Genomic DNA, 283,061 nt, shown 5'->3' with positions numbered 1-283,061 from the left:
ATCACCGGTGTGTGATGTGTTGTTGCTGTCAGCCACTTCTCCCTAACAATGAGGGAGTTAAAAGTCAGTGAGGGACAAAAACATCAGTAGCTGGTCTTCAGTCTCTGATGGCAGCTTTGATCCGCAGCATAAAGGTGACTTTGAGGCTTCTGCATGGGACTTTGCTTGATAACAATGATGACATGAAAATGTAATGATGGAGACAGATATGGAGATATTGAGGAGGAGATGGGGGATCAGAAAGGAGATAGGTCTGCTGATGCTGGTGGTGATTATGACAAGGATACAGATGAAGAGATATATCTGAGCTTTTGATCATGATAATGATCAAAATGATGATGGCTCCCTTCTGATACATTCAGCAGGATGACTTTTTATTTAACAGTAAAATTCTTTGCAACTTTTTGATTTTAGCATGGAATTGATACAAATATTCATGATAGCCAAAGAATTAACCATGAACCATGCCTGGGAGCAAAGAGTAACTTCTCTGGGCGTCCAGTGTAGCCAGCAGTAAACCAAGACTTTCTGGCAAAGACTTCATTTCATCTGCTACTTTTTACAGTCTGACTAACAACATTAAAAGCAAAATTGTAGCTGAGTTTGACAGACAAAATCTATTAACGACAGATTGTTTGCTGCTCTTGTTGCAGATGTGTCTTTAAAGACATTTAGTAACACTAGTTATTGTCCAGCTGTGTTGTTTGTTATTCAATTATTTGACACAGTTCGGTCAATTCATTCTCAGTCAAAAGTGAATCCCAACACAAGTTTTTTTTTTAAAATCTGTCTGGGAAACAAGCACGTCCCCTTATTAATCAACTTCATGCTAGCTCTCCAGTTGTTCTGTTGTGACACAGCTAACATACCGACTCCATTGCCTTGCTGAGAAAACCTCCATGCTTGTGTTTTCTATATTTGAATTTAATACTGGCTAGTTATGACCCTTGCATTTTATGACAGAGCTCAATTGGCTTTGTCCTCATTGATCATCATGAACACATATTGTCAATAACCTATCTTCATAAATCAATAAATGCATTGTGTTATGGTGAAACCAGCTCATGCTTGTGAGACAGTCAGACATGATTTCAAACATTTACTGGAAGAACTCTCCCTCTGACTGTATGCTTGACAATATGAAAGTAAAAGCAGGATGTTGGGGGTATTGGAGAGTGAATCACAGGTGTTTGAGGGATAGATATGGCCCTTTAACACATTTACGCTCTTCACACACTTGCCTGTGCACACAAACAGTAATCAGTAGCCAACGGCAACAGCTGGATCCAATTCCATTTGGTGGCTTTGCAGGCTCATGTGGCGTTTGCATATGCATATGCAAACGGCACACTCGCCGTGCCGCGCTGCTGACTTCTATCTGTAATCTGCATCAGTAATGGCTCAGAGATATGTGGCCGCCTTCCACAGGGCTGTGTGTAAATTCGCTCACATCCCCGCCTGCCTCGAACTGTTTGAAATTGCAGGTCTATTGTTTGTTTTTGATATTGTAATTTGCCGCAACAATGATGTCTGACCGGGGGACAGATATCAGTTGTTATGTTTTTATGTGTGTGTAGGCTTGTGTGTATTTATGCCCCTTTGGGTTGAATAGATATGTGTGCTTTGTTACAAATCTACTTATATAGCCGTCTGTCTATTGGCGTTTAAATGCGATTGTGCTGAAAAATATAAACATCGAAAACAACAACAATGATAACAGTGATAACCATAATTTATAGACAACCTTTTAAAATCCAAGTTACAAAGTGTCACAAAGGCAGCAGCATATCATTCATTTAAAACACTACTATAAATAATACATGAAATCATTACATTTTTTAAATGGAAAATATATCTGTACAGTTTAGGCAAAAATATGGAAATGATAAATATATGAAAAAAACAAAAAGATACCCATAAAAATGTTCACTAACACATTTATATTCTTTGATAACCACGAAAAGATGAGTTCAGAGTAGAGCCTTGTCAGCCTTAGCATCAGACTTTCAAACCTGTACGTTCACAGCATTGCAGGTTGCCGGACATGATTGTTTTCCCCCAGATGGTCGCCCCACCCCCAACTTTGACACAGCACGACTGTATCTATTCCACAGCAAGTGTGTGTGCAAATTTCCACATATAGCCAATTTTGCTCTGTTGGACAGCATGCTCTACATCCTACTGGAAGAGTTTCTGTAGCAGAGCACAGCTGGATTCAGGAGATCACAGGATCACAAATCACTCAAGATTTATCTCATAAGGGTGTTTCATTTTAAGGATTATGTTTTACAGTTAAAAGTTCAGTGAACAAATTGGATCAATAATTTGTGTCTGTTTTTTGTGGATTAAAAATACATTCATCATTGATATTTTTTTTATCTATACAAACTACTACACAATCAGGAGTCTGTATTTGTTTTTTCATTTTGAAATAGACTGGAATGTTTTTCCATGTCTGACTTCCTGTGTAGCGGCACCTTCCATTCTGAAATGAAGTGCAGTTCCTCAAATGTCCACTTAAGGCTAACTCCAGAAACAACTGAAGCTTGGCTCACAAAGGTTCATTCCACATGTAATCCCAGTGAATACAGCAGACAGACTCTTCTGGGAGGCTTTTGGGACAAGTCTGCAGTCTTTCCTGTGGACCAGAGTGGGTGTGGATTAGCCATCGAGGGCGCAGTGCAGAAGGAACACACACTCATTCTGAAATCAAGGGCTCACAGTTCAACACCTGACTCTCCTGTATGACAAATGGATAAAATTCAGAATACTACTTAAATCAAAAATTAAAAAAAAGCATGTAAAAGGGATTTTTAAAGAGGCAATATAAATGTATTATTTTTCTCATTTAAAAACAAAACCCTTATTTCTTTCCCTGTATGCACTTTGACACATGAAAACATGTTTTCAAATTGATACCAGAAACATTCATGTTGCCTTTGAGCGCAGGATCTATGTGATCCTGATCAAAGGACAGCATGTTTCTTGTAGCTTAATCCCTCAGAAAAACAAGAAGCCCCTAATAATACAGGATTCATCTGATTACTGCAGAGATAGGTCTAAGCCCTGCAGGATGCTCACATGGGAGCGTATAACTTTATATAATAGACACATATAGACAAACACAGCAGCCTGCATTGATGCCAATCTCTCCGTTATGGCTTTGATGTGAGCGCAAAAGCTGCTCTCCCTCAGGACGCTGAGCGCTTGCTCTGGTGTGGATTGGCATTACTGGCATTATTACACACAGAATTATTATTTAGATTTCCTCAGAGGCAAAGGGAAGCAGAGGAAGTCAGTGGGTGTGTGCATGGATGAGGTGGATGGGCTTTGTGATTGTTTGTGCATCAATAAAGTCAGTGTATGTGCTGTGGAGCATGTTGTTTGAATGTATTTAGAAGCATATGCCAGCATACACTGGGTGTTAGGAGAAGATGCATCAGACACACAGGAGATCCTCTAAAGACCAGGCGTCATGGGACACAACACCCTCATATACACACAATGCAAATGACTGCAGGGCGCCTGCATATGGAGTATGGCTTGGTCCTCTGGGATCAATGTATAGATGGGGAGTATAGCTGTGAAAGACAAACATTAAGATCTGCGCAGTCCAATACCTCGTGGAAGGGCTCTGATGCAATGTGGAGCATTAGAGGGAAGAAGATACAAAGGACAGTTGCTCAGAGCTTTATCTCAGATCACACACAGCAATACTTGAAAAACAATCACAGAGCCAAGATCCATAAGTCAAGAAAAGCTTTAGAAAGGTCACACATTGATGTTTTGGACTGAAACCAGATGAGTAAAGACTGAATGATTCCTCTTTGACAGATATGTGGTGCTGTAGATGGTGGGTGAATCTTTGGTCACATACACAGGGATGCTTTATTTAAAATAACAGACTGTCTAACAAGACAGAGGACACAACAGCTCCCCAAAATTAAGCCAAAACACTAATGGTGCATTCACATCAAATGCGAACGATTGCGCTATTCGCGAGAATGTTTTGTGTTTACTTGCTCTATTCGCACGAATGACTCGCTCAATTCGTGCCTCAAAATCACGTGTAAACGAGCGCCAAGACGGGAATATACACGAGAGGGAGGGGGGCTCCCACGCCATAGCTGTCTGTTGTCATCAAACAGAATACAGTGGAGGATGGCTTGACTATTGTTGCAGAAGTGGAGGCTGGCTTGAGCGCAGTGGCAAGGTTGAGCTCGGGGACATTGAATGGGGAAGCCGGTTATGCTAAAGGTGGCAGAGATAACTTCCTACTACAACAACCGGTAGCAGGATTCAAGTGACAGACAAAGTTTTCACAATTAACCACATAATCCTCCTCACTCTCTGTCCTCACAGTGAGATCCTGTTTATTCCTGATCCTATAAAAACAGGTAGTGTCACAGAGTTTGGGGAAGCTGCACGGTGATAGAATCAAAGTGTCCCTTATATTCTAGATGAGGGGATCTCCGCTGGTCCATACGTCACACAACACGTCACCAGGTGATCTGCACTGATTGGCAATCGGGCTGCGATACATTCGCTGGAGTTCAGATATTTCAACTCTCCCGAATCATTCACGCGAATGAACGATGCGCGTCACCCAATTCACGCGACAAGCGCCGCCAGACCACGACTCGTGTCTCTGCATTGACTTTACATGTAATTCATTTACCGCAAATGATTTTGTTCGCGTTTGTTGTGGACGCACCATTAGAAGGCTCCCTTTTGACTGACTGTCATACATCTTAGAAAACCACGCCTCCCCATGTGAAGAGATGGGTAATGGGTCAAACTTAAAAATGAAATACAAATCAAATGAATATTTTTTAAAGAAGAATTTCTGCTTTTATAATTAGCTTGTATCATGCTGATTTATGTCCTAGTTTTAAAATGTATCTCTTGCCATGTGAGTAGGTAATATGTTATGAATGACAACTTTGTTGTCAAAAGCAACCTTCTCAAGACTGTGGACACTGGATTAACAGAATAGAGGAGGGACAGCCATCCAGAGTGAAACCAGAACTTTAAGAGCTTCCTCTGGTGACTGGCTGCAGTATGGGTTTTAAACTCAGCCTCCTTCATTATAACAGATGGAACATGGGTAAAACTCGAAAAATGTAAATACATGTCAAAATTGTTTTGACAAAACCTGCTTTCTGCCATTATAGGTAGTTTTTATCATGTAGATTTATGTGTGAGTGTTTATTTTCAGATAGGTATAGTCTTAATTTGTTATTTGATGTTAAAAGAGAAATGTAGCTCCAGCAAAAGTGCAGTCAGGAAGACCATATTTGCATTCACAGTAGCCTTACTCTCTTCCCCACTTTCTTGTTTGCTCACCCTTTCCCAGCTGCATTCACCTGGGCTGTTATTGGGTCTCATCCAATAGCACAGAGTGTTACGGACTTCCCCGAGTAGAGGTATGAATGCCACCTAAAAGCCCTAACATGAACAGTGACCAAACGAGAGTGAAAGATAGGACTGGTTCTCAGTAGGGGAAAACTGAAAAGGGGTCCGTTCACCTGCGCTGGTCTGCCGGGGAATATACTGGTCGGCGTGGGTGGCGAGAGGCGAGCCCAAGCGTCTTCTTATGAGTTTAATAGTTTGGTTGGGATAGGTCTTTAAAAAGGATCTGTAGGTTCTCCGAAGGTTTGTGTTCGTCTCTGGTTGAGTCCCGTCTTGATTTTGCAACCTCTTTGCTTCCCAGCTGCGGCTCATCACTTCAATCAGGTGACGTCAAACAAGCCCCTTGCATGGGTGCGTTTAACAGCGTCGGACAAACCAGTGACAAACCCAATCCCAATTTCCATGATGAAAACCAGTCAAACAAAATAAAGAAAAATCAAAGAGGAGACTTAAGGTATCCCTTTATCCTAACACAGAGGCACACCCTGATCATCAGCGAAACACTTTTCTGCTCTCTTTTTAAACATGATTCTTTCTCTGCCTCCAGTAACTTCTCGGAGTTGATTCATGCACGCCACTCCACCTCCCCATCTCCACCTGGCCTCTGCAGAATCATCAGTCTTCATCCATCATTCATCTGGTCGTAGCAAATCATCAGCCAACACTAACAGTGCCTGGACTCCATGGGAGATTTCCTTCTGCTGCTCAGAACAGGCATCATATGATCACAAAATGTCCTCATAGAGTCCTTAAGCCAAAGATGTCCTGTCAAGTGACATTATTTGATACATGTTATAATTAATATCATTTCATTCTTTAAATGTCCCTCCTGATTGAAATGTAGCGTTCTTCAAAAAATTATTAACGCAGTCAAGGAACAGCCACAGAAAATTAGTCATTAAAGTTCCTGTGAGTATTGGCTTCAAATCAACACAATATTCTGATCTGCTCTTTTCTATCTACCTGAGGGACCTTTGACATTATATCTGTAAGTTAAATTTGTGTTTTAATTAATGGAAGGTGTGCCACATCTGTCCCCTGGCTCCACTAGACAGATTGCATCTGAGAATGCTTTGGCTTCACCAGTGCAATATGTCGGTGCCCATTGAGGCAGTGTTTCAGCTTTACGTACTGTGTTAATTTCTATTCAAACCCAAAGTGATTCAGCGTTTCCAGCATTCAGTGTCCTCAGTGCAAAAACGCCTTCAGCATCAGCCGATTTTTGTCGCAGCTATTTTCAGTTGAAAATAGTTAAACTTTTGGAACACCTCCACACTCATCAATGTCACTTTTTGATCACCAACCAATCAGAATCAAGAAGGGGCGGGACTTTGTCAACAATAACAGTGGAGGTCCATACGGAGGAGTAAAGTTATCACACTTGTTTTTTTCGAGGTACAATTTCAGAGTCTAGAGCTGTTGCTAATGCTATAAGACGATTTCTATCAATAGTTTCTACAGTGTCTTCATAAAATGTCATTGAATGAAAGTAAGAATGAAGAATACAGAGCATTTTAAAACAGACCTAACTACTTGGGGTAATGGAACCTGGCAACAGTAAACGCTGGTGAGAAGCACTCTGAAATTGAGTGCAAAAATAATGGCGATAGTGGACACAGCACCTCACTTCTCACGATGGGAGGAGCATGAAGGAGCATTGTTTGTGATAAACAGTCATTTGAGGATATTGAACAAACAGTAACTCAAGAGTCAAACTCTTCATCACTGTGAAAGTCTCCCTCAAATGCACACAAAAAGCTATTCTGCTTTGGACTTTGCCCACTTGAGGAATCTGTGCTGTAAGCCAAATGTGTGACATCAATTCCTTAGCTCCACCAGCCAATCATTACATCCCACACTCTGGCTGGAAATGTAATCACAATATGTCAAGGACCATTGGGAGGGTATTTTGGCTTCATTTTTTTTAGCAATGTTGTCCATCTTTATATACAGTTAATAACTTAGACATAGTTTTTAGTTGAGACTTCAAAAAGGAAGCATCCTGAGGTTAAAATGCAGTGAAAAGAGGATTTGTCAGCAAGTTTATGCACATCCATATGTTGGAGACTAAGTTCCAGGAGAACCCAATGTCCTGGAGCAAGGTTTTAACTTTATTAACCCCCTTTGTGGGAAATGCACCTGATGTAGCAGCTGAAAGTAAAAGATAACAGCATTAGATTTTAAAGAATACAAGCAACACTATTCAAAATAATTTATAATAATGACAACCATAAATATACACACTTCATTTTCACTTCATGTTTACTTCATGACAGGAAGATCAGTATTTGCTGCAATGATTAAAAACATATGGGTTGTTGCTTTGACAGGAAGTTAGAAGAGTTGTATTGTAAAAGTTAAAAAGTAGTTGCACAAATAAATTCCACACTATGAATGCAAAGGTTTTAATTGATCTCATTCAGTAGATTAAGTCGTGTTGTGCCACGCAATTATGAAGATATATATCTCTATAACAGGCGGAAGGAATGTGAACATTCTCTTTAGACTCTAAACAAGAACTTCACTCACTATAGTCTCTCTGAACTATGATCCATGTATGGCACACAAGCAAATTTTTGACAGCAGATAGTCCTAGAGGTGAAGAAAGTATGTAGAAAATCCCTGTTATGAATCTAAGACCTTGATTCCCGTGGATACAAAGGCAGTCCTGTGTTACTGGGGTTGCTGTAGATAACTGCACCATTTCCTTTGAGAGAGAGAGAGCTGATGGATTGCTTTGAGACAGACTGTGGCCTTTTACTCTTAGTTTTATCTGAATATACTGTCCTATTACCTGGAGACAAGAAGCGCATTTCTTCTCTTCTTCTTTTGGAGAGTGTTAAAGTTTTTTTTTTCTTGGTTCAAAATTTGCAATCAAGGCTTCTTTCGCCAACCTTGATGACATGAGCAGGGATATTTGATGAAGATTCAAAAGGAATCGTTACACTGATTTCCAATTATCTCTTGCTTTCAGAGGAATATTTCTCTTTTCTAAAATGTCTGAAGTTGATGCAGAGTTTTGGTGTTTCTCTGTGGATGAGCTTGGCCCTGCTGCAAAATCTCTTTTTATTCCTCTGCCCCTGGCTCTGTCATTTGACAAAGTCTTTTGCTTGTTAGAACTGCACTCCATTTCGTCTTGATTTTTCTAGTCTGCATGACCATTTGCATTGCAAAGTAGCTCATTTTTACAGAGCCAAAATGGCATCACGAAGTTTGAGGGAAGAGGATTTTATGGACAAGGATATAAGAAGTAAGGAAAAAAATTCAACTGAGAAGTGCCGAAGCTAGAGCTGCCAAAACACGCAAAGCATCATGGTATATGTAGGCTCCTACATACTGAAGAACTCCAGTTCGTATATCTCACATATGCTATCATGAAATAAAGAATTTATCATTTTAGTTACTAGATTTTCCAGAATCACACAACATAGGTGCGTATAACTTTGAAAAATGCCTTGTAAATCTTTCTCCACAGCATTCAAACACATTAAACCTTTTGACAACTGAGTGGTACTCTACATGCTAATAAACTAGTCCATCTTTGTAGAATTGGTGCAATGTCCCTTTAATTTCAGTCCATTCAACACACAAGACAGCATTGAATCCTTTTAAAGTCAGCAGCTTGTGTTTTCTGAATTCCTTATTCACACAAAACACTGTTGTCCTTTTCATTTTACTTCATTATATCTGTTAAAAAGCTGTGTGGTTGCATAGCAACATGTTGCTGAAAGTACCAGGACTGTATGTACTGTGCAGTCCTCACACACTGAGCTCTTTGTGTTTTTAGCAGATGTTATTGTGTTCACAGCTAATATCTTATCTGTGTATTTGTGAGTAGTGTAGTTTAAATCATTAAAACACAGAGAGTCACAGAGTGTTGGCTGGTCCTTATTACACACACACACACGCACACGCACATCGTTTATCAAGGATGCACTGCATTCTGTATGATTATGAGCAGTAGAGCCCGCCTGTCTTATTGTAATATCACACGTCTGAATGCCAAGGGACCGCAGTTCACATACGGTGTCAGACAGTAATCTGGTTTGGTAGAGACAAAGGAAGTACTTGCCCAGCCCGTGCTCAGTGATGAGATCTGTCACAGTGATGTATGGCTCTATAAAGACTGAACTTGTGACTGTGAAGATGCCTTTTGTGATGGAGCCAGAAATAAGGTTCTGAAAGAAACTTGGAGCTTCTGTTCTGATGGAGACACAAAAGTTATTATTTTCTTTCCCTAATTTACATTTAAGTTTTTCGTTAACACATAATGGGTTCTATTATTTTTTTATTTCATATTTATTCATGCATTACAACTGAGAATAAGGTAGTTGTTGAGGTGAACCCTGTTTTTTGTAGAGCTAGGCACACGTCCCTGAATTCCTTATGTAAGAGATAATGTATGGTTAGAGGGTGGTTAAGCAAAGTAGAATCCTGGGTGAGAGAAGATCATGACATGAAGCTAGTTAGCTAAGCAACAGAGTCTCTGTTGGTAGGCTAACTAGCTAATGTTAATTTGCGTCTTGAAGCTGGCTCTCCATAACACAAAGTGCGACGAGTACGCATGGTATTTGTTTACCTGTGCAGTGAGAAAAGAAGGCTGTGATGTAATAATGCAAGAGCAGCTATGTAACGGCGTGAGCTTCAGTCCTCGTTTCATTATTGATGACCCAAAAAGGGGAATATGCAGAATGTATTACTTTATCAGAAACAAAGGTTTCAAGATCATACAGAGAAAAATCTAACTGTTAAAGTCAAAATGGTGTTTTTCACATCCTTATTTGAATACACATGAATACAATACATTCATAGAAGTGTTCATTTTGAAAAGTATTGATCAGGTGTTTTTTTTGTAAAGAGTAAATATTTATTGCCCAGGGATTTGTTGAAAGTTATTCTTAAAATGTAAATCAGTACTGATGAAAGTGGCCCAGGCAAATTGCTGGAAACAAAAATAATGAATTATAACACTTCATCAAAAAATAACCTTTGAAGAAAGTGAACACTGCTGATAATAAACAATTGTGTGAGTGTGTGTGGAGATTGTACATACAACACAAACATACAAGAACCCTCACGCATTTTAGAGGTACAGTAAAGGCAAATTAAATTAGCACAGCTCTCAAGCTCTAATTAACCCCTAGTTAATTATATACATGATGTCAAAGCTCTGAATTATTTATCTCCCTTTGGCCTGATCAGCTTATAAACAATAAAAGCTACACTAGAATAAATCTCCAGGGTGAGGACGAACATATCCTCCATCTGTGATATTCACATTGTTATCTGTGATCATAGATGAAGATGGAAGAACACTGATGGCTGCCTTGTTTGAATGTAAAGGGATGAATTATTTTATCTCACTTGGCTCACTGAGCAGAGAAACTAGAGAAAACTAACACTATGAATTGAATTATGTGTTCTTCTGTTTGCATTATGAGTTCACATTTTGTGTGCGAGAACGTCTGTTTGCAAGGATTTGTGTGCGCAGATTGAATTGAAACAGAGTGAATTTATTGCAGTCCTGTGCCATCAGTGATTAAGTCTTTACTGACAGAAAGCACTGAGTAGACATGATGAGCTCATCTCTAAACAAGATATCGACACCCTCTGGATCCAAATTCACATTCTGGTGGGGAGTTCCCTTGAGCTGTGGTCTGAAAAGGCCGGGAGTTATTTCCATATTTATTGTGCTGCTTCAGTCCCCGATGAATAAATCAAAGGCGTTGCTAATGGCCTTCTACAGATTCCTTAATAAATCTCAGCTTTAATGTGCATCATTAAGTGCTTGCTTGCGTGTGAGGTGGTTCAAAATGCCACAAGTACTTTGTTTTCATTTAATAAAACAGTCGTTTCTAACTCTGTCAGTGCGTTAAGTCCCTCTCTTCTCTGGCCACCTCTCCCTCACTCTGTTTTCTGGCGTGTCTAGCTTTGTGGAAGCAGTCTGGGGGTCTTAATCGTGGTACTCTCCCTGATTAAAACTAGTGTGCTAAGCCAATTAAGATGCTCACAGTTGGGCAATTAGGGGAGTGAATCTGCAGTGTGGAGCTGAAGTGGGTCAGACAAGGCTACAGGTCAGGGACACTTTCTCCTTTAAATGTGAGGCGCTGCGACAACACCAGCTCCAACTTCACTGAAACACTCATTAACACAACTCCTCAAAAAGAAACTCGTGTTCCCTGAAAAACAAATGAGCAGAAGTTTCAAACTTTGTCTCATCACGCCATTTAGTACAGCATGAGGACAGGAAGCCTCTTTGAAGACATCCTGAGTGAGACTCATCGACTGTCTTTTCCTGCTTCCTGTGATCACGTCAGTTAGTTCTGCAATCAAAATCAGTTTAGACTAAAAGGGTGTGTAGGCGGTGGTGCTGGTATTATTTTGCTATGCAGCGCAATTAACAAAGCATGAAACAGTGAAATAAGTAAAGATTTACTCAATGAAAGGTCAGCTCATATCTTATTTGTCTCAAGATACTAATAAGGGACAACAACCATTAAAGCAGATGTTTGTGTGTCAGATTGAGCCTAATGCAGTCAAAAGGCTCATTTTTTTATGGTTGCCTCATAAGATTGTGTTCAGTCTTGACGAGGATACAGCCTCTGGGAGTGAAACTGAACTTTTTGGGCATTGTGTAGCAATGAGCGACTCCCAGCCAAGACTTCCTTAATGTGCTGGATTGTTTACAGTCAAATTAGCAAATAAAGAAGTGACTATGTTTTAAAAAAGACAAAGTGTGTTAACCACAGCAGGTAAGCAAATACTGATATTTCTTGGTCCTTTCCATTCCCCAGTGTAGCAGCGGTTCTTTTTCCTGATGAGTTTCAGTTTCACTGTAAATGCTAAGTTATACAGAGGCTTCACTACACAATGATGGGAGCTTTTAAAAATTAAAGTAAGCAAAAAGTAAATAAAAATGCAAACTTTGTCAGGTCTGTCGTCAAGATGATATAACATAGACATTACTTCTCTGGGAAGGGCCATTGATGGTGAGATCGTTCTCAAGGGGGGGCGTGGCGGCTGATGATCAAGGCAAGGGTCAAGGTGGGATACAGGATAGAAGCTCATTGGAGAAATGCTGTGCTGGAGGAAAGCAACCGAAGGGCTCTGCAGAAGACTGGCAGCTGGTAACGATCAAAACTTTTTCTGTCACCCCCTCTGACCCAGGAAAAATGGCCATTGCAGGGTGATTGTTTCATGTCTCAGCGGCTCATCAAACTGTCAGTTGAAGCAATTCAGGGTGTTAATCTCAAAAGGCAAGGACCAAGGGATTTAGCTCAGGACAGGTGTAGCTATCTAACATGGTTGCCAATAAGACACAGGAAAAAAACAGATGGTAGCTGACCAGCTGGCGTAGAATTGATAAACCGAAGACTCAAATACCTGAGTCTGTTATACTTGAGTTCAGTTTAGTAGCTGTCAGGTTGGATGTTAGGCTGAGGTGCAGACAAATAGTTTGGAGTGGTGATAGGATCTTTGACCCAGGAAGCTGCAGTGCAAAACAACCCTAACAACTTCAGGATTAGAGCTTTCTCCTTGCACTTTATAATGCACTCACCCCATATACAGGCAGTGATCCTCGTCATAGCAGTCCCTGGTTCTAAACACAGCTTCAACCATTTATTGCATGTCTTCCCCTTCTTTCTAATTCCCACTTCCTGTCTCTTTTCAGCCATCCATATTAAATACACGCAAAAGGACCCATAAAATGAATTGAAAAAGTAAAAACCCTAGTGGAAACATTGAAACAGCTGTGACAGTCCCTCTCACTTACCCAAATTAAACTCCCCTGTAAGACACCAACTAGCTGTAGCACACTGTCTCCACCTCCTCACACTTCTGCCAACATTCACTCACCTGTCAGCATCAATAATCCTTGTACAGTCCTAGTTACGGGGACCAATTGTGGTACTCACGCCCACATTTCAGCACCCAGCCTGTCCAATACAAACTACAAGATATAAAATATAGTTACTATGAATGTTTCATTGTTGTTGATGGGATGTTTTTCACTTTCAGCTCCATTTTATTGCACACATTTTCTTGCCTTGCTCCACAGAGTATGAGACATTTCGGTACTATGTTAGGTTTCTGATTTCCAAAGAAAAGAGGCCAAGAAAAGGGCTGAATGGTCGGTGATTTGGCAAGCCGAGGATGACAGCAGCATTGTTGTGTGCATGTGAAATGGGAGACTGGGCTGTGCATTGTTCACAGGGAAAGAATGGGTCTGTAAAGGGTGTCTGAGATGACAGTCGGAGGTGCTGAATTTAAGCAGCCAAAGTTCTCCATACGCTCTCTCTCCCTCTTTAACCCCCTCCTCGTCTCCCTCTACTCTGTAGAGCTTTATCATTTTCAAACACACACATGCATGCGCTCTGTGGAGCCATCATCATGCCTGTGTGTTCACTGCACATAATGGAGCATCTTCATGAAATGAGACATTTTCAGTATGAGCATAAAAGTGCTCAGGCTAAATGGGAGCTTGTGAAGCTGAATTAATCATTTTAATATCAGAAGCTTTAACTCTGATGCTCAGCTCTGGGAGAGGACACCCAGCTTGTGTCCTGGCTTAGAGAAAAATAACACAGACATTTGAACAGCCTTTTCCTCCCATGCCGCTGTCTCCTCCTTCTCCTCCACCAACAGCACAGTGAGAGAAAGTTTGAATGCAGAAACAGAATCTCAACTTCCCTTTTTAAATAATTCAAGAACTGGACAAAAAAAAAAGTTTTCTGGAGAGTGAAACTCATGGCAAGAATTTCTTTCGAAAGTCTCCTGCAGGGAGGCGTCGTGCAGGCCCAGGTAAGAGCATGAGAGAATTCTCTGGAGAGAGCGTGAAGCTCTGAGGAAGGAATGGGTTGGATGGGAAGGTATTACTTCAGCCATCAAGTATCTGCTGCTTTGTTATCTATTCAAAAGAACCCACTCTTCAGAGGATATTAATGTAAACTCAAGCTCAATTTCATCCAGAGAAGAATATTCAGTTTCACCTCAGCTCGTTGTATTTCTGTCTCCCTGTACCCACTAGGTCTCATGAGTATTTCTTCTGATGTATTCAACTCGATTTAATTAAGCAGAGTCACATTACCATCAAGCTTAAGAGATTTCTGAGCCAATAAAGTTTGAAGAAAGCTTTTTGCTGGATATTTGGCTGAAGTTTGGTTGGCAGCTTATCCTCTAGAAAGTTGATGTTGATTTTACCAAATTAAGAGTGGTAGATAAAGTGAATTCTTCCTGCACCATGTGTTAGCTAGCTCTTTTAACAAATATGTAAAATAAGAATGATTCAAACTGTCGGGAGAAGAGGTTAACCTTCAGCACAGGATAAAGTAAAAGCTTGAAACCACACAAATCCATCTTGTTAATGATGATTACGGCAAACATGGAATGACACAGTGTTAACGTTTGGAGTGTTTGCAGTACTCAGGTCAGTCTGAACTGCAAACCTGACATTGTTCATTTGCCCCTTGACAAATCAACAGTACCAGTGTTTATATAAAGTCCTGACCCATCAGAGTTAATTTGAACAGCTGCTTCAGAGCTGTATCAGTCCTGTGAGTGGACACACAGCCCACTCCACTGCAAATAATTGCCACCAGGATCACCTCAGAAAATTGCTTGTGTGTGTTTGCGCTTGAACAAATGTTGCTTTGGTTTGGACTGGCATGGGAGGCATGGAAAAAATGTGTAAAGCTCTACCTCTTACTACAACAGTCCAATGACAAATAAACCTTTTAAAAAAACAGAGGAACTTTCAGTTTGGGTCAATTTTGGCACCTCCTGTGGACAAAGCTAAGAAGATGGGCGCAGTTAAAGCTGGGGTTGGTAGTCAGAATTAGATACACTTTTTGTTATACTGGTTAAAATGATCTTTATGTCCAGATGATAATCAATACATAATGTGTTCCTAAAAAAGAGTGAAAAAAAGCCGCTATCTACAGCCGGAGTAAATCTGGGAAAACACCAACATCACCATTTTTTAATTAAACCAATTAAAACCCGTCTTGCCGTTCTGCCCGCCTCCTGCGCGTACATTTCCCCGGCGTGCACTCCCCGTCCCCTGCCTCTGCTTCCTCTGACTCTATTTACTGCCCCCCTCGCTCGACCTCAGGCCTGTCCCCTCTGACCCGATGAGGTGCTTTGCTCAGGACTGTAGTCCGGATCAGAGGCTAAGAAGCTCTCACCATGGGGGCTCTGACAAGCAAAAGAATTAATGACATTTAGTAAGTCCTACAGAAATTATATATGTGTTGTAGCGTCCGTCCGGACGCTGTAGGGCTGACGAGCCGATTCGTGAACACGTTGAGCTTTAATAACCGGTCACTGTCGGCCGTGATCACGCCAACCAACAAAGCAACAATCAATGTTTGAATGAATGTAGAACTTCTCCTCTTGTCTCTCCTCTCTCCCGCTCGCACACACTCTAGTCTATACCTATCCTGATGCCTTCACTAACTGTCAACACTGTAGGAATTAAGAACATCTACAGGTTTTGAATCAGTCAAGATCATATGATCGCAAATCAGCGGCGCTCGTGCATGTGAGCGGGGCCGTTGTTTTGGAGGAGCTCCGAGGGGAGGGGGGAAGGGTTAGACGGAGTCCTGAGGACATGCTACATTCAAATTCATGCTAGTTTTCCGAGACTACTAACCCCAGCTTCATTGACGAAGACATTAACTTTGATAACAGTTAATCCATTAATTCTGTTCAAAATGAACAAAGTTAACTTTAACATTAGAACCGGTTGATAGTCGTTCGCCCCTTCCTTGTGCAGCGGAAGGGTTCCCATGATTCAAACCTAGTTAAAGATTTAATTATAAAGCTCCACAGATTACTTCAAATCTGCAAAGGCAGTTTGCTCTTGCTCAAGATGTCTGCAGTCCATCTTACCATGTAAGAGCAGGGTTTGGATCCTCCTTATTTCTCAGGTAAACAAATTGACTGTGGCTAAACCAATCAGCAACCTCTGGTCTTGAAAAATAAAACTCTTGTGCAAGTGTTAAAAACTGCATTTCCTTGAGTGTCAACTTGTGGCTGACTGCAGAAGCACTGGAAACCACATAAACATAACCATTCATAATATTGAATAGGTAAAGTGTCTATCAACACTCACTGTACAGGTGCATGGCTGACTTGGCTGACAGGCGGGCACACTGAGGCCGTTATCGAAGAGGCTAAAGCCAACCTCGACTCCAAGTCTTTGCCCTTAGGTCATCCAAATGTTGGGTTGAGTCAGCATTTTTAATATGCCTTCTACCGACAGTGACGTCATGGAGACTGTCCATGTATTGTACCGTCTATTTGGTAAACCCAGTACACCTTCATTGTTGTCACCTGCGATGCACGCCAGTCAGTGGCACATAGTGGCGAGACGTTTAACAGCTTTCACAAATTCTCTCGCCTCCATGGCCAGAATTACATAATTACATAATTACATAATGCAGCATGTATGCAGAAGTGAAGTCAGGTAACAGGAAAATTACGACCTTAAAGAAATCTGATTTCAACAGAAGTTAAAGATTTCAATAATTGGTGACTTAATATCCTGTAGGTGTGAGTGTGTGCATGAATGATTGTCTTTACCTGTTAGGCTCATAATAGGCTGCCGACTTGCTCATGGTTTATCTGCTTCTCACCCAATGACAGCTGGGATAAGCTCCAGGCATTACTTTATTTGAATTAAATTTTAAAGTGGACATTGATTTCAAAAACATTTAACCTGACAAGAATGTTTTTGGACAATGAGAGGAAGCTGGAGAACCTACTGGGAGAACATGCAAACACCACATAGAAAGGCTCCTACCCAGCTGGGTATTTGAACCAGGAACCATCTTTTAGCAAGGCAACAGTGCTAACCACTGCCCCTCCTTATAATGAATAATATTAATGACAGGGATTCGACCCATTTTCTTCTATGGGGACTCAGACTCATCTTAAACTAGAACACAGAGGACTCAAGACTCAATTTTAGGTTTGGTGACTCTACTCCTACCCCATCACTGCCTCACAGTAGCTTTTAACAAGAAAATCTCCTCCTGCAAACAGATGGTGCACAGTTCAACTAGTCTTTTCTTTGGTTTTGCCTTAGGGCTTTGGCTTTTAGACAAAAAGGAGAAAGAGGAATGATAGAGATATCCTGACCTTTAGATTTACTTCAACCATCTGTGATTCATTTTTCACAGAGCACAAGGAGCACAGGTAGTCAGGTGAAAACAGATGGGAGATTAATTCTAATGATGCAGTGTAATGCAGGTTGCTGGTATTTGGTGAAAATACAATCTTTCATTTCTGAAAATAGATGTCTCAAAAACATGGCTCTGGCATTAAGTCACTGGGTGTGGTTTTGTTGGCAGGATTAGAAAAGTAGCAGCAAATGCTAAAGCAAATGAATCCAGGGGCTCTAACGTTGAAATGAAGTATATCAGTTGCATGTTCTCCATCCAAAGATATGTTTACTTCTTGTTTAAACCACCTAAGTTAACTAGATTCCTGCAGCTCTCTGAAGCCACCAAGCCAAAATGGTGACAACTCTACAGTTTCCTATCTGAGAAGTGCAAAACTAGAGATGGGTACCATTATGAATACCCAATTTCAAAAGTTGGTTTTCTACTAAAAGTCTCCAACAGTGCCATAACGCTTCATAGTCATCGAGCCCTGGCAGGTCTGGTTTTTACGTGGTTGCAAAAGGATACATTACACCCTAATTTTGAATTTCTGCAACCTCAATTGAATAGACACAAAGAAAATATTTTTTTGCAAAATTTTTCCACAAGTAATCAAAAGTTAAAAAAGACAACCAAAAGTCAGGTCATGTTTAATAGCCATGATCATAGTGAGTGCACATAAACTGTCCTGCACATAATTTGCAACATGCATGCAACATGGTTTAGTTCAGCAGATGCCGACTACATTTGCATGGAGTTGTCAAAATCGATTTAATGGATTCCATTGATATTCGAAAATGGATGAAGCAGCCACTGAAGCAAAAAACTGACATCCCCCGCTGCAGACACTCCAATAGGTCATGGTGTGATCAGAAATGTTTCGAGCAGTTACGAGACTCCAGCAAAAGTTAGTCGCCTAGCTGTCACAGCTACGAAAGCTGTTGGCCCTAGCTTACTACTGCTGAACCACTCCAGAAGGTTGCCTGCTAGTTCTAGAAGACCTCTTTAAAGAAGAGGCTGCCCAAATATATCCAAAGAAACAACTGTCTGATTTGTACAGCGGGAAAACACTCATTTTGCCGCTCATATTTTAAAAGCAGAGGATGTCTGGAGTATTCCCGCGAAAGTGATGCCATATTTTAATACACTTGATGACATTTTCGGGTCAAAAGCCTATGCATGTAACACCAGGGCTGTTTTTCATTGCTTTTGCTTTCTCAGGTGCCCCCCTAAGTCATTTTGTTCTAGGCTCAGGCCTGCACTTTGGTAATTTTATATTCGTTCCTGCTATAGCACAATATTGGTGTCACAGTGTGTGATTTCAAATCATGTTATGGCTCTGTATAGGCATGAGAGGTGAACACACAGCGTGAGCTTCACATACACACACACACGCTCAGACATGAACACACACACAACCCCGTCTGCTATGTGATACCGAGTCACCTCTGTTACTACCTCAGCACAGTGGTGGGACAACTTGGTCTCACTATCACATCTCATGACAATTATATAAAAGGTGAGATGTTACAGGGGCGTAAATATCACTGGCAGTATAAAAGGATTAATGTTTTCCTTGACTTAACCCCCGCTCAAAAAAAATAAATGCAGAATCCAGCATCTGAATAATTTTCAGAAAGAATGGGCCTTGAAGTGCAGACACTCAGATGTTTAAAGAGTCACAACATTGCTTGTATCCAAAGTAACTCATCGTTTGGTGAGAGCTTCACACGGCTCAATTCTCAATGGCTCTTTTCCAGACAAACATTTAATCTCATAAAAGCAGCTTTGGGAGCAATTGTCAGTGAAGTTTCGACTTTTATAAAAGGTGACCTGGGAACAGCCGTCTGCAGCACTCTTAAATGAGACAAGAACATTTTTTAATCTAATTAAGGAGCACAACAGAGGATCTTCTTCATGTGTTTGGTCAGTGGATCACAGCGAATTCAATAAAATTTGTCATCACAAATAACAGACCAGAACTCCTGCCTCATACTGCTGCAGGTTTATTACATTCAAGAGTACCTGGAAGATGTCTATCGCACAGAATTCAGAGGTTGACGTCTTCATTGAGCTCTGACCTTCAGTAGGATTATTTTATTGCATCAGCAGTGGTTTCTTTAAAAGTGGCATCACTTCCAAACCTTGTGTCCAATCCTTACACACATTTTTACTTTAAAGTCTGACAGCAGACTAAAATGAAAAAAAGACTTTCTGATGTTGTATTGAATTTAAAGTGTCACGACAAAGATCTCTGTGTGCCAAGACCTGATACTAACACTGGAGGAAGTAGCCCTGAGAGCGTAATTCAAGAAGTTTAAAACAAACTTGGATGTCCATTAGGGCTGGGCGATATAGACCAAAAATCATATCTCTTCATTTTTTTTGCTGAATGGCAACACACATTGTAGATCAATATTTTTCTGCAGAAAAATAAAGTCATTTCTAAGTAAAATCCATATGACCCAAATACCATGTCCCTACCGAGGCCAGGGGTTCAAAGTACTCATGAAAACAGTTGCCCAAAAATACAGAAATCCCTGGAAGACAACACTTTTCTGAAAACTAAATCCCAAACATGTATCTTAAAGTAAAATCTGAAATTGTCAGCTCTTTGGCAGAATATGCTTTTCAACACTTTGCTTTTACAAACGATCTCTGGACCAGTAATTCTGGACACCCCTTTATGAGCTTAACTGCTCACTCCATCACACCAACATGGGAATTCAAAGTTGCATGTCTGCAAACTGCTTTTCTGTCAGAAGAACACACAAGTGAAAACATTAAACAGATATTTGTAAATCCCATTTAAGAGTGGGGAATTTACCAGTCAGGAGTTATGTGTGTCACTGCTGATAACTAACAACTAGCTAAGAATATGAAGGCTGCTTTCAAATCCCTCCTCCCATTCACCTGGATCAGCTGCTTCAGGCATCATTTAAATCATTCAATTGAACAGGCCCTGAAGATTGACAAAGTGGATGCTGCTGTGAGGGCTTGCAGAAGTGTTGTACAAGGATTTAACCACTCGTTGAGGAGAAGAAGGGAGCTGGCAAAAAACAAACAGAACTTCATGTTTCTCAACATGCTTTGATCCAAGACGTTGGGACTAGATGGGGTCCGTCTACATATAATGTCCAGGTAGGTCTGAGTTTCTTGTATACAACACTATCCTGTCCATGGACCTATTATGTCAATGTTCTAGACCTACCCAATTTAAGATGGACTGAGTGCATGCATGTTAATAAATTTAAAAAAAGTTAATTAAGAAATTAATTGGGTATTAGTATATCATAAATAATGTTTCTCTAACAAAACAAGATGCACTCATTAATTCTCTATGTTTTTCTTATTCAGTGTCTCTCTCTTTTAACCAAGGTTTGTTGACCAGCACTTGGCAGTAGCAGCTACTCTCATGAATGATAGAAGTGCCAGGAACCTTGTGCTGAAGGGGTCATACATCTCTCTTGAGGATGCAAGTAAGGTGCTGAAGCAACTCAGAACCTTTACTGATTCCCTGTCTGTACAGGCATGTATCACAATCTCCTCCCTGAGACTTGTTCTTCAGCATCTTATTGAAACCATCCTAACAGAAGAGGGTGATGACAGCGACCTGGTGAGGCGCATCAAACGTGCCATCTGTGGGAACTTACAAGAGTGGTATGAAGATTTGGATATGGCTGCAGGAGAGTATGTCATGAAATCCTCTAACTTCACTTGTTTATCCTGGATTACCAGTGTTTTTTAACTTGTATTATAGTGTTGCTTCTCTTGAGTTTTCTCTATGATTGTGAATTGTGTGTTATGATTGTTTGGATCTCACATGTTGTGTCAGATCCTATAATAATACAGTGCTCCTCTGGGTTTATCTACAGTTAAGAACATGACCCACAGTTGAAGCTGAACTTCAATAAAGACACTGACTCAATCACTGCAATCAAAAAACAGCTTGAGCAGCAAGTCACACTAAAGTCCTGAACATCCTCACACTGATGAGGCCTCCCTGATGTTCAGTTGAAATAATATATTTAAACATTTGATAAATAGCTCTTATCTCAGTTACAGCAGAGGTGGAAAGTACTTTTCTTAAGCAGTCTCATAAGATTTCAGCAACCCATATTTAGACCTCATAGGATTCTGTTTGGAAGATATTCCAAATTCTGGATTCTTTTGAACTGGGTATGTGTGGGTGACAGTTGTGCCAAATTCAGACAAAAGTATAATTTCCTGCGATATTTTTGATATATTTTCCTTTTCCTCTTCCTCCATATCTGGTTTCTAACCTGGACTTGTTTACTACCCATTTATCTCAATTCCCTTTCTCCCACTTCCACTTCTCTCCTCTCCATCATTACATCATCTTAAATTCTCACCCCCCCCCCCCCACCCCCACCCCCACTCCAGCCTTCTGTGTTTCTTATCCCTCTCATATTTTCCTCTATCCCTCTTATTACACCCTCCATCCCTTCCTGCTATCTCTTCCTCCTCTGTGTTTTCCCGCAGTAGCTGTTAGAAGTGGCAGGAGGTCACATCAGCCCTGAGCCAAGCCGTTCTGTTCCAAGCTCTACCATGCCCGGCCAACTGTTCTGCTCTGTTTGGCGCGACTGACTCGGCCGGGGTCTTACAACAACTCCACCTTTAAATCCTCGCCATCCTTTTTCTGCTTCTCCAACGCCTCCTCAGTCCCACAATAATCAAACCCTGTGCCAGTCACTGAACTGCCATTAGCCTAATTGTCACACTGCCTGGCTCTTTTCTTACTGCCAAGTGAGGGACTGGTCCACCTGAATGCCAAACACCGGCCTCATCCAAAAGAGATACATCCTCCTGCACCTGGCTAAAGGCAAATATTCAGGCCTGGCCAGCACTTCCCAATTATCTTAACAACTCTGATTTTCCACTAGGGTCACAAAATAGTCCCAAATCACTTCTTCAATTAACTGATAATGATCAGTAAACCCAGACACTCTAAATTTAAACTGAGCACCTGTGAATACCTTCTAAACGTACTGGAACCAGCTCAGAAAGAGACTTAATTTAATTGTCAGAGAGCTAAAAATGTAGATATGAACAGACCCATAGCAACAGAGCTTTGAATCTGAAAGTGGTTATTCTCAACAGGGTACAAAATTCTGACTTATTGCTGTGAGGTCAGAGTTGTTTCTTTGTAAAATAAACTACACATAGAAGCATATTACATCAGGGGCCATTCAGTGACATGAAAAGAGGTAATACCAAGCTGACAGCTGTTGCACCCACCAATAAATCAAAGCAGCAACCATTGTGGCGAAGTAGCGAAGAAAGCCACTATGTTCAACATCCAGTCACTAACTTTGTAAGATAGCCAAAGTGTCAAGGAAAGCCACTGTACTTAACTTGTTGCTAGCTCTCTTTACAGGCAAAGTTAGCGACACGTAATGAAGATGTTGACCTTCTATAATGCTGTCATTGCCACAGTGACATGTTTTTTTTTAAATCTTTGACAGTGGGCATGTTATTGTATATTGGTATGATGAATCAGAATCAGAATCAGCTTTACTGGCCAGGTATGCTTGAACACACAAGGAATTTGTCTTGGTAAACTGTGCTCTCTTTGTACAAGGCATAAGAATAAGGCATACAAATAAAAATATAAATATAATAACAATAACAATAACATCAACTATAAACACAAAAGAACAACAAATAGGAATGACTAATATGTACAGGCTAAACATAATATGATAATAGTGCAGTGGTGAGTAGTCCAGGGGTAGTTTTTACATTAAAAAAGTATGTGTAGGTGATAGTTAAATAATAAAATAAATACAAATATTTGAATTCTGCTTGGAGAATTGTTACATTGTATATCTACATGTCTATCAGAGTGACAGCCTGGGGAAAGAAACTGTTCTTATGGCGGGTTGTTTTGGCGCACAGTGATCTGTAGCACCTGCTGGAGGGGAGGAGTTTGAAGAATTTGTGTCCAGGGTGTGAGGGGTCAGCGGTGATGCTACCTACCCGTTCCCTGGCCCGGGACTGGTAAAAGTCCTGGATGGGGGGCAGGTTGACACCGATGATTTTTTTTCTGCAGTCCTTATAGTCCGTTGCAGTCTGTGTTTGTCTAGTTTGGTTGCAGATGATGGAGGAATGAATGTATTGTTTGTGAGCAGCACTGCACTTATGTCCACGACAAATATCCCCCCGGGACAATAACGTTTATCTTATCTCATCTCATCTTATCTTAATACGTTCAACTGATACTTGCTAACTTTTTCAGACAGCCAAAGTTAGCATACATTTTAGTGGAAAACCACTATGTTCAGCAGCTAGTTGCTAACTTTGTCAGTCAGCTATTGATTCCTAGCATACAAAGGTTTTTTTGGAACAATACTAGCAGCAATGATAGTTTAGTTAACCACACAAGGCTAATTCAAAAAGCTAGAGTCAGCATGCTACCTAAGGGTGACATTGCTAACAGGCTTATGTCATTCATTAAAAGCAGTATCACCTAAACCAGTTGCTACGTGGCTATCAGAGGATCTGTGATTTACATTTTGCTTTTGATATATGTGCTTAACAATCTTTTTGACTTTAGTGACAGCCACCAAGGGTAGCGAAAGAGAGGAGAGGAGGGGGAGGAGTCGGCGGGAGGGCTGGCTTTGACAGGTGGAAGGATGACAACGATATCTACCTGTGTGTGTGTGAAGAGAGCTTTTCTGCACTTTGATCCATTGCGGATGACTGATTTATCAACAGATGGACAGATGTTATCATCAGCGGGAGATACAGGTGACAAATGACAACCTGTGAGACGGTAAGTGTACATGTGTGTGTGTGTGGAGAGGGGAATTGCCATGAATGAGAGTGAAGTGATGTGTGGAGGAAGTGGGAGAAGTTTCACATAGGGGGAGGGCCAGACAGGTCGATAAATGGCTGAACACATGAGCATGTTCATACGCTGACTGATAAGGGGATGAATAGGGGATAAATAGACAGAGACAAGAAGGGGTAAGAAGAGGGGCAGCAAGAGATGCTATGCTCGGTAAACTGTGATAACCAGCAGAATGAGTGAGATGTTGCTCTGATGCTAAATAACTGCTGCAGCACATAAACATGATGCTGCTGCAAGGGTCAACGAGGAAAAAATCACAAGGTTGGGCTAAAAGAAAAAACAAGCACACTCATCTGCCAGGCCCTATATGTACATAAATGTACAAGCCATGGTGTTGTGTGTGTGCCTCCTTTGAGCACCTTCTCTCTATGAAAGTGTGTGCACAAGTGTTCAAACTAACACTGCAGTACCATTAAAAGAAGATTAATACAATTTGGAAAAGACTGAGTGTGTGTCCTCTACAGCTCCAGGCACAGCTCAGTGCTTGTGAGCAGCACTAAATGCAACAAGTCAAGCTGGACACATTCACGCACATACACCCAGCCCTTGTTGCTATGGAAACAGGGCCCTCAAAAGGCTCAAAGAGTTTTGAAGGATGCAAAAAAAAAAAAAGAAAAAGTGCTGTGAGAGGTTCTGACTCGCAGGAAATAAAAGCTGTGTAAGAAAAGAAAAATGTAAGCACTTTTTACATTTTGATGCCATCAACAAGTCATGAATAAGTTTATTTGATTTATCGTGAGTGAGGTACCGTTATGGTGCTGTAGCGTCTTGAGGGTGTGTGTAAGCTTTTTTCCGCACAGCAGCGATTGCTTGGTATGCAGCACGGTGGCTTGGCCCACTTTGTGGCTCGAGCAGCACATCACACATTCGACTCAATAAAAGACATTAAAATAGACGTCTAATCCTCGACTAATTCTAACAAAATCCTTTTGTTCGTGTCCTGCGACATCAGAAGCACAGAGGGATGCAAGTTCACGCACACACACACACACACACACGCACACACGCACACACGCACACGCGCACGAATGAAGGTATCTTTTTCTAGGCATTCAGACAGACCATTGTTATTGAGAAAGCCCCCACCGATGGCTAAACCAGCCACCCACACACTCCAATCATCCCTCGCCCATGCTGCTGCCCACTGTCCAACCCACACCACCACACACTCACTCAAATACACACTCACTCAAATACATATATCCTCCAAATATTTCACTCTTGACAGGGTGGGAAAGCCTCCAAATCAGCATTTAGACATGAAACTCTTCACTGAAAGCCAGGCTAATGAAATCCCTCCATCACTTAGCAGCTTTCTAAGGAACACTGATCCACAAAGCCTCAAAATGATAAGGAGAAAATCTTGACACATGCAGAACTTTAGCTCCTTCAAAGCCACCCGTCATGCCCTTTCTACTTGACACTTGCCGGCATTTGTGTCTCGGAGTTGTGCCACTAGGATTCCCTCCCGCTCCAACAGGCAAACAAATTAACGGAGAAGTCTTGACCCCTTTTCAAAGAGAGGGCATTGCCGGGAAATTGGAATTCGAGACTCGATTATACAGCCTGCGCATGCAGCGTCCACAGGAGTGTGTCACCGATACGGCTTTTTGCCCTGCACATGTAATTAACATACACCATTGGTGCTCATCTTTAACAAGCATGAACATGGCTGTGTGGATTCATTTTACCACTGCATAGTATGCATATGCACATGCGTCTTCTGAATACATTGATAACTCCGTCTTTTGCTTTGGTAGCTTGCAGAAATGCAGCACAAAAGCTACTGTCACCCAGACTCAGCATAGATAGTTATCTTTTTCAGCATTTTAGGAAGCAACAGAATCTCTTTATCTGTCTTGCTAAATTATCCTCAACACCACAAAAACAATGTCACAATCCTCCTCAATTTGGCTGGAAAATGCAATCAAGCTTTTATCTTGCAACTGCCTATAATGGTTTTGTCAATATTCCTACTAGCAGCGCTCTGTTCTGAAGCTTTTTTGCATTAGCAAGACACTTTTTACCCATTTATTTGGGTCATTATGCCTTATTTGTCATCTTGTTTTCCACTTTATCCACTTCTCATCTCTTGTCCTATTCTTTTGCCTCTCTCTCCGGCCACTTCGGTATGGGAGTGCCAGACGAGGAGGAAGAGAGCAGGGGTGTTTCAAACAGACGGACGGATTGGCTGCTTATTGAGTGTGTTTATCTTTAGATTGGCACTAATGAAAGAGCTATTAAGCTTAAGGACACAATAGGTTCTGCATATACGCATGTGTGTATGTGAGTGTGTTTGACAGGAAAAAGGAATGGAGCAATAATAGGTTGCCTGTCCATCAGCACCAAAGGCCAGTAATGTTTAAAAGAGAGTATTAGTCCCCTGTATGACTGGCCTCTCTTTAGCAGCCCTCTGGGTGCTATTAGTGTAATGTACGAGGACAGACTGCATCACTTAAATGCTTCCTTACACACTCACCATGACTCATCTTCACAGATGGGCAGAGGATGTGAAAAAGGGTCAGGTTTGTTTGTGGACCTGCACTAATTACGGTATTTAGATGTAGGAGTATGAGCTGTTTACTCCAGTCCAAAAGGAGCCAGACGAGCCCAGCTGCAAGCCCTGTCACTTAAGACCAACCGTGCTGTTCTTCTGCTTCACTCCCCGTCGACATTTAAGTACAGATGAGCTGAGCTTTCCTCTCCAAAACTCCTCTTTTACCTCCACCCGACACCACAAGCTTCCCTCCCTTCATCTCCACCAGCTCCTCCCACCACTAACACAGCTAATTCAATAAACAAGCAGTTTGTTTCTCTTCTAATCAGTATCCATCTTCCTGATGGAGTCTGACTTCAGTGATTGTTTCCTGCTGTTTTTCGGGGCCCTCTTTTCCCCAGGTTAAGGCTTGATGATATGCTTCGTAAATTGGAATTTAAATCAGGAATGAGGAGGACGCCAGCTCAAGGAAAACCCATCACCTGCTGATTTCAAAATAACACTCTACTTATCTTAAATAGCTTCAGTTAAAGGGTAGATAAGATTAAAGAGAGACAAAAAGTTGGTCCAACTTTGCGGAAAAGTCTTAATACTGTGGAAAGAACTGCTTTTGACTCATCTATTTATCTCCTTTGTTAAGATTTCTTTTTTTACCAGTTTGGGTAACACACTTATTTGGCATCCTAGCAAAAGCTAATACTTATGAAATAGTTTTGTTTAAGGTTGATGGCTGAAAGAGGAGAAGGTTTTGTGTCTGATTTACGACCAAAAGTCAAGGTTTAGGGACTATACAGCCCTTATGACTCAGGGTGCATGAAGTCCTGACTTGTCATCTACTGAAAACAAAACTGAGAGTGAAAACACAAACTGTTGAGCAGCTACCTCAGGCAAGAGCCACACAACATTTCACTTTCAATTTCAAGAAACTGGTGTCCTCGGTTCCCAAACGTTACCAGAGTGTTGTTAAAAAAGGTGATGCAGCACAATGGTAAACAAGCCCCAAGTAAACATGTCCCAACTTTTTCAAAACGTGTTGATGGAATTCAAAATGAAAATGACAATTGATATGCTGCCTTTGCACTGTTTTCAATTAAACATAAACTTGACAATATTTGCAAACCATCAGATTCTGTTTCTATAAACATTTCAGCACCACAACTCTTGTGGAATTGATGTTGTATAACTGGCTTTGAACACTTAAGATTATTTTAACTACTCTTCATGAAAGTTTCTTTTGGATTCAAAAGTGTTTTTATCCTCTGTCAAATTTGTTACGGAGCTTGAACTAAGTTTTGTATTCTAAACTAATCAACTCAACTTCAACTCTATCGGTCAATGAAGGGCAATTGGTTTTACAGCAAGAGATAGAACATAAAAAACACACATTAAAAAAATAAAAGAATCCAGACATTCTCAAAAGCTAGTGAGTTATAAGGAACTGAGTATAGTAGCATCAGAGAGCAACAGTGTTCCTAGACTGCATGGTATTCTATCAGCTACCATTACACAACATACAATAATAAAATTGTGTTGTCGACATGAAATATAGATAAGTTACTGGATTTCAGCTGGTCGCTGCACAAGCATGCGCCCCTCTAACTATTAATGCATAGCTTTTAAACTTGTCACACTAGCAGCTACTTCGCCTAGCATAAGGAGTGGAAACGAGGTAACAGGAACGACCTCTAAAAGCTCAACAGCTGTTTGGTGTCTAGTTATGATATGTTTGACCAGTTTTTTCTTCAAGAACTTGTCAAGACTTCCAGAGTTCTTATTTGAATCATGACATTTTGCCTTCAGAGACTGGAATTTTGTCCATACATATCCTACAGACACAGGGAGATAGATGGCCATTCTATTGATCCACGGGAACACTAAAATATTGAAAAATTGTAATATAGCGACAAAGTTTGTAAGATTGACTTAGTTGGTGTTTCATTAAAAGCAAACTAAAACAAATTGTAATTAAAAAGGCAGAACAGGAAAGTGACTTTACTATCTTTTTCAGACTAAACACTAAAACACAAATTAATTTCCTCTCCTGTGGTTGTCAAATGAGTAAAACAATACAAAAAAAAGAGACAAGAGCTTGCCAAACTTTCACTGAACTGTCTGGCCCTTAAATCTCCTGACACACAGGGAACCACCCTCCCCGAGAATACCCGAGCACATCTGATGAGCTCTATTCAAGAAGCTGAGTGATTTTGCTCTGTCTGGCACTTTTCTTTTTGGCAGTCTGTCCTCACCCATCTATTACTGCCTGTAACATCATGGACGAGCTCTCCTCCCTCCCTCCACTCCCCCTTTTCTTTCTTTCCCCCCCCCCAAAAATGCCTCATCAAGGTCTGAGTCAATGTGAGCCTGTGAGAAATTAAATTCCCTTAATTAGGCCAGCAGATTTGCCTGCTTTATCCCTCTGACTCCCAAACCTCCCCTCATCCAGACAAATCTCTAATTAATCGCCGGATGCTGCTGTTGACTATACTTCAGAGGCCTGCACTGGATGAATGGTGGAGGGATTCTCGAGCTTCCTCACTCTAGAAATAGGACTCTTTAAAAAAGGCTATTATAATCACAGCTCCCTATATGTGTTATGGGTGCACATCTGTGTGTGTGTGTGTGTGTGTGTGTGTGTGTGTGTGTGTGTGTGTGTGTGTGTGTGTGTGTGCATTCTCTTAGGGGTTACTCAGTGCGAACATCAAAGGAGAACTGCTCCTGGCTGTAATTGAGGATGATATATGGTTCTGTGGATTGAAGGAAGACTAGTGCATGTTGTATGAAATGTGCTTTCCTGACTGTGTGCTGTAGAAAGTGTGTGGCAGATTATGTGTGTGTGCAATTATTGTACACAGATGTGAGCATAACAAGAACAAAAGGGCAGAGATGAAGGATTTCTGCAGGTTTCTTTAGATGATTAAGGATCAAAGTGGATGTTCCAGCAACTGTCACAAGTTCAAAGTGTTCAGCGTCAGTGCTTCATGCTGCTCCTTCAAATTTGAAGAAAATCAAACAGGTATTTATGTAACAGACAATGTACAGGGATTGGATTATTGTGGCAGGTCATGATACATCTGTTTTGCATACTTGATTCTGATTATTCAGTTATGGCGGTATGACATCTCCATTCATATTTTTCGAGAAAAGGGGTACTTCTGCATTGTAGGGCTATTCAGTCAATAAATCCATACTTTGATGCAAATTATTAGCGTTATTTGAAAAAAAAATCATAAGTCTCAATAACATCTGATAATTTGAATGCAAGCTGTCAACATTTTTCACCTTTTCCTTGACCTTGTATGTAACTTTAATTTTGGCATAATGGTCTTGTATTTAATGTTCCTCTTTAGCTTCAAAGAGTAAAAGCATGTAATAATTCCAGACCAGCTGCATTGGCAAACACATTTTTTTTGCCATATTAACACATTCAACTAGTCTGTGATGATTATATGCAGCTGTTTAATGATTGAGCCAAAGAGCTTCATTAAACATAAATATGTCCACACATTTAGCTCCTTTGTGCAGTGAGAAGTGAGAGATTTAAAAGTCAATCGCCAGTGTGTGATCAAGGGGACTTCTTGCCTGAAACGGAAATGAATGGTAACCCGTGAGGGTCCAATACTAACAATATTAACTTCCTTTGGAGTTAAGTTTAATTAAGGGATTATGTATACTAAGGGAGTGGCACCCAAGCAGGGTGAGACAAGACCTCGATGTGAAGTGGAGCAGACCAGGAGTAAATCAAGGAAGAGCAAACAGTCTACAGATTGAAAAGTAGTTCAGTTAGTTTTTAAAAGACTTTAAAGCAATAACTTGTGTCACAAAGTCTCTCAAGATATTATTATTTATATAATTAAATCTTTAGGTAGATATTGACAACGATGGTGGTGATGGGAATAATGATAATAATTATTGTTGTGGTTATTTTTACTGTTATTAATGTTATTGATATTGTTAGCAGAAATACTAGTATTTAATGTTTGGTCACAATATGACCTTTTATGAAGAAACATTGTATTTTTAAGCTTTGTCATATATGGTATTTTGTTGATCAGATGATTGTACTGTAGGCACTTGTGAGATTATTTATATGACTTATAATAGCTTTATTGTGGTCTTTTTGGTTTGGTGTCTTGTTTTTTCTGTTATTGTTGTGATTGTTGTTTCAATATTTTTGCCTTGGAATTCTTAATTATGTAAATTGTGAGTGGGAGAGTAGTTGCTACCTTAGTAGTAGCTAATGGGGATCAAATAAATAAATAAATAAAATGAATAAATGAAACTAGTAGGACGGACCATCAAGGCAGCTATATCAACTCTAAAGCTCTTTTTTTTAATTCTAAAAGCTATTAGCTTTATCTCACTAACCATGCTGTTGAACAAATGCAGCAAATGCAGCCTATTGTTATAAAATACATGGATCATGACTGGTCCATCCAAGGATGCCACAATGCTCAATATAATATTGAACTGTTTGATATCCACAGTCTAATTTACTTGTGAATTGCATTATTTTCAGTTTTGCATACAACTAGCTTCCACGCATAAATATTTCTCTCTGAATTAGCTCTGTCTGTTGTGTCAGTAAGTTTCATTGCTGCATTTGATCTCCAATTTTGGTTGCACATTGTGGGTGGCCACATTTTATGGTTTTTGTATTTGTTTGCCTAAGTGCACTCTTTGTTGCACTGGCTAATTTACGTAACTTCTTATCCGTGGTTATCTAATACAGATATAACACTCTACATGCCCATGTAGATAGGTATAATTATCATTTGGGCTTTTCCCCACTTTTATGTGGGTTATAAGTTCTGATCTGGGTTGAAAGTGTTAATATGAACTGATTTGGCAACACTGTCTGTAAAACTAAATCACTGTGGAGGAAAAACAAATAGATGTAAAAAGGCCCTCAAACTTCAGATTGCCATTCAATACTTGTACCTGCTTCACCACTTCACAAACCTGTCAGTGAGAATAATTTCAAAGAGCAATCTCACACATTGTGTCACATATGATAACTTAAGTTCTGCTACAGCACAAGAGCAGCTGTCAGTGATGGCACACAGCTGTTGCTTTTTAAAGCATTGATAACACTAATTGACCAAATAAATCCGTTAACAATTTGTCCCAACCCTGAAAACGCCATATTTCCAACATATCTGTCTTTATTTGATGTTTGTCTGAGGCTTTTAATTACATCATCATCATCATCATCATCATCATCATCATCATCTATTATTCCCTCCTCCTCTCCTGTAACAGTTTGACGGCAGCCAAGAGGAGGATAAGCACCATGAACAGTGTCTTACCAATGCTGGGATGATGGTTGTTTATACAAACATGTATTATTTCTCTAAATTGTAGATTACCTGAAAAATATGTTAAATTTGCAGTAAATTTGGAAAGAAGCCTGACTCGCAAATCCAAATTTACAAAGCATTTGGCTCATTTTACATTGATTTGAAGCGACTAAGTCCAGAGCTCAAGCTGACTGTGGATTTGTGGTTGGACATCAAAATGGACATTTGTAATGTAATCTGAAAGAGCTTCATCAGTATAACATAAAAAGTGAGAGAAGATGGCCGACACAAGGACGTACAGTGGGGCAAAAAAGTAATTAGTCAGCCACTGATTTTGCAAGTTCTCCCACTTGAGAGAAAGATGAGAGAGGTCTGTAGTTTTCATCAGAGGTACACTTCAACTATGAGAGACAAAATGAGAAAAAAAATCCAGGAAATCACATTGTAGGATTTTTAAAGAATTTATTTGTAAATTATGGTGGAAAATAAGTATTTGGTCAATAACAAAAGTTCAACTCAATACTTTGTAACATAACCTTTGTTGGCAATGACAGAGGTCAAACGTTTCTTGTAAGTCTTCACCAGGTTTGCACACACTGTAGCTGGTATTTTGGCCCATTCCTCCATGCAGATCTCCTCGAGAGCAGTGATGTTTTGGGGCTGTCGCTGGGCAACATGGACTTTCAACTCCCTCCACAAATTTTCTATGGGGTTGAGGTCTGGAGACTGGCTAGGCCACCCCAGGACCTTGAAATGCGTTTTACGGAGCCACTCCTTCGTTGCCCGAGCGGTGTGTTTGGGATCATTGTCATGCTAGAAGACCCAGCCACGTTCCATCTTCAATGCTCTCACTGATGGAAGGAGGTTTTGGCTTAAAATCTCACGATACATGGCCCCGTTCATTCTTCCCTTAACACGGATCAGTCGTCCTGTCCCCTTTGCAGAAAAACAGCTCCAAAGCATGAGGTTTCCACCCCCATGCTTCACAGTAGGTATGGTGTTCTTGGGATGCAACTCAGCATACTCCAAACACGACGAGTTGAGTTTTTACCAAAAAGTTCTATTTTGGTTTTATCTGACCACATGATATTCTCCCAGTCCACTTCTGGATCATCCATATGTTCTCTGGCAAACTTCAGACAGGCCTGGACATGTACTGGCATAAGCAGGGGGACACGCCTGGCGCTGCAGGATTTGAGTCCCTCTCGGCGTAGTGTGTTACTGATAGTAGCCTTTGTTACTTTGGTCCCAGCTCTCTGCAGGTCATTCATCAGGTCCCTCCATGTAGTTCTGGGAGTTTTGCTCACCATTCTCATGATCATTTTGACCCCACGGGATGAGATCTTGCGTGGGGCCTCAGATCGAGGGAGATTATCAATGGTCTTGTATGTCTTGTCTCAGTGGGCTGCACGGTGGTGCAGTGGGTAGCGCTGTTGCCTCACAGCTAGAAGGTTCCTGGTTCGAATCCCTGGCCGGGCGGGTTCCTTTCTGTGTGTAGTTTGCATGTTCTCCCCGTGCATGCGTGGGTTCTCTCCGGGTACTCCGGCTTCCTCCCACAATCCAAAAACATGCTCAGGTTGATTGTTCACTCTAAATTGCCCGTAGGTGTGAGTGTGTGCATGAATGGTTGTCTGTCTCTCTGTGTTAGCCCTGTGATAGGTTGACGACCTGTCCAGGGTGTACCCTGCCTTCCGCCCGAAGCCAGCTGGGATAGGCTCCAGCCCCCCGTGACCCCTAACGGGATAAGCGGTCAAGATAATGGATGGATGGATGCTCCCACAGTTGATTTATTCACACCAACCTGCTTGCCTATTGTAGATTCACTCTTCCCAGCCTGGTGCAGGTCCACAATTTTCTTCCTGGTGTCCTTCGACAGCTCTATGGTCTTGGCCATGGTTGAGTTTGGAGTCTGATTGTTTGAGGCTGTGAACAGGTGTCTTTTATACAGATAACGAGTTCAAACAGGAGCCATTAATACAGGTAACGAGTGGAGGACAGAAGAGCTTCTTAAAGAAGAAGTTACAGGTTTGTAAGAGCCAGAAATCTTGCTTGTTTGTGGGTGACCAAATACTTATTTTCCACCATAATTTACAAATAAATTCTTTAAAAATCCTACAATGTGATTTCCTGGATTTTTTTTCTCATTTTGTCTCTCATAGTTGAAGTGTACCTCTGATGAAGACTACAGACCTCTCTCATCTTTCTAAGTAGGAGAACTTTCAAAATCAGTGGCTGTCTAAATACTTTTTTGCCCCACTGTATATGCTACATTTAAATTGAGTTTAATTCATTGTCATACCACTAAAAAAGATGAACGCTCCAATGTGTTTTTGTATTTTTGACCTGATACCCACAATAATGTTCAACAGATTTACTATTGAACAGTTTTTGATCCACAAGCAATACACGTGCAAACCAATCCCTGCCCCACAAATAAGCTCGTCTGTGTAGTAATTGTCTGGACTTGCAGCGTATATCAGTTGTAATGCATATCAATCACATTCTCCCCAGCCAATAACCCCACCCTATACACGCAGTCGCCTACTGTTTACCCCCGCGCTGCTACCATCACACTAAACCTCAGTTAGAGGGAGCGATACAGAGAGCATCTATCTCACACTCTCAGCTGGTCTAAAGCAATCAGTGAGATGTGATTCCACTCGCTGCAGGCTTTACATATTCAATCTATCTCTATCCTCTTTAGATAAACATAGCTTTCTGGGCTCCCCAGCTGCTGGAGCCGCACTGTGGCTTCACTAAAACTGAGATGAGGATGGCATACAGAGACCAGGAGAGAGACTCGGTCTCTGCTGTCGCTGCGTGGGTCGAGCACTGTGTGGGTGTATCTGCCAGTAAGAACTCAGGGGGGGGTGGAGTGTGTGTGTGTCTGTGTATGTGTTCTGTAAAGCTATTGCGATACCATTTTTTTCTTCTCGAGTCAGTCAGTCTGGTACCTGTATTTGATAAGCAGCCAACACTGAACACCGATCCAAAACTATTACAAGAATATTTATTTTAAAACAGCTGTCTTCTATTTATCATGTCTGGATGTGATATTGCTTTAATTTGGTTGCCTGGCTCAGAAAATCAATTACAGAGAACTCTCTTTTATTATAAAGTTTGACAGTCAGTAATAACTAAGAAAACACATACATAGATAAATCTGGGAATAAATAGCAATCCTGTCGGAGAAAATATTTTTATAAATCTCTCACCAGTTTCTGGCTATCATCTGAGAGAATCTGACTTTTAAAATGGGTAGTTTGTGTTTTCTGAGGTGGAGTTGTATGAGGTACCTACGGTGTTCAGTGAAGCCTGCTAGTATACAACGGTCAGCACTGACTTTGTTTGAAGAAGCTACTAGGAGTACTAACATGAAAGCTCGGCTATCTAGCACTGTGGCCACTTAATAAAGTCATACATATCTAGGACTTTACTAGACTCTAAACTCTGACCCAGAAGGGGAAACATAAGCATTGTCCAAAGTGGGAATGGATCACCCCCGGCCCAGGAGTGCTGGAGATGTGTTGTCTGAATGTATGTACAGTGTGTGTAAGTGTATGAATGAGTACATTTACATGGACTTGAGAATCCTGGCTATGAGCTTTTTAGATCTAATTCAGGATATGGCATTTACATACACACAGAGAATCCTGGTTATTCATGTCCTTGCATCCCTGTAGTATAATATTATCTACTTGTATCCTGGTTTCTGATTACTGTATTTTATTTGCACAGGCACCTTTGATGTGTATTATTTACAACACAAGGTACAGCAGTTTTGAAATCTGAGAAAAATGAGACCACTGCGGCTTATTGCACACTTATCTCTATTAACGCCAACATCTGCAGAAAGACAAAACTCTGTTAATTTGTCAGTCCAGTGGTAAGATGCTCTTCACGTTTGTTTTGCGGATACGTCACTTGGCCAAGGCTGCACCTGTGCAGGTATAGCAGCTATCAGAAATATATGCCGCAGGTTTTTGTTTTTTTAGGGAATTGTCTAGGTAGCAAAATTCAATTTCTCAAAATCTAAACTTGAGATGTGATGTTTACATGCACAAACATAAAAACTGGTTACTCAAAAACCTGATACTAAAGTCCATGTAATTGCAGTCAGTGTCTTGTACAGTCCTGCTAAGTTATATGGTGCAGATTTATCACTGCTTTACTGCGCAAAATCCACACACTTCTAACACAAAGTTTCTCTCAACAGTACAGAAACCACTTCTGTCAGAGGTTAATGCAATCCCTGTGAGAGCGGAAGAAGAATAAACCCAAGCATCTGCATTATACACACACACAAGCACACACAGAGATCTTCAAATGTATGGAAATTGATTTTTCCCAAAGGGCCATCTCAGTCTGCTTTCCGCTGCTTGACCGTGATGCTCCTCCGGCTAACTCTGCTCATTCATGTGTGTGTGTGTGTGTGCGCGTGCGTGCGTGCGTGCCTGCGTGCGTGCGTGCGTGCGTGCGTGCGTGCGTGCGTGCGTGCGTGCGTTGCTCTGGGGCCAAATCAGCACAGCGAGGCTGTAATCTATGTAAAGTCTACAAAGACACTGCCAGCACTGACCCATCATGTGAAAGACTACAGGTGCTCTTAAGCTAGCTTTAAGGGCCCTGGGCTTCGAGGCGTTCAGCTAATCAAACTCCCTGGAGGGTTGACAGACATCGAAAGCAGAATATTTATTTAGGACATTTATTTACAGTACTAAACTATGGTTGAATGCACATTTCATGGAATCTTTTTTACTTAAATACAGTCTCAGTTTCTTCAGAGAGACAGAAATTTAATGAACATCAGTGTTTCCATGATGCTGTGCACTGGAATGAAAAGGCCTTGTTGCCGTTGGGTTTGAGGTGTATATTAAGTTAAAGCTCCCTTAGTACACTGCAAACACACTCAGGGGTTCTCAGGGACAGAAAAAAAAAGAGGCTCGCACACACCTACACACACTAACTGAAAGAGACCGGAGGGTCACACCAACATAGGGCCTGTCAATCATCAGATATATCAGAAATAATTACAGATTAGAAAGTATCAAAACAGCGATGCTGTCATAAGCAAAATAAAACATCTGGTCAAAAATTTAACTTCTTTCAAACCTCCACTGGCAAGAGGGATGTTTCTTTATTTGTCTAGGTTATTGTTGAGAAAAAATCTTGGAAGGATGCGTTCATCTTTGACCTTTCAGTGGGTGTTCTTTTTTCAGGCAAGACTTACTGAATTAATATTTCTCCCTCTATCCCTTGCATGGCTGTGTTATTTTACGTCCTTGTGATCGAAAACCAGGATTTAAATACAGTATTTTTATGGGAGCTTCACACTTTCTGGCGTACAATTAAAATGTATGACAAAAATAAAAGAAATGACAGAGAGAAAGAGATTTTTAATGTATTGTGAATTTGAGATGTTTTTGATACTTCTAACATGTAAGATGGTGTTTGTCTGTCGGTAAATAGATTCACCACTATGTTATTGTGTCAGTTAGTGCACCGCTGCCTACAGTTTGTACTTCCTTCAACATTTTTCTTTAATTTTCTCTTCTCAGTTCAGATAGGTTGCTGTAAGTTTGCTCAAGGATTTTCTCCACTTTGGCGTCTTGTGCAAACAGCTCACAGTGACTTCCTAAAGGCCAGACCAGTTGTCCTCGCTAATCCACTCCATTTCAGGTGACCTTTCATGTAGGTTGCAGCTGCTCACTCTTCAAACAACACTCAGTCTCTGTATTTTCTACTCTCACTGTTGCCGGAACTCGAAAAACAAATTTTATGCCCACAGCAACTCCAACAGCTCTGAGAGGCTTTGGTTTGGTACTACTAATGCTAACATATGCAAGCTAACATGACACCACGTGAGTTTTAGAATGCTGCTTCTCTGATTAGTATAATTAGCACCAAAGTACAGCTAATGCTGGTGAGAATGTTGCTAGTTTGACCAAATGTTCACAAAACTACATGATACTGGTCCTAGATGAAAAATTTTCTCTCCTGAAGAGAACATCACCTCACCAGAAAAGGCAAATAAATGCTATCCATGAACCTGTATTGTTAACTATCTCAAATTTGCAGATGACTTGGTGAAAATTGGGACAGTAACACCTGAGAGCTGCACAGGTGGCTGTTGTATCAGCAGTACTATCATCTCTTTTTATCAAAAAGAAGGTAACTCATCAAATGGCTTTATAAGATAATCTTACAGGTACACATTCTTGATACATCCCCAGAGGTGTTTTCAATTAATAAGAGTGTCTTTTCAGGTCTGAGACAGGTACATTATATGCTTAATACATATCGCCTTTACTGTTTTTTTGATTCACAAAAATGTGTCCAAAAAGGAAGTGTCAGATTTCATCTCAAGACCTGAACAAGTCCTTGGTGATTTTACAATATTTAGTGCATAATGGACCAACTTCAACCAGAGCAAAGGATGAAATGTGTTTAATTTCCATCTACAGACTTTGTATGAAAACACAGTATGTGTAGGCAGGTGACGCAGTTTTGGTGTGGGGAATACTCTGCATCTATTGGAGCTAGAAAGGTGCATTTCGACCAAGAGTTCCTTGGTCTTTTAGCCCCCAGAACTACTTTAACCTGAACTATAAGGTTCCTGGGCCCCCATTGTTGTCTGTGTTTTAACCGCGGGCTGAAGTGCTGGGTAGATTGTGCAAATCAGGCCAGTGACGTATTGAGGAAAAAAAATATTTTAAAATCTTTCTATAAAACTAAACTAGTTTGCATTCCGAGGAACTCCCTCTGTGTTTCAACAGCTGTGTAAACTCCACAAACACTGACACGTTCAGTTGAAGGTCTCCAGTTTACAGGGTCACTTTTAAAACCATAACACCGGGAGAGACGCATTCACGGTGGGCTGAGAGAAGACTACTGTTACAAGCTGGTAAATCAAGAGAATCACAGCTTCTTCTTTTGAAAAGTAAACACACAAACAAAAAAATAGAACAAATGAAAGAAAGAGAAATCAAGTGAATCACAGTTGTGTGTGATGTTATTGTGGACGGCGGGCGGAATAAAAACACTGCAGTTAATCTGCCAATCAGACACGTTCAGCATCAGAGGTGCATTACTCTGCTGCTTTAGAGTCCACTTACTCGTTTGAAATAGCACACAATAGCTGGGTCTCAAAACACTTAAATGATTCCTCCTCCATTCTTGGCCAAACCAGAAGTGGTTATGGACCCGCCACACTAAGAAGCTTTCCAAAGCTCTTACTACGGCTTAGAGGACAGAGGATCAAGGTGAGTGGAGGGAAATCAGAGGAGCGATAAGCGGAGATACACTAAGCAGCCTTTGCAGAAGTCTTTTAACTGACAGGCAACCCCAGTATCCTATATCAATCATTGATTGGACGCTGCAGTCAAACTGGACTTAACTGAAACTTCACAACACAATCTCAGTTTAATAATGGAGGAAAGACGGACACTAAGCAGTGCCCTGAAACAGATCAGAAACATATTAGCCAGTATGTGATAAGTGAAATAAATACATGAGTTTTAAGCATGACATATTGAGCCTAACTTTCATTGAAAGAATAAAAAAAGAGGATCACTTCTGATGTTATCCAATGTTTTCGGATTCACCATCAAACAAAACTTGTAGTCATATCTAATATCATTAGCATAGAGAAACATAATAGAAATATTCATGGTTGGTTGTGTCTCCTGTTAGATTTAATCATAAAGAGAAAGGTCTGAAAGAGTAGGAGTCTGTCTATCAGAAACGCTTGTAACATTTATCATCATGTCAATAAAGTAATTCCTCAGTCATCATAACAGTTTGTGTTTATGAAATACAGGATTCACAATCAGCTTATCAGTAAAAGCAAATGCAAATAATAAATTGTTTAACAATGATGCATTTCACCAGCAGAATCGCCTGTATGATTCTGAGCAGGACGCATAAACAGAATGCAGGCTATCTATGCAGAGGTGTTTATTAAACAGGTAACAGGATACAGAGATGAAAAAAACTGTCACTGTGTGTATTTTAGTTGGAGGATACAGTTCTTGTGTGTGCAGACACACAACTGACTGACAGTTGATACAGTGATGATCAGCTCACGCTGTGATCACAAACAAACATCGGTTCATGTGATGCTCCGAGGAAAGGACATCTCACGTCTCTTAAAACAAATTTCATCATTCCTTCTCTCCCTGTTTTTTCCTTGCATATACCTGCCGCATCCTTTATGGCCTTTTCAAGGGTCAGCTTAACACAAAATGAGGAGAGTAATCAGTCCTTCCAGGATTTTGCAGGTTTTTTTGTGATTTTTGCGGCACAAAAAGCCTGATTTTTGCGACAGCTTTTTGCAAAAATTGCGGTGAAAGTTGCACTTTTTTTTTTGCCCTTTTCCCCCCAATAACATCTCAGGGGCAAGTAAACACGCTAAATGACAGTTGTTTTTAGAAAACATTCATGATGTGGCCACTGTGACTGTATTTTGATTCTCTTGATTCACAGAAAAATGCCATGAAAGGGCTGGATTGCACATTTACGACGGTCCTTGAATGCACCTACAGTGACAGGGGCGTACTGGACAGACAGTCAGTTCACGGCACTCTGAAATGCATCTGCATCTTTAAATAAAGAGTTAATCAACACTTACTAAATGTGTCTGATGTATCACCAAACTGGAATAAATCAAGCTGTAGACGCGGAGCTTTTTACGGTAATGGGGGCAATAACGTCAAACCTCAAATAGTAAACAGACGTCCCACAGTTGTGTCTTTGTCACTAACGCATACTGGGGATAAAAATCATAAATGAAGATGAGACAGATGCATGGAGGTGGGGAGAGCTGGTTCATAAAGCACACCTGCTGCAGGTAGAGACCAAGCGAACACTGTGCCCCTCAAATAATAACTCTAGTATCTGTAAGTAACAACGTTGTCATCGTCACTTGTCCTGCCTGCTGTCCCCTCTTATCACCCGTTCTCCATGCATGTTTTGCTGTTGAAAAGTGCCGATCAAGTGAGGGCTTACCTTTATATTCCAAGGAAGTGAAATTGATGACGAAACCGATGACGTACAGGGGCGGCGATTAAGGTAATTGGTCAAATTTGCTGGAAAGTTGCGGTGGTTGTATAAAATTGCAAGGCCGCGCAAAAATCACGCTGATTGGTTGAATTTGCGTTGATAGTTGCCATCGCGACATCGCAACTTCCTGGAGGGACTGAGTGATGACGTGCAGAAGTAGCTGTGCAGTGAGGAGAAGAGGTCAGGTGATCATAGGAGCTGAAGACTAAGTAATGGTGACTAGTGGAAAGGTGAGGAATAAAGAAGCCAGTTTAACACAAGTTATTAACAACTAAATATTTCAATTCAAACATTGAAGTAAAAACTACAAGGAAAATTCACTGGAAAATGGAACCCCTTTTTCTCATTAAATTCTGCATGTTTAAACTATTTCTATGATCGCAAATAAGTTTTGGTCCGTTCATTTTTAAAAGAGAGATTTATGCGCCTCAGTAATTTCTTCCTTTCGTCCTTACAGAAAGAGACAAATATCTAACCTTGGAGACCTTGCATCACTTTTGTTATCGTAAGATGGATTTTTAGGATTTTCATCATCATCCTTTTCTTTTCGGCCCCAGTGACTTGCATTAAGTTCAACTTTTCGTTTCTCCTTGAGATGTTTTTTTCAAAGAGGACAAGAAAAAGATAAAACACATTGATAATATGCAGATCAGATAAGAAAAAAGTGAATGCCACATTCAGACTTCAGACTATTTGTATAGCTTACTCTGACCTTGGCTGTGTCCTTTAGGTAAATAGTTCATAAATCCTGGATTATAACACTTCAGAGTTACAGTTCATCTCTCATTAAGGCAGGGTTTGTCCAGGTTGGTGGCCTGGGGGAGCATGCCCCCTGAAATATACTTGTACACCTTAGATGCCAACCTCAAAATCTTTCACTATGATAACCTACTTGTCCAGGTAGAGGTAGGATTTAAATTCAAGCCATTTTATTGGTTGTAACAGGTTTGTGTCATCCAACAGGTCTTTCTCTGTATCCGTTTGCCAGCTCAGCTCCACCTCTTTCCTTGTGTCTAGATTGATTAAATATTAGGTTGAGTCAGCATTTCAAACATGGCGTCTGCTGTCTTTAGGTTCCAAAATGTCTCTTTGGAAACCATATTTGAGTCAATGTTTTATACAGTCTATAGTGGAAATCTCAATATGGCACATTTTTTTTGGTTTGGTAAATTTTGGAGTTATGTCTTCAAAGAAATAAGCAAGGAAGATTTGTGTAGCACCACTCTGTTGAGGTAACTTGTATTTAAAACATGTACAAATGAATGACATAACTGCATTGTATTTTAATCTTTGCTATTGATAGAATTCAGTACTGGAGATGGGCCATCTAGGTTACAAAACTCTAAACACACTTCCACTTTAAAGTTAGAGTTTACTCCTTTGTCCTGGTTGACAAGCTTACCATCTACGACCACATTACGGTCACATATGAAGAGCTTTCCATAGGCTGCTCATTTTATCTGCTCTTTAATACTTTGTACCATGTTGGAGCAGAGATGTCCTGTTCCAGCTGTAGGTGGAGCTTTGACTGTCTTCCAGATCAGACGAAGAGGAGACACCTCCTGCCCTGGGCCACATGTAATTACTCCCACAACTGAAGACACAAGCGGCTGCCTTCTTATCTGTCTCAGTCCGTCCCACAGATTTGTCTTTCCCCTACGCTGTCTCTTCCACTTTATCTCCTTTTATTTAAAACACACGCACATGCACACGCACACACACACACGCACACACGCGCACACACACACACACACACACACACACACACACACACACACACACACACACACACACACACACACACACACACACACAAAGATAAATAATGAAGCATAACAGCACAAGCTCCCTCACTTAGACATGGCTCAGTCAGTTGGAACACACACATACAAACACACAACAACAATAACAACAACAACAACAACAGCAGCACAGTCGGGACTCCTGCGGGAATCATGGAGCTCTACGGTTCATGGAGAGAGTCTTATGTAATCTAAGAGACAGACAAAAACAGTCACAGCCTAACCTAAAGCAGTGTGTAAATTCACATTGACTGCTGCTGTAAACAAGAGCACAGCTGGAGCTGTACTGTACGTTCAAAAAATCCTCCACTAGGGGTTTAGGAGGGTTAATAACTCCCATATTTTGGGGTGTTTATTGAAAGTTTCAAACATCACAAGCAATATGTATATCTCTGACAAAGATCTTATGATACCAAGTCCTTACATTAAGAGTTTCATTAACTAATGGCATGACAGCACCCCATAAGTTAAGCAAAAACATCTGGATTGCTCCCTGGTGAGTGACTGAAGTATAGGTCGTAAAGACCTCCTCCTCCATGCTGACAGATGAGACATGGGCCAAACTCTAAAATCTAAAAACATGAATAAATGTATTTTCTCAAACATTGTTTCCATCATAAAAGCTCATTCCTATCTTCATTTATGTCCAAGTGTTATTTTTTTGAGAAGGGGAGGGGTGCGACTCCTGCAAAGTGTAGGAAGACTGGTACGAAGATACAGAACTAACCCTTGCACTGCAGTAATTCAGTCACTCATGACAGCAATGGCTCTCCATCTGTGAGCATGGGCTCACAGTAAACACACTTGCACCACCAAGTAACCTGGGATCTCTCCTGCTCCCCCGTCTTTCCTTTGGTCTTTTGAGTCTTGTTCTTCCTCTGTAAACTGCTGCTCTTAAAAGGTGCCCACTGTCATTGTCGCTGTCAGAATCACTGATCTTTTTTTAGTTTGGTTGTGTTTTGGTCTCTTTCAAAGGCTGCAGACCTGAACAGCTGATCAGTGCACTGCAGGCAGAGGAACATATCTGCAAATAGTGCAAAAACAGTGAGGCTTTCTGATGGCAAAGTAAAGTGCTGAAAGCCTACACAGACTTTGGAGTTTAGGTCAGTCTTTCTTAAAATAAGCTGAATTACATGGAATAGTTAACCCACTCTGCAGCAGTTGATAGCCTAGCTTATGGTTGGGCTGGTTTCTCGATAAAAGGCCCAAGCTGACCAGCATTCCCTGTGGGTAATACACTAACTGTTGTCAAGTATTTAAAACAACTTTAACTATCCCTTTAAAATAAATGGGGCTCAGACCTCACAAATGTTGACTGATGGATATATTAAAAGGATTCTAAATCAGCTCTCACTTGTTCGTGTGAAAACATCACCTTTTTTTAAAAAAAAAAAAATTTGCAGACCTTTTTGAAAATGGAAATTAACATCCAATTGTCAGCTTGATAACACTTTTATAAAAAGCAGTATAAATAATCTGTGAAAATGAGGCAAGCACCCAGGCCGACCTGAGATGCTGTGATGTTGCACTCCTCTGAAATAGCTGCAGTCACCACTGTTGCTGGGAAATTAAGGTAAATCTCACAAGAAAAGAAAGGCACGTACACACAATCTTTGTAATCAAAATTAAGTTAAAAGCAGCTCTCTCACACACACACACACACACACACACACACACACACACACACACACACACACACACACACACACACACACACACACACACACACACACACACACACACAGTGAAGTGTTGCAGCATGTGAGGGAATCCATGTGCACTCAGGGTGTGATATTTAACACCCCAGCACGTCAGCAAATCACAAGGATTCCACCTGTGACTCAGCAGTTACTAAACTTCAGTGTTCCTCCCAGTGGAAGATATGTCACTTTATTTGCATCATAGAATCTGTCTATGCATAACCACACTTTTAAATAGCACACTTAACATGCAGTGATAGTTGATGTGGTATGAGGGGGATAAGGTATAAATATACATGACGGCTGCTATGACTGAGTAAAGATGATTAAAAAAACTCTTTCAGTGCTGTTTTAATTTTATACCTTAAATATAACCCTTTATACTGTCCTGATATGTGTTTATGCAGTTAATAAAGTGATGCCTAAGAGTTACTTCAGTCAGGCGAACTAACGTACCCTCCCAATTTGGCAGTCTACTTAAGCTGCAAGATTTGCGGTCACTGCCTCTGCTCTGCCATTAACACCACTGCCCTGCACCTGTGCTGTGCTCAAGCTTTCAGCACCACCACCTGTCCAGCATCCACCTGAAAGCTGAGGCTTGGTGTTTAAGATTTGATCTCACACCTCCTGAAATTGTTTTCATGTAAAATAAATCTGTTAGGAGGGTGAGGTCAGAGCCGAGACTCTCAATACAAAGCTCTGCTTCTGCTGCAATCACATTTTCAAACATTACAACCTAATTTGTCCGAGTGACATAAATTGTGTAAAATCAAAAGTGTGCAGCTGCCTTGCTGAACTACTATCCATATTCATATCCTTATTTATACACATTTAAAAAAATAGTGCTCAGTTTGAGGGTATTCATGGTTTAAATTCATCTGCCATTTTTTGGTTGTGCTCTAACTAGCTTCAGTATGTTATGTTTCCCTCTGAATTGCCTTTGTTTGTGTGCGCCTGTGAGTCCATGAACTAGGATGAGGAAACTCTTTCTCACTGATAAATATCTAATCACTATTCTCTAAATATACGAATATACGAAATAAAAGCCTGAGGGGCAGGGCCGGATTAGTACCCCCAGGGGCCCCTGGGCACTAAGGCACATGTATCCCTCACATGCAGGCACGCACTTGCACGCACGCACACACATACACAGGCAATCGTTAGCTAGCTGCTCATCCTCCATCTCTTCACTTTGTTGACTTTTATGAAAAAGCTACTTATAAGCAGGACTTTTTGTATTACTGCGGCGTCTTTCTCGTTTTTTCTTTTCATTTCTTCTCTTTGCGCTCCGCTGGGCTTTTGGATGTCTATTTTCTGTTGCTTGGCTAGTTTTCCTGCACTTGTTTCTGATGCAATATTTTAAACTTTAATTACACATGATTGCTTTGCTAGGCTGTTGCTGAGCACAGTTATGCTTCAGCAACACCCTCTTTTACTCTAACACACATTCACACATCTTAACTGACAGTGGGTCAGGTAAAATGAATTACATTTTTAATCCAGACTTTTCATGAGAAACATATTTATTACAACTTATTATAACCTAAGTGCACTGCAGTTTGCTAATTAGTCATCACTTTTTTTAGCCATCTGATAGGATGGAAATGCACCTTCCCCCCCACCCACCCCCCACTCCCATCACGGAGGGCCCTTACGTGCTCAGGGGCCCCTGGGCACATGCCCATATTGCCCATATGGTAGATCCGGGGCTGCTGCACAGAAAGGGAAAATCAGATCTGTTAATTCTTAGAGTCAGGGTTTTCAGTATCACAAAGCTGCCTGTCTTTTCATCTGGCTAGATCACAATACTAACTCATTTAGCAAAGCTAACCCGGTCAGGACAAGGTTATGCTGATTTTTCAGTAATTATTACTGTGATGTTATATGTGAGAGGATAGATCCTCAGGTAAAAACAAAGCCAAGAATGGACTTGTATATATTTGTAAATGGACCTATATATAGCGCTTAACTAGTCTCTCTGACCACTCAAAGCGATTTTTACACTAGTTGTCACATTCACCCACTCACACTACATTACCACACTGATGGAAGAGGCTGCTTTAGTAAAGGGACCATCAGTAGCTAATCTCATTCACACACTGCTGACCATGTCACCGGGAGCACTTTGGGGTTGAGTGTCTTGCCCTAGGACACTTCAGCATGTGACTGCAAGAGCTGGGATCATACCGCTAACCTTCCAATTGAGAGACGACTTACTCTACCTCTGGGCCACAGCTGCCCCTATAGAAAGAAATGAAACTGTGCAGTTACAGTAACACACACTGTATGCATTTTTAGCATTTAATACACCAGGAATGCATGTAGTTCTAAATTTGCCTATAATGCCTCAGAACAGTATACCCCCCCCCACCCCCCAAAAAACACCACCACCACCACCAACAACAACAACAACAACAACAACACTCTTGACTAGAAAGCCACAGAACATGAAACTAGACAAAAACAGCAATTTATTGCAAACATCAATATTAGGGATGCAATCCAAATCTCACTATCATCTGAAATTAGTTTTAATGTTTTGCAGCTGTGAGCTCTATTCGTCTATCGCTGAATCATGGTATGAAATACAAATGCAGGGTCTGTTTTAAAATGACTGAATTTCTGCCTGTGTGTGTTTCACACACCAGGAATGTGGGCAGTTAAGTAGCATGAGGCTACAACACCTGCACAATATTCCCAGCATGTAATGTGTGTAACTGGGACACAGCTTTATGGACCTCTCATTTCAAAAGGTGCACAGGTGTAATAAATAACATTAACGCTGGCTGTGTTCCACTTTGGTGCCACATGAGTCACTTCAGGTAACCAGCATGCACACCATGGACCTTCAACTGTCACAGCTGAACTGAATGCAACTGTTGGTAAATGGAGTTAATTACACCTGTGTTGAACGCATTATAGTTGGAAAATGGATAATGTGAAGGCAACCTTCTCTATGTTGCGCCTTAAGCCTGGCATACTGTGCAAATTGAGACACTGTCCTGATTTGAGTTGTACAACTGATTCTAATGTCCTGCTGATTTACAGCATGTCGATCATGCGTTGTTTACTGTGTAGAGGACAAGGGTATAAGAGTGAATTACAGACCGATCCCCTGCTCTGACTGATTGGATGGATTTCTGACGTGAAATTTTTGTTGGTCAATCGGCTGCACACTCATACTGTAAAACAGAGCCGATTCCCCAACTTCAGGGCTTTCTTCATTCTTGCACCTGCATGGAATATAGCGACTGAAAGCACCATGGCAATACACCATGGGATGTGGACAACTGGAATACACATCAATGCACACCAATCAGCCATGACTTTATGACCACCTGTGCCATTTAAAGCAAACCAATACAACAGCTTTGTTACAAACTTAACTTTTATGAAGCTTTTGAAAATGTAATTTTCAGTTGACATATCAGAAAGATGATTACTATACTATATATTTACTGCTGAAGTCTTATTCTGTGACGCAAACTTCCCCACATAGCAAAATTGGTCTGGCCCGGTTCTGGCCCACAATACACTTAGACTCGGCCAGCATACCGCAAAGAATGACGGACCTTAAGTGGCCCAGATACAGTTTGCCAGAGACGGCCCACATATGGGCCAGCTTGGGACTGTATAGTGTGAGCACATAGATCATGAGTTTTGGCTGTTCATCCTAATTTATTCACTGATATAAAAGGTAGTACACTTTCCACAACAACATTTATAGAATAGTAGTGTATGCCTGGCCTTGCATGCTAAAATGCTGCTCAAAGGGCTTACCTGAATACAGAGGACTTAAGGCAGATTTATACTTCTGCGTCTCCCCTACGCAGCAGGGGCTGACGCGGACATGAGCCCCACATACTTGTGCGTCGGTGCGTGCGTGTCGCGCAGCAATTCTCTGCCGAAACACTTGAGGGCAGTGCGGTCTCTCTGATAGCCGGCCGCCTGTTTCCGGTCCCGCTATGATCTCTGTTTACTTTTCCACAGCGATTCAGAGCGTGTTATGTTAATCTTCAGCTGATACATGTTTCTGTTTATCATACAGACATGATAACATGAAGAATAGAGAGTAGGAGATGAAATACACGGCTGATGTGCGGCCGATGACCGGGATCCCGGAAGTGCTGTAAATGCGGGAAAGACAAAGCCGCCGAGCGGACCAATCACAGGGCTTGCGGTCTGTGTTGGCTCTACGGGGAGTTACATTTTGGAAGGGGTGCACGTCAGCTACGTGCGTAGGCCTTGGCGTAGGTGCGGGAGCTACGCAGACCCCAGGCGTAGGGTACGCCGTTGATTCAATGCAGAAGTATAAATCAGCCTTTAGGACTATGCAGATCGAATAAGAAGAGGAGCTTGGGGATCTTATTAGAAGATAAAAATAGGACGATATCTCAAAATATGAACTTTTTTAGGACATTAATTCTGCACGTTTTATACATGACACCAAGGTTCAATGTCATTTCTACTGTGAGTTTTGAGCCCTGGATTATTCCAGATTCAAAAGTTGCTGCAGCCACTTAAAGCCCAAGACACGCAGAAGTTGCCTTGCATGGCCTTGAAGAGAACCTGGGGAGAAAAGCGTTCGCAGCATGCCATCAAACTGTTTCATTTTTTTTACCTCTGACGGCCTTCTTTCTAAATTTCATTCATATTCAGCGCAGCACAGGAAACACTTACACATTCATGAGAAGCACCTGTTTGTCAGTCAAATGTATTCCTATCTGTCTATTATGTGTGTGTGTGTGTGTGTGTGTGTGTGTGTGTGTGTGTGTGTGTGTGTGTGTGTGTGTGTGTGTGTGTGTGACAGGACACAGAAGATGAAGTCAACCTTAGTGTTTCCCCGTACTGACACTTTCATCCTTCATCTGTTTCTCTCAGTCGTTGGTCACATGAAGGCCCCCCCCTCGTGTCTGCAGAGAACAAATGAGGCTGACCTTCGTTCGCCGCACATCAGACGGATCTGCTGTGGCGTGTTCAGCTGCGGCGACCGCAGTGTCTTTGAATTCTCTCTCCTCTACATGCTCCATTTCCATTTCTGAAGAAGAGGAAGGCAGGTGGCTTCTCTGCATCCATTCTCCTCTTCTGTCTCAATTTTCTTTCCCTTTTCTCCATGACTCTCCTCCTCTCTGCCCATTTTTTTCCTCTTCTTTTTCTATATCGCTCCTTTTCTTCCAGTAATTTCCTTCCCCTCTTCACAACCTTTAATTCCCTCTCCTTTCCCCTCTTCCTGCACTCCACATTTGTCATCTTCCTCCCTATCTGCTTGTCTGTCTGCCCCCTCCTGAATTCTCTTTGCCCTTCCTTTTGCTTTCTGTCTGCGTGTTACGGCAGAAAAAAGAGGAAAGATAAGAGTCAGAGTGAAATGACAGGGGTCACTGAGCAGGATCAGTGATTTCTGCCTCTGAGCTAAATTCGAAAAATGTCACGTTGTAGCAAAGAAATGAGACCAAGTCAGACAAAAAAGGGAGCGCTGTAAGGAACTTCACTTTTTGGGAATCAAAAATCAAAATCATTGTCAACAAAGACAATCTTCTTCTTTCTTCTTCCATCCCTCGCTTTTATGAACAGTATTCATTTCTTGCTGTAAAACACCTCTTCTAGTGATTAAGTGTGTTATTACAGTCCCATTTTCCTTTCATGCCTGCACTTATTCGATGCATGAAGGAGAACTGACAATCACAGTCTGGATGTGTCTCAGCCTCTTGATGAAGTCCAATTGGAAAAATTGAGTCCTAAAATTATAGATTGAAGAAGCATCAAGGAGTAGGAGAGGCTTTGTTGATAAGTGTCGTCACAGAACCTGAAGGAATACTCGATACGGACGCTGATTTTGGGTGTATTGCTTCCCTTCCGACAAAACTAGGAAAGTCAAGATTTTCCAATGTTTCCAAAGATTATAGAAAAATTATATAAAAATGGTTTACATACCCTGATCCTCTCAAGGGGGACCTGAAGGACAGCCAAGTGCGCTCTCAGTGGATAGTGATGTGACAGTCTTGAAGGACCCCAGAGCCTACTTTTGTATGTTGACGACATGCTGGTACTTTAAAGCGCCACTTTGGACCCAAAAGAGCTCATGCTGAGATGAATTGAATTATCTGGATCAGTAATATTATACTGAATTCCAATCCCTGGCAGCATCTGTGCTGAGGTTGTTTACCTGAGAAAGAAGAAGGATCCAAACCCTGCTCTTACATACTAAGATAGGTCGCAGACAACTTTAGCAAGAGAGGCAAACAAAGGCATTTCTTCATTTATCTAAAATCTACAAAGGCAGGCGTGACCATCTGACTTTCAACAGGTTAATTTGAACAGAATTTATGGACTAACTGTTATCAGACATGAACGATTAAGGTTTAGTGGTTGAAGGGTTAATGATTAACAGGGTTTAATCATTGGATAACTGTTCAAACCTCTGGCTGATACGTGACTGGTCAATACTACTCAGACTACAAAAATACTACAGTCAGAAAAAGAAAAGGTATCACACCAAGAATCCAGACCCCGAGTATGGATTAAACATTTTTATGTAGAATATGTAACATACATTGGGAAGATAGGAGTAAAGAGGGACAGGAAAGACCAAGCACAAAGGGGGAAATACAAGAGGGAAGGTTGACTGTTAATATAAAACAGGAAGAGATAACTGAATTATAGAAGTAGAAAACTACAACAAGGATAAAACCCAACGTAAAAAGAGGCTGAGAAAAAACAAGGCCTATTAAGTCAATCACATGACAACAAAGCATGTGGCATATATGTCTCTTTTTGTTGTTATAGTTTTTAGTAGCTTGCAAGTGTCACAAGAACAAAATGACAATGAGGGAAATAAATTGGAGAGTGAACTGCAGTTAGCATCACTCTGAGCACACGTGCTGCCTCACTTTGTATTAGCAGTCTTTTGTGTCCTTGAACAAGTGTAAGTCGTCAGCTAAGAAGCTGACCCTGAGGTTCAGAGGCGTGAATGTGACAGTATGGCCCACAGAGAGAGCACTGAGCATGTTTCTGTCTGTGCAGCTCTGTCGCAGATCCACCTGACCTGCACACAAAGGATGCTGGGAATGCCTGCAGCCCCTGCAGCCCTGGAAAGGATTAAGCAGGTAAAGAAAATCTTGAATGGTGGTGTGACTCAGGTTCCGGTCTCTGTGGGGTCCACAGGTCATCCTTTGCACTGCCTCAAGGTCATTGAGACACTTGAACGCAGAAACCTGTGCTGTCAATACAGCTCAGGTGTCTTAAACCTCCTTAGCTGTTGGCTGTTCAGCTGTCTCTGAAAGTGATAATTGTGTCTTTATTCCGATCCAGTATCTTGTCAGCTGGCTGATCCTGAGCTTCTACAACGAAGGTCAGAACATTATAGTCCAATCAAGGAAGTAACCAGGTAAGCCACTTGTGTAGCTACCAGCAGAGAGCATAATGAAAGCCTCATTAAATGGAATATAAAAAATGACTTTTGTTGCCCTCTGTACCAGGAGGTCTGCACAGAAACACCAGGCTGAAGAGCAGACAAAGGACAAGTAGGACCAAAGTCAAAATAGCCACATTTCAACCAAAACCACCAGGAACCTTTCGTCCTACGACAAATACATTTATACCATAGACTGATTTATACACGTGACCTAATAGGACTTCACCTGAAGGAAAAACGTTTGTGAGATTTTGCAAAAGTTTCTTGGGATCTTGCGATCAACATCATTACTGCATGCCCTCTCAGGGGCTCTGTAGTGCAATGGCTAAAGCCTCGGATCCACAGGATGCGTGCTGCGGCGCGTCTCAGCTCCGTCTAGGGGGCTCGCCCCCGTGCCGCTCCGCCAGAGATACGCTTCAAGTCTATTTACAACAGAGCACGCGCCCAGCACGCGTCAAAATGCACACAAAAGAACAACCTGGACAGGAAGTCAGGGACGAGGATCGCATGCAACATCGGCAATCTCAAAATAAAACATCATACACAGACTCCCGACCGTTTAAAGATCGTTTAGATCAGAAATATTCATCGATTATCGATGTAAGCTACAAACAGCCACATATCAGTGATCCATGTCGACTACATCAGGACTTTAAGATGATAACTGTGTCAGAAGGTAACAGGACAACAAAATAGAGCCGTAGTATTCATGTTAAACTCATTTAAACCTGCAAAAACGAAACTTAATAGTTATGCAGCATACTAAGTGATGATTAAAGCACAAAAGTAATGGAATACTGTCCAAATGAGCAGAAATTCAACCACAGACAGGCTCTGTAACCTGTTGTTTGCATGTGGTTCTCTCTATGCTGGACCCAGATGATCCTGCCTGCTCTGAGCTGCGCTACGCTCCCAACACACGTCCTGTAGACCAAGGTGCACGCCCTCGGACTGAGCAAAGCCATGTTGCAGCCGTAACGCAGCGCACACGCATCCTGTGGACTCCCCTGGTAAGGCTTAGGGTTTGATTGTTTTTAGCCTTATCTGCACACTGCAAACTGTAACAGTAAGATAAATGTTGATGCTGGAAAAATGAATATTATGTCCCCCTTTACTGATAACAGATTGCAAGTATTACTCAATGGAAATACGAAAGAACAAGTCCCTCAAAATCAAATTACTTCAGTAAATGATGTAATTACACTCCTTCATTACCTGATTGATTGTATTTCACAGCACTGTAGACTACAGAATTTAGTGTTTCAGCTAGAGTAGAACTTAAACAAGTCCAAAGACTCCCCTAAGAGTCTCATCCATCGTTTCCTCTCAAAGCACCTCACCTCTTCTCACCTCGCTCCTCCCCCCCTGCTGCAGTTTAAGCAGCCCCTCAGAGGTGTTCAGATCAGGCTTGTGGGTTGATGAAAAGAGCACTGGGAGCTATTGTGAACGCCTGTGATAGCTTGGGGAGCAGAGAGAGCATTCTTCAGGATGTGATTTTATTGTGAAAGGGAGGCATCCTGCAGTTAGAAGAAACAAAGGCCAAAGAGAGGACAAGAACGAAGGTTTGTGACTCTGAGGGTGGACGATTGGGAAGGTCCATCCACAGATAACACATTGTCTTGATATATTGAACATGCTAAATATGCTAATTAGCTTTCCTGCTCTTATCTGTACACTAGCATGGTTAGAATCAGCATATCTGTTGTCTAATTAAGTTGGTGTTAGCAGCGATGGATGTCGCCTTGATGCACAAGAACTTTATTAGCAACTTAGGGATTATACACATAGTTTATTTCCCATGTTCCCTGAACTGATCGCATATTAAATAACATAATCCATTTCAGCTTAATGTGGGATTTCATCCAGATCAGATGCAACATAACTTTGTACTTTGTTCTGTGCCTCAGGTTATCCTTTTTCATGATCCCCCTCTGTTTCATGTAATTACAGGTCATGTGAACTTTGTTTGACACAACAGGCAGGTGTACGCGCTCGATACTGAATAAATTGTAAAGGATGAAAGGACAAAAGCAACCTGAAACAATCAATTTTCCAGCGTGGTGGCGTGTTCAGCGACAGACAGCAGAGAGAGAGTTGTGGGAAAATTGTCTAAAAGAACCGGCTCCCTCCGTCCCTCAGCACTGAATATGTAATAAACAGAGGCCACCAGTGACAGGCTGGGCAAATACAACATGCCAAGCAGGGAGTCGGGGGGGGGGGGGTTAGAAGGAGAGCAGGAGTTAGAGGGTAATTTGGAGATGAAGAGAGGATGGAGAAGATCAGGGACAGAGAGGAGAGACAGATGAAAGGGGTTACCTGCAGAGAGGAGGAGGGCAGAGGTGACGAAAGGAAGCTGATGAATGAAAGAACAGAGAGCAAAAAGAGAAAGAGGAAAAACAGAGCAGAGAGATGACAAGAATGAAGATTTAAATATTTTTTGTCCCAAAAATCATCAAAATGAACTCCCTTTTCTTGTATTTCCCTCAATTCTGTTTCTAAATTGGCCTGAAGTTAGTTGGGGTGAGCTTTTCTAGTATGGCGACCTCTATCTTTGAGCTTCTAAATGCCTCCTCTCATAAAACTGGATGCCAGACGCAAAGCCAAGTCTGCTGTTTAAAATCTCATGGCAGAATCGGGATACTAAAGCACAAATTAAATCAAAATCATGCCACAAAAGGGAAGTCATTTTTCAGCAACCATCTTAACATATCGTCAGGAAAGAGAAATACTTGGACAACAGTCAAATATAGTCAAATTTCAATTCCCCATCACATTCAAAGTCCTCAAGATACAAAGATAAAAAGTCCACAGTTACCGGAATCAAAGTTTAAATTCAAAGGGTGTGTGGGGTTGTGTGTGTGTATCTGTATCTGTGTGTGGGGTTGTGTGTATGTGTGTGTGTGTGTGTGTGTGTGTGTGTGTGTGTGTGTGTGTGTGTGTGTGTGTGTGTGTGTGTGTGTGTGTGCGTGCGTGCGTGTGTGTGTGTGTGTGTGTCTGGGGGGGAGGTCACTTACAGTTCTGGAGATTTCAGCAGACCTTGTCCAGCAGAAGCCAGTCTTTGAGGTGAGGCGTTTCTCCTCTTTAAAGGATCCGAAGACATATGGTTCAGCAGCCAAGAGGTACAAAGTGTCAGTCCTTGGTTTCAGAAGCAAAGCATCCCCCAGAAAGGTCCAACAAACTGCTCATATATCCATTCAGCAACTTCTCAATAGCAAAAAAGCAACTTAAGCACACAGCTCGCTTCTGGCGTTTGTTGGCGCTTCTTCCACACGTCCAAGACACAACAGGGTTTTACACAGATGCAGTTTAACTCTGTCAGAAGAACTATTCATGGCAGAGATAGCTACAAACACTCCTGATTCCTTCCTTTTCTGAATCCTTCAACCTCTGCAGTGAGTGTGCCCTTTGCTCACCTTACACACACACACACACACACACACACACACACACACATACAGGTCACAGGTGTCAGTAATCACCTCAGTCTCTCACCTTCCTCTGCTGGGCCACACCCACTCCCTCACAGAAGCCAGCAATGCTCTATGCAGCAAGGGAGCATTCTGCACTTTTTTTGCTTACTGCTACAAAATGTAAACACATTTTTTAATTAAATATATTGAAGCAGTATTTAATAAAGTTAAAAAAAACTAAATTAAAACAAAGCAAGCATGAAGTAAGTTTATTTTTAACTTACCACATGTAGCTCAATCACTTTTGTTGTTATTTTTCCACATTTGTAGAGTTTTTAATTTTTTCAGTAAAACATTCACAAATTATTCTCATGCATGTCCTCTGACATTTATTAATTTGCTTATGTGTATGTGTCACTGTACTGTTAGACCAAGACATTGACTGGACATCATTATTTTTTATCATTAATTGATGGCACCTCGGGCTGTACAGTGGTGCAGTGGGTAGCGCTGTTGCCTCAAGCAAGAATGTTCCTGGTTCGAGTCCCCGGTCGGGTAGGTGCCTTTCTGAGTTTGCATGTTCTTCCTGTGCATTTGTGGGTTCTCTCCGGGTACTCCGGCTTCCTCACACAGTCCAAAAACATGCTCATCAGGGTAATTGGTCACTCTATGAATGGTTGTCTGTTTTTCCATGTTTGCCCTGTGATAGGTTGGCGACCCGTCCAGGGTTTAACCTGCTTTCCGCCCAAAGTCAGCTGGGTTTGGCTCCAGCCCCCCGTGACCCCAAACGGGATAAGCGGTCAAGATAATGGATGAATGATGGCACCTCTGGTTTTCTGCCGTGTGTCATGTCATATGAGTGTCCATTCCTCATTTTTATACCATCGCAAGCCTTCAAGGACTTGACACTATTAAAGTCCATGAGTGTTCAGTGCTTAGGCTATGAGGTTGAGTCGACATTTGGATCACACAAATATGTGTATGTTTTAAACACTCTGTAACTCCACCTTTTGTATGTTTTGTATTGCCTTGCACTTGTAATGTTACCTCTTTTTTGCGCAGTAGAAGAAAAAGAGAAACTGTATCTGAAAAGCAAGAAAAACCTGTAAAAGCTTCTGACATTGTTGGGAGAAGTCTGAAGGACACAGGGGGCAGAAAAGAAAAAAGGGATACATCAGTAGAAATCAGCACAGTGACAGAGAGAGATTGAGTGTGTATTGTGTTGAGAGTACAGAGGAGTATTTTTACTACTGCAGGGAATACAGAGAACCTTCAATACAACTACTGCCAGCTGGAAAACAGGAGCCTGCTCACTCGCATGCTTGTTTCTGACAAATTATTCAAAACTTCCCTAAGAAAATAAGAAAATAAGAAAACAGACAGCGTGCTGAAATAGAGGCTGCTGGAAACTAACACCAGCAGCAAAGACAAAGATGCAAATGCAAATCATCCAAGAAAAATAAACCACTTCTGCTGCGAGGATCCAGACAAAAACACTCAGTCTACTTTCACTATTATACAGTATGTATGAAGTACTCTCTAACCTCAATAACAGATGGCAGTCTACAAATAAAACCCAAATAAAACAACATAAAAGATGAATCTGTTAAGGAAGAAGTTGGGATGTGAAAGGATGTGTTGCTGCACTTACATGATTGTAATTAAATGTTTCTAGTCAGCTGGTGGCAAAATTACGCATAGTGGCGTTTGCTTCGGGAAGCCGAGTATTCCCTGATTTTTTTGAGACTGCAGTTGTCAGTGTATTGAAACACACAGTGTAGATGATTATTTTATGCTGTTACTGCCATTTTTAACCTTTCCAATTTCTCGATTGAAACAGCGCCCCTCTAAATAATATGTGGTAGATGCGTGGTGAAACTTTGCTGTTACTTCTGTCAAATCTTTGAGGAAGCCAGACAAAATTGGCATGCCCTTGTTAAAAAAACTAACTAAAAAGCTGCTTCACCAATCAGATGAGGCTGTGGTCATGTCAACTGTGGTCAGTCAAGGGAAGCCAGCAGCCACTTGGCTTCACACTAAACAAATCTTAGCATGGTATCAGGGTAGCAGAAATAAAAGTGTGTCTTCTCTGAAAATCATTGACAACATTGGCAAGTGCAGTTGTAGTTGCAGGAAGGTGGAGATTCAAAGTTTTTACAGCAGAAACAACAAACTATGTCAAAAAGGATAGAGGATCAAAAGGAAGTCAGACTTGTACAGTAGTTTGACGTGGCTAAGCTTGCTGGACAAAATTTCAGCATCGAGTGCTTACTGCAGGGTTGTTAAGTCATGGTTTGATAGCTTACATGGACCCAGCTGATGCTTTGTAAAGTGATTGGGTCCAGGGTGGCTACATGAATTAACAAGAAAATGCACACATTAATAAGGGAGAGAGACAGAGAGAGCATGTTAGTGTCACAAGTGTCAGTTATCTGCAAATTCTCTACCACTGTGATACAATTGTGTGTAAAGCTGGAGCTACAATAGCACATCTGGTAACATCACGTTACCTGTTAACGCAGCAAAATACTCTGTTAAACATCTTCCAAAAAGCACAGACATTACGCCGTACTTCCACCAGATCTGTGTTCTGTTCGCCTCCAATTCGTTGCAATTCTGCTCCATGCTTCTCATCTATGCTGCCGTCATTGGTCACTGAATGTCTCTGACCACTTGACTCCACTCCCTTGAGAATCTGCTGTAGAGGCTCCAGATTGTCGACGCTGAGACGGAGAAGAAATGCAATGGAGCCAGTGGAAGCACACACGTTGACTATAGTGAAACATATAATCTCTGCTGCTGTGGTGGAGCAGATACGTACTGGACATCGATCTGGTGGAAGTTCCTTGTTAGAGATTCTATCTAATTCTATTCTTTCTATTCTATTCTATCTACCAGTGACAGTGAGTGTGAAAGAAGCTGAGGACCTGCAGCCTCTACCTTAACTTGCAAAAAGACTCATTTCAGTGGAGCTTTCATAATATAACAACATGCTAATTCAACAACTTGATACTGTTACAAAATAAAAGTCCTACATACCTGCCGAAATCATTTACAACTGCACTTCACATCATATGTTTGTGCTTGCTCTTGATTTGGCCTATAGTTAATGAAACATGCCTCCAGGAAGTCAGACTTGAAGCCCAATTAAACAGTGGCCAAACCCTTTCATGAGCTGCAACATGCTACATAAATGTCTAAGTAATAATTCATTTATTTTGGCACCTTTCTGGACACCAAAGGTCACCTTACAACATAGCAACAATAAAAGCAACACTCAACAGTAAATAAATACATACATTAGAATGAAGAAAACAATACTAGAAAAATGAAAGGGGGAGGGGAAGTCACTCCAGTCCCAAGGAGACGGATTAGAGTGAGTAAGCTTGGAGGAAAAGGTAAGGCTTCCAAGGGGAGAGAGTTCCAGAGGCGGGGGGCTGAGTGGCTGAAGGCTCTCGACCCAATGGTGGTCAAGCGAGCAGGGGAGGATGAGTTGGATGGAAGAGGAGAACCTGAGACTACAGGTGGGTATTTCTGTATGGAGGAGGTCAATGAGGTACTGAGGAGCTAGGTTGTTGATGGCCTTGTTGGTGAGGAACAGAATCTTGAAAATGATGCAGTGTTTAATGGGAAGCCAGTGGAGTTGCTGCAGGACAGGTGTGATGTAAGTAAGTAAGTAAGATTTAAATCATGAAGTCCTTCAGTTGCCACATCCAGTTATTTTCCCTTTTATAAAGCATGAAGGCAACTGTGGTTAAAAAGGGAGGGATAAGGGAAATGGAAGATCTGGGTAATGTAGTTGAACATTTCTGGCGTCATGCACCACAGAGAAACCTTCATAGCAATGAATATGACCTTCGATCTCTTTAAAGGTCCATGGTATGATACAGCAGTACAAAAATAGTCGTAAAGGGCAATGATGTCGAAACATTTCAGATAGATTTCCAGTTAGCTTACACTGACTACTTGGTCACACTCAAAAGTTCCATAGTTTGGTATGTTCACTGTAGAACCCTGAGAAAATCCTACAAATCTCTACAATAGAGCTATGTCAAATGGTTCATAGAAAAGAAGTAACCCATCAATCTCTCCTTTCAAAATTTAGCTCAGAGTAGTTGTAGTGCTGAGCATACATAGCTGTTTATAGTATACTTATCGCAATAACTTCAGGGAAAGTGGGCGCTGAAAAGTACCCAGCAATCAAAAGTAAAGTCTGAAGTAACTGTTCTTCCTGACACAAGCACTAGAGTTAGGTGCAGCTCAGCAGAGCTGATGGAAGCTCCTCTGTCTCTGAGGAACATCTGCAGCTGCCTTCATAAGCAGGACCCACATGCTAATCCTGGTCTCTATTAGAAGCTCTGTCCTGAAGGACCTGCTGTCTATAGGGTGCTGAGACGACAGCCTGCTTCTTATCATCCTAATGAACATGATGCAGAGCCTGCATTGTGTGTTGTAGAGATATGCGTGCTGCTTGTACACTGACCTTGTTTAAACCAGGGTCCCTGTCTGCTCAGTGTTCCTCACACAAAGGTAAGAGCTGTGTAATTACACACAGGCCTGTAAAACGAGCCCAGAAAGACCTTCATATCTTCAAGGAGAGGCAGGGGAGCAGGACAAAGAGGCGTGAACAGAGATGAGTGGGTGAAACACGGCATATTTATTCATATTTTCACTGCTTCGTATGGCTCGTACTGCCTCTGGAGGAGAACGCTTTCATTTTGTTTACATTCTTGTTCAAACCACTGATAAATACGTCAATGGAAAAAATAGGTTGTATACTATCCCGTGCTGAAACTACCTTATCTGAATTATGCATCAGTTGTTGTCTTAAGAGATGCCTGAAAAGCTCCCCACTCAAAATCAATTTTCTTGTCCTGGTTCATCTGATAAAGGTGGAGCTGTGTAGCTTTTACTCTTGAATTGGAGTAGAAGGAAAGATAAGAGGTATTTATTAAGTTTCACAACAGATGCAAATGTGTTAACTCCCACTGAGCCAAATATGGTCGCTTCAGGGTCAATGGCCCATGTGCTTCAAAATATCACACTGTGTAGCTCACTATTGTCATCTCTGGCCTCATCTGGTCACATCCATGTATATTTATAGGTAGAAACTTCATATGCATGTTTTCAACGTGTGCGTGTGCGCGCGTGTGTGTGTGTATGTGTGTGTGTGTGTGTGTGTGTGTGTGTGTGTGTGTGTGTTAATCATGTTGTTTGGTTTGCCAAGTGTGCCTAACATTAGCAGAGCTAGCACCACCAGCCCTATGTCCCCACAAACCTGTGCTGGTTACATATAGAATAGAATATATCTTCATTGTCATTGTACATTGTACAACAACATTGAGGTGCAACCCCTTTCAGTGCAAAAGATGCAGAAAAAATATTGCTCAAGTTGAGTTGTTCTATGTCTCTTTAACCAGATACAGCCTACATTTGCTGGATCAACTGTCAAATCACACCCAATTCAAGAAACTACATATGGACCAGCATTTTGTTTCGGCCTGTAATGATAAAAAAAATTAATCATTTGTTTGAGTGTCTAGTTATTCTTGTGCTAGCTAGTAACTTGCAAGGATATGTTGGACATCCATGAGCACCATGTGGTAGGCTATGTAACTTATCAGTTAAAGCTGGGGTTGGTAATCAGATTTAGATACACTTTTTGTTATACTGGTTAAAATGATCGTTATGTCCTCATGGCAATCAATACATAATGTGTTCTTAAAAAAGAGTGAAAAAAACCTGCTATCTACAGCCGGAGTAAACCTGGGAAAACACCAACCAATCACCGTTTTTTGGGACCCAAAATTTTAAACCATTCAAATCCCGTCCTGCCATTCTGCCCTCCTCCTGCGCGTACATTTCGCCGGCGTGCACTCCGAGTCTCCGTCCCCTGCCTCTGCTTCCCCTGACTCTACTGTCTGCCCCTCTCGCTCCACCTCGGGCCTGTCCCCTCTGACACGATGAGGTGCTTTGCTCAGGACTGTAGTTCGGATCAGAGTCTAAAAAGCTCTCACCACGGGGCTCTGACAAGCAGAAGATTGAATGACATTTAGTAAGTCCTACAGAAATGTAGATGTACTGTAGCGTCCGTCCGGACGCTGTAGTGATGACGAGCCGATTCGTGAAAACGTTGAGCTTTAATAACCGGTCACTGTCGGCCGTGATCACGCCAACCAACAAAGCAACAATCAATGTTTGAATGAATGAAAAACTTCTCCTGCTTGTCTCTCCTCTCTCCAGCTCACACACTCTACACCTCTCCTGATGCCTTCACTGACTGTCAACACTGTAGGAATTAAGAGCATCTACACTGAACATGTTTAACAAACAGTAGAGCTGTTACAGTTTTATATGTGTTAGAACTTTTCTCCTGATATCTTGTCACCAGTACCACTGGATAATGCTAGCATGACAGTTGTGAGTGCTAACAGCAGCCATGTTTGTTTGTGTTTTTAACTTTCACTATGATAATGTTTTGGTGAGGACCGGTTTTGAATCAGTCACCATCATATGGTCGCAAGTCAGCGGCGCTCGTGCATGTGAGCGGGTGGGCGTCGTTTTGGAGGAGCTCTGAGGGAGGAGGGGAGGGGTTAGACGGAGTCCTGAGGAGATGCTACATTCAAATTCATGCTAGTTTTCCGAGACTGCCAACCCCAGCTTTAAGAATATTGGTATGAGGGGATGTGTTTCTTTGCGGAGCACTTGTCCTCAAATTAAACACAAGTAATTTTTTTTTTATCTCAAAAGAGACTGAGAATGTGTTAGCAGCATAGACTTAGCCAATCTATAACCAAAGTTGTAGCTATGAAATCAACTTTGATGTGAATTTAAATCTGTTCCACATTAAAAAGTAATTTTAAAAGTACAAGAACATGGATCAGTTCTATCGAAGCCGTTATAATGAGACAGGAATCAGTGAAAAGTTAGTTTATTACACTGCTTCAAATTTGAAAAACATGGACTAACTTACTGCCTATAAGTCTACAATGTTAACCTCCTACATGCTGCAAGTTTGATTGGAGAGTGGTTTTCCTCAAGACAAGTATCTGATATTTACTGTACTTGTGTATTTGGGCTAATGGTGTTGCTATCTCTGCCTCCATCATGCAACAGTATAATTGGCGAGTGATATTCTGCTCGCACTGTTACTCTATACCATTGCCCACAACCTTTCAACTTGATATAGACAGTTCAGGTTTGGTTTTATGGTTGGAATTTGCATTTAAAAGTTCAAAACTGCAAAGGGTAAAAACATCCAATCAAAACTTCCCCTTTGCATTGTTACTCTGCAGCGTCCTTGGAGTTTCCCATCAGATGCTGATTATAAATCAGACTTGTCCCTCCATGTGTGACATCCGTTCTGACCCTCTTATCTCCTCCTATACACCAAGTCTGTCTAACTTAAAGAAGTAATACAAAGTTTTATGAAGGACAAGCATCTCTTAATTTACATATTTTGATAGAATGAAGTTAGCTGCACTTTTTGGCTGTTACCGTTGAACGTCAGAGCCAAGCCAGGCTATTTTGTTAAAACAATAGCGACATAGCAGGCAATGTGTTGGGTACTTGGCTTTGCATTCAACCATTTGTTTGCATGTGTTTGTGTATTGTCCATTACTGCCAAAAGCAACCATCCACATCCTAAATGGGCCTGTAACCAATTTTCTGGTCAATGGACAATGAGCGTATTGTACATCCTCATCATTCTGTCAGGTGACCCCGTAAGGATTACCTAGCAAAAACAAGTCTTTCCCAAAATGGCTGGATGGTTTAAATTAAGCTTGGAGGCTGCTTAGCAGAGCAGTGAAGGGTAAATAACCATTTGACAAGCAAAACAGATGCAACCACAGGGCGATAGATTATATATGATGAAATTCACAGAATCTCTCCATCTGTTTATACAGCGCATGAGCAGAATACAGTCCTTATGGTGACTTAAGGTCACGTGCATGCTTTCGCACACCTTTTTCATCTTACACTGTATACACCTGTTGCATGTTCCTACACATGCATGAATGTTCAAATACACAGTGTATTGGCATGCAGAGCTAGCTTCATGCTAAGGATATATAGGCTATAGCATTATTAGCCATGGTTAGGTTTTTTAAAAAATGTTTTAAAAGGAGCTCCTAATGGGATTAAAGAGGTACGCTTGTCTTCCATGTTCCTATTCTTCTCTTAAAACACACAGGTAACACTCTCTTTACCTATTTTAAGAAGAATTGTGAAAGTATGTGGAGGTAGAGCGTACAGCCTAACCCAGTAGGGGTGAGCTCTGGCCAAAACAGGTGTGTTACTCTAGCCCTGTCCTCCCTGTCTCCTTCATTACATCTCTTATTCTCTCTCTCTGTCCTATCTTTACTAATAAAAACTGATGAAGTTGGAGAAGGTAGAGCATACAACCTAACCCAGTAGGGGTTAGCTCTAGTCCAAAAAGGTGTCCCACCCTAGCTCTCCCCAAACTGTAATCTTACATCTCTTTCATTCTCATTTCCTCTTCTCATTACTTAAAAAAATTGGGGGAGTAGATGGAGGTGTAGCATACAGCCCAGTAGGGGTAAGTTCTATCCCAAACAGGCATCTCACTCTTGCTCTGCCCTCCCTGACCCCTTTCTTACTTCTCTTAATCGCTCTTTCCCTCTTTTCTTACATTATAAAATAGGTCAGTTGGGGAAGGTAGAGCGTACAGCCTAACCCGGTAGGGGTGAGCCCTAGCCCAAAAAGGTGTCTCCCTGTCCCCTTTCTTATATCATCATATTTAGAAATATGTCACAAATGATCTACGTTATCATGGGGAAGTACTGGTGTTGGGTGTGGGGGTTCAAATCATAATCACACCTAGAGCACCAAAACAGCTTGAGGTGGCCCTGCTGGTATGCACTCACATAGAAAAGCTTATATTAGCAGAACAGTGTAAGAGTTTTTGATACAAACAACTTGATTTACAAAGACAGCGCAGACACCTGAGTGTTACTTTTGTACTGTACACACCATACTTTATTGTTGAACCCTTCTCTGCTTTGACACTGATAGATAAAACCTGACTGCTGACTAAGGCAAGAACAGAAAAGTACGCTGATACAGACATGGCACACTGCAAGAGAACACTTTGGCTGTGTCTCAGAAAACTAAAGCCACCTCCTTTGCTTGTCATCACTTTGACTCCCAGCCTAAACGTACTGAAAAAATGATTTCATGCAGCGTTTTGAGGGTTCTGAGAGAAGGAAGTGGAGCCATTTAAAAGAAAAGTGATGTTTGTGAACAAACCATGAAAACATATACACCTCAAAACAGAGACGTGAACCTGCATGTCTATCAGGAAGTAACCATGCTAGTACAGCACTGGCCTCTTCTTGTCTTGTTTTAACAATTGATTGGATTTACTTGTGTATTCTTGACAAAACCTGAGCTGTTTGGAGCTTCATCCTAAAAAGAAACATCATTTTGACTCAAAGTAAAACAATTCTGGTTCCAACTGGATTTACAGAAGTGCTTGATAACAGCAAGGGAGCAGATCAGAACCTTCTTCACTTAGCTGGAAGTAGAAGGCTCAGAAGTTAAGGGCCTGTGTCCACTAATGCTTTTTTGGTGCTAGTGCTAGCAACATCCATGGCCAGAGCGCTCCTCACAGGCGCTTACTGTTACTTGGTTACAAAGTCGCCCAATAACATTTCCACTTCCCTTAGTTGTGAACACTGAGTCTGTTTTAAAATGCTCTGTTTGCTTCACATTAGCTTTCATTCAATGGCATTTTACAAAGAAAATAATTTTGTTGACTGCAAAGGCAATACTGAGATCCTATCCCGTCTTGGATTTGATTGGTCTGTGATAGTGACATCAAGAGGGTTTTTTCTTAGAGGTGAACTATTTTCAACTAAGAGTGCGTGAGTGCAGCAGCAATAAAAGCAGACAGCAGGGTGCCAGTTTGGCTTAGCTGTGAAGTAGATCACCCCATGTACAGAGGCAATACTTCTCAAGTGGGCGGCCTGGCGTAAAGTCCACCTGCAGACCCTTTCTCCAGGTTTCCTGCTTTATCCACTGTCCTAACCTCTCTTAATAAAGGCATAAAAGGTCCAAAATATTACTTAAAAACAAAAACAAAATCAGCTTACACTGAAGACGTTTTTGAGCTGAGGATGCTGAACTGCATTGGTTTTGTTTGGAATTACAAAAAAAGCCTTCAATGGACACAGGCCCTAGATTTCTTTACATAAGAAAAAGTTCAATTGATATTCAGCATTAATCACCAAAACATACTGTAGTTTACAAAACATGGTGAATGCGTTTTCGTTCTTTCAAAACATCTGCAAAGTTTATTGAATGGAATATTATAAATGCTGCATTGTTTACATCCATGTTAAGTAACTAGCAGCCTTCTTCCCACCTTCCTTTGTTTACCCACTGCAACACTAATTTGCACCACCAAATGTTAACTGTCTACTTAACAATGAAAGTGGTGACCAAAGCATGAAGACATTTGCTCCATGGTGCAACTAGTTGTCAGAAATCTCAACTGTGCATAATAACTGTACTAACATGAGTACAAAATGGATATTTGTGCAGATAAGTTAGACCCTCCCATTTGTTCTAGAGAGAAACACCAACCCTAAGATTTACTGTAAAAGTCATTTTAATATGAAAAGGCTGCTTGTCATGATAAACAGACTGTGTCAGTTCTGTTATAGAGCGATACAGGACACAGTCAGGTACTGTGGGCTGAGTTTTTAAAATGCATACAAGGCAGTGCTACACTTTAAATATCACAAAATCCACTGTATTAATGTGTTTGAGCAAAGAGTAGGAGTTCATAAAAGGAGTGACAGAAATTCATGTTTAAGTTACATTGCATGTTTTTGACAGGAGTGATTGCAGAAAAAAATAATGTTCATGTTTGAACTAATTTCTCCCAAAATTGTTGATGCTAGATAAGATATTCTCTTCATACTGATGTTTGTCAGCCAGCTCACCACTTATTCACCACAGACCGACACCTCTCTGTTAAAGGCTTAAGGGAAGTCTGGTAAGAAAACCTTTGACAGCATCCCTGTAAGGAACACCCCGCAGCACTTAGCAGTAGTTGGATACCTGCGAGGGTCACTTTCCTGTAAGAAAAGCAGCTTAATTAAAACCAACAAAGCGTGTTTGATCCCCCCCTTCCCCTACCCCCCAACATGGAGCTAGAACAGTGTTTACCATTTTGAGAGCCAACCCTTTGATTCAAGTTTTCCGAAAAGCCTTCCGACACAATCACTCCTCGTTTGAACGCCGTCTGTGTCTACTCTTGGGTGAGCCATACATATGTATGAGCTTCTGTTTTACACACACTTGATGCTCCGCAGCCCGCTCCTTACACTCGAACAAGCAGCTTTTTCTTCAAGTGTTTAGTCATCATTAAAACATTCATCTGCAACATAACGCTGCAAGAAATCATGTTAAGACACATTAGTTAAACAATCTTTAGGTATTTAATTCTAGCATCATGGCTGACCAACCTTTGATGAAGACCATTATTTATGTCATACTGCTGAGGGTAAATTAACCAGAACACAGCTTAAACGTCTATTAAATGGTGAAAGCAGTGTTGCCCTTCCTTTCTGGTCCAAAATGATTATGAAAAAAATCTATTAATCTAAGCATGTGGATTTGAGGAAATACATTTGATGTTGTCAATAAGGGACTGTAGAAAAATCATTTCAGGATACAAAATGGGGGAACATTGGCCCTTTTTAAACAGGCTTTTAAAAGATTATTTTTATTTGTATTTTAGTTTTTCCTGTCACTATTTTAAAACAGGATTCTTTATTTGCCTATTGTCAATTTTAAGAGGAAATCAAATCCCTGTGGATATCCTTAATCAAAGAGTGAAATACTTTTCACACAGTCCCTAAAACATTTTGGTTTTATCAGCTCATATTTTCTCCATTTCTGTATTATTATCATTATGGAGATTTGAAAAGATTTTGCATCCCTGGTGACAAAGATGTATGACATGCTTTCTGCAGATTATCTGTAAGAGCCATGATAATAACAATAAGAAGAACAGAGGAATGCTCATTGTCTGTTGGTCCACACCAGAGATTGTACATTATTGTCATCTTAAATGTAATGGCACCATAATGTTGACATATTAGCTGAGAAACAACGCTAATTCCCCAAGAGAATGCTTTGATCCACCCTCCTCTTCACCCCCTCCTTACCTGGAGCAGGAAAGCAGCTACAAAACACTGTAGGCACTGTGACCAATATACACTTTCACTAAAAAAAACTGAGCAGAGTAAGAAAAGAAAAAACAACAAATGTCCTTGTCATGTCATTGTGTTGAAGATAATAGACTTAGGCCTAGTTGATGTGCAGTGAACAGAGAGTCTTTTTGTCTCTCAGTGAGGTAAGAGGTGCTGTATGATTGGGTTCATTGTTAGGCAGCCTCGGGAGAATCAGTTGTCCTTTACTCAGCCTGGAAACATTTACATATCTCCAAGAGATGTCTGTGATGTCAACGCATCCATCTCCCTTCCTCAATTGAAGTTTTTTTTTTTCCCATCTGTAAGGCTTTGAAGGTCTGTTATTCCCCCTTCATCTCCTTACACTTTGTGATACCGCGTGTCACAGTCCAGGTTTGGACACAGGAACATCGTAGTTCTCGCCCTACATTTTGAGCAATAATTAGTTCAAAGGCTCTCAGGGTTAAAGGTCTCCACTTTGAGGTTCAGGCCTGGCCTCCTGGTTGCGGCTGCGGCCCAGCCTGGGGAAGCGAGATGAAGTTTTGGAGCGAGGCGTCTTGGCTCCACCATCGTTGGCCTGAGGAGTGTCTCTATTAGAGAGAAAAGAGAAGGAGGGAGGAGAAAAGAGCCACACAGTTACATGAACATCTGGTGAGGTTAATTATCTAAGATTATTTTTCAAACAAAGCATTGATGCTGCCTCTGGAGACATAAGTTCATTAATTCCCTTCTGCATGAGGCCTTCTTTCCTGGAAAACCTTACATTGGTCAAAAGCAAATTAAGAAGATTTTCTGGGCTAAACAAAATGGCTTAATCTAAGCTACATCTACATTAATTGCACAGATACAGTAAAATAATGGACAAGTGTATAATCTGTTAATAGTCTTCTGTAGGTAGCTGCTATCTTCACTACTTTTGTCAAACAGTAGACTAGAGAGAAATTAAAAAGTTTCTATACAACAATATAGCTGTGCTCCAGGTTGCAAAACCTATAGATGTCTGAAAACTGATGACTCACTATCTTATACAGCTTAAAGCTCAAATTATGCAGGAATTAAAAACACTGGATTACAATTTAGCAAGAAATTGGTCCATTTAACAAGTTTATACTGTTTACTTCTCAACACCCAAGCTAGCGCAAGACCACGGCTAATACAAGCATTTAGCTATTGGCTAGCTAATACATGTTAGCCATGAAGGGGCTGAGGGCTTACCATTTCATAGGATAAGACTATTTAACATGACAGGTATAATACAAAACAAATTGACCCAATGTTTTATGACCACATACATGTAGTGTAATAAAGCAGTTCAACTATTATAACACAATTTGAGCTTCTCATCCTGTGGGTGACGTCAGAGGAAAATGGCTGACATGTGGGTATGGTGAAATGGTTCATAATTCAGGCAAATGTTGAGAAAAGGAAATGTGTTATTTTTAGTTAGCAGCCATTATGCTCTTAAGCTGAAATGAAAACTTCCTTTATCAGTTCTTGCTAGCTGGCTACTCTAGCTAATGTAAAATCCATGACACCACGTACGCTACAATACAGTACATTACAATAACATACGATACAATATGATACATTATGATACAATATGATAAGAGATGATACCAAGAGGCAACCTCTGGTCTAAAAATATGAGTCCAATGCGGAAGTGCTAAAAACTGCAGTTCCGCTTGAGGCTGGCTCCGGAAGTACCGGAAGTCACATACACATGAATGGGAAAAATATGATCTTCACAGCAGAAATAAACATGTTTACAGCCTGGTACAAAAGACGAGTGTAGTCTGGATAGCTCATTCCTCGATCGGCTCACACTGTGAGGGGGATGACACTTTTTCTAATGCGGCAATTTCGAAGATATTGAGATTACTAGTCTCCCAATGAGAGGCACAGCTGCCTGTGGGAACACTGCAGCTGTTGGCTAGGAGGCTCAAAGACCGCCTCTTTACGTCACACTGGCTTCATAGCAGCAATATGGCTGCCGCCGCCGATTAGCCTCAAAACAGCGCTTCAGAAACAGATGGGTGACGTCACGGATACTAAGTCCATATTTTATACAGTCTATGATTAATAACCATCAAATTTTATAGACCTAACAGTATCTCTGTGTATAGGATTGTTTTATGTATAATTACTTTGCTGGAAACCATGGCAGGATATCCATATTTTATACAGTCTATGGATGATACACACATTTAACTGCTTCCACAGTAGTATTGATAAAAATAAACAATAAAACAAAAAGCAATCCACATGTCAACAGTGAAGCTCATACCACTGAAAACCACTAACCACAAACACATATTGCACATATCCTCCTATATCACACATGTTCTGCATAAAATTCAACATACATAATGAAGAGATTAGAACACCAAAACACAGGACCTCAGAAAGCATTATTTCAAATTTGGATCAGACTAGGCAAGAGGTTTTTTTTTTGTTTCAATTGTTTGCATTCGGGCATCTATTAAGGAGGCCTCCTGGGTGCCTCCCTTTTGAGGGGTTCTGGGCACATCCACCCAGGAGGAGGCCTCGGGTCCCATCTAGCCTGGGAACACCTTGGGATCCCAGGAAGCTGGAAAACATTGCTAGGGAGAGGGATGTCTGGGTCAACTTGCTTAGACTGATGCCCCAATAACCTCATCCCAGATAAGCGAAGGAAAGAGGATGGATGGAAGGATGGATGGATGTGCGCATTTGAGTGAAGGATGAATATGCTAATGATTGCAGCTTCTATTAATCCACGTGAAAATCTTTTCTTTTCCTGTTTGGAATTGGAGAGGCTAACACAAGACAAAGCCTTTTTTCAGTGTGGAGTTCTGCTTTTACTACAAATGAACACTGCTTTAGTACATCTCTAGATGCCTTGTTACTGAGGAGCCACATAGAAACTGTCATTTTTCTTAGTAGTAGTTTTAACAACCAGTCATTTTCTTATGTGTCACAAAAGGAAATAATTTATAGTAATTTCTGATCTTATGATGATGTCAAGCCTTCTTATATCTGAAGAGGATATAACCTGAGCTGTTTGATGACATCACTGCCCTAGTTGCTGTGACAACCGTCTTCACAACATGTGAACCCCTGATCCCTTGGTCTTATCTGATAACCATGAAGATGAATGAGAGGCACTTGTCAAAGAGAGGAAATGAAAAGCAGAGAGTGAATGCCTGGAGTTATACGCTTTCTCTTTGTTTTCTTCTGAAGCACGTCTTCACTCAGACACTGACCTCCCACCCCATGCTTGTGATGCTGCCGTTATTCTGTGATAGGAACGGAGAGCTCTAGTGCTTGTTTGTCAAGATGTATTTTCATTTCAAAATGGTGAAAAGACAGCTGTCATCAGTCTTTTTCATGGCTGATGGCAGCGGACTGAAGTGGGAAATATTAGGGTTCAAACACATCTCAGGTGTACTTGTATAGAGTTTTCAGGTATCTATGCTTTACTTATTATTTAAAAAGGAAACTTTTATTCTCATTCAAAGATCAAATCTCTAGTCTCTGTCCCTTGCATTTTCAAATACCCTTGTTACATCAGCTTTTATGCATTTAAGTATATTAAGGGCATCTAGGCAAATCATCTTTTTTTATTTGGATAGTTGTACCCCCCTGCTACATGTGCGTAGTAACCACACTGCAGTGGTTAGCACTGTCGCCTTGCAGCCAGAAACCTCGCCGGGGCCTTTCTAGCTTGTATGTTATTCCTGTGCATGGGTGAGATTCATCCGAGTACTCTAGCTTTCTCACACACTCCAGAGAAGAGCTGTCAGGGTATCAGAATTTGGAACTTTGATATGACACTAGTAAAAATAAAATGACATTGATGACTGATTTGATACCACATAAACGAAAAATTAACTCCATGTGTGTGCATCAAAATTAGCAAATGTCTTGTTTGTACTTTGCAGTGTGCAGTGCTGCTACAGAAAAAGTCACTGAACACAGATCAACATCTAACACACTCTTAATGGCAATGAAAGGCTTACTAGTTTGATTTTGAGGGTGTAATAACTGTGAAACAATCAAAATGTACTGTCTTATTCCTCTGCTTCTCTGCTCACTTGACTACCGCTGCTCTCTCTCTTGCAGAGAATCTGTAGTTTTTTTTAAAGTTTTGGTGCTCCCAATGGTTAGGTGGACACTGTATCATTTTAAAGCCAGCAATATCACAAAATATTAAATAATTTTTTCCCCTTTTCAAATAAATGGTCTTCAGTGCATTTATTCAGAGAGGATAACACAGTGGATGAAGCTGGAAACCAGGAGAGAGGCTGAAGAGGGGCATGCAGGAAAGGGACGTAGGGCGTACTACTTAACCCCTAGGCCAAACCAGCACACTAGAACCATACATTTTTGACAACCCTAGTCCAAAGAAATGCTCAGTAGGTTAGTTATTAACTCTAAATTTCCTGTATGACTGTGAGTTTGTCTGGCTGTTAGTCTCTATGTCTCAGCTCTGTGATAGACTAGCAACCTGTACACGGTGTACCCCGTCTCCTGCCCAGTTATAACTGGGACTGGGTCCAGCCCCTTTAAGCAGTAAAAGCATTATAGATAGTGGATGATGGATGGATAATTGCTAACCTCTTGAAAACATGATGCCAGACTTGAACTTATATATGTCAGGAATGGGGGAAGAGGGGCGCTATTGCGGACCAAGTAGTTCTAAAGATATCTCAAAGGAAAAACCACTTAAATAGTAATCAATAAGAAGGGGAGAGGGAAAAGACAGAGTAATATTCGGGCTTCCCAAACAGGCTTCCCAAAGAAAACAAATCTCATAAAAAGGGAAACAAAAACAGCGCTGCCAAGCAGCTGACAAGAAACCAAACTCAGGAATCACTCCTTACACAAAACACAAAGGTGGCCAATGATGCCAAACACAAAAAGGCTGGGGTTGAAAATTGCAGAATTGAAGGACAAATACGCTGAAGAAGAATGTGGTGCTCATTCAGACACACTACCCTGAAAACACAAGGAGTTCCTCTCACTATCTCTGAAGGTGAGCTAATGAGTCAGCACAGGGAACTGAAACCCAAGAGTATATATTAGCTCCACACCTGCTCCAGATCAGGGGCAATCAGGACCACACACCTGACCCTGCACTGAGATGATTACCTCAACAAACTCAGAGAGCAGCCAAACTAAGTGCCCCTTACAATATGGAAGAGTGACCCATAAAGAGACGATCAGTGCAGACATAACGTGATGAAAACAAGCTGAAAGACAAGCAGGAAAAAAAACAACAACTTGAGATTTGAGGAGATGACTTGGAGTGGGGTCATGGATAAAAGTGAACCAGCTTACATTGCTGAAAACCTTGCAGCAGATTCACACTTCACATCCAACCATGCCATTGGAGGAATACTAGTGGTCATTATTGTAGATTATTACGCAGCTTTCTTACTCATCTTCCAGGTATGTAAGATGCTTGATTCTGATTGGTCAAAACCCCTTGACAGCCCCTTGACTACAGTTATTAACTTTCACTAACATCAGCAACAGGCAGAAGCAAACTGATCACACGTCATGTCAAATCAATCTGTGGAAAATAGTTCTGGCACATTTTGCTTCTGCTTGTTGACACCATTGGCTGTCAGGTGAGGTAAAACCATTAGTTTCCATTAGCATCATATTGGTAAACAATGTGGCTGAAACGCTAGTTTCGGTTAGCATGCTAATGTGGCAGGCTAAATAACAGGGATACTTTCATATTGGATCATGTCCAGGAACAAGCAGAGCAGCTGAGAGAAACTTTAGGAAACAGATTGCTGCAAAGAAACTTAAACCATGAGTGGTGGTGATTATAGCAGCAGAGTTAAAAGTTGTGATATTTACCTTGTTATTTCTAAAGGTGTGTCAACCAGAGCTCAGAGACGAAGGAGAGCTGATGAGGACAGTTTCATGTTAAATCGACCGCAACAAGCTGATAAGAATCCATCGCCATGGAACGCTAACTGCCTTGGAATCATTGGGACTACTTTTTAAAAACCATACATTGTCCCTTATGTGTTGTCTTTTTATACATTAAAAAGACTAAATAAGTTAAATATTCTCCAAAGTAAGACGTCATTTTAGCCAGCTCTCCAAAGAAACAGTTGGTAGAAATGTCCATGAGAGGACTGCTTTTTACTTTCACACTATTTTGCACGTAGTTTGTACATCTTACACTTTTACCTCTGTAAATATGTGGATTGAGTACTTCTACTTTAAAAAGTTTTGTTTTACTGAAGTATCTTTACTTTAATTTGTAAAGATTGTGCACTCGCTCCCTTTACTGACAAACCCTTGCTGTAAGAAATTAATTAAAGTTATCTGGGTCATCCGTGTGGTCCTGTGTCAGGAGTTTGATTCCCACGTGGACCACACATGCTTTCAATAAACACACTGATGGTGAGCTGCTTCGGCTGAAAGTGTCAATGCCAGTCATTTGCGTGTTTGTAAAGCAGCAGGGGCTAAAAAAGCAGCAGTGAGGCTCTGTCATTTTAAAGTAGGCCGACACTTGGAGGAGGCAGTTACAGCGCAAGTTAGGATCCAAACTTTGGTAAGAAGAAAAGCATAGCTGCATCGTGTTTCTGTCATAACAATCAAGATCAAACAACTTCAGGAGGCGGTGTGACCGGCCAATCTGAGATCAGCCCGAACTTTGTTAATACGCAGAATATTATTCTTTTTCCTGCGGCACAAAATGTGCATTTAGAGGAGGCTCAAGTAGCACTTATTCCCATATCTGCCCTGCACCTGGCAAGCTCTATCAAATCCTGTCACACGATTTGAATCTGACCAGGGTTGGCCAAGCTGAGATGCTGTGGGGAGTTATATCAGCAAAAAAACTACTAAATTGGGAGCAGCGTGTGGAGTTGAAACTGCAAGCCATCTCATTTATTCATATCAAACTGAGTAAAATGGCCAAATGTGCTAAATTAATTAGGCTTATCGATTTTTTTCTCCAGCTTTCAGCATGTGTTTGTCCCACATTTGGACATGATATTGACTTGTGCAGGATAATCACTTTCCCAGGCGCTGTTGGAATATTAATAGTTTCACTGCAAAGTAGACCAATTAGAGTAAATGGGTACACAAACACAAGCATGCATCAAAAATTGATTGTCCAACAGAGAAGAGAAAGAAGCAAGTTGAAGAATAAACTACTCCCGCTGTACTTCCTTTACATTCTCACACACACACACACACACACACACACACACACACACACACACACACACCCGGGGCAGTACCGACATGCATGTGTACAGGTACACACAGAATAACAGTTTAAGGCCATCACTGTCAGTGGGTTACTCAGTCATTCTGGACACTTCTCTTGACCATGACACAGAAATCTGTGACACTTTTTTTCTAAGGCAGCAGGTCACTAATGTGAGAGCCCAGCCTGAGTGTGTGTACACAGAGTTCTGAGTAAACTGTATACGTGTGAATGATCTGTCTGCTTAGTAAGTGATGGCATATTCAGGGAGACGTGTGACCACTTTGATGCTCCATACAAGAAGAAAACGTTCGTCAATGTCACAGAGGCATTTATTTACATATTAGTGCTGTATAAGTGCGGTGAATACTAACCTTTTCTGCTCTGCTTTCTTTAAACTACCCATCCTAATAAAAAGGTGTATCAAAAATTATCATTATCACTTAGAGTCCAGGATTTGAGATAGTGTTCTTTTTTTGCTGAAATTAATTATAATAAAACTATTCATGTTGTTGTATAATTACATGGAAATGGTCTGTTTTATTTTCTGTATTTCAAGCCTTTTATATCGTGAAAGGTTGGCCTGGTCGTCTGAGTCATCCATGCATCACCACCGTGTTTCTACGGTAGCCAAGAAAGGACAAACCAACCAACCATAAAAGCAGCCATAAGTTGGCCTTCAGTGTTACTAAAGCCACCCTAGGTTCACTTTCAATCCCTCTCAATGCACTCTAAAAACAAGACATTGAAACCATCTGCAGACCAGGTCATAATAATTCGTCAGTTTTATCCAAAAAGCAATTACACTTATTGCAGAAGTCCTTTTCCTCTGAAAACCTCTTTTATTGCCCTTTTAAAGCTTTTATTTACTTCTCCATTTTATTTATTTATCTATTTATTTATTTTTATCTATTCACTCTGGAAAACCTTTCAACAATGATTTACTGGTCCATTGTCACACCCCTCCATACTGTTTAATTGACGTGTATTCCTTTTAACCTCTTGTGTTGCATTTTGTTTTGTATTCATCAAATTTTCTCCTCCCTGTCTGTCAAAATTGCATACTCTGCTATTTGAACTACACTTTGTTTGTCAAAGCACTTTGTAAACATGTTTTTTTAAGGTGCTATATATATAAAGTTATTATTATCATTATTATTATTATTATTATTATTATTATTATTATTATTATTGACCTCGTCTAACGTATCCTTCAATGGAAATGTTCAGTAAATGATTGTCAAAGCATATTAGCATGCTAATTTTTCAACCTGACCGTAATTGATTTTTTCTTTTATGTTTATTCTTTATTTGTACATATGTCATTTCAATAATCAATGTAATCAATTGAATTGTCATTAAACCAATAGTTGGAGTCAATTTTTCATGACTTTAGTCGACACAAAGCAGAGAGGTCTCTTCTCCCTGGTCTGTATTCTAATTGGCATAGCAGTACGTCACCATTTATTATTCCCTACATAGCATCAAAGAAACAAAATATCTGAATGTTAATGTAAGTGTGCTTTGGCACTGATTCACTTTTCAACACTTTACATGATGACCTGTACTTACACTGCTGAGCTCACATGTCAACAGTCCAACTCTTTATTACTAAGACTTTGTGATGGACTCAAAAGCTCTGGACAAACTTAATTAGCTGAAGTTTTGTAAAGCCTTCAAACTTTAGTGCTTCACAGATTTCCCATGATCTAAACATGGTATCTAAGAAATACACATTTGAGCACAGACTGTTGGTTATAACTGAGTTGTTCTGGTTTGACAGTAATCTACACCACTATACATTACAGTTGGACCAGTCTTGCAGGAGTGTTCATTTGATCTTCTGACAACCTCAGAAGCCATTGACTTTTGCTTTTGTATCTGATTTGAATTTTCAGAATAATCAAACAGCAGCCTTTGGTGAGAGCGTCTTTGTAAAACTACTCTTAAGTTCAATGAAAGCAGTGGGAACCCTTCCAAACTAGTTTCCCGCCAGCTCATATCACTCTGAGCGGCTAATTAGGACAAAATCTGACCAGAGGACTGGCATGTCATACACTTTTTGAATGACTCAACTTGAAGCTGATATTTAAATTAAAGCAGTGACTCTTTTCCACTTGTAAGAGGGGTTTTGTGACTGAAACGCTGCCAGTTGCTTACTACATCCTATTTTCTTGAGCAGTTTAAGCCAGTACAGAATCATTAGGAGTTTTTAAGGCCTCTGAGCGCCAAGTGTCTCAGCTGGAGATCTGGAGTGCCGAACCCAAATCTGTCTTCCCCCTTTGTTCTTTATTTATCTTCTTTCTTTCTTCTTGTCTCCTCCTCAGACCCCAGACCAGCTTTCTTTGCCTTCATCCTCAGCTGTCCCCTTCTCTTCATCTTTTCTTACTGAGCTGCTTCCTGTCATTTTCTCTCTCCAATGGCTACAAATTCCCTCATTACGCTACAACATCTGTCATCTCGTGTTTGAGTATCCCCACCCTGATTCAGGCTCTGCTATTGTGTCACAAATCTGCGAGCAATAAAATGATAATTAGCTGTACACAGATTATATAGCATATGTTATAGTCCTTTAGAAATAAACACGTGGATGATATTAGTTTCCAGGGATTGGATTGAATGGGTAATGTTCAGAGTAATTAAATGTATTTGTAGAGTGGAAATGGGCTGACGGAGTAAAATATTATGCAGAATTGTCCATGTTTAGTCACTGTTGTTAGCTAGAGTTAATTACATGTTTTTTCCGGGCCTATTTTTATGAAAGCCCATTAATTTTTTTCTTCTACCTTTTATCAAAACATGGCCCCAATTTGCGACTTTATGGTATGCATTTTTCTTTCTAATTTGGATAAAGCACGGCTGTTACATAACCAAAAAATGTATGTACAGTTTCTATTCATAGCTATAAAGGAGAGACTCTGCATCCTCTCCACATTCCTCCCCTCCCCACTCATCAAGTTAATGACCAGACTAATCAGTCTTTCATCCCTCGCTGAAGACGTTAGACCAACACGAGTTTGATCATGCCAACTGAACAGGCAGTTATGAAGTCACATCATGTTATATCATTAAACATCATGGTAGCAGTGGAGGGCCTCTGAGCAATGAGGTAGGAAAGTAGAACACTCTGCGTGTGTAGGTGTATCATGGTATGCTGATTGGTGTTGATCTCATGTCGGTTATAATTCCATTACGTAATGGTTGTAAAAAGAACAGGCCAAGACAGAACTGCATATGTAGGTAAAAGGCTCTCTCTTTCAGCTGTCACTTTAAGGTTTCTGTCAATGCAGGAAGGTTTTCAGGTTCTATCAAGGCTGTGACTTTAACGAAAGCTTCACGGCTAATGGTGCGTTTCCACCTGCAGGCGCTTCAGTTTGGTTCAGTACAGTTTGGTACGGAAAATCCTGACCATGCTTGTATTTCCACAGCCAACCGTGCCCTTACTTGGTAGGTGGGGTGTAAGCCGGTTCGCCATGTTAGCTACATAATAGGGCTACACAATAGTAGCGTGGCACAGTTTAGCCAGCGAATAAATTCAGTGAAGAAGAAAGGGACACAGTTTGTAAACAAAAAAGCAACAACTGAGGACATTCAGTGTTTTGTCTTCTTAGCATGTGGCTGTTTATGACAAGAAGCTTTGAGGGAAGGCTGTGTTTTATGTTCGTCTGTTATTACCGCTGCTGCATGGGAAGTGATGACTCTTGCGTTCGACCAGTCAACAGATTGCAGAATGTCTGGACTGGACCGCTTGTTTGAAATGTGTGCAGAGGCTATCTGGCTTGTGAAACTGCAGATTGGCATCACCAACCCGTCAGCTAACCAAATCACACATTTGACTCACTGATAAAAGGTCAAAGATCCCTCTTGTGTTGATGTGAGGCAGACACTCACTGTTAAAGAAAGTTCAATGACTCTTGTGTCAGTATTCTTTGTGTATTATCTTGCAATTCCTCCTTTACTCTCATCCATTCAACACTGCAGAAGCATGCATCTGTCCACAGAGCTGTCAATCATGATGTCACATGCCTTCTTGTTAGTATCAAGTAACTAACTTAAACTCTCAGAAAAATTAACATTTTTACATAAATCAACATGATAAAAAAACGAACTGCTTTACAAATGTTCATCTGTTATTAGGCAGGATTCAAGACCTATACTGCAGCCAGTCACCAGGGGGAGCTCAGGAAATCCATTTTTGACAGTGGTTTAGGATATGCCAGCTGTTTAAGGACTGACTACTTCACCATCAGTAGAAATGTTCAGTTTAATGTGACTAATAACAGCTAGGCAAGCTAATTTTAAGAAAGCTACAAAGCTTACCATTACTGTGGATGCAGCTCAAACTGAGTTTAATAGACTATGTTGTTAAAGTGAAGGAACCCCTTTGTTTCATGACAAGACCCAACCTATTTGCGACAGGGTCTTGCACATCAAGTTCAGGATCCAAGTAGGGGATACTGTATAGCGAGCAGGATGATATACAAATTAGAATCCCGACATGGTGAGAAAGACCCTCTTGGGATTCTAATTTGTCACAACTGCAACATCTGTATCGCCTCTCTTAATTATTCTAGATATTTTCACTTGTCTGTTGGTAAATAATGTTTTGTCATACTTGAAAATCTACAATGAAAATAATATTAAGAGTAACTGAGTTAAAAGTAAGAAGCAACTGGTATGTAAGTGGGTGTTCATGACCCCAAACACAGTGAAACTACAAGAATAGATCAACGTAGGGGTAATATGTTGTACACAATAAACTTAGAATAACGATATGTCAGTGTAGGAAGAAGAGAACAAAGTAAAGTGATGGAGTCTCAGACAGACTTTGCTGGCTTGACACAGTAATATTTCATGTCATTCACAGTCGTGCAGTGGAATGGTTTCTATTTCAGGTGTAGATATGAGAAAGACAGGTGGGATTAACCTCTCAGAGCAGAATAAATAATGGGCAGCCTTGGCTTTGGAGGTTTACACCAACCTTCAAATTACTGTTCTACTGCTGGGCCTGCGCCTTTAGAGACTTACCTCTCAATGTAATTTGGATCTCTACCTACACACAACACGGTATATTGATCTTTTCATATGATTTCTAATGAAGATAACTGCTCCGTGTGATGCCTCTGATAATAGGTTTTCAAAATTCAATCACTCATGGAATTAAGTCACTCCCAACAAAGCTTCATTTTCCTTTGTTTAATGTTAACTGTCTAAACAGCCACAATTACTGACAACACCTGCAGAGACTTCAGAGTAATGTGACTCCTGCAGTGACTTGCGTTCTACCTTATTCCTATTACCAATCAGTCACATTAACTGTTCTTTAAAGATACCCCCTGAAGGATGCTTTTAAAATCCAGCATAATAAGTGCTGACAAGCTCCTGTCTGAGTGACTTTCTAATCTTTAGATTGTCCAGACCATGGAGTGTACTGTATGTAGAAATAAATGACACATCTTTTCCTGCTGTGCTCAAGTGAAGCCAAAATATCTGCTACAGTCTGCAGTAGGACTTTCAGGGCTGTGGAATTAACATCCAACCAACAAAAAGAACACATTCAACTTATCAATATAATAGCAAAGATCCCTCAGATGGGCATGGCCTACTGTGGAACAGGTTCTTGGTCTGAAGTTCGTTCTCTCACCATTCCTCCTCTACGCTGCTAATCCCGTACACAGAAACCGCATTTGTCACCAGAGCTGTCAATCATGACAACGTATCTTGAAACAACTAACAATGAAACATCTCAACAAACTGACTGACTGTTTGAATAAATCAACATGAGAACTAAATATGACAAAAAAAATATTCAAGAAAAAAAATGTGCTGTGCCATGTGATATCAAAGTTTTACCCTTGTACCATCTGTTAACATGGAGGGGGCAGAGATTATGGCCTATACTACAGCCATCCAAGAGAGGAAGCTTCAAATGGTGTGGCTTCACTTTTGTGCACGTCACGTCATCCATCTTTAATACAGCCTGTAGTCCGGTCCAAGATAGAAAAAACTTTCCTTCATATGGACTTGCAGGTACTCATTCACTGGACAGGTTTTGGGTTGTTCATTCTGCCCTTCCTGTGTATGTATGGATCTCTCCTGGCACTCAATGTGAGAGGTATTCAATAAGGGGGCGTGTCTGTCAGAGAGAAGACTTCCGCAAAGTCTGCTCTCGTGTTTCCTCGATTATCGCTCCTCCGATCAGTCTCCCCCGCCCTCTCTCCTCCTGTAGAGTTAAGAGCTTTGGGACGCCACTTAAAATGGCGAGTCAGTAACCGCTTCCGGTTCGGCTGAGGAGCGAGGAGGGAGGAGACTGAAGTTAAGGGCTTTGAGATGCATCCTCTGTCTCTCCTTCTCTCATCTTCTGAGTAACAAGCCTTGCTGTGTCATCTACTGTCAGAGAGGAGACTGACCATTTTTAAAGTTTACATTAACAGAAGGAGGTTGAGGGCAGCGCAAGAGGCCAAACCATCAATGCATGGAGGGAAAGTAAACAACATGCATAACATGCAGGACGTGTTTCATATGCGACTCAAATACTCATTTTTTCATTTCATACGGAAAAACATTTTTGACAAATTACTCCCGCGGATGTTTTAACAGCCTTAGGGCTCAGTTCTGGCCCCTCCTGACCCAGGACCCGGGACAAGTGACCCAGCTGTCCCCCGCTGTCAGCAGGCCTGTTCTACTTGTAACAGAGTGAAATCTCTCTCTTGAAACTGCTCAAAGCGGGTCACGCTGCGCTCTAATGTGGCTGTCAAATTCATTGATGTTCTCTCATGAACTCATGAAGGAGTTATTGATTATATGACTTGCATGTCACATGATGTCAAACTTGATAAAGCAATCACATGTGGAGCATTACACTGTAATGATATGTATTAGATAGTGTGATTGGAAAACGAAAATAGCAGCAACACTCTGGTTTACATCTTTTTCCTGTGTTGTGCTGTATCTGGAAAATCCCCCTTTCACATGCTGATGTGCAATAAATGTTACCATGGTTACCAAATGATCTTGCATAATTATGTAGATCAGTTCCTAGACAGAAAGCAGATGGATGTAGAAGTTTATCTTTTGGTTTTAGTGCAAAATCTTCTACAATCACATAGTATCGCGGTCTCTCCACTACCTTGTTGTTGTTGTTGCTGTTGCCTTGTTGTCTTGGCCTGATGACTTAGACGTCTCTCCAGAGAGGAAATGACATGACCGGTCAGATGGTGTGACATGTGTGATCAGAGACTAATGAGTAAATTGACAGCAGATGACTGGAACGACTCATTCTTAATGTATCCCTGTAGGTAGGTGGGCAGCAAGGGCATCGTGCACTTTCACACTCTGAGTGTGTGTGAGAGAACATACTCACTGTATGTGTGAATACAGGGTTTGAGAATGGAACACACACAGGAATACTGAAGTTTGTTCACAAGGGATTTGGCATTTTCACTGACATTAAACCTCCGTGTTTAGATTTTGTAACAATGACAAGGCAGCTAATTATTTCAAAAAGTTGTAAAACTGACATGTATTTACATTTTTTGAGGTCATGTAAGCACACAGCAGGATTTTTGAAAAAGTAAAAAGCAGGTTTTTCCTTTTCTATACATATCTAATATCTCTCTCCTGGCTGATCCTGTTTGGATTCCTTCATGATGACACCCCATTGGTCACTCACATGTTAAAACCCTGCACCTGCACTCATATGCTGGCATCCTGTTTCTTCCTCCCTCTCTCACTCTCTCACACACACACACACACACACACACACACACACACACACACACACACACACACACACACACACACACACACACACACACACACACACACACACACACACACACTAGCATAGAGAACAGAATAGTGCACCAGACATGCTAGCATGAGTCCACTTACAGACAGAAAGGCAGCAGAGACAGCAGGGTCTCCTTCGTGGGGCGGGCTGTGAACTCCGGCAGTGTCTGGATCACTTTGTTCATCACCATGCGAAGGTAGCCCTGCAGCTGCTTCCTCCTTTCCTCTACGAACTTGGCATCCTATGGAGAGAGGGAGAGAAAAGAGAGGGGAAGAAGACAAGAAGAAGTTAGTGGAAATATGAGGCTAAAGCGGTAACACACATATTTTATCAAATAAAAATAAACACTTTAACGAGCAGGCATTAAAGCAGCCATTATGAATATTTTGTCTCAATAATGCATTTCATGTCTTTGCGTAATACATAATATTCATACATTTTAATGTTCCTGCAAGAAATTATAACTTGATCTAGCAGTTCCTCTTAGTTATGAAGCTTTATACTGTTTTTAATGTAATTGTTTTTTTTGTCCCATGCACAGCTCCACCCTCCAAATGAACTCTCACTGCTCCCTTCAGTAACTTTTGCAGATATTACAGGCAGCTGTTTCCACCACAAAAAGCTCTTAAGTACATTATACACTTCTTGCCCAACTTGTTTTGAGTTGGGCAAGAAGTGTATAATGTACTTAAGAGCTGATATACACAGTTAGCGACCTGCTAGTTCACTTAGGGGTACATGTAGCATCTGTGGAGTTGTATATTTTCCTTGCAGGAGCTGTTGGAGACTAAAAAAAGAGCTGTAAAAGGTAAATATAAAGTATAGTTTACACTTTTTCCTTCACTCATCCCATTTTTGTAGATCCTGCCATGGTTTCCAGCAAAGTATTCATACATAAAACAATCCTATACACAGAGATACTGTAAGGTCTATAAAATTTGATGGTTATTGATACACATCTTGGAAAAAGGTTTATCTGTTTAGAGTTTCCTACTCTAAAGAGCTTTGGGGAAAAAAATCTGGGGATTGTTTGAAAAATCTTGCAATTCCTTGCACCAAATTCAAGCAATTGAACTGAAATGATAAATTTTTAATGGACTTGACTACTGCTCACTTACCCAGTGCTTTTAAGGCCTTCATGCCAGTCAAAGCACTTAACACTACATGTCTAACCTAACACATGATGCACACTCTCATTCACTCACAGTGCCCTGCAAAGCTCAACACCACTTACGTGACTGGTGTCTGTAGATCTGTAAATATGTGGATGATACCTTTGAAGCAAAACGCAGTGGGTGCATTTCTTTGCAGGTGGATTGAAACCTGATAGGAACCACCTGAAGCCATGGGGTGAATGTAATTTTGTCTGATTACTAATAAATCTGACTGTATTTCATATCAAACTGATGAAGACAATTTGGGTTCAACAATATTAAAGCAGAATAACAGATTCCCGCTCTCTTCCCTCGCTGCCCTCCGCCATCTTGTCTTCCATGAATCTCAAAAGTTCTTTAACAGTGTCCATCGCTTCATCTTGTTCTACAGTCTGTTCAAGCTCGTCCAAGTAATTTTCAACTGTTTTTATAAGTGCACGTCTACTTTTGTTTACACTCTCATCTTCCTCGTCAATGTGTTTCAGATATTTGCAGACCTCCAGAATACGGTCCCAGCTCAGCTGAAATAAAGCAGTAGAGGTCCGATCAAGGAGAATCTCCAAATCCATCGTGGTTCTTTACTTTTTCTTGGTTCATCTCCGGAGTAAAGCTCCCTTCTCCCGCGCAAAGGCGGGAGCTGATAGGACTTCACTCCTGGCTGGCTCGCCAAAATATGTTGCAGCCAAGAATACAGTCGGACGCTGGACGGACATTTCACTCTTCTCAACTTTATTTTACCTTCACTGAACTTCTTCCACATATTCTCTGGCTGCTCACAGAACACTGCAGCTTCTTGCTAACAGCATCTTTCAGTAACAAAATTCAATATAAACTCTTCTTCTCACAAAAAGTCTGTGTATTGCTCGATTCCTGACTCACCACCAAGTGGTGCAAATAATACAGCGCATGTAATCACATGTCAACATCAGGTGTGAAATTATACTGCAGTTCAGGAAAATACATTAACTTTCTCAATTTCAAAACACAAAATGACATCTATAACTATAACAAATTCCAGAAGGACTTATCAAAACCAAACAAATACTTATAGGGTCCCTTATTAACATAAGGGACCATGTACTTGAAATCCATGTACTTGAGTCAGATTCCAGCATGCATTTTACAGAGGGGAGGAGTTTAGCAAGCACACTGGATAAAACAGAGAATCCCGTATGAATAAAAGGACTGAGTGGAAACGAGGCACTCACTCATCACACAAAGGGTTAGGCATCTTGCCAGGATACCTTAAGGTATACTACAGAGGTTGGGAATTGAACCACCAACCCTTTGACTGCAGAACGACTTACTCTGCCTCTGTGCAACAGCTGCCACCTAACTTCATGAATTTTATTTCACTGGTAGAGAACTAATAAAAATAGGATTGATGTAGAAGAATAATGCGTCAGTCTTTAAACATAACACAGGTGCAATACTAAAAAATTAAATGTTGGATATCAGCTTCTCTTTCAATGTTCACAGCTTGTTATTTGGTCGCAGGACATCATTTTTTGACAAGATCAGTGAATGAGCCATTAAATGTTAGCTAGCAGCATCTTAGAACCCTATCGTTCTTATCATTTGATGACAACGTAAGCCTTCGGGAGTGATGGCCAACTTACAGGGCATTACAGTGTAGCTATGGTTAGTGATAAACCCCTTCCAACCAAAGCTTTGTCTGTTTGCGCTGCATTGTTTATTCAAGCTGCACTGCAGCAGAAAAAAAGGACCTTCAGCGGATCATCGAAACGGCACAGTGGATTGTAGATACCCCACATAACATCAATCATGAACACCCACTCCACCCGACTGCACAAACGAGCCACATGCATTATGAGGGACTCAATGCACCCCGGACATCCCATGTTCACCACCTTACCCTCAGGCAGACTCAGAACAATCTGCGCGGACGAACAGAATTAAGAACAGCTTCTTCCCTAAAGCAGTGGACATACTGCAGAACACGTGACCCAGCCCTACACCCAAAAAACTGTTTTTATTGACTCTCGCCACTTTAGTGACAGGGCACTGCACATAACTGTCAGTTACTTACTTAAAGCGATGAATGCACATATTTATATTTATATTTTTATAGAGGTAAATATGTATTGTAGTACCTTTTTAAATTGTATTTATTGATTGATAGATTGAAAACTGCTGTATGGAAATGCTGCCAAATGAAGTTTCTTGTATCTCTTCGCGGTGACAATAAAGTGCTTATCCTACCCTATTGTTTAGAGTTCAGTTAACAACTTGAGAAGTAACTGTGTGTTGTCTGTCAGAAAATTGGGTGAACTTCACTCATGTTTGACACATCAACCTCGTCATCTTTGGTTCATTAAATCCCTGAAGCAGTGCTCCTTCATCTGTTTGTAGTAAGTCTCAGTTTCACTGTAAACAGTAAGTTACACATAAGTTTCAGTCTGGCCCACCTAAGCAGTATGAACCAGAAAAAGACATTAATTTTCAAGTGATTTAGTGGCAATTCACCAGGCTTAAATGTGTTGAATAACAACAACATGATGCAGATTCATAAAATGCAAGCTTTGTAAGGTCTGTCCTCTAGAGGAGAAAAACACAACTTTGCTTGTATGTCGACTGGAGGTCAGATCGATAAGCTTCCGCGACAGTGTTTAGCAGATTTGTTGCCCAGGCTGAAAGTTTTGATCAAGGACAGAAGGTATTTTTCATAGGGATTAATGAATTGTTGTCAGATTATTGCTGCTGGGAGATGGGATGTTGTTACACATGATTGCGTTCTGCTTGCTCTTTCATACAGACAGATTTTCCTGCAAACACCAAAGCTTGCTGAAAGATGATGATGATGGTCTTCCCTGTTTGTACAACAAATACACTACAAATGGGACTCTCCCCGTGGTTAAAATTAGGCCACTGCTGACAGATTCTACATTACAATCTTAAAAAATAGATTAAAAGCTAGAAACAAGAATGAAGGCAGAAAAACATGACAAAACTGAAACATTATGCATAGTATCAAGGCATTATCAAACAAAGCTGTTTCTGCAGAGTTGTGGGCTGTATACAGGATTGTATACTTGTGTCTAGAAGCGAGCTGCACAGCGCAGGGACATAGTGGGTCTCGTACACACATGTGGCCTCGAGGCAAAAAGTTTCTAACTGTGACTTAAAGACCTGTTCCTCTGGAGGGATTATTTGTAGTAACTCTGCCAGGATCAAACATCACAGAGATCTTCCCTGTGATTTGTCCCTCTGAGCTTCCCGGCTGCCAGCTCAAATAATGTATGTTTGCAGTAAAAACACTTTCAACTGGGCAAAATGCTGATAGTGACCAGGCCTCAAAATCCCATGTATTCCAATAAGGATGATGGTAGTCATCGATAACGAAAGGGTATTATGGAGGATTAGCAAACCTTAATATTTGAGTTTATTTTTTGTGAGCATTCAGTTTCCCCTCCCTGAAAAACTGTGGAGTTAGGCACAGAGCCACATGGCCAGTGCTAGCATGGCTAATCCTTGTCCAGCAAGGCTCAGAACAAAGCCTGGGCAAGGCTCCTCTTTACATTATTGTGTTGGAACTGGAACACAGAGACAATATGGATGGCTGACATTTACTGGTTTGTGAAACTGCTGCTCCTCTTGTCATCTAGAATCCCCAAACCCTGTTGATTTTTCTTAAATGAACAAATGGAGTCCTACTTTGAACTCCTGTGAGGAGTTTATAGCTGCTTATGAAGAGGACTGAAATAAACCCAATGACCACTGCTACCACTGTACCAGTTTGTCCACAGGGGGCGCCAAAATCAACGCAAACCAAAAGTTTCTCAGAAAGCTTTAATTTGGAGTAGGGCAGTTAGCTACCACTGTTAGCAAATACTGATGGCAAAATACTAATACATGATATTAATCCATGCTATGAATTAACTACAATTTAATAACTTGTTTTGAAACAGAAATAAGAAATGCATTCACACTGTGGAGATATCAAGATGAATTGAAAGCCCACTAAGCAGGGTACACACAAGATGATAAGGCCAATTTAGGGCCCGGTGCCCTCTTTTGGACAAAAGCTAGCAGAGTCACAATATTTTTGATGGTTCTAGAAATTATCTTGCCAGATTTCTATACAGTTAGGTCTGTCAAGAGGGATTTTGATGATACAATAACTGAGCAGGAAGCAAGCCAACTGAAGAAGGAAGCACAACAAATGCATGGCGACCGTAATGCAAAGCATTAAGTCAGATGGATCTCAGAAATGAACTACAAACTTGTTGATTTTTGGCAGGAGCTCAAGAGTTTATACTTGTGACCATGATTAAACTGAGAAGAAAGGGGAGTTGGACAAAAGTTGCTTTCACAACCGTTGCCAACAGGTAGCCAAGCAGCTAGCAACGTTTGGCTTAGCCAAGAACTGTATATTAAAACGGAAGCAATAACAGTTTACTTATCGTGAAGCGAAAAGATTTAGATCTTCCCTTGCTGACTGGATGCAGTATAGGTCACAAACCCTGACTCCCCTATGTTAACAGATGGATGTCCAACTATAAAATTTAAATACTGAAACATGATTTCTGTCATTAAAGGAAGTTCTTATGCTGATAGTGTTCATTTTTCTAAAAAGTTCAGTTAAAGTTAGTTATTGGATTTTACTTTTCTTTCATTCACTTCTGCATCAGCTTTATTTCTCTAAACTGGAGGGTGCTGCTTGGTGTCACCAAGCTGTGCACTAATATGTATCCCCACCTTGCAAATAGGGATATCACTATCACCTCTCTCTCTTACTCTCCTCAATCCCTCTTTCAAGACCCAACTCGGTCGAGGCATGATGGCTGTCTGGTTCTGCTCGGTTTCTGCCTGTTAAAAGGAAGTTTTTCCTCGCCACTGTAACTAGCTAAATATTGTGAGGTGCAATGCTCATGATGGATTAAGGTGGGGTCAGACTGAGTCTTACCCTGTCTTGAAGTTGGTTCTCGGTTCATAATTTGACATCGAGTTGTCTAGACCTCCTATGTTTGTAAAAGCGTCTTGAGGTAACGTTTGTTGTGATTTGGGGCTATACAAATAAACACTGATTGATTGATTGATGATTGATGGTAGTGCAGCAACAAGGAAATCATATCTCATTGGCTTCCCACCAGTTAACATGTATGAAATGTGCAGATAGGTTAAAAAAAAACTAGAAATCTGCAGTGACAGGTGAGAACTCTGGCCCTACATGTAAATCTGATAGAGGGTTAAAAAGAGAGCTATAACTTATGGTTAAATTATAATATGACAGGTGTGATAGGCTATAACTTAGCTTTATAAAAAAATAAATAAAATAAACTCTTTAAAAAAGTTACAAAACAGCTATTGCATCACTTTAAGCTTCGGCAGCAGAGGCTTCACAGTCTTGGGATAACTTTACAAAATGCAGGAGCATGCAATGTTACCCATTAACACAACTTGCTGCACATCACTGTGTATCAAATAAAGCTGTTTATAGCAACAGGTGGAAAATGGGTGATGGGAATCATTTCCATAAATGCATATTCAGTTTGCAGTAAAACATCAGCTGCCTTCATATCTAAAATCACATTTTGCTGCTGTGAACCAACCAAAAAGTTTTTCATGAAGTGCAGTACAGCGGCCTGAGAACTTTTTCAACAAGAGAGTAGAGAAGATATTCACAGTCGATCCAAGTGGTGGGCAAGTACAGGAGAGTGCTGTAGGAGTGGATAACTAGGCTGTGCTGCATGCTGGGTAAAACAGACACGGTAGCTGTGGCTAAATCTGATGTGTCAGATGAGACTGTGCATGCCAGCGTGGGTTTCATGCTGTGTCAACACAATAAGGGACACCGCGGCTGCTTTCATGGATGTCAGAGCAGTAATAACACTAATGGACATCATGACAGATTCATCCTCTTGTGGAGACAGAGAGGAGGAATGAGGAGGCCAGGTGCTGTCTTTTTGTTTGCACAGAGGATGGAGAGGGCAGAGCGGGGACTACTGTGGCATACTGATGCAGGTACAAGACAGATTCTTTCCTCCTGCATCTGTCTGCTTACATCCACACTCTCTGAGTTTCTCTCTCTCTCGCTCTCTCTCTTCCTGAGACACGCGGGAAGCTTTAAAAGATAACACATTTCTGTATGCATTCTTATCTTTACTGAGTGTTTGCCTTGTGGTTATGTGCATGAAACGTAGCTTGATACGCGATTATGAAATGGTCATGTAATGGGTGAGAGGGAAGCTGGATGCACATGCATATACAGTATACACAGACACACACACTGCAGCTAAATGTCACTACTCAGAGGAGACAGATAAGCAGAGAGGGGGGCTGTCAATGGAAGAGAAGCGTGAAGAAGTCCCAAATGTGTCCAGGTCCCCACAAATGTTCTGTGAATTTACTGCCAGCTGTGCCATTCACATCTGCGGAGGGGAAATAACTCAGAATGGCATGTCTGAAAAACAAAATGTTGCTTGGCAATAAAATAAGTGAAAGTAACTACACCCTACAGGCTCAAGCTTTTTTTTTTTCCCTACAGAAAATCAATGCTTTTGACCAACATTTTGATCCTGCTTGTAATTCCTGAGTGTTTGCAGTTATATATTCCTTTTTAAGCTTTTAGGTCTTTAGTAGAGAAAAGGCAGTAGGGATGCAGAGTAATGGAAATCCCAGGCCAAGCTTGCTGGTTGCATAATAAGCTTCTGGCTTGGCAATTGAGATACTTCTATCAGGCAGACGGCTTGCGAGTATTTTGTTTATGTAAATCTGGTGTCTGGTGGGTATTTCCAGGAAACAAAAAGTTTCTTAGCCTCACATAAGCAGTGAAACTAAAACAAAATTTCCCAGGTTAGCACTTTAACAGGATTATCAACCTCTGAGCTGACTTGAACCTGAAGTATACTTGAACTAAACAAGCGTGGACAGCGCGGGTGCTCGCCTGCAACCCAACAAGGTCAAGTCTTTTTCCACCATGTCAGCCCACGCCGGACCACAGCGAGGCTGAGCATTGGTGTTCTCTCCGTGCTGCGTTTAAATACACACCAAACTGTGGGTCCAGGCCATGCATAAAACATCAGAGACCATTTAGGAATGCTCAAACAAGACCTCTACATTGTCTCTTTGTCATAATTAAAAACACAAAACATGCATATTGCATATTATGTGAACATAACATGCTAAGACTGTTAATAATTCACTTTGTAGTTCTTATTAATTAATAAGAGCAGCTTTGGCTCTCTCTTTGTATGCAGATGGAGCGACTGCCAAGGGGGAACAAGTAGCTTTGTAAGCTTCCTTTTTTCTGATGTTATTGCCTTTTAGGGCTTATGTAATGTTACTGTAATAACAACCATCAAAAGTCATGAAGTCCTGTTGTAATTAAAGTGACTTACACAAATCTCTGTTGAGCAAAAAAACATCTAAAGATGATGTTAACTGATATTTTTGTCTTCTTTTAGCTCCCTTGTGTACATGCCATCCTGTTTAAGTGTCTTTAATATTTTATCCTGTTGTAAGCTTGTGATTGACTGACTGTAAAGACGAGTACAGTTTGCTCTCTGCCTGTGACACAATGCATGAAGTGAAGCAAACATGTTTCTATTTAGCAATGGTACACAATTAAACAACAAATTTCTCATAGAAATATGTTAAAACTCAAGACTGATTCTGTGTGGGAGAGAAACAATCCCAAAACTCAGAGTCAACAAGTATTACTGGGAGCTGTTGCCAGGCAACCACTTGAGATTCCAAATAGTTCGGGCTTAGAGCCAAATGATCATTACATAATTTCCCATAAAACTGCTAATTGACCTCAAACTTGAGCTATTGTGCGGATTGAACCAGCAGGATACTGCATGTTATTTTTGAGCTTTCTTATAAAGGTGCTGGATGGTGGATTTTGTTTGGTCAAGCTAGCTGTAGACTTTATTTTTGTGGCCTTTGTTCCAAGCTAGACTTAATGGCGGCATGCTCAGTGTTGCTCTGGACTCTACCTAGTCCTGCTTTCCTTGTCTGTGATTGGCTTACACCAAGTGGCAACCTCCAGTGTTAAAAAGTGAAGCCATTGCAGAGGTGAAAAACAATGCGGTTTCTTGAGGCTGCATCCAAAAGCCCTGGAGGATAAACATGTTAACAGCCTGGTAAAAGAAACATTTTGGTCTGAATAGTTTGTTACTTTACTGAGCAATTTGAAGATATTAGAGCTAGGAGTTATACATAGATTTATATCATTTTGGGCGTGGTTGAGTTTACTGACAGGCGGTGTAATGAAGCTGTTTGTCAAGAAGCCTAATGCCTGCCTGATCTTCAACTCTTTTTTTGGATTGTCAGCATCCAACATGGTGGCTGCCATCGTGTAGCTTCATAACATCTCTGAGACTTCTTCCATGTTTTGTAGTCTATGACTAATACTAATATATTTTGATTGGATAAAACCAGTAAGTCACTCAGGAAATCTGTTACTCTGTGTCCTGTGTGTTTTCCTAAACCTAACCGAGTATGTGGTTAATGTTTTAAGAGTTTCACTGTTTGGTTGGGTTTAGGTAACTAACTATAAGCCAACATGGACATTAACATGGAAAATGAGCATTGGTCCACTGGATACCATGGTGGAAGAAATCCAAGCAAACTGAGACAACAAGTACTAGAAAAACAGGTAAGTTGTATCAGCCAATCACAACACAGATGAGGGGGGGTTGGGCTAATGTTTCCTGGCATGTAGCTTTAGATTTAACTAGACGACACACAAGGGGTATTGATAATTCTGAATGCTATATTTAGCAGTGGATAACATGACATCATCAGAATAAAGAAGTCCACTGGCAGTTGTACTGAGCCAAACAAGAAACTGGCAGCTGTAGTTTGTCATTCAACAACACATTAAATATTTTACTTAAACTTCATTCCTGGGTAAAATTAAAAACGGTCCACTGACCAATTTGATCAATGTTAGTTGTACTGACTGATCCCAAACTTTGCCACTGTTGAAAACTAGAAATATGGAAGTATTACAAAATATGCCTGTGGCATTGCAAATACATTTTGGCTGACTTGTTAAAAAACATATGCGACTTATTATTGGAAGTCAATCAAAACCTGATGCTGGTTTGCTAGAGAAAACTCTTGAATGTGTTATGCAGCAGCAGCAGCAGGAAATGTTGGTTTTGCAACTGCAGCAACTGATGATTTGACAGCAATCAGTAATAGGCAACTATTGTTGTCAAATCTTCATCATTGACAATCATTCACTTTTATTCTTCAAGAAAAAAAAACAGTGTCCTCTACCTATCTACTCTGAATGCTCACTAAAGCAGATACTCTGATTCAGAGTGAGGTAAAAGCATTTACCTGAAAGTTCTTTAACATTGCATCGCTTTTTTATGTGTAGCTGAAGGAAAAAGAAACAACATGTCTTCCTTTTGGGGCCTAGAAAGGATAAAGAGGGAAAGATTAAAGCACTAAAAAAAAATAAAGCGATTTCTGTCAAAGCCTAAGGCTGCTGAATGACGTGAGAGAGCAAGAGAGGGGACGAAGACAAAAAGAGGTAAATGAGAGAAGTTAATATTGAGGACAGAGAGCAATAAAAAAGACAAATGCCCTCAGACATAAGTCATAAAACATGGATGAGGTGCGGCCAGTGAGAAACCCCAACAGCTGGACTCTGGAGGCTGACAACAACGGGGCTTTGATATAATCATTCTACCCCCCTCCACACACACACACATACTCTCTGCCTCATCATTAGCATCAAGAGGGATTTGAAAGGCACGACTTGGGAATGTTTAGCCTGTATGCCTGGTCAGACCTCTGACAAATCAGCTGGTGAAGGGCTGTCACAGTCATTGTGTGTGTAACATCATCTGTATCGTAAGGTTACACAGCTGGAGAGTCTTGCCTAAAGCGCTTGGAGATATGGAGAGGGGAAGGCTCATTAGCTCATTAACAAGACTGAGAAACAGATGAGCAAATGAGTCAAAGTCCTGATGGCACTGAGACCTCGCAGGGTCACAGTTCCCACTGTCAAGGGTCAACACTGCCAGTGGCTGCTGAGGCAATTTGTTGTTAATTGAAACTGATCCAAATGAAGATTCCCCAAGCATTGTTGAAAGAACTGCTGCTTATTATACAGAGGTTTAATGTTTAAAGCACCACAGTAAGCAATGCTAATAATGCGTTCCATTCATCGGGGCGCCAGTTGGCCCATGTGCATGGGCTATTAATCCTTTTTGTAGCACTTGGCTCAACTCCCATTTGCAGTATGTCTTCCCTAAGTCTCTACTCCCCACGTCTCCCGTCTCTTTTCAGCTGTTGTCAAAATAGGCAAAAAATATATAATTCAAAAAAACGTTTATTTTCTTTGACTGTATATAAAGACAGATGGCACATCTCCACCTCCTCCTGTTGTACCAAAAAAAGGACAATATACCCCCCATGCTGGCAGTGAGGTCTGGAGATACTCTGCAAAACGGGTGCAGAGTGCCTCATGAGCCGCATCAGTCAACAAAGCTGTCTATTGTGATGTCTTACCTATTTTTAGCATCTAGTAACTAGCTAAAACCAAACTCACTTCTCAAAATATGGCATGTTTGGACTCCATTCAGCATAGAAAATGATAATGACAAAAACCATGTTTCAGAATAATTTATTCAACATGTTTTTGGTTTTCAGTAAAAGTTCAAAATGTTTGAATGTGGTTTATGACCATAATGCAGCCGGTCAGTATGGCAAGTTCCAAATATCTTGACCTTACTTTTGTGGAGCTGTCATGTCCTCTATCTTTTTAAAGTTCATATCAACAATGTAAAATAATTCTTACCAGTGCCTTGATTTGAGAATAAAATGAATGTATTATTCAAGTCCTGCACTGCTACATCAGTATGGTCTGAAACTATGACTTAGAGGAAGGAGACATTTTCAGAAGGTTTTTCTTGTGAAGCAGTGTATTGAGACACTATAACACATTAAGAACTATACAGTAAAGCCACTAAAATATATTTGTATTTGGGGCAGCCACCCACCCCTGTCTCAGTGTAGGCAGAACACTTGGACTTGTTTGGAAAGCCGCCCAATCATCTGCTGTAACTGAACTGCATTGATTTGGAAAGTTTGGTTGTTTACAGCCAGTATTTAAAGGCAATTGTTTATATTTCAGTATTTAATTAGTCCCTCTGGTTCTTTTGGACTCACTACCTGAAAAAAAAGCTCTTTACGTTGAACTTCCCATTTATTAGTGTTCAATGTAAGTTTCTAAGAGAGTATGGCTGATTGTCAACTTCCACCAACAGCTTCGATTTGTCTCTAGAGAGTGGATCCAATTAAACTGATAAGAAAAATAAATCTTTGGCAAGTAATACGTAATGTTGGATTCCAAACTGGATTAAATAAGGTGTCAATGTAAACGATGGTAATAGCAGAATAAACATGGGCATGTGTAAGTAATTCAGTTTCCCCTTAAATTCTCCACTTCAGTCTCAATAGATATGACATGTTATTAATGTGAACTGGAGGTTAGTCCATATTAAGCTTTTAAGTTTTAATGTACATCTTTCCATGTTTGTACTCAGGCACAATACCTTTTTTATATACTAGAGTGATTGGATATTCTGGGTCTAACAACAGATACCTTAATTCAAGCATTCCAAAAGATTGGTAAGCCATGGCCTCTTGATTCGATTGGACACCTCTTTTCAGCTAGATCCATCTTGATACCTTCTCTGCAACGTCTCCCTTGTTTCGCTGCTTCTACTTTGTCACATAATGCTCATGGCTTGAACATCTCCAATGCAGCACTTCGTCCTTTGACAGCCCTTCATCGCCTCCTGATACTCTTTCTTTTATGCCACTCCTTCATTCTCTCATTTTTGAGGAAAGTTAGCTCTTGCAAGATGATCTGTCTTGTCGCCTCAAAGACTAAGGCAATGTCCGTCTTCATAGAAGACTTGTAGTAGTTGAAGCTGCTTCTTCAGTTCAACCAACAGACATATGGAGGCAGATAATGTGACGTCACCCTTATGAAGAAAGTTATGAAGCTTGTTGATGGTGGTTGCCATATTCGTCAAGGGATTCCTTGGCTTTTGCAGCATCTTCAGCACCACAGGTCGCTGGGGACATCCTGCTGTCTTCTTATTCTGCCATTTTGCTGCTTTACACTCCTTTAAGGTTAAATTTGCCATCAACATATTTGTTGATATTTGGCGCCAGCGCATCAGTAACTATATGACAGAAGTCAGGACATGTGTTTGCCATATCAATATTTGGTCCTAGCTCTAGTACTTAAAGATCTGGTCAAGTCCCCGGAAAAGATGCACAGTGCCTCAGAGCAGTGCCTCAGCACCTGTTAAACTGGATCTTCAGAACTTACGTGTTCTTCCTCAAAGTGCTTGAGATAAGCCAACTTACAGCGAACACTTGTGACTCACCCTTCATCCAAGTTTCCGTGTTTTACAAGTGATGTGTTCTCAAAACATACGAGGCAGGAGATTAACAAACTGTCCAATCACATGACACTGACATGCAGGCTGCCTGAGATGTCATGCAAGAGTTAGGATAATCTCACCAGAGAGGGAGTACTTATACGCAGGTTAGCTGTTGCATGTGCTTTGCATGTGAGTAACGTTTCTCCATAAGATTTGCAAGGACTTAAATCCATTGCAGAGCAGACACTCTTTGACAACTACAGCTGTGTGTCTCTTTGAGCTGTCAATCATTTAGGAAGTGTACGTGTGATGATGAGAGAGTCCTGGGCATGTAATACAGTTAGCAAGGCCTGTGTGTGTGTGCACACTCCCCCGTGATATCTGATCATCGCTGACAGTTTGTGTTTCATCCTCTCCAGCGCAGATATTCACGGTGCCGTTAAAAGGCTTTTGAAGGTCTCTGCCTCTCACATCACACCCAGTAACCCATTCCTTACATTAACATCCCTCCATCATTACCTGCATGTGATAGGAAAGGCTTTATGCTGTGTGTGGTTAATGTATGTGAGAATCAAAGACAGGTTTGGTTTGCAAAACTGTGTGGAAAGTATCTCTTTGTAGTGTTTGACAGCAGGAAAAAGGGCAGAGAGACAGGTAGTGGTAAAAATGGAGAGATGGAGATGACAAAAGTAAACAAAAGCGTGAACAAAGAGAGACAAAAACAGGAACAGATGGACTGGGAAAGAGGACGCTACACAGCAACACCTTTTATCAGCACAGGTCTTTGTCATAGTCATAGTCTAAATGTTTTGACAAGGTGTCAACAGAGGCTGGCAGTGGAAAAAACATCATGATCATCCTCTAGCGACCAATTCAAAGCATTTTCTATACATGAGCACCTTCTGAAGATGCTTCAAAAACAGGCTTACATGAGCTAATACAGTACTGTATGTTCAACTGAATTTCAACTGTTCTGCATGAGCAGCTAATGCAAACTGAACCTTGAAGGTACCCATCACAGGTTTTACCACTTTAACATCACAGAGCAGCCTTGTTCAAACTTAAAGAAATAACTATTTGCTTTTTCCGTACATATGACACTTATCATCATCCATCGAACTGCTTCTTGAGTCACATCTTTTCTAAGTCTTTTCAGAATTTCAGTGTTTCTATTGGAGTAACACAGTTCAATAGTCTTCTCTCCTGCTTTCATTCAGAGCAATGTTCCCCACCTCACCTGAAGAAGAAGGTATTTGTTGCTCCCAACACTCCAGAGTTCTCCTGGAGAGCCAGAAACAAACACTGACTGGATTGAAATAACAGAGAGACTCAGCGCAGCAGGCCCGCTGATTACGAAGAAAACCACACACATAATAAACACACAGGAATATACAGAATACACACTCCATACTGCAGAGACTCACTTCTGAAAGCTAAAGTAAAAGACACAAACACACCTTTCAGAGAGAACAATGGTGTTTAAAATAAACACAAACATTTCCCTACACACAGCCAACATCGCTCTCCTCTCGTTTACATGCACACAAGCTTTACATTCACTTTGATGGTGTGCAGCTTCGGTTTTCACAGGCAGAGCATTTCTTATTTTAAATGCACACACATTAAACATGCACACACATACCACACCAATCTGCTGCTCATCAAATCTTAAAGCTACAAAGCCCTCCACCTGCTCCCTCATTTCATTCCAGTCTGGCTCAAGGGGCATGAAGCTCTGTTTTTCTTTTCTTTTGGCAAGTTTCTCCAAAACTTCTGTTGCTGGAAAAGCTAGTTATAGTTATTCGAAGGAATGATTAAATTTAATTAATTTTAAAGCTTGAAGGGCTTCATATCATCCTCTAGCTGTAGGGTCATGAGAGATTCTCTCCAAATGAATATATAGTTTGATGAAACTTGTGCAGTAGCACCATGAATGGCTGATGTCTAATTAATTTTTGGAAGGGTTGATCATGACGTGGTTAGTACAGCAAGACCTTCAGCAGAGTTCTCCAATTTGATGTTACGTTTGTGGGTAGACGAGACCGTTCAGGCAATGTTAATAGGAAAGCAGAAAAAAAAACCTGCCAATGTGTTGAGCTGCTCACCTAATCAAAGCTATTAACTTCTTGGCAACTCTTAGTATACCATGCCTTTTTGTGACTGAAACTAATGTAATATTTTCTTAGCACATTTCCGAAAAATTTAAAAATTCCACTCTGATAGAAAAATGTGTCAATCAAATAGCATATCCATCCCCACACCATCAGACATGCTGGTTTTTGTGTGTTGACAACGTACGGTGGTCCCTTCCCTATTTAGAGTACAAGATGTGGAGTCCATGATTTCCAAAAAGAATATCAAATTTTCATTTGTTAGACTACAGAGCAGTTGTCATCTCACTTCATCTCAGTCCTTGTTTAATAGGATGGGGCCCAGCAAAGTTGACAGCGTTCCTGGATCATGTTTATAATGGTTTCCTCTTTGCATGATGCATTTGTGAATGCAGCGACAAACTGGGTTCACAGACAATGGTTTTCTATGTGATTTCAAGCCAATGCAGAGATTTCCACTGCAGAGTCATGTCTGTTTTTAATGCAGTGTGTCGCCTGAGGGCCTGAAGGTCACGGCTAACCAGTATCAGTTTTCTGAATCTTTTAATTATATACTGTAGATAATGAAATCCTAAAATCTTTGCAATTTGACGCTGACGGACATTACTCTGGAATTGATGAATTATTTCCTCAACCAGTCTCGAACAGAAAGGTGAACCTCTTCACATCTTAACCTTTGAGAAATTCATCACATCAGTGTAATTAGTTGGGAGAACTTCCTCCAGGTTTTTTTTTTTTGTTAGAATTATACAACTTTTCAGTGTTTTGTTGTCTCTATGATTATTTTGTAACGTGTTTCTGGCATCATTTTTTTAATAAAACAATACCATTGGTCAGTTTTAACATTTGTTATATTGTCTTTGCTCTGTTTTTAAATAAATATAGGCTTTAAATGCAAACCATCAAAATCTGTTTTTGTCAACATTTTACGTAGCATTTCAACTCTTATGGAATTTGGGTTGTAGTATTTTCAGGTCAAAGATTGTCTTAAGTTGTTAAATGAGCAGAAAACAAAGGGAGCATGGGTTACTAAAACAGAAAAATATTTCAGCAATTCTCTCAAACCCCCCTAACATGAAGGGACAAACTGAATCTATATCGCAGTCTGTGTGGATTTTGTTTTGCCACAAACATTAGAAGTAAAAGGAGTTTAATCGAGAAACATCCAAACAATACAAGGCAGTATAAGCAAGATAAAGCTGTCATAAGATAACTGAATAAACAATAAATGTATCTCAAAGGTTAATGACTTTCAGTTTATACTGAAAAAATATGCAGTGAGGGCCTACCAGCATCACAACAAAAGGTCCTCTTTGTCTAGATGACATGTATCACCAATAATAAACAAACATTTCTTCTTCTGTTTTAAGTTTGCTTTGGGGAATTTGTGTGCCATTACTGAGAGAGATAGGACAGTGGATAGGGTAGAAAACTGGGAGAGAGAGAGTGGGGAATTTATCCTTGGCCGCGTGCTCAGAAGAGTATAGCCTCTGTACATGTACCACGCAATTTAACCCCTAAGCCAAACTGGCGCCACATACAAACATACTTCTGATGATTGCATTAATAAAGATATAGTATAATTTATGTATGGTAATGCTCCTATAACATTATCAAATGTGTGTAATATGGACTGTGTAAAAAGAAGGATGGCATTACTACTTAAAAAAGTTAAGCCAACACATCTTAAGCTCCACTGTATAGAGATCTTAAGCTCTGCCCCCTCCATGTTAACAAGTGGGACACGGGTCAAATGGTGTAAACAAAATACACATCAAAAACATTTTTCTGAGACATTTTTTCTGTTAATATAGTTAGTTCTGATCATGCTGATTTATTGCAATGTCATTTATCTGAGAAGTTAAGTTGTTAACTCAATGCTACAAAAAGGAGAATAATGCCATAATTGATAAATCTGTTGAAAAATTGGAAATTTCTGTGGCTTTAAATGATTTCACCAGTGCATTATGTAAGGTCCTAAGATTTATGTGATGTGGAAAACACAGATGGAATCACGGAATTTGGAATTAAAAAATGTATCAACTGTAAAGCGCAGAATATTGTAAAATTTGCTAAAATGTGAGCGTGATTTGTAAAAAAATGTGTTTTTCCCTACCAGTTTAAGTTTTTTTCTCAGTGCCTGAGCTAAATGATCAGATAAAAACTAAGAGGAGAGTCTCTCCTGTATTTTGGCCGCTGCAGCTACTGTCAACATGTCATCTCAGGCAGAGCTCAAGTCTTCCCAACATGTGCAGCCATGGTGAAGAGGCCATCTTAGACGTTAAAGTCATAAAAAAAAATTAAGAAATGTGACACTAAGTGCTAAGTTTGCAGCAGAAAAATAACAGAACGACCTCTACAAAGTTTTAGCTTTGATTATTGATATGGAAGATAAATGGAAGAACAGGAGAACCAGTTTCCACAATACAACCAAGTTGGCAAACCTATAGCAGTTAGATCACGGTGTACGAACTGAACCTGGAGTAGACCTTCACATCAATTTATTCAGGCTAAACTTCAAACACTTTAGCTCAGTTGAGAAAATGATTGAGGTTAAGTTTCTTAAAAATACCTGATAGACTTTACAGTTAGAGTGAGGTGAGAGTTCAGTTCTCTGGTCTTTCCAGCAGTGGTCTCTCTGCTTCAAAATGAGGTCAGAGCGTAACACAGTGAGGGCTGCTTTCTCTGCAGTGATGGCGGACTTCCTGGAGATGGTGAAAACCAATAATTCACACAAAGCTGCGGTGTAATGGGCTTTCAGAGAGCTCCGGACACAATGACACAGACTTTCAAGGCCTTTGATAGACACTTGCACTTTCACATAATCTCACATGGTCATGCAGAACCTCAGTCACACACCTAACACGTGAGATTTTCTCACACTTGCAGGCTCTGCAACCCAGCAATCAGTCCAGTTTTTAGCCGTGAAAGTGCAGTGTCTTTGAAGGTGGGGTGTCAGGCCACAGCTTTTGGCTTTTGGCTTTGGTGGCGTCAAATCCTACTAGACAGAGAATCAGGGTCAGAACCAAATTATTTCCCAAAGGTTGAAGGAGGACAGAGAAGAAAAGGATGAAAAGTACAGAGAGAGGAAAGAGAAACAGTGATTTTTGAAAAAATATCAAGTAGAGTTAGTGAAATACAGGACCTGGAGCAGCCATTCTCCCCTTTAGATGTAGAGTATTGCATGTTTTGTGTCAGTGAAAAGATGTTGAAAGAGGAGTAGTGAGGAAATGTTGGCTGGGAACCTGTGGTAGTTAAACTTGCCTGCTTAATTTGTTTTACAAGCTCCTATAAATTTTCAGTGGCTGATACAATTTTTTATGATTGGAGAAATATGTGTCCTTTATGGGTAGTAAAAGGGGTTCAGCCAAACATTCACTGCAAACCACATCTGAGCTGTCAGTGTTTGTTCAAACAAAGTTAGGCAACAATAACTTGATTTTTTCTCCTCATGCCAAACCAGTGTACAAGTGACCAGAAAGAGTAATACTCATTACTAAAGTTAAAAAGTAAGTTATTTTTTCTGTCCATTCATTCAGTCTCTCCTGTGAGAGCCATTTCCTAGTGAGAGTCTTTTTACTGGCAATCAGCATTTAATTCATTCAGTTTTTATATTTTTTCCACCATTCTTGAGATATAAATCTAAGGTATATAGTCTAACATTCCAGGGCAATTCCACAGTTAAAATTGACTTACAGGTTTCCTGTATCCCTTTCCAGTGGTGTTAGATAACAGACCAATCCAATAAAATATGGTAATAGTTTGCATTTTGGTCCTCACAGTTTATCCAGCAAACAGGGAGGTTATTACTGTAATGACACTTCAAAGAAGATGTAAAAAAACGATCTCCATGCCTGTGAACTGGTACATTTCCACTGATACCTCAATACTGTTGTCCATTGCTCCTCAATTGCATTCACCCCCTCTTCTCCCACTTTATTCTAATGTTTCGACTTGGTTTAATGACATTTTAATTTGTTTTTTGCTTGTTACATCCATTATTGGCAAGATGATTTCAGTTTATGAGCTATAACTCTAATAAAAAGAACAAAAAGTCAAAGAAAGGACAAAAAGTCAATCATACAAACAGGTCACGGTAACTTCGGCTCACCTTGTTCCCTATGGCTTTCTTGGGTGGGAAGTTGAAGGTGTCCACCTGTGGAAAGTGGATTCTCAGGTGATTGTGGAGCTCCCTGAACTCGGTGTAACGCCTGTACACATTCCACTCGTTGTCCAGGATGCGGATGTACACCTGAAGACAGGTAGGACACATTTAAAATCCAAACTTAGTTTGAAGTACTCTAAAACCTAGAAAGTCAAAGCAATCACTGTGAAATCTGATGTTGTCGTGAAAGCATGTTTTTTATCCTTCTTCCGTAGATCACGTGTTTGTTTTTGAGCTCTTACAGTCCCTTACAAAAACTAAATGAGATGGGTAAAAGAAAGACTTCCTCTCATCCTTGTAAATGTGTGTTTTCACTTACACAGTGCAGCACATAAGAGGGAAAGAGGCTGTCTATAAGCGTGACTGTGCTGGCACCATTTCCATGGACCATTACCTGCTTTATTCAGACTCACGAAAGATAGAGGGAGCAGAGAGAGAAGGAGAGATGAGCCTATTACAAGAAAGAGAGGGAAGGGAAAGAGTGGGAGATGGGTTCCATTTTCACAGTGAAAAACAGGGAACACAAAGAGACAAAAGGGAGAGAAAGGCGGCTTTCGAGAATTCAATTTCGAAACACCCAACCACAAGAAAAACAGACTTGATTCCTGTAAATGAAAACAGAAATTGATCTTCGAATCGACCAATGTACCTAGGCAAGGCAACTCCCTATGAGGCAAGTCAGAAATAAAGTAAACAAAAGGCAAGAAACTCCAAACTGTGCTGAAATGTGGGACTTCATGCCCCCTTTCACAAAAAACAAAAGGTTGCACATGGTGTTTCTGATGGTTATTACTAACAAGACGCCACACACAGAGAGTCAAAGAGCAAAAACGGACTGAATGGAGTAAAGTGCCTGATCCTGACAAACCAAACCAGCAGCTGCCACAAGAAAGATCAATCTGGGGGCACCAGAGTACTCCAGCACAGGAGCATGTCAGTGTTGGAACGTCAACTGAAACCCCTAAACATTGTTGAAACTGCTTCTGACAATTTTCAAAGCCGGCAATTTCACATTTACACCCACTCCAAGCAACTGGGAAGAAGAGAAAAGGTGAGAAAGCAGCTTTTTTCCTTTTTGGTACCAGAAAAATACAAAGTGAACTCCTCTCTAACAATGTAAACAATTATGTAATTCATCTGAAAGATGTCAAGATATTTCACCGGACATGAAAAATCGTCAGCCACACATGAGAAATCTCCATCATAATGGTTTTGACTGATTGACATAGTTTAGTGTTCAAAATACTGTTTTTTTTATATTGTCACTGCTTCACCTTGCAGTCAAACCACCCTCTTCTTTGACACTATGACTTCCTGAACAATAGAAGCTCCATATCCCTTCCCATGCTGCCCCTTTTTTTACAACATAGATCAGAATCTCAAGTGAGAAAAATTCACAGTCAGATCAAACTGTAATCTAACTTCCCTTCTCCAACAATTTCAAAGATAGAGCATGCTTGTGTTGTTACTGGGTATTCAAACCAAAGCAGCATGGTCACAATGAAGAGTTCACTTAATTCTGTCAACTGACAACAGCCTTGGATGGCTGTGGCTATCCGTATTAAATAAAGAAGTCAACATAATACACAAAGCTGAACAAGCTCTGGATGTAGTGACCTTTTTATGAAAAGATTATGTAAATCATTGTGTCTTGATGTTTACTTAACGTTCCACATATTGGTCTTATCTTCTGTTGACAGCTGACCTAACCAGCTGATCTGATACGCTGCATGGCATGCATAGGTATACACAGGATTATTGTACCGTTAGAAAACCTAGTGCCAAAAGGAGGCCTGTCTTACAGCGAGGAATCAGATGACACTTTTCTTTTGAGCTGAGTTATTTTTAATCCCTCGAGTAGGTTGTTTTCTATCATGGGCGTACATTGCTGAGCTTCTGTGTTGGTACTTGGTTCTATGTCTCCAAACAGCGGCCCTGCTGACCCCAATCTACTGTAGGTAATACACTGTGTATTGATAAGTACTTCATACAACTGCTCTTTAGAAAAATCAAAGCTTTCCTTTCAAGACCACCTGTTTGAAAGAAACTGATGTCATGTAATGTGCTTTTCAGGAGTACAGACAGCATCTTGTCTGATCTGCAGCACAGGATGTCTTCATGCATTTTCTGTCCATGTCCATCTCAAGGACTCTCTGATGGATATCAAAGCAAGAGGGTAAGGATGTTTTCTTGTGCTTTATTTTGAGGTGACTGCTCTTTCACTGTGGGATCTTCTGTCAGCATGCCAGCCACTGTGCAATCTAGAGAACATGACAAACATGAAAAATGTGACATTCTGGGCAGCCATTAGGAGGAGACTGACAGCTGAAGCTTTGTTAGATGTTCTAAATGTCTGGCTGTTAATATTTCAGCTTCACTGACAGACGTGTCTAGACATTACTGATGTTGTAAAGAGACAGAAAATTATACTTCACAGTTTAGTCAAATAAGTGACTTAAAAGACTGTACGATCACTTAAATGGACATTTACAGAGCCATCAGGGGATGAGATAGGACACCATATATCTAATCTTATTCTTCCTTGTGTGTGTTTATCAGTTAATGTTTATTTCATCTACATTTTAATCAAAGCAGAGTAGAAGGATAACAATATTTCTACACTGATGTGAGCACAGTCTATATTAAATTATACTTATGTGAATTAAATTAAAGCAGAATTAAAAGCCAAATAAATCTCGTCAGTCCAGGAGCACCAAAAAAAGAAAATTACCAATAAGCATGATTAACGCCAGGGGAGGAAATTCCAGGGTAACTCACAATCAATAAGAACAGTAAGATATGACACAATATGACGCACTATGGTACAATACAATATGATATGATTTGATTAGATATAATTTAATACTTTACAATATGTTGTGAAAAAATACAATATATATTAAGATATGATATATCAAGATCTGATAAGATATGATATAGTATAATATAATATGATACCATAAGATATGATACAATACAATATGATTCTTTGCAATAAGTTAGAAGGATACGATCTGATACCATAAGATACGATACAATATGATATGATACGATACTTTACAATAAGACATGATACAGTACAATAGGATACAATATGCTGCAATAAGATATGCTAAAATACATTATGATATGATACGGTAAGATGCGGTATATCAATACAATACACTACAATATGATAGAATACGACCTGATCTGATACGATACTTTACAATAAAGCATGATAAGATACAATATGATGCAATAAGATACACTAAAATAAAATAGGATACTTTACAATGCAATACAATGCAATACAATAAGACATGATCAAATATCATACGATACTTGTTGCTCTATACATTTGTGACGATGACCATGACATTGTGACACAGCAATTCTTCGATAGCTGATAATTAAATTGATTCTACATACAGCCTCTGCTGCTATTCTATCTGTAGTCTGTCATATAATTCACCAGAAAAGAGACCAAAGGTGACAATAAAGGCCAAACTAACACTTATATAAAATAAATACTGTGTGATTGGCTGCTGGTTTAGCTCAGCAGCTAAAGTATGCGCCCCATGTACAGATGCAGCAGCCCCTGGGTTTCAATTACAACTCTCAGCCTTGTGTTGCATGTCCAATCCCACTCTTCAGCCCTCGTCAGCAGTCACTGTGTTGATACACAACACTCAGCGAGGCTATTCAACAATTTAAGCAAATAATGCTCATAGTCATAACTGATACAAAAAGATAATTTCAATTTAGATTCAATCAAACTCTTCACAGTATTGTAACTTCTGATGCCAACCACAAAAAACATCCTCAAATCTTTGAGGACGTTAAAAAGCTTCCTAATTAGCTGGTAATCATCTGTACATCTTTGGTTGAACAAGATAACTTGGCATACTTTACATGTTACCAGTTTTCTAACATTTGAGCAGCTCTCTTAATCACTTTCTGGTTGGCTCAAAGAGTTAGTTTGAAAAACCCCAACAAGCAGAAGCCTGTTATGTGAAGAGCAGCTGCACGAAAGGGAGGACCTGAATCCGGTAAACGACAGCAGTGGTTGATGAGATGGGAACAGACAAGGACACTAATGGGCTGGAACTTGTCATCTCAGCATTTTATGTCCGACCTAAAGAAGCACATCTTCGTTATACAGACTTCTCTTTGCAAGTTAGGAGACAGGCTGACTTTGTAAGGTCTGGTTGTGTGCGTGTGTTGCGCCTTCTTTTAATGCTGACTAAACTGAGCCATACTAAATGGATGGCTCCATTCAGGATGAATCAAAGCTACTTTCACTTAAGTTTAAAGTCCTCTTTAAACATGAAGACACTTTGGGGCCCTGGGATTATACAGCAAATTGAAGTTCTAGCTTTTAAAGCGTTTGAGTGGTAAGGAATCAAAACAGAATTTTTCAACACATTTTGTTTTGATGTCTTATCAGTGTTATGGTAAATGTTGTCAATTAAAACAGAATGAAAATTGGTTGTTCTTGCAGGCAGTGCCTACATGTACCGGGATGCATTGCGCTCAAGCAGCCTCAGCTTTAGCTTCACTCGGGCATATTTTCTTCTACTGTGGATTGGTAACGGCTGAACATCCAATGGAGCTAAAACACCTTTGAAGACCTTGTCACACTGTGCTCTGCGTCTTTCCTTTGGGAATGGCATTTTTTGTAATCTATAGCTTAAAAATCATTGGCAGGCTGAATTTCTAAGTAACCTCAATTGCACGCCTACCTTACATTCCATAATTTAAAAAAAACAGGCCATATAAGATGAGAAGTGAAGGCCACGAGGAGAAGGAGTTAGGGCTGTTCAATTGGAGAGCGTGAGTACATGTGTTCTACTGAAATACTCTGAATACACAGCAATGACAAATCACTACATCTGGTACCATCCCACACAAATGAATGCTTTTTAATTAGATTTATCCACATTAAAGACCTCAAAGTAACTTTACATATGTGTTTATCATCTCTGAGAACCAAATGTATTTCGAACTCTTCAAAAACAGACCACAGATGGTGATCAGGCATCATGTCCTTATGTACTGCATATACAATTTAAAGAGTAGATTTCTTGGTTTCGATACACATCAAGAGCTGCATTAATAAAGTTGCGATAGCTTCAGCTCCACGTAGTCTATAGTCTCTCTCTCAGATATCAAAAGTCTCCATACATGAGGCATTTTTAAGCATGGGAGCTTAATCCACTTGCCATTGTCTCATTGGCATACTTATTTATGGTAACACATTAGCCTATGTGCACAGCCACCATATCCAAACCCTCGTCTAATCACAAACAGCCTTTCTTTATCTCCAACAAAAATCTCATCTATGTACAAACTGCAGCATCCTTGAATATTTGAGCGCCTGCGCTTTGATATGCTCAATAAAAGCTTGTGGAAAAAAAGGTTTGATGGGTTTTGGCTGTTGTTGAAAGCTCTGCTGTGATGGACAGGGTACTATTGTCAGTATTTAAATGGTTATGAGAATATCTGAGAAAGCATAATAACATGTTTGATGAAAGTGTAACCTCTCTGATACAAAAAGAGAAGGAAAAATCCACCTTTGGCGACTGAAGTATGAGCAATCTGTGCTACAGAGAGAGTGTTTTTAGTGGTGAAGTGCTGTAATTTGCTTCTTTTGTGTGCACACTTTTCCAACAAAACTGTATAACCTACTTCAGGTGAAAACTCAGTGCAGTTGGCTTCAGGTCATATTGTACTGAGAAGGGTCAAAAGAGTGCTGCCTCTTATACAGTAACTTCTGTGTATTCTTGTCTATTGAGACATACGATGGTTGCTTTTCAAAATGTTCCCTTGATCGATAAAAGCTCCTTTCACACATGTTCTACACTCGATCTGCTACCTTAACCAAAGAATATCCATCAGTGGTTTGGTTTGGCTTCAACCTGTGCCCTCTGTCCAACTCCAGCGACCCTAAAACACATCATGTTTGATAATCTGGTCTCCTACGCTGATAGCAGCTTACGTCGTAGAGCTAACTGTCCCATGAGAAGACTGTGGAAGAAGCCTGAGAGCGCAAGAAAATCTGTTGCACAGGATTGGCAGCAGAAGCAAAACAGTGCGGTTGGAACATCAAAGTCTACCCAGTGGAGGTAAGATGCAGATGATTTTGTGGCGTGCTTCACCATCAGACTGTTGAAAGATTTAACCCTAGAACACTAATCGTTGGTTGATTTTCACCTGAGCAAACACATTGACATGATTTTTATTATGCTGCGTTTGTGTGATTGTCATGGGTCCCTGGGTAGCTTCAACATCGTCTTTGCCGTCTTTGAAGGCGTGGGTGTTTCCCTCCTCCAAAACTTGGTTTTTCCTACAGGCACAAGTTTGGGTGATTTCTCAACACCAGTTTGTGAGAATGCCTTATTAACATAGCATGTAAGTGATCATCACTTATTGGCACAAAGGATGATTAACATAACGTCCTGTGTTTTTCAAATCTGAGTGCATGTTTGAGCAAATCCTTTTCTTCAACTATGTGCAGATTTCTTCCTGCTGGACTTCTGGTAAAAAGTTGACAGTTTGTGTGAACAGATGTCTGAACACAGTAGGCAATAGTCTGGAAAATTCATCACAGGGGAGAGGGTGGGGTGATGATATCCCTCCTGCTACCTTCTGCTATCTCCTGCATACCCTACCTGGGTGAACCCTCACCTAAACCAGTGTTTTCTGAGTGGTGAGAGGACGTCAAACCCCAAGATCTTTTGCTGGGAGGTACATGTGTGGACAGGGTTAATTGAGAAGAAGTGCTTGATGTTGTGGGTTTGAGGAGCAGCCTATTCTGCTATTTAGGGTCAATCTAACCCCACATTTCTGAGAAGTTATTTGCTGAAGCACTTCAGATCCCGCCTTCTCAAGCCACCAGGTTGGACTAAGTCATAAAGAGACAGACAGCAAATGAACAAGAAATAAAGAAATTGATTCCCCTGTGAAGATGGATGTGTGTGTTAACTTGTGTACATGTCTTTCCAGTGAGTGTCATTTCATTTCAACAATCAATGTCAGATGACATTTATCAGATGACGTTCACTCCGCCTGCAGAGTGACATTACAATAGAAGCTGTGCTGTGTTTTCCCAGCCTTCTTAGATGTAGAAGGGCTTGTATGTGCTTTAATTTATTCATGAAGTTCCCCATTAGCTGAAACCCCGGCAACTGCTTCAACACATCCACATCCACAGTGATGCATGATTCAAAGTTTCTAATTGCGTGTGAAATGTGTGAGGAAGTTCCAGCACCTGGTAGAAACCCAGCAGACGCAGCACAACAGCTTTCTGAGGATCACATAAGAAAAAAAAAAAGATGTGAAACAAGAAGCCTGTGAATGGATAATTGCAGCGTTTTCTTTGCTTGACATCAACTTGATCTTCAGCCCGAGGGTTGTACAACAAGCAGGTGGGACTACAGTTAGTTGTGAGCCACATCTGAGACAGGCAGAAAGTGCAGATGATAATGATGTCTGAGCCTGCTGGATCTCTCTGGGAAGACACTGGTCTGTTGTTATCCCATCTGACAGACAGGCTAACTGAAGGAGTCCCCACTGTGGTGAAAACTGTTTGCAAATCTATTTCCAGCGCCACAGGAGACCCACACAGGGAGCCCACTTGCTCACTTCACAGCAGAAAGACTGCCATTGCAAGGAACAGATGAAAGATGGCTGACATCTACTTTGAGTACATCACACTTACTAATGTTTGGAGTAGAGGTGTGGATCGTTTTTATTGATAGTGATATATTATCAAGACTTCTTAACGATCCAAGGACCTTTGTAAAGGTGGTTAAATCACAATACAGATATACTAGGGCTGTCAAACTTAACGGGTCAACGAATTAACGTAGTTTCCTTTTAATACCACACATTTTTGGGACGCATGATATCACATGCACACTTTGTGATTGTGACTCTTGGCCGTTCTGTGGGAAATGAGAAAGCAGTGCAGCTGTAACGATGTGGAGGGCAAGAAGAAACAAACCTCCTTTAGCACCAATGGATAAAGAAATGGAAACACGGTTCTATTGAGAACTCGGTTCCACATGGCTATACCTTAGACTATCTTCAGGTTGAGAAAACAATGCGAACTGCTGCTGCTGTGGGAAAGTCATCCTCCCCCTCAACTCAGAGCAGCCGAGGTATCTATTACAATAGTAATCCACTGTGTTGAAATCTGTGTTAAAATCGTCAGGATAGAGGCGAGAGGTGACATGGGGTTACATCAAGCGGCAACCTCCGGTCTCAAACTATGAAGCCTGTGCGGAAGTGTTATAAAGCCCGTGCGGAAGTGTTATAAACTGCAATTCATCGAGAATCCGCTTGAGGCTGGCTGCAGAAACACCGGAAACCACATAGACACCAATTCAAAACAGACAGATCTTTGCAGCATTAATAAACATGTTTACTGCCTGGTTCAAAAAACGACTTGGCTCTACGTAGCTAATTTCTCCATCGGCACACTTCATCGGGGGGGGGGGGGATTTTTTTCTAACGGGACGGCTCAGAAAATATTAAGATTACGAGTTTTTGCCCAAATAAGGACACGACTGACTTGACTACCGGTCAGGAATGCATAGCTGTTGGCTAGGAGGCTCAAACTCCGCCCCTTTACGTCACACTCTGCCTGGTTGAGTTCCGCATTTCCAATAAGGCTGCCTCCGTCGATTTGCTTCAAAACAGCGTTCAGGAACAGATGGGTGACGTCACGGATACTACGTCCATATTTTACACAGTCTATGGGTAACATTAGGATGTGTTCAAAGTCCAGTCCGAAATAATAATAATAATAATTTTTAAAGCTAAAGTGAGGGCCTTTCGGCTTGAGTCGATGTTGGCAACTAACTAATGCAGCACTTTTACATTTGCTGATCTAATCCTGTACAACCTGAGTAGTGTTTTCTGATAAAACATCTTATCATACTTTCTGTAAACAGGCTACTTTCACTCACTGTGAATCGTTGCTGTGGAAAATGTTAAAAAAAAAAGAAAAAAAAAGATGTTTTTATTGACAACTGTCTCATCTGACATCTACCCAGTGGCAGAATTTACAGGCATAAGAATGACTTTATAAAACAATCACTTCAGCCGCTGATTCTTTGGTTTGGTTATAAAGAGGCGTATGGATAAACCAGTCTGTTTCATAGCCAGCTAAAAACTCCCAATAGTAGCTTTAACTATGAGAACTTTCTAAATTTGGCGAACTAGCCACGGCTGCTCTAAGTGGAGGATGAGGATGACTTTCCTGCAGCAGCAGCAGCTTCAGTTGACAGTTTTTTAACCTGAAGAAAGACAAAGCTACTACATTTTGGTGTAATTTGATGCCCAACGCTGATGTGCTTGGCCATGAAGTCAATGATCCCTCCTCAAGTTTTTTTTTTTTTCTTAAAACAAAGTGCAATTTGCCTCCTTCTTGTACTTGGGTTTGGTAAAATGAAGCAAAACTTCAGACTTCATCATCGTAAGCAACTGACCACAACAAATCTTCTTTGTGTAGTTTAATATCTGACGGCTCACAGTTTAACAATTATGCATCAGTAATTTGATTTAAAGTATATAAATTGGATAAAGATATAACCTTATGTTACTGGGACCCACTGGACTCGTAGCAGAATCGATGAGCGCAAATGTTATTGATTTCTGGTTTTGAAAGATGTGCAGCAATAGAACTGGATTTGGTGTCCCTCCCTAATCTGGAGGGAATAATGTTTTCTGAATAAGCATGTAATGAAAAGAGTTATCCTTCACACACATTGAACAACACAGTGAGTCAACTTTCATCTGCCCAAGCATTTTTTGTATGGCTCACATTAAATTTTACACTTGCTCAAGCTGTTGATGAGACCAGACAGAAAGAATCATGAAAACAGCAGCAACAAATTGCAGAAATAAATTAACATATTTCTTTTTATGCAAGGCCATCATTTCAGACAATTATAAAACAAGAGTGAGCAAAAGGAAAAGGAAGCTGAGGAGCCTGTGAAACACATTAGCCAAGGAGATCTTCAAAGGTGTTTGTATTAGTGTTTTTACTGGGAGAGGGAAATCAACAAGCAAACTAAGAGAGAGAGCCAAACCAAACCAAAGCCAAGCCAGCAGAACCTCATGTCATCCCTCCCTCTTCACAGATCAGGCCAAAACATTTGCCCAATTAGGCAGAAAATAGAATCCATTTGGATGCTTTTAGAGATGGGAGGCAGGGGAGGAAGAAAAGACCACAGGAAAGGAAAGATGGGAATGTACTGAGCATCATTTCCATGTGCCTTTGACCCTCAATGGACTGGTTTTACAGCTTCTAACCAAACTAACACTTTGCTTATGGGTTCACATTAGTTACTTGCTTATTTTGGACCATATTGGGATATATCAAGCTATTTATGGTCCCTAGAGGGTCATTTGAGATATAATTGAAATAATAATAATAATAATAATACCTAAGTTTTATATAGCGCTTTTCAATAACTCAAAGACGCTTTACAAATAACTGCATATACTCTCACTTAAAGCACCAGGGTCCATTTGACATTTCTGTTTTCCATTTTAACCAAGACATTACATCAGCTTACTTGATTTTTTAGTTTCAATAGACTTTGAAAAACCAAGAAAGCTTGTGGACTTAAGCAAACTACAGCAAAGCAGGAAAAGTCAGCAACAACCAAGCCTTCTATGAACTCGTCACCACAAATAATTTTGAAAAACACTGAAAAAGGCAAACAGGTCAGGTATAGGCAGGGCAGTCTACTTGTAATAAGCTGACATGTCAACAAAACGATACTCCAGCAAGCAAGCCACCAGCAAGCCATTTTATTTGTGTGATATTTGCATCTGCATCAAGGCATCAACAACACAAACACATCTGAAACGTAAAGCTCAGTTACTGAGGTGAGATGATAGCAACCAACCAATGTGCTGTATAGTTATACGTCTCAATACTAATAAAAAGGATTACCATAAAATCCTGAATAGAAGTTGCACTGCTTTTTGAGATGAAGTCAATGTTTGGGGGTGTCCCAGAGGGTAAACAGTTGAAGCTGTCTTCCTGTGTGAAGACTTCCACTGCTTTCAACAAAGTCAACAAAGTGCAGTTTTTGTGCAGATTTGAAACTCTTTCTAATACCGTCTCTTTTCACTATCCTGTTAACTACCAGTATAAAAGTTGAGCTCAGTAGGCGTAGCGTTTATAGTTGGGAGGTAATGACTGACTGTGCGAGTACATTAGCTTTAGCAGACCTAAACCTGCTCCGTACACTGGGTGTAAAATTAACACCCGCCAAGCGCCAATGGCGGGTAAAAAATTAGTTTGGCGTGTAAAACATAAATAACACACCCGCCAAATGGCCGATGGAAAATGTTGTATTGCATGTGAGGTTTTGTTTGCATACTTTCACCCACTGCTACCGACTGTCAGGCTATATTGACCGTTGCGGTGCGCTGTACTTTTGTTGTGATTTGGTACGTCGGGAACAGCGTGACGTCAGCTACTGGAGTTCTACACATTCCCTTTGCTTGAAGAAGCACGGCGGGAAGAGCGTTTAGAGAAAGATGTGGTGACGTAAAGCCACCACAAACAAAAAGGATAAACAAAGGGGCAGGAGATGATCAAGAAGAGGAACAGACGGCTAAACTGAGTAATGTCACTATACAACGTTTCAAATAAAACTGGAAAATTGACGAGGCTGGCAAACCTCGGTCCTGGCTGACTTACGATTTGACAAACCACACCATGAGCTGCAGACTAACTGTATTCTTTAAGTGATGCTTAAGTTGGATTTTCATAATAAAAACATACTTTAATTTTTCAAATCAAATAAGGCATGTTTTTTTTATTTGGTCTGTGAAAAATATTTTGGCTAGTACATTTTTGGATGTCACTTGCCAATGGCAGATGAGGTAAAAAGTTAATTTTACGCCCTGTCAGTACATTAACAGCACAGTGGCTTCCCTTCCCTGGTCATTTGATATCTTAAACTGAGGAGACTTTTCAACAAAACCAGCACCCAACATGATATATTTGCTAAACAGTGTACCACTGTTTTCTTTAAATGCATGATTACGACCTAATGAGAAAACTGTTATACAGTGTTGCTGTTGAAATGCTCTTCCTCACAATACATGCATCATTCTTTGGCAGCAAAGCCGTCCTTGCTTCTTCGAGCACCATCTTCTGAGTAATAAAGCATAATGCAATAAAATAACTCTCTCTGCATTTTATACTGGTATATCGGTTGCACCAGTGTACATTTTAGATGACAAAGGTATTAATTGTGCTTTTTATGCACCAATCTTTAAGGTAGTTTTTGTATCAGGCTGTAAAATTCCTCTGTAAAGTTGGACAATTTAATATCTAGATATGGATCTGACTCACTTTTTAAGCCAGCCTCAGGTGGCGAAATGAGGAAGTGCAGTTTTGACACCTCCACATTAACTTCAAGCCCTGGAGTTAGGCAGTAAGTGGACCTTGAAATATAGTGCCCCCAGTTTCCATCTGGTTTGGGACATTTTTCACGTGTTTCCAATCTCTTTTTCCTTTTATTTTCTGTCATGACTCGACTGTATTAGCTATGGAAACTGTAAAATATTAGGAAACACAATTATATCACCAGAGATCAGAACCTCTTCATTTCGTAACACTATGTTTTTTTTCTTTAAAAAATGAGAATGCACTTACTTATTATTAACATGAAGTTAAAAGAAGCGTCTGAAAAAATAACTGGATAATATAGACGGTATGGGAGAGAAAAAATAGGCCAGCAGAGAAAGCCAAAGAAAGGGTGATTACTAACTTGACTGCAGTGGAGATGTTTATTTTAGAGCTGTGCTGTTCCTGACAGCCCACAGAATTAGACACTGTGCAGAGAAAAACCAATGGATGCAGATGAGGAGGATGGAGGGATATTGTTGGACGAGTGGAGAAAAGGAGGAGGCGGTGAAGGAGGAGGAGGAGGAGGAGGAGGAGGAGGAGGAGGAACTAAAGACATTCAATACAAGGGGCAACTACGGTTGAACCTGTAGAGAAACACAAGAATAATAGGCAGAAGTAGAAGAAAGAGAAGAATGAAGAGGAGGAGAAAATTGAGGCTTGTGGATGAAAAACAAACTAAGCTTTTTATTTGATGACTTTCCCTGCGCTGAAATTAAAGTAATGATTTAACGGGGGAAGTATTGACATTTTTCTGACTGAGTCAACAAAGATTTCTAAAGCAAAACAATGTCTAGCATCATTGTTGCAGCGTGATGAAGCAATGGGTGAGGCAAAGTAATCCATATTCCATTGTCCTGTTGCTAAGTGGAAGCAAATAAAAGCTACAAGACTGTAACTCAAAACAACATAATACTACATTGTCCTTTATGCTGAACATGACTCACTGCTTTAGTGGTACTGCAGGGAATAAAAAATGCCTCACCACGCCTGCTTTTGGTGGACATAAGCTCAATTTGTGACCCCATTCTTTGGGTCGCTGGTCGTGCAAGTAAAACTGCTCCCTCTCTGCTGATAAAAAAATGGCATATCTATTTTGGCAGATAAAATAAAGACATCCACCTTTAGTATGTCCTACACCTTCTGTCTGTGCCCGGGGGACGATTTTGGAGGTTTATGAGGTAGAGGTGTGATCTTAAATTTAAAAAAGAAGGGCTTTCAAAGCTGCCTTAGCTATTTGTGTACTCCTGATTTCCTCTTATACAAGAAAATTGTGCCAGGAAGAAAAAGAGGAGTTCTGATGATTCACTTTACAAAAGAAAATACAAGGAAACTCATTCACAGCAGATATTATGTAACCAGTCATTGCCTGTATGTGCTGACAACAAACAGAGGGAATTCAACTGGTTCAGTATGGCACACACATTACCAGATCACTTTTGTGTTGCTCCCATTAATCAGTCAAATATGATAAAACAGAAGCAGATGGCGTTTCAAGGGGAACCCTTCTCATTAAAATGTGATAATGAAACTAAGAGAGAGTGACAAGAGAGGGTTTTTCCACATATTTCAAAGACTCCCCAAGCTTCTTCTCCTCCATTGCTGTCAAAAACATCTCTTAAATGTGTTAGGGACTTATTATTAATACATTCTGTTTTCTGTTTACCATTGGAATGGAAGAAGTTGTCAGATCTGCAAAAAAAACAACACTGAGACTCTTATTAACGCCTAACGCCTGGTGCTTTTGAAAGACTGAGCAGCGTTGAAACTGAATTTTAGTGGCGATAGTAGTGATGTTTAGCAGACTCTGTGTAACTGTATTTACATTCACATTAACCATACAGAACTCATATGAGAAAAGGGTGTCATCTCAGAAGTCCAATCACCCCCAGAAAATTCTAAGAAACTGATCAAATTAGATTGAATAATGGATCTCCAGCCTTAACAGCCTCTACAGAAAACAAATCATGTGTTGCTGTGAATATACAATATTAAGCACCTTCCAGACAAGCCAATGCAATTCAAAATAACATACATTACAACCTACCAAAAAGCAAGAAAATAACATTATGCAAGACACAAAATAAAGTGAGTATGAAAAGGAAATATGTTTTAAAGAATGATAAAATAAGTACAAATAATACATTTCATTACCGGGCTGTGTTAAATACTTGATTCTGATTGGATGTAGAGGTTAAATCTGGTTGGTTTAGTACTTGAAAGAGTCAATGTCCATAATTAGCTGATCACCAGAAAAGGAAGAGACAGAGGGAGAGAGGTAAAGTGGGAGAGGACGTGAAAGAACGACCTAAAAATTAATGAATAATAACAAACAGTCTGAAACTACACTGAGCTTCATAAGTCTACATTAGGCTACTCTTTATTTTTTGCCATGGGGTTAAGATTGAATCATGCTTTATTGTGTATTTTCAGAGCAAAACTCTGCAGAATATTTGTCTGGAGTTCTGTTTTAAGAGAGTAGATTATGCAACATGTTCTTAAATACTGTGTTCATCCACGATTCAATACACGCTTGTAAACTACAGTATTTTCTAGCTTCCATGCTTTATATTTCTCTCTGATGTGGCTCTGTTTGTGAGTTCCTGTGAGTCCCCAGGCTGGGATTATGAAACTGATCCCCGTGAGTAAATATCCAATTACTATACGCTAAACTTGGTGGGAGCTGACCATACTGGTGTCGGATTTCAGACATTACTTGAGTAGAAGTACCACCGTCTTTCAAATCCCTGGAATCGTAAACAGTGAACACAAAATGGGTGTCTGTAAACATTGTTTTACATGGGTTGCCTAATAAAACTAAAAGACTTCCAACATGACTGCACATCTGCAGAGTCTTCAGACAGTGAGATCACTGATGCCTTCCATCACATATAGCCTGCTGGTTCAGAGAGACAAAGAAATAGGGCATTGGGAATGTTCAATGCCAGGATTTGTAGCCGTTTTTGATGGTTAGAGGTGTGGCTTTTGCACCGAGGTAATTCCCAACCTCTATGAAAAAACATGCAAAGGTATACAAAACAAATAGGCTAAAGAACAGAGCCGTGCTGTCACTACTGATAGTTGGACTTCATGGGCAACAGAAAGTTTCCCCACTGGGATGGTTCGCTGTACGTCAGATTGGTAAATGAAGAGCACGGTACTCCAAACCCATCACCTGTATGAAAGTCATACAAGTACTGATTTGGCAGAGTCGCTGCCATAGGTGGCCTGCTTCTGTGGACTTCCCAAAGTCCAGTTGCTTTGGACGTGCCAGTGGCTGCAACTACTACCATCCGTCTCACAAATATCATCTCCCTCTAACCCTTATTCTCCTCTATCCCTCTTTCCAACCCCAACTCAGTCAAGGCAGATGGCTGTCTAACATGAGTCTGGTTCTGCTCGAGGTTTCTGCCTGTTAAGGGAAGTTTTTCCTTGCCGCTGTGACTTGCTAAATGCTGCAAAGTGCTCTGCTCATGGTGGATTAAGATAACATCAGACTGAGTCTTGTATATATATATATATATATTAGTGTGGAGCAAGTCCGGCACATTGGATCTTATATATAATAAAAAAAAAAACATTCCTTACTGCAACAGAAAGCCATGCTACAAGCCAACACCAATAAATCAAAATAAAGGGCTTACAGAGGCTGAAAACCTTTATAGAGCTTCAATCAACTGTACTGCTGTCACAGGGTAACTCTATCTGTAATTAAAGCAGCTATGATTCAATTTTAAAGAAGAAATAAACATTCAATATGACAGAAAGTAAGTACACAAAGACTTCTGACCTTTGACCCTTTGAAACACAAAAAAATCAGGAAATACTCAGAAAAACTACTTTATCAAGAATAAACAGCAAGCAAGAGTTTAAGCTTGACATGGATAAAAAAAATGCAGCAAAACAATGCTGTTTTTATTTGCAATGACTCACAATGGGAGCATTGTTTATGTTATGTTGAAAAACAATTCCAAAGACTGTTTGAATTGTTTGTTAATCTACAAAGTAACACTGAGAGGTCAACATTTGAAGTGACGCTCAGTGTTATTAGGTTTGTGGGGAAGTCTGATTGTTGTTATTAGGTTTACACTCAGGTACAACATGTCAGGAGGTTAACCTTTTATTACACATGCTGGATGTAGTTATAAGATCCACTGATGTAAAATGTGGCTTTAAAGGCCAAAAGGAAAAAAAACAGCCCTCTCGCTCAGTGCTCTTTTTAAGCTTTCCTCCTTTCTTCCCTGTTCAGAACTGCCATCAATAAACCAGAAACTGTGAGCTTTTTATCTCTGAACGACTCAGCACAGGTTCTTTAACACCAGCAGGTGGTCACCAGACATGAGCACTCAGCGTCTTGGATGGGGGCTACCTTGGAAAAACTGTCTGATGCCACAGCAGGAGGATACACAACACGCCGAAGCTCTTATCTCAGTCTTTTATCACAATTGCTTCTCTTATTCTGTTCTGCTTGATTCTCTCCTTCCTACTCCACAGCTCCTCCTCCTCCGCCTCCTCCTCTCAGTGTGCAACTCCTTAAACACTTGACTAAAAAGTCAGTCACTGCAAGAGATGCTTTCTCTCCATGCCCTCTTTATGTTAATGAATGAGTCACTGTCAAGTCCTGAGAAGTGGATTTTAGCATAGTAAGGAAGCAAATGATCCAGGGTAAGACCTGAATGGGATGGAAAGGAAAGAGGGTGAGGTGGGAAAATGAGCTAATAGAGACAATTAGGGAGAGAAAGCAGCAGAGTCTTACACAGCCTGCTACCAAAGCACATTTTTAGTCTCGAAAGCTCATTTCTCTAATCGTAACCACAGCACAGTAGACTATTTTTATTACTATAAACTTTGAAAAGAAAAAGAATAACTTTTTTGCAATTTTAATATATAGGGGCGAGGTCAATTTTCTGACAGGCAAGACATTGTAGCTGTCAGGAGGCTTAAAGCTGGGGTTGGTAGTCAGATTTAGATATACGTTTGGTTATACATGTTAAAATGATCTTTATGTCCCGAGAACATAATGTGTTCTTAAAAAAGAGTGAAAAAAAGCCGCTATCTACAGCCGGAGTAAACCTGGAAAAAACACCAACCAACGACCTGTTTCTGCCTCAGTGGTTTGTTAATTTGTTATATTTTTGTGCCACTTTGTGACAGACGATCACTGTGTCTCTTCATCTTTCATCCTTCTGGCCCTGTGGTTGTGAGCGACAGCTGGCCTCAGTGACGCCATCCACTGTTGTGGACAAATATTGGCATTCAGAAGTCTAGACCCATATGACAATCCCACATTTTTTCAAATGTATGTTAAGGGAGCAAAAAACTGTCTTGTATGGGTTATCATGGTGTCAGTGTTTCTTGTTAGAACAAACTTTCCCAAACAAGAATTTAGTAATTGAAGTTTTCATTTTCTGTTCAAAACAGAAACTGATTCAAATTTAGATCTTGCAAAAAGTTCACAGTGTTTGGCCCTGCCTTGGCAAACCATGTCCATCAAACAGCTCTACATCAAGTGCCAGTGAACACGGCTCTGAAGCTCTCCATGTGAATCACTGTGGATAAGAGCACAGACTTAAGTGCCTAGAATGGAAATGTAATGTAAATTAAACTGATGCTGCAGTTGATGTGGCGCCCGCTCTGCAGCGGTCGGCAGTAAAAGCAGCGTCTGCGTCTTCGCGAGGCTGTTTAATCTAAGACTGATAGAAGTAAGACCAAGGCAAGGTTTGTAATCATCATCATTGTAAAACATTCCTCATTACCATCATCAGCATAATAGTTATCTCCCTCTGTCACCAACTAGCCATAATCATAACCATAATCACTTGCATGCACATATGGACGCATCACACCAGATCATCAGCATTACCCGCATTAAAACACAAAACACTCTTTTCTGTGTGAATGCAACACCTACACACATGCAGCTTCACACACACACACACACACAAAGTTACCATTTATACATATGGATGTATGATCTCATCTGCATTGCTAAAGAAGCCCATCAGCATGCGGTCTAAGCCTCTGGCTGATCAGAGAGACTCACACTGAGCGGCTCTGAATGTAAAGCTCTTCGCCTCGGCTGCCACAGGTCTCTCAATCTAACCCGGTTACACCCAATGGCTGATATAGAAATTATAGGTGCTAACACATTTCCCACGTTGCATTTCTCTGGGGGATGACGGACCATGGCAGGCAGCGGTGCACACATCTGAAAGAGTGTCAGCGAGGACGTCTCAATTATTCATTGAGTGGCTGATTTATGTGGTTTCATATGGAGCATATTAAAGGCTTTGGGAGGCACAGGGAAGCGAAAAAGATGGTTTATGCAACTGCTATTAATTGGGACCTTCTATCACTCGCTTTCTCCCAGAGTACACACACACACACACACACACACACACACACACACACACACACACACACACACACACACACACACACACACACACACACACACACACACACACACACACACACACACACACAGGTAAAGGTGCAATACTGTGAGAATATGCAGAACAGATAACACAAAGGTGCTTTTTAAAAACACAGTGGAGTGCACACAGTGTGTACTTTTTACCTGCTGTACCTCTTAAAGCAGCGCTTTAGAAAAGTGTGTGAAGGGCAGAGAGAGGAGAAGAATGAGCGAGAGAAAAGTTACAGTAAACATTATCCAGCCTGATTTGCATAATTAAAAACAGTGCGAAGTTAGCAGCCAGTCCCTGACTTTGTGTGGAAATGATAGGCTCAGCTTTTTGCTGATCAAAGAGAATAACTCATATGGAGCATATGCACATATCTATTAAATGTATATGTAAAACAGCGAGGGAGTGCTGGATCAAATGTGCTGCTTTTTCAGCACTGGAAATGCAGCTATTTTCACAAAAGGTGATGTGCAAACTCTGCATTCACACTTCATTCTGTTTTTGCTTTGGTGTTTGTTTTTTGTTTGTGTGTGCATGTACAGATGAATGGATGGATGCACAGCTACACGCATGTCTGAACGAAATAGGTTTTTGCAGTTGACGTCCCCTCATTTTCTCCTCCATGAACAAAATATGAAGAGGAGGAGATGTGGATAAAATAAAGAGGCAAAAGAGACGAATGTTTGTCTTTGTCTCATCTAGAAAGAGGAGGGAAGACAAATGTGTGCTTCACTGTTGTTTTGGAGTGGGAGAAGCTCCTAACTAGCTCTGTAACTCAAGGGAAACACAACCCAGCGAGTATTTAGAATGGGGGTTAAAGAGGAAAATCTTACTCCAAAGAAAGAAAGGAGAGAGTAAAAGAGGATTAATTAAGGAAACAAGAGCAAGCGGCACCTCTAGTGTTGACAATGCAGAACCTAATGTTCCCACTCTTTTATAAAGATCATTTTCAAGGACTCTTCCAGGACATTTTCAGTGATCATGTAGATGGTATGACAGGAACGTATGGTTCACATACACCAATAATAAATACAATCTAAATAGAACATTTAAGAGACAAACGTTTTTAATATTTCAGTCTAGTGCCACACAGTCTTAAGTTTCAGAGTTAAATAGTGCACATCTGTCTAGTCTCTTAAGTTAGCGTAAAGTTTGCTAGGAGTATTAATGGACACTGACTCTCACCAGTTTATCACAACATACTTCAACCCCTTTACTAGTAATATTAGCGGGAGTAATTGAACAGTGCTATGAGACACAGCTGCTGAAGTTACACATTTTATGTCATGGTGCAGTCCATCTTATGATAACAGTGCAGCACTGTGTTTGAGGAGACCATGTTAGCAAAGAAAAAGTAGCACTGTTCACCAGTATTTAGCCCGTGTTTGACCTCCTCACAGTTTGGCTTCCATTCATAGTTTTAACCACAGAGTCCCATTCATTATCAAACTCTCCTCATACTGCCCATCAAACTTGAGATTAGTGCTTCCAGCCAGAGTTGAATCCCAAACCTGAAACCTTTGCAAGTGGAACAAGCTAGCTAGCACGTTGACTTTAGCAACTGAACCACCATGCTAGCAAATTTTACATTATTCAACTTTTTAAAATGAGACAAGATAAAGTGACATTAATCTATACAACTTAGTTTCAAATGTAGAATTTATTCAACAGTTGTAAAGTAACCGTAATGTCATCCAGCCTGCTGGTGCTACTGTGTGATGTGACTTAGGGATGTTTACAGAGCGTAGCCTATTCTAAATACGACTGTCCACAAACTACCATCACTATTTAATATGATCTTTAACATAATGACATTGTCATCTGTTTTGGGGAAACGTATTTCAAATTAGGAGAATGTTTACATACTGTTCCAGCACAGCAGAAGACTTTCCAAGACATTTTGATTTTCTCTCATTTTCCATGTGTTTTCCAGGACAGGAAAATTGGTCAACTGTTTTATTAGGTTTTCCAGGACATGTGGGAACCCAAAGAAGTGCTGAGAACTGCAGTTGAGGCTGACTCCAAAACCAAGGAGACCCCATTAATACCCATATTAAAATGCCTATTGTTACAGCAAAGACAAACATGTTTGCAGCTTGGTGCAAAAATCAGAAGGGAAGGCACATTTTTTCATAACTCGTATATTTTGAAGATATTACGGCTTAGAGTTACGCATAGTTTTGCATAGTAAGGAGCATGGCTGAGTGGACTGACAGGTGTGCGTTGTAGCTGTTGGCCAGGAGGCTAAAACTCTGCCTCAGCTCCACCTCTATGTCAGTTCCCTGGTATACCAAAGATTACTTGGGAGTCATAATTTCCAATATGATGACTGCCATTGTTGGGCTTCAACACCCCTCTCCAGAAACCAATTGGTGATGTCACTGACACTACATCCACGTTGTATTCAGTGTATGAGTAAAGGAGGCACCAGGAAAGGTGATTATAAGGGTCTGAATCCATGAGAGGGGCAGAAGGAAGTGGTTTGCCAGATAATTTTGAACATCTTCAAGCACAAACAGCAACATTACAAAACCTAATGACATACTGATGATGCAATGCTGTTTTAAGTTTTAGACAAGTTAGTAAGAGGTATGAAAGGATAAAAATATACTAAGCCTGTTGAAGCTCTTTATATGCACACTTGTTATGCTTCTGCTGTATGCTGAGGTGTGAAAATGTTTCTAAGTGTACTTTGATTAGCCAAGTCCCATTTCAGCTGAGGAAACTGCAATTATCCATTAACTTCAACAATATGTAACTTGATAAATTATTCAAAAGGCCTTTCAGAGTTTTGAACTTCACATTTCTCAGCAAGTAATATCTGTTTCTTCTTTGTTAGCAAACAAAACTTTATCGTAGAATGACAGCTGCTGTTCAAAGAGTGTATCCCTCCCACTGCTGCAGCACCACAGGTATGACACCCAGTAATCAACGACCTGAAAGCTCCCATCAGACAGCAGCAAGCTTCTCAGCAGGACCCCCTCATTGTGTTTGCCAAAAAGATATGTTAAATAAGCCGAGTCAGATGGTGACATTCACAGTTTATGCTGTGCTGTATACTTTTATTGTTCTCTATAGTGCAAACTCCTATTGAGGCTGTTTCCAAACCAACTCTGCCCCAGCTGTGAAGCACTTTGAGCCAACTTCTATTGTGGTAAATATGCAATCAATCAAATGACTTTACTGTATGGACCTTATGAGGATGAGAAAGTTAAATCCCAGAAGTTTCATTGTCACACTTAGCTTGTGTATGATATAATAAGGACGAGATGGTGAAATAAAATAAAATAAAACTAAATAAAATAAAATAGAATACATTTAAATAAAATACAATTAAACAAAATAATTAAACACAAGGCTGACAGAACGGACAGATATCTGACAGCGCCAGCTAAACCTCCCGTAACAAACAAACAAGACAGGTGAGGCAGTCTGTCTTACGTCTGTCACACCTTCACACAAACAAGACTTAAAAGACGTGTCCAATGAGCATATTTTAATATAATAATTAAAATTTGAACAAACAGACATCCGCGATGACAGCAACTTATCCTATTTCCACAACAGCAGATGCTGAAAGAAGCCAGTTAATAGGGTCACAAGTTAAACCAAAACACCAGAGTGTATTTTGTGTCTGAAAACATTGGCAGCCGGCAGTATGAGACCGAATAAATTAAGAAGACACTTAGAAACATCACACCCCAGTCAAGTCAATACAGGGGCACTGACATTTTTCTTTTTTTCACCCTCCAATGGGGTGCATGAGAGAAAAAACTTAGGGAACCACTGATATAAAATAAAATGAAAGAGATTAAGAAGTATGAGAAGAAGAAGATTTCTTCAAAAATATCTGAGCACTCAGAAGGTTCTTCATTCTAAAACTTTTATTTTCAGGGCTACAGAGTCAAAGTTAAAACATGCCTACGTGTTTCAGCCATTGAGTCTGGTACCTGTCCTGATGAAAACCTCAGATACTTTTGAAGAAGTTTAAATCACCAATCACTGAAGAAAGTCTTATAGTGGGGCAGGGAACTCTATTTGGTGAGTGGTGCAGACTGCAGCCATGTGTGATTCGCTGGTTTCATCTGATTCAGTCCTGAAATACTGTTCTTACAAAGTCTCACAAGTGGCAGCAGTAGTTCTTTGGGCTCTTGGGCATAGTGAGCTGCAGGTGGAAGATACATATGTGCTGAATAAATGGGCTTTCTGACAGCAAAGCACTGAAAAATGTCCAAATAGAGTGTTCACTTACACTGACATTAGTGTTTTCTTGAAAGTAGGGATGGGCAATGGTTATTGAATACTTTTTTTTTTTGGGGGGGGGGGGGGGGGGGGAAACATTTATGTTCCAATACATGGAAGTCCACCTTTCACTGAAACAGATACTACGTCCATTTATTATACAGTCTATGGTCTGTACCTAAGGAAATCTGACAGACATTGCTATTCCTAGATCTAAAGGCCTCCTTCAGTCCTTCTTCAAACTTCTCATTTCTCTGTATAAGTTTTTGCTAACTGCCTTATTGCACACATCACTCCACACATCCACAGATCCTGATAACTCAGAACTCACCCGCACCTCATTTACTGTGGGAAGAAAAGTTCTTCATCAGCCTGTGACTGATGCTCTTTTCACAGCATGATGCCAGCCTAAAATACACAGGTGATGAAAACACATACACTCCAGCACCCAACAAATGACTCCCTGTGTTCGTCAACAGCGTGCAAATGATTCTTTCCTTCCTCTTCTCATGATAACCTCTATTGTTGGTAATGTGTGGGAGGGAGACACTGATTCGCCGTGGCCGGTATAATTCTCTCATTATGAGTTCAGAAGGGGGAAAGAAGCACAGCGAGGGATGAAGGCCTGGAGGCACGACGCGCCACAAAGAGCAAAACCCGGCTGATAATGGAGCAAATCCATCAGTCTCTGGCTCTCCATCTCTGTCTGTCTCATGTCATCCTTACACTGGCCTCGCAGAGCTTTCGATGGAAGTCATTTCAGAAAGCTTGGAGAGAAAAGTGGCTCTAAGGAAATGCAAAGATGGGAAATGAAGTACAAGCGGTTTTAGCGGTGGCATAATGCCATCCAATCTAGCAGAGGAGTGAAGATGGAAGGAGAGGATGACAAAGAAGAGCGGAAAGAGAGGGGGGAGGAAAGAGAGGAGAGCAAGAGCTGACATTTAGGGACAAACCATGAGAGAGGCAGTGGTTGGACGACCCTTCCTCCTCTCTGGGTGACTGTAACAGCAGAGCTGTTAGCGTGCTCATTTCAAACCACAAGGTTACGTTGACCTAACTTAGGCTCCCGCTTCTAAAATCCCATTCACTCCTCAAGCCTCCCAAAACTCTCTCTGGCTCCAGCTCCGGCTCATTGCTTTCATCATTGGTTCAATTTTGCAAGCATATGCGTGTGTGTGTGCAAGTGCGAGAAGAAGAAAAACACTGAGTGAAAGGAAAGTCTATGCAGCAGCTCGAGGGTACTTTGAAGACACCCCTGCCTTCTCCTCCTGATACTCTCTGGTCTTTAAGACTGTCGGCTCAGTGTTCAATCACCACAACACCCTCACCTTAACAAACAATGACTCCAGTAACCTTGGCCATCCATTAGCCTTGTCGAAGAACAAAAGCAGCGTCCACTGGGAGCCATTAGACAGATATAGCTCTGGGACCGGATGTATTCAATACACCAGATGGGTTGCTCTTTATAGCAGCTCCGGGGCTGGACAGCAGTCTCACAGATACTTAGAGGACCAATATCAGGCTGAATCAGTGAAACGCACGGGAAACGTTCACTGCTGGAGATGCTCCATGAATGAGAGACTGCAGGTGGACACATTATTTCCCAAAGCATGGCAGATATCTACAAACCCCAACATGTTTCATACGCTTTTAACCAAGCTACTATAATTTTCTATCCATTTGAAAAGTGTGGGATTCCCTCATATATCCATCCCCCCAAATATGATACTCTTTCAAGGGGACATAGTGGGAAAAATACACTTTTTCAGTATTTATGCATGTATATTAGGATATCTGGAGTATCCACTATCCCACAAAATGTGAAATAAGACAACCGGCCATATGAGGTGTTCTGTCATGAAAGTTAGTTCTTACAATGCTGATTTATGTCCCAAAACTTATTTTATCCGATGAATTAGTCTGAATAAGTCAACAGAACTGTCAATTAATACATCACATCCCCTCTTTTTGAATTCAAATTACCAACTAAAACTAATCTTCACAGAAACAAATTAATACCTGTAAATCATTTGGCATGTTAAGAACTAACTTTAATGACAGGAACCATGTTTGAGAACAGTGTATCTGGTATGTAATTTAACTTTACAGTGTGACCCTCATTCCATCTGTTAAATCTTTTGGCTTCACAGTCAGTGAACACTTATGGCATCCACTGTAACTCACAGTCTTTGCAGAGGGCAGAGCAGAGACACAGCAGGCAAAAGTAGTGAAATGTCAGCAGCATACATTTTTGCTGACTTGTGGACGTGTCTATAAATTCTTTAGAGCGCTGTGAAACAATCAGAAAATAAAGTCTCATCTTGTTTTCTTCACCAGAACTCACTCTCTTTACTTTATATCTGTTAAGTGGCCGCTGCTGCTCTCCCTCTTTTCTGCTCTTGGCAGCTTTAGGTTGAAAGTATGATTGTAGGTGTGCATTTTTTATAAATTTCAGTACTGCTTAATACTACTGAAATTAGATTTTGCAGTTTTAAAAGCATGTGGTATTAAAATGTATCCACGTAATGAAAATGTTGATAAAGCATCCAATGTCAGAAAGTCGTGAGCATCACTTACATACGTACGCTGAAGGCTGTTCTGAAGGTATTTCAGGGATGCTCTGTATCTTTTAACTATTTTTACAAAAATGAACATCTTCTATTTTGTTTTCTTGTACAAAATAAGAGCGTGGATGTGTGATTTTTGGCTATGATCTATAGCGAGGATTGGGAGACAGGGAAGTATACACTATATTCCTTTCTAGACGGCAGAGAGTGTCGGACCCTTTTTCAACATATAACTTTAGAGGCCTCTCTTCTGAACAAGGATTGATTTTAGTAAAAAAAAATAATAATAAAGTAAAAGAAAATGCAAACCTTTTCCCTCCTGTTCTTATTTTATCATGTCTTACTCTTAGTGTTTAGCTTATCTTTTGTTTTGCTCTTACTTCTTTATTTATTGATGTATTTTTTGTTTTCCTTCGCCGTATTTATCTGCTGCTTACTGAGTTCTTTGATCTTTTCTTCAGATTGTCTTGTTTTATGTATTTTCCCTGAGTTCATGTTTAACAGAACCAGTTCAGCCAGTATAGCCTGTTTTTCAACACTGCCTTTTACATCAGTGAGAAGCTCACTTGTATAGATCTCAGGTATTATTGCTCAGCCAACAACAGTAGACTTGAGTTTTTTAGAAGAGCTAAAAGAAGGTTAGTGAAGATTCTGAGTTTATCCAGGACCAGCATCAGGAGCGGTTTGAGCCTGCCTGCCTTTGAACAACTGATCTGTAGTAAAACTTTAGAGACTTCCTACAAATCCACTGCAGTGAATATCAGCAGAGGAAACCATCGACACTATCACTATTCATCTCCATCTACAATTATACCCAGCCTTTAACTACCCATTATCCCACTGGAGAGCTGTTGCTACCATAGCTTTGAGCCAAGCAGGGATGCTGGAATCCCACTAGAGAAAGTTACCCAATGAAACAATGCTTCAACAAGTAGAAATAAAATACTGTCTGACACAGTGACCAAAAGTTGGTATAGGATAGTTTAATACTTTAAATACTTACTTTTACAAGATAATGTGATTCTTTATTGCTAAAGCCAAACTTATTTTGATTTGCCATTAATTTCATGCTAACCTTCCCCCATATGAGATTATCTGTTTATGCTAATAACTACCAACTTTTCATTCATTGATAATTTCATTATGGATAGAAAAGCTACATCTATCACCAACATGATCTGATGTCTATCAAAAATATTTTGAAGCAGAAACTGACTAAAGTCCAAATTTACAGCACACATAATCAGACTTGTTATTACTAGGGCTGCCAACAATTAACTTTTTAAATAATGTTTAATCATATTTTAATTGCATGTTCAAAATTCCATATTTTTCCATTTAAAAAAAGTTTTTAAGTCAACAATAAAAATGTAAAGCATTTCTCACCAGTGTCTTGATATGGGAATCAAATTAATTCAATGAAATGTTCAATATGATTTTTGATTTTAGGTTAATTTAACTTGATTTTTAAGTGTAATGTTTAAATGATGCCTTTATTTGGAGGGAAAACTGTTTATAGATGAGGAATCTGGGTGACAGAATGGGCACATGACATGCAATAAGGAGCCACAGGTCAGATTCAAACTTTGGCCACCCACATCCTGGACTTCAGCCTCTGCACATGGGGCGTGCAACTTAACCCCTGGGTCAAACTGATGCCATGACCTTGAGATTCATTATTCAAATAATGTTGTACTGCTACATCAATGTGGTCTGAAACCATGACTTAGAGGTAGGAGACAGCTTCAAAGTGCTTATTCAAAGTTCTGCGACAGTATGCTTATCGTGCAGGCTGTAGCTCAAACTCGAAGCAAGGTGTCTTTTACTTTTGACATGTCAACTGAGCCGTCTGGGAGGTTTCTAAAGTGAAATTTAAAATGTAAAAACACAGTGGGGTCATTTTCCATCAGAGGGACAGCAGGACAATGATTGAGTGGTGTAACTACAAATAGCATGCAATTAAAAAATGAATGCTTTTATGCTGGCAGCCTTTAATTGTTGTATTCTACTTCTGATTGGAGGTTGTGCTCTGTTCACTAAGAGTGCACATATCAGTAAATAGTTAGCACAGCCACAGCTCTTAGCTGGACACGTTTTAAATCTCGTTAGTGAAACAACTGTAGGGATAACTTAAATCCAGATTGCAGGAACAGTCCTTTAGGACTGTGTAAATACATAGAATATCATTAAGTGTTGCTAAATGATCAAAGTTCAGAGGGTACATCCTTTTACAAACAATAAGATGCGTGAGAGTTAGGGACAAACCTGTCTACAATCAGGCCAATGTAAGAGTGATGTTATGATAGAACCATTATGAAGCACCCAACTATAAGTCCTGCTATACAAATATGCTACCAGATTGCAGGGAAGTACTTTACCAACTGTTCTACAGTTTAAAAAAAGATCTGCTTTCCACACACGTATTTTACAGCAGTCAATGCCCAGAAATGCCCCATTCACATGAATTTGGATTCAGATAGTGGAATCAGTGTCTGGGGGTAAAAACACAAAGATGTAATTGGAAGGAATGACAGTTATTTAAACAATGCATGTCATTTGCGATTGTCCAGCTTTTGTCCTGTTGGGAAGAAGGAGATTATTTCACACAAAAAGGTGTCGGAGCGCTCTCAGCTCAAAACCTGCGTTGTGAGTTTACATCTATTATGTATAAGCTGAGGCAGGCTGAGCTCTGCAGCCACTCAGTCCTGACTATCAGTCAGAGCTGAGGATGTGTCACCTGTCTCTTACCGTCCCATATGGTTTCCCCTGACTAACGTTACAGCTGTAGCTCCTGGCTACAAAGCAGATAACAGCTCAGTGTGTGTGTGTGTGTGTGTGTGTGTGTGTGTGTGTGTGTGTGTGTGTGTGTGTGTGTGTGTGTGTGTGTGTGTGTGTGTGTGTGCGTGCGTGCGTGTTTGTGCGTGTTTGTGCGTGTTTGTGTGTGTGCCATTCTGTCTGCTTGGAGAAGAATGTCCACTGTACCTGTGTTTGCATGTGTTTCTAGGTATATCTGGTGTATGCATGTATCCCATCCTATCAACAATATACTTTTCCCTGTAGAGCAGGGATGTGTGTTTATTCATGTGTGTCACTGTCTGATTAAGTGAGTGTGTTTGTGTGTGTGTGGACAGCTTCAGCATCTCCTTAATGTGACAGAAAAAGTGAAGCAGTCAGAGAGGGGATGAGCTCAGTTCAGTTCTCTAAACACCTTGATTAGATAAGTGCCTGTCACAGCTGAGCATTGATGTGCTGTTGTCATTAGAGTTTGGTCTTGAGTTCTGACCTGATTACAAACTTTGTAGTGGCACTGCAGAGAGAAGTGCTGCCACTGTTCAGGTGTAGTGTTGTTTTGGGGTACCGACTGTTAGCAAGGACCACACAGCATTAGATGGCATTGCACTACAAAACTTTTCAAGCAGTTTCACTGTTGACATTCACTATGGGGGGACTCTTAGGGGGCAAGCTCATGCACACACACACAGGGGCTGATGCCAAAATATATGAGACACATTAATTGGATGCTTGCCTGTGTTAGGACACATTTGAAGCATGGCTGCAGACAACTTCTGTGAACTAGTAAAAGTTCAAGGTCAGAGAGAGGAAAAGGGCTCACTACTGACCTGCTGGCTCATAATGCCAAACCACTGCTTTAATCACTGCAGATTATGTATATGTCTACACAGGGAAAGGCAACTGTGGACCAAATTAAAGTCTTAAAATGATTTGAAAATTAATTAGTGTCTCTGCAACATCTAAATGTGGAAAGACATTGGACACCACTCTTTTTTCTAAAGTTAATTTTGGGGCATTTTTGCCTTACTGAGTAAGACTGATGAAGAGAGACAGGAAATGTGGAGTACGGTGTAGAGGATGGGTCAAATGTTGAAGGTTCAAACCAAGCGGTAACCTCCGGTCTTGAAATATGAATACCATGCAGAAGAGCTAAAAACTGCAGTTCATCGAGCATCTGCTTGAGGTTGGCTGCAGAAAAACCAGAAATCACATACAAACCAATTCAAAAAAAGACGATCTTTGCAGCAATAATAAACTTGTTTACAGCCTGGTTAAAAAAAACGGTTTGGATCTGAACTGCTCATCTCTATCGGCACACACTGTAATGGGGGGGAATTTTTTCACAACTTATTATTTTTTAAGATATTAAACGCACAAGTTTAGCCTAAATAAGGGCATGGCTGACTTGATTGACAGGGTAGCACCCTGTAATTTTATCTCACACTAGCTACAACAAAGTTAGGTTGTGTTCAGCATTTCCAATATGGCACCCGCCAATGATTGACTTCAAAACAGTGCTTCAGGAGCAGAAAAAACACACAAAAAACAATTGTCTTTGAAGCACGGGACAGACTAGAAGAATACAATTATGGCAATCCTTTTAGCCATACTTTGAGCATGGTTAAAACCTTTCATGTACTTACCTTCTTAATAAAAATAGGCCAGAAAAGCAGTCTGCACTAGAGCAGAGCTGATTGGCAAAAAAGCCTTATGTGCAGCCATGCTTATGAACATTGATGATGAGGTACTGATGCAAACTTGGTTTAATGTATAATTACTTCACAGATTGCTCATTTGTTCCTTTGCTGCTTGACTTAATGAACTTGTAACTCCATCACTCTTTTGCTTGGTTCATTTCAAACCAATTGATCACAAAAACCTCCCACCACCACTCTGCCTTTGTTTTAATCAGCTACTTTCTCCCCCAGGGTGGTGTTTCTCTTTTTTTGTCCTCATGAGTATGTGAGTTTTCCTGGGTAAACACAGGACACTGCTCAGACAGACAGATATTAAAGAGGCTGAGTGTACCTGATAGACATGGTAGGCGTTGGCAGCTCGGCCCTGCAGGAACACAGAGGGGATCCACACGTTGATGAGAGCACGGTGAGCCCTGAGTGACGCACAAAAAACATCCTTACTACCATAATCATCATCATCATCATCATCAGTTTTATTCAACAGTGACTCAGCACTTTGCCTGGAAAGCTACAACTACAGCAGTCGACAGCTAACTGTTAAAACACCACAAAATCAAATTCAGTCATGATCAGAGAGCAGAAAGAAAGAATGAAGGTGTGAAATATCACAGGGTTTATGGTTTATTTCATTTCACGGGTAAGAATGACTTAGTAATAATAATGCTGAGAGCAGACTTATTAACATGGACGATTATGTAGCTCTTGCAAGATAAAATATTAACAAGGCATTAAAACAGAGGTAAGACTGAATGTATTAAAAACGAGGAAAGGTTGGAGCAATAGAAGATTAATATTCTTACGTCTCAAAGTCTGACAGGCTGGGGTCATCGGATGTCTGGCTTAAATCACCGGGAACCTGGGAGATAAGAGGGAGGGGGAGATCGATAAGGAGTTAGAAAGAAACAACACGAATATAGTCATGTGGAAACCAAGTCAGAAACAAATACTTTTCATGGTACTTGTTTTCAAGAGGGTAATCTGCAGTTGCCATGCAGACCTAAAAGATTGCTGAGTCACTCAAATTAATGGAAAAAATGTTTCCTGCTTTCATACATGAATCAGAAACATCAGAACACTATGTGCTTTGGCTGAAATGAAATATGGCCAGATTGTTAGCTATAAATAATGTTGATGACTAATGGCTGAAAATGGTTAGCTAAAAGCAATAAACTGGAATGGATAAAAGTAATGAATAAATAGTTTTAAAAAGTTAGCTAGAAGTTGGAAAGGTCGTTTGAAAATGCTAAGACCAACTAAAATGAAGAAAAATCTGTCAGCTGATGAATTAACAATTAGCTTAAAAAGCAATGGTTAAATTAACAGATGGCTAGTTAGCTTTTAAATTGAAAGTTGAACAGTTAACCTAAAGCTACGAGTAAAAGGTCTGAATAGCTAGCTAAAAATACAACTGCTAAAATACTGTTGACTAAAAAGTTAGTTAACTTTAATATATCTATTCTTACTGAACAGACCTAGCAAACAACAGATGTTAGGCTAGTTAAAAGTAAATAGCAATCTGTGCAAGATAGCTATCTAAAAAGTCAGTAGCAACTGGCCCCACAGAGAGCAAAGATAATCCTCAGAGAAGGATCCAGAATAAGTGACAAGATGATAACATTTTGTTGTTCATCACTGGGTTATTAATGAAACTATCTCATACATAATGTTTGACTACTAGCTACAACAAGCTAATCAAGAAGTTGCATGTAATCATTACGATCCACTTATGGTAGCAGGTAGGTAATTAATAAATAAAAAAATAAAAAAATAAAAAAATAAATAAATAAATAAAATGAATAAAATAAATAAAATAAATAAATAAGGCTACAGTTGTAGTCAAGTCTTTTCTCTATTTCTCTATTATGTAATCAAGCTGTTGTAACCTATGTCCCCTAAGAGAACTCTAAACAATGCTAGAGATATCTGATTAAAGTGCCTTCATCAGAAGCTGCCAATTTTTTTTTTATCCAGCTATCCATGCTGCTGTCATAGCCAGCAGCAGGTACTGAATTGCTAAGACAGTAATGGCAGCTACGCACTGGATCCATCTATATAAGCCAAGTTTAAATAATAAGACTAAAGGAGAAATTAATGAATTGTTCAAATATCCAACTAAAAATAAAATCGTTGAAATGGTATGCAAAAAGTTATAAAATCTAGTTACTTTTAAGACAAAGTAGACTTACTGAACAGACCTAATATATAAAACATTTAGAATAAGTTAAATGTAACCAACAGTCAGTAAGAAAAGCAAGCTTAAGTTATGCTCTATGTGTATTTTAATCTGTTAGCTTAAACCAATTGTAGTTTTTCTAACTGCACACTGCTGCAAATCATCGGCTGCTTAATCTTTTAGTCTGGCACAGCAAAGGTCGAATCACAAACTTGTCCAAACACCACCAAAACATAACAGTTATTAAAGAAATGGGAGAAAAAGTGAGATTTACTTTTATAGTTTAAATAAATCTTTCTTTAAAAATGTAAAGCAAACACAATTGGGCTGTGACTGCTGGTGTCCATCTAGAGGTACTTGAGTTTATCTGACAGGGCTTTAGGGTGAGTCAGGCTGAACAGGTTGGGACTTCAGCACTGCAGACTGTTTACTCATCTGGATAACATATCTGGAATGTCTCTTCATGCACATATATCTTGTTTGTGTGTGTTACTGTTTGTTGACTTAGTAGTCGTTATCCAAACCTTACACCCTCGGTTGCTGTGTGTCTTTGTGAGCTCACAAATCCTGTGATTTATTTCACTCTTTGCAAGCTTTTATCTCCCTGAGGGAACCACATGACCAGGCCCAGATGTTGGCCTCTTGGATGAAACTGTTTAAGTGTGAAAAAGACACAGAGAGAGAGTGTGTGTGTGTGTCTGTCTTCTTTCCATCTCTGTTGTCCAGAGTTTGCCTGTCAGCTTCTCAGCTCTCCACAGAGACTATCTGAATCTGGGCTGAAACACTGTCACTGAAGGCTGCCTCCAGTGGGGTGTCCTACGTCCAGGCTTTGATCCGGCTCTCCATGAATTACACACACAAGCACATGCACATAAAAAGAAAGGGCAAGAGAAAGCAAGAAAGGAACGATGTGTAATAGAGGCAAGGAGGAAGGGACCCGTGTTTGATCATTTGAAGCAGCTCTTGAAAGCTGGAAGCATGCAGTGAGGAGCTGGAGATGGACACAGACACAAACATACAGAGTGAATGGTCCAGCAGAGCAGGGCTGAAGCTGGGGGATAAGAGGTCCTATCTTCAGCCTGGGGCTCCGATCACTGCCGCTATATCAACTCATACTGTGGACAATGTGTGTGTGTGTGTGTGTGTGTGTGTGTGTGTGTTTGTTGTTGTGTGGCCAAACTGCTTCAAGCTCTCCTGAGCGTGACCAGATGTTGGCATTCTGTGCCCGTTTGTTGCTATTTTAGACGACAACTTTGAAAGTGCTGGGGAAAAAAAGTAGTTTGTTTGAACTCCGCTCTAACAGCACAAATAGATAGTTAGCATTGGAGGCGAGTCCATGTGGTTAGACTCGCACTGAAAGAGCACTAGGTAGAGAAAATCAAACCTCATCAAGAGGTAAGTGGAGAGATGTGAGGATACACTGTTTGACTGACAGATTATCTCTGGGAGCTGCAGTGCAGGAGCATCAAAGATAAATGAAAACAGAGGAATCTGAGGAATCAAAACTTCAAGGAAAACGCTGCTAACTGTTATTTGGAGCCATTGACTGTGAACAAAAATGAGCAGAGGGCCAGCAAATGGTGAAAGAGTGGGGATGAAAATCAAACAAAATCACCATGTGGAGGGAGGAGAGGATGGCAGGGTGACAGAAAGGAGGAGGAGGAGAAAAGAGGAAACCAGCAGGTAGAGAGAGAGGACATCAGTGTGTGTTAATGGCTGAGTTTTTCTTTTGGGAGGTGTGTGTGTCAACTCACTCACCGGTCCTCTCAGGTCAATGAGTTCCTGTCGCATCTGGACGATGAGGTGGTCTTTGGCCATGAGGGAACGGTACAGGCGCTCATTAAACTCTATCAGCTCACCGTGCATCTCAGCCACCTGCAGCACACGTACAGAGAAAGAACAAAACACACAAAGAACACACTAAGATTAATCATGCTGCGGCAAACTATTAGGTGGCACACTATTATGTTAATAATGGGCAAATGGAAATCGTGCAAATACATGAAACATAGTAAGAGAAGATTCAAAATAGATTGTTCTGGTTGGCTTTACAAACTAAAGGAGGCAGAACTCCAGGTGAGACAAAATTAATTTTGACAGCTGGACAGATTCTGGGAAATAGTCGAACCCCTGACAGAAAGGGCAGAGAGACATAGAGGTGCATGTAGAAAGAAAGAAAGAAAGAAAGAAAGAGAGAAAGAAAGAGAGAGAGAGAGAGAGAGAGAGAGAGAGAGAGAGAGAGAGAGAGAGAGAGAGAGAGAGAGAGAGAGAGAGAGAGAAACCAGTTCATATATTCAACAGCCAGACTCCTGCCAGCCTGCTAATCAATCGTCATCATCTTTAACAAACCTTGACACGGTATTAACATTCGTGTGTATGTGTGAGCTCTCCAAATACGGCTAAGCTTAGTTAGGTGAGCAAGAATCTCAGCGAGTGTGTGTTAGTTTGTGTGTGTGTGTGTGTGTGTGTGTGTCTCCCTAACCAGACTGGACAGTGCGGACAGGTCTCTGTCAGCAGACTGACAGCTGTGACACACACTGTGCTGTATGGAGGACACCTGCTGTCACAGCCGCTTCAGCAGAGCGCCGTCGCGGGCTGACAGGTGAGCCGAAACGCTGCGTCACTGTTGCTCCAACACCGGCCCTCATGCATTAACTTTTCACATCACATTTAAATCCCACATACTGCCATCAAGGAGGAGGAAAGGCTTCTTATGTAATAACAACAACACTGATAATGATGATAATAAACTTGATTTATCAACACTTGAAACACTTTAAGGCTTCATAAAAAAGAATAAGCTTGCCGATGAGACCAAGACTCTTCCATATTGAAAAAAAATTGAGCACTAGAAAACATAAGAAGTAATGTTTGTACACTAACTGATTGTAGATATGGACGGCAAAAGTGAAGCCAAAATACCCCCTGGGATGGGCGCTAACCATAGACTGTATAAAATATGGACGTAGTATCCGTGACGTCACCCATCTGTTCCTGAGAGCTGTTTTGAAGCAAATCGACGGCGGCAGCCATATTGGAAATGCGGAACTCAACTAGGCACAGTGTGACGTAAAGGGGCGGAGTTTGAGCCTCCTAGCCAACAGCTATGCGTTCCCAACCGGGAGTCAAGTCAGTCATGTCCTTATTTGGGCAAAAACTCGCAATCTTAATATCTTATGAATGGTTGCATTAGAAAAAAATTCACCCCTGTACAGTGTGTGTCGATAGAGAAATTAGCTACATAGAGCCAAGCCGTTTTTTTTTATCAGGCTGTAAACATGTTTATTAATGCTGCAAAGATCGTCTTTTTTGAATTGGGGTCTATGTGGTTTCCGGTGTTTCTGCAGCCAGCCTCATGCGGATTCTCGATGAATAGCAGTTTATAACACTTCTGCATGGGCTTCATAGTTTGAGACCGGAGGTTGCCGCTTGGCGCTGACATATTGCTCTGGAGCCAGTGTCTGTGCTGTAGGAATTGACTGCTATGTTCTTGTCCTGCCCCTTCTGCTAACCAACACAGACATTGACTTTATGATAATATAGTTGAGACCTTTCAGGTTAGTCCTGTCCTCAGCAGCAAACCAGATCTTTGAGTCGGTTTGAAGCAGAAGCCACAGTCATGGAAAGTTCAATAACTCCTATTTACGTGTTAGTAAAACTTTCTCTGCCTGTTACACCTCCTCTGCTAACCTATATTCACTGTTTTGGAGCTGTCATGTCATTCATTCTTTTTTCTTGATGCAGTCTTAAGGTCTGTATCAAACATAGGAAGTAGCTCACATTCATTTTCGCTAGCACATAGGACCAATCAAGGTCCTTTATTAAATAAAGGGGCGGGGCCACAGGAAAGCTGCCTCAATCAAGATGGCAGCTTCAGTCTCAGGGATGTCAGTGCAATTGCGGCAATTTTAAACAAACTGGATAATGTATTTTCATCAAGTCAGCAAGATGTGTTTGCCATATTACTACAGAATTTGGTAAAAGTAGCATTTCTGAACAAGTTTGGTAGGTGCGCTCCGCTGCGTTTCTCTGATTGGTTGTCAGTCTGTCCAATTTCTTCCAGAAGCACTTCTGCATGCACTTGTTGCTAAGTTACTATGCCCCTTGCATGGAAAGAGGAAATGAATGGAACAGATCTGGATACGCAAAGCCAACTGGGCTCTGATGAGGATAAGTGCTCAATGAAGAAACCTATTACACCCTCATGCCAGTGTTTATGCTCTACTGATGAGTTACATAACCCACCACATGAATGAATGGGCAGCAAGAGTCAGTTCATCATTCGTGTTATCAAGTGGGCAACTTCTTTAACAAGTGTTTTATTAAGTTAGGCACATATCAACTGCAACATGCTAACCCTGAGCTCTGGTATCCTGGGACCATCTATCTCCCACTCATGACAGGGGGAAAGCAAAGAGAAAAACAGAGAAGGAATTATGTAGGGAGGTGTTAGAAGAAGGACAGGTGAGGCAGGGCAAGGGTGAGAAAACCTACTTGGGCTTGAGCTCAACACTGCCAGGTTAGGCTGTACACCCTACCTCCCCCTACTCCCTTATTTCATGAGGGAAGAGAGGAGAGAAAGTGAGAGAAAACAGAGAGTATCTTGTAAGGGATGTATGAAACAGGACATTTAAAGCAGAGCCAGGCTGAGAAGCCTGTTTGGATTATGGCTCACCCACGCAAGTTTAGGGTGTACGCTCTATCCCCCCTCTTTTTCCTCCATTATCATGAGGGAGGCCCAAAAGCATGTTTAAGACAGAAATAATAAAACAAATCAGCTAATGCTTGATGCAGTTCGCAGTGATTAAGTATAACCGGACTGCAGTGCTGTCTATGAAGCCTTCTTCCCCTCATCACAGTCAATCGACAGAAGAGCCGAGCCAAACAGGGATCACATACTGTATAGACATACTAATGATTTTCAGTGAAAGGCCTTTCATCAATGCTTGAAATTGTATAACATTTCCTGAATTCAGTCTGTGGTAGGGGTATTGAAGCATTTTACAGCCTTCAGTTGCCATGGCAACCCTATGTAGCAAGGCTACAGTAGATCTGTTGTCCCCAGCTCTGGAGTCAGACTTTCTCTGGGCCAAGAATTTCAAATCTGTCTCTTCTAAACTCGAAGCCAGATACTTTCTATTTAGCAAAGTATAAAGTTTTCAAAATGTGCATGATAGATAGATAGATACTGAGTCGAAACGTGGGCAGGGTCTATTCTACACACGAGTGTTCAGAAAATATCAACTTTATTTTGCACCTGAAGAAAGGTTTTCAGGATAACGGGGGCTCTGATGGCAAAAGAGTAATCAGATTCAGTCTTCAGTCTGCACAGCAAGGTCACAGGGCACAAACTGAACTATGACTCGGACTTTACGCTCTTTCAAAGCCCTAAAATATGACTGCTTTTAAACAAAATTACTAACTTAGATGCTAAAGTCTTGCTTTTGTATATTTTTTTCATGCATCCTTGCTAGTATAGTTTTTTTTTTTTTTAACCTTCTTGTTGCTATCTTGTTAATGTCTACATTTATTGAGTATAAAAGTTGCAGTGCAGCACAGCACTCTGTTTTAAAAATGTTTCAGACTGTGAAATACTTCAAGTGTTTTCATCCATCCAAATGGTAAATGGACTTGACTTATATAGCGTCTTTCTAATTATTCAAAGCGCTTTAAACTACTTGTCACATTCACCCATTCACACCCATTCACACACCGCTGAACATAAGCAGGAGCAATTTGGGGTTCAGTTTCTTGCTCAAGGACACTTCGGCATGTGACTGCTAGAGCTGGGATCGAACCGCCAACCTTCCAATTGATAGGCGACTGACTCTACCCACTGAGGCACAGCCACAATATGAACACAAGCTCTCACTTAGTAAAAATAATTACAGATGTATGATATACATTGTAACATTGACAGTCACTGACTGACAGTGGTGCTGCAGCAGCCGTAATGGACTTGTACTGTATAGTGCTTATCTAGTCTTTCTGACCACTCAAAGTGCTTTTACACTGCTAGTCACATTCACCCATTCACTCACTGATGGAAGAAGCTGCTATAGGGCTGCTATAGGAAGGGACCATCAGTATTAGCTAATCTCATTCATACACATTCACACCGTTAAAAAACAGCAGAGAGCATTGAGCCGGCAGACTCTACCCTCTGAGCCACAGTCACTCCGTAATGTGAGTGATATACCAAACCGTTGTGGTACAGAGGAAGCTAAGCTGGAAGGCAAAGCTTCTGATTTACCAGACAATCTACTTTCCAACCCTCACCTCTGGTTATGAGCTATATGGCTAGTGACCAAAAGAACAAGGTCACTGGTATAAGCGGCTCAAATGAGTATCCTTCGATGGGTGGCTGGGCTCAGCCTTAGAGATACACATGGAATTGTGTGGCTGGATCTGGAACAGTGTGGCTGGATGAAGACTTTAACAAAGACATGCATAGGAGTGCTCTGGTCCAGGGTAAGTAACTGTAAGTAACAGATAATTGAATAGTCAGAATTATTCTTTGTTTTGCTGTGTTCCACAAAAGTGATTCCAGTAAGAATTGGTAGGTATAGAATATGAATGTATTTGTATCGTTGTTCACTAAATCTTTTCATTTCTTACCCTCAGGTGTTCATAAACTACATATTCTAAAATATCAAAATGTGAAAGAACCATCATTGATCTTCAGAATCAGCCATCAGAAGCAGGTTACATCAGCTATCAGTGTCAGCTCAAAATAAAACAATGTGATCCTAAAAATAATCATGAAACATAGAACAGTTACAAGTCTCCATGTACTGAAACACCATCAGTAACGAAGAGTCTCCAGTGACCAATCAATCACTCATTAAGACAACAGCTTCTGTAATTAAAGAAAAGTTTCACCAAACAGACTCGGCTTTCTTTTGCCGTCATCTCTGTGACTCTATATTACTGTTTAACTGCAGCTCAGAAGTTATGAAAAGAATAACAATAAGCATATCCCCAGGCAGGCTGTTAATCTCTGCACTGTCAAATAAAACCAGAGCTCTATAGGCGGTAATCCACCCCGAGCATAGAGTAAAGACGCTGCAACAAGTCTGAGAGTTCTGGAAGGCTTTCAATCCCCCTGCAGCAGATTTCAGCCGTAATCAACTTTGCTTTTTTATGGAAAGAAAACACATATATTATATTTATCACTTTCAAGATGGCAACAATGAAAAAGAACAGGATTATTCAACTTCCAGGAAAACAAATCAGAAGTCTTGATACAGTTCAGCTGAGACCACAGGAGTCCGATTGAATCAAATTATTAAAGCTCTGTTGATCCCTGCTATACCACATTTCAGTTTAAAGGGATGAAACAGATGTAGCAAAGTGCTCAGCTGACAGCCCTAAACAACTCAGACTTTGGAAATCTCAGGATCAGAAAGAGACGCAAAGCAATAAAACACAGCCGATGGTAATCTTGAGCGCTCGTCTAAAAGCAGACATCTTAATGCCAGTGTTAGTATCCGGAGAGAACCCTTTGTTTCTGAGACTGAAAAGAACAACTAAACACATATTTTAAGGTCAATTTGATGGCCAAGTCCAACAGGCACATGCCACCTCCTGTTATTTTCAAGTTATGGAACAGGAAGTCTTGCCCAGGAGCTGTGACTGTCCTCGACACGCCAGTCGTTCATCACCTCTATTTATTTAGCCACCACATCTTTTAAATGGGACATTATAAAATGAGGGAATTAATTTTAAGCGTGAAGAAACCCAATTAATTCTCAGTGAGAGGGAGCTAATCAGTTTGTCATTCTTGCACCGTTTGTGTGGGTGTGTGTCTGCATGTACAGTAAGCTGTGTGTGTGTGCATGCACATATTCTTAATTTTGCACACAAAATGGTTAAGCAGTGGTTGTGTGGTGGAGCACTAGTGTTGCCAATGTGATTAAACAGGCAGGTCCATCGTTTCTCTCTATTAACGCGGGGTCATTAAGATGCACAGCCTAGTTTCAGTGTTTAGTCTCTCATGCCTAGACCTTACATGCAATGGGAATTATTACTCATCTGCATTATCTCTCTCTCTTTGTTGTCTTTCTATAGGCAAGGTCACAAAGAGGCTCACTTCAGGGTTGCATTAACCAGTATGTACCCGCAGAATGAGAGCTAATGGCTGCAGAAATCTCATTCACCCAACAAAACAAATGAAATAAAGGAGATTACTAGGTGATAATGTGCGTTAGTGTTAATTTTGGCGGCTATTTTAGATTTAGTCTTAGTCTTTAGATGAAAATGCCTGTTAGTTTTAGTCACATTTTAGTCTTTTCAGCCCTTTATAGTTTTAGTCTAGTTTTAGTCGGTGGAAACTCAAAAAATGTAGTCTTTGATTTTTACCAAAACAGCTTCACTCTTTAAATAATTCATGTAGTTGATCAGATATCGGTACCAGGGTTATACCAAGTGTTAAAATTGTCAATATTTCACTCTTAACACTTTCGTGTAATATCTTAAGTTAAATAATTCAGCCTGTCTCTACAAAAAAGTCAAAAGAAAACATTCTTGATGTGACCACTGTGACTGTATTTTGATTCTCTTGATTCACAGAAAAATGCCATGAAAGGCCTGTATTGCACATTTACGACGGTCCTTGAATGTACCTGCAGTGACAGGCGCACACAGTCAGTCAGTTCACGGCACTCTGAAAGGCACCTGCATCTTTCAACAAGGAGTTGATCAAAACTTACTAAATGTGTCTGATGTATCACCAAACTGGATTAAATCAAGCTCTAGACGGGAGCTTTTTACAGTAATAGCAGCAACAACGCAAACATCAAATAATAGAAGGACGTCCCCCGGTTGTGTCTTTGTCACTAACGCACACCGGGAGTAAAAATCCTCAATGAAGATGAGACAGATGCATGGAGGCGGGGAGAGCTTGTTCATAAAGCACACCTGCTGCAGGTAGAGACCAAGCTAACACTAAGCCCCTCAGATAATAACTCAGCCTGTCACAGGGATGCATCACTTTTATCTTTAAAGATTAGACGCACAGCGGGGAGAAATATGGATTCTTAATGTCCGGCGGTCCACCACTTAAGTTTTTGTCTCGTCATCGTCTCGTCAACAAAATCAGAGTCAGAGTTTTTATTATCAGTGATGCAGTTTAGCTCGTCATACTCTCGTTTTCGTCATAAAAATGTTTGCTGATGAACATTTATCATCATCATTTCGTTAACGATATTAACACTTATGTGTGTAAATAGACTGCAAGAGCTAAAGGGCAGCTTCAGTAATAAACATTGACAGTGTGAAAAGATGGACGACATGACAGTTCTCCAAAAGTGACACTTCAGCCTTTGCAGCTTCCTTTACTGACTGGCTAGCCTGGCGTCGTAAGACCAATTCACCTTGGTAAATGGTTCTGGATCTGTTAGGGACATCGTAACTTAGCAACAGGTGCATACGGAAGTGATTGGACAAGACCTATAACCAATTGGAGCAAAGTAGCATGTGACGTAGTGCCGAGCAGTAGACCAGTTGAGTTAGTTAATAAATTACACTTCAACCAATGCTGTTAGAAGTACAGCAAACACATCTTTTGGTGGATGCAAAAATGCCTTTATGATTCAATTCACTATTTCTAACTTATAATCTGGACTACTCTGTGCAGTGATGGCGAGCTGTGGTTACAGGAGGAAACAGTAGGAGTGCTGGTTAAGAAGCCGTTTTTTCTGTAAGTTAAAAAGGGGCATAACTGCGACTCCGCAAGACAATCCTGACTGGGCAGACTCTGGCTCCAAACATCATCACATGTGCAATGTACCAGTGCCTGTGGCCGGGTGCGTTTTGGCTTATTTTTTGTATATCAGGAAGAGGTCTTTATTTGGATAGTTACATCCATGGATGGTGGATCCATATGAAGTTAATGATAAAAACACTGAATCTAGCAGTTTTTCTGTAATCAATCACTGTGCCTTAGATGCTCTTATTTTGAGACACTCAACACCTGGCTGTTTTGGAAACCTGTGCAGTGTTACCCAAGACTCATGTGCGCTAATATAAATCAATTAAGATGCTACATAAGCAAGAAATGCAAAAAACTTTGAGTCAAATGAATTGTATCAGAAGTACAAAAAAAACACAAAAAAAATTCAATGGACACACTTGAAGTACAGAGTGGAGCACTGCAGGCTGTGTCAGCAAATGCAGGTAAGAGAGTACTGTGTTTGTCTCTGAGTCTTCTTTTCCCTGACACACTCAACCTGAACAGGAACTCGTGAGTCTTGAAAGTGATGGACTCACTAACAATTTCCTTTAAGCATTCACAGTTTGGAGTTGAAAAGCTTTCAGTGTTAAACAATAAAAACATCACAGTGAACCTGACAGCTCAACAAGTCAGCAAACTAAAAGCCTTAGAGGCTGTTATTTCTGCTCAAGGCTAAAGCTTAGGGAAGTGTTGCTCAGACAGCGAACTCTGAAAGCCATCCAATGATCACATACTGGGATGGAAAGTGACCAGACTGTGTTGAAATTGTCTGTCTGGGGAGCTGAGATGGACATGCATACACACTTTTTAAGCTAAAGCATCTTAATGTGACTCATTAATGTAAGGAGCATGCACTTATGAAAGGTGTGAAGGTAGTGCAACAGACCACAGAACATTTTTGAGTACTGGACTCCTTTTCTGTCTTTCTCAGTACCTCTCTTACAGCAACACAATCATTATGCACACAAGTTGGTATTTTAATACACAATACTGCTGTTCCTATTATTCTATTCAACTATAAAATGAAGCAAAAGGTAAGGGACAGTGAGGAGGAAGAAGAAGAGCGCTAATGAGAGCTACAAAATGTGGATATAAACAATGACGCTTTTCAGTATTATTTTCTTAAAGCAGCTTAACAATCCCTTTAATGAGGAAGAAAGTGGCTTCTTAGGCCTGGAGAAAAGAAATAACTAATTCTGGCAGAAAACAGATTAAACCTTATTTGTTTACTGTAAACTCCACAGGGTTCCTTTAATTAGCCAGAGCCGTAGTTGAATTGAGTTACATTTTGGAGACGTGATGTAACTTTGCAAACAATTAAGTTTCCTAATGTGGAATTAATTACTATTAGTGGGTCCACTGCATAATATTAAATTAGGGATTTCACAAAAATGCTAAATCAAATGTTACCTCTTGGAACAAATTCCAATCAGAAAAATAATCCTTTCTTCATCTTCTGTCATGCGGAGTTAGCAATCTTGTGAGCTACTGGTAGAGTAGTTAAGTTCAGCTTAAATTAACATTGATAGTTTTAAAGTACAGACCAACTTACAGTAACCAATCCGCTTAGAGTTGCTCCACCCTCCGCTGATGCTCACCTGTTGTCTTGAACAAAGGAGTTATTTCGATCAAACGATCCATGAAGTTTTTCTACTTAATGCTATAGTACCGTTTCTTTAAATGCATGAATATGACCTAATAATGTAGTTCGATACAAGCTGTTAGAAATGGCGCTGCCAGCCAGATCCCCGTCATGAATGTATCCCAGCATGCCTTGCAGAGTGAAACTGCTGCTTTCAGTATACAATGAATGAGTATGAATTTTCATTTCAATAAAAAGTCAGGTTGAGTATAGTGGGTTTCAGCCGCGGCTGAACTGTCGATCATGCTGACACATGTCCATGACAAAGCATCAGATGAATAATGGTGCCATCTTCTATGTAAAACAATGTGACCTACTAAGAAACCTCTCTCTGCACTTTATATTGGTATATTGGTCACAATGGAGTATAGGATGCAGCTCCATTTTAGTAGAGAAAAAAAGTTATTCAAACTCTCTTGTACACCGTATTTTACAGAGCATGGCTATCACATTCTGTATGAAGAATTTTGAATGTCTTATTTAATTCTGCACCATGTTTACACACTCTAAGCTCCGGCATACATTGTGTGAATTGAAGCTGATTTTGACCAGACTGATTCTGAAGTCACTGCAATATTTGGCTTAATGTTGAAATGCACGTTGTTTAGTATGCAGGGGTGCATGAGGGCCCCATCGGCTGATCTTAACTGATATTGTGAATTTTTGGCATGTTAGCAATTTTGGTCTCCACTGTCACTTCATGATTGCACTTGCACAAAATTGTAGACATTGTGTGAAAGGACCGTGGCTGTACACCCCTTGATGTTGACAGCTAAGATAAAAACAGACACCAAGCAGCCACAAGATTATGACCCCCTAATGCAGTCCAATACAATGCGACTACCACAAATTCTACTTTTGCAAAGATTTGAAATTTTGGGTTTTCCATGACATGTCAGAGAGGTGACATTGTGCTTAATATTGCTTGTTAAACTTCTATTGTCTGACTTCAACTTCAGAGAATGGGACTTGTCTCCATCCCCATTTTCCATCCACAGGGTGAGCACCCAGGTTGTGCTCAAAAATCAGATCATGCAGTGTAAACACATTATTTGTGAGCGTCAGTCTTGCATTGTAAACAAGTCACTCATGAAGTGTAAGCTGTAAGGATGCCAGGCCTAAGTGAGAGTAAAAGAGCTGAAAATAAACAGTGAAGGGAAAAAGTGTTCATTGATTTGACCATAATAATGTTAATAATGACAAATGTTCTACGTATTGTGTGCTCTGTTGTCGACATAACTGCTTATGTTGGTTATTCTCTGAGTAACAAAGACAAATTGGTACCATTTATTTAATGCAACATTAGTAAGTGGAACAGCAGAATATATTAAAAAGTAAATAGAAAGGAAAGTTTACTGTTGAATTATAACTAGTCAAGATTTCTTACAACCAACAGAACAATTTCACTGCAAAAACTAACAGCTCTGTAGCCTACTTTCAAAGAATGCTTCATCTTTTATTTATCGTTGCATAAAAAGAACAGGGCTTATTATTTTTGTAAAAGAAAAAGACATAAGAATCAGGCTCAGCTCAGTTTCTATAGGCTTAAAATAAGCATTAGAGATATTATGTTATCTGTTACAAATTTAAAGTGTATTTATCTGTTGTATGAGAAGGTTATTACTGCTATGACTGTTAATGTGGCAGAAGCAGAGCCAGTGTTGCAAACTGTTGTTAGCTGTCAGAATCACTGTTTGGCCTGGGGGCTGTTTAAGTATGATGCAACTGTGGGCCCTGCTGCAGTCATCACGACTAACTACCACCCGAGTGATGCTGACCACACGCTTTCTCACAGATACACTGTCTGTTTTAAAGTACACGTGCGGATGCACACAATCCCCTCCTTCACACAACGCCTTATCCTTCTATCCTTCTCCTCTGTGATCCTCTCCCATCTTTACCGAATCTCTTTGTGCCTCTTCCTTTCCTCTCCCTTGGTGTATGATCTGATCTGATCTGAGCTGCGCCAAGCTGAGCTGGCCTGAATAAAAAACGGCTACGAAATCCCCAACTGAGAGGAACCCCCCCCAAAAAAACTGAAGAGATAGGGAGAAGAGCAGAGCAAGAGAAGCAGTCATGGAGCTGACACAAAACCTTTTAACCTTAATTAAACAGGACACGAAGGATGAATGGAGAGGAGCCAAATGAGGTCATGAAGAGGGAGAGGGTATAAAAACATGTCAATCTTCAGATAGACAGACGAGGGGCAAGAAAAGGACAGAGACAGAGAGGGACAAGATGTCAGAACAGGCGACAGTTGACATCAGTGCTGAGGTCATGTACAGTGTAGTGGCTGTGTTGACCCGAACAACATCCTGACTGCTTCAGCCATGGGTGGGCATTCCTTGAACCCACCATGCACCCTGAGCTGGTTCTCCACCTTTGTCTCAGACAAGGGTTTTCCTGTTCCTCTTGCTCTCTAAGAGTCCAAAACTGCTGCTCATTCCTGTGGTGTTCCTCAGGGACTCGTCTTGGGTCCTTTGTGGTTTACTCGTTACATGCTTTCCCTTGTTCATGCTGTTAGAAAACTCTGAGGTACCTCTGTTACGCTGATGATATCTAACTGTACATGAATTTAAGTCTGAAGCATCCCTCAATATTATTGTTATACAAAACCATTAAAAACGGGATGACTGAAAACTTTGTCGTCCAAACCAAAGACTGCAACGGCAACCAATCAGCTTTGGCAATGAAGCCAAAATATGTTGAGCTCCTCCTACAGATAGGTTGCTGTACATGTCATCTACTCCTCTATGTTAATAGATGGCACTTGGGTCAACCTATCACATGTTAAAGGATCACATGTTTAAATCTTCATGCCATCATGTGCTGTAATCTTAAATGAAACATAAATGCACAGCTGGGCACACGTCCGTTACTCTGTTAATCATTTATTATCTGCGTAACTTTAGCGTTGATGGTAATAAAAAAAATAAAATGATTATCAAAACCTTTCATTTCCATTAATTTCAGTTTCCTTTGACGTCATCATTTTCGTGTTACCTGACTTCATGACAGGTATGCAGCACTGTGGCATCAGACAGCATACTGAGGTGGGGAGCATCTAGGGGTGTTGGTCACGAACTCAGCTCTAAGAGCCAGCTATTGTACGTGAATGATTTGAGCCGGCTTTGAAGTGAACTTCATAGGGGGCAGGAAATGAAGACTTTAAAGGAAATGTCTTACATATTCTTTTGTCAGTGGAAAATGTGAAACCCAGCCTCAGGGTATCTAAGGTACATCTAAACATGTTAAACTGGGTAAGACCTCAACACGAACATAGCCATTACTGGGTTACTTAGTAAATCTAAATGCAGCTTGTGTCTCTAGCTGTGTTTCTGACTCACTCCAGCACAGCTGCTCCTAAACAGGAAGAGACGTGGCTGAGAGACGAAGAAAAGGAGGGTGAGAAAGCACCAATATAGACATCACAGGCTGTGCTGTCCACTCTGAACTGAGGTGAAAACAGATACAAAGAGAGACAGAGAGAGATGAGTTCAGAAGTGTGAGCACATGAGAGCGGCAGATGGTCCGATAGAAAAGACAGAAATAAGTTTATAGAAAGGCTAAATCTGGCCCCTGGCACGGCGTAACTCTTTGTCACTGCAGCATTACACAGTGAGCTCCGTGAGCACTTAGATCACACGCTATTCAGTTATATAGTATAAATTACTTTTAAACACAACAGGGCTGACAATGTTTGTGCACAGTCCGTCAGCTTTAATTTTGGGGTGTTTTCATCCCAGCAGGATGAACACTGCAGGAGCTAAAGCCTTCTGAGAGCATGTTCTCTCAGAGTGCGGGTGCCAAAAGTATTCGGATAGATGGAGATTAGGTTCATATTCAAAAGTACGCACTTTCATTGAATACACTCTGACAGTGTGGAGTAGCAAGTTAAACCCCGGTCAGCTGTGAACTTATTTCAGAACAAGTACTTCTTCACTTGTTTGTCAATTTAGCTTTGCTTCTATTACTCTTAGAGCACTACAGTCTCACTGATATTGATTAGCTGTTACATATTAACCAAGTAAGGGTTGTCTTTAGGATCCTTATTTAAAAAAAACAAGAGGAAAAATCTTGTGAATTAAAAAAATAAAAAAGGGTGTTCATAAGTTCATTAGCATGTCAAGCTTACCAGTTAACACAAACAGTAGTAACTAGGCTTTAATGCCTAGACTGAGGGCCCATCCAGAAATTACTAAAATGTGAAAGTGACATTAAAAAGTAATTCTGCTGTGTAATATTTTCCCCACTGTCTTCATGAGTCCTCAATTATAGATATAAAAATATTAATGCAACTTTTGGGGTTGTCAGATTTGTGCAGGCTGCCACCATCTTGGAGTGGGGTTCTCCATCTGATCACATGTTAAAACATGTTGAAGACCATCTTTTATAAGACTCAATTTTAAGATCCCAACATTAATCAGTAAGAATCAGTGATCTCCACAAACACACGGTACTAATGTTAGCTTAATTAGCTGACTATAGCTGCCAAATCTACCAGCTACAGCTGTCACTTCAGGGGACAACATTGACAGTTGTGGGCTAGAAACTTTAATAGGATTGCAGAAAACATTAATGAGTCAGCCAGAGGCATCATTCTCGACCACTTCATGAAACTTAGTTACTTTAATTAGCTAGCTAGCAACAGCTGCCAAAATTTGGCAGCCACTTGTCATTTCATGGGATGATATTGACAGTGGTGGGCTCAAGATGAGAAGGTGCTGTTGTGTAATTTTGCCTGAATATAATGACCCATTGTTTTCAAAATCACGAAGAATGTTGAATGGTAAACAGATTACAAAGTTGGCTTAGCAAAAAGAGCCTGTAAATCATACATGATTTAAACAACTCTTAAACCTTATATTCCTCCTACAGATGCAGCACAGATGACTCAGGCAGTCGTTTCCCCATGGAAAGCAATACCTTTAGATGGTATAGATGAGATTTTGTATTCATTAAGAACAATTACTTCCCAAACTGAACCTAGATGTCTTGACACAGTGTTTTACAAACACACAAAAAGTCACATTGAAGCAAACTATCTAAGGCATAGGACAGATTCTGTATTCTGAGCATGTTTGAACACTTCGAAGCAGATTCACCTGTTTTATTCTGGGATGAATGGTATGCATTATGCATTATTTTGGCTTTTCATGAGTCCCATTCGCTTGCATTACACAGCAAAGACAACAAGCATTATCCAGGCATGTGGGTTCATATTCTCTGAGTTTTTTCTGCCTCTCCTCTCCGAACAGAAGAGCTCCTGAGTCGCTGGCTTGTAATTGTTGTTCTTGTTCTTGATGTTGTTTATGATTAATTAATGAGGTTGCGGATCAAAGGGAGAATCCCTGATCCCGCTGGAAGTTTCGACCCATATCTCTCCTCCATCCTCCTAAAGCACTCTTCTTCTAACTTATCATTACAACACAGCCCATATAAAAATGCACCATGGGAAAACAAAACAAGAGAAGAAGATGTGCTGTAACTGCAGAGTCACATGCTCACGGAAGTAGTTAGTCTGTTTGTTTATTTGATAAGAGTCAGACTTCTGCTGAACAATTTAGGTTGCAACAAGTTAGTTTATAGCAATATAGTATGATGTCATGAGGCTCCACTTTTTGGCGCAAATCAATTTTCTTTATCCGAATGATCTAAATGTTCAACACAGTGTACACACTACAAGATAATCAGGCTGATTTTGGGCCTGATTCCCCTACTGAAAAAAGTCAGCAGAGTCACGATTTTATGATGGTTCTACAGATTATCTTGGCAGATTCTCCTGTGGTGAGAGGTATTAGGAATGATTTTACTTCCCTCTATCTACTCAGAAGAAGATTGTGCCTGCGAAAAATCATACATATTAAACTTGTTCAACATTTACTATTAGATGTCCTGTTGTGTGGGGGAACCCTGAGGACAGCCAGGCACGAACTTCGTAGCTTGTCACAAGACGATAACCCTAACCAGGCAAGCTCACTGAAGATGGAAGCACAACAAACAAACCCATGGCCACAATAGTAAAAAACAAAGCATAAAGTTAGATGGACAGCACAATTGGGGGACCAGATTGTTGGTTTGTTGCAACAATGTGAGTATCAAACTGAAAAGACAGCTGGACAGGAATGGATGAACCAGGTTTCAAAGCAGCTGGCAACATTTAGCCGGACAACCACCATAGCTTTCTGCCATCATCCATCACATTTGTTCGTAATAAAGTCACGTTTGATCATGAGAGATTCTGTGAGATTTCCAGTTTTCAGAGTCAGGATTGTGGCTGTTGATGAGGGACATCTGTTAGTGAGTGGTGTGGTGTGTTGGTAATATTTTCCCCACTGTCTTCATTGGTTTTCAATAACAGATAGAAATATATACATGCCACTTTTGGGGTTGTCAGATGCATGCATGCTGCCTCCATCTTGAAGAGGGGTTCTCCATCTGATTTGTTCAAGACCACCTTTTATAAGACTCAATTTTAAAGATCTCAACATTAATCAGTAAGAATCACTGATCTCCACAAACACATGGTACTAATGTTAGCTTAATTAGCCAACTATTGCTGCCAAATCTACCAGCTACAGCTGCCACTTCAGGGGACAACATTGACAGTTGTGGGCTAGAAACTTTAATAGGATTGTGGAAAACATTAATGAGTCAGCCAGAGGCATCATTCTCGACCACTTCATGAAACTTAGTTACTTTAATTAGCTAGCTAGCTAGCAACAGCTGCCAAAATTTGGCAGCCACTTGTCATTTCATGGGATGATATTTGTCATTATTTGTGATCATGTGTGGGGTCTCTTGCATTTTCAACATCTGTGTACGAAAGACAAATTGTCTTTACAACCACTGACCACGACATGTACCACTTCTCCACAGGTCTGAAAGACCAACTACTTAGATGTCTGTCTTGTAGCCTGCAATTTGTCTGACACATTAATTTTGATCTTGAGCCAAATGGACAAACCACAAAACAGTCTGCACCATGATATATCATCTTCAGGCAATTCTGTTAGATCTCTGATTATAATTAAGTGCATAATCCTTTCTGTCTGATAAGCACCAGTACAACCTGAAACCTAGGCTCGTTTGATCTGATGGCCAATGGCAGAGACTGATGAAATCTAGACAAACTGTTTCATTAATCTTTCAGTGCCTGAAAAAAAACAATGAGCAAAACAAAAGTTAAAAAAAAAAAAACTCTTCAGGTGATGTTAATCGAGAGTTAACATTCAAAAAGAGTGCCCTTGTCTGTTTTATCAGGACGCAGTGTGAATGCTTTGATCAGCTGGGATGGACGGTGATCAAACAAACCACCAGCTCTCTCGCTTGCTATCTGATTTGTACAAGCTAGTACATGACATGCACTTTATATATTTAAAGTATGTGGCTTAAATGTCCTCTAATGCAACTAATGCTGAACCATAGCAGTTATAAACAACAGCACTGAGTGGATAAATAAGCCCAGTGTTAAAATCACATGCCCATGAAAAAGTTTTCAAGATAAAGTTATATATCAATCTTTATAAATCAATCTTTATTTGTATAACGCCAAATCACAACGAACGTGATCACAGGATGCTTTTACAAACAAAGGAGGTCTAGACCACTCTATGTCAAATTATGAACAGAGACCCAACTGTATATACATGTTATATATGAATTCCCTTTCTTTGATTGTTAACATTTACTCATGATGTTCTCATCATGTAATGTAGGCTGTTTTTGGTTAAGTTGGAAGTAAGGTTAGAGAAACCCCCCTTGACATAATTTGTTTAGTTTTGCAAGCTGAAGTTTCTATATTAGAAGCTGCTGTTAAAACAAGGTCACATCAAGTTTAGCATACATTTTTTGTGAATAACACAATCTGCTTTAATAATGTTATTAAACATCATAAGACTTGGTTTTCTTTTCTGCCCAAAGTACCATGTTTGTCTGAATTTCACAACCTTTATCATGAGATGGTCTGCCTTTTTAGAATTAATTATTTTTAAAATACTTTTTGAAGACTAAATCTTGTTTTTATGAAGAAAACATGTTTACTTGAAATCAACCCAGTAGTATATTTTGTATTAAAGTGTTTATCATTAATACCATATAATAAAAAAATAACCTGTAGTTTGTTATTTATTAGGCCAGCTTTCTCAGTTAACCAGGGTCAATGAAGACAAAGTCAAAGTAAGTTTTCATCATTAACTATACTCCTCTTCCTTAACATGAGGTGAAACAACATTGCCTCTTACCTGCTTTTGAATGGGTGGCTACAGACTGAACTTCACAGCACACACTGCCTGTCTAAATGCAGCAAAGCCTAGGGAGCTGCCCCCACAGGAAGTGACATTATCACAACAACAAAAAATAACATATATTACCCAGCAAACTAAAAGTGTGACAGAACTAAAACAAATGCCTCAAGGGCAATACTCACAAAAAAACTCAGCTTTGTAGACCACATTAAGATTCTTTCTGACTGTTAGCATTTTTGAGAGACTTTTTTGGGTCTCCATCTTCAGGAGTGGAGTTCAGAACGTTAAACTCTGTGACCTCATGTTTCTTTGCTGCTTGACAGATGTCTAAAGACTGCTGCATTGATAACCGTTATCCTAAAATCAGCAACATGATTCCTCAGTTTAGGTCAGTCGCCTTAATTACCTTGGCCTATTTCTAAGCATCTTTGTCCCTGATGATCACTGTGCCTCTCCATCTTTCATCCTTCTGGTTCTGAGGTTGTGAGTGACTGCTGAACGAGGGGTACCCTCGCTTTGCATATAAGTGGTACCATCCACTGTTGTGACCAAATATTGCATTAAAAGTCTAGGCCCCAAATATTACATGAACATAGCTTATCAGATATACTTTAAGGGAAAGAAACCTGTCTTATCTTATTTAAGGTCAAAGTCCACTGGGGATCCTTTCGGCTGTTCTTTGATGCTACCATGTTGGTGGAGTGTTTGCTCAGTTTTCATTGTGTTGGTTCAGTTATCACATGGCTTAAGAAGTTAACAATGAGATATGATTCCAGGAGGTTGTTTGTGTTTTCTTTATATGCATTGTGTGTGTGTGTGTGTGTGTGTGTGTGTGTGTGTGTGTGTGTGTGTGTGTGTGTGTGTGTGTGTGTGTGCGTGTGCGTGTGCGCGTGTGCGTGTGCGTGTGTGCGTGTGCGTGTGTGCGTGCTTGGATGAATTACAGGTCAATAAGTAGAGTGATGTTTCTGACATCAGTAGAGTGTGTGCACTGTTACAGAAATGTGTTCCATCCCTTTCCTCTTTTCAGCCTCACAGATCAATGTCAGGCAGTTTCTCTGTTTCTCAGAAAGCTCTGAAGAAATTTTAACTGCCTTATGTAGTTTGTTTTTATTACTCAAAAACAATAAAAAGCAACGAGCAATGAAGGTGGAAATTAAAATGATTATGTTTGTATCCCCTCAAGTTGTTGAATATGTTTCCTGTTTCGTTTATTATTCTCTGCACTTGTCTGTTTTTCACTTTGTCATTTCACCGTCTAACTCTTCATTTCAGGCATCAGTCCACTGGGATATGATGAGTGGCCTTTCTTTCTGAAAGCTTTTTTTATTTCAGCTTTTTTGAGTCAAACGAATGGAAGTAAGTTTATGGACAACATAGAAAACATCAGTAATGAGGAGAGTCAGGTATTTCAAAAGTAGATGTTAAGCTTTGATGTGACAGTTGGAACATCTGAAGCAAATTCCTGGCATAGTTAGACACAATTCTGAATCCAAATGTGTGCAGCTAGACTTATATAACTCAGGAATCTACTCTTTACATGCAGCTACTGCATGAGCAGCAATCAAGTGGCCTGAGGGTTTAAAAAAGCTACATTTATTAGAAGTAATGAAAACTTGACCAATAATCATGTTCTACACTGATTGCAAAATGAAAAGCAGCCACAGGAAATGCCATTAAAGCTGCACTTATTCATTTTCTACAATAACAGTGAACCTGATTATGCATACTGTGAAATATGTTTTGTTTAGTCCTGAACCCACAGAGAATAAGAACCAGATTTTGAAGTTCTTCTCTGTCAAGCTCATAGTTTTTCAGCCTTCAAACTTATATCACCTTGCAAAAAGCTTTGCTACAAGGACAACACACATCCTGTTTAGACACGTGGTAATGATACTATGGCCATGCGGCAACCTCCAAACACACCAAATTAAAAAAGCAGATCTTCACAGCAGAAATAAACATGTTTACAGTCTGATACAAAAAGTTAGTTTCGTCTGAATAGCTCATTTCTCGATCGGCACACACTGTACTGGGGGGTGAATATTTTCATAATGCGTCAATTTGGAAGATATTAAGGTTATGAGATGCACAGCTGACTTGACTGACAGGCGGGAATACTGTAGCTGTTGGCGAGGAGGCTCAAAGCCTGCCTCTTTATGTAACACTAGCGCGACAGAAGTTAGGTTGAGTTCAGCATTCCCATTACCCACTAACCATTGGCTTCAAAACAGCGCTTCAGAAACAGATGGGTGACGTCACGGATACTACATCCATTTATCATACAGTATATGGTTAAGACTGATTGGTGTATGCCAGTAATCAATGGCATCTAAATATTGAATATTTTGAATTTGATATGTTTTTTAATTGTACCACTGTAAGTTCACAACATACAAGCATGTGTTGCTTTTTCTCTTTGTCATTATGCTCTGAAGTGTGAAGTGCGAAGCCTTTTCAATTGACGTGTTGCTAAATTGTTGCTGTATAAATAAATTTGACTCGCTTTCAAGGGTTAAATAAGTGAACAATTGATTCCTCTCCTTCCCAGACTTAAATCAGTCCAATAAGTCATTCTACATTCATGCTTAATTATAACTGAAGTGTTGCATTCAATGCCTTTCATACTGCAATCATTGATTGGATCCAGCACTACAAGGTATATCCTGTGCCTTCAGTTCAAAGAACGCTAAACACCTGTCAGCTGCTGTGGCTTTTCACAAGACATCACATGGGTGATATTCTGTTTTAAATCACCTTAGCTTCAATTTAAAGTCACTGGTAGTTAAAGGGATGACAGATTCTGTTTTGAACTGTTCAACCCTGATTTAATTTAGGCATTGAGACTTTTAATCACACTGCCAGGCCCCACAGACACTTGAACAGTACATGATGGGTAAGAAAAGATCATGGAGCACCTTGAGATTTGGCTCAAATACAAACAAAGTCAAAGTCAATACAACACATTAGCATCGTAAATTAAACAAGGTCACAAACTCTATTGTCAAGCACGTGTCTCCCAGGTTAATGAATGCTGGTCTCTGTCCAATATTTATTCGTGTCTAGCAGGCTGGTATAAATCTGAGAAGGCTGGATGTGACATTTTGAAAAATCAATAGCCTGCCGGGTCACAGTTTTGTCTCAGTGGCTGCAGCAATGAGACAGCTGAGGAAGTATGTTGACAGCTGCTCATGTAAAACACACTTTTTCTACATCCTGACATCAGTTCTGACAGTGTGTGTGTTTGAGTGTGTTCTTTCAGGGTCAGCGGGACAACAGAGACACTCACACACAAACAATAAAAGGAAGGTCCACATCATCACAATCCTCCCTCTCTACCATTTACCCATGAAGGGATCTTTTCCACTGTCTCACTTCAAATAAAGGTACATATAATTACACCAGGTTCGGCTTGGGTGGTAATACAAATTAAAAATGCGAATTAAATGCAAAATAAAACCCAAAGTTGCAGACATGGATACAGGGAACTAAAGTACAATTCACAAGAACTAGAATATATAATAACAGAGAAACTATCTATGAGTAAGTTGTGCAACCAGATAAGCTAACAACTTGCTTCTTCATATCATTTGACCCTGCTCCTTTATAGGTAACATGCCTCCTGACATTTCTGAAGAGCCAGAAGTACGATGTTCTCAAAGCCACCAGACAGCCTAGAGTGAATCGCTGTCCCACACTGGTACTCCAAGCTTGCTGTGAACACCAGATGAAGACTGACAACTGAGCAAATGGACAAATAAATAAGTAAACACCATATAAAATGCACTGCACATCCATGTGCATGAATAAATGAAAATATGGTTTGGCTAAACACGGGTGGAATTATTTCTTATTAAAGAAATATAAAAGAGTGAGTTAATTATTCATGTAGATGTGCCCCAACACCTCTGCACCCTTTACAATACACAGATGTTGCCTGTGTTTTACGCTGCTTACATCACTCTTACTGGTGGAGGTTTCTTATTGGTTGCAGTTCTCATCATCCTCTATGCTGATATTCACATTATGTCCAGTTATTGCAGATTTTCATCATGTAGTTTGAGAAGAATCTGCTGAGGGAAAAGCTTCTGGCATCGTAGAGAGTTTCAAATCAGTGCAGCTGCACAACAATTTTGCTTTATTTTGAAGGAGTAGCTTGGTGGGAAGTGTGGCTGAAATACTTAAAGACATGCTTTGTCTTTGTTTAACTTCAACTGCTTATGAACATGTTCAGGTACCTCTCATTGCTCTAAAGCTAAATTTCAGTAGTGTCTTCAAACAGGATCACTGGCCCTAGTACTCTGCTCTTTGCTGTAAGAAGCAACAACTATGACTTGCACTTCTCCTCTGCTGAAAACAGAGCTAACGTTGTTTGAGGTTCTGGCACTGACAGATGATACAAAGAGTGGAATACAGATGGAAAGATCATGTTTATCCTCTTTGCTAAAATAAACAGGGAATCAACCTTATTTTTGGAGCGAGAAGCAACCAGAACTTCTTTGCCAAGAGTTTCATAAGAAACTCCAAATGTTTGTTATTATCGTTCCATTGTTTGTGGGCTGGTTGGATGGGGCTGCTGGCTTTAAATCAAACTGTGCCTCAGGGATGATAAAGACATCCATGATGTGTTTGATATGTCTTTACGGTAAATGAGACAGAGTCAGCTAACACTGAGCTTAGCTTAGCATAAATACTAGAAATAAATGGAAATAGCTAGCGAAGTCCAAAACAGAAAAAGGAAATGCCCCAATGAGCATTTAAAGGACAACAATATATCTTGCAGCATTGTAGTTGCATCACCAAACCTCAAGTTTAAGTCTCCAGTGGTCAAGTCTGAGCCAGGTTGGGGGTGGAGCCTGTCCTAGCTGTCATTGGGCAAGCATTGAAGTATTTACCTTTAAATATTTGTTTGGTTCTTGGGTGATGATTTGTGAATCACCTGTAAAGACTGTAATGACTGAAACACAGAACGCTGGGATTTAAGTGGCAAGTATAATGACTTTCACACTCTGAGCAATACCAACAGGAAGCACTCACCTCTATGAGTTTGCGTTCATAGCTGGCAGCCAGCTCCTCGATGTCTTCCATGGACTTATTCTGTGGGACAGGGGCCTGCTCTTCACTCGAATGCAACACTGATAGAGCTGCAGACAAAAAGAGAGAGACACTTTTTAACACTATTTTCCATTATTAGGTCGTAACCATGCATTTAAAGAAAACAGTGGTGTACTATTAAGTGAATAATTCTTGAGGAGTGCTGCTTTGATTGAAAAGACTCCAGTTGCAGCAGTGGGTCTGTCTGTACCACACAACTATCAACCCTGCTATAAGTTGAGCTAAGGTAGTATAGGTGAGTACAAGTATCAGGCAGGGCAGTGATAACAGATGGTACTAGACCGAGCTACACATCTGGGTAGAAACTGCACATTGCTGAATGCAATGGAAGTCTTCACTCAGAAACACAGTTTAAACCTTTTTTTCCTCTGAGAGCCACAAAAAGACTGCCTCTCATAAACCAGTGTAACCTATATTCCAGATTTTACGGTAATTACACATGGTGAAATTCTCCTGATTTTTGCTAATCTTCTGTGGAGAATTTGATACCTGCAGTCATTTGTTACTTTTTGGTTTAACAGCCAGAGGAAACACAAGGAGCAGAAGTTGTTTGATGCACTTTACCAGCCACACAGATGCAATGAAGCCCTGTCTTTTTAATTAATGTCACATGTAAGCCAATAGGCTTCTTCCAAACCATACAAGAGGCATCAAACAAACATGTCTTCAAACACACACATGCACACGTCCGTGTTGGTACAGCAGTAACACACCAACACATTTCTCTTTTCTCCTCAGAGAAAACTCCTTAGTGCTCTGTCAAAGTGATAAACACCCCTGCTCTACGACTGTCTGTTTTACTCAGACAGAGCTTATTGTTTCTGTGCACCACTGTAGCTCACTAACCAGCAAAAGTCATCTCAACACAGCCTGAGGGGGAATCTTCTGAACCCATAAACATCAACTAATCAGGTTCCCTCTGAAGGGGATGACAGAACTTAGCTGAAGTTTGAGCTTTGTATCGCTTTGTGAAAGAGTAGTTGAGAGGTTTTCACGCAACAGCAACCAGAACACATCTAAACAAGAGGGAGGGAGAGAGAAAATATAGTGCAGATATAGACATTCAGTTTGTCCAAAGGCTGCACAGAGCTTGAATAAACTTGTGGTGATGACTCCTTGGGGAGGACTTTAAGAAAATATAGAGCTGGACTCAGAGGAAGAAAAAGAGTGTTTGAATGTCCAGACAGTGAGGCAGGAGAACATCTCATTGCAGCTTCAAACAGGCTGAGAGTCATTCCAGGTGCAGGTTTAAAAATAAGAGCACAGATGGACAAAGTAAGCTAAGTGGACTGCAATCACACACACTTAGACACACTCCTAAACAAGAACTATACATGTGCTCCATCAGACTAATAGGCTGGGTGGCTGATGGCGGCTCTGTTCTACTTATAAGTACAGATGAGCAGCATGGTATTAGGTCGGCTTTAACCTCACCTTTACATTTTTCCATCAGCTAAATGAAACTTATATTGAGCGATGCTGAGAATAACTTTAGCACTCAAAAAGAGTGAGGGATACGACACCAGCAACTGACAGGAGCTATATTAGGCTCTAAAGATCTAGTGTTCAAGTCTGGTTTTGGACCTGTGTTGAATAAGTCTGTAATGTCCTCTTTAACGGTAAAAATGTTTATAGAAATAGCAGGGACAGGTATCAGTGAGTACATCAGTCAATAGATTGTTAGATCAGCCCACAAAAGGTTTTAATAATTACTGTGATGGTAAAAAACAATAACAGTGTGATGCATGATTGTGATTAAGGAAGCACAAAACATATATTTGTCTGATTACTCATAAGCCATTATCAGGACTTTGTTTTATTCAGATAATACAACTTTATCTGATGAAACACTTGATAAAAGTGTGCATTAACTTATTCACAAGCCTACACATTATAACACTGTAGGTGTTGGTATGCAAGCTGCCATGACATACAGAGAAGAAGAACAAATGCAGTAGCAACAACCTGGCAAGAGAGTACCAATGGTGTAACCCCTATGTATGTTTTTGACTGTCTTAAAGCTGGGGTTGGTAGTCTCGGAAAAGTAGCATGAATTTGAATTTCGCATTTCCTCATGACTCCGTCTAACCCCTCCCCCCCTCCCCTTGGTATAATACTGTAATACTGTAACAGCTCTACTGTTTGTTAAACGTGTTCAGTGTAGATGCTCTTAATTCCTACAGTGTTGACAGTTAGTGAAGGCATCAGGAGAAGTGTAGAGTGTGTGAGCGGGAGACAGGAGAGACAAGCAGGAGAAGTTTTTCATTCATTCAAACTTTGATTGTTACTTTGTTGGTTGTCGTGATCACGGCCGACAGTGACTGGTTATTAAAACTCACCGTGTTCACGAATCGGCTCGTCATCCCTACAGCGTCCGGACGGACGCTACAGTACATCTACCTTTTCTGTAGGACTTACTGAATGTCATTAATTATTTTGCTTGTCAGAGCCCCCGTGGTGAGAGCTTTTAAGACTCTGGACTACAGTCCTGAGCAAAGCACCTCATGGGGTCAGAGGGGACAGGCCCGAGGTTGAGCAAGAGGGGCAGTAAATAGAGTCAGGTGAAGCAGAGGCAGGGGACGGGGACTCAGAGTACACGCCGGGGAAATGTACGCGCAGGAGGCGGGCAGAACGGCAAGACGGGATTTGATTGGTTTAATATTTTGGGACCCAAAAATGGTGATTGGTTGGTGTTTTCCCAGGTTTACTCCGGCTGTAGATAGCAGCTTTTTTCATTCTTTTTTTAGGAACACATTATGTATTGATTGCCATCAGGACATAAAGATCATTTTAACCAGTATAACAAAAAGTGTATCTGACTACCAACCCCAGCTTTAAAGCAGGATAACACCATAGAAACGTGCAAGACAGTAGCCATAAGTATTCTAAGAGGAGGAAGCAAGTCCATAAGTACAAAGTAACTTAGTTACCTGAAAAGTCTTCATCGCAATAAAGATGTATTGAAGAAATGCAAAGCAGCAGTAGCCACAGTTAGCATTGGCACCACAATTCAGTGAGTGTACCAGTCCTGACCAACCAGGCATTTTAGAAATGCAAAAAGTTGACCAAAGAGGCAACACAAAGCCGAAGCAATTCACAACCAAATCACTGAATCTACAGCACTTGATGACACCCATCTTTTTTTGAGGTAGAAGACCAGGGCCTTTGCTAGCAACAACATCTTGAGTCACCACCACTTTGCAAAGTACGAATACCTGCTCTCTATGGTGAAATCTCTACACGCATTCCCAGTTTGATCTACTACATCAGTGGCAGAAGTTTTACCGCAGACATACGGACTTCTGACGTTAGCCCAGTGAGTTTGTTTATTACTTAAACGGCCCAGTTGATGGGAGTTCACATATGAAAGAGACATTATTGTATGAGAGCTCCGTTTCACAGAAATTGGAAAGTATAGAACGATAATATAACATACATCTCTGCTGGCTAATCACTCAACTGGAGCAATGCAAAACCAGTGAAGGTATGTGGATGTTCACTTGCATGGAGGCCTGAAGGCTGGTGGTGCTAGCTCTGCAAGTGGCAGCCACACTCATCAAAGTGATTTGATATTGTTTACCCACAGACTCTGCTTCCTGTGTCTAGCTGTGTTAAATAAATTGTGTTCAGTTTGATTGTGTTTTTTTAAGAAAACAGTCGTTGGTTAGTTGAAACTTCAATTTACTTTTAAACGACTGGGAAATTTGTTGCTTCAAAACTTCCCTAGTCTGTGCCAGCACACGTTAGGATCAATCACCTAAGCTGCTTAACAAACAAATTACAATTTCCTTTTTTCTTTTAAAGTGACAAACACATAGCCAAACAAAGGAAACACCTTCAACAAAGGTTGCAGCTGTTCATTTTACAAAGTAACAAAGGAAGTGATTAATTCAAAGCAGAGAACATAAGCAGAGTGTATAAAAGGAGTCAGTGTTAGGAACATTCTTCATGAAAAATCAATTTATTCAGTTCATTTTAAAAGTCCAGTCTACAATTAATTTTTCCAGTTGAGATTTTAAAATGGAGTCTCTCTAGATTAAGTGACGTTCGGGTAACAGACTTGCCTCTCTGACCTTTAACATCTTTATAAAATCACAGTTTGAGCTGTTCAAATTGCTTCTTTTGTCCGAATGATAATTACAATTCCCCAAAGGGGTACACTCTGAAACTGTGAGAAGAAGGAAAGCTGCAAGCTCTCCTCTGTTTTTCATGTAGTACAATTTATTTTAAAAAACACAATCAGTTATACATTTATTGCTATGGATTCATTTAAATATATATAGAAACAAGGTACATTAATATACATAGGGAAAAAAGTTGAGAGAAACAGAGCCAAAAGCAAAAAGACAAAGTCGGGCTGCAGACTGCATTTACTGGAACAGCAAGAATATTACCCCCCCTCCAACAACACACACACACACACACACACACACACACACACACACACACACACACACACACACACACACACACACACACACACACACACACACACACATATACAGAGGCTGACAGAACTGCATTATCATGCCTCCTGAAAGGGCCCAGCAGCAAAGCAATCCCCAAGCTTATCTTTGGCCCGTACTGTAATAGCTGTACTGTATACCTCAGTCAGCAGCCTAATAGCCAAGAAACTACTGTACACACAAACAGACATGAAAACTCACACACACACACACACACACACACACACACACACACACACACACACACACACACACACATAAACTCACACACAGAGAATGAAAATATATACATACTGTAAAATATACCAAAAGATGACTCCCCACAGTGAGAGAGGGAATCATGAGGACATCTACACACACAAATGGGAACAATAGCCTTAAGGTGGCAAAGAAACACCCTGACACGCACACACAAACACACACACACACACACACACACACACACACACACAAACACACAGAGACACACACACACACACACACACACACACACACACACACACACACACACACACACACACACACACACACACACACACACACACACACACACACACACAGGATTGCTGACGGTTGCACACTTGCAGTGCATATTTCCCTCAGCTCTCAGGTCTTTTTTTCCCACCCGTTCAGTTGGATTTCTGTTACCTGTCACATTGACAGACTCTTAATAATGACACGCACAGAGAGTGTGTGGGCGAACAAGACAGAGAGAGAGAGGTGTGTGGCGAGTCAGTGAGAGAAGGGGGCACACACAGATGTTCCTGACTCGAGGAAATTGGGCAGACAGCTGGTCTGTAATAACAAAACTAACTGAGCAAAACTCCCCGGCAGATGTGTGTGCATGTGTGCATGTCCATGTGTATGTGTGTGTTACATGTGGGAAAATGTCAGTGCAGTTGAGCTGCATATGAGCAATAAGCTGCAAGTGAAACTGTTGCAGAGAAAGTATCACATTAAGTAATAAAACTGTTTATGACTGTGTGTGTGCATATATATATATATGTGTGTGTGTGGGTGTGTGTGTGGCTGTTTATGTGTGTGCTGTGTAGCACTGTACCATTCCCTGAAGTGTGTATCCCCTGGGTTTTCACCTAAGAGTGTGCATCTCCAGAGACACCTCTCTAATGATCACAGTGTGTGAGATAATGAGGCAGTTTAGTGGGGATATCAGCCGAGAGATGGGCACACACACACACAGACACACAGACACAGACACAGACACAGACACACACACACACACACACACACACACACACACACACACACACACACACACACACACACACACACACACACACACACACACACACACACACACACAGTAGTGGCAGCATCACCACACACAGAGAAACTCTCCTAAATCTGGACCATATTTTCAAATGGTGACGTTCGAGAAAACACTGCTGTAGCAGGGTTTGGGATTTGTGTCATTAATTCATTTAGAAGCTGAAAGAAATTTGAATCCTGACTTAATAAAATTATCTCAGATAAAAATCGTGTTTGTGTTTAACTTGCAGAAGCAGCTTGACAAATGAAAAAAGCAAGTGAAGCTGTTTTGCAGTTGCAGTGTGTTACAGGCCATCTCCACAATGTTCTACAGTGCTGTCAGTCGCTATAGCATGCAAGCGCAAGGCAACAGGCTTCATGAATGAACCGATGCGCAAAGAACTGTGTACAATAAGTGCTCATAGGAGTTTTAATGTCACAGTGTTACATTTAAATTAGAATACTACTTCAGATGCCCTTTGAGATCCAATATTTTGATGTGCAGCTTTTGTTTAGTTGGGAATCCGTTGTTATCGCAGTTAACGCTCTTTAAAAATGAACACAATCAAGTCTGTGGGTTTTGGGCAGGATGGCGGGTGGGTCTCCTTTCTTTTCTCTCAGTTAATGAACATTTTAAAGAGATTTGTTGCCACAGCTGTGTGATTTGAGACTTTATTGAAAAGATGAAAAGCAAATATTTACATTTTTTTGAGTTACCCTTTTTCCCTGAGCCGGGTTGAGAAAATTCAAAGAGGTTAATGAGAGTGACTGTGTTACAAGCTGCTGCTGAAATCAACCTGCGTCTGGCACATTGACAGGTGTTAATGTCAAGCCCTGGTTTCAAAACAGCAGGAAGATTTTTTTGTTGTTGCTGAATACTACTTAGAATCATATATGTCACTGTTTTATTATAAGTCTGCACAGTATTAAAGTAGTAATCACCCCATAATGTACTGAAGTTGCAGCCATTAACACCACATTCATACACAGATTTCAGAGGCTGCTTAGTTTGCCGTTATTAAACTGAACATTGTCACTTATGGTGAAGTAAAACAAAGAAAAAGGACCACATGAATCAGCGCCATACCAACTGAGTTTTTCTACCTTGTCACTGTCAGAGTCTGTGACATCTGTTTTTCCATTTAACAGTCTCAAACACAGCCATAATACACACAGTGTTCCACTTAGTATTTACTTCATACACAATCTTCAATATTTCTCTTAGCCTTCAGTTTATGTATCTGCTTTGGTGTCAGTATAGTCTGCTACCTGGAAACTGCTGTTGCTGTAAATCCTCCGTAATGACCTCTCAGAATCAGGTACTTAACACAGCCGTGTGATACTTGTTTTTATTTGTGGAGGAGCTGAAGCTGGTAGCAGGTTTAGTCCTGTTTCGCGATTTGTGTATAAGGTATACTTTCCTTTATATGCACTGCTATGTGTGAAATATAGCTACTATCCCTTTAAGGAGAGGAGCTGAGGTCGTTGGTAGTATTTACATGGAGGTTCAGTTTCACTGCATATCTATCAGAATCATCTGTGGTCCACCTTAAAGAGAATCCTAGAGCCACAGTATCTTTCCTCCCTAGCCAAGACCACACACAAGTCTATAGGTTTCATATCGAGGAGACAAGATCAACAAGGAGGACATACTATTTTTGTACGTCCAAAAGGACACCTAGATTGGCCAAAAAGGAAAGTCAACAGTAGCTTTAAGTCAGTCTAAAAACAAAGTGAATATTTAACATAAATATTGTTCTAATACATATAAAGACTGAATATCTAGTACATCAAAAAGCATTAATAAACTGAGACATAAAAATCTGCACACCAGGAAGCTCCTGTAGATGGGTTCATTTAGCACAGAGTGACGTTCCTCAGATTGTAGTAGAAGTCTGAGACGGAGCATGTTGGCTCGAAACCTCACTCTGTGCTAAATAAACCCTTCAATGAGAGCTTCCTGGAGTGTAGATCTTTATGTTTTTTTTTATGTCTCAGTTAATGTTTTTCCATATGCTTGACTTTTTTTTTTGATCCAGCACCCACTGAGGGATATGCGTGTCTGAATCTGAATTCTGCATTTAAGTGAGACAGTCACATCTGGCTTGGACAGATGTAACCCTCAGCTAAAACTGTACAGGAGGGGGGAAAAAAGAGTCCCATGGGTAATGTTAAATGTGCTTTCAGATAAACTTTGTGGTATTTTATCTTGCTTTAATCAACTTGAAAAAGAAGAAACAAAAAGTTATTGAAAAAAACTAGGGCTATGAGCGTTAACATTTTAATAGTAACGCGATTAAGGTCCAGAATTAATGTGTTGTTTTTTTCTTCCCATACCATGCTATTTTGTCCCTTTAAGCCCACCATAGTCAGGCTGCCGCAGCATCTTCCTGCTTCCTGCTGTGTTGTTAATGGCAAAACTCACTTTAAATAAAAACTACCAGAAGCTCAGTTAAAAGATCAAAGGTAGCGTACACCTTGTGTCAAAATGAATTAAAACATCACTTCAGTACTTTGTTGGCATGTTAGGACCAGTTATATGCCTTACTGGGGGAAAAAAACAACTAAACTGGAATTCCTTAAAAATGCCAATTAAGATACTGGAAAGAATTGCTTTACATTGTTTATATGCGTTTAAAAAACATTTTCAAATGCATAATGGTAGAACTTTACACATGGGATCAAAAATGTGATTAACCACTGAAAATCAGCGAATCGCTATTAAATGAATTCATTCATTGCCCTATAAATGAACCTACATCTGTCCTGAAATAACAAATATATATTCATGCACATACACAACTCAAAGTCAGATTTAAGGTTTACACAGTAAAGTGTTCTCTCTGCAGCAGGTAAATGTGGAAACAGCCTTCAGACTCTGCACATTCATCAGTCTGCACCGTGAAGGACAAACACACAGGAGAAGTTACAATAAACAAAACACAGTTTTGACTTCTGGGGGACTTTGAGTGATTAAAGCTGAAAGCAGAAGGATGACCCTGCATGAGGTACAGTGATGGGATGTTAATTAAAGTATAGCAGGACCAGCTGTCAAGTTTAAATGCTTTATTCTTTGGCTTTTTTAAAACGAGGAGATAACATTGAAAGACTAATAATAAACCTGCATTCATGTAAAGTACAATTTATTGACTGACTGGAAAAGTTTGAATGAAGGCTCTCTTAAGTAAGATCATCAACTTGCATGTCAATTTTTGACTACTTTCTAAAAACACTATACCAAAGTGTTTTTGGAAGGGAGAGAGTATATGTGGTTATAAACACCCCCAAAGGACTGACAGTCCATTGCTTCTGCTAGCTAACAATCTCACAAATGTTAGCTTTGTAGCACTATATGTTAGGATGCTTCCACATCCATAACTTGTTTGCTTTGTTCAGATTAATATATATAATATGATACATTCTTGCTTTCTTCCCTTGGGTACAACATCAGGCCAAAGCACATCCATCGCTCATTTTCCCACTACCTAGTTAAACTTACTATGAATACTTTTCGCACTTTGCATAGTTGGAAGCTGAGCTTAACTATCATTAGCCAGTTAACCAACAACTAAAGGAGTCAACGAGGAGGTCGATGCATCATCAATGTATGGGCAGATGAACATATTGTATGTGTTAAATAAAACACTGCTCACCAATAGAGAGTTTACAAATGTGCGAGTCAGCACAAGAACGAGAGGGGCTTTCCACGTGCAACGGACAAGACACTCCAACAGCAGTACGTAAAGGTATAGAGGTTCCAGTAATGACAAGGACAAATTCCCCTGGTTTGAGGAGCCAGTCAAAATTCTCAGAACTAACCATTTGTTGAACAAAAAGATGTTGTTGAGTCCTATCGCTATTATTATGCTAACTATTAGTTGTAAACAAAATTGCCTCAAGGCTTTTTTACTGCATCTGTTACTACTAGCATACTGCTACTGCAGGTGTGATGAGTCACAGGTTTGTCGCGGTTGCAAATGAACCGCTCCAGGGTTCAATAGGAAGCAATCCCGACCATCCAAGGGGATCTGTTTTTTTATTTTATTTTATTTTCTCTTGTCTGCATATATATTTCTGGTTTGTGTCATGTTTGTCACAAACTGTCAAATATTAATGCAATTTATTTTTGCAGCAAAAGAAAAGAAAGAAAACATTTTTCTTCTGTGCTTGTGACTGTGTGCATGCGAACATCACCATTCCTCTTAGAACTCTGGCCTATCTTTTATTGACAGCTAATATCAAGTTCTGTAAAAGAGAGCGTGCACACCTAGGTGGTCAAAAAAATAAAATAAAGTAAAAAAGGAATACACAAAGATATACAAAGGGACAGGGAAAGAGAAGGAGAGAGAGACCTAACACACTTAGATGGAGAGGGACCATCTCACCATGACCCCAAAAACACAGTGCGGTGATACTAATGATTAAGCAACCCTTAGTGTCCACAATCATTACTGAAGCTTGGGTCGCGGAGGGTTGCCGCCGTGCTGTGTTCTATTTGTGTAACAAGACCACCACTGGTGCAGATGATACCATTTGGGTGAGATCAGCTGAGCGGTCCACCCCAGCACCCAGGCCGCGAGAGCAGTCAGGCCGAAGGACCCAACGCGCTGCGGGAGACCCAGGCCAGGGGACAAGCCAAGGACCCAGACCGGAAGCAAACAGGTACCGCCGGTGCACCCAGGGCAACCCCCAGGTCACCCAGCAGGAGGAAAGGGGGGCAAGGGGGGAGAGGCCCCGCAGCCCCCCCAAGGAACACCTCCACAACACCGCCCCACAGCCCCCCAAGACAGAGCCAAAGGAACCACCAGGGCCGAGGGGGCCCAGCACCAGGAGCAGACAGCCAGGTATCCGGGCAGGACCCGGACCACAGCCAGCCAACCGGCACGCCCCCAAGAGGACCGCGAGGTAACCATCGGGAAACCCGGCCCCAAGGGCGACTGCGGACCAGGCCCCCGCAGTGGAGGGGACAGCAGAGGGACGGAGGGTGACGGGGACACCAGCAACCCACCCAGACCCGATGGGCCCTCAATGAGTAGGGCCGAGCCATACACTAAGGCCCCGCCACACCTAATCTGTGTAATCTCCAAGGGGATCTATTATTCCGCATCTGATAGCAATCTCTGTGTTCACACATGTCCAAACAAACTGAGATAGGAACGGCCCATTTTCAAAACAATGTCTCAAAACTATGTCCATACATCAAATATTATGTGCCTCATTTGGATGCTTCTACAATGTTACAATGTTTTTTTTCACATTCTTACATAGGGATTTGATCTGAAAGTTATAAAGAGTCCTTCAACAGGTACAAACTGTGTACTCATGTATGATGGCCACTGTGTTCTCTTTTATCACACTCTAATGCAAAGGAAAGCAGGGATAAGGATCTCAAATTAAGCCTGAGTCATGACATGGCTGTTCTGAGAAACCCTTAAATATCCTCTCAAAAGTGAAGCTTTAAAGGGTGATAATCATGTTGCAGCCACAGCAGGGCAGAGGCTGGCACACTTGACTAATGCTGCTCCGTCCATTAGTAGAGAGGAGTCATGGCTCCACATCTGTGACCCCGAGCACACAGCGGGGCTGGAGAGCAAACAAACGTCCGTCCCGCTCCAGCTGAAGAGCTGGGCGAGTCGGAGCCAGCCTGCTAAATAAAACATGAGCGGGGCTCCCTGTACAATCGGACAAACGCGCAAGTGGAGCGCTCCTTGTAATGCTGAACGGCACAAACCTGCGGCACTCACACCACTGTGAAATTGGGGCTCCTCTGAACCTCGCCTTCTGTATCATATCTTATGAAATCGCTCCATCGCTCCCAGCTCCTCCTTCCCCATCCTTTGTTCTTTATGTTTTTCTGCCCCTAAACTTTCTTTCATCTCTTTTTCCCTTCAAAAATTGTCCTTGTTGTTCACTCTTGTCCTTGATGAAATATTGATTTGGCTTCTTTTTCACCCGTCTTTCTTCAAAACTGTACTTTCCACTCGCTTATGCAACCTTCATCCATCCTTTACCTCTGAAATCTCCCTCACTCCCCACTCATCCTCCTCCTCATACTCCTCCTTATTCTCTCCTCTCCTTTTATTTCTTTGTACCCATATCCTATATCAATCATTCATCCCCATTCAATTTTTGGCAGCGCTCTGTGCTGTTACATCAGTCCCATCCCACTAATCATGTATGTTGTGAAGGCCGGCTTCTTCCCACCATGCATATCAATGGGAACATGCATAAAAACATTTTCCACACATGCACACACCGACACACAGAGCAAGCTGCACCGATGCAGACAAGCGTGAGAGCAAATTGAGGTTCAAGGTTCATCTGTTCTTCATTATAAAAGTACAAGATCAAAAATGGCGAGCAGAGGGAAAAAAAGTAATTGTGTCTTGCACACACACACATTGTTACACAAAGATTGGGAGTTAATCATGCACACATGCCATAGATTGTAGATGGGCCGGCTTGGGAGTGTGCAGGCGGCTGACTGAGTTAATTAACGAGTGCTAATCAAAAGCAATCTTCTTTAATTCTCTAATCGTTCATAGTTCATTTCTCGCCTTCGCCTCCGTCAGATAAGAGGCCTTTTTGCAGCGATGCATGTGTGTGCATTTGAAGGGGAAAAAGAGAGATCAGCTGCTGTTGAGGAGGACAAACAGAACAAGATTCCCAGCAGCACACACAAGAAGGCAGAAGGTGTGGAAATCCCTGTTCTCTGCACTCTCACGGCTCCAATCAGGGAGCTCTAAGTCAGTCTGAATAGAGAGGTCGGCTGATCATCAGGGGAGAACAACACACATCCTGATTAATACATGTATGCAGAAAACACACAATAGCATCTCTACACCTGTCTTGTGCTTTCCTAACTGGTCTGTGATGGCATGAATACCACCGCTCCAATTAGGAAAAAATATGCAAAAACAAAAGGATGGTGTGTTTTGATTCGATTGTGCAAGAAAGTCGACTCAAACACAGAGAAACTGTGGACAAATAATGATTTTTTTTGATCAGCGATGTGCATATTTGAGTGAATAAATAATTAAATGTCATTACCATGGCTAGTTGGCACTAGAATTAGCTGTAGCTCCATAATGGCTACTGCCATAATGCTATAATACTCTACAACCCATATGTAAACAAGCACAGATGACAGATGACATCTCGTAGTAGAGTGCAGTTTGACGGTATTTTGATGTTGAAAATGGAGGTTGGCGTACCCTAATGCAGGGGTTCCCAATTTTTTTCACTTTTGACCCACAAAGTACAGGTGCCAAAGACTGTCCCTTGATGTGATTAAATGTTGCTTCATACTTCATTTAGCTGATCTACAGAAAATTAACCTACCTCTATGCACATGTGCCTGTGTTTCCTGAGCTGTTATGAACTGAAAACAGCTGCTACTGATACTTGTGTTACTGATAAGAAAATTAATGGAAAAAAATATATTTGCAAGGCTCTATTTCAAATGTCATTACTTTTTTTTCTCTGATGTATTAACAGTAATAGACATTATGTTACATTTTAGATTACTTAAAAAAAAAGAAAACATCTTGCGAAATTTGATTTCATGGGAAACAGGAAAAATATTAAATCTGACATTTTTAAAATGGTCTCTTCTTACAAACATAACCAAGCAGAAAGAAGCGCACTTTAATTTCTATGGTTTTGGAAAGTCTTCCTCAAGGATTCATGTGGAATGCACTTTTTGTTAATTTGAGTTCTGCTTTTGTTCAGGGTCTTTGAGGACAAGGCAACAGGTGGAAGGCCTGCAATGCCATTATTCATTTTTATTTCTTGAACGCTTATGAGTGCAGCTGCAGGGTTCAAAATAGTTTGCTCAGTTTAACCCGCATCAAAGGGTTAAATTCAACATTTATAAAGTGATTCAGAGGGTATTTCAAAATACTGAGATAAGCTGTATATTGTGTATCGCGATATAGCCAAAGAAGATTGCAATGTTTGTCAAAAGCTGTATTGTGCAGCCCTACTAAAGAACAGAAAATCCATTCTTTTAAAAACTATTCGGCTGTTTCAATGAGGGTCTAGTAAAAGTCCTTCTTGAGCTTTTTCTCTCTTGTTCTGTTCGGGGAAGAGTCCAAAAAAGCTCCAATCAGAGCAAATCAAACACCTTCTATCACGACCAAACTGCAGTTTCCAGCCCTGCATCACACCAAAAAGGAGGAGAGTGGTCAAAAAAACTTGCCTCGTGCCCCAAAATATCATTTTTCACACCACACACTGGGTCAAATTATGTCCCAGCCCTCTGGAGAGAAACCTGAAAGCTTTTTTTTTTTTCCAGGAAATGCTGCTGTACATAAAAGGAACAATTTGACTTGATTGGAGTGCACACTGACCTGTTCCTGTAACATAATGTTTTATTAGGTTCAAGAAATCAGCTGAATAACAAAGAGTAAATTGTATGCACAGTAACATCTGGCCATTCATTGGCAGATGGTCTGGAATACTAATGGAAAAGAAATCCCTGTTTCAAGCCTTAGTAACATGAAGGGATGTCTCAGACCTGGAGACCAAACAGCATGACAAGACGGCTGTGACTCATGCGGAACATTTGTAACAGAAAGAAAACATTTGCAGTGTGTCGATGAGTATTTCACACACAGAATCAGATTCTGGTGTTGATAACATCGGAAGAGTCCTTTACTTGTGATGAAAGAGTTCCTCTCTTGGTAGTTGAATAATTTAATTTATATGTTTCAACCACCCCTGCTCCACACCTCTTCAAAGCTTAATGTGTTATTTAAATTGGGACGTTTCCATTGATGAACTTACAGAATTCAAAAACCAGAATTAAAAACCAACTGTGTCGTCCCTCAAAGCTGCCCTTTTGGCATCTTTTAGCTCATTGTTTCGGTTTTCTTGCCCACTCCAGCACTGTTTTTGTTGACTCATTACTCATTGCTGCAGCGCCAATGATCAAATGTTTTAGTTACACTGTGAAATTATTTTGGCCCAGCACCAAAAAGCAAACAGAAAGAGTAAGCAGCTAATTGACAAACATAAATATTAGACTTTAGTAAAATTTGGTGTAAAACACCTTGTTTCTACAGCATGCAACCTGAGCATGCATCAGCAACAAACTACGCTGGATAACAGTGTTTCCTAGTGTGCTAGCAGCTTGGGAGCAACGCAATGAGACACAACATTATGCAGTTAGGACTCTAAGGCCCTGTATCTATTGTCATTCCTGTTGCTCAGAAATGGTAAATACCATAAATGCTAAAATGCTTAACCTTAATAAAGTGGAAGTTGGCTAGAGGAAGTTTGACAAGCCGCTTGGAGTGTTAAGTAATACGATGCAAAACGATTTTAAGGAGTTGTGACTTGACTTGTGGTAACATTGGGGGCCATTTCTTTTTTTTGTCATAAAGTGCAACTACAAGACACAACATAACACTCACATGCTCTTAGGACACACTGTAAAACCAAGCGACAACCTCCGGTCTCAAAATATGAAGCCCATGCAAAGTGTTATAAACTGCAGTTCATCGAGAATCTGCTTGAGGCAGATATTTGCAGCATTAATAAACATGTTTACAGCCTGGTTGAAAAAATGGCTTGGCTGTATGTAGCTAATTTCTCTATCAGCACATAATGTACAGGGTGAATTTTTTTCTAACGTGACGGTTCAGAAGATATTAAGATTACGAGTTTTTGTCCAAATAAGGACATGACTGACTTGACTCCCGGGACGGGAACACATAGCTGTTGGCTAGGAGGCTCAAACTCCGCCCCTTTACGTCACACTATGCCTGGTTGAGTTCCGCATTTCCAATATGGCCTCCGCCGCTGGCTTCAAAACAGCAGGAACAGATGGGTGACGTCACAGATACTACGTCCATTATTTATACAGTCTATGTGTAAGACACACTCCAATTTTTTTTACATCTAAAGAGTGGGCAATCATGTAGACTTGTTCAACAAGTGTAACTGTATAAATGTAGAAAGAGGTATAATCTAGCAAAAGCTATGTCACACACAGATGCCACTATCACAGCACCTGGCATGACTGAAAATTCCCTCTGATTCAGTGTTGTATTGCAACCAGCCATTTTGCTGCCGAAAGAATGCTACGTGCATGGCAACGCAGGCTAGGCTGGCAGCACCACTTTTCAACAGCTTTTCCACCTCATTAAGTCCTTATCATGCATGTAAACAGAAAATAGCAGTGTATTATTTAGTAATTTAACCTTGTGGGTGGTTTGAATGAAAAGACTCCTCAATTTACGATAGGCGGCCAGTGAAGGTGGGTAGCTTGACTTTAGGTGAATTGCTCACAGGCATTGGGTCTGCACCCCAAAGGTATCAAGAGCAAGATGTTTTCCTCATGATTAAGCTTTTTGAAAAAGGCCAGTTAAAAGACAGGCAGGTATAATAAAAACAAAAGGTGATAATATGTCAATGATTAAATCAAAGTGTGTCACACTGCCCCCTGGTGGACAAAAAATACTCATGCAGCTTTAAGGTAAAGAAAAACAAGTATTTGCCATCAAATGCCACAAGATAGCAATAACATATCTACATACTATTAGTCTCACGTTGGCTACTGAGATCTGTTGTACTTATATTCACTGTTAAAACAATGCAATATTACAGTCCCATCCTACATGATGACTCCACAACACACAAGCATCATTACTCCTGATATAAAAAGTCACAAGGCATCGTTTTACTTTCTGACTGCAATTCACTCTTGCTCACCAACTTAAAAAGAAATCTAAAATGTATTCTCGTCGTGTCTCTTGCTCTGCCACCCTTAGCTGTCTAATCCCTATCAACACCCTCTCCGCCTCTGCATGATGTCCATAAAGAGAATACTGAGCTAAGACAGGTGATAGAAGTTAGCCTCAGGGCTTCCTACTAGAAAAGCTTGGCCATTCTTTTTCCCGGACATCGTACCTGTTCCATCCAAGAAACAGAGTGAAACAGGTTGCAATGTGGTGAAACAGCTATTTGGATGATAAGGAGAAAACACAGTGGAGAAAGATAACAGCATTTGTCACCTCATTTACTGGCCGTGTTCAGACGTGCTGCTGTGATGCCACCAAGGCAGGGAAGATTAACTAGACCATCATGAAAATGGTGACTGGAGGTATGCTCTGGTGTATTCAGTGACAGGAGTAGCATTCCACTTGCTTATGGATGTTTTTGAGCTGCAACTCATGCTACCAACTCCTGGAGTGGAAAATATTTATAAACAAAGTGCTGTGAAATGGACCCCTGATGTGCAAAGTGCAGACAAGGCCGCTATTATGCCTGAGTCATGGGCACCTGCCATTTCATTCAGAAGTGCTAGTGGAGAATCACTGGCCCATAGACTTGTAGCTCTGACAGACACAGATAGTGTATGTGTCCATGAACCCACATAGCAGATAGGTCTGGGCCAGATCTGGCGTCAAGCCGGCACTGCTGGCTGACTGCTGGCATGGCAAGTAGTATGTCAAACGGATGTGGTGCCAGGTCTGGCAATGATGGCATTGTACATATGATGGCATGCCACATCTGGCCTGATTGTGGCTTGGTTTATATGGCCCAGATCTGTCCATGCCGCATCTGGGCCGATTAATGTTGAGCTTGTGATTAAGCTGGCCCATGTGTGGGCCGTCTCTGGCAAACTACATCTGGGCCACTTAAGGGCCATCATTCTTTGCGGTATGTTGGCCGAGTCTAAGTGTATTGTGGGCCAGAACCGGGCCAGACCAATTTTGCTATGTGGGAATACACCAGTTATTTAGTAGTAGCAGACCCATTTCTGCTTTCTGCATGTACCAAGAAATTTGGTGTAAAGTACGCTTTAAAACTTTTTCTGTCGTCTAAAAAGTGAGTTGCGTTAGATACATCGTTGTTACCAGTATACCAGTATCAAATGCAGAGAGAGGTCCTTGATTGTGTTATGGTATTTTAATCAGAAGATGGCACTTGAAGACACAAGTGACTACTTCAGTGCACATAGAATGCTGGACATGAAGCGCGAACCAGTCGAGCAGCACCACTTTTTAAAGGTTTCATCCCTTATGAGGTTATAATCATGCATTGCAAGAAAACTGTGGTATACTATTAAGTAAATAAACCTTGTGGAGCACTAGTTTGCTTAAAAAGACTTCTAAACTTAAGACAACTAGTGACGAGCCAAGGGGAATGGTGCGAGTCTCTGCAAATCAGTCACAGGCTGTGGGTCCATCCGTACCTCACAACTATCAACGCAACTGTAGCCCGAGCTCAACCACTGTACAGGTAGCTGGCAGGGCGGTGATAGCAGATGGTACAAGCAAGAGGGACACAAAAAAACTGCACATTCTGGAACTATTATTGCTATGCTAATGTTCTAAAGTTCTATGTGCTAATAGGCAACAGAGCCCTTGCCTGGATTGTAGGATCTTGCTGCACTTTACCCTATCAGAGATGGTTGGAGCCCAGTAGCTTGTTGGGCTGCCGGTAACGGCCATTATTTCCCAACTCTCAAGACCAGCCGGAGACGGAAGCTAACACTTTTGCCACAGTGTCAACAGGCAGAAATTACACATGCTGGGCTCCTTTTTGTGAATTGAATGGATTTGATATGATGTGTGTGACCAGGCTGTGCCCGGTGCCACTTTTGCTTTGGAGAATTAGGTGTCATTGAGTTTTGACTGATCAGAATCAAGTATTTAACCCAATCTGATTTACAAGTATGTGATTTTGGTTTTGTGATGGCTAAAATCTGTCCTCCTTGATTATCAAACAATATTTATCATGATACATCACACAAATACACTGATTTCTCCTTCAAGGGATGGACAGATAATCAGGACATGATTTGAATCTCTAGAAAAAATAACAATAATTTAATAGCTGATACAGTTATGATCACATTTGACTGCCAAGAGTCCATCTGACGCTCTCATGTGGACTGAGATGATTTAATCTAATTATAATACACTGAGGTTATAATGAGAGCTTCAGCCTGCGATCAGGATATGTGCAACAGCACTGATCAAATCAGCAGGATGATTGTTTGGACAAGCGAATAATCCAAATCCGCCTGTAACTGTGACCTGCACAGGCAGCAGCCTGCTGTGTGGATTCAACACTTTGACGAGATTATTTTACAGTTTTCTGGCTTCATTAGTTGCAGTTACATGCACCTCAGCAAATCTGTAAATGCTTGGCTTCCATCTTTGAACATATGTCTTGACCATATGTTCTCAGCTCTGTCCAAATGAACACAACGTTTCTAACCTGCTGCTGCCAACGCACATGCCCCGTCATAACTTACCCTGCATGTTTTTTTTACTCTCTCCCTCAGTACAGTATGTTCTTCACTTGTAATTACTCGCATTTTCCATTTTCTCTCATCTCGTCTTCTATTCTCCTCTTCTGCAATGACCCAGTTTCCCCAGGGGGATTATTAAAGTTTCATTTTATCATCTGCTCTAATCTGAAGTGCTCAGCCTTTGTTCACACCTCTCAGCATTATATGAATGCTCGCTCTGGTGACAGAGTGCAGCAGCATGCAGGCAGCATGCTACGTTGTGTGCTGAGGATGATGAGACAGGGCTTTGCTTGAGTAAGAGGAGCAGGCGATCAATATGGGGATTACATGTAGTGTAATGATTTGATTAATATTTATAGGAAGTGTTAGGACATATAAGAAGCTTAATCAGGAAACTCTTGTGATGTATGTGGGAACAGAAATTGGATTTTAGAGTGCCAGTGTCTCTGCCAGTCTGGGGTGTGTCCTGAGTTTTTTTAGGGATGACCAACACCCACATAAGCAGGGGTTGCATAAAGTACAGTACACTCAACGACAAATGTTCCAATAGAATTGAATTGACCCTTTCTTATTCTACAGGTACTGATTTCGTGTTACTAGGTCATTTATCATGCATAATACTATGACCGCTGAGAGGGGAAGTCAATGTCATTGATGATCTCTTTACATTGTCATTTGTCTGTGGGTGGAATACTTGGTTTTTGAAGTAGATGTGTTGGAAGCAGGAAATATGGGCAAGGGTACGGATGACTTTGACAAAGGCCATATTAAGATAGCTAGATGACTGGGTCAACTTGAGCATCTCAAAAACTGCAGCTCCATTGAGGTGTTCCTCGTCTACAGCTTTCAAAACCTACCAAAAGTGGTCCAAGGATGGAAAACTGGTGATCCAGTGATTCATGGGCCTCCAAGTTAACTGATGGGTGCGGTTGGGGAGCAAAGGGTGGCCCATGTGTCCCCATCCATCAGAGGAGCAACCAATTCTCAGATTGCAGAAAAAGTAAATGCTGGTTCTGACAGTGAGGTGTCACAGTTTGTTACGAATAGGGCTGTGTAGCCATAAACTGATCTTCCATGCTAATCTATCCACTGCTGACAGAGTCTACAATGGCAACCATGGAGCAATGGAAGAAGATGGCCTGGAGGAACGTGACAACTTTGAGGTGTTGCCTTGGTCTCCAGATTTCCCAGACCTTAAACCAATCAAGTATATGTGTGATGTCTTGATCAACCAAGTCTGATTGATAAATATCTGAATGAAATAAAGGATCTGCAGCCAACTTCTTGGTATTAGATGCCATAGCCCACCTTTAAAGGTCTGGTGAAGTCCATGTCTTCTCAGGTCAGGGCAAAAATAGCCCTGACCTGACAAGAGGTTGGTCTATACACAATATTAGATGGTATGGTTGATGGGTGTAAATCTTCCTTGCTGAGTTGTTCATGACTGAAGAGGCAAATCTTTGAAAGTCACACCTAAAAAGTTCCAACAAAAGAAAAAGTGCTTTGCTGAAATTCAAGACAATCTGCTTGCAGTAAAGCCCATGAAGTTGATTTTGAGTTTAGTTCTGCCCCTGACCAGGGGGACAGCCAATCATAAGCCTCTTTCATACATGAGATCCTGACAATTCCTTTTTATTTTCAATTGGACATTCAAGTAGTGGCATTTTCAAATCTTGCCCGTCACAAAGCCCTCCCATGGAGAGTTTGCCTAATGTCCGACTTTTTCTTGAAGTACCCGTTTTTTTTTTTTGGCCAAAGCTTTTGATTACACTGATGTTCAGTAAATAGTTTTTTTAGTCTGTACTGCTTGTGTTTGTTGTTGCTTGATTGAAGCATATGGATATTCTTTAACTGTATAACTGTGTACTTCTTTGACCATGAAGAGAGCTGAGGCATCCTTGCGGTAGGTTTGACACACTGAAACAAAAAACAAAAAAATGACAGATGAACTACCAAGTGACACCATCTAAAAACTTTGTCAGAACAAACACAACGTAGGGTGAACCAATCAGAAGCCAGGAGATCCAGTGCCAACCGGGGACAGACCCTGGAAATGTCACTGCTGTGAGTGTGACAAATACAAAAGCACATCAGAAGAATACTTCACACACATGCGCGCACACACACACACACACACACACACACACACACACACACACACACACACACACACACACACACACACACACACACACACACACAGGTAGGTAGAAAATGCACTAACACACACTGATACACAAACACACAGTATACCTCTCCAGCTCTGCCTTACAAAATCTCATTTCACAAAATTAAACCGATGAAAAACTTTCTTGTTTCAGCGCAATATTTTTTTTACCTTGATGGTTTAAGTTCCCCCAGGGGGAACTCAGTTATGAAATATCTTAGAAAAATAAGCCCTTTTGCCTCAGTGGTGCAAACCTTTTAGCATACTTATGATAACAGAATTTCTCCTCTCTGTTAAATGTGAAACCTCAACTTGATTTACAGTCGGTGCTGTTGACTGTTTCTCCCATATGAGCTACGATGAGGGTTACATCATTATTGGTCTGGAGACAAATGAATCAGCTGAGCTTGTCAGGTGATTTGTTCCCTCAATAATCAATTTCCTTTTTCCAATAGAGTTGTATTTCTAACATGAAAAAGACTCGAGAGGAAAGACACCCTGTGGGAGGTGTCATAATTGAATTTGGTCTCCACCTTGAGCACAGCATGCCCCTCTCTATTCAACAAACAGGTAACAGTTCGTTCAGCTGCATCAAGAGAGTCATTATCCTCCTCCTCTCACATTATCGTGTCTGCGTGCATTAGGAAGATTGAGTTTCTGCTAAATCTTTGACCTGACACTGCTTCACTTGTTTTGTAGCCTGTTCTAAATCGACTTTCTTTCTACCTGTTCTCGGAGTGTTTTGTAAAAGCTTTGTGTCTGCTTGTGTGAGTTTTGATCATCTGAAAGTGAAGAAAATCAAATTATTTTTTATGATCAAAGCAATTATTAGAATAAAAGAAACTCTGACCTCAAAATGTCTCAGCTGGAAACATCACGGCTCAATCTGCTGCGACCTATTAAAAAATTGTGTCGAGCTCACTGAGGGTTCGCATTACCACGTATGACAAAAATACACAGATTGACAATATTAACTGCTATCACTGTTTCCACCTTTTCCTTACAAAGTGATTTAAAAACACAAGAGGCCTCAAATTGAGTTGCTTACAAAACCCCTTACATAATGCAGCAAGCAGGAATTTACATTCAATTATGCATGAAATATTATATATGCATGCACAATCATGCTTAAAAACAAAAGGAAACCAAAGGCATTGCAGTGTAAGCCAGCTTTCCTTTTGGCATATTTAAAATGGATTTCCGCACACTGGAATGTGCTGCTGTGAGTCTCAGTGTCGAACCATCAGGGTAATTTGAGGTCTTGAAGAAGTTTGAATGATATATCAGGTCTTTGTTCTGCACACACTGCACATAAATGCAGCTTTTTCAGGTTTTACTTTTCATTTCAATCAGCTCAATAATAGCTTTCACTCCATCTGTGAGTGCACAGGTGAGAGAAGGTGAAATCCACAGTTTCTCTACTGTAAGTTTCAATACTAGTTCAGTGTCACAAGAGCTCTGAGCACTGTGTCAGAGACTCATCTATCACACTGACATGATACTCTGGATATTTGACAATTTCAGCATAAAACTGAAAATATCCAGATACAGTGTTCTAGCACAAACGGTTTGGCGTAGGGCTGGGCGATATGGAAAATGATGTTATCACAATAAAATATTCCATATCAGTCGATATCGACAATTTTCACGATAAATATCAAATCATTGTTTCTTTTAAATTTAAATGCAGATTTTTGGACCTGAGTGAAAATTGAAGAAACCAGACATTTTGTTAGCTTGTATCTGGATTTAGTTTTCTGATAACATCTTGAATCAAACATTTCTGACATTTCTAACAGGAAGCAGGTCTTCTGTGTAAAATTAGATTTCTTGTGAAGTTTTAGTTTGTAGATTCTTATTTTCTCAGATTGAGGTTATTTCCATAATTTGATTTAAATTTACAACAAATATATTGCAAATTACGTACTGTGTATCAGTTTAGTAGAGTATTGTTTTGAGTTGTGCTCCCCCCTTTAAGATTACTAAGGGTTACAGGCAGAGTAATAATGTTTCCCACAGTGATGTGAATGCATCACACTCATTCGGTGCTCTGTTGTGTTACGGTCACGGTGGACATTAAACGTGTTAGAAATGCACAGCAGAAGTTGTCTCTGTGCTCTTCCTTTACCCACATCATGAAAGTATATTTAATGAAGTGTATTAAGTTAATAGTTAAAGCAGAGTTAGCACAGTGTCAGACTAACGACTCGCTGTCCCTCGTCTCAGCTGTGTTTACATTGAGCCCTGCACCCCTTAAGGCCCCTTAAAGCATTTAAGGCTCATTAGCACCCCCTCCATTTTAAGTGGCCGGGGGGTGTAATCACATGTTTATTTATATCAAATTTTTATCAAAAATGTTTTATATTTATATCGAGAAAAATTCTATCACAATAATTATCGTTATTCGAATTATCGCCCAGCACTAGTTTGTCGTGAGTGTGCCTCATTGCTTGTGCTCCCGCAGAAGATTTGCTTCTAACCAAAAAGGTTGCGTTTTGCCAGCCACATTCCCATAAGCCTGGTTTATGCTTCTGTATTAAATGGATGCTGTAGACTACGCAGTAGCTCCACGTAGCCCTTTTTGCAGAAACCTGACATGCACTTCCTCCCGATTGTAACTGCACATTGCGATACTTTGATTTGTCCCCTGGGAGGCATCGTACTGTATTTCCTTAATTTCCTGAATCTACAACATTTCCTAAATTGCTGTTAATCGGCCATATATTGTATCTCCTCCAACATCTCCTGTCTATTCTTCTTTGTAATATGATGATCAACTGCAACATTTATCAGCTCAAATGTAATATAAACACCCGCAGTCGCCATAGTTGATTGTGGAAAAGCAAGCAGAAAAGGTAGTGGGACTAGCATAAAATCACACTTCCAATAAGTGTTTAGGCAGAGTATTGCAGAGCAGATTGCACGGACACATCAACACACAGGTATGTAGTGCTCACAACCACCTCGGCCACTGTGGCGTAGAGTCAATGCAGAAGTCTAAACCAGGCTTTAAAGGGGACATATCACGCTTTTTTCATCAATATATATTGGTCTAAGAGGTCCCAAAAACATGTCTTTAAAGTTTATGCTCAAAAAAACACTTTGAAATCAGATTTTGGCATGCCTGAAAAGTCCTCTTCTTCATTCCTCATCAGAACACTCTGTTTTCCCTCTGACCACGCCCCCTCCGGAAGTGGATGTGCCCTCGGCTCTCCGGCACGTTGATCTAATGTTTACATGTTGGCTGAATATACACGACTGCTCAGAGATCGCGTTACTTCAACCCTCTGAATCTGATCCAGAATCTGATCCTGACGGAGAGGCGCCTGTAGCAGGACCTTTCTGAAGGATTGGTCATAGATTTAGTGTTTCTTGTTGTTTTATTTATCAGTATGTAGACGTGTGTCTTGGTACACAGCTACGAACATGTAGCTATGTGGCTATGCTAACTAGCGCTAGCACTTATCCATGATAAATCATCCACTAGATCTTCAATCTGCAGACGTGGGGAGTAAAACCGACCTCTGCCAGAAAGGCAGCAGGACCTTTTATGAAGGATTGGTCACAGATTTAGTGTTTCTTGTTGTTTTATTTGTCAGTATGTCGACGTGTGTCTTGGTACACAGCTACAGCTACAGCTACAGCTATGAACATATAGCTATGTGGCTATGCTAATTAGCGCTAGCACTTATCCATGACAAATAAAAATCATCCACTAGATCTTCAAATCTGCAGACGTGGGGAGTAAAACCGACCTTTGTGTTTATTAAGACAACCTACAACTAGCATGCCTCCCTCCTAAGCTCCTTGTTGGCACACATTTGTGCAGGGAATGAAAAACGGAGGAAGGGTTCAGTATTATTTTATACAGTCTATGGGCTGAACAAGCTCCGAGCTCTGACTCCGTGACAGACCGGATATTGTTGTTACGTAACAAAAACACGGAAGTCTGAAACGGCTGGTTTCACACACATTTACAGAAAGGTGGAGAAATCAGAACAGGGGCAGAATGGATTTTTTTCATTCTTGGGGGGTTTGTAGACATGCCAGGGACACATATTTCAGGTAAAGAACCATTAAAAAGTCAATTTTGCACGATATGTCACCTTTAATGTTCACATCCTGTTAGCACTACAAAGACAATGAAACCGTTTGAAAGATAGAAGATGTCCCCAACCACATGCTGCAAACCATGTCATCCAGTGTATCACTCTTTCTCATCTGGATGTTTGGATGGATTTTAGTTTGCTCTTTCTCCATACTGTGTAGCGAAATGATCAAGCTCAATTTACCACCAAAATGGTGTCAGTGGTGCCTTGGTTTACCAACGCAGCCTCCATCATGTTTGACCGGGAAAGCTGCAGATACCTTCTAAAAAACCATTACCACCCCTAATTACTGAGATGACCATCACATCAGAGGACCTCTGTGAAATATGGGAGGTGATTTCCCCTGGAATTTTTACTTACAAATTACAGACATGGTCGATTCGCAAAGGATTAAAAATCCCAGATGTCCTCTGCAGTTATTACAAATTATCAGAGGTCCCAAGGCAATAATCATCCCGTGTTAAAAGGGTTTAAGCTGTAACACAGCGTTATTGACAGGAGCCTATCTCTCAAAAAGGGTGGTGTGATGGGCAAACAGTTTATATGACTGTTGATGGTTCAGAGAAGCTGCTTGTGTTGTATAGTGAGTAAGTGTGTGGTGCATGCACTCCCTCTCCTCTACTGTTTTGCCAGATGAATTAACCCAGGCAGCTAGTCACCTGCATCAAATGAGCCATGCAGCTTTCCCATAATTAGGTATCAGAGCCATCTTCCACTGACCTGGTGAAAATGAGCTGGAGTACTGCTGGACGGAAACCTGTATCCCACTCAATGAAGATCCACTAGTGCATTGCACTGTGAAGATGAAGCACTTTTTCAATCTATGCCGGCTTGCAAGTCACTGTGTCTCTGTGCCTGCAACATCAGTGCCAGCTGAGAAGGTTTTTTATGCTGGTGCACTTACAGCTATTAGACTGAGGTCTGAACTTTCACCAGAGCATGATGACACGTTGATTTCTCTGAACGGAAATGGTTCATCAGTTGAGTAGGTATGACATCATGTGTGTGTAAACTATGAGCTCTGCACCACCCAACAGCACACTCTTGTATCACAGCCTGTTTGGTAGATTTTTAGATTTAATTTTTAGTATTCTAAGATTGTTTACATGTTACCTTTATGTGTAGTGATTTGCTGACATTTTACGGAAGGACATGTGCCATGCTGATGATGAATGTCACATAGAGCCACACATTTCAGCAACATTTAAAACAATCATTTATTGTGTTATTGAGGAATGTGATGTGATTGAAAAAGCTATTAATGTTGTGCTCAATTTCACTGTATTCTGATTGTCTTATCACCTTGAGATCAGTTCAAGTGGTTTGAATTCAAAATTAAATTTGGTGGACATTGAAATCAACTCTTAGGAATATATAGTACCTGTTTACTACTCAAGGAAATGGAACAAATCTTAAAACTTAATTGACAACAGAAGTCATTTCTAACAATTTCAGGGCCAGTGGTGGAGCCAGGGGGTGGCCATGGCCATCCTTGAAATCTGATTGGCCACCCAAGTCACTCTCTGACTGCTGATGACATTATAATGCATATTACATTGTATTATATAATTATCTTTGCCATATTATATCATGGTATATTGCATTATTATTGTTAACTACAACTCACGGTCATATTACATACCCATACTTATTTCATTTATTGCTTAATCTGTCATTACCAACCATAATCCCACCATCTCAACCTGTTACTACAGAAACATTTTTAATAATGCCTGTAATTACTGCAATTAATCTAATCTTCTTATCTTTCTCTTAAAGATATCTTATCTTTACCACATCTGGCTATCCCTACAAAAGTCAGTGCCTCAGTTTGCCCATCCCAGTAAAGAGTCTGGCTGCGCCACTGTACAGGGCATGACATGTTTGGTGAGGCGATGGCGATAAAGCTATCAGTATGCTAGCAAGATTCCAAGTCTTGAACCTAGCAAGCCAGCACTGAGATTTAATTCAACTCTAGGGTTTTAACAAACCCATGGAGAGTTATGTTTGCTGCAGCTCAAAGTAAAGAGTTGAATTTTGAACGGGATGTGACATCATGGCTGCCTGATCCACTGTGGCAGTATTGCTAAAGTAGCTGTGTACATTTTGCTGCTTTTGTGTGATGGGTGCCAAGTGTGATGTTCAAAGAATGAGGGACTTAAGGACTTCATTCAGTGCCACTCAGTTTTATTTAAATGAAGGCTAATACAAAGTAGTCAGTGCATCCACTTAGAGCACAAACAAGACATTCACCAGAATTACTACTAAGGTGTCCACTTTTCAGGAGTTATTGAAAACCCTCTCTGATGATGTGATGCTGCTGAATGATCAAGGTTATCTAGTTTTTTTATGTGGCTATAAAAACTGTTTTTTTTCTAAATTTCATAATTTGGGTAATTCATTAGAGGTAAGCACTCTTTTTAAACCACTAAAACACCTCTCAGCATGAGACTGAGGCTTAAACAGAGAGCAGTCCTTCAATATAGCTACCAGCCTTTCATGCACGCTGAAGGCCAACCTGCCTATTATCTGCTCCATTCCCATGACAACATGCTTCTTCTACCTTATTTTAAGTTTGACTCTTCATAGTAGCCGGCCGCACACTGTGAGACGACATTACATGTACAAAAGCACACAATCACTCTCCAGGCAAGAGAGTGCTCATCATCGTCTTTAAAGCTGCGTACTGCTTCCCTGAATAACAAACAGCCTGAGTTGTACCCATAGACAGGCATGCTCACCAAAGTGATGTGCAGACAACACATTTTTAAAAAGCTGAGGAAAAGTCAAGTCACAAATGTATGTCGGAGTCATATAGACTTCAACTGTAATCTGAGAAATCTGGGCGAGCCACGTCTTTCATTCTGGCCCCAGGAGACTTCAGACAAAGACAGGCACGACAACACTTTTAACAAAAGTTTCCAAAGAAAGTTTTCTTAAACCACAAACAAAGAAAACCCTTTCTTTTAAGATGAAGAGAAAAATCTGTGTAGGGTCCTCCTAAAGGACTTTGTGCATATTGTTCTGTTGTTCATGAGTGCACTAAAAAAAATACACCTAAATTACAAAGAGGGTGATATTCAAGAATACACAGAGTTTGAATCAATACAGGTTCAATGTTTCAATGAAATCAACATAGATCCTGAAGTTTTTGTTTTCTTACACGCCTTGTGCTGATTTGACCCCTATGACAGGATCTGGCCCAACATGGATTCTTGATAAAGTTTAGTTTAGTTATTTGCTGAAAAACAAAACAAAACAAAAATGTACGTTTGCACTCAAGGATAAAAGTTTCAGTTACATTAAAAAAAAACTCACATTTTGTATTTGTTATGCATCTCCTCCATGTCAGAACAAACTTTTGAGGTTGCTAGCAGTTATGAGACTTCACTAATTGTGTCTAAAATAGTCTGAAATGCCATCAATATCTAAAACATTTCCTGCCTTAGCTCAATGCCTTTAAGTCAAACAGGTAGGCTACATACTGTATGTGTTATCAAACCGCCCATCTGCCAAATGTTTCACAGGATCTTTAAGTGTGAAAAGGAATAACAGTCTGACAAAAAACCTATTGAATTGTGACAAAATAATGTAGAATATTAGATAAGACATGCAAATCTGCGACAGTAGAAATACAAAATTATAGAGAAAAGTCATGGCTGACAAGACCCCGTCAAGACGTTAGAAAAACAAAGTCTACACTTTGCAGCACTGGGTTTCCATTTCAGACTGAGATACTCATCAGGAAAGTAGCGACAACTGGGCCCCATTTAGATTTCACTCATACTGTATCTTTAACATCCATTCCACAAAAGATCTGTCCCTTTAAGCAATTTATATCATCATGCAAATATTACAGCCAGATTTGACCCCATGTGCATAAGTTTGAGCCTTTCAGAATGCGTTCTCTATGTTTGCATGTACCTTACTGTTCGAACTGAAAGGTAGGTTTGTCAAGTACATACAGTTATTTAGTTCATATAAATTTAGGTGTAGATTTTATGCAAATGTAAGTCTGCATTTACAAACAGCAGTGGAAAAAATAAAAAGACCACTCCAAACTTTCTGCGTCTCTTCATGTAAAGATTCCACTGTCTGTGGAATTTCAACGGGCAAGCCACTTAAAGAGATGCTGATGTGACGAGTCATCAAACAAAGCAGAGCTGCTTGATTTTTGGGTCAAGAGCATCATGATGTCAACAAACAGCGATGTGAAAGACTGGGGAAGAGCATGTCGAGACACATGACAAGCAGTAATCAAAAATCAGGGTGATTTCACTAAATCTTGATTTCTGAAGTTTTCCAAAGTTAAAAACATTCTGTTGATTAAAATGAATATGAGTTTGTCTGTTGTTTGTTCTTAGTTTAGTCTGAAAAATACTGCATCTTGTTACAATCTTAAGCAGCTGTCAATTTCCACAATTAAAAACCTAATTGAAGATATTTTATTTGAATGCTGGACAGTTCAGAAAATGATATTTTAAAACAAAACAAACATGTTCATTTTAATCAAACACAAACCAATGAAAAATAAAAGTTGAAAAAAAAAACATATTTTTGCAATGATCTCTAAAAAATGTTGTAGAGCAGTATACTCATATTTTTGAAGTTAGCGTCTGCTTAATAATTTGTTCTGCCTGTGACATGCTTAGCCCTTTGGTCTGCACACAAATGTAATAAAGATAAATTAAGTTATTTTTTTAGCCTAGCTTACCTGCCAGTCATCTGAGAATTTTCTCATTAAAGGGGAAGAGCTCACCGGCACTCATTGTGGCTTGCAGGAATACTAGTGCAATGTAACTCATACGCCCCCAGTTCAAAAAAACTGAAATATCCCTTTAATGTGTCCTGAGAAAACAGGAACTTTTTTTTTAACCTGTTGATTTCAGTCTTTCCACTTTGAAGACTATTCTTTGATCATGTTTGCCTCGCTTAGACTACGCTCAGTCTTCCCTATGTACCTTCCACAACGAAAGCCTTCCAATTAGGACAAGATGGAAGACTTTTATTGTGAAAATTCTGCTGGAAGTTTTAGACTGTGAGCTTAAGAACTTGTGAATTAATCAAGAAATCATGTCCTGTCAACAGCTTTACATTGCAGACCAAGTTTGCCTTATTACTAAGCTGTGAGAATGACTTGATTCTGATTGGTCAAAACCTTAGAGAAAAGGTGATGAATTCTGAATAGCAAAAGTGAGGACAGGGAGAACTTGATCGCACACATGGTATCAAATCAAAAGTAAAAAAGTCTGGCACATTTCCCCTGAACCCTCATGCTCATCTCCGGCTGGTTTTGTCAGAAAATAATGACAGCGACTGGGAGAGTTATCAGGAGAGCATCCTGAGGAGCTACTGAGCCCAAACCATCTCTGATAGGGGAAAAGTGGAGCAAGATCCTGTCCTGCAATCCAGACAGCAGCAGAGCTGGGATGAGCATCTTTAAGTTGCTAGAATCCACCTGCCCACCATACACGATCCTTTAATTTAACCTTAACTGGAAGTAGAGTGACTTCAGAATAAAGGCCTGGTTTTGTTTTCTATCAGTGTAAATAACACAATTTATGGCATTTCAAAATAATTAGTTCTTAATGGCACCAGATGAAAAGCTTTATTGTGACATTTTCCTCTCTGCTCAATAAAAAATAGCTTTTCTCCGGACTGTTGAGGCCGCAGCGATCAGAAGCTGCATCGACATCCAGAGTCTCAGCTCTCTTAATTTCTTCTCAGTCTCAAAGTCTTTTCTCTCTCACCTCTCCCTCCATGCAGCGCAGCGGCTTTGCTAATTGACTGCCATTTTAGAAAGTCAATGTAATTGCTTTTTGGTTATTGTGTTAATAGTCTCGGTGCCGTTAAAGGGCACCTGCGCCGCTAACATCCAACTTAATGACACAGGCCATTTATTTTCTGTGCTCCGGCTCTGGCTGTTTAGAGACGCCCACTGACCGACAACCACTTAACACTGATGAATGATGAGAAAGGTTAAAGGGTCAGGTTATCAACAAACTGCATTAGGTGATTTCTGTACAGAGAAAAAAAAATCAAAGTCACAGTTAAATAGTCGGATGAGGAAGCATGAGAGAGATGTTTTAAATAACAAGGAAGATCCAAGCGGGGGAAATTTGGGATTCCAGACAAAATATGGGTGAGGGAAGTTAATGAGGGCCAATCTCACCTCTCAAAAAGAAGCACCCTCAGGGCAGGAAAATGAATGTATCATGCAGCAAAAGACTGTGTGTACTGTGAGAAGCTCGTGAAAAAAGATATGTCTGTGCTCAGGCAGCCTTCCCCGGTGAAATAAAGGTTAAAATACTTGTAGGATGGAAAAGGAATGAAGAGTTCGAATTGTGGTCAGAGCAGTTCTGAGCTCTCACTAAAACAGAATGTACAATTCTCTGTGAAACACAGCGAATGCCAATACAGTGGAGAAAGAAGAAAATGAATAGAAAATACCACCGAAAATAAATGCCACACATCACTATTGTAGAAAAAACATAACTATGCAATCAGGAAACATCTTGCCCTGACATTTACACATGTATAATGGCTGAGTTCCTCGCATACTTAAAAGGCAACATCAAGCCGTAGTAACAAATGAGCTCGTATAGCCGTCCTGTCTGCCATGGATCACTGCCCAGGCATACATTCAGGTAACAGCATCCACTTTAATTCAGCTACTTCCAGTGTACCAGACTGACTCTGCTGACTGATAGAAAATATGATGAAACTACTCCCTTGAGACATGAAGATGGTCGTGCAAAATACAGGACTAGCAGAGACCTTTCGTATCCTTTTTGTATGACACGACTGTGATAAGTATCTGATTCTGATTAGTCAATACTAAATAGCAACAGCCTGTTATTTCTCAGCACAACACAGCTATGGATACAGCTGCAATCACAGACTTTAGAGTATTTAATGTTGTCATATCAATCCGCCAAAAGAGGTCCAGTTAAATTGACGTGGGTTTGTTTACAGTGGTGGAAAAAGAAAGAGACAAAAATAGGTGAAAATGTAGGAAAGTTCCAAGACACAAAAGCTTAAGACGACAACAGAGAGTTCAACACTGAAGCACTGAATGGTTACAGAGGTGATTAATGATTACTGAAAATTTAAAATTCTAAATTTGTTGTAATTTCTTAAGTAAATCCTCAATTTCAAACACGTTGTTCCTCAAAATTGAAGAATTCTGGGATTTCATCAGTACATGAAATTATCAAAAGATTAAAAGAATCTGGAGAAATCTATCAACAAAAGGGGCAGGGCCAAAATTTAATACTGGAGAGCTGTGAACTTCAGACATCAGGCAGCATTGCATTAAAACCAAACATGACTCTGTAGTGGAAGTCACTGCATAGGCTCAAAATAACTTAAAAACCACTGTCTGTAAGCACCATAGACTGTATAAAATATGGACATAGTATCTGTGACGTCTCCCATCTGTTTCTGAACACTGTTTTGAGGCCAATCGCTGGCGGCAGCCAACAGCTACAGTGTTCCCGCCTGTCAATCAAGTCAGCTGTGCCTCTCATTGGAAAACTCGTAATCTCAATATCTTTGAAATAACTACGTTATAAAAAAAATCCCCCCCCCCCCCCTACACTGTGTGCTGATCAAGAAATTAGCTATTAGAATACACTCGTGATTTGTACCAGGCTTTAAACATGTTTATTTCTGCTGTAAAGATCGGCTTTTTTGAATTGGTGTGTGTGTGGTTTCCCGTACTTCCGGAGCCAGCCTCAAGCGGATCCTCAATGAACTGCAGCTTTTAACACTTCTGCATTGGACTCAAATTTTTAGACCAGAGGTGTCCGCTTGAACACAGTTTGTCACTTCATCTAAAAAATCTTGTAAAAACTGTACCACGCAAAGAGGAATCCATATATAGACATGATCCAGAGAGGCCAGTGACTTCTCCAAAAAATATATACAGATTTTGGACTAGCATATGCTGCCTTCCAGATAATGTCTTTTCAGGGAAGACCTTGCATATTTTGGCAAGACATGTTTATGGTCTGGTTTACTTTGTAATAGGCATCATGTTAAATGTAGTCTGTTTCATAACCTATTGGAAATCCTCACAAAGCTTCAACATAAAAAAATAGTGTTGACTTCAATTGTGCTCAAGTGATTGCATTTTCAAGATATTTATTTTTCTGTGACTAATTGTTCTTGTACTTTTCTACTATCTGCCATTTTCATCAACTCAGATGTTGATATTGATTTCCATTTGTTTATAAACAAAGTGCTTGTGCATCACGAACATTTTCAATCTCTGCCCTGATGATATATTCAAGCCAAGTGCTTTCAACATCAAACCATCAGCACAAAAGAATATACTAGAACAAAGTGAAGAGGCCAGAGAAGCACCAATCTTCTCAATGATTGTCTTGTTAGTTTGAAGGATTCATTCTAATGTCATAAATTAATATTGTAGGAGCCAATTTCTTAGTTTAAAGTTATATTTAATATTGAATTATATTTTGGAAATATCTGTGCGTCTGTGTGTGTGTGTGGTGTGGTGTGTTTACTAATAGTTGTGATCCCGCAGGTCCGAGTGTTTAAGAGTGAGGTGCTGCAGCCTAGTGGTGTGGCTGACTGAAGGGTTCAGTCTTTAGACCTTGCGGAACTTGCGGACCTTGAAGATAGTCTTTGTTTAAAATCAATCATTGATACAGTTTTGTTTATGTTTAATTTCTTTGATCACAAATAAAACACAATTTATATTTTTGAACCGCATCCTCTGGACATTCCACCTTTTTTCTCTCAAGCAACACAAGCGTCTAGGACAACAGTCAGCCCAGGAGTGATTCACGCACAAAGGGGAAAAACAAAAGGATACCGTGGACACTACAAATATGCTAATGGTCTGTTTATGTGTATAAACAGCATGAAGTACCTATAATGAGAATGTGGCTCAGGTGTCTTGGGAGGTTTATGGAAAAGAGAAGACCAGAAGTTCTTGTTCGTGTTTCAGAAGAGTGAAGCAAGTGAGTGTTTGAGACGGTGCCCTGTGCTCTGGTTTTTGTACGCCCAGAGGGGAGACGGGTACCAGCATGGCAGAATGTGCATTAAGAATTTATTTTCCCATGTGGAGGAGAGGAGAGGAGAGGAGAGGAGAGGAGAGGAGAGGAGAGGAGAGGAGAGGAGAGGAGAGGAGAGGAGAGGAGAGACATTTTACCTCTTTAAGATATGATAGAGAAAATCTTTCATTCCATATCAAATGAAAGATGTTCTGTCCCCAACACTGAATCAAAAAGAAGACGGACGGTGGCAGAGAGGAAAAACAGTGCTGCTGCAACCTATTAGCAAGTGTAATTTAGACATTTCCTATTTTAGAGCTGAGGAGAGAGCGAGAGGGACAATGACAGAGGGAGGCTACTGAGACAGAGAGCGATGGACAGATTTCTAACATGATGAGAGGAAATGGGACCAACAGGAAGTCAGAGCAAGAAAGTAAAGAATAAGATGAAGAGGACAGAGGTTGGTATCACCACCAGAAATTGTTTTTGGCTCTGACTTTAAAATATGTATAAAGGAGGAGTGCTGTGTCATGAAACTATCACCCAGCCAAACCGGAGGAAAAAACTGTCAGAAAAAATGAGTCCAGAAACATCCTATTGAAAGACACAACACTGAGTATAGCCAGATGTAAGGACATCTAAGAAATGATGAAAAGTAAGGAGTTTGTTATGGCTAAACTTTGCAAGCCTGACATGTGGTGTACTTTGCAAGCAAAGGGGTTTGTTTCACCCATAAGGTGTAGTATGTAGCGGATGACTACAGACTCCACATGATGCAGAATAAGTGGGCAGCGGCTTGGATTTTAGTATCAGAGGTGCTCTGGGGTTTTTTTTGTAGTCAGTTTACAGTCTGAGCAGTATTCACCAGTCAGGTATCAGAACATTTTAGTGTATGCAGAAAAAACAGTCAGTATGGAGGGCAAAATCAGGCAGAGAACAAAATGATCCGTAATGACCTCTGCACATTTATCATGGTAAACAGATATCCTCATGTAAGTGAAGTTAACCAATTGATGTAAATCAAAAGTTTGAATTTGAGTAACATCTCTGCTTGTCGATTATTTTGTAATTAATTATTAATCAGTGTCTAGATTTCCTGTCTTGCTGGACTGCATCAGAAAGTATCAATAGGACCTCCATTCAACGAACAAGAGTTTTAAAAGTTTCAAAGTGTGCACTTTTACTTTTACCAATCTGAATCATGACATTATTTCAGACAACTTAAGATCTGTTCATTTGAAGTTAATCACATCAAAATCAGTTTCTGTTTTAAGGACTAAACCAGCAAAGTCAGCTGAGTATCCTACTCTTTTCTTTTTCAAGTTATGTTTTTGGGCATTTTTGCCTTTTAATGACAGGACAGCTGAAGAGAGACAGGAAACGTGGGGAGCAGATTGGGGGAAGACATGCAGGAAATGGTCGACCAGCCGGGAATCGAACCGCTGACCTCTGTGACGAGGACTGTTGCCTCCTTACTTGGGGCGCTTAGACCGCTAGGCCACCATCGCCCAGTATCCTAGTCTTTACAGTGAAACTGAGACTGAGGTGATACAGTCTTGGCTTGAAGTTGATTATTTCTAGCTGCTGGCTACACTTGAATGCCTAAAAAGTTGGCCATTGTTCTCAAGGCAAACATCACCATCTGACAAAGCACAAGGGGATCCAAGATTGTACAGTAACCTATACCTAAGCTATCAAAAATATTAGACAAAGCACTGATTTTGATGGTTTTGCTGGTTACATAATCTGCTGGGACATCGGGCCTTAGATTTAAATCAATAAAATAATCTTTTAATCTATGTTTTTTGACAACATGTTTCTGTTTTAAGTTAGTAGCCGGGTAATAAGCAGGATAACATATCAGCAGGTTGTTATGGGAAAAAGAATCCCAACAGGGTGAGACAAGACCCCGACGCAAAGCATTCTTCAATTACAGAATGCTGTAATTGACGAATCAGCATTAAGTATTTGACATATCTGTGGAAGGACACGAATACAGAATCTGCTTTATGTTTATTTCATGATCCCCTTCGGAAAGGTTGCAAAAAAAAAAACAGAGAATAATGGCTGCCAAAGAGAAGCAAAAAAGGACAACAAAGGTGTATGTAAGTGGCTTTTGTCTAAAAATTAAACATAGAAGATAGAAACAACAATTTTAGGTAATGACCATTTTATAAACTCCACAGCTATGACTACTGACAGCAGCACACGTTTGCCAGTTGTCAGAGAGGGGTGAAGACTGACTGTCACAAGAAACAACAAAAGATTTCTCATTGTGAAAAGAACTGAAAGAAAACACTGACACATCTCGGCCTTTATACAGTCTGAGATGAGTGAACCTCTGCCGACCCAAAGAACTGAAATCAGGCTGAACAAGAAGAGTGACTCTTCATGGATAGAGGAAACGATCTGTCCCTGACTGAAATGTCTCAAGTGCAAAAACTGACAAAGTGTCAGCGATGCCAAGTAGAGCCAAAGAGAAGTCTCAAGACAAACTCTTTTTATCAAGCAGAGATCTGAGGCCGGTCTCACAGAAACTTCAGTCTCATCTGTCCTTATTCTGCTGCTAGTTTATATTAAAACAAGAGAGAAGGCTCCATAACATGATAAACGGTCTTCCTTACAGCCTATGGTAAATACATCGCCCCCCTGCCCTCAGGTTAAGCCAGAGCTAAGAGCCATTGTTTCCATGGTAACAAGCAGTGGCACCTGCTGACCAGTGCTCCCACATGAGTCAAAAGAGGAAAAGATAATTCATGTTTTTCTGGGTACAGAGTTTATAGAGACTGCAGTAACCTGTTGGAAGTGTACAGTGTAGCAGTGAGGACATGGTCCATGCTTTTTATTTGCCCAGAGAAACTATCCAGAGACCGTCTTTCATGCTCGCTCAACTGTGGGATTAATACCATTTCCTGTTGCAGCATTTTTTTTTCAAATCACTTTGAGGGTTTTCTCTCTGTGTTTTTACACTTGCAGAATGTTCTTGTAACTTGTTCTTGTCCTTTTTTCAGACACTTTTAACATTTTCTGGTGGAGTGAACAGAACTGAGCAGATTGACATGGTTGCTCAGTCAGCCATGTTTCTTTGGTTTGAAAAAAAAAGGCTGAACTTACTCAGAACACATTGCAGAGTAGTACGACTTAAGACACTCTAGATCTAGTGTTTTTTTTAAGGCCTGATATAAAGTCTAACTTCAACTGTCGTAACATCCACAGTGGAGTCACCTCCAGCACCTTTGTGAAAAGAGCTGCTGGAATAGTGACAAAAAGTGGGGAAATAAAATTACTGTGTATTTTTCTCTTTTGTTCTTGCTTTTGCATATCAATTCAAGTTTTTTTGTATATATTGCAACATATCATGATGATAAATGTTTCGACGTGTTTTTGAATCTCGTTTTGTCAGAGATGTCCAGTAGAAGTAGGATGTAGAGGGTTCATGACAAAATCAACTATCTCATTACTTGTAGAAACTGAGCACATGTGAACAAAGTCTGAGTCATGCAGTAAAGAGATGTCAGACGAATGTTGGCTCCAGTAATCGGCATACCTTCAGCCCTTTTTTCATATTTGTAAAATCTCCAATCAACCTCTTCGAAGGTAACATTTTTAAGAAGGTGCTTTTGAGCCCACCATCTTTGCACATAATCTGTGACACCATATTCCTTGTCCTCAAAACAGTTGTTTAATGACCCTGCTGCATTAATAACATACACTGTATAAAATATGGACGTAGTATCCGTGACGTCACCCATCTGTTCCTGAGCGCTGTTTTGAAGCAAATCAATGGTGGCAGCCACATAGGAAATGCGGAACTCAACCAGGAAGAGTGTGACATAAAGTGGCAGAGTTTGAGCCTCTTATCCAACAGCTATGTGTTCCCGACCAGGAGTCAAGTCAGTCATGTCCTTATTTGGGCAAAAACTTGTAATCTTAATATTTTCTGAACCGTCGCATTAGAAAAAAATTTGACCCCCGTACAGTGTGTGCTGATAGAGAAATGAGCTACATAAGGGCCAAGCCCTTTTTTGAACCAGGATGTTAACATGTTTATTAATGTTGCAAAGATCGTCTTTTTTGAATGGGCGTCTATGCAGTTTCCGGTGTTTCTGCAGCCAGCCTCAAGCAGATTCTCGATGAATAGCAGTTTATAACACTTCTGCATGGGCTTCATAGTTTGAGACCGGAGGTTGCAGCTTGATTAACAACCATCATCTTAAAATCAGCAACATAACTCCACTGCAGTTGTTGGCTAACTTGGCACACTTTTGCACCAGTCTGACAATTGCTGTGTCTCTCCATCTTCCATCCCTCTGGTGCTGTAGTTGTGAGCGACGGCCAAGCTCAGTCACAAGGGTACACTTTGCAGCTGTCGGTCTGAAACCTTTTATCTCCCAAACTACAGCCCTTCACGACACAAAAAAAACAACTGTGTTTTTTAAATAAAAAAAACATAGAACAGTATTCAGTCACAAACTCCTTTTAATGCTTTTCGTTGGCTGAAATTTTGTAATGCTCACTGACGGGCACTCAGGGTGACCAAATAATGAAAAATGGAGCTCCAAGGTTTCTGCTTTGACAGCAGCAGCTTGCTTTGCAGAGAAGTGGCAATGTTGTGAACAAACACTGGCATTCAAAAGTCTAGACCCTGAATGTAAGAAGATCACACTTTTTCAGAAATACTCAAAGGAAAAAAAAAAATTACACTTAAGTCAAAATGGTATATGGCTGATGATAGTTTTTTTTCCCTTCTCTAAAAACACTGGAATTTGGTTGAACTTCGACACTGCTTACTGTCTGTTACTCTGTGAAGCACTTTGGGCTACATGTTTCTATGTATGAAAGGTGCTATATAAATAAAGTTGAGTTGAGTTGAGTTGAGTTGCTTCTGCACCACACACCACTTACACATCTTTCTTTTAACAGCCAAACACCGGTCCTCCTGATTCTACCTCATTATGAATGAATGAGAACAACAGTGACAAATGGCTTTGTATTAGCTGCAGAAAAAAAGTGTTCTTAATTGAGGGCCCTGCATAAAGGACAAACGTGTGGCAGCGGGTGGACAGAGGTGACAGATTAACAGCAGACAGGTGAGACAGGTGTCGATATCGCTTGTTAATGTACGACCCCTCTGCCACAACAGCCTTATCAACAGGTTCACATCACCTCATCTCACGTCCTCACAAAAGAGCAGAGATAAAAAAAAGACAGACTGTGACAGCTCTCTCCCTCGTCGACTCTTCCCACTCCTTTCACTCGTATCATTAGTCAAAGCCTTTTGTCAAATCGATGATGTGGTCGGGTGTTTCTCCGGCTCATGGAGCGAGGTCAGGCCACGGCAGAGCAGAGCAAGATGTCTTTCCAAACTGTTTAACAGTGTACATCTCATTTCCTGCAGGCCATTATGGTAAATCTACATTACAGAGGCCTGTCACTGGCTGTCTGCCTCTCCGCACATGGTTACAGGCCAGCAGACACACAGAAGGCATGATGGAGACTCATGGTCACACTGCCATCTATGGGTAAAAGATACAGACCTGGAGGGAGCTGAAGCATCAACAGAACAAGAGATTTCCAGGTTTTACTCTCTGCCAGGGTGCAAACACAAGCTCCTACCTGCACTTTAGGAGCAAGGTTTGTGTGTATGAAGTGATATAGTAAAACAGAAGTTAATACTGCAGAGATATCATTTCTTGAAAGTATTTTTGATCTACCAAAACAGAAAGTGTAAGACAATAGCATCATGTGACATCCAAATGAGTGTAATGAAAGCACTTCATTGTAGGCTGATAAAAAAGACGAGGATTTCTTGAAGATTACAGATTGCAGGATTTTTCTAAGTTTTGTGTTCAGCTGCTGGAAAGAAAACATTTAAACTGGCTTTGACATGTTACATCAACACGTCTCCCCACGTCATGACTAAAGGGGATTAGTTAGCAGCTGAGGTCACATCACGATATATCATGTCAGAAATGTTTCAGTCCACTGTTCCACGTGTTACTTGAGACGGACTGATAGCCAATAGTTGTTACAAGAACGTTCCCTCAATTTCTCCTCCCTAGATTCTGGGCTCCGTGTAATAGAGATGCCAGTGCCAAGTTTCCTTCGCGTCTGTCTGTTAGAGAGCTGAGAGAGCTAATTATTTAGTTTGGTGCCTTATGTCTGTGGCAGAATAACTTATTTTTCCTGCCTACGCTGGCAGGAGGTCTTCCCTTATTTAGGTAGGGCAAACAAAACACTCAATTACAGTAATTGGATGAAGTTTAAGGAGTCATCCACCGGTTCAATACTGTGCTTGATGGTCCACACTGTCAAGATTCTTGAGTTATGACCAGTGACTGCAGAGAATGGATGTAGCCACCATGACATCAGTCGATGGTTTGTCCACTGCCTTTAAAGCATTGAAATGTCTCAGTTTTTTGTTGGGCCTTCATTAGAAAGGACAGCTGAAGAAAGAAGGGAAATGTGGGGAGTGGGAAGTGATGTGCATCAAAGGGCCGTGGTAAGAATCCACTGAGATGGATTTCACCGATGACCGAAGTGTGAAATCAACGGAGTTCCCTTTAACACAGCATCCAAATTTCATACTTCAAAAAGAAATAGTGACATGCTGTTGTACAATTACGTGTATATAGAAGTCACAGATGTACTCACTTCTCTGTCTAGTCTCTGTCTTTACTCTTAAAATAAAACTTAAAGCACTGGTGAGGAGTTTTGATGAAGTTTTGAAACAGACTGAAATTAATAGTGGTGCCTCCTTTTCACTTTTAAAAGCAAACAAGACCATACATATAAAGAGTGACTCTCCTTATGGAGTTATTTGTAATGGCTGAAACCAGTGGCAGGGAGTAGGTGTCAAACAATACCATTAAAGCAACAGCTTACTATTTTCTACAGCAACAACGCTGGAGGAGTGAGGGCGACCAAGCCACATTGATTCACTTGGGGAGTGAATCAATGACTGTTTTTTACCAATATTCTTATGATTGAAAGCGGATTATCCAGCCCTGCATGAAATATGGAAAACAACAAAAGTGTAAAAATCATACAATTAAGAGACTGAATAAAAATACATTTTAATTTGAAAGAAATGCTGAAAGTTCAGAGAGTCAAAAGTCGTTCAGGCAAATCTCCAAATAAGTCCAAGTAGAGCAGGCTTGTTAAGAGAACATGAGGATGCTGGCAAAATAAATTATCATACCTAATGACATGATTTCTTTCAGAGTACCCTGAGCATTTTAAACTGATTATATCAGACAGAGAAGACAAGATATTTATCTATGCATCTATGCCCTTATTATGCAGCCACCATTCACTGTGAACCCCAGCGAACAGGATGTTTAACAACTCAACCACACAAGTTCACGAACTTCAACTTCCTGAGTTCCTAAACAAACATTACCGCCTGCATACCTTATTTAATCAATAGAAGAGCCCATTACTCAGGAGATGAGAGCGCTATTAAGCACTGACACTCAGGCTCAGCTAATCACTGGAGGTGACAACGACTTTCAATCAGCACCACCTGCCCTGCGCTCCCTACTCTTAAAAACAACAGAGCCGTGCTACATTTTGTTTTCATAAACTCTTCAACTCCACTCAGTGTGCCGCTCAGGAGCCTGGCTCATTTAAAACCAGGAGCAGGCTCTGTGTGCCGCAGCTAATAAGTTCTGACACCAAAACTTGTCAGAGTTTATTAAGTGTCCTTTAATCATGCTAACTTATCTGCAGACATCTGAGCTTTCCCTTCATCGAGCCTTAATCAGCAGAGCGGACCTACAGGAAACACAAGGAACAAACAGAAGCCTGCGAGCCGCTCGAGCAGCGAAGTGAACCCTGCTGAAACGACGGATCTGCATTAAGCGGAGGATTTCAGCGACACAAAGGCACATCAGATCGCCTGTCTTGTCCTTGGCATATGCAAAACACACACAATCATTAACGGTGCACTTCCAGGAAGTAGTCTGCACCTTTTGTTCTCATCAACAGCTCCCACTAAAACATCGTGACACTTCTTTCCATATTTATATAAACACAAGAAGGAGAAAGCATAAGAGAAAAAACAGTTCAGAGGATGTTCTCACATGCATAAGGAAGAGATGTGCAGGCAAAACATCCTCAACAACTTTTGTGTGACTTTTTCCCCAGAGACTGCCTCCATTATTTTCACTCATAGACATGTCAGCAGCTGAGACAAAATACCAGCTGCTTTCCATGGGTGGTCATAGGTCCAGGAGATCAAATATACATAGTCTCTTATTTATATCCCCACGTATACTCTGCATTAGCATGGATTATTAATGCAACAAGATAGGTGCAAGAAGAGAATAAACGTGAGAGTAAAGATGAGAGATGGAGGGACAGCCAAGCAGAAAACAGGAGGGAAAAAATGAGCGTGATTGTTGAGAAGGGTTGCATGAGGCTCGCTGCCAGAATCAAATATTTCAATCAAAGATTGAGTTGCTATGAAAATGCTTTTGATCTAGACTCCAAAGCATTTTTACAAAACAAGCATTTCTTTGAGTTGGCTGCAGCACAGTGGGATTCACCAGAGGAAAGAGTCCAAAAAAATACTCAGAAGGAGAAAAAAAACATTCCACACTAAGTGGATTCACTCCAAATGAGTTATCTGAATTATGTTGTAGAAAGTTCTTTTTTTCATCCTCAGCACTTCTGTTCTCGTTCCAAGATAAAAGACACGGCATGTGTTTTGCATGTATATTAAGTGCTGGATACATGCTAATTCTGAGGATCAATTTCATCAGTGCCGCTGGGTTTTCAGATTTCAGAGGAAACTGGCAGCAGCAGGAGGGAAATCGAGAATAACAACATAATGATGGTTTTGATTTTGAATTCAGCCGATGATTCCCATTAATAAACCCAATGAGTCTACACGCGTTGTAGTATTTAAGTGTGAAAGCTTTGAAAAATTATACACAAGAGTAAAATAGCATGGAGAAAAGAGTCGAATACAGAAGAGGAGCTCCTGTGAGGGCAGTGTTTCTCACACATACACAATAACAGGGCGGGTCACCCAAGTATAACTTCCGATCATCTTTACATTATATTTACTTTTATCCATATTAGACTGCAATCTGTGATCAATGATATCTCCCCACTCTTTATTCTTGCATACATAGTGTGTGGCTACTGACACACTCTGCTACATGTGATCTTAGAGAGAGAGGTCCTTTAGTATACATCCATCTTGTTGATGCATTGATTGAAGTTTGACGTCTCATGTTAAATATGAACTTTCTTATTATGGATGTTTCAAAGCAACTCATTTCCTAGTTGTTTAAATGGTAATTCAAACTCAGACTAACCAACAGGTCTAAATGGAAAACATCCCAGGACAATCAAACATGTCAAACACAGTTGATTTAACACTAACACCAATCACCAGGCAGAGGGTGTCAAATGGGTTTGAGGAGTGTAGCTAGCGTTAGCAGAGATAGAGTCAATAGCCTTTGGTCAACCTTTCAGTTTAATATTCACATGCCTTTGCTGATTGAGTGATTATTTCACAGTTTAACCAGACAGAACCTACTTTATATCCATTTTCTAGGTCAAAATACTCCCAAACCAGGACACACTGTGAGACACCATCTGTCTACTTTTCTTCTTAACATCCGAGTAGAGGAGTACCATCACATTATGACAGTAGCCACTAACCAGAGCTACAGCCTCGTACGTTTGGCTTAGTGGTTAAGTTGTGCATTAGCGAGGTCTAGTCCTCTAGCAGGCAGCCCAGGTTCAATTCCAAACTGCGGCCCCTTTCTCCCATGTCACTCCCGAGTTTCTGTCCAGGTTTCCTGCTCTATCCACTGTCCTATCCTCTCTTAATAAAGGCATACATGCATGGAAATATAATTGGAAAAAAAAACTTTTGAAACATTCCAAAATGTGAGTACTTTTTTTGGGGGGGGTGTCTTCATCAAAAGTGAAGCTTATTAATTTCAAAAAATCTGAAAGGCCTGTGTTAGTGTGTCCCATCTGCAAAAGCCATCAACGCAGTTATCATTGGTGTCAATAAAAGGCCACATTTAAACATCCAAACAACATAGGAATTTTTATACTCTAATTTCTGTTCTGACCACATTTTTTGTATTCCCTGCTTCATGTGAATGAGACGCGAGGCAGTCTGTCAATATTTTTGAGAGTTGTAATAACTTTGAGTTACAAGTGTGTGTGTGTGAGTGTGTGAGTGCGTCTGCGTGTGCGTGTGTGTGTGTGTGTGTGTGTGTGTGTGTGTGTGTGTGTGTGTGTGTGTGTGTGTGTTGCTGCATGTTTTAGAAAGCACATCATCATGCCCATGTGACTGAGAGTTTTGTGTTGTCTCAGGTAGTTTTTTGCACATGTAGGGCTCTCGGAGGAATTACCCTGGGGTAAAGTAGGTGTGTAAAAAATAGAGGTGAGCCTGTCCTTGTCTTCTAGCATCACCAGAACACTGCACACACCTGAAAGTAGTGCAATTGTATCAGCAGAAGGGGAAACAAAGGCTCGCTGTCTAACAGTCCTCTGTCCCATCCTAGACTCTATTTGACTGTATCAGTGAACACTTAGGAGGGGCAGATTTTTGTGTCTTTGTATCTGTGTCACAAGCTAAGGAACACTCATTGTACAACTAGCATAAGGACATGCATTTTTTGCACCCTGTCAATATCAAAAAGAAACATAATATGCCATATTACAGACCAGGTTTTTGTTGGTCAGTGCCACAGGCCTTCCCTGCTGCCTATAAATAGCAACACACCACCGCAGCACCTGAACACACCTCATTCTAAGATCAACACATCCATGGTACACATGGGCTCTGGGACTTTTGCATGTAGTGCTTGTCGTGAAATTAAACCTGCTTAAAGTGGCAGCCGGCAGCATTAAGCTGTGCACCACATATCTGCTGTGCTGGATGCAAGATGTGGCCATTAGGTATTTCATAAACCTGATCTTGAAGGGATGTGGCAACCTCCAGTGTTGAAATATGATGCAGAAGTGCTAAAAACTGCGCTTCCTCGAGTGTCCCCTAGAGGCTGACTCCAGAAGCACAAGAGGCCAAATACACATTCATTCAAGAAGTCTATCTTTACAGAAAAAAAAAAGGTCTCAATAAAAAAGCGAATTTCTCTATCCACACCATAGACTGTATAAAATATGGACGTAGTATCCGCAACGTCACCCATCTGTTTCTGAAGCGCTGTTTTGAGGCCAATTTCCGGTGGCAGCCATATTGCTGCTGTGGAGCCAGTGGGACGTAAAGGAGGCGGAGTTTGAGCCTCCTAGCCAACAGCTGCAGTGTTCCTGCAGCTAGCTGAGCCTCTCATTGGAAGACTCGTAATCTTAATATCTTCGAAATTGTCGCGTTACAAAAAAAACAGCCAGAGAACTACCACCAAAGCTCGGCTATCAACCGTTAGGTGAGGTCAATTCTATCATTCAATCAAGCTTATTTAAGGAAACTCTGACCCAAACACTCGTGTCACTCACACTAATGAGTAAATGTAAGCGTTATTTGTTTTTGCACTATCTGCAGGCGTGATATATCACTGATTCAAGATGCAACTTGTGAAAAACCTGATGTGACTGCTAAATGAGGACACCCAGGGGGATAACAGGAACTTTTAGTTTGTTAAGTGTAAACAATTTGAATATCAATGCCTAATCCCTCCGACTTTTACATCACATTTTTTAGACGTCTATTAATCATTACAATCTCTAAGCTGTGTTTGCAATGAAATCAAAAGGCTGAAATCAGATCGTTTCCATTTTTATGCGTATAAATGTTAACAAAGATGATGTAAGATGAGAGCAAGACAAGGAGGAAAGAACTGATTCAATTTTGAACCTAAGATTATTACATTGATTTGATTTTGATGCTTAAAACAAACTGTTGATCAAGTTAATCTTGAAACCCCTATCGCTAAACCCGATGATCTGAACTAATATCATAATCAGACGAGCCAAAACAAAGATTATATTTATCTCAATCACATCTACAGGCCGTGTGTACGATCAAAGAGATCTGCTCAGACATACTGATTAAAGCGGCTCAGATGAATCATGAATCAGTGTTTGCTGTCCAACACTGAAACATTTGCTGTTGACTCTGTAAAGATTTCATGTTAACAGAAAATGTTGAGTTTATTCTGCCTCATTATCATCAATTATTTCAGACGAGTCCGATCCGGTGCACCTTTTACGTTCACTCACTCATTTTTAGCATTCTTTGCTGCAGGCCAACCTGATCTCCAATCCATCTACAATGCATTTATACAACAATTTTATTCATTCTCAAGCTCCAAATCCAAATCTGATTACCCTTGGCACATGTTGAGTGTCAACGGAGAACATGAATTACTTTTAAATGCCTCATTTTCACTGCAAGCTGCTGCAGGCAGACAAATCATCCTTCTTCTTCATCAGTATGCTAGGTCTGATGTGGTACAGCTGGTTGGATAAGCAGGTACAGCCTGTGCACTGTCCCAGAGGAGGAAAAACATATGAGAAGGAGAAGAGGAAAGGCCTGAAGAGAGTTTCCCTTATCCTCGGTAAGGCAAAACAATAGAGCTATCAGGAGGGAAGTTAGGCATGTTGTCAGGAAGTAGTTTAAAAAAGAAACTCTGCAGCAGCTTATCTTTTCCTCGCTTCTCAGTCCTTCATCCTTCCTACATCCTGTATTCTACCCACTTTGGTATTGTAAGAAAAAAAGATAATGCAAAAAATGGTCTGAAAGTGATGCGTAACCAGCACAGGTATGTGTACATTAACCTGCAGGAAGGACTGAAGGCTGGTGGTGCTACCTCTGCTAGTGTTAGCCACACTCTGCAAACCAGGTGACATTGGCCCAATCCCAATGTCCTCCCTAAACCCTGAGCCCTGAGCCCTGAGCCCTGAGCCCTGAGCCCTGAGCCCTGAGCCCTGAGCCCTGAGCCCTGAGCCCTTCTTGACTTAATTGACGTCAGCTGGAAAGTGATTGAGGGCAGGAGTCTGTAAGGGCTCAAAACCGATGAACTGGAATGGGACAGCACTTTGAGACTTCCCACGTAACTTGCATGACGTCACCAGCTCACCTTAGCGATATTTGATATTTGGAATTTTCATTGCGCAATTTTTATTTTACTCAAATTCAAGGCACTTAATGGATAACTGATTGTCATGTGATCCAGACTCTTACAGTACCGTCTGCTTAACCACACAATTCAAAAAATATAAATAGGGTATATAACCATAAATATATGAATAGCCTATATAACTATAAATATATAAATTATACGGTATACACACGTGTGAAGATACATAGATTAAGGCTGTTTTCTATATTCATACTTACAGGCAAACTTTTTTTACCTGTTAATTTCATTGTAACTTTCATGCTTCTCTTTTACTGTCGTTACGACGTTCGTTTACCTTTCCATGCTTGCTGGCTTCCCTTGGGAATCCCGTGTTTCACGTCACAATGCTGTGAACTATGGGTAATCCCCTTATGCTAAGTCTGCAAAAGTGCCCACTTACAGAAAGGGGGCATAAAGGGCTCAAAAAGTCAGTGAGAGATCCCTCACACACTTGATGATTTGACAGTGGGACAGCCCCTCATGGACTTAGCGGAAACACGCCTCAAAGTCAGTGTGTGCTTGGGGGTGGACATTGACATTGGGCTCAGTTAAACTTCTTTCTGACCTTTAGACCCCATAGACTGTATATAATATGGAAGTGGTATCCGTTACATCACCCATCTGTTTCTGAAGAGCTGTTTTGAGGCCAATCGTCGTTGGCAGCCATATTGCTGCTGTTGAGCGGTTGTGACGTAAAGAGACGGGTTTTGAGCCTCCTAGCCAACAGCTACAGTGTTCCCGCAGGCAGCTTTGTCTCTCATTGGAAGACTCGTAATCTCAATATCTTTGAAATTGTTGCGTTAGAAAAAAATTCAGCCCCCCATACAGTGTGTGCCGATCGAGAAATGAGCTATCCAGACTACACTCGTCTTTTGTACCAGGCTGTGAACATGTTTATTTCTGCTGTAAAGATGGGCTTTTTCGAATTGGTGTGTATGTGGTTTCCGGTACTTCCGGAGCCAGCCTCAAGCGGATCCTCGATGAACTGCAGTTTCTAGCACTTCCGCATTGGACTCATTTTTTTAGACTGGAGGTTGCTGCTTGCTTTAGACTTGTCATAATTTAAATTTCCATGTAAGTGAACAGCAAATTAGCCACTTCGAAACATCGCTAAAAGCAAACATCGAAATGTTGTCACTGTATTATATCATAATGAAAATTGTCTTTTTATTGATATAATTTTGACACTTGCTCTGTTATCATGAGCTCCTTCAAATGAATATATTATAGTTAGACAGTTCTTTCTACTATACAAGTGTTTTTCATTTTAACCTTGACATGTTTCAACTACAAACTTCATGCAGTCTTCTTTGCATGGTGAGTTACATGGTGTTTTTGTCACTTGTCTATCAGCTGATTTATAGAGGTTTGGTCGTCCTACTACGTCACTGTTCCGAAGAAGTCTTCAGGAAGTTTGTAGTCGAAACATGTTGAAAAAAGAAAATGAAAAACACAAAGGTCAATAAGCAAGAACTGTCTTACTATAATATACCGTGTCAGACCAAATTAATCATTTTAGTCCTATAAATGAAGCTTCTTGTTTGCCTGTGTCAATGATGGAGCAAAAAGGACTTTCAAAAAGATCTCATCCCTTAAACTTTCAGTCAAGGAAGATAAAATATTCATATGTGACTTATTTATTTGGCTCATACAATTTTTTTTTTTTTTTTAAAAGTGACAGGGTTGTATTTTTGCCCTCTTAGAAATTGGAGGGTTGTTATATTTAAATTTTTCACAATATGCATTGTAGATTTTGGATTTACCCCGTCACTTAGAGTTCACCCTCCTCTTCAAAAGACAGATTTCCAAAGTACTATTAAGGTCAACGTAATTCCACAAACATTTCATCGCTTTAGTCGTCCCTGAACATCCTCTTATCTGACAGGAAACCTCCTTTCCTACACCTTCACTTTCAGCCTTGCATACACACATACCCGCACACACACACACACACACACACACACACACACACACACACACACACACACACACACACACACACACACACACACACACACACACACACACACACACACACACATGCACACACCTACTCTCACTAACCTGCTCCTCTCCTCTGAAGCCTCCAGGTCTTCATTGGAACAGCGAGCTGCTCTCCCTGGCTCATAAGAAGCGGGATTAAGTTGTTTATAGAGCGAGTCTGTTTTTCGTGCTTCACATTAACAAGCTAAACACTCAGACATTAGTCAGACACACATACTCACACACATGCATGAGAAGGAGGAGAGGGGGGTCTAAGAGGAGTGGGTGACTCAGTGCGACAGGAGGGGGTAAAAGTGCTCTGAGGCAGTGATAAAGAGATGGCAGAGATTTGCTGGTTTGCTGGTGGCTCTTATTCAGCGGAGAGCAGCAGCGGCGGCTTCTCAAAGGCTCCATGGGGTTTGAAATGAAAAGGCTCCAAACAAGCGTGGATAGTTATCTGTGTAAGGCTCTAAATATTCATATCCAAATCCCAGCAGTGCTCCCCAAAAAGAAAAAGAAAACTCATAATCAAGCCGAGACAGATCACTCAAAACAGATTACTCCCACATGTTTGGAGACTCAGACTGAAGCGGGAAAAGAAGAATGGCTCCTTTGTGTCGGCAAAATCTCTGGGTTCCTTGAAAGGCACCAAGCAGAATTCCCTGTCATTATTATTACTATTATTATTATTATTTCTATTATTACTATAATTATTACTATTATTGTTATTATTATAACAGGAGAGCTGGTGAGCAGAATAAAACAGTTTATGGTTTTCGACATTTCTGAACTGGTTCACAGAGCTCCACATTGTTTGTCTTTTGCTTTCTCCTTGATATCTTCTCAGTCTATACCTACAATAAATAGAATATATGCTTTCAAACTTGTACTATCTTCTGTATTCCGACCATAAAGGCAATCATTTCTAATGTTGATATACACCACTGAATTTGCAGGGACTGCTGCGCTCATAAGAAGTCCCACAGCGCAATTAGGAATTCAAAACCTTGCATTTTTAGTCACACTGACAGCTTGGCTCTTTGAGTAGAAATGTCTGTCAGTCCACAACTTTGTATGGAAACAACTCTTGGATGTCTTGCAGTGTTATTTGGTAGATATATCCATGGTGCTGAAAGGATGAAACATAATGAATTTGTTGCTCTGCAGTTTTTTCATCTGGTGACACGAAATTATTGATGTGTAGGGATGTGTGATGTGTGTGAACACTATGATGACAAATGTTTGTAAAGATGAGACAGTGATCAGCAAAAAGGACATCACGGAAGATTACAACTCTAAGGACATGTCCTTTTTGCTTTTGTTAACAAGAGGCTGGATTAGAAATGTTAGTGGTGGTTCTGTCAGGTCCCACAGGTACTAATTGTCACCGCCTTCATGCATCTTCCACATTTCTTTTTCCTGATGTATGTCAGTGACAAAGCCATCATCAGCTACTGAGGTATTTGTCATTTGCTATTGTTTGCTGCAGTGAACTCTAATGCTGTGTTCATAACAGACATATATACAATTATTCTCGCAAGTGAATTCATAATAATAATAATAATAATAATAATAATAATAATAATAATAATAATAATAATAATACATTTTATTTGGGGCGCCTTTCAAATCACCTAAGGTCGCGTTACAGATGATAAAAACATTCATCATAAAACATCATAAAAACAAACAAACAAACAAAAAGTAATACATCTTAAATAAAAACTAGTGAAGTGCACAGAGTCCAGTTAGAGTGAATATGCCAGTTTGAACAGGTGAGTTTTGAGTTGGGATTTGAATGATGTTATGGAGTCCGACTGCCTTATGTTTGGGGGGAGGGAGTTCCAAAGTCTGCATGCTGAGCAGCTGAAGGCTCGGGCACCCATGGTGCTGAGGCATGAATCACAACTAAGTCAATGTAAAGACGAGAGTTCTTGTTGGGTAATGTAACACAAATTACCCAAATTGCACAAATGGAGCGAGTTATAAGTGTGAATGGTGAAAATTCAACCAGTACTTGCTTCATTCGTTTATTTGCGAGAGTTAAAAAGTCTGAAGAACAGACTGGCAGAGGTTTATTCATCTGCAAAATGGAGGAAAAATACATAGTGTCTGTGTGCAGCCACCCCGAACAATGCGGCATTCCCTGTTGTTTTTTTTATCAAAACAGGAATGAAAAGGAGCTCGCTTTATGGAAAGTGAGTGAGGAGGTCAGATATCTGGTAAGTTGAGAAAACCTCTGCCTGTCACTAGATTCCAGCTAGCGGTTGTTCTAGCAAGTTCACTCCGCCCGGTTACTGTAACCAGCCTTGGGTCTTATGATACTCACATACATGCAAATTAATCATGCAAATTAAGCGAGTAAAAACATTAATTTAGCGTTAAATTTTTTTTTAATTTGCGTCTGGTGTGAACACAACATAGGAGATCCGCTTTGAGGTCTTGATTTATCTTACTTTGAGAATAAGTTAGAGAGCATATTCAGTAAGATGTTTCACAGTTTTGATTTACTCCAAATCATCACAGACAATGATGCAATTCAAAGCGCAATGAACTGAATGTCTAGTCAATGCACCACAGTTAGGGACCATCCGAAATGTGCAATACAGCTGTTTTAATCCTGCAGAGGCAGACATGTGTCCATCCATTATTGCTCTGCTTTGGGGATGTGTGTTTATCGTGTTTTAATTTGAAGTCTAAGAAAGAAAACAGCCATAATGCCAATGAAAGAGTGTTTCGTTTCTTGACTTGGAGTTAGAATCATCCCTCTGTATCGCCACTTTTATCTTTATGTAATGCACTTAGCCTTACCTTACTGGATCAGCAGGGACAGCACAATATTACACTGGTGGGAGAATGATGTAAGCTTTATTATCCAACTAAAGTAAGGAATCTGTGTGTTACACAAGTCAAAGTGTTCAGAAAGTGAAATGTTGCATCACAGACTCAAACACTTGGTACAACCTTGACACCAATTTATGTAGTGATAACTTTTTATTGATTCAAACTAGACTGAAACTTTAAAGGACTGAAATGACTTATGTATGTTTACAACTTATAATACGTGAATATTTTGCCAAAATGTGGATGCAATTTATACAAATCAGGGTTTTCCAGAACATCACTTTTCTCAGCACCAGTTTGGGTTTTACAGAGGGCAGGACTCAACCCTTGCATTGTAAGAAAACACACGTGCAGACAGACACAGCCACGGCAAGGAGACCCTTGAAATGAGGTCTTGTCTGAGTGTCAAGTCGTCTGATTTTGGATCATAGGACACGTCTCTTGTTTCAACAGACAATCAGCTTCAAATAACGCCAAAAAACCTGAGGATTCCCGCCCTCAAAGCTGAATTTAAGAGACAACCAAGAAAACAGAGACAACCAAACAACTGCTTTGAGCAACAAGAACAAAGAAACAGAGTTCTTGTTTTAGAGCTAATCAAGACGTTTTGACAGAAAAATGGTGCTTCAAAAAATCAACGTCATCGATTAAACAAGATTATATATTTTTTTAAATGCTTTAAAACTCAAACACGCATTTGAGTTTCTGCTTAAGCTAGAATACATTTTCACAATCTCACCAAATGTAACACCTTTAAGGGAAAAAGATCAACCCTATCACGACGACAAAGAGCATATATTTAGAGATAAGGCAATCATCGAGTAACTAAAGTGATGAAACCAGGTATCAAGATCTGTCAAAGTGTCAGATATCCATTGAATCATCATTATCTGGTAAAGTAAGTCATCACATTTGGAGAAAGGAAAACCTTCAGACAAGTATTGCCACTAACTATAGCTTCATATTTATCCACTTTCTGTAAAAATGAGGTAATAAAACAGAGACCTTACCCCTTAATGTGGGGACATCTGATTCCTCCTTGTTATAAGTTTTTAAGTGGAGCTCTGATTTCCTGACGTTTCTTTTTTTTTAAAGCTCCTGTGGTGATACCAACAGCCTGTTTTTAAGATTTATACTAATGATTCACAAAGTTATTTTTATTGTGTTATTTTAAATGTGTGACTTCTTTATCATGCTGTGATGTGAAGAGCTGCTAAACTGCCTCTCGCTGTGTCACAACAATGAAGATCTATTATATTCTATTCATTGTGTTTTGAATGTTAGACGTATAAAATAAAGTAGTGTGATATTTCATTTATCAGAAAACAGTACTTACAAAAGAAAGAAAAAGATCTGCACCTCAGAAAGCGCCCGTAGAAGGTTTATTTAGCACAAAGTGACGTTTGAGCCAACATGAACTATCACTCTGTGCTAACTCTTCTAACGGCACTTCCTGGTGTGCGAATCTTCGTGTTTCGTATTGCTTGTTTGTTTTGGATCTAGAACCCACTGAAGGATGTGCGTGTATTTAACTTTCTGCAGAAAACAGTACTTGCACATGTAAAGGACATGATCAGCAAAAAACAAGTCATTCTTTCAAACTGCTTTGTCCATGGGGGCGCCAAAATCAACACAACCTAAGAGTTTCTCACCGGAGCTTCAAAAATATGAATCTCTTTCAGGTTCAGCAACAATACTCCAATAAGTCATCTTCTTTTAACACATAAAAAAACTATAACTAATATGTAAGTTTATGACATAGCTTAATTCCTTATTGCCAGGCTGTTTTAAGTACTTGACTCTGATTGGTCAAAACCTCATTACAATGGTGATTCATTCCAAACAGCAAAAGTGACAACAGCGGCAACCTGATCACACACATCATATCAACTCAAAAGGAGAATAATCTAGCACATTTCACCTCTGCCTGTTGACACTGTAGCAAAAAAAGTGAATTGCCATCTCAGACTGGTTTTGAGAGTTTGGAAATAATGATAGTAAGCGACACAGATTTGAGAGCACCCTGAGGATCCCAACCATCTCTTATATGGAAAAATGGAGAAAGATATTTTTCCTTTATTGGAGAGGACAGCTGGAGAGGGAATGTGGGGAGTAAAGAGTATAGACTCTGTACATCGCTAGACCAATAGCACCACTCTAAATCAACATTTTTTTACAACTTTTGTATGTCTTTAGTTGGTAGCTGGGTAATACGTGAGATACAGTACAGTGAGCTGGTGGTTATGTAAATTAGAATCCCAGCTTGGTGAGCATTGTTCACTTTATCCCTTACATCATGTGTCAAATACCACAAATTAAATCAACATTTGTATCAGGAGGAACTTATTATTTTGATTATTTCTATAATTATTTTAACCATTATTATTTGAATAATTGCTTGAACATTTATTTTCCTATTTCATTATTTATTTTTCTATTTATTTCTTGTATTCACCTGATCTTGTTAACGCTACCTTATTTTTTAACTTTTCTTTCCACTATTACTTATTTTTTTAATTTTACTGTATTGATTTTATTTTATTTTTAAGTACTTTATTTATAATCCTGCCTTTTGTAATTTACCATTGCTGTTGAGTTGAATTGAGTTGAGTTGAGTTAAAAAATATGTGAAGTGAATTAAAAATACTCAGAAGAAGAAGAAAAAGCAGCAAAAAATGAGTTCAACTTTCCTGTGAGCACCTAAAATGTTCCTGTCTGTTCAAAGATTCACTAACATGAGGAAACAACAGCAGCACAGTGATGAACACCAGAGACAGATGCTCCTACAGTTTCATTATCAGCTCTGTGTGTGGGAAGCCACACTAGGTCGGCTATCGCAGAGCACTGAACAGCTCTGATAAAGAACCCCTGAGTCCAAAAAATTGGATGACATCATAGCCACTAAAGTATACTTAAAAGCCTACACGTATTACCCAGGGTGCATTGCAATGACTTTGAGAAGAGGTGTGGAAATGGGTGGGAGTGTCGCAGGTATCCGACATCCAGCTGCTGCTGTAATTAAAAACCGCCCCCTTCAAACATGACACTCAACCTCAAACTGTCCTTCTGAGGTTCATACACACTCTTAACGTCATATTCTGCTCCAAATGACGCACACACTCAACAATCACACCACTTTGCAACAAACAACAGCAACAAAATTGTGTTAAAATGCAAAAACAGAGGGCAGTGCAAGCTGTCATGACGATACCAACATCTAGTTTCTGTAACTCAGACTGTTTAGCCTTCTCACCGCCTGAGCAAATGCTAAAGTCAGTCTGTACTGAGATATCATCAGCAAGAGCAGTCATGCAGTAAATGACCCGCTAGCCTAGCTTGGCCTCTGCTAATACAGCACCAGTGCTAACACTGGCTGGAAGGCAAGAAGGCCAGCTGGGAGCAGATGTAATCAGTCCCAAGATCAGAGAGGGGAGGATGGGGGGCCAGGGGGGATATGGGAGGAGATGTTGAAAAGAGGTGCAACTCAAGAGAAGCAAAAGGTGCATTTCGACCAAGAGTTCCGGGGTCTTTCAGCCCCCAGAACTACTTTACCCTAAACTAAAAGGTCCCTGTGCCCCCCATTGTTGTCTGCGTTTCGACCGCGGGCTGAAGTCCCGGGTAGATTGTGCAAATCAGGCCAGTGACGTATGGAGAAAAAAAAATTAAAGGCACTACACCACCAGACCAGTAGAGCGCAGTAAAACAAAGACAAAGGCCATTCATCACAAATGAAACCATAGAAGCAGACGGACAAGCAGGTATCATTATGAGCAACACAACAGTTAGCCTGTTAGAGACTCAGCTCACCCTGTTTTAGATTGTGCTATATTTCATCACAGATGGATTCACTGAATCAACACGTGAGAGGAGATAAGCGAGTAGCAAAGACGTTCAATGCGGCTTTAAAATCATTTTAACTCAACAAGCCATGGCAGAGATCGCCGGTGTTTTGGTTTAAACAGCAACCCTGTTAACTGCCGACTCTCAGCCGGATGCATCCCTCATAAACGTCTTTAGATGATCATTAAATATCTGATAAGGATATTGAATCTTAAAACTCCCTCTGTGTTTCAACAGCTTTGTAAACTCCACAAGGTCTCCAGTTTACAGGGTCACTTTTAAAACCGTAACACCGGGAGAGAAGCATTCGCGGTGGGTTGAGAGAAGACTACTGTTACAAGCCGCTAAATCAAGTGAATCACAGCTTCTTCTTTTGAAAAGTACACACATACAAAAAAGATAGAACAAATTAAAGCAAAGTAAAGAAAGAGAAATCAAGTGAATCACAGATGTGTGATGTTATTATGGACGCAGGGCGGAATAAACACACTGCGGTTAATCTACCAATCAGACACGTACAGAATTGCAAGCCCTGCCCCCCCAAAGCCCCAGAACCTTTGAAAAGTACTATCCCCCTAGCAGGGGCTTTTTAGGGGAGAGATTATCTACCCTTGAACTACTTTTTTCGCCCTGAGTCCATCGGTCGAAACGCACGTAGTTCAGGGGTAAAGTCCCTAGTTCCGGGGTAAAGTTCCTGCAGTCGAAATGCCCTTAAAGGGACTTTCTTAATCCACCCCAAACCCTTTGTCCCTTCTTGTATAGTAGTTAGAGACATACATAGAAGGTCACGTGTCCTTTTTCCAGTGCTTATTTGAGATGTTACGCCTGCATTTGTTTCGTCTTTAATATAAAACACACACAAATCAGTGCACATATTTCTAGATCTATTTACGCATCTGCAAATTGTTTTGCAGCAATGTTAGCTCCATAGGTGTCGTCTAAAGATACTCAGCATAGAGTGGGAATGGGATAAAAAACACTCCAGCAGCACGTGTACACTGATGCTGTCTTACTGACAATGTGCAGGGCCGTGTTGGTTGTGTTATATGAGACATTATGACAAATAAGTTCAAATCAGTTTAGAAAAATAAAGTTCTGCTCGTACTAGGATAAACACTGTCATACAGACGTCATTTAAATGCTACATTGTACTCAGGATCAAACCTTCAAATCTCTGACGCACTGGCTGAAAGTCACCAGTTAACAAGGTAACTCATTAAACTGAAATACCGGCTTGCACATCGTTATCTCTGTGCGCCTGCAACATCTGTGCCTTTGAGAGGGATTTCTCTTTTTAGCTGCTGGACTTAAAGTTAACAGGCTGAGGTCTCGACATTCACCTGAGAACGTTGATTTTACTGGGAAAACTGTTTCATCACTTGAGTAAGCACCACATAATGTCTGTGTGTGAGCTGTGCACTGGCTGTTTCATGTTGATTGACAACAGCACGTTGGTGTTAACAGCCTTACTGTTCATCTAGGCCTAACAGTCGTAGTTATTGCGAGTTATTGGTAGTTTTCAGATGACTGTTTATGATTTTATAGGCATATTTTGGTATTTATAATGGTGACTTTATTAAGTTATTTGCTGTGATGCATGTCATTAAACATGTAACAAGATGCCACTTGTTCAGTGACAGTTTATCAAGGACATGGCTTTATTTCCAAAAACAGTTGGGATGATTTCAAAAAATGTTGATTAAAAAAAGTATTTGATGTTTGATATTTATTCGACGCCTATTTTTATAAAAAAAAGTAGTGCAAGGACAACTTCAAATATTGAAACTAAATATTAAGAAAATCTGGTGAAATCTCTGTACAATCGGGACACAACCAAAACACAATACTTTATGGCCATGATCTTTGGGGCCCCTGGCAGCACTGCATTAAAAACAGACATGACTCTGTAGTGGAAATAACTACAATGGCTTAAAATCACTTCTAAAAACCATTGTCTTTCAAGACACTTCATCGCTGCATCCAAAATTGCAAGGTAAAACTGTAATATGCAAACATGATCCAGAAAGTCCAGAAACTACTCCGGGTCCGAGCCGTCATAAGATGGACTGAGGCACTGTGGAAAACTTTCCTGCGGTATGACAAATCAAAATGTTACTTTGTTTTGGGGAATCATGGAAATCCTACATGAGTCAAGAATGGGACAACATTTCACTTTCCAAACTCCACAAACTGGTCTCCTTGGTTCCCAAATGTTTACAGAGTGTTTTTAAAAAAAGAGGTAATGCAACACAATGGCAAACATGACCCAGTCCAAACTTTCTTATAACGAGTTGCTGGCATCAAATACAAAGTGAACATGTATTTTTCATCAAACAACAATTTCCGGTTTCAATATTTGACATGTTGGCTATATTTCCAATTAATTACAGTATTTAAATGATTTGCAAACTATCAAAATCTGTTATGAACATTTTACACAACCTCTCAATTTATTTGGAATTAGGGTTGTATTTTACAAGTGTTCTTTTAATGCATCTTTTTGCACTGAAATGGGTTGCACTTCAATTTTGTTGTACAATGTACAATGAGAATAAAGATGTATTCTATTCTATTCTATTCTATTATTTGTGACATTTGTTTCATTTAATTTAACAATTTGCAGTCCTGCAGCCTGTTGCATCAGCTGTGCGTAAGTTGTTTCCTAAGTTATGGTGTAAATTCCACCCTAAACCACACATTGAAACTAGTTAGTTTATAACTTAAGTTGTCCTTGTTTGGTTTCACCACGGAGACGTAAGGTTCACCTTAACTAGTAGACCGTACCCGTCCAAACTAACCTGTCGCAGATATAACGTTGACACTTCCAGCAGCCAATCAGAGGAAAGCACCAAATTTGATGCAGGGGTTGTTACATTTCCTTTCGTGCCTAATCATTTCTGAACTGACCAACTGCTGAAACGAACTTCTGCCAACTGCCGCTACAGTCACAAAACAACAACAAAATTAATGTAAATCTTGATAAAGTGTCATAGTAAGGTGATAACTACAGCCTAAATCCTTCATCTACAGTGTATACAATAACAGCGAAATCAAGTGGTAAAATTTCAACTACAACATACGTTAATATTCTAGAGTGCAAATCTTGGTCATCATATTTTCCCAAAGAATGTAGGCTAATCTCTCGCAGATAACGTGTTGCCAAAGTAATATAGCTGGGAGAACCCTTTGTATCTCCTCCTCCTCCAAATGATCCCATCTTTCAAAACGACGCTCCTAGCAACGGGTACCTTTACGGAGGACTTTACACCTACTAGGAGCCAACTGTAGGAATTAAGTTGTAACTTAGGCTTACGCTGGAATCATCTTAGCTGGTGCAACGCCAAAAACGTTAGTAGAGTGTAAACTCCATCCTAAATGAGAAATTACATTCAAACTAGGCTACATTTGAACTTACGCACCACTGGTGCAACAGGCTGCTGATCTGTTTCAAAGAGCGAGGCCACACATAAAAAATAGTTTGGGGCATTATGTCTAGCCACGTTTAATGGTTTGACTCAGTTTTGATTTTTTTTCTGCATGTTTTCTCACTTAATTGGATAATTTAATTTCTGTTTTATCAACCTGGAAATTTGTCGTTTAGGAGCATCTTGTCTCAACAGTTTCTGTTTTCACTTAGAGTGAGTAAAAGCAGTCATTTGTCCGCTGTGAGAGAGTGGGAGTGGGAAGAGTCCGGTTTGACAGTCTCTCAGTCTAACATACTTGTTTGGTTGGAGGATGGCAGGAGGTAATTTGCTTTGAGTACCAAAGTCAGTGACAGCCTGGAGGCATCTGTGTGTCTAAAATTGTGTGTGTTTGCATATATGTGTGAATTCAAAAACAGCCTAAGGCGAAGAGAGGAGGTGATTTTCTTGATGCATCACCTACAGGCTTCTCCTGCTCCCCTCTGGCTCCTCTTTCCCTTCAGACTCATGTGTGCTGCTCTCTCTCTTCTCTTAATCCAGTCGAAGAGACAGATGCCTCGCTCCATTACAAAGCCTCAAAAGGGTTCAAGCAGCATGAATACTTGAGCCTTCCTCCTTCAATTGAGACGCTCTCAAATTTCGCATACAATGCCTCAGCTAAAAAACTTGAGAATCCCTCCATACCTCTCTAAGCTGCTCTCTGATCCTCTGAAGATGATTTGATAGCTGAAACAAGGAAGATGTCTTAGCTTTCACTTCAACTCATCGGTAAGGAATATTGTATAAACTCTTTTTATGTATGATGGATTCCAAAACATCAAATATATTGACTTATATTTGCTTTTACTTGCAGACTGATGTGGACAAAGGTGTATCTCATACAAATGTAGGAAATCAGGGATCAACTGAATGACTGAATCTTTAACATTTTACAGGGCAGGAAACTAATACAAAGTGTTCAATAAATCTTTACAAAATAAAATTCTCCTGTCTTGGGACGAGACTGAGAAACAGAAACAGCTTCAGCTGAATAGTTGAAAAAAGGCTGTCAACTTCCATCAACTGGGCTTAGAAGGGGTTAAAGGTCATCAGTGAGAGTAAACTGTTGGTGGCAGATAAAGGAGATAATCGAAGACAGAGGCCAGAGAGCGTCTTTGAACAAAGACAGGTTAAGACCTCTCTATCATCTCTTATCCTGCTACCTTTCCTTTCAGGCACAACCTTTAGGACTAGTTAAACTCAAATCCATATGGGAGACTGAGTTCTGGTGTTATGGGATATTTTTGGGTAGTATTAGGAATGCAAGGAGGGTCATTTAAATCAAAGACAGCCTGGCATTTTGACCAAAACGCAACACATGAACATAAAGTCAAGGCTGCATAGGTAGAGCTTTGGAAGTTTGCTGGCTAGACCTTGGGAGCACTCAGGAGCACTTAAAATCCTTTCCAGAGGATCTATATATGAGGACAAAATGCTCTCTCCAGCATGAGTCCAGCAGACAGTTGGGGTATACAGATGTGTATCCTGGGAATCGCCTGTCTAACTATGGCCCAAAGCAGAATTCCGATTCAGAGTTGGCATCCTTCAAAGGATCCATCCTAAGAAGGAGCCATCATTCCCCCGCCTAGCAACCTCAGCGGCTGAAAGTAATTAGCATATGAACAAAGTCACAAACTTCCATTACAAAGTGTATTAATCAGCTGTTTGAAATTGCACCATCTTGTTTGAATTAGTGTGCAATGAATTTCTGGATATGTTCAGTGATTAACAGTGCACAAACTGCATCCTTCATGGCTCAGGAAACGTAGGATGTGTTTCGAGCAGCCTTTCAAACGGGATAACCTCCAACGCACAGCTATGACCCAATCAGTCCTGAAATGCACCCTTCTGAGGATGCAGCTCCTGAAGTGGGACACAGCTTAAATGTTACCAACTATGATGTGTCCTTGCACAATAACAGCACCATGCAGGTTAAACGTTTCAATCTGAGACTCCTGTTTTTCAACTGACCATTCAAGAATATCCAAAATAGAATAATAACTTCAAGAGAGAGATTCAATATTCTGACTTCAAACTTTGTGTGATTTTTTTCTTTCTTAACTCATGCTGATGACTATTCTTGTTCATTATTTTTTTATGTTCATTTCAACTCATTGGTGATATATTTAAAGAGTTAAAAGACAGAATAGACAGTGAACAAACACCACCACAAGGCTATTTGGTTCCATTTTTAAATGTAGGCATCAGCTTTAAAATGAAATGACATGATGGAACCTTTTATGTGATTACATTAAATTAAATTGAAGTTGTCATTATTTGGTGTACTTTCTTGAATATTGTGCTAATTACTCTTACTGGCATGATATAAGAGAAAAATGACAGTGCAATAACATTGTTCAGAATAACAGTCCTACCATGCACTTCCTGTGGCAGAGTAAAGCTAAACTGAAGAGTTATTGCAACATTGTTCTGTTTTTTACCCGTGATGTTTGTTCACTATTTTTGTAAGAGATTTGTAATGACATTAACTGTGATGCTTGTTTGATTCTGTAGGTGGCGCTTTTTTCTGGCATTGTTGACTCATGATAGAAATAAATCTTTGTCCTGTCATCCCAGTTATTTCCCTTCAACCCAGGCCATGAGCTGTTCCTGCTGTCTGAAACCTCATTAGTCCCATCATTCGGTGCAGTGGAGTGGCAAAACCCTTAATTAGGGTGATTACATATTACATAAATCAATGCTTCTGGCTTGAGATATTTGCAGAACAGTCATAAAAAGGATATCAGATATATTTTCCAGAAGTTAAGATACATCTCGGTTCTTAAAGAACACTGTTAAGGACTTGATATTTACCGTGGAATGAAGAATTTTTATATTTACGCTTGGAATTTTTGACATTTGTTTACCGCCAGCAGCAGAGATCACCAAATATGTAGTATTTGTGTTATAAAATATTGTGTTCAAATAGCAGTTAGTCAAAAAACAGAAAGACTTGGCTGCCAGAGAGCTACAAGATGTATCAGATGGGAATCCACCCCATGGGGCGCTTTCCCTCCTCAGCTTTTCCATATTTATCTGTAGGATAGGCGGACGTGATGACACCCAGCGGGCTCTGGCATTCGGCGAGATGATTAAAATGTTCATTAACACCGGTCCATCTAGGTGATGAAATCTGTCACGCACCCCTGCTGAGTCCACACGGAAACCCCTGAGAGATATGACGCTGCAGGTGCAGAAATACCCGCACACATATGTGACAATCGGGCGGCGGCCACCTGGCCCCACCTGTGACTAATAATATGCGATGTCACCTCTCTTGTGCCAGGTAAATAAACAGTGAGTGTGTGTGGGATTAATTGTCACACACACACACTCTTGGACCTCCCTGTGCTGAATAAATGAAAGTCCCACACACCTTTGAGCTGGTAAACAGGCCCAATCTGTTGGATTAAGACCTGAGAGGCTAAACAATGTGAGCTGTTCAGCGTCTCTTGTTATGATCAGTGTAATGAGTGGGCACAATTAAACTCATTTCACACAGAGAATGACTCATCGTGCTCTTTTACAGTCGCCCTACTGGGGACTAAATAGGTTTATAACAGAAACCACTTACACACCAGTTACAATGAGTTCGTACACACCTACAGCCGCTAATGCACAGTTTAATTTAGACCTCACACACATTCCTGTCTCACCTACACCCCCTCAAAGGGACATGGGACCCTTTACAAAAAGACAATTAACACTAATAGAGTATTATGGAGCACACATATGCCCTGACAAAACACATACCTACACACATTTGCTTCATAATGACCCCCCTATCGCAATGGTGACCTGCTTTTCACACATTAACCCCCAAACACACTCAGTTACCTGGTAGTTCACAAGTAATAAAAACTTGCCTCCATAATAACACAAACACACACGGCCTGTAAAAAAACTTTATTAACATGCAGCCTCACATTCATATCTGCACACACCCAAACCAAATACACACAAACGTGTTACGCACACAAGCCACGGACAGCTGACACCTGAAAGCAGGTGTCCTGACCTCCCTGCGGCCCTACAAGGGCAAAGCGGAGCGCGCTCAGCGACAATAAATGCAGCTCTGTGTGTGTAATGAATAAGTTACACTCGCCTATTTGGTCAGGCAGCGCTGACAAATGCCTCTCATTCACTCATTAAGCTGCCGGCTGTTGGGAGGAAACAAGGAGAGAGAGAAATGCAGCGAGGGAGGCTTATTGGGTTTTAAACAGCCATGTAATCCATTTCCTTATTGGAGATGAATAAGCTGCTGTCCACCACTGCTTTATTTATGGGGGAATTAAACACGTACGCACTGACAGGTAAAAAGCAGAATGAATTGAAGTACAGGTTCTGCTGCGGTTCAAACCTAATCCTGGAGGAGGAGACACAGATGAAACAGGCGAAAACAGAGATGTAGCCTGTGTATATATATCTTTATCAGATCTGTATCTGTATACAAATTAAATAAGTTCATTAACAGACATAACTTTTCTAGTATATACTGTATAGTATGAAGTGTAAAGTTTATTGTGGATATTTTTACATTTAGTTAAGAATAAGAATAATTGGGCACTGGTGGTCTAGTGGTCTAAGCCCGTCCCATATACAGAGGCTTCAGTCCTTGTTGCAGAGGTTGCTGTTTCAACTGCCGGCCACAAACATATGTTGCATGTCTTCCCCCACTCTTGACTCCCCACATTTCCTGTCTCTCTTCAGCTGTCCTATCAAATAAAGGCAAAAATGCCCCCAAAAATATAACTTTAAGAATAACAATAATATTGCATATATTTACATGCGACCCCATTTCCAGTAGGGATGATGTGTAGATATGCAGTACATATATATAAGTTTGAACATAATTTGACGATTTGCAAAACACTTAAGCCTCATAATTAATTGATATTGTTGAAATGCTTTATCATTTTTGGAAAACCATATGCAACATGTTTCAAAAAAGTTGGATCAGTGGCAACGAAAGACTAGAGAAGTTTTGAAAAGCCCCAAAAAAAACACCTGGTGGACTATCTCACACTTAATTGCATTAACTGGCAACAGGCTAGTAACATGATTGAGTGCAAAACTAGCATCCCACAGCGGCTGAGTTCCCCACTGAGTGAAAGACTGCTATGCAACACTGCAACAATTTAGGAATAATGCTTCTGAACATTGAAATATAAAATGTGGGGATTTCACCATCGACATTACATTATATAATTAAAAGATTAAGAGAATCTGGAGACATCTCTGTACAAAAGGGACAAGGCAGAAAAAAAATGTTGGACAACCATGATCTTTGGTCTTAAGACAGCACTGCAGTAAAATCAGACATGACTCTGTAGTGGAAATCACTGCATGGGCTGAACACCATCTGCAGAAAACCCTGGCTGTGTACATAGTTAACATCCACAAAGTCTACCATGCAAAAGAGGAAACCAAATCCAGAAACACTGCAACCACAAAGACATATTTGCTGTGCGTCTTCATGAGTAGATTAGAGCTGTCCTGAAAGTTAATGACCAGTCATCCCTGAACATTTAGAGAACCCCTCATGGACTGTCTCCCTGTTCAGAGTTTTACTTTGTTCTCAAATGTAAAAAGTGTTGTTGTCTAAATTGACATGGAAACCTTCAGTGATGAATACTAGTACTGAACACTTGAGTGAATCAAATATGAATGACTACTGGCAGATTGATGAACTATGAAACCTGTATAATATGGGAATAGGGGATTTATAATGTATTTTTTTGTCTTGTCTGTGCTAATGTTACTGTTTAAATTAAATAAAAAAGAAAACAAATTCAGAAAGAAATGCTGCTACCTTATGTGGCCTGAGCTAAATCAAGATGAACTGTGGCAAAGTGAAAATTGTCCTGATGTCTGACGAATCTAAATTTCACACTCTTTTTGGAAATCATGGACTCTGCATCCTCCACTCTAAAGAGGAGAAGGACCATCAGGCTTGCTATCAGCGCACAGTTTAAAAGCATGGGTTTTAAGTGAACACTGCATTAATGCTGATAAATATACAGGTTTGAGCAACATGCAGTATAATGACTGGTAAACAAAGTCTTCTTCAGGGAAGGACTTGCTTGCTTCAACAAACCAATGATGAACCACATTCTGCACGTCATCATCACAATCATATTTTATTTACATTTACACATGGTCCCTACTGTTTTGAAATTGTGGTGGAGTGTTTATGTGTCTGTATCCCTGTATTATTTATTACACGTATCCACACTTATATTCAATTGTATTTATAAATGAATATATCCTTTAATCTACAGTGAGAATTTTTTCTGTGCAGATTATTTCATCAAATCAAAATGCTACATATCATGTGTGTTTTAATGAGTACTGTGCAGTTTTTGTGCTGTAACATAATCTGAGGTCTTATATATCTTTAAGACAAAGGCGTACAAGTCTTTATACTATTTTTATTTTTTATCATATTGTCATCTTCTTTACCGTCAATTGCTAACTCTTTTTTCCCCCACTGACTCTTGAGCTTCTGTAACGGTTGATTTTCCCTTCATGAGGATCAATAGAGTTTTCTTATCTTATCAGGGAAAATAATCTCAGATAAAGGGCAAAGAAATAAGAGCGCAGACTGAAGCTTACAAAAGAAACACACAGATTTAGTCACTCCCCACAAAAAAAAACCCATCACAGGTCAAATCATCTACAAGGGCAACACAGGGGGTTGAATTCATTATCATTCGAGATGACGAACAACCACGCTGAAAAAAATAAGGTCACAGAGTCAAGTTGGAAAAACAACAGTGGGGGGTTGTATTAGTGGTAAAGGTCAGTCTTTCCTGTTTCTGCTGTTTCTAAAGAAAGAAGAATTGATTTAACGGAATAATGGATTGCATGGATAAAACAAAGAGGAAATAGAAATATCACAAAGCTCCTGACAAGAAAATGGATGAGAGAGAACTCCATCGCCAGACGAGCTGCCCTCTGACACCTCATCGATCTCCTGGAGTGTCCCTCGTCGTGCCCAGCCAGCACTCGACAGGTTAATAACCCTTGATCCCAATCCCAGTCTGTTTTTTATACAGCGGAGCAGGCCACTTTCCATCCAACACCAGGAACAATCAACCATTTCAAGGGAAGGGGGTGAGACAGGTTTCCCAAGTTTCTGTGGCTATCCCCCTAGGGAATCAATCCCCTAGGTACAGCAGTCAGTCAAACAGCAGCCGGTCAACCAGTCAGGTGGTAAAGCTTCCTCTGGGAGAATGAAACGCCTTTTAACATTATCTCCTCAGAGACAAGGAGGTTTCAGTGAGAAGAGAATGTGCAAGTTCTCTTAAGGTGTTTTCTTATCCAGTCAAAGCCATCATTTCAAACCCTGGCCTTCTATCATTGACTTCAAACGAAAGCCCTCCACTCTGACCTTTAACCGTACAGCCTCTTATAAACTCAGCTGACTTGAGTCTTCTTAATGGAAACCACTGGAACCATTTATTTTCCAGTTCCTGACCTCTATCATCCAGAGAAAAGCTGCTACCATCAAGTCAATTCATTCTGGGGCTAATCTGATCCAGTCTCTCTGTACACTTTACTCTGCTTCCTTTTGTCTCAGTAAATGGACTCTGGACTTATGAAGCATCTTTACAGTTTTCTTACCAGTTTAAGAGCTCTGAATGCCACATTACCAGACCTTAACTGGAGCTTATCCTAACCAACTGGTAGCTGTTAGTACAGCCACAAGCCAACTAGCTTAGCTTAGCATGTTGGTGTTTTTAAATGTATTATCCAACATCATGTGTTTGGATCAACATATAAGGGCTCACTCTCTAGGGATACGAATGTTGTAATTAATTTAATTAGCAATGACCTTCTGAGAAATATTAAGTCATAATAAGAAGCCTTATAAAAACCAATTGTACCAGAGCATGATACACCAGGCTCCTTTCAACTGATGGCAAAAACTGTAAAGAGGAATCAGAAAAAAACAGCCAGAAGCAGACATTGTCCACCAAATGTAACAGGCCACCACAAAGAGGAGGATGAGCTGGTGGAAATATTCATCTTAATTTATGAAGTACTTTTCTAAACTCAAGATACAAAGTGCTTTGCAAAAGGAAACAAAGCACATAAAGAAATTACTCAGGCCTACAAAACAAGCTATTGTACTAAAGAGGCAAATAAAACAAGTGAAATCAATCAATCAATACACATAATCCATCATTTCAGTGTCACCAACAATAGGACCATCAATAAACACAAGTCAAATCAGGAAACGCTCTAAGACAAAAGTGGTCACTGAGTCTATTAATGGATTTGAAGCTCATTCCAGAGCTTTAAGGATTTAACTGTGAATGGTAAATGGACGGTGTTTATACAGCACTCCCTTCAGTCTTCTGACTATTCAAAGTGCTTCTACATTATATTTCACTTTCATTCTTTCACACCACATTCATACACTGATGGTAGACAATGCTATGTACAGTGCCCATCAGTATTAAGTAATCACATTGTCCAGCACATGTGGACAGTGGGACCTGGGATTGAACCCCAACCTTCCGATTGAGAGACAATCCACTCTACCACTGAGTCACATCCCCCTAAAATGCCAGTTGTTTTCAACCACACCACAAAAAATACACAAAAGATCTCAGCCTGAGGATGCATGCTGGCTCATAAGCTTTATAAATAATCAATGTGATTTTAAAATGGGTTCTAAACTTACTGGAAGCCAGTGCAAGGAGGTTGGAACAGGTGTTTCTTGGCTCTGGTTAGAAACATTAGAGATAGGGTGGCACTGGTTTAGCTTAGTAGAAAAAAAAGAGCAGGGGCATAAATGAAAATAAAAGTAGACCAAACATTCACAGAGAATGTTAAAAATAGACATTGTAAGATGCACTTAAGGAATAAATGATCATACAGATCACATACCAGTTCTTTTCCCTCTGGATGTGATTCACTGCATGCAGGTACCATTACAGAGGAGGGGCTGCTGTATCCTGACCGCCTGCTCAGTTAACAAAAACTAACTCAATTCTAAGAGATGCTTACCATGTTTTTTGATAATGTATTGGCTTATTATTCACAAGTAAACCTACACAAAGAGTAGGGGAGAGCAAGTATACACTAGCACTGGAACAATCGTTGGACCTGGATATGGGTTACACATCACAAGCAATGTCCCACTTAACAACCAGACTGGATAGAACAGCCACAAACAGACAGGAAACATGGAAGTAGAGGGAGTGGGGAATGACGTGCAATAACGATTAACGGCCAGAAGTTGAACCAGTGATTTCTGCAAGAAGAACTAAAGCTTCTTTAGAGGTGCATCTCTAAAAGCTGAGCTGAACCTGCGCCCCAGTATGAAGCAACAGCGTTATGTTGGTGTCCCAGTGTATCACTTCCCATTACAGCATTGCAGAAGCGTGAAAGCAGGAGCTCCACATACACACCTACACAGCGTTGTTACACCATGCCTGCTCTGCTGGCTCTGCTCCGATGCCAGAACAGCAGTTGGAGGACTTGGGCCCACAATCACGCATCTGTGACATTTATACTGTATGCAAGATGTTACAGGTGCATTAATATCCCACCCTTAACTGGCAGTATGGACAGAGCTACAGGCTGCTCGATGGTTATGTCTTCAGGAACAATTTGAGCTTCAGTTTCTTGCATGTCTAGATAAGACTGAAGGAGCGAGGAATCAGAATGCTGATCTTTCAGTCACTGTTTCACCCACTTTGCCTCCTGAGCCACAGCCACTATGAATGATTTGAGGGTTTTCGTCTTTTTTTTTTATGATATCATGCATGTCAGGTTTAGCTCTGGTTCTCTACAAGCCTGTTTTGGAACCTGGATCCAACAGAGAAAGATGAAGTCAGTAAATGATGTAACTCAGTGCAAACCTAGAGCATCTGGTTGAGGTGTGTCGTAACCACCAGTGTATCATCAGATGGCTTTCTGTAGAGACTTGTTTGAAATGCATTGCAAGTCACTGATCTACCAGCATCTGTATCAGAAATAATACTCCAAAAATATCACACACTGCTCCTCCAAGGCAGCTGATTTATGTTCAGAAGACTTGTACGCTCTTATTTCATTTGAGAAAACCTTCAAGGGCCTTGAAGAGCCTGGAGCGATGTAAAGCTGGGTTGGTTGGTGTTTGTGTGTGTGTGTGATCATTCTAAGAGTTAAGCTCGATGTCGCTCTCTGGAGATTTCTCTTCATCTCACGCGGCCTTAAGGTAAACATGATTGTCACTTCTACTCCACAGGCCCTCTGGGGTTCTGCTAATGGCTTCTCTTAATGACATACACACAAATATACACGAGTAGGTACAAACCTATGTAGAGCTCAAGGATTCAACTCTTGACTTTACACAGATAAGAGCCCATTAATGAGACATGTGAAGTGTTCATACTGTACATCCTGTCGCCTGCTAAAGCGTGGAGATTTAAACATCTGATTTATGCACGTGATGCACATTTGAGCAGCTCTGTACAGTAACACACTTTTCTCTCAGATGGAAGGGATTCCCCCCAAACTAACAGAGATAGACGGCACCACGCTGGAAAATAATTACCATTTCTCTGAAACAGTAGAAAGGAGAGCCGTCTTTTGTGGGGTGTCAGTGGGTCTGACGGTGCCTGAGGAGCGTTCCAGAGATCACGTATGCAGCGCGATCATTAGACAGGAGGGGTTTCAAAAAAAGGCAGCACACTGATCATTGCAAAGCCTGCTGACAGCACATGAAAACAAACGCTTGTGCATCAATTCATCCCTGGCATCTCCCTTTCCCCCCCAAAATCTTTCGCTCTCCCTGCTGCTCAAAAATTTTTTTTTTTACTCGCATCTCAGCCGAGTGTGGTAGTCGACATCAAAGAATGATGGAACCAGGCACATCATTAGCAGGAGAAGACAGAGGCGAGGGAGGATGAAATCATTTAGACGCTGCCGCAGAGAGGGAATTACTACGCCTGTCGGGATGAGGGGAGCCAAGATGGAAGGAAGCGGAAAAAGACAAGAGGAAGGAAGGAGGGGTGAAGAGGAGAGGAAAAGAGGCTCAAATGACTGTAGGAAGAAAAGTCAACAGAGATGGGAAAGATGACGAAAAACAAACAAGAGGAGAGCGACAAACCTCAAAGACAAGCAACCAGAAATGATTTGTGAAGACTTTGGAGTTTAGAAAGGTGATGATTATTTCCTGATATAATAAATGTGAAGGCATCACCGTCTCTCCCTCCAATCAGCATCAGATCATCCCTGTTCCTCCCCACAGAGCTCTCCTGGAGGTGGCAGGCCAGGCGGCCTTGTTTGACAGGCTGAACACGGTAATTGCCAGGAAGCAGGGGATGAAATGTGACGCTGTTATGTTTAAAACATGATGCTGTTGTAGAGTGATGCAGCAAAGGTCTATGCTAGGTTAACAAGTGGTGACACTGTTTGAACTAAAGAAGAAGAAAATCTGCATAAATGTGTCACTTACATACATATGATTGACTAATTGGAAGGTAATTTGCATTTTAAAGAAAAGTCTGTTTCTACAGATTCAGTCCATGTGGAAGTCCATGTGAGGAGCACATGGGACAGCACGCATCTGCTTTAATGCAACCCTTGTTCCCCCCTGCAGTTGTCTAATCCCAATTTTGCTGTCTTTAAACGGATATATGCATTCAAATGGAGCTATCAAACTGCTCTTAGACATTATTTCTCAACGTCCATTCTCATCTCTTCGGTATCGAGACAGACTGTAACCCAAGGCACAGATAAATAGTCTGTGACAGCAGTCTGTTATCACCAACCACTTACTGCAAATAAAGTCTGACAAAGTTGTCCATTAGGGCTGTCAGTAACAACTATTTTGACTGTCAACTTGTCATCAGATATTGAAATATCTCTCAAATTTAACATCATTCCTTCAGACGCAGCACATGCCATTAAACGCCTTGATTCAAGCCATATTTTTCTTGCTGTTGAACATAACTAATGTTAAAGTCAGACAGATGATTTTGTTTTAATGTGTAGTGTGATAAAGGTAGTAAGATGGTAGGAGTTTGCTCCACTGTTGAGTGTTAGGAGAGGAGATGAAGAGATGAGAAGAATAGAGGAAGATGAAGTGTTTCAAAGTGGAGGGTTATAAGGTGAGAGAATAAAAGTGTAAATGCAATTCTTTTCTTTACAGCGTTAAGGGTGAAATGTTCCCAGACTCTATATGACACAGACGAAACTGGCAGCTTTTCTCTCTATAGGTAATAATCAAGCATTAAAAAAAACATCTATACACTATTATAGTACAGTTGTATAGCTTCTGTAGTGCTGTTTTGATTGAGGTGACTCATCAGTTCAAGACAACAAGTAACCAGCAGAATTGAGTGGCATGATTCCAGTTGAATTGATCGATGGTAAGGGGTCTGTACCTCACAACAATCATCATAAACATAGGCTGAGCTTAACTACTGTCCCAGCCAGCAGTGTTAATCGTCAGACATCTGAAATCCATTGCATTTTCTCAACTGTGCATTTAATCCAACAAAATATAAGCAATGCCTTCGTGTGACAGGATGAGTTAGTTGAGGGTTGCAGTGCAAATGTTGTCACTTATCTGCAGTGAGTGTGCAGCTGGTACAAATTCTCACTGCCCTGAATCTCTCTCATGTTTAATGATTTTATTTCTATATTAATATAATTTTTTTTGTCCTGGTGCTTGTCAGTGGCAAAGCCACCACCAGCTACCAGGGCGGGACCACACATGTAAAGAAAGTCCCACAGACACAAGATCTCACAGAAACTCACGCTACTAAACGTGACTTCAGAAGACTTCCTGGACGAAACATAGTCATATTGAAATCACATATTGGTGGATTATTTGGACAAATAATCAGACAAATATACGGACCCCTTGATCACTGAGGGTTGGAAATTCAGGCACACAATGTGTTAAAGTGTTAGAGGGTGAGGGTTTCAAGGGACTGTAAATTCTCCCTGGTGGAAACGGATGGTACAAGAAAGAACCTCTCAGCTGCACAGAAACTGCACGTTGAATTCAGTGGGAAACCTCATGCTAGGAGAAAAGTTCAAATTTTTCTCCCTCTGCGAGACTCCCAAAACAGACTGCAACTTCTGTACCAGTGCAACCTATGTTCATGATATTTCAGTAAGTGATGACTGTGCAAAATACCTCCCTTATGTTGATACAAGATCTTCAAGAACCATCTGAAATGTTCCCATGTTGTTTGTGCCGAGGAATCCTGATCTTCATCAATGTACACTGAATATGAAAGAGGATATCTCCCACACTGCTCTAACTGTTAACAAGCCAACAGCCAACCTCTTTTGTCCGCACAGTTGGTCAAACCAGGGCATCCATGATTTTATCACAGTTAAAATGTACAACATAAGTTATGTTGTAATAAACTGGAAACTCTCTTTTAATTTTCCTCCTACTTCAATGTTTTAATAAGAACACAATAACTTAAATCCATACTCATTTTATATTGCATACTATAAAAGTACTTTGTTTCTTATGGCCTCTTTAAATGTAATGATAAAACTTGATATTACTAAGTTCTACACATCCCTTTACCTCTGTGGTCTCAGAAAAACAAGCAATAAAACTCTGAAACACATAAACCCTTCAGGGCAACACAGATAACTTCTCTCCCTTCTATCCCTGAAAATGCAATTAGCTATTATGTGGCCCTCTATAATCTGCCATGTTCATTTTATTTGCCTTTGATACAGCAGGGGCTTATCTCGCCAGTCTTTGCACAGAGCACCACTTACATCCCCCGGCAGCAGCAAAACAAAGTCAGAGTTATCATATCTACTGGAAAAAACGAAAAGAAGAAGGAGAAGTCAGAGCTAGGGAGAGTGAGAGTGAGAACTTGGCTCTGTTTGACGGGGCTTCACACCGTGAAAAGAAAAGTTTCTCCTGAGAAATGCATCTGAAGTGATGTGGGATGTGGAGGGAGCCGATGACCTTATTTCTCTGGTTGTGTGCCTACCAGAGGTTCTGTTTGAGAGCAGAATAGACGGACTGGGACACAGATATGAAATCTAATTTCAGGTCATAATAATGCAGATTGTGTGTGTGTGTGTGTGTGTGTGTGTGTGTGTGTGTGTGTGTGTGTGTGTGTGTGTGTGTGTGTGTGTGTGTGTGTGTTTACCGTCATTGCCTTGGCTCCCCTCTCTCTTCAGCATCTGCACCGCCCCCACATACTTCTTCAACTGGACCTTCAGGACCTCATTTTCCCTGCACAAACACACACACACACACACACACACACACACACACACACACACACACACACACACACACACACACACACACACACACACACACACACACAAACATATTATAACCACACAGCACATAAAGTAAGGAGGCTATTACTTCATTACATTATATGAAAGTCTCAAGCTCTCCTGACTTTCTAATGTCACACACCCTCGCTGTAATACACAAAAGACAGGATCAGGTGTGTGCGTTTACACTAACTAATCACCTGCACAAAGTGACAAAGGGAGCAATTTTTTTCTCAGCCTGACACCTCTGGGAGCTGCACCAAGCCGGTAACAGGAAGCTGTTTACTTGGTTTCATGACAGCATGTGGCAGAGGGACACGGTGTGAAACTTGTTGTGACATCTTGTCACCTGAGAAACGATGAGAATAAAAAACACTCCAAATCTAATCCAGGTGGTCACACAGAGACACTTTTAGAGGGAAGTGTCTTCACTTGCATTTCAGCCCTCCTGCAGCACAAGCAGAAGGCCAGCAACAGGTGGCTCAGAGGCTGAAAAAAAGCATTAAGATCAGATCGTGAGGACCAGCTCTGTGGGTGGACCAATACTTACCTGGTCTTGCCTTTTAAAACTTTGATTCAATGTAAAACAAAAATTCCAAAGAAGTTGGGACACTTTCTAAAATACCCCTAAAATCAGATTCTGATGATTTGCAAATCATTGAAACCCTACCTGTCATTAAAAATACTATCAAACATTAAAGCTCAAACTTGTTATTGATTTATGAAAAAGACGCTCATTTCAAATTTGATGCCCGCAAATTGTTTCAAAAAAGGTTGAAGAAGGGCCTGTTTGCCACTGTGTTGCATCACATCTTCTTTAAACAACACTGTTTGCGTGTGGGAACCCATGAGACTAATATCCGGAGCTTTGAAGGCACAATGTTGTCCCATTTTAGCCTGACACAGGATGCTCAACAGTCTCCTTTGTTGTATTTTTTGCATCATAATGCACAAAATGTTTTCAGTTGATGACATGTTTAACATCAATCCATCAAGCTTTATTTATATAGTGCCAAATCACAACAAATGTTATCCCAAGACGCTTTACAAACAGAGCAGGTCGAGACCGTACTCTATGTTGAATTATTAACAAACACCCAACACCAAGACAGGATATGATCCAGTCTCTTCATACAGTCAGGACTCAGTCTGATCTCATCTTAATCCACCATGAGCAGAGCACTTTGCAGCATTCAGCAAGTTACATTGGCAAGGACAGACTTCCTTTAACAGGCAGAAACCTTGAGCAGAACCAGACTCACGTTAGGCACACATCTGCCTCAACCGAATGGGGTTGGAAAGAGGGATAGAGGAGATGAAAAGAGAGAGATGATAGTGGGGATTAGGAATGCGAAGGGGTGGAACATTTCCAGTAGATTTCCATGGGAAGTTAAGCTGGGGGATTTTGGAAATATTCCAAATTTGAAACTTTCCATGGGAATTATATGAATTAACTGGAGTTGATGGGAATTCAATTAATTTACCATCTATGAGGCTATGCTAGCTACAGCTTATTTGGCATCTAACTTATCAGCTAGTTATCTACTGTATGAATACATTCATATGTGATATTTCTAAGTTAAACATTAGTACCATACATCAAATTTGTTAAATATATTACCACATCAAAACTTTCTTCACTTTGTGTAGTCCCCAGTCTCAAATGTGTGGCTTCAATAGTCTTGTGCTCTGGGCTCAAAAGTGTGGTCCAGGATTCTAGAAATCATCTGTGCATGTGATGGTAGGGGTGTGCATGTAAGGGGTGTGATCTCAATAGCCCTACAGTAAGCAGTGTGCTATGTGCATGGGATTGAGGAATGGCATAGATATTCAACTGTACTTGCATGAAATCTTGTTGTTTTATTCAGGATTATGCTAAAATATGTTTTTCCCAACTATAATTAAGTTCCCTATTAAGAGCCAACCTTCAATTTAGTAAATTCCTGGTTTATTCCTGTTTATTCCCATAAATTCCCATTAATTCCCATGGAAAGTTTCCAACTTTGAAAATTCCCGGAATTTTTCAACCCTAGTGTTGATACAGATATAAGTAGTTGTACAGCTGGAGTCTGGCCCGTCTACATCAGCGACTCAGAGGAACCTAATCAGGACTCCTCTACAGAGACATGCAGTTCTAATACCTGCAGAATGGGGTTTGGCATTGTCTTTTTTCTTGTCAATTAGGCATTTATTAACTGTCTGTAGGTAGGTGCAACAGTGAGAGAAAAAAATATGTTCAAGTCAGCCTCCAATGAGGCCCCGTCGGTCCTACGAAAATGAATCAACAGCCTTGTTCAGACAGCAGTAAATATCAAATTTAGTCAAACCTTTTAGACTGTTTTTTTATAGTTTAATTATCAACCAATTAGGAATTGTGTAATTGTGTTTGGGCTACAGGCTGACAATGCAGACCTGCCAACTCAAGCATAAAGGAAGCAATTATGAGTTATAGCCTTGAGATCTGTAACATCAATGCTCCATGGTGTACAGTATCCAGAGAGCGTAGGGACTGAGAAAATGCAAGCAAAAATGAATTGTCATAGTCAATCAGGGGTTAGTCACAGCAACAAGTCTTCTTTTATTTTTTTAAATGTGACTTATTTCTGAATAAAAGCCCAGCTACAAATCTCAACTACTGTACAAGATGCTGAATTTGAGGCTTAAACGAAATAGCATCATCAATTAAGACTTCCGTGTACTTCTAAAACAACACAGGCTCAATCACATCACCCTGAGACTTGATGAGCGATGTCAGTCTCAGTGGTTTTGTGGTTGTAATCATCTTCAGTTTTGTTCTATCTGGATTCTAGATCAATTTCAACCCCATGAAATGTGTCTCATACAATATAAAAAGCATCTCGTAAAGCAAGTTGCACACTACAAGAAAGGCAGGCCAATTTTGGGCCAGAGATCCCGCTTACAATGTTTTTTGATGGGTTGAGATATTATCTTCCTTGTTTATTTTTTTGTGGTGCAACATCTATGTAAAGAGAGCATCAAATCAAGTTCTTTATAAGAGGGTCTACTCATTAAAACACTGAAAATAAAGCAGTGTGCATTCTGACCTTTGTTTCGCAAGTGAGAGCAAAGCTGAAGTTTTGGTGTTCAGAGCACTTGAAAATGAAAAACAGCCACATTAGATAAAGAGGCAGTTTAATGGCAGGTGTAAATGGTGTCAGAGTAACAGCCCAGTCAAGATAAAGTCCTACATTAGCACATATCAGAGCAGTGTGTGTTTGTGTTTGATGGACTGCGAATGAGGGCACAGACACAAAGACTCCCCGATAACGTAGTGTGAGACAGAGGCGGTCTCCTTACAAGCCGGAACCAGTTGAACATCATCGACTTAGGAGAGGAAATCAATCAGAGCCAGAGAGTGGCTCTATGCCTGTGGTGGTTAAATTTAACAGTCTTTGTCTTGCTCTGCCACCGTCTCCCCCCTCCAACCGACCCCTCATTCTCCGTGAGTGATTTTTGGGGCCCTGCTTATCAGCCCCTCATTCCCCAGCAACAAAAGAGTCACCCGCCAGGATACCTCCTGAATCCACACAACGAGCTCTCAGAGGAGCCATCCACAGCGTTGTTATCAGAACCACCCGCAGCCCAGACGCTGCTCTAGCCTGATTAAATTATAGCTGATACACACTGCTCACTCTGTGAGTGTGTGTGTGTGTGTGTGTGTGTGTGTGTGTGTGTGTGTGTGTGTGTGTGTGTGTGTGTGTGTGTGTGTGTGTGTGTGTGTGTGTGTGTGTGTGTGTGTGTTTGTGTGTGTGTGTGTGTGTCTGCACTCCAGGAGATAAACAGGCATTCAGATGTGTCTTATTTTACTGAAAATGATTATTGTGTCAACTGCTTCACCAGCAGGCTCATTACAGAGCCAGACAAATTATGAGTGAAATGGCATTAATGCTCTGCTTAGAAATCACATTAAGAAAAGGTGTGTGAACAAACATTAAAAAGGTGGTATGCTTTTTCAATTTTTCCAAAGAAATACGAGTTAAAATGATAGATGTCAATATCATGCGTGGGCAAATTGCAAGGTAAATGTATATTGGAGAAATCCCAGGATGAGACTGCAGGACGCTCTGAACAGCTTGTTCAATAAGTCACACGAGAAATCAGCAAGATCAATACGAGATTTGCTAAAATTGTGACATCACCAGTTGGTAAATCTCCACAAAAGGGTAAATTTGTCATTTTAAAAAGAGAAATGTAACTTTGTTGCTTTGCAACAGTGAAGGAGGCTTCCAGAATGCTGGGTTCAGGATTGCTGGGTGGGGCCTTACAGAGACAGTAGCTGGAATGAAGTGTTTCAGACAGAGGCTGAATTGGGGGGTTTCAAGGCACACAGTTAATCATGTAAAGCTACTACACAGCTACCAAACAGACCATACACAGCCTAAAAAGCATAACATCCACTCTTTAAAACAAGAAGACAGTGCTAGCAAGTAGCTGTTGATCACAGATAAGCATTTAGCTAGAAAGCTGGAGTGCAAATTATTGCTAACTAACGATAATTATTGGGATATATATATAAATATTTTATTTTTTTCTCGATATCATTTTTAACATTTTCACTAAGAATTGGATATAAATAAACATGTTATTACACCCCCCGTCCTCTAAAAATGGAGGGGGGCGCTAATGAGCCTTAAACGCTAGTTATTGCCCGACATTTGACAGAAGAAGAAAAGGCATTGAACAGCCAATCATGTCGCGGGGTGAGAGGTAGGAGGGGCTTAAAGACGTCCGGAGCGGAATATAAACACAGCTGAGACGAGCGACAGCGACACGGAAGAAAGCTCAAAACCTACCAGCTCAAAACCGAGTCGTTAGTCTAACACTGTGTCGACTCTGCGTTAACTATTACCTTAATACATTTCATTAAATATACTTTCAGGATGTGGGTAAAGGAAGAGCAGAGAGACAACTTCTGCTGTGAACACGTTTAATGTCCACCGCGACCGTAGTACAACGGAACACCGAACAACAATGATGCATTCACTGCACTTGTAACCCTCAGTAATCTCACATGGTTGTGCACAACTCAGAACAATACTCTACTGAACTGATACACAGTATACAATTTTATATATAGTTGTTGTAAATGTAAATCAAATTATAGAAATAACCTCAATCTGAGAAAAATAAGAATCTACAAAGTAAAACTTCACATAAATCTAATTTTACACTAAAGACCTGCTTCCTGTTAGCACTGTCAGAAATGATGGATTCATGAAGCTTATCAGAAAACTAAATCCGGATACAAACTAACAAACTGACTGGTTACTTGAACTTTCACTCAAGACCAAAAATCTGCCTTTAAATTTAAATGAAATAATGATTTAATATTTATCGTGACAATTCTTTACTTGGTGGTGACCAAAAACAGACAAAACAATAAAAGTTTTTATCAGGTGTCCAGAGGCATGAAAACAAATGTATGCTAATGTTGCTCTGTATTTGCTGCAGGTCTGAATCAGCATTTTTTAACTACCAACTTATCTATCTACATAGGCTTGAAAGGAGTAGTTATATCAGTGTTTACAGCCTTCATTGCTGCCCTTGGAAGTGGTAGAGAGAAGAAAAATCTATAACTGCAGGTTTTAAGACTGAATATAGAACCTCTTTAAACATTTTGACTTAACATACAGGTTCAACTCTCCACACTGACCATGTGTGTGACACTTAAGTAGGCTCACTCCTTCAGTGTGATTCATCCCTCCTGTGCTTCTCCTATCAGGGCATACATATAGGTAAATAAGAAGAAAAACTTACTTCTTCACATATTTTAAAACTGCTTTTTCTTTTTCTTACTTGATCAGATTGATGTTGTTAAAGCACTTTCCCTTAGGATCAAATCGTTTAATATTTCTTGTATCTGATAGCTAAAGCTGTGAGGGTTGACAGCTATTGATCCAACGTGCTAACATCAATAAGTCATGAAAGGTGAGTACAAACTTTGCCACAAGTACAACCACAGGCTGGGATCAACTGTCAGCTAACTCTTACCACTTTTTTTAATGCTAGCAATTCATGAAAAACCTACCTCACTCTATTGATATATCCAAACTTAAGATGCTGCCAAGAGAAACTTCTACCCAAAGCTCTGAAGTTCTTCAATACTCTGTCACTTTTCTTTCTCAGTGAATCATTCGTTCTCAGCAGATTTCACTGTAAATAAATCATTCTCTAAACAAACACAGCTTTAAGTGCAGTGTCTTCACTTGGCATTGAATATTTGATTCCAGGTTACATTTATTTTTTTATTTTATTTAACCTTTATTTAACCAGGTGAGTTAATTGAGAACCAATTCTCATTTGCAATAACGACCTGGGCTTGATAATGAACACCTTTTTTTGAATTATTGATCACTCTGATACCACTGAGGTGTTTTCTGCTGATGTAATGTGTTTGCTTTTTGAATTTTTAAAACAGAAAACACCTCTGGCTATGAAACACAACATAAATGTTTCAACCAGTGAAATTTATTTGCATGAAATATTCATAATTTCATATTTTTTTACCTGAACAAACTAAGCTTTAGTCAAACAAACCCTTTACACAATCTGAGATTTACTAATACGTGTATCTCCTTTCATTAGGACATATGCTCGTCCCCAGAATAAAACCTTTTATGAGAAGACATCAGAAAAGTCCCTGAGTTATTATTCGAGGTGATGGAGACAGACAAAGTAAACCGAATCCTGACAAGGGTGTAGATCACACCGACGTTATGATGTGAATCTACAAAATAAGTGGTCTTGAGGGAAATTCAACGAGGAGTGTGTGGGAACAACACTCTGATATCAGTCTCACCTGCGTGGTTCATCATCAAATCCAATTTCAGAGCAGACTGATAAAACACGACCTCCAGGTGTGAGACACACCCTCAGTGTCCTGTCTGTGTTTGAGCTGCTTCCCTCAGGTCACACAGCAGCTCAGCCCTCCATATGATTAAATCAAACAAAGGGCTTATTGATTTTCCCCATGTGCAATAAAAGCATCATCAATGACAAGTTAACTCCCAAACACAACCTTCAAAGTTGTTGAACATGCTGTTTTACTTTTTTTATGTTCCCTGTCTCATTTTATATTGATACACTTTTATGTACCAGATAGTGTCAGGAGAAAATGCATGTCTTGCTAAAGACTAACTTCCACCAGGTCGGTGTTCAATCGGTCGCTGCTTCACCACAGCAGCAGAGTCGAAAGATTTCACTCTAGCCAATGTGTATGCTTCCACTAGCTCCACTCTGCAGCGTTTCTGCCCTGTCTCAGCTCCAGCAATCCAGAGCCCTCCACAGCAGATACCCAAGACTTCTATTTTTGCTGGATGCCAGAGCATGGCACCTCAATCAGCACAGGGCAGATCGAGCAAGACCGGAAGTCAGACACTGAAACAACAGTTAAGCATCCGGATTATGGACGCATATTTCAAGTATTTTCCGTGATCGATCTTCGGAAATGTTAACGATCAATTATCGATTATTCTTTGAAAAAATTCTAAAAGTTTTTCATGTCAAAAACAATGCCAAATGCGTTATTTTTCCCTGAATCATATTTTCCTTCACAACACAATGTATATAAATGATAGTATTAAATAGCTACGGATTGATTGAGGCGTACAAAATGTTAAACACGCTGAATATCAACGTGTGGAGCAGGCTCATGATCTGATTAAAGTGAAGGCTCAGACTTCAACAAGGGAACTGAACAGAAACATATTTTAGGCTCAGTGTCCAGTTTTCTGTCTACTCATTCTTATTGAGAAACATAAGCATGTGAACGAGGTCAAGTGTCAGCCGGGAGCGTAACCGGGTCATAATCAGTCCGCAGGCGGAGAAAAAAGGCGCACATGGAGACCTGTCACTCAGCCGCAGCCCCCAGCTGAGCGTCTCCGCTGTAGACAACACCTAGTCAGCTGATTCACATCGAAAACATGCTTTAAACTTAAAACACCTCCCTGAGAGGAACGAGACCACATGATGTTTGTTCCACGTGATATAAAATCGAAACAAAAATATGTGTTCGAGTAAGTTCTTAACAATCAATTAATCGACAGTTGATTAATTGTTGACATCCCTAATCCGGATAATTTTTACGTTAACACACTCTTTGTTGACACCAGATTATATTTATCTTAACTACATCAACAGACCATCATACTGAGCGGAGCCAGAGTAAAGTTCTATAATATTTCATACAAACAAACTAGATCAAAGTAGTTTGTACTACATACCAACTTATGCTACATAGCCATCATGCTAAATGACATTGTATTCCTGGACTCAGAGAAAACTTGGGGACATCTTATTCCTCTTCCTGAATCTTCTTCATTGCTCTCTATTTAGGGTGTGCTCTTGGTCAGAGGGGGTGGGTGGTGTTAATGTGGGGTATTGTCTGTACAAATTCAATATGTTGGTATGTCTGTGTTTATGTTTATATGTTGCATAAGCTCAAAACTTCATAAATAAAATAAAAAAAAACAACAACTTGGGGACATCTTGTCAACCACTAAATCAATTTCTGTTTGTAAGGTGCCAATTCACAACAAATTTCACCTCAGGACACATCACAGAAAGAGCAGGTCTACTGCCCTTTATTATGATATTTACAGAGAATCAACATTAATCCACCATGAGCAGAACATGGCGCGATTGCCAACTGCCGGTCCCATCAGCTTTCATTTAACAACAAAACAACCTTAGAGAGTAATGGCCAACTTTACTGCATGTCTGCTGCAGCAAGCAGTTAATGATGAAGAACTTCCAGACAAGACTTCCGTGTCTGTGAGCTGCCTTTGGTAACCACCTGGTCTCTGGATAAGGTGTTGAGCCAGGACATCAGAGAGGGAATTTTTACCTGCAGGTGTATACAGAAATATATATATATAAAGTCATTGATAATAAGCAAATTATGGATGGAAAGACGCACGGTATGCCTGCACGCAACCAAAGCTCGCTGAAGTGCAAGTGGAGGACATTCCTGGAAATACAAAGAGTACTTTGAATACCAGCATCTGGTCCTGCACAAACATCATCCTGCAGAATCTGTAAGTTAGTAGGGATGGGACATGGTTTTCAAAAGCTTGAATATTTGTTCACTTATTAAAAATAGAAGAGTTAATGTGAATATTATCTCATTTTAAAAGTAAAATTTTTCGTGGTTGTCATCGGTTGTAATACGGTATCCCTGCCAGATGGTAGCGATAGGGCTGTTTGCTAAACACATTAAGTAACAGGAGAAGAATAAGAATTGTGTGAACTGTGTAAACACACAGGCCACGGTGCTGCATTGTAGAAACGCAGCTTTAAAGGTCGAGACACATCGCTAAGTATGAGTTCTTTATGTTCTATCCATACCTTGATACTGAATGATTGCAGGCTGTTACGAGATTTTCGTTTTGTATTTGCTTCGTTAAAAAACGACAAGTCCATCATTACAAACAGTTTTGTGGACAATCACTATCCAGAGCAACAGGACACAGCAATAATTACAGATATCAAACAAAACTGGACTACAAAGCCCCGTGGGAGCTGTGCAATTTTCTCAACCAAAAATTACAACTGTATCTTTACGTCTCTGTTGATGCTTTTCAATTTAGAGCACTCAGGAAACTTTCCTGGTGCTGTGAATGTTGTTTCACCAGAAGCATGTTTTAAACTCATCTGAAACTCTGAGTGTCTCCTCTGCCCTCAGGGACAGCAAAGTTTTAAATGAGTTGCTGAAAGTGAAGTCCTTGCTCTGCATCTCTGCTTCGAAAACTGCATCCATTGTCCAGCTCATGTGGGACCAGACACAAGCCACTTTCTCATTAAGGCCAAGAGTCTGACCCAGAAAGACTGTTGGTGTTAGTGTCTACTCAGTGAGTAGGCACATAAAGTAATGTGGTTAATAAAACTGATGAAGTCATCTCATCTCCCACGTAAGAGAGAGAAGTCTCAAAGACTGACAGTGGAGCAAGAGGAGATCTAGAAGAGATGAGGCTTTGTGGGCAAAATAGATAGATATATAATAGCTAGGGGATGTACAGGTGCATCTCAACCAAGCGGCAACCTCCGGTCTAAAAATATGAGTCCAATGCCGAGGTGATAAAAACTGCAGTTCATCGAGGATCCGCTTGAGGCTGGCTCCAGAAGTACCGGAAACCACATACACACCAATTCAAAAAAGCCAATCTTTACAGCAGAAGTAAACATGTTTACAGCCTGGTACAAAAAACGAATGTAGTCTGGATAGCTCATTTCTCGATCAGCTCAAACTGTGAGGGGGGTGAATTTTTTTCCAACGCGGCAATTTCAAAGATATTGAGATTAAGAGTCTTCCAATGAGAGGCACAGCTGACTGCGGGAACACTGTAGCTGTTGGCTAGGAAGCTCAAAGCCCGCCTCTTTACGTCACAATCACTCGACAGCAGCAATATGGCTGCCAACGACGAACAAACAAAACAGCGCTTCAGAAACAGATGGATTTCCATAATTTAATCCAAAAAGTAAAAATTCATATATTCTTCACTCATTACATATAAAGTGATATATTCAAATCATTTTTTGGATTAGTTTTGATGATTATGGTTTATTGCACATGAAAATTAGAAATCCAATATCTCAAATCATTGGAATATTTTCTAAGATCAATTTTAAAAAGTATTTGACTACTTCTGAAAAGTATGTTTATTCCTCCACTTAGTACTTGGTTGGGGCTCCTTTACAATGACTCAGTGCATCAGCCTAACTCTGTTGAAGTGTTATTGAAGCCCAGGTTGCTTTGATAGCAGCATCGAGCTGGTCTATAACTTTTAGGTCAGGGTGTTCTCATATTCCTCTTAACAAATATACCACAGATTATCCATTGTGTTCAGATGAGACAAGTTAGCTGGCCAGTCAAACACAGTGATCTCATGGTCTGGCAAACCATTTGATGGTAGTTTTGGCGCTGTGGGCAGGTGCTAAGTCCTGCTGGAAAAGGAAATCAGCGTCTTCATTAAGCTCATCAGCAGACAGAGGCATGAAGTGCTCTAAAATCTACTGGTAGACGCTGCATTGACTTTGCACTTGATGAAACACAGAGGACCAACGCCAGCAGATGACATGGCACCCCAAATTATCAGTTGCGTGCACTGAACTAGATTGAGAAATAGATGGTATTTACACAGTTTGAATTCAATCAATCTCAAAATGATATGTTCTATTATTTTAAGATTTATTTTAAATCTTAGAGCTGTAGGCCACACTTATCCAAATTAGAATAAAAAAATGCTTGACAAATTTTAGTTTGCATGCAACAAGTATAAATCTTCTCTCTGTTTTGTATAATCCCCTCCTGTTCCCTTATTATCCCGGAGCCTCAGTATTTGTCTTAATGTGCATTAAAATCTGCTTAATTGGCTCTTCTTAAGGATGAGTCTGATCTTGTCTGGCAGAAGTAAATGAGAGCTAGAAGCCTTTAGAGGCAGACTGTTCAGCTGCTAGAAAAAGTGTAATATACTGCACAGCCTCACAGCCAGAGAAGCTCACAGACATAAACTCCTGTTTCACACTCCTGAAGGGGGGATGCACACAGACACATGTATTTCTCTTGTGCTTGAATGTGGATGTATAAGGCAGGGAAATTGAGGTCATGTTTGGGTTGTCAGAACTTCAGCAGTAAATGAAAAGGCCTGCCGTGGGCCAGAGTGACATAATTGACTTCCTAAAGAAAGACAGAAAATAGCAAACCTAAACACTCCCAACAAGTAAAGAGGGCAAACTTCACAGACGCTCTTCTGGGCTCAGTCGTACCAGACTGCCTGCAGAAAAGAAAGCAGCTCTGCCAGCTAAGAAAAAGGCATCTGCTCCTGTTTCTTTTGTATGCGTGTGTGTATGTGTTCGCATGTGTACGCCTGTCCAACCGCCCCCACTCCCAGTGACGAGGTACCGCTTCCTGGCCCAAGCCCACTTGACTGGCCAGTTTCCCACCGTCCTGCTGCGAGAGCCCGCTTCCTGCTCTGCCAACTGACGTCTAAAAAAGGGGACAAGAAATGGTTATAGGGGAAAGAGTGTGTGTGTGTGTGTGTGTGTGTGTGTGTGTGTGTGTGTGTGTGTGTGTGTGTGTGCGTGTGCGTGTGCGTGTGTGTGTGTGTGTGTGTCTTTGCTTTCCTGCTTGAGGGAATGAGTTTGAAGGCTTGATTTTCAGAGCAAGGGCATTTTGGTTTCAAACATTTATTATTAAAGCAACAGTACTTTTTTAATATCTTTGTTACCATGTGGATACCGACTGTAACTATTCGCAGGGATTGTTATTAAATGAAAGCTGTGTGCTGGAGATACAGAGGTACGTGTTTGTACTTTTTCAGACTAAAAAACAATTTCCAGTAAAGTCAGCTATCTTGTAAACAAAACTAAGTTGTGTTAATAATTAGTATTTTAGACCAAAACGTATCAGCTAATAATAACTTCATTCCTCATTAGGTTTTAGAATGTTTAATATCTTAGGTTGTTATATTTGCTAAGTCCCAAGTTCTCTTTCTCATCTACACTATTAACTTCTTTGACCAAGCAAATCTCAGGAGACGAATGGCTGACATTCCAACTTGAAATCGCAGGGTAAAAGGGTCAAACCGATGAATCCCGAAACAACTGGTTCATCATAATCTTCTTGTTCATAAAAGCTGAGAGCATCACTGGAAAGTCTTCAACTCTAACAGAACATCTTAAGCTTTCAGTCAATACGAATGTGATTATTGATATGGCAGTTACAGAAACAAGCTAAAGGTTATGTGCATGGCAGATTGGCTCTCAGCCCCTGCCATGCAGAACACTGTCAGTGAGATTTTTTTAAGTATATGATTCAGTCCATCACCTGGTCCATGTGTTTTGGAGAGGAAACCTCTGAAGGAAATTCAGATGAAAAAAAAATATATATGTATATACTGTATCTATCCTGACTGATGTTAGCAGCTCAGCTCGCAGCCCTTACTCCCATACCGTCCTACAGAGAGTGGAAGAAAAGCATTGCTTTCACATAAAACTGTTTCTCAGCATTTTACAAGTCTTATTCAACATTTTAGTTTGTTTTTAAGTGGAGAAGACCTCTGTGATTAATTAGGATTCTTGTTTAAACTAGGGATGTTCCTGAGCGAGTAATTTCCAAAGTGATTAAAAGGAAATTTAATTCTGACAAGCTAACTCGTCTAAAGGTAAGAAAATGTATTAACATGGCTAACACGGCTCCAAGACCATACAGTGTGTAGCCTTTTTAGATGCTCTTTAAAACAGTTCATCAGACTCTTCAATGAAGAAATTGTTTACTATTTGAAATCCAGCTGAGAAATCTGTAGCTCTGAACAACATCACATACTCCCACAAAACAAAGCTACCAATGATAGAGCTACAAAATGGTAATATTGAGGCTTTAGTTAACATTCATAAGCTGTTCAAGAACAGCATGATGTTGTCAATCAACATTTAACAGCCAGCGCACACACACGTGCTTATCATGTAGTACTTTCTAACAGAGCATTCCTGTTTTGTAAAATCCTAATGTCAACATTAGGGGTTGGAATTGAAAACCGGATCCGACTAAGAACCGGTTCCAATTTATTAATTAATCCATCAGAAAAGTACACCTCAAATGTTATCGATTCTTTTTCAAGATTCATTTCCCAGCGCGACGGCATGTCACGTTGCGGTACATTGCATTACGTCACACACTCTGTGACACAGAACCCCTTCAACCACAAGGAAACATGGAGAGGATAAGCGTTTTTCCTCTCCAAATCCAAAGTATTTTCCTCCAGGCTGCAGGGGCCATCCAGACTCACGCGGCCAAAAATGAGGCACCAAGAGTGAGTAAAATATCTCTGCGATGACCCCCGAAGGAAAAGCGTTTTTCCTCTCCAAATTCAAAGTCTTTTCATCCAGGCTCCAGGGGCCACGTCCGGACTCACGCAGCCAAGAATGAGGTCAACCTATTGTTCAGTATGTTCAAGTTGAATATGTTCATGTTCAGTCTTCTGCAGACATAAAAAAAAACAAAATGGTTTCATTTAGTGCGGAAGACTGTGTAGAATTTTTTTTTTCCCCTCCAAAAAATACTCAGGAATCGTTGGGAGAATTGTTAAGGAATTGGATAGATAAGCAGAATCGACAATGGAATTGACATTGATAAAATCTTATCAATTCCAACCCCTAGTCAACATGCTCTGGTGAAGTTGAGGCCTCAGTCTCTTAATGATAAGTCCAGCAGCTGAAAAAAAACTCTCAGGCAGCACAGATGTCTCAGGCACACAGACATTCAAGCTTATGCTTTGATTTAAAGGTGACATATCATGCAAAATCAACTTCTTAATGGTTCTCTACCTGAAATATGTTTCCCTGGCATGTGTACAAACCCCCCGAGAATGAAAAAAATCCATTCTGCCCCTGTTCTGATTTCTGCACCTTTCTGTAAATGTGTGTGAAACGAGCCGTTTCAGACTTCAGTGTTTTTGTTACGTCACAACAATATCCGGTCTGTCACGGAGTCAGAGCTCGGAGCTTGTTCAGCCCATAGACTGTATAAAATAATACTGAACCCTTCCTCCGTTTTTCATTCCCTGCACAAATGTGTGCTAACAAGGAGCTTAGGAGGGAGGCATGCTAGATGTAGGCTGTCTTAATAAACACAAAGGTCGGTTTTACTCCCCACGTCTGCAGATTTGAAGATCTAGTGGATGATTTTTATTTTCCATGGATAAGTGCTAGCGCTAGTTAGCATAGCTACATAGCTGTAGCTGTGTACCAAGACACACGTCTACATATTAACAAATAAAACTACAAGTAACACAGAATCTGTGACCAATCTTTCAGAAAGGTCCTGCTGCCTTTCTGGCAGAGGTCGGGTTTACTCCCCACGTCTGCAGATTTGAAGATCTAGTGGACGATTTTTACTTATCATGGATAAGTGCTAGCGCTAGTTAGCATAGCCACATAGCTACATGTTGGTAACTGTGTACCAAGACACACGTCGACATGCTGACAAATAAAACAACAAGAAACACTAAATCTGTGACTAATCCTTCAGAAAGGTCCTGCTGCCTTTCTGGCAGAGGTCAGTATTACTCCCCACGTTTGCAGATTTGAAGATCTAGTGGATGATTTTTATTTATCATGGATAAGTGCTAGCGCTAGTTAGCATAGCCACATAGCTACATGTTGGTAGCTGTGTACCAAGACACACGTCGACATACTGATAAATAAAACAACAAGAAACACTAAATCTGTGACCAATTGTTCAGAAAGGTCCTGCTACAGGCGCCTCTCCGTCAGGATCAGATTCTGGATCAGATTCAGAGGGTTGAAGTAACGCTATCTGTGAGCAGCCGTGTATATTCAGCCAGCATGTAAACATTAGATCAACGTGCTGGAGAGCCGAGGGCACATCCACTTCCTGATGGGGCTTGGTCAGAGAGAAAACAGAGTGTTCTGAGGAGGACTGAAGAAGAGGGCTTTTCAGGCATGCCAAAATCTGATTTCAAAGTGTTTTTTTGAGCATAAACTTTAAAGACATGTTTTGGGGACCTCTTAGACCAATATATATTGATGAAAAAAGCGTGATATGTCACCTTTAACAAGTTACCCTGTTAACTTGTGTCTTTCAGCCAAGGTGTCTGAAAAGAAAGTCAGACAGAGTTCTCATGGATGCCTCTGTTAAGTTACTCATTAGAGACGTAGCTGATGAGGACATTTTGACATTATAATGGAAAAGAGCTGTTGAAACTACAACAACCACAGACCCATATTGCTGAAAGTCGAGAGTTAACAGGATGACTCATTTAAATAGAACATCTGTACAGTATCGGAGAGCACAGCATGTTCCCACTCCAGCTTCACTGTTGACAAGGTGAGCCTGCATTAATCAAAATGTTAATACTGACTAGTAATTCTGTTTTCAAGTAGAAAAGGTGACAACGTATAATTATTCAGTCCACTAAATGGGCACATCCCTGGTTGAAACATCGGGAACAAAGAACACTAATAGAGCTGTCACTAAAAAAACAAGCTGAAGTTGTTTGCAGCAGCTCAGCTTACAGCCCCTCCACAGGATAGCATCTGAAAGAAGCTACTTTTTAAAGAAAAACTACTTTATAAAGTGTGAATGTATTAGTTTGAATTATCTTAACTTTGAGTAAAGCCTTAAAAATGTGCGATGGACATCTTTACAGCATTAAAATAAACAACATATTTCAGGAAACCTCTTTGCAGAAACTCTTTCAGTTTAGCATTGTCAAACTAGACAACATGTTCTGATTTAAAAAAAAATAATAAAAAAAATATGTATATATATATATATATTTACAAATAAAGAGAAGTTATTTGTGATCATAATATTTGTGTATATATATCTCCCGTCCCAGCCCTGATAGGTTGGCGACCTGTCCAGGGTGTACCCTGCCTTCCGCCCGAAGCCAGCTGGGATAGGCTCCAGCCCCCCGTGACCCCAAACGGTATAAGCGGTCAAGAATATGGATGGATCTCCCTTCCCTTCATTTGATGGAGCTCCTCTGCAGAGGATTCAAGGTGGGTGTTTGTTTTATAGAAGACTTCTTAACATGTGCGTTTTTATTTCTGCAGTCTAATAGAAGTTAGGGGAGAAGATGTGGGCTGCCACATGTGTGAGAGGGTCTTACACTTCCGTGTTATATTTGGATGTGTGTGCGGAAGTGAGTAAGGGTCCTGCTGTATATTGGTGTTTTGCTTGAGAGTAACTCAATAAGCAAGCAGAGGCTCGGTTTAGCCCACTCCCCTCCGCTGCAGCCGACGTCAGCCGAAATCTATCTATGGACGCTGGCTCATCCTCGTCCACCCCCATATACAGCAGGGCTCATGATACACACACGCAACTTCCTCCACTATTGGTGCTTCTCTACTATAAAAGTATGATTACTAGAAGAAGCGCTAAAATTAGCAGATTGCAGGCAGCATCTTCCTCAAACAGCAGGACCATCTGGTGCAGGGTATAAACATTTAACCTGAACATTTCTCCTCCTGATGAAGTGATTTGAGTCAAAGATGTGCAGATTAAACAATCTGTAAAAAAGAAACATAAACAAACCAACAGCAGGAGAATGCTTCTGCTACTTGTAGGTCAACGGGCATCTGTCCTCTCACATGTGAACAAGTTGTTTTTCAGTGTCAGATTTAATGTCAGGCTTTCTGACTCCAGATTCACCCTCACTGTGAGTGAATCACAAAGAATTGTGGGATACATAGCAACCGTTGCCAGTAGCCTTTTTCACTGAATGATGCTGACAGCTTCCAGCCCTCATTCAGCGGCTAGCTGCTCCCTCAGTGGTATTTATAGCCGCTATTGATCGAGACAGATTTGGCTGAGGAGGAAAGGCAGCACTTGAGATTTAGCAGTGGACTATAGAATAGGCTTTTGTGTGTCAGAGTGAGAGTGTGTGTGTGTTTGGTTGTGTAAATACTTTATGTCTCTGTCACCCGCAGGGAGAGTGAGGCAATCATGAGGCCAGCGCCTGTTGCTCGACAACTTATTTTATCTGCCTCTTGAACTTCTGTGTGTCTCCTTGTTTTGTGTCACAAATAAAATCCTTTAGTGTCAGTTGTTCGTACTGATTCTGACAAGAGTTTCAAACAATGGCATTAATGCATGGACAAGTTACCCCTGTAAGCAAAAAGCAAAGTCAGATGCTCACAAAAGAAGCATTAACATCCAATGTAGTTATCTCTTTTTGAAGAGATGACAGGAATATCGAAGAAAAATAACTTATGGGACACAAATAACACAGCTATAAAGATTTGATTTATGTTTACTTACAACCAAACGCCTGTAAGATAATGATACTCTTTGTCAATGTACATGTATGTACTCTTGAAATAGTGTATTTGGAAAGTATGAGGTGCATCATGTACTCTTGCATACAAATAACAAACCATGTGAGGATATTGTTTAAGCCCCAGCTCTGACAGTACCTGAGTTATAACCAGCAGCTACAATTGTTTAACTCTTTAAGTCAACTTAATTATTTTACCTGACAACAGAAGTTGTCCTACAAGCGAGTACATTTGATAATATAACACTATTTTGCACAGTAAGCATTAACAAACAAAGTCATCATTGGGCATTGCTGGCGAAGCAGTTTAAGCACATGCCCCATATACAAAGGCTTTAGTCCTGATTGCAGCAGTCGATGGTTCAGCACCTGGCCACAACCATTTGCTGCACGTCTTCTGCCACTCTCTACTCCCCAGAACTTAAAAAATCATATCATAGTCATGAGTAGATACTGCTTTCTACATGTACACACAGGTTCAAGAGGTAGCCATTTGTAAAGAGATGAAGTATGATATCAGTTGTTGATATCATAATTGATTCATATTGCCCACAGCCGCACACAGGCAACAGGTTGACGTGTTAACTGCTTCCTGAAAGTTTGCCAATCAGATGAAAGGAAAGTTTGGGAGGATGTTTCAAAGACATATTTCATAAAATAATTTGATTCAAACCAACAAAACAAGAAAATGTTAGAAAAAGTGGACGTAGTCTCTTGATTTTGAAGTGAAGCCAATGTGGGATAGTCCTGAACCTCCATTCTTCTACTTTTGATATCACTGTATTGTTGCCCTGTTTACACAGAAAACAGTAAACTATTGTTGGTTTTTGGCCGCTCATCTATGACTTTCTGGGTGATTAAAAATGTAAACTTTAGAAAAACAACTCCTTTCAATGCCATGTAAGTGAGCAATACGCAGTGCAATACCTCTGAAAACAATGACTCCACAGCACCATCCACACACACCTATTATGTCTCCAGCCAAATGACCATGCAGGAGTAAGAGGACAACAAAAACAATGGCAACTATCAATCTTTGTTTGTGTTGCTGACTCTAATGAATTTAGTAACGCTTCTCAAGGACAAATTTAACAGTCTTCGAGCGTGTGTTCGCCAGTCTTCTTGATTGTTTGTATTCACTGCTCAATGGGTTTGCATTCTCCAGGGTTTTTTTGTAATTTGAAGCATTATAAGCAACTCTATGACAAACTTAAAAACAAAAATAAAATCAGTATAATGGCCCTTTAAGTGGTTCCACACAAAGAAGAATATGAAACATATTCTTTAACTTCTCATCAGAAGCTTTCATGGGTTCACCAAAAACTACAAACCCATTGGCATCAGCATTCCTCACACACTGAAGTGGAGCCTCTCCTTCGATCGCTCCTGCTGGTGGCTTTACTTACTGTCGGAGGCTACTGTCTGAACACACTTGCTGGGGCTTTCTGTTTAGACTGCTGAAGGGTGACTAATCCCCTATTTAAGGGCTCAGGGCTTGACTGAAGACTTCTGGCACACAGGAAATCAATTGTAGATGCTGAGCTGACGCAATTCACTTACAGGGAAACAGTAGGAGGTCACTTATGGTATAAATGTGCGTGCGTGTGTGTGCGTGCGTGCGTGTGCGTGTGTGCGTGCGTGCGTGTGTGCGTGCGTGCGTGTGTGCGTGCGTGCGTGCGTGCTTAAGTGCGTAAGTGCGTAAGTGCGTAAGTGCGTGCGTGCGTAAGTGCATAAGTGAAGGAAATGAAACACACCACAAGGGTTTGAAAGGATAAAAGTTTCTTATGTTGTTCTGACATTTAATCTCCAACACTTTGAATCTTCCATCACCCTGCATGTGGAGACACAAATAAACTTCTACTGCTGTCTGGTTAAGACTCTTGCCATTAGGGGGTGTCGGGGTAATTACTGTGATTATGTGGAAAACACTGATGCTGTAGGTACGAGGCTCAATCAGCAGCAACACAGCAGCTTTAATCCCAGACACGACTGTCCTCAGGGCTGTTACAGCTTTCACCCAGTGCTCACAGATGTGTACCATTTCAGTTTGAAATGAGCAGATACAGAGCACAAATAAGCTGAAATAAATCCACAAACTGGCCTAACATCATCAACTAAAGACATTTAGACACATCAAACTCAGATGCAACTCATAAAACCAATAACCTCGACCCAGTTGTGAATGTTTTTTAACACCTGTGTATTTCCTGCTCAGTCAAAATACCTGATGTGAGAAGGGTTTGTTCAAATGAGCCGACAGTCCATGCAATCAAATCTTCATTATTCCACTCCACAGCACAGAGCAGCCTTCATCTACCTGCAGGCTGTTGTTATCCAGCAGTCAGTACAAATCTGACAATTCTTACAACATGAGGTGAAACAAACTCTGGCTTTACTTCAGGGTTTCTGAGCCCTCTGCTCAGGTCTCTCTTCATATTATCATGTTCAGCTGAAGACAAACAAAAAACGCTTTGTCGCTGATCTTCAGATTAAGGATGTTCTGAAGCAACTCATTTCCTGGTTGTTTGAATGGAGATTTATATTTCGTACATTACATTATTATTGTTTACTACAACTCGCGGTCATATCACATACCCATATTATTTTTATTCATCTGTCATTACCAACCATAATCACACCATGTCAACCTGTCACTACTGAATCATTTGTAATACTGCCTGTAATTACTGCTATTTAATCTAAATTCCATATGTAACATTGTATATATCTAAATTGTATCCTATCTTTATGTATCTTTTTTTATTTTTACTTATCTTACTTAATTTTATTTTACTTATTGAAACTTCTTCTTGATTGTACTTATGTCTGGGTTGCTGTAATAACTGAATTTGTCCCCCGGGGGATCAATAAAGTAATATCTTATCTCATCTTATCTTATTTTCTAGATCAAAATGCTGCCAAACATCTCCGCGCTGTGAGATGCCATCTTTTATCTCAATCAAACACCATAGACTGTATAAAACACGGATGTAGTTTCATATTTGAAATGTTGACCCAACCTACCCTTCAGTTGACCAAACCAGACACAAAAAGAGGTGGAGTTGAGGCGGACTTTATCCTCTTCACTAACAGCTACAGTGTGCCCCCCCTGTCAGGCAAGTCAGCTGTGTCCCTAATTATGCAAAACCTGTAACCATAATATGTCAAACGTGCAGCCTTAAAGGGATAGTCTGAGTGTTTTGCAGTGGAGTTGTTTTGGGGAAGTTATCAATGGTAACTCCTGTTTGGAAAAACTGGATGAAGTTTCTAAATGTGAAAAAAACTATGTACCCCTGTAGATGGGGCCACCTGAAACATGTGCTTTAGCCACTAAAAAAGTCCAACATGAAAAACACTTCATTTTAAGAGTTCCTTGTGTTTATGGATATGTCCACTGCTTCACACTGACATAAAAAAAACATGTTTCTATCTGCACCATGACCCTGTATTCTCCAGGAGTCATGTTGTCAGCTTTTGAGCACAATATACTTATTTCTGATAAGTGCCTCATACAACTCCACTCATAAATAAACTACCCCTTCAATCCTCCGCATTGTAACCTGAAATGAACCTGTCCATGTAAACTCTACAGACACCCCAGCTGTATCTCACCTGGCCAGCGCCTGGACCTTGGCTGTGTGTCTCTCCTCCAGCTCTGCCAGCTTCTTCTTCAGCTGATCCGTTTCCTGCCTGAGGCCTGCAGAGTGCTCCATCTCTCCATCCAGCAGGCTGCGGAGGGACCTGTCAAGCACATCAAGTGTGTCATGTTTTTATACACAAAATACACGTCTTTCAGTGTCATGATCCTGTACATTCTGACGTACTGAGTGTCAACACTCCAATTTATGTTGTTCTCATGAGAAGTCAATCAGAGGAACATTAATATGCTCCTTTATTTGCATTTATAAATGACTGAATACAGCGCTCAGCTCTGAGATAAAAACACTTCATCAAAACACATCTGTGCCAGTGATCGCTTTTATTTTCACGCCTCCAACAAATCACAGTTTATCTTTTAAATCTTAACGCAGCTTGGCTGAAGATTACCATTTATTTATGATTAATCACAGCAGTGTGTAAACATAACCCTGTGTTTTTCAGTCATTAAATTGAATTTTATTGAACCGTGCGTTGTTGTGTGCTCCACGATCCTTATTTGCAGCTGTTAAACGAGAATAAATCACCCTCTCTGGTGGCTTCTTGCACAAAACAAAACACAAGCAAACAGTTTCCTGCCCTGGAGTCAGCACAAAAAAAAATCCTCTCGTCTCCGGATAAAAAGAAAACAAGCTGACAGGATTTAACAGAAAGGTCATCTGATATCTTCTTCCAGTCTGTTAGTGTGTATCAGTGTGTGAGTGTGTGAGCAGGAGATAGAGAGAAGATATCCAAACGTACGTGTTTTGTTCCTCCAGCTCGTCCTTCCGGTTCATCATGGCCACGATGGCCTGACGCAGCTCCACTACAGAGGAGAGAGCAGATTTCTGTACTTTAACGACCTCATACACATAAAACACACACAGGAAATACACACAGCAATATGCATAAACTAATAACAGAAAGTTTTCAAATGTTGAAATAACACTACCCAAACTTGCCGGATAATAGCATGGTAGTTTTGCTTCGAACTTAAGATGAACTACTTTCATAAAATCTGTTTTATTTTCTACCATTTCAGCAGACAGAGGTTATACAGAATGATATCTTTCAGACTCAGAGACTACACTTTAAGCTACGGCAAAAACACTTTTTAGAAGCTGCTAAAAAAACTCAGAGAAACAAACTAATCTCTGATAAATGCAGGGGATGAAAACACAGGCTTATTCTACCATGAAACGGCATGTTAAGAAAATAATAAAGTAACTTCTACTTGGAAATGACCGTATTTTTCAACAACACATTATCACGTACGACAGCCAAGACACACCCACTACATTAGAATGACAACAGAATTGCACTTGAATAATAGTCAGCCTTAAAAACCTCATTGTCAGCAGGTCTACTGATGCAAAAAACGATTCTTCTATTCACATCGTACGACCATCAGAAAGAAAAGAAAAACATGATCCTCCCTCTCGTTTTGGCTCGTATATCTCATCACCAGGACCGGCCAGCTTTATTGAGTTACCACACAGAACAGTCAGCAGCCAGACACACTAAAGCCCTGTAATTAATGCAGTGATATATTCAGCTGATACAGACACTCTCGTTTCTAAATATGGAGAAGAAAAAGTCCTCAGAATGAAGGAAAAGCTGTGCTGCTGGACATAAACTGAAATTCTCCTTAACTAGATGTGTGTAATGAGACTCAGAAAAGACGTTACTATAATCCCATGAGAGCAAATATGAAAAGACAAAAGACAGTTCAACAGGTACAAACAGAGGGTCAGGTGTTGGGAGTTTAAGGCCTTGTTGGCATTGCAGACTGTATAAAAAGGTGATGTCACCCATTAGTCTCTGATGAAGTCTTATCAAGCACAAATATGTTGTTATGTTGGAAATTCTATCTCAAACTAACTCTTAATGAATCTAGAAAAGGTGAAGAGGTGAAGTTAAGGTGCTGCTTTTAGCCTCCAGGCACCCCGGGATAACACGACAACTCAACCACTCCTATTAATGCTAATTTATGCAACTCTTAGCCTTAATGGGACCAAAATAAATGAGTTATTAGAAACAAAGAAATTACTTATGACTGTTTTTGTACATACAATGCTGTAATTGTAATGTAAAAACGGGCATTAGTGGTGTTGTTGAGGATTCATTGGCTTTCAGAGCCTACCTCAAGTGGAGGAACTGCAGTTTTTAGCACCTCAAAATTCACTGCATTTTTCAACACTAGAGGTTGCCACTTGTAGATGACATCACAGCTCCCACCAAAAAGTGCAGCCAAAGCATTTAGAGCTCCCGCTACTGACTGTCTTAAGTAAAGGTCATAAGCTCCGCCTCCTCTATGTTAACATATGGGACATGGGTCAAACTTTGAAATCAAAAAATATGTCAAATACATTTTCTATAAAATAGTTTCTGTCCTTATAGTTAACTCATATCAAACTTATTTATTTCTGAGTGTTAATGTTTCTGACAGGTTTAGTTTTAATCAGTTAATAGATGCTAAAAATGGCATATAACACCATGATTTACACCTTTGTTGATGTATGCTGCTTCTGTGTTCACTGGAATAGTAAAGGAGGACCTTTGTGAGAAAATGTAACAAAGACAAACACATCATTGACATTTCTATAACTGTGACAGTCCACTTCAAACCAACACAAGCTCCTGTTTTATTGCAGACTGTGATGAACAGAGGGATATTTTATCTGTTATCAGATGATTCAAGATTCAAGATTCAGATTCAAAGGTTTTTATTGTCAATTTTCACTGAATATACGAGACATACAGGAAAAACGAGATGCTCTTTCTCTCTTCCAGCTTTTAAATATCTAAAATTTAAATATAAAATACAATAAAATATAATAAAACACAGTTTTATAAAAACACCTATGTAAACAGTGCAGGTAGTGCAGTGACAGTTTAAAAATGGACAATGAAAATGAAAATAGATAACAGTGCAAATGATATTAAGATGCAGACAGTATTCGAGATAAGCAAAATATTAAGTAAACAGTTAATGTGCAAAAAGTAAGTTAAATGTATGTTTTGGGTAACAGAAAGAGCCAGAAGTCAATACTACCGCTCCAACACTGTCCTCTGCACAGACTCTGGCTGGTAATATTATAATAAAGTAAAAATAAATCTGAATTCACAAACTTTGTGTCACGACATTAATACTCTCATTAGACCACAATAAACTCAAACAAGCAAACAAGCTACTTTGTGACAAAGTCTCTCTCAACGATTAAAAAAATTACAGGGAACAATATTTTAGCATGGATGTGAACTTTATTTCCTTTGGCAGTCGTAGCTTTAAAACTTAAACAAAGGTAGCCAATTATCTGTTATGTGGAACATCCTCCTCCTGGATCTCAGGGACACAAACTCCAATAAAATTTCCAAAAATTAGTAAAGGAACATCTTTTGAACTTGCCTTTAATTTGTTTTGTTTTTTTATTAGGCTATAATCCTACTTGTTTTTATCAAACTGTGGTCGTTAGGTTTGTTTTGATTTGGTCTTATTGCTTGTTTTTTTTTCCCTTCTATGATTTAATTTGTTTTTAATTTGTTTCAAATTAGTTTTTAATTATAATGATGTTTCCAGTCTTATTTCGTTTAGCACATTGGGCTGCATTTTCCATGAAAGGTGCTACAAGGCCCTCAATTGATTGGCACCATCTTACTGAGCTGATCGTCTCCACTGAGGTCAACCAGCTGCTACTGGATGTGCCTTAAACTCAACTGAAAACCAGGAGTTAACAAGCCTTTGCGGTAGCTGCCCCCTCTGGAATAGCCTACCTTTTCAAATAAGACCAGCCCCCATGATTTCATGTTTTTTAATCATTGATGAAGACCCATCTCTTCTCATTGGCGTTCTCTTCGAGATGACGTTACCCTGATAGATTTTACTTGTTTTAACTATTTTAAAATGAACATGCTATGTTGTTAATTGTTGTTTTCTTGTACTTTTTACCATGTAAAACACATATGGCAATACATTGTTGTCCTAATATCATCACTAGTGCCAAATATTGATAATGTAATTAAAAAACGTGGTTGTTTCAACAGATTCCTTCACAATTAGTCTCAAAATTTAACTATTTCAGGATTTCTTATGCTGGCAATATTGACATTAATACTTCAATGTACCTTTTAGGGGTGTTTTGTAATCTTCAGTTAATCAGATATCTTAATGTATCATTATTTGATTTTTTGAATTGAATTCAATTGAATTGAGAGTGTTTATTTTGATTATGTAAAAAAAAAACTACAAACAGACAGACAGACGCAAAGGAGCAAACTTTACAAACAATGAAAAAAACAGTTTCACCCCCAACATAATTTCTCTTTACATATCCAAAAAGGAGTTGGAAGAAGTAACATTTATGAAATCCCACTGATTCTCTATTATTAATTCATAAATAATGATCCCGTCAGCTCCACTTTATAATTAACCATCATAAACAATAACCATCTCCTTTTACAGACTGTCTAATTGTATTTTTTTGACTTATTTTCGTAATATAATAATACTACATGTATATACATTTATCATTTCAAATATTAATTAATTAATTATAAGTGTTATTTATTTGTGTATTTTAGTGTATATTCCCATGCAGTTTATAAATTATTGCCGAATCCCTGTATCTTGATGTTATCGTTGTTGTGGGTGATGCATTGCGTATCAGGTCGTGAGTTACCCAACAACTCCCGCCCTTGCTCATTAAACAAAGAAACAAATGACATCAGAACTGAGGTGATGGCTAAAAAAAGAAGCTATAAATTCAACTGCGGGATCACTGAGCAGAGAGAGAATACAGTCATATTGGGAACATGCACTTAAAAGAGCTCACTAAATCTTACTATAATACTGTTTAAATAAGTTTTAACACGACAGGTGCGTTTATGTTTGGAACTTCTGACCTGTGAAGAAGGTAAATATGTTTAATTTGACCTGTTTAATTATGAACTAAATTTGCTAAAAAAACTGGATACCATCATTTCAATCTAAAGTCCTCTGTATCAATGCATACTTAAAGAAACAGTGAGTGGAAGCGTACCAGCTGGAGTCTCCCAGCAGTCAGCTGCAGGCTGATGTTAATCTCAGTCCTGATGTTACAGAAAGATTTGGACCCGCTGTGTGGTGGTGCAATGATTCATCACCATAGTAACACTTGGTGGTGCACATGAAGGTTTGAGAGCCCCTAACTAGGCTGCTACCAGGATGTCCAAAAATACAATCCATGAAACAAGGAGTTAATCTACCCTGCACTCTGCATCCCACCATTCACACACAAACACACACACGCTGAGACCACAACCCATTTCTCATCAAAACTAATGTGGGGTGTCGATGGAGGCCAGGACACAAGTAGGTCTCCTCCAGCCCAGAGCTAAGAGCCTGGTTATAGAAAGAGGGGGAGGAGGAAGAGGAGGAGGAGAGTGATGAAGAGTGTAGAGGAGAAAAATAAAGTGTATTATCTCCACAGCTCCGTTCTCCACATCAGCAGGCCAGAAATAAGTGTGACCTTTACTCCGACCACACGTTCACAGCGGGTGCCACAGACGAGCCATTAGGGACTTCAGTGGAGCCAGACGCCCTTCTGTCCTCACAGGGGGACGTGGACAAATTACAGCATGGGTGTGTGTGTGTGGAATTACATATGCGTGCAACTTTGTGCTCATGAGTAAGAGCAACCTTTGCTTGGAGAAAAGTATGCGTTTCTGTCTGTGTGAGCTTGCGTGCATGTGCCGCTCCACCGGAACCTACATGCTCTTGCTCAATTGTTCCAATAATAGATGCATTAGCGGAGAGCCAGGCCATGTAATCGAGGTGCCTGGTGAATTATAGACTCCATACTCTCCAATCAATGCCTTGCTTGGTCCTCACGCAGCTACACTGGGGTGAAAATCACTGAAGGGTCTCTCTTTAACATTGCTTTTATCTCAGGTTCTCACTAACACGCTGAAAAAAAAGAAGAACGTTTTGAATTCATGCCCGAGTCTCACAAAGCCTAAGTCACAAAGAGCAAAAGCAGTACTCTGCTGTTATTATTCTCAAGTACTGGATATATTCACAGGCTGTGATGAGGTATAATGTAAATTTTCCTGTTTATTAAAGCTCATTTTGCTCTTTTGTGAAGGCATATGAATCAATCATCACTATCATGGGACTACAGCAAACAACAGCCATGGGGGAGTTTAACATACATGTTTTAATGTATTTCATCATTACATCCTTTAAACTTTAATTTTTAATGGTAACTTTTTAAGTACTAACAAAAAACCTTGAACATTAGCAAGAACTACATTAATACAGTTTTCACATAAAAAAATAAGTATTTTTCTGGGAATTGATGAACCCAGCATGCTAGAAGGGTCCGCAAGCTCAGTTAGCACTAAGATCAGCTCAACTTGATGGTTTAATCCTTTACAAAACTTCATCACAGAGGTCTGCTCTTCAGTCGACCCAATACCGAAATAGATTAGAAATAAGAAGTTCTTTCATGAGCCTATTTTTCTCTATTCATTGTTTTTGTTATTTCCAGTTGGACTGACTGTCACATTTGTCAGAAAAGAGATCTTTATTCTCCATCTGTGTTTGTTTAACAGAGGTTATGCAGGGTAAAAAGGTGCTTTTGTCTTAAGGGTACTTGTGAAGGCAAATCTACACATCAAGGTCTGCAAATCAAGACAGGAAGCTACTATTTTCTAACTCATTCAAACTGAAATATAAATTCCGGCTAGTCAACTAGTCTAAAGTAGGAAAACACTTAAAAAACAGGGCAAAATGTATTTAATGCGGATAAATATCGAGTCTGCAGGTAAACAATGTCCAATTGGTCTACTGAGTGTAGCAGAGCTAGCATCACTTGCCTTCGGTTCTCCTTACGTAAACACACCCTTGCTTCATAAACTGTATATAAAATGGAAGTCATCTCGCTCGGCTCAAAGTGAGGCTCCCACAAAAACTCCTCCCCCTAGTGGCTGGCTGCAGTATAGGACAAAAACTTCATTTGAATGGGGCTGCGGTCAAACTTTAAAAAATAAATACCCATGGTAAGAATGTTTCTTACATCCGTATGCTGTGGTGATGTGTAGTTATTATTTGACTGTTTTGTGTTCAAGGCCTTGTTTTCTGAAAAGTTTATTTTTCATTAGTTATCAGTGGTTTACTGTGGTGGTAAACGGGGTTTTACATCCGAGTTTACTTTGATTGACAGCTGCCATAGAGAAAAACTTTGTAGGACCTCGGGATGGCACGCTGTAGGGCGGTGATTGTTATCGTGGAAACACAAATTCCCTACTGCGCAGACTCTGGCAGCAGAAAATGTAAAAGATGGCAGCGTTCTGAAGGGTTTTTTTTGGCCTCAAAACCGTTCAATTTGAAAAGGAGGAGCGACGTTGTCCATTTTATATACAGTCTATGATTTGCTTCTGCCTAAGTCAGTGCATTGACCCAACACCACTATTAATTACCATGCCAACACTTAACCTGTTTCTGCTTTGTCCTTGCCTACAGAGCAACATTATGTCAAGTGTGGCTGCTCGCACCTGCTGTTTACGAGCTGTTAGCAACATGAACAGAGCCCTGTGAGCACAGAGGAGTATCAGCCAAAGCTAGCAAGTGTCAACAATACTCCTTTTCTGATTTCTCATTTGAATCCTGTTCTTTATTTGAGTTAGGTAGTTAAAATTGATGACAACACAAATAAAAGCATGTTTTTCAGATTTACTTAAGTGGACACATGACTTGAGGAGAGATTGAGCTGTGCTGTCGCTAGCATTAGCTCAGCTTGTTTTTTGATTCCTTCAGTGTACTGAGAGCTATAATGACTAACTAACTAGTCTAAAGGTGAGAAATAATATTAAAAACAGTCTTAATTGAGGATGATTAAACACGGTTTAATACGAGTCTGTGGGTAAATTATGTTAAATTGGTTTGCTGGGTGCAACTGACGTTAGCAGTGTTAGCACCACCAGCCATCCTCCTTGCAACTTTGCATCCACATACCTGTGCTGGTTAAACGTCACTCTGGTCAAGTGGTTATATGCCAGTTTATCCAGCTTTTATACAACTTTACCTCCATTTTATGGATAAAATACTGCCACCTGTTTACACCTGTTGTAAAGCATTATAGCCTTATGTCAGTAGGTATTTGTATTTGCACAAAGCCACTAAGAAAATGAAGGTACTTTTTCCACTTCAATCTGAACAAGTACAGAACTCCTTTTCCTCTATAAACACAAGTGGTGACCATGAGTAAAAACTAAGTTTAACTTGAACTTGAGAGCTGTCTATTTTAACTGGTACAGTATAATATCAATGAATGTTCAACATATCTACAGTGAGTTCCCGCTCGTCTTTCTTGTCTTCATCCTCTTCATTGACTTCCTTATTTTGCAGAAAAACACACCCTTTCTTTTTGCTTTGATTTTCTTGAGAAGTTCAGGAGAAGAGAAGCATCAGAGATAGCTAGAGCTACTTCTCCAGTAGTAAGTGTCTTAGTCAAAATGTATGGCAGTGTTGCATCATAAACCATAGACATGGAAATTGGTATCTCTGCCTCAGTCAAGATAGATTTCTCCAATGTGAGCTGTTGGCTGTCTGTACATCTGTAGAGGAGCTCTTTGATCCTGGGCAGCTGTCATCAAACCCTGATGTTACAGTGATGTGACAGAGTTTCAGGCTGGATTTGACTTCAAACTCAAACCTTCGCTTTGACTGTGGTCTGCTGTTTTACATCCCTCTGAGGTCCTCAGCATCTCTGAACCTGGGAGACCAATTTCTCCTCCTCTGCTCCAGCAATTTTATGATCACCAGTTCTCTCTGTGACCCCGTGGCCTCCTCTTACTGGAGGGCTAATAGATCAGATGAGGGGCTCAATCACAGAGCTTACAGGCGGTGACACTCACCTTCCTTCCCCCTCACACAGACACACATTGTACACACTCACACAAACACCATCTAAGGAATCAAATAGAACTGGTGTAAGCATCCTCAGGTCTGATTACTGAGCCAAACACCAACCTATGAGTTTGGTAGCATACACCTCAAAGTGCTCAAGATTTTTTTTTTATCTACATTTTTTTTGTCCCCACCTGACATCACAGAGCTGATTGAAACGGCAGGTAAACACACTTCCTTTTTTGAAGCCATGCGCACTTTTTCTCACAGGCAAACAGAGAAGAGCAGGTGTGCAGTGACAGTCATACACTGAAGCAACAGTGCCACCTGGTGGATGATCTGATTTTAAAAAAAGTGAGCAGTCCTTTGGCAAAGGACTTCTTTCATGGCATTAACTGCAGAAACGAACATCACATTTTAAAAAATGTGATTTACTTTGCATCAGACGAGAGCTGTTTTTGACACTTCGAGAAGATGACATATTGAGTCTTCAGTAGAATTCATCACAATCAAAAAAGTTTTGGGAAAGTGCTCTGAGACTAGATTGTGTGCTGTTCTGAACTCAATGGAAACTCAACAACAGTCATTTTTCCTGTCAAACTGGATGATAATAACTCATATTTTGTTGCATTTATGAAGGGCAACTAAGTAATAAAACATGTTCTACTAAACTCAAATTCATTTTGTGTTCCAACCAGATAACTTAATGTTTCCCTTAAAAAATTGTTCCTCATGAATCCCACGCAAGCGCCAGTGAGAAATCTGTTTTTAAGCTCCAAAACTTTGGAACTCAACTCACTGCCTCTGGATATCAAAATGACTATATCTCAGTACTTTTTAAAGACCATAAATAAATAAATAACTATTCAGTCTGACTCTTATGTTGAAACAATTTTTCAGCCTAGGTCAAAGTTTAGTTTTTTTTTTACTTATATTTTTTGGCATTTTCGCCTTTACTAGATGGGACAACTGAAGAGAGGCAGGAACTGTAGGGAGTAGAGAGTCGGGGAAGAGACATGACAGCATATGGTTGAGGCCAGGAGTCGAACCAGCAACCGCTGTGATGCAGACTGTATCCTCCGTATGTGGAGCGCACACTTAAACCACTCAGCCAACGGCCTTAGTAAGAGTTTTTGTCATTGCCTTTTGCATTGGCCTTAACTGCTATTTGTTTTGTCTTATTTAACTTTCAATTATGTTTTTTTTCTCCGGACGTCATTACTATTATTTATTTATTTATTTATCTATTTTCATTATGGGCTTTGGGGGCTTGTTGTCTTCATTTTGATAGGACAGCTTGAAAGAGACAGAAAGTGTGGGGGGAGGGGGAGGTGGAATGAGGAGCTCCACAGTACCTGACATATTACTTTACTGTTGTAATATCTTTTTGAGTCCAACAAAATGTGACCCCTTGATTTAAATTTCTGTTCTTTTAAATCTGTTTGCTCCTGTGTTGATCAGTTTGGGCTGCATGTTCGTCTGATAGATAAAATCTGTTTGGGGGAAAAAAAGTTCAGTGTAGTTCACCAAGTAATTCAATGTGGTGATGTCACCAGTTGCTAAGCAGAGTAGTTGGACTGCAATGAAGTTGCAGTCGATGAGATGAATAATGAATTTTCAAACAAATATGACTTGATTTTTTTATATTAACATAACCTTTCTTGAATCAAGGATTTTTTTAACTCATTTTGAGACTGTTTTTTCTTTCGGATCTTCTTTAATCAGAAGACCACCAGGGAAGTTAGTGTTGGTAAATGTTTCAGACCATAACAATTTAATATTGTAAGGTTGTCAACATCTGTGATACTTCAATTCTTCTTGATAACACAAGATTCAGAACAATCGAATCTCCGTTCTTAACGTTCACTTGCATCAAAAAGTACCAAGGCTTATGAAAAAAACAGATCCTAAGAATGTATTGAGCCAATAGCTGCAGCAGTGAAAAAAAGATTTTCACAGCAATTGTGCTCTAAATAACAAACTAACAGACCAATACTTGCGTACACAACTCTGCAGATGGGTGCTGGCTTTTGTTTGTTTGCAGCAGAAGACAAGCTGCAACCTGCATATTGCGTGCGTCTTTCTGTTCTGCCCTTTGTCACACACCTGCATCTTTAAACCATCCATGACACAGCAGACAGTTCGTGTTCACAGGTCACCAAATATCAACGTTTTGCTCAGGCCTGCTTCACGATGCAGAAGCTACGTTACTGTCTAATATAGACAAGAGAGAACAAAGAGGAGAGACAGCGCCAAGCAGGTGCACTCGACCCCAGGTCCTTGACCTTTTTTGACCCAACCTGCTGACTGTTGCCTGGGGCTTCACATCACTGCTCAATGACTGACAGACTAAACCGACCTAAGAAGTAAAAATGAAAAATTGTAGACAGCCTGCTCTCTGTAGATACAGAAACAACAACATGCATCTTCTGTAATTATGAATGATTAATGAGGAGGACTATTTATTTTAGGTCTTTACAATAATTCTGGAAAAAATAACTTATTTTTCTTTACTCTTTCTGTGGAAAAAAACAAGAATATAACCCAATTTCAGGTTCCCTGGAGTTCAGATTTTGTTGCAGTGTTATAGAAACAGGTATCCATATTTTTTTAATTTGGATGGTATCAAAGGTTAAAATTCATGCATCAGGACAATCCTTTATTCCTGACATGATCATTTGGAATTTTCCCCACAGCTTCCCTTCCTGCATAACAAATACAATCCACCTTCTCTGTCACTTTTTCCCCTCTCTTTTCATATCTGCAGGTAATTTGAATTTGTTGCTATGAGTCAAGTTCTGTGGAAAAAGTGTGCAGCTGTTAGGATTCTATCTCACATGTAGTGTACTCTGCAATGATGATTCATAACACAGAACCGGTCTGAGAACAGAGTCAAAAAGAAGAGCGAGAGAGACAGATAGAGATAGTAAGAAGCAGAGAGTAGGAAGAGGATGAAACACTCACCCACTGTCATGGACTCAGGCAGACCAGATGTTGGCAGAGAACTGGAGAGTGGAGCAGACTGCGTCGTTGGACTGGACTCCATACTGAAACACAGAGAATCAGGTGTTTTGAATCCACAATCTATTTTTGTACAATCAGCTGAGGCTGCAAAAACATGCTGACACTTGGATGAGAATCTTGTCCTAGATTGTAAATGCAGTCAAACAGCAGAGCAGCATTCCTGACTGAAGCAGTGATAGCTTACTTGAACGTCAGCATCGATCTGCTACCCTCACAGTTTCCCGTGGGCCCTGTTGTCTCACACTGAGCGGGAAACACAGCGGTGTCCTCCACCGAGCTCACTGAGGCAGAGTGAAAGTGAAAGTAAAGGTGAAGATCAGCAGAGAAAGTCCCCAGATTTTATGAGATAAACATTTGATCACTTAACTGAAGCCATGACCAGCTGCTGTCAGCAATAAGAACTGACAGTCACACGCACACACGTAACAGAAGCTTAAAAATGCTAAGAAGTAGCACGTTTAGAGAGCTTATTGCTACAATACAGCTTTAAATACAATTACAACTCGTTTTGATACGCTTATATAATTAAACATTTTTAAAATGAATGCACTCTGAAATATTTTGTGTGCAAATAGGTAATGTAAACAAGGGATCAGTGCAGGAGAGTACACTAAAACAAGTCCAAAGCAAATTCATTGTTCTCAGGTCAGTGTGCATCAGGAAGTGTTTATTGTATTTCCTTCCCTCTAGGTGTAGAGTTTGGAAAAACAGGATCTGCTTCCACTACAGTGTTGTGAGGACTGCCTACCTGGCTGAGGGTCAGATGGGTTCAGAGGAATCAGGATGTCCGAGCTGCTGTGGACCTTCATCCCCTGGAGAGGGCTCCATGTGGACACTGTGGGTAGGCTGCCGACCACCATCCTGATAACAGACAAGATGAACGTCAGTCAGGTTGTTCTGTTATCATTTACTCATAAATTTAAGTTCAATCAAGTCCCCCTCTGGTTTATCTTTCAGATGATTCATCAGAATATTTTACTTGAATCTTAACTGTCCATTACAAAGATTTGGTAACAAAGACACCTCAGACTTGATGGAGACAAACTAGTGTCCTATGATGCTTTAGAGAATGGAAAAAAGTATAATTTACAGATAGCTATGTTTAGGCAACAATGTGAGCTCTGAAGTCTATGTTTTTTTACATTTTGAAATACAGGCACCAGAGGGCTCACCCAGGGGCACCCGAATGAACATATCCCAGCTTATTAGGTTAGCTCACACAGTCTCCGACAGAGCAGTAAATCAGACTTCTCTGGAATGCCCTTTTATATCAAATCGTCTCACTAACCATTTGCAAATTAACAAGGGATGTCAAAGCTAACACGATAATAACACGTTAACGCAAATTCATTTTAACCCCACTAACTTTTTTAGATTAACGCACTCATGTTCTGCAGTGCACGCTAAATGGGTGGCGTCAGCTTGCAGGCTGGTTAATATTGTTTCTTAATGCACCTGGGATTTTTGTGTGTGTGTTCTGTATTGTATTTATGCACATATATGTGAAGAGATTAATCGTGATTTAAAAAAACAATCCTCAGCAGCCCTAAAACTGACATAGTTAGACAAGGTCACTTTTTTAGCATTTTGCCATTTTTTCAGTGTTTTCTTGTCCCTGACCCAACTCTTTTTATTAATGTTGCTGACATGAATAAAAAATTAGCATATCATTTTCATCAAGAAATAACATTTTTCAGTTTCAACATTTGATGTTGTCTTTGCACACATAGGGTTAACATGATTTGCACATCACTCACATTTTACTCAGTATCCAAACTCTTTTGGAACTGGGTTTAAGTTCACACATCCCACAATAATTTTTACAACCTTAGTTTACTTCTGCTTGCCAAGGCTTCATATGCAGCTTTTTTCTAATTGAATAACACTTACATTTTGCACCAGGGGAAGCTTGTCTCTGGATCCTACTGATCACCTACAGCAGCTCATAATTTGACAACTCTACAAATAAAACAAAACTATAAGCGTTTCTTAATTAAAGTCATAATTTTTTATGATCTCCTATTTAATTTCACAGGCAGCAAACCAACAACCACCACAGGATGTGTTCTGTTAGTGCACAAAGATATTTCTCTTTAAGAGTGTCATGATTTTACTTTCAACCCCAATAATCTGACTCACTGATCAGAGCTGCTCCTCTCCTCTTCCCGTACTTGTGCTTTAGGCTTGTACATGTCCTCCTCCTCCTCTTCCTCATCGTTGTCTATACTCTTACTGTCCGGCAGAGGAGGTGTGGTAGGAGGAGGAGTACGGCATGGATGAGGGGACCCCACCCAGCTGACGATGCCTGGCTCATCCAGGCCGTTCTGGGCTGGTGACTCAGAGAAGTTCGGCTCCAGAGGGTCTATTCCTTCCTCCACACTGCTCTGGGCGGGGGCAGTGTGGCTTTTTCTCATGGCAGCGACCTTCTGGGAGTCCTCCTCTCCCTCCTCCTCATCCTCCGCCCCTCCGTCCAAGTCGTCATCAAAGGATATGATGTTGGTGATTTTCTTTTTCCTCCGGCGCTCTTTCCTCAGCCCAGAGTCTGGTGGGAAGAGATGAAAAAGAAGTGAACAAAAAATCCATCTCAATTTTGAAAAAAAGTGAAACTAAAATAATTGAAGTTTTTTTTTTATCTGTCTAGCCGAGTTCCCGACAAATGTTCAAACAAAAAGTTAGCACTGGTGACATCACAATCTCAAGTTTATATTAATTAGGCCTTTAAAGTTGCAGTTTAACTTCTTTCTGGTTCTCTTTCAGTCTGTCTGTGCAGTCCCAGGTCCTCTACCAGCGAATAATCAGAACAGGTCTTCTCACCTCAAGGAGCTGGCACACTAGTTTAGAGTATCATTGAAATTCATTGCAGTGGAAAGTTTTAAAACCACAAGGCTAAAACTAAAAAGCGTCTTTATCCCTCTGAGCACTGCATGAGGAGAGAAAACGATGAAAGTTTTCCCTCGATGGGACGGACCACAGCAGACAGCTAAACGAGGTCAAACCAGGGGGCCAACACGCTGAAAGTTTCTGCTTTTCATGAGGGATTTCATGGCTGCTACGGCTCTCTGCTGCAGACACTTTGTGTTTCTTTCGCTAGATTTGTTCTACCAGTGCATTCATTATGCACACTCAGACTGAACCGCATGTTGTTTTACTGCTGGTCCTGGTTGTGTGATGCGTTGGTGACCTCAGCATATACATTAGAGTAAACAAACAGAACGCTGCAACAAATATGTTTTAGAAAGTACTTTTTCCTCTCTGATCTTGATTCATACCTGGTTGATATATGATAGCTGTGTCAACTTTGTCTACTCCCTGCTAGCAGGTCACTGTTGTTGTTAGCTACTCTTAGGCTACGTTCACACTTCAAGGCTTAATGATCAATTCCGATTTTTTGCTCAGATCCGATTTTTTTGTTTGCCTGTGCACATTACCATCTATAATGTGACCTGTATCCGATTCCAGTGTGAACTGTTTGCGGCTCCGAACTGCCCCACATGCGCAAAAGAACAGTAGCAATGACGTCACATGCAGCTGTTTCACAAACATAAACATGGAGGAAGTCAGCATTTTCCCCTTTGTTACAAAGTTTTAGTTCAGTGGAAGCCCGGCATGAAGCTTTGCTTGTATGGAAGTGTCACCCCATATATTTATACGGTCCAAGACCTCGCTGTCTCTCTGTTGACTTGCTCCATCGTTGCTTTCTTCATTTTTGCAAGGCAACTCCGCGCAGAATTGTGACGTGTGTCGCTATAAAGTGACGTGAAAGTATCAAATGCGCATCAGATCCACCTTGGCCGTTCACACTGAGGTCGCATTAAAAAAAATCTGATCTGTATCTGATTCAGGACCACATATGGAAGTGATCTAAATCTGATTTGAAAAAATCCGATTTGGGACAGATTTGAGTATTCACACTGCCTCTAAAAAATCTGACCTGGTCACTTGACCCCAAAAAAATTGATTTGGGCCACTTTTTCCTGCACTGTGAACATAGCCAAAAACACTTGTAACAAGCAGCCACATTTACCATATTATTGTTCTGGAGGTTATTATTAAGTAATAGCAGAAACAGGTTAAATTTGGGGGGATAATAAACAAGGTATTGAGACAATAAGTTGACTTGAGAACAAGCAAATGCCCCATCCTGCATTTTGGGCAAGACATTTCCTCTGGGACCTGTGTCAGCATGTGCTGCATGTTTTTATCCTCTGTTAAATCCATCTAGAATAAGAGCCAGGTGACTACTGAGTGTATCATATTGCATTCAGACAAAATAAAGTATCAGAAACACCTTATAATGCAGTGAAATTTCTCCTACTAAACACAATGTTTGCTAAGTTTGTATTAAAAAACTGCAGATTTTTTACTAATCAAAAGATATGTATTGAAAGAAAGCAGAGCTTGAAAGTGTTATACCACAAATGTCTTAGAGGTCTTCAGTCATTTGGTCAAATACAACAATGAACAACTTTCTCATATAGCTGTTTCGTACCAGCAGAGGTGCTGCGTGGCACGACAGGTAGAGGGTCTGAGGCTCCGTCCACTCTGGGGTTGAAGCCTGGCACCACTGCTGTGGCGGTGCTGATCTCCCTCAGCAGGCTGCTGACCCCCTGAGTGGACTCCTTCCACAGGCTGCCGATGCCCTGTGTGGACTCCTTTAGGAGGTGAGATACCGAGGTGCCCCCTCCTCGTGTCACCCCACCGTTCAGGTCGCTGTTGTCGATGTTTATGGCGAACAGGATCGAGTTCAGACCTAGGACAGAAGCAAAATGTATTCATTACAGATCCGTCCAGGTTCAAACTTCTGTTCAGTGCTTGGTAAGCTTTCCTGAGTAAACACAGCAAAATCAGGCAATCGGAGACCAACTCAGTCTTTCAGCTTGTGCATGAAAAGAGAGAGAAAGCCCTGGCATCAGATCAGTGGTTTATGCTCTTAATATTTTAGCGTTTATGCTCGTCTTAGTTTGAATTATCAATAGTTCAACAGCAGGAGCACATCATTAACTCGTAACATCAACCAAAGCCAGTTACGCTGAATAAGGAAAATGCTAAGTGAGTGGATGTTTTGCTTTTGCAGCAGCTTTATTTCTGTGACGCTTATTCAAATTTAAAAAACAATGAGAGTGTGGCGAACCAGTAGAAAAAAATGTAATGGAGTAAAAATGAAGACTTTGCTGTTTTTTTAAATCCTTTGCACTGTTCTAGAAAAAAAGGAAGATACAAAAAAACTGTCATAAAGGTAGCAGCAGCAAGAAAAAAAAGGTCATGAGTCAAAGAGGTGTTTGAGCGTTGGTCATGCAGGAAATATCACACTAAGATTTACAAGATCAGCTCTCTGCCTGTCTGAACTTATCAGCTTTCATGTGCTTGGCCGGTGTCAGTTTTTCTTTCAGTTTAATGCTATCATAAGCACCCTAACATGTCACATATTTACAAAAAGCTGGTGAGTTGATTAATGCCCAAAGAACTTCATTTAACAAGCAGCTTTTGTGCCATATGCAGCAGAAGCACGACTTTAATGACCCCAGACTGAATACTGGACAGAGGTATCTGTCTGAAACAGCATGTACTCTTTATGGTGTCATTGTTTGCTGAATTTATGTTCTCTCACACACTGGAAATGTCATAAAACATGCAAAGCTATCAAGGATTACAAGCTGAATAATTGTACAGTGATTATAAGGCCATTAACTACTTTTTAACATCAGCAGTAACAGTCTCAATAGCTTTTCCTCCAAGATATTTGTCCAAGGTCCAAACTACAGCCCTCTTCCAGGTCACTATAATATTAACCATGGCCTGAAAAAAAAAGGTGCCAAAAGATGAGTGTTGTCATGTTGGAAATGCTGACTCCAACTAACTTTTGACAAATATAGAAACTAGCAAACAGGTAGAGTTGAGGCCTTAGCCTTGCCGCTGGCTACAACGTGTCCAACTCTCAGATCAGTCATTTCCCTTGTTAATCATTACCCTTAGTGTTAGTATGATCAAAACAGATAAGTTATAAAATAATTAAAAAATAAACCCTCATACAGTTTTCACAAATAAAGAAACTGTGTTATTGAAACCAAACAGACACAGCAGCAATCTGTCCGGTAGAGCCTTAGGACTGACGTCACACACATCCACTAACCAAAACATGCATTAAACTCAGCCACTAAATGAAACGTTATAGGTAGATTATAGCAGGGTACAATCCACAGCAGAACACATTCTTGTGTCGATTTGAAGCAGACACTGGCTCTGGAAAGTTCAATGGCTCATACTCTTCTATTCTACTGATCCAGTACAGAACACTGCAGGAGCCCGAATTTGTCAACAGAGCTGTCAATCAATCATCATTTCAAAATCACATAATCTATTAAAACTAAACTTCTCAGAAAATGAGCACTTGAACATAAATCAGCATGTTAAAAAACTAACGATAAAGACAGAAAACTTGTTTAAAAAAACGTATTCGACATGTATTTTAATTTTACAGTTTGACCCATGTTCCATTTGTTACAATGGAGGAGTTGGGGTATATGATCTGTTCTGGAGCCAGACAGTGAAGGGGGCTCTGAATGTTTTGATACACAGTCTATGGTGTGCACAGTCAGCTTGAGATCAGCTTTAATACAAACTGAGCGATTAAAAAGCTGCTGCAATGTTAGCAGACAATGCTAACGCTTTGTTAACCGGTGTTAACTATATATGGTGGCCCTGAAGTAAAAATCACAACGGCAAATCAGAAAACACTACTGCCTCTCAGATTCTTTCTGTCCATTGTACAAAGGGGTACCTACTTCTTCTGTTTTGATTAATGTCGTTGTGTTTTCTGAATTTCCGTAGAGTTTTATGATTTGTCGTTGTGTTTTCTGAATTGCCGTTGTGATTTGCACCTCAGGGCCACCGTAACAATCCCTTATGCTGCTTGTCAAACTAACGTCATGCTGCTAATAAGGCCAATGTTTTAGCCACAGTTTTAGTATCTTAAACATAAACTCACCCGCTGCCATGGTGGGGAGCATGCTAGCTCTCTCTTCATCCAGAATAAAAGACCAGTCTTCATAGTAAGTTCTAGAAAACAAAGGTAAGATGAATAAACATCACTTTTAAAGAATGAGAGAGGAAAGCCCAGCTATCATGGAGGAGAGAGCAGATCACTTCTAGAGGATTCTTGGGTGTCTGTATATCTTGTCAGCTCAATTTATCATGCAATAAATATTATTTTGTCACATTAAAGTTTGAAAATACAGCTATGTTGACGTCCGTAATCTAAACCATACACATTCACACAAACACATACACACTGTACTAACCCCAGGCGGGGGCGGTCAGCCAGCAGTGTGTGCAGGTAGCGCTCCAGTGAGTGCTCATTGAGGGCGCAGCGCAGCCAGGCACGACCCCGGCCCAGCTCTGAGGAGATCTGACGAAGGGAGTAGAAACGCTGGAGCTCATGACGGTTCAGATGCTCCTTCACGTAGAACCAGAAAGTCAACTCTGCAGGGGGAGGACAGAAAGAGTGAGAAAAAGGAGGAAGAGAGGAGTCAAGGTAGCACGAGAGGAGGGAATGAAGAGAGTTTGGTGGATGGGGAAAAGAAAAAGGAGCAAAGGGATATGCAAAGATTGTTGAAGTAGAGAAGGTAGGATGCACAGAGAGGTTGAATATATTGTTGAGGGGAGGCGTGAAAGAGGAGGAGGAAAAAAAGGTGAGAGTCAGTCATCTCTTTTGTGAAAAATAGCTGTTCTTGAGTTAATAAGATGTTCAAAAGGTCAGATAAGCAGAGGCAAAACATTTCTGAAATCCTCAGTCAGCACCTCCTCCATCTCTCATTACCCATTATTCATTATTAACAAATACCCACACCTCCTTTAACAGAGCTCCATCCTGAACTTGCACCTGTCATCTCTGCATAATTAACATCTATATAATTGTGTTATATTCCATAACACATGGAAAAAGATAAAGCACCAAAAACTTATGTGGCTGTTAAGTTTTCTGAGGTTAGAAATTAATAAGAATGAGTGTTATTTTGCATAGGATTAGCATATAACCTCAGAACAATGTGTTAAAAATGATGGCTGCTATTTCTGGTTTTGTCAGAGGGCTTGGCTTCATTAGGGAGCTCAGACTGCATAAGTTCAGCCACAATCCTTTCTTCTAATGGACTGTGGAGCAAGAGAAATGTCAGATATGCTAATGAATATGCCATGGTAGCTGTTACAGAAGTCATGCATTTCTTCTCCATTTGGCTTTAATAACCATGAGCTTCTTAAATATGACACAGTGGACACAGTTTCTTCTAATGTGAAACTAATGTCTGCCTGCCAGGAGAATGGTCTATTTAAGTTCAAAGACTGCAAATATAACTGAATCTTGAAGGTTTTTAAACTGCTCGTTTCTTAATAAAGATACAGCAAAGCAGTTGAAAGAGGCACTTGTGCCCCTGGCTGGTGTGTCTGAAGATATGACATAAGATTTGATTCAAGAAAATAAAATTTACTTTCAAAAATCCATGCACATCGTTATCTATTACAACTAAACACCATACATTTTTTTTGTAAGTGTGTTTTCAAAATAACCAACAAGAGTATTGGCTGATGAATGGGCTTTAAAAAAACACTCTAAGTAACACAGTTGGCAAAAAAAGTAATAGGCAAACAAAACTTAAAGGAAAGGATGAGTGAAATACTTTGGGAAACATACTTAGCTAGCCAGTTAATGATTGTAAAAAGCTAACAGAGATGGATTAACTGTTTCAAAGTAGGCCAAAAGTAACGGGTGACTGGTCTAAAACCTAGCTTACACCGTCAAAGGGTTAGCTTAAAAGGGGGAAACTGTGCTAATTTTGTAGCTTTATACAACCCCTCTGTAGGAGCTTTACAGCTGCAGTGTCTTGAATGCCCCATCCCTCACAAGCCCACTTTCTTCTGACTGGCTGTCTCTCAAAGAGTCCCCTCCACTGTTGCCATGCTACAAAGTCGTTGTTGTTAACTTAACTGTTTCTCTATTTGAAATGACAAATTGGCTATACGTTCTGGAACCTGAATCTGACCCGGAGAGTTTGAAAAGTGTTACATTTGTTGCACTACTTCAAGGAGATTCCCCAATCTGTGACATCACAAATTGAGTGCATCTTATTTCCATCTCATTTAATTGTTTTGTTTACCTCAACAGTTTTAACATTTGCCCGTGTTTAATATTAATATCCAACATTTTAACTTTGCATTTGTTTATAAAATATAAAATAGCATTATACAGCCTCTTTAAAGCACCAGATAAACAGTTTAAGGGTTAGCTTAAATTAAAGGTACATTTTTTTAAATAAGACAAATATATTGATATTGTTGCTTAAAATTACAACTAAATGACTGAAAGGTTAGCTTAATGTACTAAAACAATGAAGGCTAAGATCTAAGTAAAATATTCAACTTTTAACGGGGAGATAAATTAAATGGATACATTTTTGAAGAGTTAGCTTAAAGTTACTATTAAATAGTTGAAGCAGTTATCTTACAATAACACATAAATGCCTAAAATACAAACAAATGTTAAAACAGTTAAGAGTTAACTTGAAGTAGCCTGACAGAGCTAGCTGAAACACTGTTTCATATACTGCATGTTTCACTGCCTGGACGCTGGCTCTGTAGACACTGTATTACACTGAATGAAATATTTAAACCAAAGCTGTTTGTTAACAGCTGCATCCTTATTTAAAATGTAAATATCCCAGCTGTGTTTTTGTATAAACAATGTTTTATTGGGGCTGTATTGGGACCTTTGGGATCTTGCCTGGAATATTTATTAAACTTCCATGGGGTGTGAGTTTTGCTTGAGCACACAAGATATATCTATTATGACAGCCCATATCATTCACTTTTAGAGTGCAAAGCCACAGCAGATGAGGCAGAGAGACTGAAGTTTGAAGACAGGAGCACAGCAGAGAGAGTGACACAGGGAAGCACAGACCTTTCTGAACATATTAAAGAGTAAGCGCTATTAATGGTCCATCTGGTGTTGCTACCCTTATTTGAAACTTTAAATCAAAGTTTAACAGACCATCAAGGTATTTAAGTTCAGTACCTGCTTCAGTCTTGCTGCTGAAGCCTGCAGCCTGCTTTAGAGCAGCAGCTGTGAGGGCCAGGCCTCGGCTCTTCCTCAAACCATGCTGCAGCACCGCTTCAAACTGAGCGCACAGACAGATGACCCTGAAGAGACAAAGACACGTCACAGTTGTGAGAGAATGAGGATTTTTTCAAGGACAGTTTCGTTTTTTTGTTGCTTTGAATCTTAGGGAGTGTAACTTGAGTTGAACATCCAAAAGTGTGCAATAAAGTGTACTGTTCAAAGAATAAATAGTTCCTCCAGACAATTGTTGCCTGAGGTCAAAAATTCTGCTGACGTGTGAGTGTTCAACTAATCACAAACTTCGAGTGCTTCGAGTCTCACCCCGATGTCACTGAGCTTTCAGAAGACTTTCTTGCAGGGACTTTTTTGTAGGCCCTGTGACTTCATTTGGATCCTAGTCCCAACACTGAGTACCTGAGAGTACCTGAGAGTACCTGAGAGTATTCAGTGCAGGATCCTTTGTCAACAAGGTCGCAATTAGGGTGCATGTACCAACGACTTCTAAACGGGATCTGAGTAGCTCTTTCTAAATTTAATCAGAGGTTTCTATCTGACTGCTGTGAGCTCTAATGAAAAAAGGCAGGCCCTGCAGCATAATGTGCCCTGAAACAAAGCATGTAAAGCAAACAACGTCTTGGGAGCTAAATAAACTCTAAATAAAGAACAAACACTGGTGAAAAGCAGATTCTCTTACCTGCTGTCTGAGTCTGTGGCAATCTCTTTTCTTCCTCCAAAGCGGATTTGGCACTGGGGAGATATGAAGGGAATGATAATAGCTGCATATGAAATACTTCAGCACACAATGAGCACAGTTCTAAGAGTTCAAAGCTTGAATGGCTGACAAAGCCCCAGAATAGAAACAGTCCTTTCTCAAAACAGAACTAACAATGCAATATATGGGATATTCTGAATTATATGAGAACTAGCTGCTTGTTGTTTCACCAGTAGAGTTTACAGAGCTGATTTAAGGATTATTTTTGAATGCTTGACAAATTTTGCTTTGAAAAAAAGAGCATTGATATGAAACACTTGGAACAGGAAACTGGTCCAGCCTAGCCCTGATACTGTAGAGCTCCCACTTTCTCTTTCCCTGTTTGTGTGGGACAGGATGTCACATCAATCAGAGCTGTGTTACCTTATCAATGTAAGAAAATAAACTCATCGAACATGATTACTTTAAACCTCTTAGAACCTTATTTTTATTTGATCAAAGATCAAAAAGTTATGTTGCAAATAGCACTCAGGTTTACTTCCTTATTGTGTTTGGAGAGCACCGAAAAAGGGAACTAAAAGTTGCTCCAAGGCTGAAAAACCTGACCAAGTTCCATTGAAAGGCATTGTTGATAACTCCAAAGAATTTCAAGTGGAGGTGATGTTTTGTGCACACACTTTTGGAAATCAAGTGATTTTTCTTTCTGTCAAACATTGGTCATCATTCACACAGGACATTCACTGACCCAGATCCCTTCTGTCCTAGTCACACACGCGTTAAGCTCCTGAAAACTCCCCTCAAATTACCCAGGTGAGCTGCATGTGTGAACACAAACTGCCCAATTTTTCACCCGCGACCTTTCCAACCTAGCCCTCTAGAAAAAGGTAAAGAGGGGGTGAGCTCATGTCAGACCACAGCAGGAAATCTTCAGGAAAACTCAAAGGTGATGTTGTATATACAGTGTTTAATGTTGCTGGTGTCCTTTCTAGTTTTGCTGCTTGGTTGAAAAGTGCCATTGTGGTACGAACTGATCACAAATATCACAAATATTGTGATATTTCTGAATATTTTTAGGACACAAAAAGAGTAAGTTTGCTGTAAGAATAAGGCAAGCATGTGATGGTACTAAGCACCATCCTCTGGCCACGAGAATTGAAGCCAATGTGGAAGTGTTAAAAATTGCAGGTCATCAAGTGTCCGCTTAAGGCTGGCTCTGAAAGTACCGGAAACAACATACACACAAATTCTAAAAGCTGATCTTTACAGCAGAAATAAACATGTTTACAGCCTGGTACAGAAATGAGTGTGGTCTGGATAGCTCATTTCTCGATCTGCACACACTGTACAGGGGGTGATTTTTTTTCTAACGTGACAAGTTTGGAGATATTAATATTAAGTTTTCCATTATGAGAGGCACAGCTGACTTGACTGACAGGCGGGGACACTGTAGCTGTTGGCTAGGAGGCTCAATGCCTTCCTCTTTACCTCACACTAAGTTTGGTTGAGTTCAGCATATCCATTATGGTTCCCGCCAACGATTGGCTTCAAAACAGCGCTTCAGAAAGAGATGGGTGACATCACGGATACTACATCCATTATTTATAAAGCGCCCAGGATTCAAGCTTTACGCTTGCACAGAATCAATAGGAAGCACTATTGAATAGAACACTGGGGGGGAAGCCTCAAGAGCAACACATAAGGGGTTGAAAAAAATATCAACAGGTAGTGAGGCTTCTTTACACTCAGCTTTGCTCTCCAGTTTGTTCATTTTCCCTAAACCGTTAAAACTGTTAAATTACTTATAGCATTGGTAAAAGACAAAAAAATGCTGTCTCCGCCTGCCAACCTTTTTTAAATAAACTTTATTGCAATCATTGACAAAATCACACCAGTGAATGTACAAACAAACACATGTGCCAGGGGTTGAGATGGGAACATAAATAAAGAGAATAAGATATGTATAAGTTAAAACATATGGAAGAATAAAATTAAAGGATCAGTGGTTTTAACCCTAATTAAGGTTGTCAAACATTACTCAGTGATGATTCTCCCGAGCATCTATTTAACGTCACGTCCAGTCCAACTTTCACTCATTACTTACCTCTCCATATTAAAGCCTAACCGTCTTGCCATCGTACTCATTACCAGAGCTTGACACTAACTTTATCATTAACTTTACACCGTGAAAATGAGGTTTAGAATCTGAGCCGTTAATATTGTGTAGTGCAGTTAAACCCTGAATGAACTGAGGTTGGATATACCTAAAAGCTGCTTTCTGCCACATTAAGAGTGCACAGAAAACAGGTGCCTCACCTGTTTGACAGCATCCAGCAGCCTCTCCAGGAGGTGCTGCCTCTTTGTATCACTCTGCTGAGGGCCTGCTGAGAGAGAGCAACAAAAGAAATGAGTCAAATTCAGTTTGATAACGAAATAACGACTAAATGGACCAGCAGTGGCTTCTTCTTCTTCTTCTATCAATTATTCATGTCCATCAAGTGGAGAAGAAGATGAAGTGCTTAAGAGTGATGGGCGTAGATGTCAGCATGAAGATGCAGTTTCAGTTTGTTTAGATGGAGAATCCTTTTGAACTTTAGTACACACCAACAAACAAATACACAAACTGTGTGTCTGCTACACTTACCATCAAGGAACCTTCTATTATTGTTATTTTATTTAAGCGTTTGAGCTGTAATTTCTCCACTACTGTGCTACATAAGTGCTTAAACATTAGTCAACGGATTAAACTTGATTAAACAATGGAAATTAAAATTAATCCCCCAAACTTTTGATAATGTTGTCTGATCGATTTGTGAACCAAAAATCACAAACGTTCATTTGTTCCAGCATCTACAGCTGAGATCTGCTGCTGTTACATTTATGCATAAGACTTGGATTAACTATTATTATCTGTATACTTGGATTATTATGTCTGTACATTGCACAGACTCCCTGTATTTCATTCTGCATACTCTCTGGATAACTTATTGCATTCTACCAGTCAACCCTTTCCCACTCATATAAACTGGAAAAGTAGATGGTTGACAATATTATGGACTTTTATTTATACTTCATATAAAGTTACTCCAAAGCAGGATTATTGTTGGGTTTTTTTTGCAGATACAAGGTGATTTAACAAACCACTAAGACAGATTCTTTGCTTGTGTAGAGCTACTTGGCGAAAAACTGTGTTTCTGATTTTGATCTTTGACTAAAAAAAAAAATGTATGCTCCGTGGAAACACTACAGGACATCTTCTTTAAAGACAATCAAAGACTACATGCATTAAAGATCCAGAATTACTCTGTCAATGATCAATTAAAAAGTTGTAGTTAATTGAAGCCCTTGTTGTGATTTTTCTTTAGGTGTATTGTTGCAGCATTGTCAGTGTACAACAAGCTCTGGAGCAGGCACTGTATTCCACACACATGTTTACATGTGGTTCAGGCAAGCAACATGTGAAAAGTACACCTCTATGACACACCTCTGATGCCTCAAAGCTACTTACAGCCATCAGAGAGCTACTTCTCATCATAACATGCCATTTACAGCAAAACTATGAGGGGTGTGTTCCAGGTTGTTCCAGTAAACCTCTGCAGTGTGTGGTTATTCAGAGAGTACATTCATATAAAACACTGTTTATTCATGTTGAGAGCATCAGAGAGAGGATTTGAATTGTGCTGGATTGCTTTTGTTCTTCCTCAGGTATGACATGTGCTCCTACACATTCATTCACCCAGGTTTATATGACCTGAAGAGGTCATTCACTAGATGTAAACACTGTGGAAGACGCTGCACTGTCCTTGGAAGAGTCAGCAGAAATCTCTAACTTACTGACTGAACTCAGAAGCTGCTAACAGGTGACCGAGTCCACTCTGGCGTGCATGATTTGACATGTTATGCTTTTACTGGTAAGTGACAAGTGAAAGGTAAAGAGGAGAAGCAGAACTTACCGTTCATTCTGACAGTCAAACTTCGTTAGCAGTGACATCCAAGCGTAAACAGTTCAGCCCAGGTATGATATATCCCTGTATGTAGCTCTTAGGACCAGAGGCTAGCTGTGCACCAGGGCCATGCTGCCTATGTGACCGAGGAGGACCCACCCAACCGCGGCGTGAGGACTGATGCTCACACGGTGAACAGAGAGGCCTGCCGGGTAGCTGCTGGAGCTGGGAGTCTACCACTGTCTGACAGGCATGTCCTGTACAAAGCCTGTGGAGCAGTAAAACTGGACAAAACACTAGCCCGAGTGTAACTTCAGAGCCATGGAGTCACGCGTTGCAAACGCGGAGAAGCGTTTCGGAGAGAAATGAAGAGTTTGCAGTTTAGAGCTGAGGCGCTGCGAGACAGGGAAACGGAGTGGAGTGAGCCATGTTAAGGTCACATGACAAAACACACAGCTGTCATATGACACGGAAGGACTACTGGGACTTGTAGTTTTTGTGAAAGTGTTGAAGACCGTATTCGTGGTGGATATTCCGTCTGTTGTAAAGTAGCCAGTCAACTGGGCTCAGTTTAATCCACTTCATTTTTTAAACTATCAAACTACAGAAGAGGATTAGGGCCACTGGAAAAAAATTAAGGTCAAATATTGTTTTAATATTATTATTCTGAGAAAAAAAAAACAGAAATCTGAGATTAGAGTCAGAATTCTTACTTTTTTGTCAGAAAAAAAATTAAGGTCAACAATCCTTTTTATATTATTATTTTGAGAAAAAAGTCAGAATTCTGAACATAATCTCAGAACTGACTTCTTCTCAGAATTCTGACTTGATTAAAGGTAATGACTTCTTTATGGCCCAAAAAAGCAAACAAGACTATCAGCAACCAGATTGACAGTTTCTTTTTGTGATTTTTATCCCTTTGGCTGCCTTTCACCACAGCAAATATTCACAGTGAGTAATATATGTGACTGTGTTAAAATCAATCAATCAATCAAGCTTTATTTAGGCTAAAGAGAACCTTTCATACAAATCAAATGCAATTCAAAATGCTACTATATTATGATCAAACATGAAACAGAAATGGATTTAAAAGTAGAGACTAATGGAACCCAATTGCAATAAAAGGTATATAAATAAACAACAAATGGAAAAAGTTAAGAAATAAATAAATACAAGATAAAACATAACTAAACAATGAAAAAAATAAAAGCACCAAAAAACTACTAAAAGAGGGCAGGAAGAGATGTTTTATTTGAAAACACGTCACACTAAAGGGAAAAAAGAAATCAAACTCAGAGTTTTGATGTCTGAATTTCCTGGAGTTTTTGCGACACCAGCTTTTCACCACATTTTTATTGACTGGAAAAAAACACTAACTTTTTTGAACTTATAATCAAGT

At 40.3% G+C, this 283,061-nt stretch overlaps 1 protein-coding gene and 1 long non-coding RNA gene across 4 annotated transcripts; one reads left to right on the top strand and one right to left on the bottom strand.

The window, feature by feature from the left end:
- Positions 1 to 64,597: 64,597 nt before the first annotated feature.
- snx29 (sorting nexin 29) lies at positions 64,598 to 282,131 on the bottom strand. 3 transcript variants are annotated; one of them, XR_004634773.1, is made up of 22 exons: positions 281,672 to 282,106; positions 280,035 to 280,102; positions 277,704 to 277,756; positions 276,965 to 277,089; positions 274,200 to 274,380; positions 273,887 to 273,957; positions 271,391 to 271,651; positions 269,041 to 269,443; positions 267,650 to 267,762; positions 267,086 to 267,182; positions 266,842 to 266,924; positions 255,753 to 255,816; positions 254,967 to 255,095; positions 233,397 to 233,482; positions 159,646 to 159,752; positions 136,749 to 136,865; positions 133,618 to 133,673; positions 133,149 to 133,230; positions 102,619 to 102,759; positions 82,961 to 83,100; positions 66,821 to 68,438; positions 64,598 to 66,729 (listed from the first exon to the last, which is right to left on the bottom strand). XR_004634773.1 is itself a non-coding variant. In XM_034708495.1 (21 exons), exons 1-21 carry the CDS (start codon positions 281,676 to 281,678, stop codon positions 68,312 to 68,314), a joined length of 2,508 nt encoding a protein of 835 aa, XP_034564386.1. In that variant the 5' UTR covers positions 281,679 to 282,131; the 3' UTR covers positions 64,598 to 68,311. The 3 variants fall into 3 exon arrangements, 2 of the variants coding, with proteins under 2 accessions (XP_034564386.1, XP_034564385.1); XM_034708495.1 differs by having other exon boundaries at positions 64,598 to 68,438; positions 280,035 to 280,099; positions 281,672 to 282,131; XM_034708494.1 differs by having other exon boundaries at positions 64,598 to 68,438.
- Positions 249,929 to 255,483, top strand: LOC117830391. Its single transcript, XR_004634774.1, has 2 exons — positions 249,929 to 250,077; positions 254,947 to 255,483. It is a non-coding gene; the product is annotated as an uncharacterized LOC117830391 (long non-coding RNA).
- Positions 282,132 to 283,061: the final 930 nt, after the last annotated feature.

The sequence above is a fragment of the Notolabrus celidotus genome, chromosome 18, assembly GCF_009762535.1.
Source record: "Notolabrus celidotus isolate fNotCel1 chromosome 18, fNotCel1.pri, whole genome shotgun sequence".
Classification (NCBI taxonomy): Eukaryota; Metazoa; Chordata; class Actinopteri; order Labriformes; family Labridae; genus Notolabrus; species Notolabrus celidotus.
The sequence above is the reverse complement of the archived record's forward strand: the minus strand, read 5'-3'. Positions and strand labels throughout refer to the sequence as shown.

Excerpts from the sequence above, each read along its gene's own strand:
- snx29 (XM_034708494.1), bottom strand. Across the intron at positions 255,096-255,752 it reads GAGCTGGAGGAACAAAACAC|GTCCCTCCGCAGCCTGCTGG; the intron begins GTACGTTTGGAT and ends TGTGCTTGACAG. Across the intron at positions 102,760-133,148 it reads ACGCCTACCATGTCTATCAG|GTGTACATCCGCATCCTGGA; the intron begins GTACACTCAGCC and ends ACCTGTCTTCAG.